Source organism: Chenopodium album, chromosome 17 (genome assembly GCF_948465745.1).
Source record: "Chenopodium album chromosome 17, dcCheAlbu1.1, whole genome shotgun sequence".
Classification (NCBI taxonomy): Eukaryota; Viridiplantae; Streptophyta; class Magnoliopsida; order Caryophyllales; family Amaranthaceae; genus Chenopodium; species Chenopodium album.
In genome coordinates this window covers 18,617,419-18,905,776 of record NC_137850.1, presented here as the reverse complement: position 1 = coordinate 18,905,776, position 288,358 = coordinate 18,617,419, and positions in this window count along the sequence as shown.

Genomic DNA, 288,358 nt, shown 5'->3' with positions numbered 1-288,358 from the left:
TAGTAAGCTTCTTTGAAGAGAGAGGGACCCCAAGATACCTAAAAGGAATGGAGCCTTGAGAAACACCAAGAAGCTCCCTCAACTCATTCTGAACATCAACAGAGACTCCTCCAAAGTAGACTTCACTTTTATCAAGATTAGCAGAAAGCCTAGAGGCACCCGAGAATTTCGAGAAGGCTTGGAAGAGAAGCCTAACAGAAACACTATCAGCTCGAGAAAACATCAATAAATCATCAGCAAACATCATGTGAGTTAGGTTTAACTTTTCACATCTAGGGTGAAAGTTAAAGTCAGGAGACAACCTAAGCTCATCAAGGCATCTGGAGAGGTATTCCATACCAATAGCAAAGCGAAAGGGAGACATAGGATCACCTTGCCTTAGCCCTTTCTTAGCTTCAAAGGGGGGGGGGGGGCAGGAAAACCATTAATCCACCTTAACCATACACCTAGGAGAGATAAATTTGTGATCATAGCCTTTGATCAATTCAGTTGCAAGAAGAATATTGTCACCAATGTGCTTGCCAGGAATGAACCCTGCCTGAGCATCATCAATCACCTCACCAATGACAGCAGCAAGCCTAGCAGTTATGACTTTAGAAATGAGCTTATAGACCACAGTACAACAGGCTATAGGTCTAAAATCCTTAACATGAGAAGCAGAAAGGACTTTAGGGACCAAAGTAATAGTTGTACAATTCCATTGCCTAGGCAAAATCCCATTATTAAAGAAATCAATAACACTAGCATAAATATCATCTTTCACAATATGCCAAGCTCTCTTAAAGAAATAGGAGTTAAAGCCATCAATACCAGGAGCTTTAGTGTTATCAATTCCCTTAAGGCCAGCATCAATTTCAGCATGAGAGATAGGCCTAATGAGGTAGCTCTGAGCAGCAGAGCTAACCTGCTTACCCCTCCGCATAGTAATAAGGTCAACAGCAGGGAGCCAAGGAGCTTGAGTCCCTAAAAGAAACTTATAGAAAGAGATAATTTCATGAGAGATAGCATCTGGATCCTTAAGCAACACCTGATTAGAATCAAAAATAGAATCAATTCTATTCCTTGCTTGCCTAGTCTTCATCACAGAAAAGAAGTAGTGGGAATTGCCATCTCCAAGCTTAACCCAATTAATCCTAGATTTTTGCTTGAAGATGCTTTCTTGAATATCATTCCAGTGCTTAACAACCTTAATAGCATCAGATTCTTTAGCATATAAATCCAAATCATCAGGGTTCTGAGCCATTAAGGTTTGAATTCTAGAAAGCTCATCATTAGCCTGGTCAATCTTTTCCTCAATGTTGCCAAACTGCTTGCTAGTAAGAGATTTGATACTAGACTTTACAGAATTGAGCTTCTGCCAAACAGAACTACCAGAGCCCCAAGCCTGCGAAACAGTATCAAGAAAATCAGGGTGATCCGCAATACAGTTTAGAAATCGGAAAGGTCTACCTTTCCCCACAGGGCCAGAGCAAATATCCAGCAAAATAGGACTATGATCAGATAAAGAAGGAGGGAGATAAACAGTCTCCACATGCCCATGAGAAGCTAACCAAGCTTGATTACCAAAGACTCTATCAAGTCTAGAAAGCGTTCTAGGGCCAGTATGAGCCTTATTAGACCAAGAGTAGAAGGACCCTTTGCTTTTGAGCTCAGTGAGGTCCAAATCATCAACCAAATTCTGAAAGTCTCTAGTCTCATAATCAGTAACATCAGCACCATGAAGCCTATCAGAAGCATGAAGAACAGAGTTATAATCACCAACACAAAGCCAAGGAGAATGCTGGATAGAGATGCTTCTGAGCCCCTCCCACAAAGAAAGCCTATCATGAATGGAGTGAAGACCATAGACAACAGTGAGAAAAATCTGGGTAGAGAGATCCTTAGAAGAAACAGTAATCCTCCCTTTGGGAGAATGATCATAATTACACAACTAGAGCCAAGAAGAGCCAAACTTCTTCTGATAAGTGAGAACATTTTTCAACTTGATTTTTGTTTCAAGCAATCCAACAACATCAACTGAATGAGAATGAAGCAACCTCCTTACAGAGGCAACTTTGCCAGGGTCATTCAGGCCCCTGACATTCCAAATAGAGTAAATCATGACACCAAAGGGGGATTAACCTCACCCCCGCTTGGATTAATAGTGAACCCACCTGCACCATCCATTTCATTTGCAAACAAAGTAACAAAGGCATTAGAGGTAGAAGCAGGCTGATGAACTCTAGTTTGCTGGCTTTTTGTTTTCCTCCCTACTATTCTCCAACCCTCATCTGAATTCTTAGAGGTATGAACCTGTGGAGTAATAATAGATTGACCATGAACAGAAACCCCAACATCAACAGCAGCAGAAGGAGCAGGAACATGGGTAGGCTTAGGAGCCCAAACTTGCTTTTGCTTAGGAGGAATAGGAGCCGGTTGCTTAGAAGCCTGCTTAGGCAAAGGAGGCTTAACAGAGCAATCATGACCAATCTTGTTACACTTGGAGCAAAAAGAAGGAGCCCACTCATACACCACCTTGATCTCCAATAATTCCTTCAAAGGACTCTCAACCCACACAGAGGATGGCAAAGGCTTTGTAACATCAATCTCAATCAGAACCCTAGCAAAAGACACTCTAAGCTGTCTAGTAGTACACTCATCAGTACAAATTGGCACTCCAAGAAAACTACCAAGGCGGCTAAGAGTGTGAGATCCCCAACAATTAAGTGGAAGATTAGGGAATTTAACCCAAAGAGGAATAGTTCTAAGTATTTCAGCATGAAAATCAAAATCAGGGCACCAAGGCTTCACTATTGCAGGCTTTCCAAAGAACATATGAGGACCAGAACAAAGGATAGTATCTCTATCATCACTAGAACACATATTGATAATAAAGTACCCATCATCATGCCAATACACATCTGGTTTTTGCATATCATTCCATTGTTGAGCAAAGAAACGAAGAACAGCAGCAATAGTAGGATAAAAGCCAACCACATAAAAAACAAGAGCATTAGCCCATTTTCGATTACCTTCCTCAAGCTCGACTGCTTGTAACTCAGCAATTAATTTCCCATCTTGCACTTTCGGAGCAACAAAGGATAGTGTAGCTCCTTTAGCAGCCAATTTCCCAGCAAAAGATGAAGCACGAGTCCCCTTCTGCTCCAGGACAGGGGAAGCAGCACGGTTTTCAGAAGAATCCCGCAAGCTCAGCTCCAAGGCAGAAAGAGGAGCAGCTCGATCTTCATTAATGTCATGCGCAATATGCTCCAGAAAGGTTGAGGAAGGAAGAACAGCATGTCCTGTTGCATCACCAAGCCCAGATCCACCAGTATCTAATGGAACAGTAACCCCTGAAACCCTAGGTACTGTTTCATTGGGTTGCTTCGATTTGGCAGAAGCTTTAGCAACTGAAGTAGCTTCAACATCCACAGGAACGCCGGAAAATAGCACCACCAGCTGACTGAACTACTGCCGGCGCCAGAGTAAGCAGTTCATCCCCCTCTTGAATCGGGCTAGGAACAAAAGGGTATTTGAAATCCCCAAATTCTTCAAAACCGAGCCAACAACTTCATGAGCAGCCCTTTGTTGCGCAATTTTTGGTGTAGAAATAGCTTGCTTCTTCTTCTTCGCCATTGAAATCCAGATTTGATGAAGAAAACCAATCAAAAATGAAGAACCATGAAGAAGAGAGAGAAGAGAGAAAGTCAACGAAAGTCAAACCCCCAAAACCTAATCCATAATACAAAATCTTTCTCAAAGTGTTTGACTTTCATTTGACTCAATCAGCATTGTTGAATGCATTAGAATTTCATTTGATTCAAAATGCTTTGTTTGAATGTGTTTGACTTTCATTTGATTCTAAAAGCTTTGTTGAAATTATTTGACTTTCATTTGACTCAATTAGCTTAGTTGAATGCATTTGACTTTCATTTGATTCAAAAAGCTTTGTTTGAATGTGTTTGACTTTCATTTGACTCAAATAGCTTTGTTGAATGTGTTTGACTTTCATTTGACTCAATTCGCATTGTGGAATGCAATTGACTTTCATTTGATTCAAAAAGCTTTGTTTGAATGTGTTTGACTTTCATTTGACTCAATTAGCTTTGTTGAATGTGTTTGACATTCATTTGACTCAATTAGCATTATGGAATACAATTAACTTTCATTTGATTGAAAAAGCTTTGTTTGAATGTGTTTGACTTTCATTTGATTCTAAAAGCTTTGTTGAAAGAGTTTGACTTTCATTTGACTCAATTAGCTTTGTTGAATGCATTTGACTTTAATTTGATTCAAAAAGCTTTGTTTGAATGTGTGTGACTTTCATTTGACTGAATTAGCTTTATTAAATGTGTTTGACTTTCATTTGACTCAATTAGCATTGTGGAATGCAATTGACTTTCATTTGATTCAAAAAGCTTTGTTAAAATGTATTTGACTTTCATTTGATTCTAAAAGCTTTGTGGAAAGTGTTTGACTTTCATTTGACTCAATTAGCTTTGTTGAATTCATTTGATTTTCATTTGATTCAAAAAGCTTTTTTTAAATGTGTTTGACTTTTGTTTGACTCAATTAGCTTTGTTGAAGTGTTTGACTTTTATTTGACTCAATTAGCATTGTGGAATGTGTTTTGGGGTTTTTTGTCCCTCGGGAGAGTTACAACTCGAAGACTGATCCTGCCGGCTCTGTACCTGCAAAATTAACGGAGACACCGGTTGGATGGTGCTCCGCCTCCAACGCTCAAGTTAGTAACTTGAAGTAGAGTAAAAGTTGCGGAAATTAAGGTGTGGATCTGCTTGGATTCCAAGCTCAGTTGTCTCTATCAAAGGGACGGTTTTCAATGAATACCTTAAAATGTGAACCTGCCCTCCAAAAGAGGGGAATCTCCCTATTTATAGGGTCATTGGGAATTGTGCCCCTGATTAGGGTATCAAACCCTAATCATTGGGGGGCTGCGCCGTTCTACGGCTTTCTCGGGATTTGGGCCTGAAGGCCGACATTTTCCCAAATATCTGGGATGACACGTGCCAAGCGGGGAATGGTCCACTTTGGACTATCCTTGGGCTGACACGTGTCGCCCTCCGATTAGGCCACATGGCGGGGTAAAAATACCCTAAACATTTGCCCCTCACAGATGTGACGTGGCAATCCGCGTGGCATCTGTGACACATGTCACTCGCTGAACGATGGTAAATTTACCGCCAAAAAATTACTGTTTAACTTCTGGGTAAATTACGGAGTTGCCCCTCCTTTCACCCTCTATATATAGCCGTTTACCCTCAGAATCTTGCCACACTTCACAAAAATTTCAGAGTAAACTTAGAATCTTGAAAGAGAGAACAGAAGTCATCCGTCTGAGTCAGGCGCATATTTGAAGAAACCCAGACGCACCAACACAGGCGGAATCGTCTACCTTCAGATATCAAATCTAAAGGTACCGTCTCTGACTCTTTCAGCTCTTTTTTCATTTTTCCGTTTGTATATATTCCTTACAATAAATGGATTCATCACCAACACACACGGCACAACCTAGGATAGGATCCAGCCGTTCACCAGGGACGGCTGAGTCTAGGACTGGTAGTGCCGTCTCAGGGTGTTGGGACCACCCTCATGCTTGGATTCCGACCATCTGCGCGTCTGTGCAGGACACAATGGCTCGGACTATGCAGACGGCACGAGATCCAAATTATAGGAGCGACGACTCAGGCGCACAAGCGTCTGAGGGGGAGGCGTCTGGCTCTGGACACCAGACGGCTCCAGAAAGGTCTCCTCCGCGCGGCCCCCCAACTCCTCCTGATTCCTTTTTGGAGGAATGCGACCAAAGCGGGGAAGAGGACAATGACCAAGGCGGGGAAGAGGCCGCCTCAGTTTCTCTTTCTTTATCAGGGGAGGAGACGAGAAGGGTTGTTGACGTCTCTTCCTCTGAAAGCAGTGACGATCTTCCCCCGCTTGAGGATAGTGAGGAAGAAGAGAGGAAGACGTGGAAGGAGAAAGATGATCCCTTCAAAATCCACGTCTCCTCAAAAGACATTGACCTGATGGAGAAAAATCTTCCAAATTTCCTGAAAGCCCACCCAATGGGAGACGGGTGGAGGATAAGGGTGCCTCCCCCAGACGGCACCATTTCTTGGGAGGACACTGAACGCAACGCAAACGGTTACTTCGGCTGTTACGAGGCGGCGTTCAGGGCGGGTCTTCGCTTCCCCCTTCACCAGGCGGTGAAGGCAATTTTGAGAGGCTACGGCCTCGGAGTCTGGCAACTTTCCCCCAATTCTTGGGCAAACATTCTGGGGTACGTTGCCGCCTGTGAGTTCCAAGGGGTTCACCCCGGCTGGGAGGCGTTTGCCAAGATGCACTATCTCAGCCGCAACCCAGGCGGGTTCAGAGCGTGGTATACTCTGTCCACACTCCCCCAATACATGATGACCTTGGATAAGGTTTCCAAATTCGACGGCTGGAAACACAGGTTCTACCTGTGCACGGCTCCCACCAGACGGGAGAACTACGAGCTCCGTCTGTACAATAAGAAGCCTGACCTTATGGGTCGGAAGTGCTGTCTTCCTCGAATTCCGGATGAGGACTTCGACAAAATAATTGAGGCTGATCTCTTCGGCCTCACAGACGCAACCCTGTCAACCGGGGAAGTAATAAAGGTTCCAAAGAATTGGATCCCAAAGAGCGCCTGGTTCAGGGACGAGTGCTTCCTAGCCGCCTGCGGGCTAGGGCACATGTTTGATAGAAGTATGCGCCTGAATCATTTCCGTCTGGGGTACTTTTGTGTCGGAAATGAATTTCTTGTTAATGTTCTAACTGTTTTCCGTCTGACCTTGCAGGAGAAGCATTAAACATGTTGCCCGAAGAGAAGACACCCAGACGGTCCTCTGCCCAGATCCGCCGAGATTTGGCGGAAGCCCAGGCGCGTGAGCTCAGGGCCAAGGTAAACGCCTGACCTGCTTTTTGAGTTAACTTTCAACGTTTCCTCACGTCGTCTGCTGACATTAAGTTGTTGTATTTTCAGGGAGGCAAGGTGGACAAGACGTTTGAGAGGAATCTCAAACGGGCTAGGGAGGAGACCCCCGTCTCAAACCCAAGCAAGTCCTCTAAAAAGGCCGCCTCCTCTGCTACTCCTACTGCCCCGCCTGGGAGGCAAATGAGAATAGGAGGGAGGAATGAGCAGGTGTCAGGCTCTCTTGGCCTAGACTTGGCCCGTCCTCTTCCTGCAACCGGGGGGCTTTCAACGGCTGCCAGCGGCTCCCGCCTGGCCGGCTCTGCAGGTAAGAATCCCTTTGAATCCCCGTCTGAGCTGGGATGGCCGCTGCGAGTGAAATCACACTCCCAGCAAACGTCATCCTCAGACGGTCGGAACCAGATAGGCGCTGCTTTAGTAACCCAATCTGATGCTGATTGTGATGCAGATCAATCGCCTCGCTGGCCAGACGTCCAGAAGCATGCCAGGGCCATGCTGGGCGCTGTAAGCAAACGGGATAAGGATGCTATCCCAGGGATTGAGACGTTCAATCTTGAACGCATCGTCACCCTTCTGGCGGAGGTAGTACACTTAACCAATTTTTTCAATGGCTATTTCTACACTCTTTCCCGTCTGCATCCTTAACCTTTATTTTTTGTAGGCCTTGCTGCGGGTAGACGGTCTCAAGCGCCCTTACACCCGCAAACGGGATGAGGTAAGACGGGCCAAGGAGTCCGCCTCCATTGCCAATGATGTTGCTTACCATTCAACCATAATTAACGACCTTGAAACTAAAGCAACCGAAATGACGCAGGCGGCCAAAATTCAAGAGCTGGAGGCGGCACTGCAGACGGCCAACCAGAGGGCCGAGGCTGCAGAGGCGGCCCAGAAGCAGGCGGAGGTGGATCTCCCTAAGCTGAAGGAGGACCTCCAGAAGGCCCAAGAGAACCTCCAGGCTCTTCAAGGAGCTTCTTCAGAGAATGCTGATCTGAAGAAGAAGATATCCCAGATGGAGGAGGCGGCGGCTAAAGCTCAGGAGAACTTCCGAGCAACCCTCCAGGCGGAGCAAGACCGTCTGGTTGCTGAGATGGCCGCCGATAATGAGGCCATGATGAAGATCGCCTGGGATGCCTTGAATCCTGGAAAGGATTACGGCGTCTGGGCCCTGGCTCACAAGTATGCTGACGAAGTCGTCTACTTGCGAGAGAGAGGTGAGCCAGAGCCTGAGTCCTTCCTCGCCTGGGCTGAGACGGAACAACCGGAGCCTGAAACTCCAGAAGCCCCAGACGTTGAAATCCTTGAGGAGGGCGAGAGGAACCAGGAAGGGCCGCCTGCAGGGCAGTAGCTTCAGCGGCTGTGCGCCAAGCCTTAGTTTTTCTGCGGCAGTATGCCAAACACTTTGTTTTTCCGGCCTGCGTGCCGAGTATATTTGTATTTTTACCGGCTGAGGAGCCGGATCTTGCAAACAATATTTGATAACAATTGATCCATCCAGCCGTTTGGTTGGACGGAAATCTTTTATGAATGCACCGACTGAGTCGGTTTTATTACTTTGCGCTTGTGTTTGAGCTTTCAAATTTTTGCATTTCAAATTTCTCCGCCTAACTTATCAAAAGTATGCGGCTGCAATTTTCTCCGCCTAACTTATCAAAAGTATGCGGCTGCTATTTTCTCCGCCTAACTTATCAAAAGTATGCGGCTGGTCTTGCCCCTGGACGGCTGTGTGGTTGGTTTCAAGTGAAGCTGATTGATTGACTTGGGAACGTCTGATGCTGCAAAGAGCATGATACGTTTGTAAGTCAATCAATCACAGTAGTGATTGCCCCAAACCAAGTACACAGCCGTACATTAACAGGCGTTTCAGCTTCTAGCTAGACGGTGTTGCCCGTCTGAGCAGAATTTAAATAGCCGTTGCACAACTCTTTTGCCCCAAATGAGGATGTGTACAATTTAAAAATAAAAACGCTAAGTAAGAAATGCAGCCGGTCCCCGCCTGATGTCCTTAGACATCCGGGTTCCGGAACTTGCTCTTTCCTTAGACAGTTCAGGTCAGACGGCTATGGATGGCTGATTCAGCCGTCCAATTGTGGCCGTCTGCATTGATAGGGTAGGGAGGCAAATAGAGCCGCCTGACCCTTCATGGAGCAGGAAGGCGAATGCCGCCTGGGGGCAGGAGGCTCATGGCCGCCTGACCCTTCATGGTGCAGGAAGGCAAATGCCGCCTGGGGGTAGGAGGCAAATGGCCGCCTGACCCTTCATGGTGCAGGAAGGCAAATGCCGCCTGGGGGTAGGAGGCAAATGGCCGCCTGACCCTTCATGGTGCAGGAAGGCAAATGCCGCCTGGGGGTAGGAGGCAAATGGCCGCCTGACCCTTCATGGTGCAAGAAGGCAAATGCCGCCTGGGGGCAGGAGGCTCATGGCCGCCTGACCCTTCATGGTGCAGGAAGGCAAATGCCGCCTGGGGGTAGGAGGCAAATGGCCGCCTGACCCTTCATGGTGCAGGAAGGCAAATGCCGCCTGGGGGTAGGAGGCAAATGGCCGCCTGACCCTTCATGGTGCAGGAAGGCAAATGCCGCCTGGGGGTAGGAGGCAAATGGCCGCCTGACCCTTCATGGTGCAGGAAGGCAAATGCCGCCTGGGGTGATTGTAATCCAATTATACTTTCAATGTCCTTCTACCCCATTGGGGGGACTTGTATAATTTCAAAAAGTAATCTAAGTAGGAACTTCAGTCGGTCACCGGCTGATGTCCTTTGGACATCCGGTGATCAAAACTTGGTCGTTCCTTAGATTGCTCAGGTCAGACGGCTATGGATGGCTGATTTAGCCATCCAATTGTGGCCGCCTGCATAGGTACGTAGAGTAAGCAGGTTGGCTTCTCTCTGCGACGATTGCACCCGGAGGGGTGTCGCCGGACGCCTTTGTCCATGTTGGGACAGGCGAATTTAGGTCGAAGTAGCCATCCGGCCATTGGCCTCTGGTCTTGGTGTAGACCGGCTGCATAGCCACTAAGCGTTTTTGCGCTTAGCTTACTTATCTGGCCATTGGCCTCTTCGTCAATCAGACGTTAACTTAATTTCCAAGTGTCAAACTCAGAAAAACAAACAAGTGACCCGTTTGGGTTCAGACGGGAAACAAAATATGATAACAAAAAGCAAATTCTCATCAATGTACTTCTTGCTTACAAAATTTACAAAATCTCAGAAGTAGTATTTTTTTCAAATTATCTACATTCCAAGTTCTAGGCAGGCGCCTGCCGTCTGGGGTTTCCAGGCGGTAGGTGCCGTCTCTTACTTCTTCATAAATCCGGTAGGGGCCTTCCCAATTAGAAGTTTGCTTTCCAAGCTCATTGGCCCTACCGGTTGCCTCCATTTTCCGTAACACTAGGTCGTCCACTTTCAAGGGACGCTTGTGTACTCTCTTGTTGTAGGCTCTTGTCATTCTCAGACGGTAAATCTCATGACGCAAGGCGGCATTGCCCCTACGCTCTGGAAGTGAATCCAATGCCAGGCGCATTGCCTCCCAGTTTGCCTCTTCATCATATAACATGACTCTGAGAGTCTGCTCATAGTGTTCAATGGGCAAGACGGCTTCAGCACCGTAAACCATGAGAAATGGGGTTTCTCCGGTTGACCCCTTTGCTGTTGTCCGGATGGCCCATAGGACATGGATTAATTCCTCAGCCCATAAGCCACCGGCTCTTTCAATTTTCTTCTTTATGCCGTCTGAGATCAGCTTGTTGAAGGCTTCTACTTGGCCGTTTGCTTGGGGACGGCCGACTGATGCGAAACAGGTTGAGATCCCTTGATCTCCCAACCAAGTTTTTAGCTGAGGCGTCTCAAACTGAGGGCCATTATCAAACACCATGGACATAGGTACCCCATACCGGGTGATGACATTCTTCCAGATGAAGGAAATGACGTCTGATGTCTTGATATTCTTTACCGCTTCAGCCTCTACCCACTTGGTGAAGTAATCCACAGCCACCAAGATATAACGCTTACCGCCTGGCGCAGGCGTGTAAGGACCTAAAATGTCCATGCCCCATTTTGCAAACGGAATTGGGCTGTGGATGACCGTCAGATCAGTAGCCGGGCGGTGAATAAGTTTGCCAAATTTCTGGCACTTGTCACATTTTCTCACCAATTCCTTGGCGTCTGCCTCTAGAGTAGGCCAAAAGTATTGCCGTCTGGCTCTGACGGCTAGAGATCTGCCGCCTATGTGGGAGGCGCAGAATCCCAAGTGCAAGTCTTCGAGAACTTCCTTCCCCTTCTCTGGGGTTACACACTTCAATAGAGGCTTAAGAAACCCCGCCTTGAAGAGTTCTCCATTTCTCAACTCAAAGCTTGCGGCTCGCTTTTTCAGAACGGCTGCCTCATGTGGCGAATCAGGGAGCGTGCCGTCTGAGAGGTACGCTCGGATGCCATCCATCCAGGTGGAGCTTCGGTCTAGGACTCCAATGGGATCTTCAAAGATGCTTCTTTTTTCAAGTACTTCCCAGAAGACTGACCGAGGCGTATCATGGCAGGCGGAAGATGCAAGCTTCGATAGCGCATCCGCCTGGTTATTGTCAGACCTGGGCACTTGATTCAGCCAGAACTCCTCAAGTGACCCAGCCTCTTCTTTGACCGCCTGAAGATATTTGATCATAGCCGGGTGAGTTGCCTCATATGTTCCCTGATACTGGCTAACGACCAACTGCGAATCTGAGTAGGCGTCAATTTTTGTTGCCCCTGCCGCCTTACACATACGGATTCCGGCTAGCAGGGCTTCGTATTCCGCCTCATTGTTTGAGGCCTGAAAATTGAACCGTAGTGCATACTCATATCTGTCCCCTTCAGGAGACTCATAAATTACGCCTGCACCACAGCCGTTTTTTGTAGAACTCCCGTCTACATACACTTTCCAAACCTGATCAAGATTATCCGGAGCCACCGGACGGGTCATCTCCACAATGAAGTCGGCAAACGCCTGACCTTTCACTGCCTTTCTTGGTTCGAAAGTGATTTCAAGACTTTGCATTTCAATAGCCCATTTTAGCATTCTTCCGGATGACTCCAAGGTAGTCATTGGCCGCTTGAGTGGCTGGTCGGTGTAAATTACCACCGGATGAGCCAGAAGGTAAGGCTTCAATTTTTTGAATGCCATGTACAAAGCAAGGCCAAATTTTTCAACCAGGGGGTACCGGAGTTCAGCATTTTTAAGAACATGGCTAATGAAGTAAACCGGGAGCTGAACGCCGTCTCGCTCAGTAAGGAGAACGGCACTGAGAGCATGGTCTGAGACGGCCAAATACATATACAACGTCTCCCTAGGTAGAGGACTGACCAACCTAGGCAGAGAGTGCAAACGCTCTTTTAGCCTCTGGAATGCCGTCTCAGCATCGTCTCCCCATTCGAACCTGGTCTTCTTCCTGATTGCTTGGAAGAAGTAAAGGCATCTGTCACCTGACCGGCTGAGGAACCTCCCCAAGGCGGCCAGGCAACCAGTCAGCCTCTGGACTTCCTTGACAGAACGGGGTGACTTCATGTCAATTACCGCCTGTATCTTTTCGGGGTTAGCCTCTATCCCCCTTTGATCAATCAGGAATCCGAGAAACTTCCCAGACTCAACACCAAAGACGCATTTCTTGGGGTTTAACATGACCTTATGCCGCCTGAGGGTGGTGAATGTTTCTCGGAGATCAGCAAGGTGATCCGCCTGTTGCTTGGATTTGACTATCATGTCATCAATGTACGCCTCCACATTCCTCCCAAGTTGATTGATGAAGACCGTATTAATCATTCGTTGGAAGGTGGCAGGCGCATTCTTCAAGCCAAACGGCATCACAGTATAACAGAATAACCCCAAATCAGTGACGAAGGCCGTCTTCTCTTGATCTTTTTTCCAGAGGGGTATCTGATGGAAGCCGGAGTAGGCATCCATGAAGCTCATCAAGGCGTGACCGGCTGTAGAGTCGACTAGACTGTCGATCTTTGGAAGCGGGTAACTGTCCTTTGGACACGCCTTGTTGAGGTCTGTGTAATCAACACACATGCGCCAGGTCCCATTCGGTTTCTTAACAAGGACCACATTGGCCACCCAGTCGGGGAAATTGCAGGGCCGAATGAACCTGGCGTCTAGCAGCCTTTTGATTTCGGCAGCTGCCGCCTGACTTCTTTCCTCGCCATGGTTTCTTTTCTTTTGCCGGATGGGCTTCTTTTTGGGATCCACGGCGAGTTTGTGGACAGCGAGATCCGGGCTGACGCCTGGCATCTCTTCCACTTCAAAGGCAAAGATGTCTTTGAATTCTTTCAGCAGAAGGTGCAAGTCTGCACCCAGAGCAGCATTAGCAGCCGTCCCAACCTTCACCGTCCGCTCTGGACGGCTGTCGTCCAGAACGAGATCAAAGTGTTCTCCAGCCGGTTGGGGACGGAGCTCTTCTGACCGTTCGCCGGTCAGTGATTGCTATTTTTTCTCTTTTTTCACCTCCAACAGCAGAGGCGCTTTTCTCTTCTTACCAACGGCTGGTGGGGCAGGGTTGGCATCCTTGACAGCGTCAAGGTCTATTGGTTCCTTCCCTTGGCCGTCTGAGGCCACAGTATCTTTAACGGCTGAGAGATAACACTCCCGAGCCGTCTTCTGATCCCCGTTCAGGGAACCAACAGAGCCATCATCCCGCTCATACTTGACAAGCATGAGAGACGGGATGATCACCGCCTTGGTTTCGTTGAGGGTTGGTCTACCAAGGATAATATTGTAGGCGGTCAACTCCTCCACGACCAAGAATCTGACGACAACATGCCGTCCCTGGCCTTTTTCTCCCAGCCGGATGGGCAAGTCAATTCTGCCGGCTGGGTAGACCATCCCACCCCCAAAACCGACCAAGGGGTGGGTAACCGGATGCATGCTGCTGGAGTTGTACTTCAGCTTCTGCAGGCACCGGAGGCTGATGATGTCCGACGAGCTGCCGGTGTCAATAAGGATCCGTCCAACCAGCTGGTTGGCAACCTTACATTCAATGACGACCGGGTCGTCATGCGGACGGCGGACGCTACCCCTGTCCTTCTCGGTTATGAGGACGTCTGGGAAGGTGGAGGAGGCAGACGCCTGCTCATCATCATCCTTGTCCATCTTTCGAAGATGGCTCTTGGTGCCCCGGATGGTAGGGCCACCACATGAAAATCCGCCTGCTATAGTGTAGACCGGATCCTTATCTGTATCCGAACTACTAGCCGGCTGGGTAGCCTTGGAGGACTGACCCTTGCTCTTCTTTTTTGCCCCGGCTGGGGACTTAGAAATGTAGGACTTTAAAAGCCCTTTGTCAGCCAGACGGTCCAACGTCCGCTGCAGACTAAAGCAGTCGTTGGTGTCATGGCCAACCTCCTCATGGAACTGGCAATATTTATCTTTGTTCCGTGATTGGACGGAGCTTTTCAATGGATTCGGCTTCTCAATGGACAGCCGGTCCTTTACCTCCATGAGGATGGAGTTGCGGTCTTTGTTAAACTCGTACTTGGGGACGTACGGTTTAAACTCTTTCTTCTTCTTCTGGGACGGCTGCTCAGAATCGCTGACCGCCCAGACTTCTTTTCTCTTTCCGCTCTTTTCTTTTTTATTACCCGGCTGAGCTGGCCGGCTGTCTCTCTGTTTGTCAGACTTCTTGGAGTCTGACTGGCTACCAGGCGTGCAGAGGTCGGTAGCCTGTATATAGCTTTCCGCCTCCCTCAGGGCCGCCTGTAGCGTAAATGCCCCTTTTCTGACAAGGTCGAACTTAAAAGCCGACCCGTCTCTCAGACCCTTGAAAAAGTCTGTGAATGCTACCTCGTCAGACAGCCCCTGGATCTGTATTCTAACCAGGTTGAACCGCCTGACATAGGCGCGTAGCCCTTCTCTCTCACCCTGCCTAACGGTGCTCAAATCAAGGCTCGTTTTCTTGGCAGGAATGTTCATTGAGAAGTTGGTAGCAAACAAGAAGGCTAGCCTCTTGAAGCTATCAACAGAACCGGCTGGCAAGTTGCCAAACCACTGCTGGGCAATGCCCTTCAGTGTAGCCGGGAAACAACGACACCAGGTGGCATCGTCCCACCCCTGTAAGCACATGAGGTTGGTATATGCCATCAGGTGGTCTTCCGGGTTGGTGGTACCATCATAGGTGCCCACCAAAACATTCTTAACCTTGGTCGGCTGAGTCGCCTCGGTTATATTGGCTGCAAAGGCAGACGGCTGTTCGCCTAGCCTCATTAGCCGAAGCTGCCAGTCCAGAGGCTGGGCAGGAGTATATGCCGCCTGACCTCCAAAAGGAGGTGGCTGCATGAACTGGAGGCCATATTGCCCATACTGCGCCTGGGGTGCGTATGGTATAGACCCTATCATCAGCTGAGGTTCGGTGTTGACGGTTTTACCGCCCGTCCGACTCTCATGCAAGGACACAGAGTTCCTTGCAGAAACTTGCTTGAAGCTGTCTGGAAAGCTCGAAGTGGAAGCTGACTCAGACTGCTGCCGCCTCCTTCGATCGATGACTTGTCGTGCATCGAAGGTAGACGCATTTTGTGCCTCCGGCTGGGGTCGCCGGGGCATCAGAATCTTAGACCAGTCAAGTGTTGCGGCTGCCTTCTCCTTTGGATGAGGAGTTGGCTGCCTGTCCTTGACCGGCTTCTTCTTCTTTCCAGAAGTGGGAGTCTTTTTAGCCGGCTGACTCTTGCTAGAGCCTGCCTTGTTTTTGTTGATCATAGCCTTGATTTCACCTTTGAAAGAGGTCATGAATCTCATGAGCTCATCTCGGGTGACTGGGGCTTGACCTTTGGCCTTCTGGGTTTCCCCGTCTGGCCTTCCAGGTGGGCGCCTGCTTGGGCCCGCCTGGTCTTCATTTCGCTCCAGTTGATCCCTGGAACGAATAGATTTAGAGATGAGAGATCCATCCCTAGAGATGTAAGTCTCAACATCATTGTCTTCCTCCTCATCCTCCTCCTCAGTGAATACCTCTGGCTGAGGCTGAGGTGGAGGCTGAGGAGTTTCGAACCCGATCGGTTGAATAACCGGTTGCAAGTCATCCAAGTTACCCGTCTGGGTACCCGGACGTAGAGAGGTAGAGTTGAGAATCGGTACAGAGTTTTGAACCATCTTGAGGTACTCTCCCCACAGACGGCGCCAAATGTTTTGGGGTTTTTTGTCCCTCGGGAGAGTTACAACTCGAAGACTGATCCTGCCGGCTCTGTACCTGCAAAATTAACGGAGACACCGGTTGGATGGTGCTCCGCCTCCAACGCTCAAGTTAGTAACTTGAAGTAGAGTAAAAGTTGCGGAAATTAAGGTGTGGATCTGCTTGGATTCCAAGCTCAGTTGTCTCTATCAAAGGGACGGTTTTCAATGAATACCTTAAAATGTGAACTTGCCCTCCAAAAGAGGGGAATCTCCCTATTTATAGGGTCATTGGGAATTGTGCCCCTGATTAGGGTATCAAACCCTAATCATTGGGGGGCTGCGCCGTTCTACGGCTTTCTCGGGATTTGGGCCTGAAGGCCGACATTTTCCCAAATATCTGGGATGACACGTGCCAAGCGGGGAATGGTCCACTTTGGACTATCCTTGGGCTGACACGTGTCGCCCTCCGATTAGGCCACATGGCGGGGTAAAAATACCCTAAACAGAATGCAATTGACTTTCGTTTGATTCCAAAAGCTTTGTTTGAATGTATTTGACTTTCATTTGATTCTAAAAGCTTTGTTGAAAGTGTTTGACTTTCATTTGACTCAATAAGCTTTGTTGAATGCATTTGACTTTCATTTGATTTAAAAAGCTTTGTTTGAATGAGTTTGACTTTCATTTAACTCAATTAGCTTTGTTGAATGTGTTTGACTTTCATTTGACTCAAATAGCATTGTGGAATGCAATTGACTTTCATTTGATCAAAAAGCTTTGTTTGAATGTATTTGATTTTCATTTGATTCTAAAAGATTTGTTGAAAGTGTTTGACTTTCATTTGACTCAATTAGCTTTGTTAAATGCATTTGACTTTCATTTGATTCAAAAAGCTTTGTTTGAATGTGTTTGACTTTCATTTGACTGAATTACCTTTGTTGAATGTGTTTGACTTTCATTTGACACAATTAGCATTGTGGAATGTAATTTACTTTCATTTAATTAAAAAATCTTTGTTTGAATGTATTTGACTTTCATTTGATTCTAAAAGCTTTTTTGAAAGTGTTTGACTTTCATTTCACTCAATTAGCTTTGTTGAATGCATTTGACTTTCATTTGATTCAAAAAGTTTTGTTTGAATGTGTTTGACTTTTATTTGATTCTAAAAGCTTTGTTGAAAGTGTTTGACTTTCATTTGACTCAATTAGCTTTGTTGAATGGGTTTGACTTTCATTTGACTCAATTAGCTTTGTTGAATGTGTTTGACTTTTATTTGACTCAATTTGCATTGTTGAATGCAAATGACATTCATTTGATTCAAAAAGCTTTGTTTGAATGTATTTGACTTTCATTTGATTCTAAAAGCTTTGTTGAAAGTGTTTGACTTTCATTTGACTCATTTAGCTTTGTTGAATGCATTTGACTTTCATTTGATTCAAAATGCTTTGTTTGAATGCGTTTGACTTTCATTTGATTCTAAAAGCTTTGTTGAAAGTGTTTGACTTTCATTTGATTCAATTAGCTTTGTTGAATGTATTTGACTTTCATTTGATTCAAAAAGCTTTGTTTGAATGTGTTTGACATTCATTTGACTCAATTAGCTTTGTGAATGTGTTTGACTTTCATTTGACTCAATTACCATTATGGAATGCAATTGACTTTCATTTGATTCAAAAAGCTTTGTTTGAAAGTATTTGACTTTCATTTGATTCTAAAAGCTTTATTGAAAGTGTTTGACTTTCATTTGACTCAATAAGCTTTAATGAATGCATTTGACTTTCATTTGATTCAAAAAGCTTTGTTTGAATGTGTTTGACTTTCATTTGACTCAATTAGCTTTGTTTAATGCATTTGACTTTCATTTGATTCAAAAAACTTTGTTTGAATGTGTTTGACTTTCATTTGACTCAATTAGCTTTGTTGAATGTGTTTGACTTTCATTTGACTCAATTAGCTTTGTCAATGCATTGGACTTTCGTTAATACAAAAAGCTTTGTTTGAATGTGTTTGACTTTCATTTGACTCAATCAGCTTTGTTGAATGTGTTGACTTTCATTTGACTCAATTACCATTGTGGAATGCAATTGACTTTCATTTGATTCAAAAAGCTTTGTTTGAATGTATTTTATTTTCATTTGATTCTAAAAGCTTTGTTGAAATTGTGACTTTCATTTGACTCAATTAGCTTGGTTGAATGCATTTGACTTTCATTTGATTCAAAAAGCTTTGTTTGAATGTGTTTGACTTTCATTTAACTCAATTAGTTTTGTTGAATGTGTTTGACTTTCATTTGACTCAATTAGCATTGTGGAATGCAATTGACTTTCATTTGATTCAGAAAGCTTTAATTGAATGTATTTGACTTTCATTTGATTCTAAAAGCTTTGTTGAAAGTGTTTGACTTTCATTTGACTCAATTAGCTTTGTTGAATGCATTTGACTTTCATTTGATTCAAAAAGCTTTGTTTGAATGTGTTTGACTTTTATTTGATTCTAAAAGCTTTTGTTGAAAGTGTTTGACTTTTATTTGACTTAATTAGCTTTGTCGAATGCATTTGACTTTCATTTGATTCATAAAGCTTTGTTTGAATGTGTTTGACGTTCATTTGACTCAATTAGCTTTGTTGATGTGTTTGACTTTCATTTGACTCAATTAGCATTGTGGAACGCAATTGACTTTCATTTGATTCAAAAAGCTTTGTTTGAATGTATTTGACTTTCATTTGATTCTAAAAGCTTTGTTGAAAGTGTTTGACTTTCATTTGACTCAATTAGCTTTGTTTAACGCATTTGACTTTCATTTGATTCAAAAAGCTTTGTTTGAATGTGTTATACTTTCATTTGACTCAATTAGCTTTGTTGAATGTGTTTGACTTTCATTTGACTCAATTAGCATTGTTGAATGCAAATGACATTCATTTGATTCAAAAAGCTTTGTTTGAATGTGTTTGACTTTCATTTGACTCAATTAGCTTTGTTGAATGTGTTTGACTTTTATTTGACTCAGTTTGCATTGTGGAATGCAATTGACTTTCATTTGATTCAAAAAGCTTTGTTTGAATGTGTTTGACTTTCATTTGATTCTAAAACATTTGTTGAAAGTGTTTGACTTTCATTTGACTCAATTAGCTTTGTTGAATGCATTTGACTTTCATTTGATTAAAAAAGCTTTGTTTGAATGTGTTTGATTTTCATTTGACTCAATTAGCTTTGTTGAATGTGTTTGACTTTCATTTGACTCAATTAGCATTGTGGAATGCAATTGACTTTCATTTGATTCAAAAAGCTTTGTTTAAATGTGTTTGACTTTCATTTGACTCAATTAGCTTTGTTGAATGTGTTTGACTTTCATTTGACTCAATTTGCATTGTGGAATGCAATTGACTTTCATTTGATTCAAAAAGCTTCGTTTGAATGTGTTTGACTTTCATTTGATTCTAAAACTTTTGTTGAAAGTGTTTGACTTTCCTTTGACTCAATTAGCTTTGTTGAATGCACTTGACTTTCATTTGATTGAAAAAGCTTTGTTTGAATGTGTTTAACTTTCATTTGACTCAATTAGCTTTGTTGAATGTGTTTGACTTTTATTTGACTCAATTAGCATTATGGAATGCAATTGACTTTCATTTGATTGAAAAGGCTTTGTTTGAATGTATTTGACTTTCCTTTGATTCTAAAAGCTTTGTTGAAAGTGTTTGACTTTCATTTGACTCAATTAGTTTTGTTGAATGCATTTGACTTTCATTTGATTCAAAATGCTTTATTTGAATGTGTTTGACTTTCATTTGATTCTAAAAGCTTTGTTGAAAGTGTTTAACTTTCTTTTGACTCAATTTGCTTTGTTGAATGCATTTGACTTTCATTTGATTCAAAAAGCTTTGTTTGAATGTGTTTGACATTCATTTGACTCAATTAGCTTTGTTGAATGTGTTAGACTTTCATTTGACTCAATTACCATTATGTAATGCAATTGACTTTCATTTGATTCAAAAAGCTTTGTTTGAATGTGTTTGACTTTGATTTGATTCTAAAAGCTTTTGTTAAAAGTGTTTGACTTTCATTTGACTCAATTAGCTTTGTTGAATGTGTTTGACTTTCATTTGATTCAAAAAGCATTGTTTGAATGTGTTTGACATTCATTTGACTCAATTAGCTTTGTGAATGTGTTTGACTTTCATTTGACTCAATTACCATTATGGAATGCAAATGACTTTCATTTGATTCAAAAAGCTTTGTTTGAAAGTATTTGACTATCATTTGATTCTAAAAGCTTTATTGAAAGTGTTTGACTTTCATTTGACTCAATTAGCTTTAATGAATGCATTTGACTTTCATTTGATTCAAAAATCTTTGTTTGAATGTGTTTGACTTTCATTTAATTCTAATAGCTTTGTTGAATAAATTTGACTTTCATTTGCTTCAAAAAGCTTTGTTTGAATGTGTTTGACTTTCATTTGACTCAATTAGCTTTGTTGAATGTGTTTCACTTTCATTTGACTCAATTAGCTTTGTGAATGCATTGGACTTTCGTTAATACAAAAAGCTTGATTTGAATGTGTTTGACTTTCATTTGACTCAATCAGCTTTGTTGAATGTGTTGACTTTCATTTGACTCAATTACCATTGTGGAATGCAATTGACTTTCATTTGATTCAAAAGGCTTTGTTTGAATGTATTTTACTTTCATTTGATTCTAAAAGCTTTGTTGAAAGTGTGACTTTCATTTGACTCAATTAGCTTGGTTGAATGCATTTGACTTTCATTTGATTTAAAAAGCTTTGTTTGAATGTGTTTGACTTTCATTTAACTCAATTAGTTTTGTTGAATGTGTTTGACTTTCATTTGACTCAATTAGCATTGTGGAATGCAATTGACTTTCATTTGATTCAAAAAGCTTTAATTGAATGTATTTGACTTTCATTTGATTCTAAAAGCTTTGTTGAAAGTGTTTGACTTTCATTTGACTCAATTAGCTTTGTTGAATGCATTTGACTTTCATTTGATACAAAAAGCTTAGTTTGAATGTGTTTGACTTTTATTTGATTCTAAAAGCTTTTGTTGAAAGTGTTTGACTTTTATTTGACTTAATTACCTTTGTCGAATGCATTTGACTTTCATTTGATTCATAAAGCTTTGTTTGAATGTGTTTGACGTTCATTTGACTCAATTAGCTTTGTTGAATTTTTTTGACTTTCATTTGACTCAATTAGCATTGTGGAACGCAATTGACTTTCATTTGATTCAAAAAGCTTTGTTTGAATGTATTTGACTTTCATTTGATTCTAAAAGCTTTGTTGAAAGTGTTTGACTTTCATTTGACTCAATTAGCTTTTTTTAATGCATTTGACTTTCATTTGATTCGAAAAGCATTGTTTGAATGTGTTTGACTTTCATTTGACTCAATTAGCTTTGTTGAATGTGTTTGACTTTCATTTGACTCAATTAGCATTGTTGAATGCAAATGACTTTCATTTGATTCAAAAAGCTTTGTTTGAATGTGTTTGACTTTCATTTGACTCAATTAGCTTTGTTGAATGTGTTTGACTTTCATTTGACTCAATTAGCATTGTTGAATGCAATTTACTTTGATTTGATTCAAAAAGCTTTGTTTGAATGTGTTTGACTTTCATTTGATTCTAAAAGCTTTTTTTAAAAGTGTTAGACTTTTATTTGACTCAGTTAGCTTTGTCGAATGCATTTGACATTCATTTGATTCAGAAAGATTTGTTTGAATGTGTTTGACGTTCATTTGACTCTATTAGCTTTGTTGAATGTGTTTGACTTTCATTTGACTCAATTAGCATTGTGGAACGCAATCGACTTTCATTTGATTCAAAAAGCTTTGTTTGAATGTATTTGACTTTCATTTGATTCTAAAAGCAATGTTGAAAGTGTTTGACTTTCATTTGACTCACTTAGCTTTGTTGAATGCATTTGACTTTCATTTGATTCAAAAAGCTTTGTTTGAATGTTTTTGACTTTCATTTGACTCAATTAGCTTTGTTGAAAGTGTTTGACTTTCTTTTGACTCAATTAGCTTTGTTGAATGTATTTGACTTTCATTTGATTCAAAAAGCTTTGTTTGAATGTATTTGACTTTCATTTGATTCTAAAAGCAATGTTGAAAGTGTTTGACTTTCATTTGACTCACTTAGCTTTGTTGAATGCATTTGACTTTCATTTGATTCAAAAAGCTTTGTTTGAATGTTTTTGACTTTCATTTGACTCAATTAGCTTTGTTGAAAGTGTTTGACTTTCTTTTGACTCAATTAACTTTGTTGAATGTGTTTGAATTTCATTTGACTCAATTACCATTATAGAATGCAATTGACTTTGATTTGATTCAAAAAACTTTGTTTGAATGTGTTTGGCTTTCATTTGATTCTAAAAGCTTTTGTTAAAAGTGCTAGACTTTTATTTGACTCAGTTAGCTTTGTCGAATGCATTTGACATTCATTTGATTCAGAAAGCTTTGTTTGAATGTGTTTGACGTTCATTTGACTCAATTAGCTTTGTTGAATGTGTTTGAATTTCATTTGACTCAATTACCATTATGGAATGCAATTGACTTCGATTTGATTCAAAAAACTTTGTTTGAATGTGTTTGGCTTTCATTTGATTCTAAAAGCTTTTGTTAAAAGTGTTAGACTTTCATTTGACTCACTTAGCTTTGTCGAATGCATTTGACATTCATTTGATTCAGAAAGCTTTGTTTGAATGTGTTTGACGTTCATTTGACTCAATTAGCTTTGTTGAATGTATTTGACTTTCATTTGATTCAAAAAGCTTTGTTTGAATGTGTTTGACATTCATTTTACTCAATTAGCTTTGTTGAATGTGTTTGAATTTCATTTGACTCAATTACCATTATGGAATGCAATTGACTTTGATTTGATTCAAAAAGCTTTGTTTGAATGTGTTTGACTTTCATTTGATTCTAAAAGCTTTTTTTAAAAGTGTTAGACTTTCATTTGACTCACTTAGCTTTGTTGAATGCATTTGACTTTCATTTGATTCAAAAAGCTTTGTTTGAATGTGTTTGACATTCATTTGACTCAATTAGCTTTGTTGAATGTGTTTGAATTTCATTTGACTCAATTACCATTATGAAATGCAATTGACTTTGATTTGATTCAAAAAGCTTTGTTTGAATGTGTTTGACTTTCATTTGATTCTGAAAGCTTTTTTTAAAAGTGTTAGACTTTTATTTGACTCAGTTAGCTTTGTCGAATGCATTTGACATTCATTTGATTCAGAAAGCTTTGTTTGAATGTGTTTGACGTTCATTTGACTCTATTAGCTTTGTTGAATGTGTTGGACTTTTATTTGACTCAATTAGCATTGTGGAACGCAATCGACTTTCATTTGATTCAAAAAGCTTTGTTTGAATGTATTTGACTATGATTTGATTCTAAAAGCAATGTTGAAAGTGTTTAACTTTCATTTGACTCACTTAGCTTTGTTGAATGCATTTGACTTTCATTTGATTCAAAAAGCTTTGTTTGAATGTTTTTGACTTTCATTTGACTCAATTAGCTTTGTTGAAAGTGTTTGACTATCTTTTGACTCAATTAGCTTTGTTGAATGTATTTGACTTTCATTTGATTCAAAAACCTTTGTTTGAATGTTTTTGACTTTCATTTGACTCAATTAGCTTTGTTGAAAGTGTTTGACTTTCTTTTGACTCAATTAGCTTTGTTGAATGTATTTGACTTTCATTTGATTCAAAAAGCTTTGTTTGAATGTGTTTGACATTCATTTGACTCAATTAGCTTTGTTGAATGTGTTTGACTTTCATTTGACTCAATTTGCATTGTGGAATGCAATTGACTTTCATTTGATTCAAAAAGCTTTGTTTGAATGTGTTTGACTTTCATTTGATTCTAAAACTTTTGTTGAAAGTGTTTGACTTTCATTTGACTTAATTAGCTTTGTTGAATGCATTTGACTTTCATTTGATTCAAAGAGCTTTGTTTGAATGTGTTTGACTTTCATCTGATTCTAAAAGCTTTGTTGAAAGTGTTTTATTTTCATTTGACTCAATTAGCTTTGTTTAATGCATTTGACTTTCATTTGATTCAAAAAGCTTTGTTTGAATGTGTTTGACATTCATTTGACTCAATTAGCTTTGTTGAATGTGTTTGACTTTCATTTGACTTAAATACCATTGTGGAATGCAATTGACTTTCATTTGATTCAAAAAGCTTTATTTGAATGTATTTGACTTTCAGTTGATTCTAAAAGCTTTGGTGAAAGTGTTTGACTTTTATTTGACTTAATTAGCGTTGTTGAATGCATTTCACATTCATTTGATTCAAAAAGCTTTGTTTGAATGTGTTTGACTTTCATTTGACTCAATTAGCTTCGTTGAATATGTTTGACTTTCATTTAACTCAATTAGCATTGTGGAATGCAATTGACTTTCATTTGATTCAAAAAGCTTTGTTTGAATGTATTTGTCTTTCATTTGATTCTAAAAGCTTTGTTGAAAGTGTTTGACTTTCATTTGACTCAATTAGCTTTGTTGAATGCATTTGACTTTCATTTGATTCAAAAAGCTTTGTTTGAATGTGTTTAACTTTCAATTGACTCAATTAGCTTTGTTGAATGTGTTTGACTTTCATTTGACTCAATTAGCATTGTGGAATGCAATTGACCTTTCATTTGATTCAAAAAGCTTTGTTTGAATGTATTTGTCTTTCATTTTATTCTAAAAGCTTTGTTGAAAGTGTTTTACTTTCATTTGACAAAATTAGCTTTGTTGAATGCATTTGACTTTCATTTGATTCAAAAAGCTTTGTTTGAATGTGTTTAACTTTCATTTGACTCAATTAGCTTTGTTGAATGTGTTTGACTTTCATTTGACTCAATTAGCATTGTGGAATGTAATTGACTTTCATTTGATTCAAAAAGCTTTATTTGAATGTATTTGACTTTCATTTGATTCTTAAATCTTTGTTGAAAGTGTTTGACTTTCATTTAACTGAATTTGCTTTGTTGAATGCATTTGACCTTCATTTGATTCAAAAAGTGTTTGACTTTCATTTAACTCAATTAGCTTTGTTGAATGTGTTTGACTTTCATTTGACTCAATTAGCATTGTGGAATGCAATTGACCTTTCATTTGATTCAAAAAGCTTTGTTTGAATGTATTTGTCTTTCATTTGATTCTAAAAGCTTTGTTGAAAGTGTTTTACTTTCATTTGACAAAATTAGCTTTGTTGAATGCATTTCACTTGCATTTGATTAAAAAAGCTTTGTTTGAATGTGTTTGACTTTCATTTGACTCAATTAGCTTTGTTGAATGTGTTTGACTTTTATTTGACTCAATTAGCATTGTGGAATTCAATTGACTTTTATTTGATTTAAAAAGCTTTATTTGAATGTATTTGACTTTCATTTGATTCTTAAATCTTTGTTGAAAGTGTTTGACTTTCATTTAACTGAATTTGCTTTGTTGAATGCATTTGACCTTCATTTGATTCAAAAAGCTTTGTTTGAATGTGTTTGACATTCATTTGACTCAATTAGCTTTGTTGAATGTGTTTGACTTTCATTTGACTTAATTACCATTGTGGAATGCAATTGACTTTAATTTGATTCAAAAAGCTTTGTTTGAATGTGTTTGACTTTCATTTGACTCAATTAGCTTTGTTGAATGTGTTTGACTTTCATTTGACTCAATTAGCATTGTCGAATGCATTTGACTTTCATTTGATTCAAAAAGCTTTGTTTGAATGTGTTTGACTTTTATTTGATTCTAAAAGCTTTGTTAAAAGTGTTTGACTTTCATTTGACTCAATTAGCTTTGTTGAATGCATTTGACTTTCATTTGATTCAAAATGCTTTGTTTGAATGTGATTCACTTTCATTTGATTCTAAAAGCTTTGTTGATAGTGTTTGACTTTCATTTGACTCAATTAGCTTTGTTGAATGCATTTGACTTTAATTTGATTCAACAAGCTTTGTTTGAATGTGTTTGACTTTTATTTGACTCAATTAGCATTGTTAAATGTGTTTGACTTTCATTTGACTCAATTAACATTGTGGAATACAATTGACTTTCATTTGATTCAAAAAGCTTTATTTGAATGTATTTGACTTTCATTTGATTCTAAAAGCTTTGTTGAAAGTGTTTGACTTTCATTTGACACAATTATCTTTGTTGAATGCATTTGACTTTCATTTGGTTCAAAAAGCTGCGTTTGAATGTGATTGACTTTCATTTGACTCAATTAGCATTGTTAAATGTGTTTGACTTTCATTTGACTCAATTAACATTGTGGAATACAATTGACTTTCATTGGATTCAAAAAGCTTTGTTTGAATGTATTTGACTTTTATTTGATTCTAAAAGCTTTGTGGAAAGTGTTTGTCTTTCATTTGACTCAATTAGCTTTGTCGAATGCATTTGACTTTCATTTGGTTCAAAAAGCGTTGTTTGAATGTGATTGACTTTCATTTGATTCTAAAAGCTTTGTTGAAAGTGTTTGACTTTCATTTGACTCAATTAGCTTTGTTGAATGCATTTGACTTTTATTTGATTCAAAAAGCTTTGTTTGAATGTGTTTGACTATTATTTGACTCAATTAGCATTGTCAAATGTGTTTGACTTTCATTTGACTCAATTAACATTGTGGAATAAAATTGATTTTCATTTGATCCAAAAAAGCTTTGTTTGAATGTGATTGACTTTCATTTGATTCTAAAAGCTTTGTTGAAAGTGTTTGACTTTCATTTGACTCAATTAGCATTGTGGAATGCAATTGACTTTCATTTGATTCAAAAAGCTTTGTTTGAATGTGTTTGACTTTCATTTGATTCTAAAAGCTTTGTTGAAAGTGTTTGACTTTCATTTGACTCAATTACCTTTGTTGAATGCATTTGACTTTCATTTGAATCAAAAAGCTTTTTTTGAATGTAGTTGACTTTCATTTGATTCTAAAAGCTTTGTTGAAGGTTTTTGACTTTCATTTCACTCAATTAGCTTTGTTTAATGCATTTGACTTTCATTTGATTCAAAAAGCTTTGTTTGAATGTGTTTGATTTTCATTTGACTCAATTACCTTTGTTGAATGTGTTTGACTTTCATTTAACTCAATTAGCATTATGGAATGCAATTGACTTTCATTTAATTCAAAAAGCTTTGTTTGAATGTAGTTGACTTTCATTTGATTCTAAAAGCTTTGTTGAAGGTTTTTGACTTTCATTTCACTCAATTAGCTTTGTTTAATGCATTTGACTTTCATTTGATTCAAAAAGCTTTGTTTGAATGTGTTTGACTTTCATTTGACTCAATTAGCTTTGTTGAATCTGTTTTACTTTCAATTGACTTTCATTTGATTAAAAAGCTTTGTTTGAATGTATTGGACTTTCATTTGATTCAAAAAGCTTTGTTTGAATGTGTTTGACTTTCAATTGACTCAATTAGCTTTGTTTAATTTGTTTTACTTTCATTCGACTCAATTAGAATTGTGGAATGCAATTGACTTTCATTTGATTCAAAAAGCTTTGTTTGAATGTGTTTGACTTTCATTTGAATCAATTAGCTTTGTTGAATGTGTTTGACTTTCATTTGACTGAATTAGCATTGTGGAATGCAATTGACTTTCATTTGATTTAAAAAGCTTTGTTTGAATGTATTTGACTTTCATTTGATTCTAAAAGTTTTGTTGAAAGTGTTTGACTTTCATTTGATTCAATTAGCTTTGTTTAATGCATTTGACTTTCATTTGATACAAAAAGCTTTGTTTGAATGTGTTTGACTTTTTTTTTGACTCAATTAGCTTTATTGAATGTGTTAGACTTTCATTGGACTTAATTAGCATTGTGGAATGCAATTGTCTTTCATTTGATTCAAAAAGCTTTGTTTGAATGTGTTTAACTTTCAATAGACTTAATTAGCATTGTGGAATGCAATTGACGTTCATTTGATTCAAAAAGCTTTGTTTGAATGTGTTTGACTTTCATTTGACTCAATTAGCTTTGTTGAATGTGTTTGACTTTCATTTGACTCAATTAGCTTTGTGGAATGCAATTGACGTTCATTTGATTCAAAAATCTTTGTTTGAATGTGTTTGACTTTCATTTGACTTAATTAGCTTTGTTGAATGTGTTTGACTTTCATTTGACTCAATTAGCATTGTGAAATACAATTGACTTTCATTTTATTTAAAAAGCTTTGTTTGAATGTATTTAACTTTCATTTGATTCTAAAAGCTTTGTTGAAAGTGTTTGACTTTCATTTGACTCAATTAGCTTTGTTGAATGCATTTGACTTTGATTTGATTCAAAAGCTTTGTTTGAATGTTTTTGACTTTCATTTGACTCAATTAGCTTTGTTGAATGTGTTTGACTTTCAGTTGAATCAATTAGGATTGTGGAATGCAATTGACTTTCATTTGATTTAAAAAGCTTTGTTTGAATGTATTTGACTTTCATTTGATTCTAAAAGCTTTGTTGAAAGTGTTTGACTTTCATTTGACTCGATTAGCTTTGTTTGAATGCATTTGACTTTCATTTGATTCAAGAAGCTTTGTTTGAATGTGTTTGACTTTCATTTGACTAAATTAGCTTTGTTGAATGTGTTTGACTTTCATTTGACTCAATTAGCATTGTGGTATGCAATAAACTTTCATTTGATTCAAAAAGGTTTATTAGAATAAATTAGACTTTCATTTGATTCTAAAAGCTTTGTTAAAAGTGTTTGACTTTCATTTGACTCAATTAGCTTTGTTGAATGCATTTGACTTTCATTTGATTCAAAAAGCTTAGTTTGAATGTGTTTGACTTTCATTTGACTCAATTAGCTTTGTTGAATGTGTTTGACTTTCATTTGATTCAATTAGGAATGTGGAATGCAATTGACTTTAATTTGATTTAAAAAGCTTTGTTTGAATGTATTTGACTTTCATTTGATTCTAAAAGCTTTGTTGAAAAAGTTTGACTTTCATTTGACTCAATTAGCTTTGTTTAATGCATTTGACTTTCATTTTATTCAAAAAGATTTGTTTGAATTTGTTTGACTTTTATTTGACTCAATTAGCTTTGTTGAATGTGTTTGACTTTCATTTGACTCAATTAGCATTGTGGAATGCAATTGACTTTCATTTGATTTCAAAAGCTTTGTTTGAATGTATTTGACTTTCATTTGATTCTAAAAGCTTTGTTGAAAGTGTTTGAATTTCATTTGACTCAATTAGCTTTGTTTAATGCATTTGACTTTCATTTGATTCAAAAAGCTTTGTTTGAATGTGTTTGACTTTCATTTGACTCAATTAGCTTTGTTGAATGTGTTTGACTTTCATTTGACTCAATTAGCTTTGTTGAATGCATTTGACTTTCATTGATTCAAAAAGCTTTGTTAGAATGTGTTTGACTTTCATTTAACTCAATTAGCTTTGTTGAATTTATTTGAGTTTCATTTGACTCAATTATCATTGTGGAATGCAATTGACTTTCATTTGTTTTAAAAAGCTTTGTTTGAATGTATTTGATTTTCATTTGATTCTAAAAGCTTTGTTGAAAGTGTTTGACTTTCATTTGACTCAATTAGCTTTGTTTAATGCATTTGACTTTCATTTGATTCAAAAAGCTTTTGTTTGAATGTGTTTGACTTTCATTTGACTCAATTAGCTTTGTTGAATGCATTTGACTTTCATTGATTCAAAAAGCTTTGTTAGAATGTGTTTGACTTTCATTTGACTCAATTAGCTTTGTTGAATGTGTTTGACTTTCATTTGACTCAATTAGCATTGTGGAATGCAATTGACTTTCATTTGATTCAAATAGCTTTGTTTGAATGTATTTGACTTTCATTTGATTCTAAAAGCTTTGTTGAAAGTGTTTGACTTTCATTTGACTCAATTAGCTTTGTTTAATGCATTTGATTTTCATTTGATTCAAAAACATTTGTTTTAAATTGTTTGACTTTCATTTGACTCAATTAGCTTTGTTGAATGCATTTGACTGTCATTTGTTCAAAAAACATTGTTTAAATGTGTTTGACTTTCATTTGACTCAATTAGCTTCGTTGAATGTGTTCGACTTTCATTTGACTTAATTAGCATTGTGGAATGCAATTGACTTTCATTTGATTCAAAAAGCTTTGTTTGGATGTGTTTGACTTTCATTTGACTCAATTAGCTTTCTTGAATGTGTTTGACTTTCATTTGACTCAATTAGCATTGTAGAATGCAATTGACTTTCATTTGATTCAAAAAATTTTGTTTGAATGTATTTGACTTTCATTTTATTCTAAAAGCTTTGTTAGAAGTGTTTGACTTTCATTTGACTCAATTAGCTTTGTTGAATGCATTTGACTTTCATTTGAATCAAAAAGCATTGTTTGAATGTGTTTGACTTTCATTTGACTCAATTAGCTTTGTTGAATGTGTTTGACTTTCATTTGACTAAATTAGCATAGTGGAATGCAATAGACTTTCATTTGATTCAAAAAGCTTTGTTTGAATGTATTTGACTTTCATTTTATTCTAAAAGCTTTGTTGAAAGTGTTTGACTTTCATTTGACTCAATTAGCTTTGTTTGAATGCATTTGCCTTTCATTTGAATCAAAAAGCTTTGTTTGAATGTGTTTGATTTTCATTTGTTTCAATTAGCTTTGTTTAATCTGTTTGACTTTCACTTTACTTAATTAGCATTGTGGAGCACAATTGACTTTCATTTGATTCAAAAAGCTTTGTTTGAACGTATTTGACTTTCATTTGATTCTAAAAGCTTTGTTGAAAGTGTTTGAATTTCATTTGACTCAATTAGCTTTGTTGAATGCATTTTGCTTTCATTTGATTCAAAAAGCTTTGTTTGAATGTGTTTGATTTTCATTTGACTCAATTAGCTTTGTTGAATGTGTTTCACTTTCATTTGACTCAATTAGCATTGTGGAATGCAATTGACTTTCATTTGATTCAAAAAGCTTTGTTTGAATGTGTTTGACTTTCATTTGACTCAATTAGCTTTCTTGAATGTGTTTGACATTCATTTGACTCAATGAGCTTTGTGGAATGCATTTGGCTTTCATTTGATTCAAAAAGCTTTATTTGAATGTGTTTGACTTTAATTTGACTCAATTAGCTTTGTTGAATGTGTTTAACTTTCATTTGACTCAATTAGGATTGTGGAATGCAATTGACTTTCATTTGATTCAAAAAGCTTTGTTTGAATGTAGTTGACTTTAATTTGATTCTAAAAGCTTTGTTGAAAGTGTTTGACTTTCATTTCACTCAATTAGCTTTGTTTAATGCATTTGACTTTCATTTTGATTCCAAAAGCTTTGTTTTAATGTGTTTGACTTTCATTTTACTCAATTAGCTTTATTAAATGTGTTTACTTTCATTTGGCTCAATTAGCTTTGTTGAATGCATTTGACTTTCTTTGATTCAAAAAGCTTTGTTTGAATGTGTTTGACTTTCATTTGACTCAATTAGCTTTGTTGAATGTGTATAACTTTCATTTCACTCAATTAGCATTGTGGAATGCAATTGACTTTCATTTGATTCAAAAAGCTTTGTTTGAATGTATTTGACTTTCATTTTATTCTAAAAGCTTTGTTTCAAGTGTTTGACTTTGATTTGACTCAATTAGCTTTGTTGAATGCATTTGACTTTCATTTGAATCAAAAAGCATTGTTTGAATGTGTTTGACTTTCATTTGACTCAATTAGCATTGTGGAATGCAATTGACTTTCATTTAATTCAAAAAGCTTTATTACAATGTGTTTGACTTTCATTTGTCTCAATTAGCTTTGTCGTATGTGTTTGACTTTCATTTGACTTAATTACCATAGTGGAATGCAATTGACTTTCATTTGATTCAAAAAGCTTTGTTTGAATGTGTTTCACTTTCATTTGACTCAATTAGCTTTGTCGTATGTGTTTAACTTTCATTTGACTCAATTAGCATTGTGGAATGCAATTGACTTTCATTTAATTCAAAAAGCTTTGTTTGAATGTATTTGACTTTCATTTGATTCTAAAAGCTTTGTTGAAAGTGTTTGAATTTCATTTGACTTAATTAGCTTTGTTGAATGCATTTGACTTTCATTTGATTCAAAAAGCTTTGTTTGAATGTGTTTGATTTTCATTTGACTCAATTACCTTTGTTGAATGTGTTTGACTTTCATTTGACTCAATTAGCATTGTGGAATGCAATTGACTTTCATTTGATTAAAAAAGATTTGTTTGAATGTAGTTGACTTTCATTTGATTCTAAAAGCTTTGTTGAAAGTGTTTGACTTTCATTTGACTCAATTAGCTTTGTTTAATGCATTTGACTTTCATTTTGATTCAAAAAGCTTTGTTTTAATGTGTTTGACTTTCATTTTACTCAATTAGCTTTATTAAATGTGTTTACTTTCATTTGACTAAATTAGCTTTGTTGAATGCATTTGACTTTCTTTGATTCAAAAAGCTTTGTTTGAATGTGTTTGACTTTATTTGATTCTAAAAGCTTTGTTGAAAGTGTTTGACTTTTATTTGACTCAATTAGCTTTGTTGAATGCATTTGACTTTCATTTGATTCAAAAAGCTTTGTTTGAATGTGTTTCACTTTCATTTGACTCAATTAGCTTTGTTGAATGTGTTTGACTTTCATTTGACTCAATTAGCATTGTGGAATGCAATTGACTTTCATTTGATTCAAAAAGCTTTGTTTCAATGTATTTGACTTTCATTTGATTCTAAAAGCTTTGTTGAAAGTGTTTGACTTTCATTTGACTCAATTAGCTTTGTTTAATGCATTTGACTTTCATTTGATTCAAAAAGCTTTGTTTTAAATTGTTTGACTTTCATTTGACTCAATTAGCTTTATTGAATGTGTTTGGCTTTCATTTGACTCAATTAGCATTGTGGAATGCAATTGACTTTCATTTGATTCAAACAGCTTTGTTTGAATGTATTTGACTTTCAGTTGATTCTAAAAGCTTTGTTGAAAGTGTTTGACTTTCATTTGACTCAATTAGCTTTGTTGAATGCATTTGACTTTTATTTGATTCAAAAAGCTTTGTTTGAATGTGTTTGACTTTCATTTGACTCAATTAGCTTTCTTGAATGTGTTTGACATTCATTTGACTCAATGAGCTTTGTGGAACGCATTTGGCTTTCATTTGATTCAAAAAGCTTTATTTGAATGTGTTTGACTTTAATTTGACTCAATTAGCTTTGTTGAATGTGTTTAACTTTCATTTGACTCAATTAGGATTGTGGAATGCAATTGACTTTCATTTGATTCAAAAAGCTTTGTTTGAATGTAGTTGACTTTCATTTGATTCTAAAAGCTTTGTTGAAAGTGTTTAACTTTCATTTCACTCAATTAGCTTTGTTTAATGCATTTGACTTTCATTTTGATTCAAAAAGCTTTGTTTTAATGTGTTTGACTTTCATTTGACTCAATTAGCTTTATTAAATGTGTTTACTTTCATTTGGCTCAATTAGCTTTGTTGAATGCATTTGACTTTCTTTGATTCAAAAAGCTTTGTTTGAATGTGTTTGACTTTCATTTGACTCAACTAGCTTTGTTGAATGTGTATAACTTTCATTTGACTCAATTAGCATTGTGAAATGCAATTGACTTTCATTTGATTCACAAAGCTTTGTTTGAATGTGTTTGACTTTGATTTGACTCAATTAGCTTTCTTGAATGTGTTTGATATTCATTTGACTCAATTAGCTTTGTTGAATGCATTTGACTTTCATTTGAATCAAAAAGCTTTGTTTGATATGTTTGACTTTCATTTGATTCTAAAAGCTTTGTTGAAAGTGTTTGACTTTTATTTGACTCAACTAGCTTTGTTGAATGCATTTGACTTTCATTTGATTCAAAAAGTTTTGTTTGAATGTGTTTCACTTTCATTTGACTCAATTAGCTTTGTTGAATGTGTTTGGCTTTCATTTGACTCAATTACCATTGTGGAATGCAATTGACTTTCATTTGATTCAAAAAGCTTTGTTTGAATGTATTTGACTTTCAGTTGATTCTAAAAGCTTTGTTGAAAGTGTTTGACTTTCATTTGACTCAATTAGCTTTATTGAATGCATTTGACTTTTATTTGATTCAAAAAGCTTTGTTTGAATGTGTTTGACTTTCATTTGACTCAATTAGCTTTGTTGAATGTGTTTGACTTTCATTTGACTTAATTAGCATTGTGGAATACAATTGACTTTCATTTGATTCAAAAGCTTTGTCTGAATGTGTTTGACTTTCATTTGACTCAATTAGCTTTGTTGAATGTGTTTGACTTTCATTTGACTCAATTAGCTTTGTTGAATGTGTTTGACTTTCATTTGACTCAATTAGCTTTATTAAATGCATTTGACTTTCATTTGATTCAAAAACCTTTGTTTGAATGTGTTTGACTATCATTTGATTCTAAAAGCTTTGTTGAAAGTGTTTAACTTTCATTTGACTCAATTAGCTTTGTTGAATGCATTTGGCTTTCATTTGATTCAAAAAGCTTTATTAGAATGTGTTTGACTTTCATTTGACTCAATTAGCTTTGTTGAAAGTGTTTGACTTTCATTTGACTCAATTAGCTTTGTTGAATGCATTTGACTTTCATTTGATTCAAAAAGCTTTGTTTGAATGTGTTTGACTTTCATTTGACTCAATTAGCTTTGTTGAATGTGTTTGACTTTCATTTGACTCAATTAGCATTGTGGAATGCAATTGACTTTCATTTGATTTAAAAACCTTTGTTTAAATGTATTTGACTTTCATTTAATTCTAAAAGCTTTGTTGAAAGTGTTTGACTTTCATTTGACTCAATTAGCTTTGTTTAATGCATTTGACTTTCATTTGATTGAAAAAGCTTTGTTTGAATGTGTTTGACTTTCATTTGACTCAATTAGCTTTGTTGAAAGTGTTTGACTTTCATTTGACTCAATTAGCATTGTGGAATGCAATTGACTTTCCTTTGTTCAAAAAGCTTTGTTTGAATGTGTTTTACTTTCATTTGACTCAATTAGCTTTATTAAATGCATTTGACTTTCATTTGACTCAATTAGGATTGTGGAATGCAATTGACTTTCATTTGATTAAAAAAGCTTTGTTTGAATGTGTTTGACTTTCATTTGACTCAATTAGCTTTGTTGAATGTGTTTGACTTTCATTTGACTTAATTAGCATTGTGGAATGCAATTGACTTTCATTTGATTAAAAAAGCTTTGTTTGAATGTGTTTGACTTTCATTTGACTCAATTAGCTTTGTTAAATGTGTTTGACTTTCATTTGACTTAATTAGCTTTATTAAATGCATTTGACTTTCATTTGATTCAAAAAGTTTTATTTGAATGTGTTTGACTATCATTTGATTCTTAAAGCTTTGTTGAAAGTGTTTAACTTTCATTTGACTCAATTAGCTTTGTTGAATGCATTAAGCTTTCATTTGATTCAAAAAGCTTTATTAGAATGTGTTTGACTTTCATTTGACTCAATTAGCTTTGTTGAAAGTGTTTGATTTTCATTTGACTCAATTAGCTTTGTTGAATGCATTTGACTTTCTTTTGATTCAAAAAGCTTTGTTTGAATGTGTTTGACTTTCATTTGTTTCAAAAAGCTTTGTTGAATGTGTTTGACTTTCATTTGACTCAATTAGCATTGTGGAATGCAATTGACTTTCATTTGATTTAAAAAGCTTTGTTTAAATGTATTTGACTTTCATTTAATTCTAAAAGCTTTGTTGAAAGTGTTTGACTTTCATTTGACTCAATTAGCTTTGTTTAATGCATTTGACTTTCATTTGATTCAAAAAGCTTTGTTTTTATGTGTTTGACTTTCATTTGACTCAATTAGCTTTGTTGAAAGTGTTTGACTTTCATTTGACTCAATTAGCATTGTGGAATGCAATTGACTTTCCTTTGTTCAAAAAGCTTTGTTTGAATGTGTTTGACTTTCATTTGACTCAATTAGCTTTGTTGAATGTGTTTGACTTTCATTTGACTCAATTAGGATTGTGGAATGCAATTGACTTTCATTTGATTCAAAAAGCTTTGTTTGAATGTGTTTGACTTTCATTTGACTCAATTAGCTTTGTTGAATGTGTTTGACTTTCATTTGACTTAATTAGCATTGTGGAATGCATTTGACTTTCATTTGAATCAAAAAGCTTTGTTTGATATGTTTGACTTTATTTGATTCTAAAAGCTTTGTTGAAAGTGTTTGACTTTTATTTGACTCAATTAGCTTTGTTGAATGCATTTGACTTTCATTTGATTCAAAAAGCTTTGTTTGAATGTGTTTCACTTTCATTTGACTCAATTAGCTTTGTTGAATGTGTTTGACTTTCATTTGACTCAATTAGCATTGTGGAATGCAATTGACTTTCATTTGATTCAAAAAGCTTTGTTTCAATGTATTTGACTTTCATTTGATTCTAAAAGCTTTGTTGAAAGTGTTTGACTTTCATTTGACTCAATTAGCTTTGTTTAATGCATTTGACTTTCATTTGATTCAAAAAGCTTTGTTTTAAATTGTTTGACTTTCATTTGACTCAATTAGCTTTATTGAATGTGTTTGGCTTTCATTTGACTCAATTAGCATTGTGGAATGCAATTGACTTTCATTTGATTCAAACAGCTTTGTTTGAATGTGTTTGACTATCATTTGATTCTTAAAGCTTTGTTGAAAGTGTTTAACTTTCATTTGACTCAATTAGCTTTGTTGAATGCATTAAGCTTTCATTTGATTCAAAAAGCTTTATTAGAATGTGTTTGACTTTCATTTGACTCAATTAGCTTTGTTGAAAGTGTTTGATTTTCATTTGACTCAATTAGCTTTGTTGAATGCATTTGACTTTCTTTTGATTCAAAAAGCTTTGTTTGAATGTGTTTGACTTTCATTTGTTTCAAAAAGCTTTGTTGAATGTGTTTGACTTTCATTTGACTCAATTAGCATTGTGGAATGCAATTGACTTTCATTTGATTTAAAAAGCTTTGTTTAAATGTATTTGACTTTCATTTAATTCTAAAAGCTTTGTAGAAAGTGTTTGACTTTCATTTGACTCAATTAGCTTTGTTTAATGCATTTGACTTTCATTTGATTCAAAAAGCTTTGTTTGAATGTGTTTGACTTTCATTTGACTCAATTAGCTTTGTTGAAAGTGTTTGACTTTCATTTGACTCAATTAGCATTGTGGAATGCAATTGACTTTCCTTTGTTCAAAAAGCTTTGTTTGAATGTGTTTGACTTTCATTTGACTCAATTAGCTTTGTTGAATGTGTTTGACTTTCATTTGACTCAATTAGGATTGTGGAATGCAATTGACTTTCATTTGATTCAAAAAGCTTTGTTTGAATGTGTTTGACTTTCATTTGACTCAATTAGCTTTGTTGAATGTGTTTGACTTTCATTTGACTTAATTAGCATTGTGGAATGCATTTGACTTTCATTTGAATCAAAAAGCTTTGTTTGATATGTTTGACTTTATTTGATTCTAAAAGCTTTGTTGAAAGTGTTTGACTTTTATTTGACTCAATTAGCTTTGTTGAATGCATTTGACTTTCATTTGATTCAAAAAGCGTTGTTTGAATGTGTTTCACTTTCATTTGACTCAATTAGCTTTGTTGAATGTGTTTGACTTTCATTTGACTCAATTAGCATTGTGGAATGCAATTGACTTTCATTTGATTCAAAAAGCTTTGTTTCAATGTATTTGACTTTCATTTGATTCTAAAAGCTTTGTTGAAAGTGTTTGACTTTCATTTGACTCAATTAGCTTTGTTTAATGCATTTGACTTTCATTTGATTCAAAAAGCTTTGTTTTAAATTGTTTGACTTTCATTTGACTCAATTAGCTTTATTGAATGTGTTTGGCTTTCATTTGACTCAATTAGCATTGTGGAATGCAATTGACTTTCATTTGATTCAAACAGCTTTGTTTGAATGTGTTTGACTATCATTTGATTCTTAAAGCTTTGTTGAAAGTGTTTAACTTTCATTTGACTCAATTAGCTTTGTTGAATGCATTAAGCTTTCATTTGATTCAAAAAGCTTTATTAGAATGTGTTTGACTTTCATTTGACTCAATTAGCTTTGTTGAAAGTGTTTGATTTTCATTTGACTCAATTAGCTTTGTTGAATGCATTTGACTTTCTTTTGATTCAAAAAGCTTTGTTTGAATGTGTTTGACTTTCATTTGTTTCAAAAAGCTTTGTTGAATGTGTTTGACTTTCATTTGACTCAATTAGCATTGTGGAATGCAATTGACTTTCATTTGATTTAAAAAGCTTTGTTTAAATGTATTTGACTTTCATTTAATTCTAAAAGCTTTGTTGAAAGTGTTTGACTTTCATTTGACTCAATTAGCTTTGTTTAATGCATTTGACTTTCATTTGATTCAAAAAGCTTTGTTTGAATGTGTTTGACTTTCATTTGACTCAATTAGCTTTGTTGAAAGTGTTTGACTTTCATTTGACTCAATTAGCATTGTGGAATGCAATTGACTTTCCTTTGTTCAAAAAGCTTTGTTTGAATGTGTTTGACTTTCATTTGACTCAATTAGCTTTGTTGAATGTGTTTGACTTTCATTTGACTCAATTAGGATTGTGGAATGCAATTGACTTTCATTTGATTCAAAAAGCTTTGTTTGAATGTGTTTGACTTTCATTTGACTCAATTAGCTTTGTTGAATGTGTTTGACTTTCATTTGACTTAATTAGCATTGTGAAATGCATTTGACTTTCATTTGAATCAAAAAGCTTTGTTTGATATGTTTGACTTTATTTGATTCTAAAAGCTTTGTTGAAAGTGTTTGACTTTTATTTGACTCAATTAGCTTTGTTGAATGCATTTGACTTTCATTTGATTCAAAAAGCTTTGTTTGAATGTGTTTCACTTTCATTTGACTCAATTAGCTTTGTTGAATGTGTTTGACTTTCATTTGACTCAATTAGCATTGTGGAATGCAATTGACTTTCATTTGATTCAAAAAGCTTTGTTTCAATGTATTTGACTTTCATTTGATTCTAAAAGCTTTGTTGAAAGTGTTTGACTTTCATTTGACTCAATTAGCTTTGTTTAATGCATTTGACTTTCATTTGATTCAAAAAGCTTTGTTTTAAATTGTTTGACTTTCATTTGACTCAATTAGCTTTATTGAATGTGTTTGGCTTTCATTTGACTCAATTAGCATTGTGGAATGCAATTGACTTTCATTTGATTCAAACAGCTTTGTTTGAATGTATTTGACTTTCAGTTGATTCTAAAAGCTTTGTTGAAAGTGTTTGACTTTCATTTGACTCAATTAGCTTTGTTGAATGCATTTGACTTTTATTTGATTCAAAAAGCTTTGTTTGAATGTGTTTGACTTTCATTTGACTCAATTAGCTTTGTTGAATGTGTTTGACTTTCATTTGACTTAATTAGCATTGTGGAATGCAATTGACTTTCATTTGATTAAAAAAGCTTTGTTTGAATGTGTTTGACTTTCATTTGACTCAATTAGCTTCGTTGAATGTGTTTGACTTTCATTTGACTCAATTGGCTTTGTTGAATGCATTTGACTTTCATTTGAATCCAAAAGCTTTGTCTGAATGTGTTTGACTTTCATTTGACTCAATTAGCTTGGTTAAATGCATTTGACTTTCATTTGAATCAAAAAGCTTTGTCTGAATGTGTTTGACTTCATTTGACTCAATTAGCTTTGTTGAATGTGTTTGACTTTCATTTGACTCAATTAGCATTGTGGAATGCAATTGACTTTCATTTGATTCAAAAAGCTTTGTTTGAATGTATTTGACCTTCATTTGATTCTAAAAGCTTTGTTGAAAGTGTTTGACTTTCATTTGACTCAATTAGCTTTGTTGAATGCATTTGACTTTCATTTGATTCAAAAAGTTCTGTTTGAATGTATTTGACTTTCATTTTATCCTAAAAGCTTTGTTGAAAGTGTTTGACTTTCATTTGACTCAATTAGCTTTGTTTGAATGCATTTGCCTTTCATTTGAATCAAAAAGCTTTGTTTGAATGTGTTTGACTTTCATTTGTTTCAATTAGCTTTGTTTAATCTGTTTGACTTTCACTTTACTTAATTAGCATTGTGGAGCACAATTGACTTTCATTTGATTCAAAAAGCTTTGTTTGAATGTATTTGACTTTCATTTGATTCTAAAAGCTTTGTTGAAAGTGTTTGAATTCCATTTGACTCAATTAGCTTTGTTGAATGTATTTTGCTTTCATTTGATTCAAAAAGCTTTGTTTGAATGTGTTTGATTTTCATTTGACTCAATTAGCTTTGTTGAATGTGTTTGACTTTCATTTGACTCAATTAGCATTGTGGAATGCAATTGACTTTCATTTGATTCAAAAAGCTTTGTTTGAATGTGTTTGACTTTCATTTGACTCAATTAGCTTTCTTGAATGTGTTTGACATTCATTTGACTCAATGAGCTTTGTGGAATGCATTTGGCTTTCATTTGATTTAAAAAACTTTATTTGAATGTGTTTGACTTTAATTTGACTCAATTAGCTTTGTTGAATGTGTTTAACTTTCATTTGACTCAATTAGGATTGTGGAATGCAATTGACTTTCATTTGATTCAAAAAGCTTTGTTTGAATGTAGTTGACTTTCATTTGATTCTAAAAGCTTTGTTGAAAGTGTTTAACTTTCATTTCACTCAATTAGCTTTGTTTAATGCATTTGACTTTCATTTTGATTCAAAAAGCTTTGTTTTAATGTGTTTGACTTTCATTTGACTCAATTAGCTTTATTAAATGTGTTTACTTTCATTTGGCTCAATTAGCTTTGTTGAATGCATTTGACTTTCTTTGATTCAAAAAGCTTTGTTTGAATGTGTTTGACTTTCATTTGACTCAACTAGCTTTGTTGAATGTGTATAACTTTCATTTGACTCAATTAGCATTGTGAAATGCAATTGACTTTCATTTGATTCACAAAGCTTTGTTTGAATGTGTTTGACTTTCATTTGACTCAATTAGCTTTCTTGAATGTGTTTGATATTCATTTGACTCAATTAGCTTTGTTGAATGCATTTGATTTTCATTTGAATCAACAAGCTTTGTTTGATATGTTTGACTTTCATTTGATTCTAAAAGCTTTGTTGAAAGTGTTTGACTTTTATTTGACTCAACTAGCTTTGTTGAATGCATTTGACTTTCATTTGATTCAAAAAGCTTTGTTTGAATGTGTTTCACTTTCGTTTGACTCAATTAGCTTTGTTGAATATGTTTGACTTTCATTTGACTCAATTAGCATTGTGGAATGCAATTGACTTTCATTTGATTCGAAAAGCTTTGTTTCAATGTATTTGACTTTCATTCGATTCTAAAAGCTTTGTTGAAAGTTTTTCACTTTCATTTGACTCAATTAGCTTTGTTTAATGCATTTGACTTTCATTTGATTCAAAAACCTTTGTTTTAAATTGTTTGACTTTCATTTGACTCAATTAGCTTTATTGAATGTGTTTGGCTTTCATTTGACTCAATTACCATTGTGGAATGCAATTGACTTTCATTTGATTCAAAAAGCTTTGTTTGAATGTATTTGACTTTCAGTTGATTCTAAAAGCTTTGTTGAAAGTGTTTGACTTTCATTTGACTCAATTAGCTTTATTGAATGCATTTGACTTTTATTTGATTCAAAAAGCTTTGTTTGAATGTGTTTGACTTTCATTTGACTCAATTAGCTTTGTTGAATGTGTTTGACTTTCATTTGACTTAATTAGCATTGTGGAATACAATTGACTTTCATTTGATTCAAAAAGCTTTGTTTGAATGTGTTTGACTTTCATTTGACTCAATTAGCTTTGTTGAATGTGTTTGACTTTCATTTGACTCAATTGGCTTTGTTGAATGCATTTGACTTTCATTTGAATCCAAAAGCTTTGTCTGAATGTGTTTGACTTTCATTTGACTCAATTAGCTTTGTTGAAAGTGTTTGACTTTCATTTGACTCAATTAGCTTTGTTGAATGTGTTTGACTTTCATTTGACTCAATTAGCTTTATTAAATGCATTTGACTTTCATTTGATTCAAAAACCTTTGTTGGAATGTGTTTGACTATCATTTGATTCTACAAGCTTTGTTGAAAGTGTTTAACTTTCATTTGACTCAATTAGCTTTGTTGAATGCATTTGGCTTTCATTTGATTCAAAAAGCTTTATTAGAATGTGTTTGACTTTCATTTGACTCAATTAGCTTTCTTGAAAGTGTTTGACTTTCATTTGACTCAATTAGCTTTGTTGAATGCATTTGACTTTCATTTGATTGAAAAAGCTTTGTTTGAATGTGTTTGACTTTCATTTGACTCAATTAGCTTTGTTGAATGTGTTTGACTTTCATTTGACTCAATTAGCATTGTGGAATGCAATTGACTTTCATTTGATTTAAAAAGCTTTGTTTAAATGTATTTGACTTTCATTTAATTCTAAAAGCTTTGTTGAAAGTGTTTGACTTTCATTTGACTCAATTAGCTTTGTTTAATGCATTTGACTTTCATTTGATTCAAAAAGCTTTGTTTAAATGTGTTTGACTTTCATTTGACTCAATTAGCTTTGTTGAAAGTGTTTGACTTTCATTTGACTCAATTAGCATTGTGGAATGCAATTGACTTTCCTTTGTTCAAAAAGCTTTGTTTGAATGTGTTTGACTTTCATTTGACTCAATTAGCTTTGTTGAATGTGTTTGACTTTCATTTGACTCAATTAGGATTGTGGAATGCAATTGACTTTCATTTGATTAAAAAAGCTTTGTTTGAATCTGTTTGACTTTCATTTGACTCAATTAGCTTTGTTGAATGTGTTTGACTTTCATTTGACTTAATTAGCATTGTGGAATGCAATTGACTTTCATTTGATTAAAAAAGCTTTGTTTGAATGTGTTTGACTTTCATTTGACTCAATTAGCTTTGTTAAATGTGTTTGACTTTCATTGGACTTAATTAGCTTTATTAAATGCATTTGACTTTCATTTGATTCAAAAAGTTTTATTTGAATGTGTTTGACTATCATTTGATTCTGAAAGCTTTGTTGAAAGTGTTTAACTTTCATTTGACTCAATTAGCTTTGTTGAATGCATTAAGCTTTCATTTGATTCAAAAAGCTTTATTAGAATGTGTTTGACTTTCATTTGACTCAATTAGCTTTGTTGAAAGTGTTTGACTTTCATTTGACTCAATTAGCTTTGTTGAATGCATTTGACTTTTATTTGATTCAAAAAGCTTTGTTTGAATGTGTTTGACTTTCATTTGTTTCAAAAAGCTTTGTTGAATGTGTTTGATTTTCATTTGACTCAATTAGCATTGTGGAATGCAATTGACTTTCATTTGATTTAAAAAGCTTTGTTTAAATGTATTTGACTTTCATTTAATTCTAAAAGCTTTGTTGAAAGTGTTTGACTTTCATTTGACTCAATTAACTTTGTTTAATGCATTTGACTTTCATTTGATTCAAAAAGCTTTGTTTGAATGTGTTTGACTTTCATTTGACTAAATTAGCATTGTGGAATGCAATTGACTTTCCTTTGTTCAAAAAGCTTTGTTTGAATGTGTTTGACTTTCATTTGACTCAATTAGCTTTGTTGAATGTGTTTGACTTTCATTTGACTCAATTAGGATTGTGGAATGCAATTGACTTTCATTTGATTCAAAAAGCTTTGTTTGAATGTGTTTGACTTTCATTTGACTCAATTAGCTTTGTTGAATGTGTTTGACTTTCATTTGACTTAATTAGCATTGTGGAATGCAATTGACTTTCATTTGATTAAAAAAGCTTTGTTTGAATGTGTTTGACTTTCATTTGACTCAATTAGCTTTGTTAAATGTGTTTGACTTTCATTTGACTCAATTAGCTTTATTAAATGCATTTGACTTTCATTTGATTCAAAAAGCTTTATTTGAATGTGTTTGACTATCATTTGATTCTTAAAGCTTTGTTGAAAGTGTTTAACTTTCATTTGACTCAATTAGCTTTGTTGAATGCATTAAGCTTTCATTTGATTCAAAAAGCTTTATTAGAATGCGTTTGACTTTCATTTGACTCAATTAGCTTTGTTGAAAGTGTTTGACTTTCATTTGACTCAATTAGCTTTGTTGAATGCATTTGACTTTCATTTGTTTCAAAACGCTTTGTTTGAATGTGTTTGACTTTCATTTGACTCAATTAGCTTTGTTGACTGTGTTTGATTTTCATTTGACTCAATTAGCATTGTGGAATGCAATTGACTTTCATTTGATTTAAAAAGCTTTGTTTAAATGTATTTGACTTTCATTTGATTTTAAAAGCTTTGTTGAAAGTGTTTGACTTTCATTTGACTCAATTAGCTTTGTTGAATGCATTTGACTTTCATTTGATTCAAAAAGCTTTATTTGAATGTGTTTGACTTTCATTTGACTCAATTAGCTTTGTTGAATGTATTTGACTTTCATTTGACTTAATTAGCGTTGTGGAATGCAATTGACTTTCATTTGATTAAAAAAGCTTTGTTTGAATGTGTTTGACTTTCATTTGACTCAATTAGCTTTGTTGAATGTGTTTGACTTTCATTTGACTCAATTAGCTTTATTAAATGCATTTGACTTTCATTTGATTGAAAAAGCTTTATTTGAATGTGTTTGACTATCATTTGATTCTTAAAGCTTTGTTGAAAGTGTTTAACTTTCATTTGACTCAATTAGCTTTGTTGAATGCATTTGGCTTTCATTTGATTCAAAAAGCTTTATTTGAATGTGTTTGACTTTCATTTGACTCAATTAGCTTTGTTGAATGCATTTGACTTTTATTTGATTCAAAAAGCTTTGTTTGAATGTGTTTGACTTTCATTTGACTCAATTACCTTTGTTGAATGTGTTTGACTTTCATTTGACTTAATTAGCATTGTGGAATGCAATTGACTTTCATTTGATTAAAAAAGCTTTGTTTGAATGTGTTTGACTTTCATTTGACTCAATTAGCTTTGTTGAATGTGTTTGACTTTCATTTGACTCAATTAGCTTTATTAAATGCATTTGACTTTCATTTGATTCAAAAAGCTTTGTTGAAAGTGTTTGACTTTTATTTGACTCAACTAGCTTTGTTGAATGCATTTGACTTTCATTTGATTCAAAAAGCTTTGTTTGAATGTGTTTCACTTTCATTTGACTCAATTAGCTTTGTTGAATGTGTTTGAATTCATTTGACTCAATTAGCATTGTGGAATGCAATTGACTTTCCTTTGTTCAAAAAGCTTTGTTTGAATGTGTTTGACTTTCATTTGACTCAATTAGCTTTGTTGAATGTGTTTGACTTTCATTTGACTCAATTAGGATTGTGGAATGCAATTGACTTTCATTTGATTCAAAAAGCGTTGTTTGAATGTGTTTGACTTTCATTTGACTCAATTAGCTTTGTTGAATGTGTTTGACTTTCATTTGACTCAATTAGCTTTATTAAATGCATTTGACTTTCATTTGATTCAAAAAGCTTAGTTTGAATGTGTTTGACTATCATTTGATTCTAAAAGCTTTGTTGAAAGTGTTTAACTTTCATTTGACTCAATTAGCTTTGTTGAATGCATTTGGCTTTTATTTGATTCAAAAAGCTTTATTAGAATGTGTTTGACTTTCATTTGACTCAATTAGCTTTGTTGAATGTGTTTGACTTTCATTTGACTCAATTAGCATTGTGGAATGCAATTGACTTTCCTTTGTTCAAAAAGCTTTGTTTGAATGTGTTTGACTTTCATTTGACTCAATTAGCTTTGTTGAATGTGTTTGACTTTCATTTGACTCAATTAGCATTGTGGAATGCAATTGACTTTCCTTTGTTTAAAAAGCTTTGTTTGAATGTGTTTGACTTTCATTTGACTCAATTAGCTTTGTTGAATGTGTTTGACTTTCATTTGACTCAATTAGCTTTATTAAATGCATTTGACTTTCATTTGATTCAAAAAGCTTTATTTGAATGTGTTTGACTATCATTTGATTCTTAAAGCTTTGTTGAAAGTGTTTAACTTTCATTTGACTCAATTAGCTTTGTTGAATGCATTTGGCTTTCATTTGATTCAAAAAGCTTTATTTGAATGTGTTTGACTTTCATTTGACTCAATTAGCTTTGTTGAATGCATTTGACTTTTATTTGATTCAAAAAGCTTTGTTTGAATGTGTTTGACTTCCATTTGACTCAATTAGCTTTGTTGAATGTGTTTGACTTTCATTTGACTTAATTAGCATTGTGGAATGCAATTGACTTTCCTTTGTTTAAAAAGCTTTGTTTGAATGTGTTTGACTTTCATTTGACTCAATTAGCTTTGTTGAATGTGTTTGACTTTCATTTGACTCAATTAGCATTGTGGAATGCAATTGACTTTCCTTTGTTCAAAAAGCTTTGTTTGAATGTGTTTGACTTTCATTTGACTCAATTAGCTTTGTTGAATGTGTTTGACTTTCATTTGACTCAATTAGGATTGTGGAATGCAATTGACTTTCATTTGATTCAAAAAGCTTTGTTTGAATGTGTTTGACTTTCATTTGACTCAATTAGCTTTGTTGAATGTGTTTGACTTTCATTTGACTTAAGTAGCATTGTGGAATGCAATTGACTTTCATTTGTTCAAAAAGCTTTGTTTGAATGTGTTTGACTTTCATTTGACTCAATTAGCTTTTTTGAATGTGTTTGACTTTCATTTGACTCAATTAGCTTTATTAAATGCATTTGACTTTCATTTGATTCAAAAAGCTTTATTTGAATGTGTTTGACTATCATTTGATTCTTAAAGCTTTGTTGAAAGTGTTTAACTTTCATTTGACTCAATTAGCTTTGTTGAATGCGTTTGGCTTTCATTTGATTCAAAAAGCTTTATTTGAATGTGTTTGACTTTCATTTGACTCAATTAGCTTTGTTGAATGCATTTGACTTTTATTTGATTCAAAAAGCTTTGTTTGAATGTGTTTGACTTCCATTTGACTCAATTAGCTTTGTTGAATGTGTTTGACTTTCATTTGACTTAATTAGCATTGTGGAATGCAATTGACTTTCATTTGATTAAAAAATCTTTGTTTGAATGTGTTTGACTTTCATTTGACTCAATTAGCTTTGTTGAATGTGTTTGACTTTCATTTGACTCAATTAGCTTTATTAAATGCATTGGACTTTCATTTGATTTATAAAGCTTTGTTTGAATGTGTTTGACTATCATTTGATTCTAAAAGCTTTGTTGAAAGTGTTTAACTTTCATTTGACTCAATTAGCTTTGTTGAATGCATTTGGCTTTCATTTGAGTCAAAAAGCTTTATTAGAATGTGTTTGACTTTCATTTGACTCAATTAGCTTTGTTGAAAGTGTTTGACTTTCATTTGACTCAATTAGCATTGTGGAATGCAATTGACTTTCCTTTGTTCAAAAAGCTTTGTTTGAATGTGTTTGACTTTCATTTGACTCAATTAGCTTTGTTGAATGTGTTTGACTTTCATTTGACTCAATTAGGATTGTGGAATGCAATTGACGTTCATTTGATTCAAAAAGCTTTGTTTGAATGTGTTTGACTTTCATTTGACTCAATTAGCTTTGTTGAATGTGTTTGACTTTCATTTGACTCAATTAGCTTTATTAAATGCATTTGACTTTCATTTGATTCAAAAAGCTTAGTTTGAATGTGTTTGACTATCATTTGATTCTAAAAGCTTTGTTGAAAGTGTTTAACTTTCATTTGACTCAATTAGCTTTGTTGAATGCATTTGGCTTTTATTTGATTCAAAAAGCTTTATTAGAATGTGTTTGACTTTCATTTGACTCAATTAGCTTTGTTGAAAGTGTTTGACTTTCATTTGACTCAATTAGCTTTGTTGAATGCATTTGACTTTCATTTGATTCAAAAAGCTTTGTTTGAATGTGTTTGACTTTCATTTGACTCAATTAGCTTTGTTGAATGTGTTTGACTTTCATTTGACTCAATTAGCATTGTGGAATGCAATTGACTTTCCTTTGTTCAAAAAGCTTTGTTTGAATGTGTTTGACTTTCATTTGACTCAATTAGCTTTGTTGAATGTGTTTGACTTTCATTTGACTCAATTAGCATTGTGGAATGCAATTGACTTTCATTTGATTCAAAAAGCTTTGTTTGAATGTGTTTGACTTTCATTTGACTCAATTAGCTTTGTTGAATGTGTTTGACTTTCATTTGACTTAAGTAGCATTGTGGAATGCAATTGACTTTCATTTGATTAAAAAAGCTTTGTTTGAATGTGTTTGACTTTCATTTGACTCAATTAGCTTTTTTGAATGTGTTTGACTTTCATTTGACTTAATTAGCTTTATTAAATGCATTTGACTTTCATTTGATTCAAAAAGCTTTATTTGAATGTGTTTGACTATCATTTGATTCTTAAAGCTTTGTTGAAAGTGTTTAATTTTCATTTGACTCAATTAGCTTTGTTGAATGCATTTGGCTTTCATTTGATTCAAAAAGCTTTATTTGAATGTGTTTGACTTTCATTTGACTCAATTAGCTTTGTTGAATGCATTTGACTTTTATTTGATTGAAAAAGCTTTGTTTGAATGTGTTTGACTTCCATTTGACTCAATTAGCTTTGTTGAATGTGTTTGACTTTCATTTGACTTAATTAGCATTGTGGAATGCAATTGACTTTCATTTGATTAAAAAATCTTTGTTTGAATGTGTTTGACTTTCATTTGACTCAATTAGCTTTGTTGAATGTGTTTGACTTTCATTTGACTCAATTAGCTTTATTAAATGCATTGGACTTTCATTTGATTCAAAAAGCTTTGTTTGAATGTGTTTGACTATCATTTGATTCTAAAAGCTTTGTTGAAAGTGTTTAACTTTCATTTGACTCAATTAGCTTTGTTGAATGCATTTGGCTTTCATTTGAGTCAAAAAGCTTTATTAGAATGTGTTTGACTTTCATTAGACTCAATTAGCTTTGTTGAAAGTGTTTGACTTTCATTTGACTCAATTAGCATTGTGGAATGCAATTGACTTTCCTTTGTTCAAAAAGCTTTGTTTGAATGTGTTTGACTTTCATTTGACTCAATTAGCTTTGTTGAATGTGTTTGACTTTCATTTGACTCAATTAGGATTGTGGAATGCAATTGACTTTCATTTGATTCAAAAAGCTTTGTTTGAATGTGTTTGACTTTCATTTGACTCAATTAGCTTTGTTGAATGTGTTTGACTTTTATTTGACTCAATTAGCTTTATTAAATGCATTTGACTTTCATTTGATTCAAAAAGCTTAGTTTGAATGTGTTTGACTATCATTTGATTCTAAAAGCTTTGTTGAAAGTGTTTAACTTTCATTTGACTCAATTAGCTTTGTCGAATGCATTTGGCTTTTATTTGATTGAAAAAGCTTTATTAGAATGTGTTTGACTTTCATTTGACTCAATTAGCTTTGTTGAAAGTGTTTGACTTTCATTTGACTCAATTAGCTTTGTTGAATGCATTTAACTTTCATTTGATTCAAAAAGCTTTGTTTGAATGTGTTTGACTTTCATTTGACTCAATTAGCTTTGTTGAATGTGTTTGACTTTCATTTGACTCAATTAGGATTGTGGAATGCAATTGACGTTCATTTGATTCAAAAAGCTTTGTTTGAATGTGTTTGACTTTCATTTGACTCAATTAGCTTTGTTGAATGTGTTTGACTTTCATTTGACTCAATTAGCTTTATTAAATGCATTGGACTTTCATTTGATTCAAAAAGCTTTGTTTGAATGTGTTTGACTATCATTTGATTCTCAAAGCTTTGTTGAAAGTGTTTAACTTTCATTTGACTCAATTAGCTTTGTTGAATGCATTTGGCTTTCATTTGATTCAAAAAGCTTTATTAGAATGTGTTTGACTTTCATTTGACTCAATTAGCTTTGTTGAATGTGTTTGACTTTCATTTGACTCAATTAGCATTGTGGAATGCAATTGACTTTCCTTTGTTCAAAAAGCTTTGTTTGAATGTGTTTGACTTTCATTTGACTCAATTAGCTTTGTTGAATGTGTTTGACTTTCATTTGACTCAATTAGGATTGTGGAATGCAATTGACTTTCATTTGATTCAAATAGCTTTGTTTGAATGTGTTTGACTTTCATTTGACTCAATTAGCTTTGTTGAATGTGTTTGACTTTCATTTGACTTAAGTAGCATTGTGGAATGCAATTGACTTTCATTTGATTAAATAAGCTTTGTTTGAATGTGTTTGACTTTCATTTGACTCAATTAGCTTTGTTGAATGTGTTTGACTTTCATTTGACTCAATTAGCTTTATTAAATGCATTTGACTTTCATTTGATTCAAAAAGCTTTATTTGAATGTGTTTGACTATCATTTGATTCTTAAAGCTTTGTTGAAAGTGTTTAACTTTCATTTGACTCAATTAGCTTTGTTGAATGCATTTGTCTTTCATTTGATTCAAAAAGCTTTATTAGAATGTGTTTGACTTTCATTTGACTCAATTAGCTTTGTTGAAAGTGTTTGACTTTCATTTGACTCAATTAGCATTGTGGAATGCAATTGACTTTCCTTTGTTCAAAAAGCTTTGTTTGAATGTGTTTGACTTTCATTTGACTCAATTAGCTTTGTTGAATGTGTTTGACTTTCATTTGACTCAATTAGGATTGTGGAATGCAATTGACTTTCATTTGATTCAAAAAGCTTTGTTTGAATGTGTTTGACTTTCATTTGACTCAATTAGCTTTGTTAAATGTGTTTGACTTTCATTTGACTCAATTAGCTTTATTAAATGCATTTGACTTTCATTTGATTCAAAAAGCTTAGTTTGAATGTGTTTGACTATCATTTGATTCTAAAAGCTTTGTTGAAAGTGTTTAACTTTCATTTGACTCAATTAGCTTTGTTGAATGCATTTAGCTTTTATTTGATTCAAAAAGCTTTATTAGAATGTGTTTGACTTTCATTTGACTCAATTAGCTTTGTTGAAAGTGTTTGACTTTCATTTGACTCAATTAGCTTTGTTGAATGCATTTGACTTTCATTTGATTAAAAAAGCTTTGTTTGAATGTGTTTGACTTTCATTTGACTCAATTAGCTTTGTTGAATGTGTTTGACTTTCATTTGACTCAATTAGCATTGTGGAATGCAATTGACTTTCCTTTGTTCAAAAAGCTTTGTTTGAATGTGTTTGACTTTCATTTGACTCAATTAGCTTTGTTGAATGTGTTTGACTTTCATTTGACTCAATTAGGATTGTGGAATGCAATTGACTTTCATTTGATTCAAAAAGCTTTGTTTGAATGTGTTTGACTTTCATTTGACTCAATTAGCTTTGTTGAATGTGTTTGACTTTCATTTGACTTAAGTAGCATTGTGGAATGCAATTGACTTTCATTTGATTAAATAAGCTTTGTTTGAATGTGTTTGACTTTCATTTGACTCAATTAGCTTTGTTGAATGTGTTTGACTTTCATTTGACTCAATTAGCTTTATTAAATGCATTTGACTTTCATTTGATTCAAAAAGCTTTATTTGAATGTGTTTGACTATCATTTGATTCTTAAAGCTTTGTTGAAAGTGTTTAACTTTCATTTGACTCAATTAGCTTTGTTGAATACATTTGTCTTTCATTTGATTCAAAAAGCTTTATTAGAATGTGTTTGACTTTCATTTGACTCAATTAGCTTTGTTGAAAGTGTTTGACTTTCATTTGACTCAATTAGCATTGTGGAATGCAATTGACTTTCCTTTGTTCAAAAAGCTTTGTTTGAATGTGTTTGACTTTCATTTGACTCAATTAGCTTTGTTGAATGTGTTTGACTTTCATTTGACTCAATTAGGATTGTGGAATGCAATTGACTTTCATTTGATTCAAAAAGCTTTGTTTGAATGTGTTTGACTTTCATTTGACTCAATTAGCTTTGTTGAATGTGTTTGACTTTCATTTGACTCAATTAGCTTTATTAAATGCATTTGACTTTCATTTGATTCAAAAAGCTTAGTTTGAATGTGTTTGACTATCATTTGATTCTAAAAGCTTTGTTGAAAGTGTTTAACTTTCATTTGACTCAATTAGCTTTGTTGAATGCATTTGGCTTTTATTTGATTCTAAAAGCTTTATTAGAATGTGTTTGACTTTCATTTGACTCAATTAGCTTTGTTGAAAGTGTTTGACTTTCATTTGACTCAATTAGCTTTGTTGAATGCATTTGACTTTCATTTGATTCAAAAAGCTTTGTTTGAATGTGTTTGACTTTCATTTGACTCAATTAGCTTTGTTGAATGTGTTTGACTTTCATTTGACTCAATTAGCATTGTGGAATGCAATTGACTTTCCTTTGTTCAAAAAGCTTTGTTTGAATGTGTTTGACTTTCATTTGACTCAATTAGCTTTGTTGAATGTGTTTGACTTTCATTTGACTCAATTAGGATTGTGGAATGCAATTGACTTTCATTTGATTCAAAAAGCTTTGTTTGAATGTGTTTGACTTTCATTTGACTCAATTAGCTTTGTTGAATGTGTTTGACTTTCATTTGACTTAAGTAGCATTGTGGAATGCAATTGACTTTCATTTGATTAAAAAAGCTTTGTTTGAATGTGTTTGACTTTCATTTGACTCAATTAGCTTTGTTGAATGTGTTTGACTTTCATTTGACTCAATTAGCTTTATTAAATGCATTTGACTTTCATTTGATTCAAAAAGCTTTATTTGAATGTGTTTGACTATCATTTGATTCTTAAAGCTTTGTTGAAAGTGTTTAACTTTCATTTGACTCAATTAGCTTTGTTGAATGCATTTGGCTTTCATTTGATTCAAAAAGCTTTATTTGAATGTGTTTGACTTTCATTTGACTCAATTAGCTTTGTTGAATGCATTTGACTTTTATTTGATTCAAAAAGCTTTGTTTGAATGTGTTTGACTTCCATTTGACTCAATTAGCTTTGTTGAATTTGTTTGACTTTCATTTGACTTAATTAGCATTGTGGAATGCAATTGACTTTCATTTGATTAAAAAATCTTTGGTTGAATGTGTTTGACTTTCATTTGACTCAATTAGCTTTGTTGAATGTGTTTGACTTTCATTTGACTCAATTAGCTTTATTAAATGCATTGGACTTTCATTTGATTCAAAAAGCTTTGTTTGAATGTGTTTGACTATCATTTGATTCTAAAAGCTTTGTTGAAAGTGTTTAACTTTCATTTGACTCAATTAGCTTTGTTGAATGCATTTGGCTTTCATTTGATTCAAAAAGCTTTATTAGAATGTGTTTGACTTTCATTTGACTCAATTAGCTTTGTTGAAAGTGTTTGACTTTCATTTGACTCAATTAGCATTGTGGAATGCAATTGACTTTCCTTTGTTCAAAAAGCTTTGTTTGAATGTGTTTGACTTTCATTTGACTCAATTAGCTTTGTTGAATGCATTTGACTTTCATTTGATTCAAAAAGCTTTGTTTGAATGTGTTTGACTATCATTTGATTCTTAAAGCTTTGTTGAAAGTGTTTAACTTTCATTTGACTCAATTAGCTTTGTTGAATGCATTAAGCTTTCATTTGATTCAAAAAGCTTTATTAGAATGTGTTTGACTTTCATTTGACTCAATTAGCTTTGTTGAAAGTGTTTGACTTTCATTTGACTCGATTAGCTTTGTTGAATGCATTTGACTTTCATTTGTTTCAAAAAGCTTTGTTTGAATGTGTTTGACTTTCATTTGACTCAATTAGCTTTGTTGAATGTATTTGACTTTCATTTGACTTAATTAGCGTTGTGGAATGCAATTGACTTTCATTTGATTAAAAAAGCTTTGTTTGAATGTGTTTGACTTTCATTTGACTCAATTAGCTTTGTTGAATGTGTTTGACTTTCATTTGACTCAATTAGCTTTATTAAATGCATTTGACTTTCATTTGATTCAAAAAGCTTTATTTGAATGTGTTTGACTATCATTTGATTCTTAAAGCTTTGTTGAAAGTGTTTAACTTTCATTTGACTCAATTAGCTTTGTTGAATGCATTTGGCTTTCATTTGATTCAAAAAGCTTTATTTGAATGTGTTTGACTTTCATTTGACTTAATTAGCTTTGTTGAATGCATTTGACTTTTATTTGATTCAAAAAGCTTTGTTTGAATGTGTTTGACTTTCATTTGACTCAATTAGCTTTGTTGCATGTGTTTGACTTTCATTTGACTTAATTAGCATTGTGGAATGCAATTGACTTTCATTTGATTAAAAAAGCTTTGTTTGAATGTGTTTGACTTTCATTTGACTCAATTAGCTTTGTTGAATGTGTTTGACTTTCATTTGACTCAATTAGCTTTATTAAATGCATTTGACTTTCATTTGATTCAAAAAGCTTAGTTTGAATGTGTTTGACTATCATTTGATTCTAAAAGCTTTGTTGAAAGTGTTTAACTTTCATTTGACTCAATTAGCTTTGTTGAATGCATTTGGCTTTTATTTGATTCAAAAAGCTTTATTAGAATGTGTTTGACTTTCATTTGACTCAATTAGCTTTGTTGAAAGTGTTTGACTTTCATTTGACTCAATTAGCTTTGTTGAATGCATTTCACTTTCATTTGATTCAAAAAGCTTTGTTTGAATGTGTTTGACTTTCATTTGACTCAATTAGCTTTGTTGAATGTGTTTGACTTTCATTTGACTCAATTAGGATTGTGGAATGCAATTGACGTTCATTTGATTCAAAAAGCTTTGTTTGAATGTGTTTGACTTTCATTTGACTCAATTAGCTCTGTTGAATGTGTTTGACTTTCATTTGACTCAATTAGCTTTATTAAATGCATTGGACTTTCATTTGATTCAAAAAGCTTTGTTTGAATGTGTTTGACTATCATTTGATTCTAAAAGCTTTGTTGAAAGTGTTTAACTTTCATTTGACTCAATTAGCTTTGTTGAATGCATTTGGCTTTCATTTGATTCAAAAAGCTTTATTAGAATGTGTTTGACTTTCATTTGACTCAATTAGCTTTGTTGAAAGTGTTTGACTTTCATTTGACTCAATTAGCATTGTGGAATGCAATTGACTTTCCTTTGTTCAAAAAGCTTTGTTTGAATGTGTTTGACTTTCATTTGACTCAATTATCTTTGTTGAATGTGTTTGACTTTCATTTGACTCAATTAGGATTGTGGAATGCAATTGACTTTCATTTGATTCAAAAATCTTTGTTTGAATGTGATTGACTTTCATTTGACTCAATTAGCTTTGTTGAATGTGTTTGACTTTCATTTGACTCAATTAGCTTTATTAAATGCATTTGACTTTCATTTGATTCAAAAAGCTTAGTTTGAATGTGTTTGACTATCATTTGATTCTAAAAGCTTTGTTGAAAGTGTTTAACTTTCATTTGACTCAATTAGCTTTGTTGAATGCATTTGGCTTTTATTTGATTCAAAAAGCTTTATTAGAATGTGTTTGACTTTCATTTGACTCAATTAGCTTTGTTGAAAGTGTTTGACTTTCATTTGACTCAATTAGCTTTGTTGAATGCATTTGACTTTCATTTGATTAAAAAAGCTTTGTTTGAATGTGTTTGACTTTCATTTGACTCAATTAGCTTTGTTGAATGTGTTTGACTTTCATTTGACTCAATTAGCTTTGTTGAAAGTGTTTAACTTTCATTTGACTCAATTAGCATTGTGGAATGCAATTGACTTTCCTTTGTTCAAAAAGCTTTGTTTGAATGTGTTTGACTTTCATTTGACTCAATTAGCTTTGTTGAATGCATTTGACTTTCATTTGATTCAAAAAGCTTTGTTTGAATGTGTTTGACTATCATTTAATTCTTAAAGCTTTGTTGAAAGTGTTTAACTTTCATTTGACTCAATTAGCTTTGTTGAATGCATTAAGCTTTCATTTGATTCAAAAAGCTTTATTAGAATGTGTTTGACTTTCATTTGACTCAATTAGCTTTGTTGAAAGTGTTTGACTTTCATTTGACTCAATTAGCTTTGTTGAATGCATTTGACTTTCATTTGTTTCAAAAAGCTTTGTTTGATTGTGTTTGACTTTCATTTGACTCAATTAGCTTTGTTGAATGTATTTGACTTTCATTTGACTTAATTAGCGTTGTGGAATGCAATTGACTTTCATTTGATTAAAAAAGCTTTGTTTGAATGTGTTTGACTTTCATTTGACTCAATTAGCTTTGTTGAATGTGTTTGACTTTCATTTGACTCAATTAGCTTTATTAAATGCATTTGACTTTCATTTGATTCAAAAAGCTTTATTTGAATGTGTTTGACTATCATTTGATTCTTAAAGCTTTGTTGAAAGTGTTTAACTTTCATTTGACTCAATTAGCTTTGTTGAATGCATTTGGCTTTTATTTGATTCAAAAAGCTTTATTAGAATGTGTTTGACTTTCATTTGACTCAATTAGCTTTGTTGAAAGTGTTTGACTTTCATTTGACTCAATTAGCTTTGTTGAATGCATTTAACTTTCATTTGATTCAAAAAGCTTTGTTTGAATGTGTTTGACTTTCATTTGACTCAATTAGCTTTGTTGAATGTGTTTGACTTTCATTTGACTCAATTAGCATTGTGGAATGCAATTGACTTTCCTTTGTTCAAAAAGCTTTGTTTGAATGTGTTTGACTTTCATTTGACTCAATTAGCTTTGTTGAATGTGTTTGACTTTCATTTGACTCAATTAGCTTTATTAAATGCATTGGACTTTCATTTGATTCAAAAAGCTTTGTTTGAATGTGTTTGACTATCATTTGATTCTAAAAGCTTTGTTGAAAGTGTTTAACTTTCATTTGACTCAATTAGCTTTGTTGAATGCATTTGGCTTTTATTTGATTCAAAAAGCTTTATTAGAATGTGTTTGACTTTCATTTGACTCAATTAGCTTTGTTGAAAGTGTTTAACTTTCATTTGACTCAATTAGCTTTGTTGAATGCATTTGGCTTTCATTTGATTCAAAAAGCTTTATTTGAATGTGTTTGACTTTAATTTGACTCAATTAGCTTTGTTGAATGCATTTGACTTTTATTTGATTCAAAAAGCTTTGTTTGAATGTGTTTGACTTCCATTTGACTCAATTAGCTTTGTTGAATGTGTTTGACTTTCATTTGACTTAATTAGCATTGTGGAATGCAATTGACTTTCATTTGATTAAAAAATCTTTGTTTGAATGTGTTTGACTTTCATTTGACTCAATTAGCTTTGTTGAATGTGTTTGACTTTCATTTGACTCAATTAGCTTTATTAAATGCATTGGACTTTCATTTGATTCAAAAAGCTTTGTTTGAATGTGTTTGACTATCATTTGATTCTAAAAGCTTTGTTGAAAGTGTTTAACTTTCATTTGACTCAATTAGCTTTGTTGAATGCATTTGGCTTTCATTTGATTCAAAAAGCTTTATTAGAATGTGTTTGACTTTCATTTGACTCAATTAGCTTTGTTGAAAGTGTTTGACTTTCATTTGACTCAATTAGCATTGTGGAATGCAATTGACTTTCCTTTGTTCAAAAAGCTTTGTTTGAATGTGTTTGACTTTCATTTGACTCAATTAGCTTTGTTGAATGTGTTTGACTTTCATTTGACTCAATTAGGATTGTGGAATGCAATTACCTTTCATTTGATTCAAAAATCTTTGTTTGAATGTGTTTGACTTTCATTTGACTCAATTAGCTTTGTTGAATGTGTTTGACTTTCATTTGACTCAATTAGCTTTATTAAATGCATTTGACTTTAATTTGATTCAAAAAGCTTAGTTTTAATGTGTTTGACTATCATTTGATTCTAAAAGCTTTGTTGAAAGTGTTTAACTTTCATTTGACTCAATTAGCTTTGTTGAATGCATTTGGCTTTTATTTGATTCAAAAAGCTTTATTAGAATGTGTTTGACTTTCATTTGACTCAATTAGCTTTGTTGAAAGTGTTTGACTTTCATTTGACTCAATTAGCTTTGTTGAATGCATTTGACTTTCATTTGATTAAAAAAGCTTTGTTTGAATGTGTTTGACTTTCATTTGACTCAATTAGCTTTGTTGAATGTGTTTGACTTTCATTTGACTCAATTAGCATTGTGGAATGCAATTGACTTTCCTTTGTTCAAAAAGCTTTGTTTGAATGTGTTTGACTTTCATTTGACTCAATTAGCTTTGTTGAATGTGTTTGACTTTCATTTGACTCAATTAGGATTGTGGAATGCAATTGACTTTCATTTGATTCAAAAAGCTTTGTTTGAATGTGTTTGACTTTCATTTGACTCAATTAGCTTTGTTGAATGTGTTTGACTTTCATTTGACTCAATTAGCTTTATTAAATGCATTTGACTTTCATTTGATTCAAAAAGCTTTATTTGAATGTGTTTGACTATCATTTGATTCTTAAAGCTTTGTTGAAAGTGTTTAACTTTCATTTGACTCAATTAGCTTTGTTGAATGCATTTGGCTTTCATTTGATTCAAAAAGCTTTATTTGAATGTGTTTGACTTTCATTTGACTTAATTAGCTTTGTTGAATGCATTTGACTTTTATTTGATTCAAAAAGCTTTGTTTGAATGTGTTTGACTTTCATTTGACTCAATTAGCTTTGTTGAAAGTGTTTGACTTTCATTTGACTCAATTAGCATTGTGGAATGCAATTGACTTTCCTTTGTTCAAAAAGCTTTGTTTGAATGTGTTTGACTTTCATTTGACTCAATTAGCTTTGTTGAATGTGTTTGACTTTCATTTGACTTAATTAACATTGTGGAATGCAATTGACTTTCATTTGATTAAAAAAGCTTTGTTTGAATGTGTTTGACTTTCATTTGACTCAATTAGCTTTGTTGAATGTGTTTGACTTTCATTTGACTCAATTAGCTTTATTAAATGCATTGGACTTTCATTTGATTCAAAAAGCTTTGTTTGAATGTGTTTGACTATCATTTGATTCTAAAAGCTTTGTGGAAAGTGTTTAACTTTCATTTGACTCAATTAGCTTTGTTGAATGCATTTGGCTTTCATTTGATTCAAAAAACTTTATTAGAATGTGTTTGACTTTCATTTGACTCAATTAGCTTTGTTGAAAGTGTTTGACTTTCATTTGACTCAATTAGCATTGTGGAATGCAATTGACTTTCCTTTGTTCAAAAAGCTTTGTTTGAATGTGTTTGACTTTCATTTGACTCAATTAGCTTTGTTGAATGTGTTTGACTTTCATTTGACTCAATTAGGATTGTGGAATGCAATTGACTTTCATTTGATTCAAAAAGCTTTGTTTGAATGTGTTTGACTTTCATTTGACTCAATTAGCTTTGTTGAATGTGTTTGACTTTCATTTGACTCAATTAGCTTTATTAAATGCATTTGACTTTCATTTGATTCAAAAAGCTTAGTTTGAATGTGTTTGACTATCATTTGATTCTAAAAGCTTTGTTGAAAGTGTTTAACTTTCATTTGACTCAATTAGCTTTGTTGAATGCATTTGGCTTTTATTTGATTCAAAAAGCTTTATTAGAATGTGTTTGACTTTCATTTGACTCAATTAGCTTTGTTGAAAGTGTTTGACTTTCATTTGACTCAATTAGCTTTGTTGAATGCATTTAACTTTCATTTGATTCAAAAAGCTTTGTTTGAATGTGTTTGACTTTCATTTGACTCAATTAGCTTTGTTGAATGCATTTGACTTTCATTTGTTTCAAAAAGCTTTGTTTGAATGTGTTTGACTTTCATTTGACTCAATTAGCTTTGTTGAATGTATTTGACTTTCATTTGACTTAATTAGCGTTGTGGAATGCAATTGACTTTCATTTGATTAAAAAAGCTTTGTTTGAATGTGTTTGACTTTCATTTGACTCAATTAGCTTTGTTGAATGTGTTTGACTTTCATTTGACTCAATTAGCTTTTTAAATGCATTTGACTTTCATTTGATTCAAAAAGCTTTGTTTGAATGTATTTGACTTTCATTTGATTCAAAAAGCTTAGTTTGAATGTGTTTGACTATCATTTGATTCTAAAAGCTTTGTTGAAAGTGTTTAACTTTCATTTGACTCAATTAGCTTTGTTGAATGCATTTGGCTTTTATTTGATTCAAAAAGCTTTATTAGAATGTGTTTGACTTTCATTTGACTCAATTAGCTTTGTTGAAAGTGTTTGACTTTCATTTGACTCAATTAGCTTTGTTGAATGCATTTGACTTTCATTTGATTAAAAAAGCTTTGTTTGAATGTGTTTGACTTTCATTTGACTCAATTAGCTTTGTTGAATGTGTTTGACTTTCATTTGACTCAATTAGCATTGTGGAATGCAATTGACTTTCATTTGATTAAAAAATCTTTGTTTGAATGTGTTTGACTTTCATTTGACTCAATTAGCTTTGTTGAATGTGTTTGACTTTCATTTGACTCAATTAGCTTTATTAAATGCATTGGACTTTCATTTGATTCAAAAAGCTTTGTTTGAATGTGTTTGACTATCATTTGATTCTAAAAGCTTTGTTGAAAGTGTTTAACTTTCATTTGACTCAATTAGCTTTGTTGAATGTGTTTGACTTTCATTTGACTTAAGTAGCATTGTGGAATGTAATTGACTTTCATTTGATTAAATAAGCTTTGTTTGAATGTGTTTGACTTTCATTTGACTCAATTAGCTTTGTTGAATGTGTTTGACTTTCATTTGACTCAATTAGCTTTATTAAATGCATTTGACTTTCATTTGATCCAAAAAGCTTTATTTGAATGTGTTTGACTATCATTTGATTCTTAAAGCTTTGTTGAAAGTGTTTAACTTTCATTTGACTCAATTAGCTTTGTTGAATGCATGTGGCTTTCATTTGATTCAAAAAGCTTTATTTGAATGTTTTTGACTTTCATTTGACTCAATTAGCTTTGTTGAATGCATTTGACTTTTATTTGATTCAAAAAGCTTTGTTTGAATGTGTTTGACTTCCATTTGACTCAATTAGCTTTGTTGAATGTGTTTGACTTTCATTTGACTTAATTAGCATTGTGGAATGCAATTGACTTTCATTTGATTAAAAAATCTTTGTTTGAATGTGTTTGACTTTCATTTGACTCAATTAGCTTTGTTGAATGTGTTTGACTTTCATTTGACTCAATTAGCTTTATTAAATGCATTGGACTTTCATTTGATTCAAAAAGCTTTGTTTGAATGTGTTTGACTATCATTTGATTCTAAAAGTTTTGTTGAAAGTGTTTAACTTTCATTTGACTCAATTAGCTTTGTTGAATGCATTTGGCTTTCATTTGATTCAAAAAGCTTTATTAGAATGTGTTTGACTTTCATTTGACTCAATTAGCTTTGTTGAAAGTGTTTGACTTTCATTTGACTCAATTAGCATTGTGGAATGCAATTGACTTTCCTTTGTTCAAAAAGCTTTGTTTGAATGTGTTTGACTTTCATTTGACTCAATTAGCTTTGTTGAATGTGTTTGACTTTCATTTGACTCAATTAGGATTGTGGAATGCAATTACCTTTCATTTGATTCAAAAATCTTTGTTTGAATGTGTTTGACTTTCATTTGACTCGATTAGCTTTGTTGAATGTGTTTGACTTTCATTTGACTCAATTAGCTTTATTAAATGCATTTGACTTTCATTTGATTCAAAAAGCTTAGTTTGAATGTGTTTGACTATCATTTGATTCTAAAAGCTTTGTTGAAAGTGTTTAACTTCCATTTGACTCAATTAGCTTTGTTGAATGCATTTGGCTTTTATTTGATTCAAAAAGCTTTATTAGAATGTGTTTGACTTTCATTTGACTCAATTAGCTTTGTTGAAAGTGTTTGACTTTCATTTGACTCAATTAGCTTTGTTGAATGCATTTGACTTTCATTTGATTAAAAAAGCTTTGTTTGAATGTGTTTGACTTTCATTTGACTCAATTAGCTTTGTTGAATGTGTTTGACTTTCATTTGACTCAATTAGCATTGTGGAATGCAATTGACTTTCATTTGTTCAAAAAGCTTTGTTTGAATGTGTTTGACTTTCATTTGACTCAATTAGCTTTGTTGAATGTGTTTGACTTTCATTTGACTCAATTAGGATTGTGGAATGCAATTGACTTTCATTTGATTCAAAAAGCTTTGTTTGAATGTGTTTGACTTTCATTTGACTCAATTAGCTTTGTTGAATGTGTTTGACTTTCATTTGACTCAATTAGCTTTATTAAATGCATTTGACTTTCATTTGATTCAAAAAGCTTTATTTGAATGTGTTTGACTATCATTTGATTCTTAAAGCTTTGTTGAAAGTGTTTAACTTTCATTTGACTCAATTAGCTTTGTTGAATGCATTTGGCTTTCATTTGATTCAAAAAGCTTTATTTGAATGTGTTTGACTTTCATTTGACTTAATTAGCTTTGTTGAATGCATTTGACTTTTATTTGATTCAAAAAGCTTTGTTTGAATGTGTTTGACTTTCATTTGACTCAATTAGCTTTGTTGAATGTGTTTGACTTTCATTTGACTTAATTAGCATTGTGGAATGCAATTGACTTTCATTTGATTAAAAAAGCTTTGTTTGAATGTGTTTGACTTTCATTTGACTCAATTAGCTTTGTTGAATGTGTTTGACTTTCATTTGACTCAATTAGCTTTATTAAATGCATTTGACTTTCATTTGATTCAAAAAGCTTAGTTTGAATGTGTTTGACTATCATTTGATTCTAAAAGCTTTGTTGAAAGTGTTTAACTTTCATTTGACTCAATTAGCTTTGTTGAATGCATTTGGCTTTTATTTGATTCAAAAAGCTTTATTAGAATGTGTTTGACTTTCATTTGACTCAATTAGCTTTGTTGAAAGTGTTTGACTTTCATTTGACTCAATTAGCTTTGTTGAATGCATTTAACTTTCATTTGATTCAAAAAGCTTTGTTTGAATGTGTTTGACTTTCATTTGACTCAATTAGCTTTGTTGAATGTGTTTGACTTTCATTTGACTCAATTAGCATTGTGGAATGCAATTGACTTTCCTTTGTTCAAAAAGCTTTGTTTGAATGTGTTTGACTTTCATTTGACTCAATTAGCTTTGTTGAATGTGTTTGACTTTCATTTGACTCAATTAGGATTGTGGAATGCAATTGACTTTCATTTGATTCAAAAAGCTTTGTTTGAATGTGTTTGACTTTCATTTGACTCAATTAGCTTTGTTGAATGTGTTTGACTTTCATTTGACTTAAGTAGCATTGTGGAATGCAATTGACTTTCATTTGATTAAAAAAGCTTTGTTTGAATGTGTTTGACTTTCATTTGACTCAATTAGCTTTGTTGAATGTGTTTGACTTTCATTTGACTCAATTAGCTTTATTAAATGCATTTGACTTTCATTTGATTCAAAAAGCTTTATTTGAATGTGTTTGACTATCATTTGATTCTTAAAGCTTTGTTGAAAGTGTTTAACTTTCATTTGACTCAATTAGTTTTGTTGAATGCATTTGGCTTTCATTTGATTCAAAAAGCTTTATTTGAATGTGTTTGACTTTCATTTGACTCAATTAGCTTTGTTGAATGCATTTGACTTTTATTTGATTCAAAAAGCTTTGTTTGAATGTGTTTGACTTTCATTTGACTCAATTAGCTTTGTTGAATGTGTTTGACTTTCATTTGACTTAAGTAGCATTGTGGAATGCAATTGACTTTCATTTGATTAAAAAATCTTTGTTTGAATGTGTTTGACTTTCATTTGACTCAATTAGCTTTGTTGAATGTGTTTGACTTTCATTTGACTCAATTAGCTTTATTAAATGCATTTGACTTTCATTTGATTCAAAAAGCTTTATTTGAATGTGTTTGACTATCATTTGATTCTTAAAGCTTTGTTGAAAGTGTTTAACTTTCATTTGACTCAATTAGCTTTGTTGAATGCATTTGGCTTTCATTTGATTCAAAAAGCTTTATTTGAATGTGTTTGACTTTCATTTGACTCAATTAGCTTTGTTGAATGCATTTGACTTTTATTTGATTCAAAAAGCTTTGTTTGAATGTGTTTGACTTCCATTTGACTCAATTAGCTTTGTTGAATGTGTTTGACTTTCATTTGACTTAATTAGCATTGTGGAATGCAATTGACTTTCATTTGATTAAAAAATCTTTGTTTGAATGTGTTTGACTTTCATTTGACTCAATTAGCTTTGTTGAATGTGTTTGACTTTCATTTGACTCAATTAGCTTTATTAAATGCATTGGACTTTCATTTGATTCAAAAAGCTTTGTTTGAATGTGTTTGACTATCATTTGATTCTAAAAGCTTTGTTGAAAGTGTTTAACTTTCATTTGACTCAATTAGCTTTGTTGAATGCATTTGGCTTTCATTTGATTCAAAAAGCTTTATTAGAATGTGTTTGACTTTCATTTGACTCAATTAGCTTTGTTGAAAGTGTTTGACTTTCATTTGACTCAATTAGCATTGTGGAATGCAATTGACTTTCCTTTGTTCAAAAAGCTTTGTTTGAATGTGTTTGACTTTCATTTGACTCAATTAGCTTTGTTGAATGCATTTGACTTTCATTTGATTCAAAAAGCTTTGTTTGAATGTGTTTGACTATCATTTGATTCTTAAAGCTTTGTTGAAAGTGTTTAACTTTCATTTGACTCAATTAGCTTTGTTGAATGCATTAAGCTTTCATTTGATTCAAAAAGCTTTATTAGAATGTGTTTGACTTTCATTTGACTCAATTAGCTTTGTTGAAAGTGTTTGACTTTCATTTGACTCAATAAGCTTTGTTGAATGCATTTGACTTTCATTTGTTTCAAAAAGCTTTGTTTGAATGTGTTTGACTTTCATTTGACTCAATTAGCTTTGTTGAATGTATTTGACTTTCATTTGACTTAATTAGCGTTGTGGAATGCAATTGACTTTCATTTGATTAAAAAAGCTTTGTTTGAATGTGTTTGACTTTCATTTGACTCAATTAGCTTTGTTGAATGTGTTTGACTTTCATTTGACTCAATTAGCTTTATTAAATGCATTTGACTTTCATTTGATTCAAAAAGCTTTATTTGAATGTGTTTGACTATCATTTGATTCTTAAAGCTTTGTTGAAAGTGTTTAACTTTCATTTGACTCAATTAGCTTTGTTGAATGCATTTGGCTTTCATTTGATTCAAAAAGCTTTATTTGAATGTGTTTGACTTTCATTTGACTTAATTAGCTTTGTTGAATGCATTTGACTTTTATTTGATTCAAAAAGCTTTGTTTGAATGTGTTTGACTTTCATTTGACTCAATTAGCTTTGTTGAATGTGTTTGACTTTCATTTGACTTAATTAGCATTGTGGAATGCAATTGACTTTCATTTGATTAAAAAAGCTTTGTTTGAATGTGTTTGACTTTCATTTGACTCAATTAGCTTTGTTGAATGTGTTTGACTTTCATTTGACTCAATTAGCTTTATTAAATGCATTTGACTTTCATTTGATTCAAAAAGCTTAGTTTGAATGTGTTTGACTATCATTTGATTCTAAAAGCTTTGTTGAAAGTGTTTAACTTTCATTTGACTCAATTAGCTTTGTTGAATGCATTTGGCTTTTATTTGATTCAAAAAGCTTTATTAGAATGTGTTTGACTTTCATTTGACTCAATTAGCTTTGTTGAAAGTGTTTGACTTTCATTTGACTCAATTAGCTTTGTTGAATGCATTTAACTTTCATTTGATTCAAAAAGCTTTGTTTGAATGTGTTTGACTTTTATTTGACTCAATTAGCTTTGTTGAATGTGTTTGACTTTCATTTGACTCAATTAGCATTGTGGAATGCAATTGACTTTCCTTTGTTCAAAAAGCTTTGTTTGAATGTGTTTGACTTTCATTTGACTCAATTAGCTTTGTTGAATGTGTTTGACTTTCATTTGACTCAATTAGGATTGTGGAATGCAATTGACTTTCATTTGATTCAAAAAGCTTTGTTTGAATGTGTTTGACTTTCATTTGACTCAATTAGCTTTGTTGAATGTGTTTGACTTTCATTTGACTTAAGTAGCATTGTGGAATGCAATTGACTTTCATTTGATTAAAAAAGCTTTGTTTGAATGTGTTTGACTTTCATTTGACTCAATTAGCTTTGTTGAATGTGTTTGACTTTCATTTGACTCAATTAGCTTTATTAAATGCATTTGACTTTCATTTGATTGAAAAAGCTTTATTTGAATGTGTTTGACTATCATTTGATTCTTAAAGCTTTGTTGAAAGTGTTTAACTTTCATTTGACTCAATTAGCTTTGTTGAATGCATTTGGCTTTCATTTGATTCAAAAAGCTTTATTTGAATGTGTTTGACTTTCATTTGACTCAATTAGCTTTGTTGAATGCATTTGACTTTTATTTGATTCAAAAAGCTTTGTTTGAATGTGTTTGACTTCCATTTGACTCAATTAGCTTTGTTGAATGTGTTTGACTTTCATTTGACTTAATTAGCATTGTGGAATGCAATTGACTTTCATTTGATTAAAAAATCTTTGTTTGAATGTGTTTGACTTTCATTTGACTCAATTAGCTTTGTTGAATGTGTTTGACTTTCATTTGACTCAATTAGCTTTATTAAATGCATTGGACTTTCATTTGATTCAAAAAGCTTTGTTTGAATGTGTTTGACTATCATTTGATTCTAAAAGCTTTGTTGAAAGTGTTTAACTTTCATTTGACTCAATTAGCTTTGTTGAATGCATTTGGCTTTCATTTGATTCAAAAAGCTTTATTAGAATGTGTTTGACTTTCATTTGACTCAATTAGCTTTGTTGAAAGTGTTTGACTTTCATTTGACTCAATTAGCTTTGTTGAATGTGTTTGACTTTCATTTTACTCAATTAGGATTGTGGAATGCAATTGACTTTCATTTGATTCAAAAAGCTTTGTTTGAATGTGTTTGACTTTCATTTGACTCAATTAGCTTTGTTGAATGTGTTTGACTTTCATTTGACTTAATTAGCATTGTGGAATGCAATTGACTTTCATTTGACTAAAAAAGCTTTGTTTGAATGTGTTTGACTTTCATTTGACTCAATTAGCTTTGTTAAATGTGTTTGACTTTCATTTGACTCAATTAGCTTTATTAAATGCATTTGACTTTCATTTGATTCAAAAAGCTTTATTTGAATGTGTTTGACTATCATTTGATTCTTAAAGGTTTGTTGAAAGTGTTTAACTTTCATTTGACTCAATTAGCTTTGTTGAATGCATTAAGCTTTCATTTGATTCAAAAAGCTTTATTAGAATGTGTTTCACTTTCATTTGACTCAATTAGCTTTGTTGAAAGTGTTTGACTTTCATTTGACTCAATTAGCTTTGTTGAATGCATTTGACTTTCATTTGTTTCAAAAAGTTTTGTTAGAATGTGTTTGACTTTCATTTGACTCAATTAGCTTTGTTGACTGTGTTTGATTTTCATTTGACTTAATTAGCATTGTGGAATGCAATTGACTTTCATTTGATTTAAAAAGCTTTGTTTAAATGTATTTGACTTTCATTTGATTCTAAAAGCTTTTTTGGAAGTGTTTGACTTTCATTTGACTCAATTAGCTTTGTTGAATGCATTTGACATACATTTGATTCAAAAAGCTTTGTTTGAATGTGTTTGACTTTCATTTGACTCAATTAGCTTTGTTGAATGTATTTGACTTTCATTTGACTTAATTAGCATTGTGGAATGCAATTGACTTTCATTTGATTAAAAAAGCTTTGTTTGAATGTGTTTGACTTTCATTTGACTCAATTAGCTTTGTTGAATGTGTTTGACTTTCATTTGACTCAATTAGCTTTATTGAATGCATTTGACTTTCATTTGATTCAAAAAGCTTTATTTGAATGTGTTTGACTATCATTTGATTCTTAAAGCTTTGTTGAAAGTGTTTAACTTTCATTTGACTCAATTAGCTTTGTTGAATGCATTTGGCTTTCATTTGATTCAAAAAGCTTTATTTGAATGTGTTTGACTTTCATTTGACTCAATTAGCTTTGTTGAATGCATTTGACTTTTATTTGATTCAAAAAGCTTTGTTTGAATGTGTTTGACTTTCATTTGACTCAATTAGCTTTGTTGAATGTGTTTGACTTTCATTTGACAATTGACTTTCATTTGATTAAAAAAGCTTTGTTTGAATGTGTTTGACTTTCATTTGACTCAATTAGCATTGTTGAATGTGTTTAACTTTCATTTGACTCAATTAGCTTTATTAAATGCATTTGACTTTCATTTGATTCAAAAAGCTTTGTTTGAATGTGTTTGACTATCATTTGATTCTAAAAGCTTTGTTGAAAGTGTTTAACTTTCATTTGACTCAATTAGCTTTGTTGAATGCATTTGGCTTTTATTTGATTCAAAAAGCATTATTAGAATGTGTTTGACTTTCATTTGACTTAATTAGCTTTGTTGAAAGTGTTTGACTTTCATTTGACTCAATTAGCTTTGTTGAATGCATTTGACTTTCATTTGATTCAAAAAGCTTTGTTTGAATGTGTTTGACTTTCATTTGACTCAATTAGCTTTGTTAAATGTGTTTGACTTTCATTTGACTCAATTAGCATTGTTGAAAGTGTTTGACTTTCATTTGACTCAATTAGCATTGTGGAATGCAATTGACTTTCCTTTGTTCAAAAAGCTTTGTTTGAATGTGTTTGACTTTCATTTGACTCAATTAGCTTTGTTGAATGTGTTTGACTTTCATTTGACTCAATTAGCATTGTGGAATGCAAATGACTTTCATTTGATTTAAAAAGCTTTGTTTAAATGTATTTGACTTTCATTTGATTCTAAAAGCTTTGTTGAAAGTGTTTGACTTTCATTTGACTCAATTAGCTTTGTTTAATGCATTTGACTTTCATTTGATTCAAAAAGCTTTGTTTGAATGTGTTTGACTTTCATTTGACTCAATTAGCTTTGTTGAATGTGTTTGACTTTCATTTAACTCAATTAGCTTTGTTGAATGCATTTGACTTTCATTGATTCAAAAAGCTTTGTTACAATGTGTTTGATTTTCATTTGTCTCAATTAGCTTTGTCGAATGTGTTTGACTTTCATTTGACTCAATTACCATTGTGGAATGCAATTGACTTTCATTTGATACAAAAAGCTTTGTTTGAATGTGTTTGACTTTCATTTGACTCAATTAGCTTTGTTGAATGTGTTTGACTTTCATTTGACTTAATTAGCATTTTGGAATGCAATTGACTTTCATTTGATTAAAAAAGCTTTGTTTGAACGTGTTTGACTTTCATTTGACTTAATTAGCTTTGTTGAATGTGTTTGACTTTCATTTGACTCAATTAGCTTTATTAAATGCATTTGACTTTCATTTGATTCAAAAAGCTTTATTTGAATGTGTTTGACTATCATTTGATTCTTAAAGCTTTGTTGAAAGTGTTTAACTTTCATTTGACTCAATTAGCTTTGTTGAATGCATTTGGCTTTCATTTGATTCAAAAAGCTTTATTTGAATGTGTTTGACTTTCATTTGACTCAATTGGCTTTGTTGAAAGTGTTTGACTTTCATTTGACTCAATTAGCTTTATTGAATGCATTTGACTTTCATTTGATTCAAAAAGCTTTGTTTGAATGTGTTTGACCTTCATTTGACTCAATTAGCTTTGTTGACTGTGTTTGATTTTCATTTGACTCAATTAGCATTGTGGTATGCAATTGATTTTCATTTGATTTAAAAAGCTTTGTTTAAATGTATTTGACTTTCATTTGATTCTAAAAGCTTTGTTGAAAGTGTTTGACTTTCATTTGACTTAATTAGCTTTGTTGAATGCATTTGACTTTCTTTTGATTCAAAAAGCTTTGTTTGAATGTGTTTGACTTTCATTTGACTCAATTAGCTTTGTTGAATGTGTTTGACTTTCATTTGACTTAATTAGCATTGTGGAATGCAATTGACTTTCATTTGATTAAAAAAGCTTTGTTTGAATGTGTTTGACTTTCATTTGACTCAATTAGCTTTGTTGAATGTGTTTGACTTTCATTTGACTCAATTAGCTTTATTAAATGCATTTGACTTTCATTTGATTCAAAAAGCTTTGTTTGAATGTGTTTGACTATCATTTGATTCTAAAAGCTTTGTTGAAAGTGTTTCACTTTCATTTGACTCAATTAGCTTTGTTGAATGCATTTGGCTTTCATTTGATTCAAAAAGCTTTATTAGAATGTGTTTGACTTTCATTTGACTCAATTAGCTTTGTTGAAAGTGTTTGACTTTCATTTGACTCAATTAGATTTGTTGAATGCATTTGACTTTCATTTGGTTCAAAAAGCTTTGTTTGAATGTGTTTGACTTTCATTTGACTCAATTAGCTTTGTTGAATGTGTTTGACTTTCATTTGACTCAATTAGCATTGTGGAATGCAATTGACTTTCATTTGATTTAAAAAGCTATGTTTTAAATTGTTTGACTTTCATTTGACTCAATTAGCTTTATTGAATGTGTTTGGCTTTCATTTGACTCAATTACCATTGTGGAATGCAATTGACTTTCATTTGATTCAAAAAGCTTTGTTTGAATGTATTTGACTTTCAATTGATTCTAAAAGCTTTGTTGAAAGTGTTTGACTTTCATTTGACTCAATTAGCTTTGTTGAATGCATTTGACTTTTATTTGATTCAAAAAGCTTTGTTTGAATGTTTTTGACTTTCATTTGCCTCAATTAGCTTTGTTGAATGTGTTTGACTTTCATTTGACTTAATTAGCATTGTGGAATGCAATTGACTTTCATTTGATTAAAAAAGCTTGGTTTGAATGTGTTTGACTTTCATTTGACTCAATTAGCTTTGTTGAATGTGTTTGACTTTCATTTGACTCAATTAGCTTTATTAAATGCATTTGACTTTCATTTGATTCAAAAAGCTTTGTTTGAATGTGTTTGACTAACATTTGATTCTAAAAGCTTTGTTGAAAGTGTTTCACTTTCATTTGACTCAATTAGCTTTGTTGAATGAATTTGGCTTTCATTTGATTCAAAAAGCTTTATTAGAATGTGTTTGACTCTCTTTTGACTCAATTAGCTTTGTTGAAAGTGTTTGACTTTCATTTGACTCAATTAGCTTTGTTGAATGCATTTGACTTTCATTTGATTCAAAAAGCTTTGTTTGAATGTGTTTGACTTTCATTTGACTCAATTAGCTTTGTTGAATGTGTTTGACTTTCATTTGACTCAATTAGCATTGTGGAATGCAATTGACTTTCATTTGATTTAAAAAGCTTTGTTTAAATGTATTTGACTTTCATTTGATTCTAAAAGCTTTGTTGAAAGTGTTTGACTTTCATTTGACTCAATTAGCTTTGTTTAATGCATTTGACTTTCATTTGATTCAAAAAGCTTTGTTTGAATGTGTTTGTCTTTCATTTGACTCAATTAGCTTTGTGGAAAGTGTTTGACTTTCATATGACTCAATTAGCATTGTGGAATGTAATTGACTTTGCTTTGTTCAAAAAGCTTTGTTTGAATGTGTTTGACTTTCATTTGACTCAATTAGCTTTGTTGAATGTGTCTGACTTTCATTTGACTCAATTAGGATTGTGGAATGCAATTGACTTTCATTTGATTCAAAAAGCTTTGTTTGAATGTGTTTGACTTTCATTTGACTCAATTAGCTTTGTTGAATGTGTTTGACTTTCATTTAACTTAATTAGCATTGTGGAATGCAATTGACTTTCATTTGATTAAAAAAGCTTTGTTTGAATGTGTTTGACTTTCATTTGACTTAATTAGCTTTGTTGAATGTGTTTGACTTTCATTTGACTCAATTAGCTTTATTAAGTGCATTTGACTTTCATTTGATTCAAAAAGCTTTATTTGAATGTGTTTGACTATCATTTGATTCTTAAAGCTTTGTTGAAAGTGTTTAACTTTCATTTGACTCAATTAGCTTTGTTGAATGCATTTGGCTTTCATTTGATTCAAAAAGCTTTATTTGAATGTGTTTGACTTTCATTTGACTCAATTAGCTTTGTTGAAAGTGTTTGACTTTCATTTGACTCAATTAGCTTTGTTGAATGCATTTGACTTTCATTTGATTCAAAAAGCTTTGTTTGAATGTGTTTGACTTTCATTTGACTCAATTAGCTTTGTTGAATGCATTTGACTTTCATTTGATTCAAAAAGCTTTGTTTGAATGTGTTTGACTTTCATTTGACTCAATTAGCTTTGTTGTATGTGTTTGACTTTCATTTGACTTAATTAGCATTGTGGAATGCAATTGACTTTCATTTGATTAAAAAAGCTTTGTTTGAATGTGTTTGACTTTCATTTGACTCAATTAGCTTTGTTGAATGTGTTTGACTTTCATTTGACTCAATTAGCTTTATTAAATGCATTTGACTTTCATTTGATTCAAAAAGCTTTGTTTGATATGTTTGACTTTCATTTGATTCTAAAAGTTTTGTTGAAAGTGTTTGACTTTTATTTGACTCAATTAGCTTTGTTGAATGCATTTGACTTTCATTTGATTCAAAAAGCTTTGTTTGAATGTGTTTCACTTTCATTTGACTCAATTAGCTTTGTTGAATGTGTTTGACTTTCATTTGACTCAATTAGCATTGTGGAATGCAATTGACTTTCATTTGATTCAAAAAGCTTTGTTTGAATGTATTTGACTTTCATTTGATTCTTAAAGCTTTGTTGAAAGTGTTTGACTTTCATTTGACTCAATTAGCTTTGTTTAATGCATTTGACTTTCATTTGATTTAAAAAGCTTTGTTTTAAATTGTTTGACTTTCATTTGACTCAATTAGCTTTATTGAATGTGTTTGGCTTTCATTTGACTCAATTACCATTGTGGAATGCAATTGACTTTCATTTGATTCAAAAAGCTTTGTTTGAATGTATTTGACTTTCAGTTGATTCTAAAAGCTTTGTTGAAAGTGTTTGACTTTCATTTGACTCAATTAGCTTTGTTGAATGCATTTGACTTTTATTTGATTCAAAAAGCTTTGTTTGAATGTGTTTGACTTTCATTTGACTCAATTAGCTTTGTTGAATGTGTTTGACTTTCATTTGACTTAATTAGCATTGTGGAATGCAATTGACTTTCATTTGATTCAAAAAGCTTTGTTTGAATGTGTTTGACTTTCATTTGACTCAATTAGCTTTGTTGAATGTGTTTGACTTTCATTTGACTCAATTAGCATTGTGGAATGCAATTGACTTTCATTTGATTCAAAAAGCTTTGTTTGAATGTGTTTGACTTTCATTTGTCTCAATTAGCTTTGTTGAATGTGTTTGACTTTCATTTGACTTAATTAGCATTGTGGAATGCAATTGACTTTCATTTGATTAAAAAAGCTTTGTTTGAATGTGTTTGACTTTCATTTGACTCAATTAGCTTTGTTGAATGTGTTTGACTTTCATTTGACTCAATTAGCTTTATTAAATGCATTTGACTTTCATTTGATTCAAAAAGCATTGTTTGAATGTGTTTGACTTTCGTTTGACTCAATTAGCTTTGTTGAATGTGTTTGACTTTCATTTGACTAAATTAGCATAGTGGAATGCAATAGACTTTCATTTGATTCAAAAAGCTTTGTTTGAATGTATTTGACTTTCATTTGAATCTAAAAGCTTTGTTGAAAGTGTTTGACTTTCATTTGACTCAATTAGCATTGTGGAATGCAATTGACTTTCCTTTGTTCAAAAAGCTTTGTTTGAATGTGTTTGACTTTCATTTGACTCAATTAGCTTTATTGAATGTGTTTGACTTTCATTTGACTCAATTAGGATTGTGGAATGCAATTGACTTTCATTTGATTCAAAAAGCTTTGTTTGAATGTGTTTGACTTTCATTTCACTTAATTAGCTTTGTTGAATGTGTTTGACTTTCATTTGACTTAATTAGCATTGTGGAATGCAATTGACTTTCATTTGATTAAAAAAGCTTTGTTTGAATGTGTTTGACTTTCATTTGACTCAATTAGCTTTGTTGAATATGTTTGACTTTCATTTGACTCAATTAGCTTTATTAAATGCATTTGACTTTCATTTGATTCAAAAAGTTTTATTTGAATGTGTTTGACTATCATTTGATTCTTAAAGCTTTGTTGAAAGTGTTTAACTTTCATTTGACTCAATTAGCTTTGTTGAATGCATTTGGCTTTCATTTGATTCAAAAAGCTTTATTTGAATGTGTTTGACTTTCATTTGACTCAATTAGCTTTGTTGAAAGTGTTTGACTTTCATTTGACTCAATTAGCTTTGTTGAATTCATTTGACTTTCATTTGATTCAAAAAGCTTTGTTTGAATGTGTTTGACTTTCATTTGACTCAATTAGCTTTGTTGACTGTGTTTGATTTTCATTTGACTCAATTAGCATTGTTGAATGCAATTGACTTTCATTTGATTTAAAAAGCTTTGTTTAAATGTATTTGACTTTAATTTGATTCTAAAAGCTTTGTTGAAAGTGTTTGACTTTCATTTGACTCAATTAGCTTTGTTGAATGCATTTGACTTTCATTTGATTCAAAAAGCTTTGTTTGAATGTGTTTGATTTTCATTTGACTCAATTAGCTTTGTTGAATGTGTTTGACTTTCATTTGACTTAATTAGCATTGTGGAATGTAATTGACTTTCATTTGATTCAAAAAGCTTTATTTGAATGTGTTTGACTTTCATTTGACTCAATTAGCTTTGTTGAATGTGTTTGACTTTCATTTGACTCAATTAGCTTTGTTGAATGCATTTGACTTTCATTTGATTCAAAAAGCTTTGTTTGAATGTGTTTGACTTTCATTTGACTCAATTAGCTTTGTTGAATGTGTTCGACTTTCATTTGACTCAATTAGCATTGTGGAATGCAATTGACTTTCATTTGATTTAAAAAGCTTTGTTTAAATGTATTTGACTTTCATTTGATTCTAAAAGCTTTGTTGAAAGTGTTTGACTTTCATTTGACTCAATTAGCTTTGTTGAATGTGTTTGACTTTCATTTGATTCTAAAAGTGTTTAGGGTATTTTTACCCCGCCATGTGGCCTAATCGGAGGGCGACACGTGACGCCCAAGGATAGTCCAAAGTGGACCATTCCCCGCTTGGCACGTGTCATCCCAGATATTTGGGAAAATGTCGGCCTTCAGGCCTAAATCCCGAGAAAGCCGTAGAACGGCGCAGCCCCCCAATGATTAGGGTTTGATACCCTAATCAGGGGCACAATTCCCAATGACCCTATAAATAGGGAGATTCCCCTCTTTTGGAGGGCAGGTTCACATTTTAAGGTATTCATTGAAAACCGTCCCTTTGATAGAGACAACTGAGCTTGGAATCCAAGCAGATCCACACCTTAATTTCCGCAACTTTTACTCTACTTCAAGTTACTAACTTGAGCGTTGGAGGCGGAGCACCATCCAACCGGTGTCTCCGTTAATTTTGCAGGTACAGAGCCGGCAGGATCAGTCTTCGAGTTGTAACTCTCTCGAGGGACAAAAAACCCCAAAACATTTGGCGCCGTCTGTGGGGAGAGTACCTCAAGATGGTTCAAAACTCTGTACCGATTCTCAACTCTACCTCTCTACGTCCGGGTACCCAGACGGGTAACTTGGATGACTTGCAACCGGTTATTCAACCGATCGGGTTCGAAACTCCTCAGCCTCCACCTCAGCCTCAGCCAGAGGTATTCACTGAGGAGGAGGATGAGGAGGAAGACAATGATGTTGAGACTTACATCTCTAGGGATGGATCTCTCATCTCTAAATCTATTCGTTCCAGGGATCAACTGGAGCGAAATGAAGACCAGGCGGGCCCAAGCAGGCGCCCACCTGGAAGGCCAGACGGGGAAACCCAGAAGGCCAAAGGTCAAGCCCCAGTCACCCGAGATGAGCTCATGAGATTCATGACCTCTTTCAAAGGTGAAATCAAGGCTATGATCAACAAAAACAAGGCAGGCTCTAGCAAGAGTCAGCCGGCTAAAAAGACTCCCACTTCTGGAAAGAAGAAGAAGCCGGTCAAGGACAGGCAGCCAACTCCTCATCCAAAGGAGAAGGCAGCCGCAACACTTGACTGGTCTAAGATTCTGATGCCCCGGCGACCCCAGCCGGAGGCACAAAATGCGTCTACCTTCGATGCACGACAAGTCATCGATCGAAGGAGGCGGCAGCAGTCTGAGTCAGCTTCCACTTCGAGCTTTCCAGACAGCTTCAAGCAAGTTTCTGCAAGGAACTCTGTGTCCTTGCATGAGAGTCGGACGGGTGGTAAAACCGTCAACACCGAACCTCAGCTGATGATAGGGTCTATACCATACGCACCCCAGGCGCAGTATGGGCAATATGGCCTCCAGTTCATGCAACCACCTCCTTTTGGAGGTCAGGCGGCATATACTCCTGCCCAGCCTCTAGACTGGCAGCTTCGGCTAATGAGGCTAGGCGAACAGCCGTCTGCCTTTGCAGCCAATATAACCGAGGCGACTCAGCCGACCAAGGTTAAGAATGTTTTGGTGGGCACCTATGATGGTACCACCAACCCGGAAGACCACCTGATGGCATATACCAACCTCATGTGCTTACAGGGGTGGGACGATGCCACCTGGTGTCGTTGTTTCCCGGCTACACTGAAGGGCATTGCCCAGCAGTGGTTTGGCAACTTGCCAGCCGGTTCTGTTGATAGCTTCAAGAGGCTAGCCTTCTTGTTTGCTACCAACTTCTCAATGAACATTCCTGCCAAGAAAACGAGCCTTGATTTGAGCACCGTTAGGCAGGGTGAGAGAGAAGGGCTACGCGCCTATGTCAGGCGGTTCAACCTGGTTAGAATACAGATCCAGGGGCTGTCTGACGAGGTAGCATTCACAGACTTTTTCAAGGGTCTGAGAGACGGGTCGGCTTTTAAGTTCGACCTTGTCAGAAAAGGGGCATTTACGCTACAGGCGGCCCTGAGGGAGGCGGAAAGCTATATACAGGCTACCGACCTCTGCACGCCTGGTAGCCAGTCAGACTCCAAGAAGTCTGACAAACAGAGAGACAGCCGGCCAGCTCAGCCGGGTAATAAAAAAGAAAAGAGCGGAAAGAGAAAAGAAGTCTGGGCGGTCAGCGATTCTGAGCAGCCGTCCCAGAAGAAGAAGAAAGAGTTTAAACCGTACGTCCCCAAGTACGAGTTTAACAAAGACCGCAACTCCATCCTCATGGAGGTAAAGGACCGGCTGTCCATTGAGAAGCCGAATCCATTGAAAAGCTCCGTCCAGTCACGGAACAAAGATAAATATTGCCAGTTCCATGAGGAGGTTGGCCATGACACCAACGACTGCTTTAGTCTGCAGCGGACGTTGGACCGTCTGGCTGACAAAGGGCTTTTAAAGTCCTACATTTCTAAGTCCCCAGCCGGGGCAAAAAAGAAGAGCAAGGGTCAGTCCTCCAAGGCTACCCAGCCGGCTAGTAGTTCGGATACAGATAAGGATCCGGTCTACACTATAGCAGGCGGATTTTCATGTGGTGGCCCTACCATCCGGGGCACCAAGAGCCATCTTCGAAAGATGGACAAGGATGATGATGAGCAGGCGTCTGCCTCCTCCACCTTCCCAGACGTCCTCATAACCGAGAAGGACAGGGGTAGCGTCCGCCGTCCGCATGACGACCCGGTCGTCATTGAATGTAAGGTTGCCAACCAGCTGGTTGGACGGATCCTTATTGACACCGGCAGCTCGTCGGACATCATCAGCCTCCGGTGCCTGCAGAAGCTGAAGTACAACTCCAGCAGCATGCATCCGGTTACCCACCCCTTGGTCGGTTTTGGGGGTGGGATGGTCTACCCAGCCGGCAGAATTGACTTGCCCATCCGGCTGGGAGAAAAAGGCCAGGGACGGCATGTTGTCGTCAGATTCTTGGTCGTGGAGGAGTTGACCGCCTACAATATTATCCTTGGTAGACCAACCCTCAACGAAACCAAGGCGGTGATCATCCCGTCTCTCATGCTTGTCAAGTATGAGCGGGATGATGGCTCTGTTGGTTCCCTGAACGGGGATCAGAAGACGGCTCGGGAGTGTTATCTCTCAGCCGTTAAGGATACTGTGGCCTCAGACGGCCAAGGGAAGGAACCAATAGACCTTGACGCTGTCAAGGATGCCAACCCTGCCCCACCAGCCGTTGGTAAGAAGAGAAAAGCGCCTCTGCTGTTGGAGGTGAAAAAAGAGAAAAAATAGCAATCACTGACCGGCGAACGGTCAGAAGAGCTCCGTCCCCAACCGGCTGGAGAACACTTTGATCTCGTTCTGGACGACAGCCGTCCAGAGCGGACGGTGAAGGTTGGGACGGCTGCTAATGCTGCTCTGGGTGCAGACTTGCACCTTCTGCTGAAAGAATTCAAAGACATCTTTGCCTTTGAAGTGGAAGAGATGCCAGGCGTCAGCCCGGATCTCGCTGTCCACAAACTCGCCGTGGATCCCAAAAAGAAGCCCATCCGGCAAAAGAAAAGAAACCATGGCGAGGAAAGAAGTCAGGCGGCAGCTGCCGAAATCAAAAGGCTGCTAGACGCCAGGTTCATTCGGCCCTGCAATTTCCCCGACTGGGTGGCCAATGTGGTCCTTGTTAAGAAACCGAATGGGACCTGGCGCATGTGTGTTGATTACACAGACCTCAACAAGGCATGTCCAAAGGACAGTTACCCGCTTCCAAAGATCGACAGTCTGGTCGACTCTACAGCCGGTCACGCCTTGATGAGCTTCATGGATGCCTACTCCGGCTTCCATCAGATACCCCTCTGGAAAAAAGATCAAGAGAAGACGGCCTTCGTCACTGATTTGGGGTTATTCTGTTATACTGTGATGCCGTTTGGCTTGAAGAATGCGTCTGCCACCTTCCAACGAATGATTAATACGGTCTTCATCAATCAACTTGGGAGGAATGTGGAGGCGTACATTGATGACATGATAGTCAAATCCAAGCAACAGGCGGATCACCTTGCTGATCTCCGAGAAACATTCACCACCCTCAGGCGGCATAAGGTCATGTTAAACCCCAAGAAATGCGTCTTTGGTGTTGAGTCTGGGAAGTTTCTCGGATTCCTGATTGATCAAAGGGGGATAGAGGCTAACCCCGAAAAGATACAGGCGGTAATTGACATGAAGTCACCCCGTTCTGTCAAGGAAGTCTAGAGGCTGACTGGTTGCCTGGCCGCCTTGGGGAGGTTCCTCAGCCGGTCAGGTGACAGATGCCTTTACTTCTTCCAAGCAATCAGGAAGAAGACCAGGTTCGAATGGGGAGACGATGCTGAGACGGCATTCCAGAGGCTAAAAGAGCGTTTGCACTCTCTGCCTAGGTTGGTCAGTCCTCTACCTAGGGAGACGTTGTATATGTATTTGGCCGTCTCAGACCATGCTCTCAGTGCCGTTCTCCTTACTGAGCGAGACGGCGTTCAGCTCCCGGTTTACTTCATTAGCCATGTTCTTAAAAATGCTGAACTCCGGTACCCCCTGGTTGAAAAATTTGGCCTTGCTTTGTACATGGCATTCAAAAAATTGAAGCCTTACCTTCTGGCTCATCCGGTGGTAATTTACACCGACCAGCCACTCAAGCGGCCAATGACTACCTTGGAGTCATCCGGAAGAATGCTAAAATGGGCTATTGAAATGCAAAGTCTTGAAATCACTTTCGAACCAAGAAAGGCAGTGAAAGGTCAGGCGTTTGCCGACTTCATTGTGGAGATGACCCGTCCGGTGGCTCCGGATAATCTTGATCAGGTTTGGAAAGTGTATGTAGACGGGAGTTCTACGAAAAATGGCTGTGGTGCAGGCGTAATTTATGAGTCTCCTGAAGGGGACAGATATGAGTATGCACTACGGTTCAATTTTCAGGCCTCAAACAATGAGGCGGAATACGAAGCCCTGCTAGCCGGAATCCGTATGTGTAAGGCGGCAGGGGCAACAAAAATTGACGCCTACTCAGATTCGCAGTTGGTCGTTAGCCAGTATCAGGGAACATATGAGGCAACTCACCCGGCTATGATCAAATATCTTCAGGCGGTCAAAGAAGAGGCTGGGTCACTTGAGGAGTTCCGGCTGAATCAAGTGCCCAGGTCTGACAATAACCAGGCGGATGCGCTATCGAAGCTTGCATCTTCCGCCTGCCATGATACGCCTCGGTCAGTCTTCTGGGAAGTACTTGAAAAAAGAAGCATCTTTGAAGATCCCATTGGAGTCCTAGACCGAAGCTCCACCTGGATGGATGGCATCCGGGCGTACCTCTCAGACGGCACGCTCCCTGATTCGCCACAGGAGGCAGCCGTTCTGAAAAAGCGAGCCGCAAGCTTTGAGTTGAGAAATGGAGAACTCTTCAAGGCGGGGTTTCTTAAGCCTCTATTGAAGTGTGTAACCCCAGAGAAGGGGAAGGAAGTTCTCGAAGACTTGCACTCGGGATTCTGCGCCTCCCACATAGGCGGCAGATCTCTAGCCGTCAGAGCCAGACGGCAATACTTTTGGCCTACTCTAGAGGCAGACGCCAAGGAATTGGTGAGAAAATGTGACAAGTGCCAGAAATTTGGCAAACTTATTCACCGCCCGGCTACTGATCTGACGGTCATCCACATCCCAATTCCGTTTGCAAAATGGGGCATGGACATTTTAGGTCCTTACACGCCTGCGCCAGGCGGTAAGCGTTATATCTTGGTGGCTGTGGATTACTTCACCAAGTGGGTAGAGGCTGAAGCGGTAAAGAATATCAAGACATCAGACGTCATTTCCTTCATCTGGAAGAATGTCATCACCCGGTATGGGGTACCTATGTCCATGGTGTTTGATAATGGCCCTCAGTTTGAGACGCCTCAGCTAAAAACTTGGTTGGGAGATCAAGGGATCTCAACCTGTTTCGCATCAGTCGGCCGTCCCCAAGCAAACAGCCAAGTAGAAGCCTTCAACAAGCTGATCTCAGACGGCATAAAGAAGAAAATTGAAAGAGCCGGTGGCTTATGGGCTGAGGAATTAATCCATGTCCTATGGGCCATCCGGACAACAGCAAAGGGGTCAACCGGAGAAACCCCATTTCTCATGGTTTACGGTGCTGAAGCCGTCTTGCCCATTGAACACTATGAGCAGACTCTCAGAGTCATGTTATATGATGAAGAGGCAAACTGGGAGGCAATGCGCCTGGCATTGGATTCACTTCCAGAGCGTAGGGGCAATGCCGCCTTGCGTCATGAGATTTACCGTCTGAGAATGACAAGAGCCTACAACAAGAGAGTACACAGGCGTCCCTTGAAAGTGGACGACCTAGTGTTACGGAAAATGGAGGCAACCGGTAGGGCCAATGAGCTTGGAAAGCTAACTCCTAATTGGGAAGGCCCCTACCGGATTTATGAAGAAGTAAGAGACGGCACCTACCGCCTGGAAACCCCAGACGGCAGGCGCCTGCCTAGAACTTGGAATGTAGATAATTTGAAAAAATACTACTTCTGAGATTTTGTAAATTTTGTAAGCAAGAAGTACATTGATGAGAATTTGCTTTTTGTTATCATATTTTGTTTCCCGTCTGAACCCAGACGGGTCACTTGTTTGTTTTTCTGAGTTTGACACTTGGAAATTAAGTTAACGTCTGATTGACGAAGAGGCCAATGGCCAGATAAGTAAGCTAAGCGCAAAAACGCTTAGTGGCTATGCAGCCGGTCTACACCAAGACCAGAGGCCAATGGCCGGATGGCTACTTCGACCTAAATTCGCCTGTCCCAACATGGACAAAGGCGTCCGGCGACACCCCTCCGGGTGCAATCGTCGCAGAGAGAAGCCAACCTGCTTACTCTACGTACCTATGCAGGCGGCCACAATTGGATGGCTAAATCAGCCATCCATAGCCGTCTGACCTGAGCAATCTAAGGAACGACCAAGTTTTGATCACCGGATGTCCAAAGGACATCAGCCGGTGACCGACTGAAGTTCCTACTTAGATTACTTTTTGAAATTATACAAGTCCCCCCAATGGGGTAGAAGGACATTGAAAGTATAATTGGATTACAATCACCCCAGGCGGCATTTGCCTTCCTGCACCATGAAGGGTCAGGCGGCCATTTGCCTCCTACCCCTAGGCGGCATTTGCCTTCCTGCACCATGAAGGGTCAGGCGGCCATTTGCCTCCTACCCCCAGGCGGCATTTGCCTTCCTGCACCATGAAGGGTCAGGCGGCCATTTGCCTCCTACCCCCAGGCGGCATTTGCCTTCCTGCACCATGAAGGGTCAGGCGGCCATGAGCCTCCTGCCCCCAGGCGGCATTTGCCTTCCTGCACCATGAAGGGTCAGGCGGCCATTTGCCTCCTACCCCCAGGCGGCATTTGCCTTCCTGCACCATGAAGGGTCAGGCGGCCATTTGCCTCCTACCCCCAGGCGGCATTTGCCTTCCTGCACCATGAAGGGTCAGGCGGCCATTTGCCTCCTACCCCCAGGCGGCATTTGCCTTCCTGCACCATGAAGGGTCAGGCGGCCATGAGCCTCCTGCCCCCAGGCGGCATTCGCCTTCCTGCTCCATGAAGGGTCAGGCGGCTCTATTTGCCTCCCTACCCTATCAATGCAGACGGCCACAATTGGACGGCTGAATCAGCCATCCATAGCCGTCTGACCTGAACTGTCTAAGGAAAGAGCAAGTTCCGGAACCCGGATGTCTAAGGACATCAGGCGGGGACCGGCTGCATTTCTTACTTAGCGTTTTTATTTTTAAATTGTACACATCCTCATTTGGGGCAAAAGAGTTGTGCAACGGCTATTTAAATTCTGCTCAGACGGGCAACACCGTCTAGCTAGAAGCTGAAACGCCTGTTTATGTACGGCTGTGTACTTGGTTTGGGGCAATCACTACTGTGATTGATTGACTTACAAACGTATCATGCTCTTTGCAGCATCAGACGTTCCCAAGTCAATCAATCAGCTTCACTTGAAACCAACCACACAGCCGTCCAGGGGCAAGACCAGCCGCATACTTTTGATAAGTTAGGCGGAGAAAATAGCAGCCGCATACTTTTGATAAGTTAGGCGGAGAAAATTGCAGCCGCATACTTTTGATAAGTTAGGCGGAGAAATTTGAAATGCAAAAATTTGAAAGCTCAAACACAAGCGCAAAGTAATAAAACCGACTCAGTCAGTGCATTCATAAAAGATTTCCGTCCAACCAAACGGCTGGATGGATCAATTGTTATCAAATATTGTTTGCAAGATCCGGCTCCTCAGCCGGTAAAAATACAAATATACTCGGCACGCAGGCCGGAAAAACAAAGTGTTTGGCATACTGCCGCAGAAAAACTAAGGCTTGGCGCACAGCCGCTGAAGCTACTGCCCTGCAGGCGGCCCTTCCTGGTTCCTCTCGCCCTCCTCAAGGATTTCAACGTCTGGGGCTTCTGGAGTTTCAGGCTCCGGTTGTTCCGTCTCAGCCCAGGCGAGGAAGGACTCAGGCTCTGGCTCACCTCTCTCTCGCAAGTAGACGACTTCGTCAGCATACTTGTGAGCCAGGGCCCAGACGCCGTAATCCTTTCCAGGATTCAAGGCATCCCAGGCGATCTTCATCATGGCCTCATTATCGGCGGCCATCTCAGCAACCAGACGGTCTTGCTCCGCCTGGAGGGTTGCTCGGAAGTTCTCCTGAGCTTTAGCCGCCGCCTCCTCCATCTGGGATATCTTCTTCTTCAGATCAGCATTCTCTGAAGAAGCTCCTTGAAGAGCCTGGAGGTTCTCTTGGGCCTTCTGGAGGTCCTCCTTCAGCTTAGGGAGATCCACCTCCGCCTGCTTCTGGGCCGCCTCTGCAGCCTCGGCCCTCTGGTTGGCCGTCTGCAGTGCCGCCTCCAGCTCTTGAATTTTGGCCGCCTGCGTCATTTTGGTTGCTTTAGTTTCAAGGTCGTTAATTATGGTTGAATGGTAAGCAACATCATTGGCAATGGAGGCGGACTCCTTGGCCCGTCTTACCTCATCCCGTTTGCGGGTGTAAGGGCGCTTGAGACCGTTTACCCGCAGCAAGGCCCACAAAAAATAAAGGTTAAGGATGCAGACGGGAAAGAGTGTAGAAATAGCCATTGAAAAAATTGGTTAAGTGTACTACCTCCGCCAGAAGGGTGACGATGCGTTCAAGATTGAACGTCTCAATCCCTGGGATAGCATCCTTATCCCGTTTGCTTACAGCGCCCAGCATGGCCCTGGCATGCTTCTGGACGTCTGGCCAGCGAGGCGATTGATCTGCATCACAATCAGCATCAGATTGGGTTACTAAAGCAGCGCCTATCTGGTTCCGACCGTCTGAGGATGACGTTTGCTGGGAGTGTGATTTCACTCGCAGCGGCCATCCCAGCTCAGACGGGGATTCAAAGGGATTCTTACCTGCAGAGCCGGCCAGGCGGGAGCCGCTGGCAGCCGTTGAAAGCCCCCCGGTTGCAGGAAGAGGACGGGCCAAGTCTAGGCCAAGAGAGCCTGACACCTGCTCATTCCTCCCTCCTATTCTCATTTGCCTCCCAGGCGGGGCAGTAGGAGTAGCAGAGGAGGCGGCCTTTTTAGAGGACTTGCTTGGGTTTGAGACGGGGGTCTCCTCCCTAGCCCGTTTGAGATTCCTCTCAAACGTCTTGTCCACCTTGCCTCCCTGAAAATACAACAACTTAATGTCAGCAGACGACGTGAGGAAACGTTGAAAGTTAACTCAAAAAGCAGGTCAGGCGTTTACCTTGGCCCTGAGCTCACGCGCCTGGGCTTCCGCCAAATCTCGGCGGATCTGGGCAGAGGACCGTCTGGGTGTCTTCTCTTCGGGCAACATGTTTAATGCTTCTCCTGCAAGGTCAGACGGAAAACAGTTAGAACATTAACAAGAAATTCATTTCCGACACAAAAGTACCCCAGACGGAAATGATTCAGGCGCATACTTCTATCAAACATGTGCCCTAGCCCGCAGGCGGCTAGGAAGCACTCGTCCCTGAACCAGGCGCTCTTTGGGATCCAATTCTTTGGAACCTTTATTACTTCCCCGGTTGACAGGGTTGCGTCTGTGAGGCCGAAGAGATCAGCCTCAATTATTTTGTCGAAGTCCTCATCCGGAATTCGAGGAAGACAGCACTTCCGACCCATAAGGTCAGGCTTCTTATTGTACAGACGGAGCTCGTAGTTCTCCCGTCTGGTGGGAGCCGTGCACAGGTAGAACCTGTGTTTCCAGCCGTCGAATTTGGAAACCTTATCCAAGGTCATCATGTATTGGGGGAGTGTGGACAGAGTATACCACGCTCTGAACCCGCCTGGGTTGCGGCTGAGATAGTGCATCTTGGCAAACGCCTCCCAGCCGGGGTGAACCCCTTGGAACTCACAGGCGGCAACGTACCCCAGAATGTTTGCCCAAGAATTGGGGGAAAGTTGCCAGACTCCGAGGCCGTAGCCTCTCAAAATTGCCTTCACCGCCTGGTGAAGGGGGAAGCGAAGACCCGCCCTGAACGCCGCCTCGTAACAGCCGAAGTAGCCGTCTACGTTGCGTTCAGTGTCCTCCCAAGAAATGGTGCCGTCTGGGGGAGGCACCCTTATCCTCCACCCGTCTCCCATTGGGTGGGCTTTCAGGAAATTTGGAAGATTTTTCTCCATCAGGTCAATGTCTTTTGAGGAGACGTGGATTTTGAAGGGATAATCTTTCTCCTTCCACGTCTTCCTCTCTTCTTCCTCACTATCCTCAAGCGGGGGAAGATCGTCACTGCTTTCAGAGGAAGAGACGTCAACAACCCTTCTCGTCTCCTCCCCTGATAAAGAAAGAGAAACTGAGGCGGCCTCTTCCCCGCCTTGGTCATTGTCCTCTTCCCCGCTTTGGTCGCATTCCTCCAAAAAGGAATCAGGAGGAGTTGGGGGGCCGCGCGGAGGGGACCTTTCTGGAGCCGTCTGGTGTCCAGAGCCAGACGCCTTCCCCTCAGACGCTTGTGCGCCTGAGTCGTCGCTCCTATAATTTGGATCTCGTGCCGTCTGCATAGTCCGAGCCATTGTGTCCTGCACAGACGCGCAGATGGTCGGAATCCAAGCATGAGGGTGGTCCCAACACCCTGAGACGGCACTACCAGTCCTAGACTCAGCCGTCCCTGGTGAACGGCTGGATCCTATCCTAGGCTGTGCCGTGTGTGTTGGTGATGAATCCATTTATTGTAAGGAATATATACAAACGGAAAAATGAAAAAAGAGCTGAAAGAGTCAGAGACGGTACCTTTAGATTTGATATCTGAAGGTAGACGGTTCCGCCTGTGTTGGTGCGTCTGGGTTTCTTCAAATATGCGCCTGACTCAGACGGATGACTTCTGTTCTCTCTTTCAAGATTCTAAGTTTACTCTGAAATTTTTGTGAAGTGTGGCAAGATTCTGAGGGTAAACGGCTATATATAGAGGGTGAAAGGAGGGGCAACTCCGTAATTTACCCAGAAGTTAAACAGTAATTTTTTGGCGGTAAATTTACCATCGTTCAGCGAGTGACATGTGTCACAGATGCCACGCGGATTGCCACGTCACATCTGTGAGGGGCAAATGTTTAGGGTATTTTTACCCCGCCATGTGGCCTAATCGGAGGGCGACACGTGTCAGCCCAAGGATAGTCCAAAGTGGACCATTCCCCGCTTGGCACGTGTCATCCCAGATATTTGGGAAAATGTCGGCCTTCAGGCCCAAATCCCGAGAAAGCCGTAGAACGGCGCAACCCCCCAATGATTAGGGTTTGATACCCTAATCAGGGGCACAATTCCCAATGACCCTATAAATAGGGAGATTCCCCTCTTTTGGAGGGCAGGTTCACATTTTAAGGTATTCATTGAAAACCGTCCCTTTGATAGAGACAACTGAGCTTGGAATCCAAGCAGATCCACACCTTAATTTCCGCAACTTTTACTCTACTTCAAGTTACTAACTTGAGCGTTGGAGGCGGAGCACCATCCAACCGGTGTCTCCGTTAATTTTGCAGGTACAGAGCCGGCAGGATCAGTCTTCGAGTTGTAACTCTCCCGAGGGACAAAAAACCCCAAAACAAAAAGCTTTGTTGAAAGAGTTTGACTTTCATTTGTCTCAATTAGCTTTGTCGAATGTGTTTGACTTTCATTTGACTCAATTACAATTGTGGAATGCAATTGACTTTCATTAGATTCAAAAAGCTTTGTTTGATTGTGTTTGACTTTCATTTGACTCAATTAGCTTTGTTGAATGTGTTTGACTTTCATTTGACTCAATTAGCATTGTGGAATGCAATTGACTTTCATTTGATTTAAAAAGCTTTGTTTAAATGTATTTGACTTTCATTTGATTCTAAAAGCTTTGTTGAAAGTGTTTGACTTTCATTTGACTCAATTAGCTTTGTTGAATGCATTTCACTTTCATTTGATTCAAAAAGCTTTGTTTGAATGTATTTGACTTTCATTTGACTCAATTAGCTTTGTTGAATGTGTTTGACTTTCATTTGACTCAATTAGCTTTGTTGAATACATTTGACTTTCATTGATTCAAAAAGCTTTGTTAGAATATGTTTGACTTTCATTTGACTCAATTAGCTTCGTTGAATATGTTTGACTTTCATTTGACTCAATTAGCTTCGTTGAATGTGTTTGACTTTCATTTGACTCAATCAGCATTGTGGAATGCAATTGACTTTCATTTGATTCAAAAAGCTTTGTTGAATGTGTTTGACTTTCATTTGACTTAATGAGCATTGTGGAATGCAATTGACTTTCATTTGATTCAAAAAGCTTTATTTGAATGTGTTTGACTTTCATTTGACTCAATTAGCTTTGTTGAAAGTGTTTGACTTTCATTTGACTCAATTAGCTTTGTTGAATGTATTTGACTTTCATTTGATTCAAAAAGCTTTGTTTGAATGTGTTTGACTTTCATTTGAATCTATTAGCTTTGTTGAATGTGTTTGACTTTCATTTGACTCAATTAGCATTGTGGAATGCAATGACTTTCATTTGATTCAAAAAGCTTTGTTTGAATGTATTTGACTTTCATTTGATTCTAAAAGCTTTGTTGAAAGTGTTTGACTTTCATTTGACTCAATTAGCTTTGTTGAATGCATTTGACTTTCATTTTATTCAAAAAGCTTTGTTTGAATGTGTTTGACTTTCATTGGACTCAATTAGCTTTGTTGAATGTGTTTTACTTTCATTTGACTCAATAAGCATTGTGGAATGTAATTGACTTTCATTTAATTCAAAAAGCTTTGTTTGAATCTATTTGACTTTCATTTGATTCTAAAAGTTTGGTTAAAAGTGTTTGACTTTCATTTGACTCAATTAGCTTTGTTGAATGCATTTGACTTTCATTAGATTCAAAACGCTTTGTTTGAATGTGTTTGAATTTCATTTCATTCTAAAAACTTTGTTGAAAGTGTTTGAGATTCATTTGACTCAATTAGCTTTGTTGAATGCATTTGGCTTTCATTTGATTCAAAAAGCTTTGTTTGAAAGTGTTTGACTTTCATTTGACTCAATTAGCTTTGTTGAAGTTGTTTGAATTCATTTGACTCAATTAGCAGTGTGGAATGCAATTGACTTTCATTTGATCAAAAAGCTTAGTTTAATGTATTTGACTTTCATTTGATTCTAAAAGCTTTGTTAAAAGTGTTTGACTTTCATTTGACTCAATTAGCTTTGTTAAATGCAATTGACTTTCATTTGATTCAAAAAGCTTTGTTTGAATGTGTTTGACTTTCATTTGATTCTAAAAGCTTTTTGGAAAGTGTTTGACTTTCATTTGACTCAATTAGCTTTGTTGAATGCATTTGACTTTCATTTGATTCAAAACGCTTTGTTTGAATGAGTTTTACTTTCATTTGACGCAATTAGATTTGTTGAATGTGTTTGACTTTCATTTGACTCAATTAGCATTGTGGAATGCAATTGAATTTCATTTGATTCAAAAAGCTTTGTTTGAATGTATTTGACTTTCGTTTGATTCAAAAAGCTTTGTAGAAAGTGTTTGACTTTCATTTGACTCAATTAGCTTTGTTGAATGCATTTGACTTTCATTTTATTCAAAAATCTTTGTTTGAAAATGTTTGACTTTCATTTTAATCAATTAGCTTTGTTGAATTTGTTTGACTTTCATTTGACTCAATTAGCATTGTGGAATGCAATTAACTTTCATTTGATTCAAAAAGTTTTGTTTGAATGTATTTGACTTTTATTTGATTCTAAAAGCTTTGTTGAAAGTGTTTGACTTTCATTTGACTCAATTAGCTTTGTTGAATGCATTTGACTTTCATTTTATTCAAAAATCTTTGTTTGAATGTGTTTGACATTCATTTGACTCAATTAGCTTTGTTGAATGTGTTTGACTTTCATTCGACTCAATTAGCATTCTGGAATGCAATTGAAATTCATTTGAATCAAAAAGCTTTGTTTGAATGTATTTGACTTTCATTTGATTCTAAAAGCTTTGTTGAAAGTGTTTGACTTTCATTTGACTCAATTAGCTTTGTTGAATGTGTTTGACTTTCATTTGACTCAATTAGCATTGTGGAATGCAATTGACTTTCATTTGATTCAAAAAGCTTTGTTTGAATTTATTTGACTTTCATTTAATTCTAAAAGCTTTGTTGAAAGTGTTTGACTTTCATTTGACTCAATTAGCTTTGTTGAATGCATTTGACTTTCATTTTGTTCAAAAATCTTTGTTTGAAAATGTTTGACTTTCATTTGAATCAACTAGCTTTGTTGAATGTGTTTGACTTTCATTTGACTCAATTAGCATTGTGGAATGCAATTAACTTTCATTTGATTCAAAAAGTTTTGTTTGAATGTATTTGACTTTTATTTGATTCTAAAAGCTTTGTTGAAAGTGTTTTACTTTCATTTGACTCAATTAGCTTTGTTGAATGCATTTGACTTTCATTTGATTCAAAACGCTTTGTTTGAATGTGTTTGACTTTCATTTGACGTAATTAGCTTTGTTGAATGTGTTTGACTTTCATTCGACTCAATTAGCATTCTGGAATGCAATTGAATTTCATTTGAATCAAAAAGCTTTGTTTGAATGTATTTGACTTTAATTTGATTCTAAAAGCTTTGTTGAAAGTGTTTGACTTTCATTTGACTCAATTAGCTTTGTTGAATGTGTTTGACTTTCATTTGACTCAATTAGCATTGTCGAATGTGTTTGACTTTCATTTGACTCAATTACAATTGTGGAATGCAATTGACTTTCATTAGATTCAAAAAGCTTTGTTTGATTGTGTTTGACTTTCATTTGACTCAATTAGCTTTGTTGAATGTGTTTGACTTTCATTTGACTCAATTAGCATTGTGGAATGCAATTGACTTTCATTTGATTCAAAAAGCTTTGTTTGAATTTATTTGACTTTCATTTAATTCTAAAAGCTTTGTTGAAAGTGTTTGACTTTCATTTGACTCAATTAGCTTTGTTGAATGCATTTGACTTTCATTTTGTTCAAAAATCTTTGTTTGAAAATGTTTGACTTTCATTTCAATCAACTAGCTTTGTTGAATGTGTTTGACTTTCATTTGACTCAATTAGCATTGTGGAATGCAATTAACTTTCATTTGATTCAAAAAGTTTTGTTTGAATGTATTTGACTTTTATTTGATTCTAAAAGCTTTGTTGAAAGTGTTTGACTTTCATTTGACTCAATTAGCTTTGTTGAATGCATTTGACTTTCATTTGATTCAAAACGCTTTGTTTGAATGTGTTTGACTTTCATTTGACGTAATTAGCTTTGTTGAATGTGTTTGACTTTCATTCGACTCAATTAGCATTCTGGAATGCAATTGAATTTCATTTGAATCAAAAAGCTTTGTTTGAATGTATTTGACTTTCATTTGATTCTAAAAGCTTTGTTGAAAGTGTTTGACTTTCATTTGACTCAATTAGCTTTGTTGAATGTGTTTGACTTTCATTTGACTCAATTAGCATTGTGGAATGCAATTGACTTTCATTTGATTCAAAAAGCTTTGTTTGAATTTATTTGACTTTCATTTAATTCTAAAAGCTTTGTTGAAAGTGTTTGACTTTCATTTGACTCAATTAGCTTTGTTGAATGCATTTGACTTTCATTTTGTTCAAAAATCTTTGTTTGAAAATGTTTGACTTTCATTTGAATCAATTAGCTTTGTTGAATGTGTTTGACTTTCATTTGACTCAATTAGCATTGTGGAATGCAATTAACTTTTATTTGATTCAAAAAGTTTTGTTTGAATGTATTTGACTTTTATTTGATTCTAAAAGCTTTGTTGAAAGTGTTTGACTTTCATTTGACTCAATTAGCTTTGTGGAATGCATTTGACTTTCATTTGATTCAAAAAGCTTTGTTTGAATGTGTTTGACTTTCATTTGAATCTATTAGCTTTGTTGAATGTGTTTGACTTTCATTTGACTCAATTAGCATTGTGGAATGCAATGACTTTCATTTGATTCAAAAAGCTTTGTTTGAATGTATTTGACTTTCATTTGATTCTAAAAGCTTTGTTAAAAGTGTTTGACTTTCATTTGACTCAATTAGCTTTATTGAATGCATTTGACTTTCATTTGATTCAAAAAGCTTTGTTTAAATGTGTTTGACTTTCATTTGACTCAATTAGCTTTGTTGAATGTGTTTGACTTTCATTTGACTCAATTTGCAATGTGGAATGCAATTGACTTTCATTTCATTCAAAAAGCTTTGTTTGAATGCATTTGACTTTCATTGAATTCTAAAAGCTTTGTTGAAAGTGTTTGACTTTCATTTGACTCACTTAGCTTTGTTGAATGCATTTGATTTTCATTTGATTCAAAAAGCTTTGTTTGAATGTGTTTGACTTTCATTTGATTCTAAAAGATTTTTTGAAAGTGTTTGACTTTCATTTGACTCAATTAGCTTTGTTGAATTCATTTGACTTTCATTTGATTCAAAAAGCTTTGTTTGAATGTGTTTGACTTTCATTTGACTCAATTAGCTTTGTTGACTGTGTTTGATTTTCATTTGACTCAATTAGCATTGTGGAATGCAATTGACTTTCATTTGATTTAAAAAGCTTTGTTTAAATGTATTTGACTTTAATTTGATTCTAAAAGCTTTGTTGAAAGTGTTTGACTTTCATTTGACTCAATTAGCTTTGTTGAATGCATTTGACTTTCATTTGATTCAAAAGGCTTTGTTTGAATGTGTTTGATTTTCATTTGACTCAATTAGCTTTGTTGAATGTGTTTGACTTTCATTTGACTTAATTAGCATTGTGGAATGTAATTGACTTTCATTTGATTCAAAAAGCTTTATTTGAATGTGTTTGACTTTTATTTGACTCAATTAGCTTTGTTGAATGTGTTTGACTTTCATTTGACTCAATAAGCTTTGTTGAATGCATATGACTTTCATTTGATTCAAAAAGCTTTGTTTGAATGTGTTTGACTTTCATTTGACTCAATTAGCTTTGTTAAATGTGTTTGACTTTCATTTGACTTAATTAGCATTGTGGAATGCAATTGACTTTCATTTGATTCAAAAAGCTTTATTTGAATGTGTTTGACTTTCATTTGACTCAATTAGCTTTGTTGAAAGTGTTTGACTTTCATTTGACTCAATTAGCTTTGTTGAATGTATTTGACTTTCATTTGATTCAAAAAGCTTTGTTTGAATGTGTTTGACTTTCATTTGACTCAATTAGCTTTGTTGAATGTGTTTGACTTTCATTTGATTCTAAAAGCTTTGTTGAAAGTGTTTGACATTCATTTGACTCAATTCGCTTTGTTGAATGCATTTGACTTTCATTTGATTCAAAAAGCTTTGTTTGAATGTATTTGACTTTCATTTGATTCTAAAAGTTTTGTTGAGAGTGTTTGACTTTCATTTGACTCAATTAGCTTTGTTGAAAGTGTTTGACTTTCATTTGACTCAATTAGCTTTGTTGAATGCATTTGAATTTCTTTTGATTCAAAAAGCTTTGTTTGAATGTGTTTGACTTTCATTTGAATCTATTAGCTTTGTTGAATGTGTTTGACTTTTATTTGACTCAATTAGCATTGTGGAATGCAATGACTTTCATTTGATTCAAAAAGCTTTGTTTGAATGTATTTGACTTTCATTTGATTCTAAAAGCTTTGTTGAAAGTGTTTGACTTTCATTTGACTCAATTAGCTTTGTTGAATGCATTTGACTTTCATTTTATTCAAAAAGCTTTGTTTGAATGTGTTTGACTTTCATTGGACTCAATTAGCTTTGTTGAATGTGTTTTACTTTCATTTGACTCAATAAGCATTGTGGAATGTAATTGACTTTCATTTAATTCAAAAAGCTTTGTTTGAATCTATTTGACTTTCATTTGATTCTAAAAGTTTGGTTAAAGGTGTTTGACTTTCATTTGACTCAATTCGCTTTGTTGAATGCATTTGACTTTCATTAGATTCAAAACGCTTTGTTTGAATGTGTTTGACTTTCATTTCATTCTAAAAACTTTGTTGAAAGTGTTTGACATTCATTTGACTCAATTAGCTTTGTTGATTGCATTTGGCTTTCATTTGATTCAAAAAGCTTTGTTTGAAAGTGTTTGACTTTCATTTGACTCAATTAGCTTTGTTGAAGTTGTTTGAATTCATTTGACTCAATTAGCAGTGTGGAATGCAATTGACTTTCATTTGATCAAAAAGCTTAGTTTAATGTATTTGACTTTCATTTGATTCTAAAAGCTTTGTTGAAAGTGTTTGACTTTCATTTGACTCAATTAGCTTTGTTAAATGCAATTGACTTTCATTTGATTCAAAAAGCTTTGTTTGAATGTGTTTGACTTTCATTTGATTCTAAAAGCTTTTTGGAAAGTGTTTGACTTTCATTTGACTCAATTAGCTTTGTTGAATGCATTTGACTTTCATTTGATTCAAAACGCTTTGTTTGAATGAGTTTTACTTTCATTTGACGCAATTAGATTTGTTGAATGTGTTTGACTTTCATTTGACTCAATTAGCATTGTGGAATGCAATTGAATTTCATTTGATTCAAAAAGCTTTGTTTGAATGTATTTGACTTTCATTTGATTCTAAAAGCTTTGTTGAAAGTGTTTGACTTTCATTTGACTCAATTAGCTTTGTTGAATGCATTTGACTTTCATTTGATTCAAAAAGCTTTGTTTGAATCTGTTTGACTTTCATTTGATTCTAAAAGCTTTGTTGAAAGTGTTTGACTTTCATTTGATTCAATTAGCATTGTGGAATGCAATTGACTTTCATTTGATTCAAAAGCTTTGTTTGAATTTATTTGACTTTCATTTAATTCTAAAAGCTTTGTTGAAAGTGTTTGACTTTCATTTGACTCAATTAGCTTTGTTGAATGCATTTGACTTTCATTTTATTCAAAAATCTTTGTTTGAAAATGTTTGACTTTCATTTTAATCAATTAGCTTTGTTGAATTTGTTTGACTTTCATTTGACTCAATTAGCATTGTGGAATGCAATTAACTTTCATTTGATTCAAAAAGTTTTGTTTGAATGTATTTGACTTTTATTTGATTCTAAAAGCTTTGTTGAAAGTGTTTGACTTTCATTTGACTCAATTAGCTTTGTTGAATGCATTTGACTTTCATTTTATTCAAAAATCTTTGTTTGAATGTGTTTGACATTCATTTGACTCAATTAGCTTTGTTGAATGTGTTTGACTTTCATTCGACTCAATTAGCATTCTGGAATGCAATTGAATTTCATTTGAATCAAAAAGCTTTGTTTGAATGTATTTGACTTTCATTTGATTCTAAAAGCTTTGTTGAATGTGTTTGACTTTCATTTGACTCAATTAGCTTTGTTGAATGTGTTTGACTTTCATTTGACTCAATTAGCATTGTGGAATGCAATTGACTTTCATTTGATTCAAAAAGCTTTGTTTGAATTTATTTTGTTGTATATTTGGAGTATCAACCCGAAATACACAAGGGATAAACCAAGGATAAGTAAGACTAAAACCAAAAAGGCTTCTTAGATACAGACACACCACTAAGAAACGAGTTTGGGTTCCTAAGATCACAAGCCAACTAGTAGTCTAAGCTAGTTAACTAAGCAAAGGAAACGAAATTCCAAATCCAAGAATTTCAAGTTTGTTTCTAATCCAAGAAACGAGTGTAAAAACACAATTTTTTGTTCAAAATATTCTCTATATTTTTCATTCACATTTGCTTGTTATTTATAGTAAACAAGCATCATAAGTACAAGCTAACTTAAGTGACTTTTTAGCTCACTTGTTACATGCTTAAACTAAGCATCAAAATCTGATTTTTAATGTCTAGATACATCAATTAAAGAAGCTAAACTTAACTAGGTACATAAGCTTAGAAAGTGGCGGTTTGTAACCTCCAAAAGATGCTCCAAAAATCAGAAAATAAGAGAGCTTAACTCCCCCTTAATGCACGTCCAACAAAGCAGCAAATGAAGGCTTAAACTCCCCTTGATTTACGCCCAACAAAGCAGCAAGTGAAGGCTTTAAACTCCCCTTGATTTACGCCCAACAAAGCAGCAAATTAGAAGCAAAACAGCCCCATAATTCACGCCTAATTCAAACAGCAAAAGAAGAGTAATTTCCCCTTGATTCTAGCCTTGAAAGTAGCTTGAATGTATGTGGACTAAAGTGTATTTGGACGCCCTTTAGTTGCTCCAAAAGCTGACCGAATTGAACAGCCAAATGAAGGCCGAAATTAAGGCTTAAGATGCTCCAAGTTTGACTGAAATTAACGGCCACTTAAAGGCTGAAATTAAGGCTTGTAATGGCTTGTAATTCCTCTTTGAAAACTGATTGTAACTCCCATTTTGAAGCCTTGAGATTCCTCCAAAAGAATTTCGGATTCTATGTTGTTTTCCAAGCTTAAATGGCTGTCTTCTTTTGTGTATCTTGTACTTGTACTTTATGTGAATGTAACAATATTTTTCGAACTAAAATTAGCTAAAAAGAAGTAAGAAAAATATAACTAATTTGCAAACTTAAAAGAACTAAAGTTTACAATTTATTCAAAGCATAAAAAGAACTAGAATGAACTAGTTAATAAGAACAACAAGAAACTCAAAGGATTGAATATCTTGTTGCACATAGATAGAACGCATAGCATCAATGCATGATGCTACATCTTGGACCAAAGAAACGTCCATAACCAAGTTGTTAGGCTTGGCTACAACATTCCCCCCTTCTTGAAAAGAGTTTGCCCTCAAACTCGGCAATTCTTCAAGCTCATCATAGTAAATTGATAAATCAGCCACATTAAAGATGCTAGAAACACCATACTCTCCGTGCAATGCAACTTTGTAAGCATTATCAACCAATATTGGAATAGGAAACCGATACTTGATATGCTTTGGGGGTAATCCATGAAGGATATCGTTGGGGAAAACATGAGCATAGGTTTTGAGAAGAGAGGCAAGGAGTGGGTGATTTTTTTCTGAGAGGCAAAGAGTGGTGAGGGAAGTGGGAAGCGTGGATGTGGAGTGATCATTTTTGGGGATTAAAGAGGTAAGGACAATTTTCTTTCCATCCTTAGAAAAGGAGTAGGTGTTTTTGTAACCATCATGCATCACACGTCTATCAAATAACCAAGGCCTACCAAGTAAAACATGACATGCATCCATAGGTACAACATCACACCATAATTCTTCCTCATAAGTTTTACCAATGCTAAATGATAACAAGACTTGTTGTGTGACATAAATCCCTTTACTATGACTTAACCATTGAATTTTATATGGTGTAGGATGAGGGATAGTTTTCATTTTCAACTTGTCTATCATAACTTGCGAAGCTACATTGGTACAACTACCTCCATCAATAATCAAAGTGCATACCTTTCCTCCAATGGTGCAACGAGTGCGAAAGATTGCCTCACGTTGCAAGCTCCCTTCTTGGTCCAACATATTGCTTAGTGTACGTCGAACCACCAAACATTCCCCTTCATCCGGACCTAGACACGCATACTCATCATTCTCCTCAAGGTTGTTGTCCTCTTCATCTTCTAATTCGTTCTCCTCTTCATGCTCCACCAAAGTAACAATTTTCTTATTTGGACAATCACTAGCCATATGTCCAAGGCCTTGACACCTAAAGCATCTTCTTGGGCCTGGTTTTGGATTGGAGTTTTGGGTGGTTTGAGAGGGTGGTTTAGAAGTAGGTTGGGTGGTTGCGGATTTGAAAGGTTGGAAATTTGTTTGCCTTTTTTGGGGAGATGAGGATTGAGAAGCAAAACGTGAAGAATCACTTTTGCCTCTTGCCTTTTGTTGTTGCTCAATCTTATGTGCTAAGATAATGAGCTCTTCAAGGGTGGTGTAAGGGTGTAGCTCGGCCACATTGGCTATTTTTGGGTCAAGTCCTCCCAAAAAACGCACCAATGTTTGAGGTTCATCTTCCTCTACTCCACATTTCATGACAAATCCTTCAAATTCCCTAGCATATTCTTCTACCGATTTTGTACCTTGCTTGAGGTTATGGAATTTTGAAAAGTTTTCTTGCACATAGTATGTGGGAAGAAACTTTTGCTTCAACAATTTCTTCATCTTAACCCATGATCTCACTTTTTCTTTGTCTTGCCTTTCCCTCTTGGCGCACACACTAGCCCACCAAGTTGAGGCATATTTTCGTAGCTTCAAGGCCACAATTTTCACCTTTTTCTCCTCTGGTGTTTGCTTATAGTCAAACACTCTCTCCACCGTTCTCAACCATTCTACAAACTCATCAGCATCGAGTTTGCCATCATATTCAGGAATGTCTGCTTTTATGTCATTGTTAGAACGTGACCTTTCTCTTTCACTAAAAGGTCTCTCATTGTTATTGAAAGTAGACTCACTCATGTCATCTTCACTATGGGTGGGTGAACCTTCTCTATTATGGCGCAACTTAATAGTAAGATCTTTCAATTGATCTTGCATATACTTCATTCGTTGCTCCATATCTTCTTTCTCTTGCTCAACCTTATTGACATATTCTTGCCAATTAGGTGGTGGAACGTTTGTCATGGTTGTGTTTGGGTTTGTGTTTGGGGTAGGTGTTTGGGATATGTGTTTTGGGACGAGTATTTTTTTTTTTTTTTTTTTTTTTTTTTTTTTTTTTTGCTAGTCCCCCTCCTTCTAGCGCCAAATGTTGTATATTTGGAGTATCAACCCGAAATACACAAGGGATAAACCAAGGATAAGTAAGACTAAAACCAAAAAGGCTTCTTAGATACAGACACACCACTAAGAAACGAGTTTGGGTTCCTAAGATCACAAGCCAACTAGTAGTCTAAGCTAGTTAACTAAGCAAAGGAAACGAAATTCCAAATCCAAGAATTTCAAGTTTGTTTCTAATCCAAGAAACGAGTGTAAAAACACAATTTTTTGTTCAAAATATTCTCTATATTTTTCATTCACATTTGCTTGTTATTTATAGTAAACAAGCATCATAAGTACAAGCTAACTTAAGTGACTTTTTAGCTCACTTGTTACATGCTTAAACTAAGCATCAAAATCTGATTTTTAATGTCTAGATACATCAATTAAAGAAGCTAAACTTAACTAGGTACATAAGCTTAGAAAGTGGCGGTTTGTAACCTCCAAAAGATGCTCCAAAAATCAGAAAATAAGAGAGCTTAACTCCCCCTTAATGCACGTCCAACAAAGCAGCAAATGAAGGCTTAAACTCCCCTTGATTTACGCCCAACAAAGCAGCAAGTGAAGGCTTTAAACTCCCCTTGATTTACGCCCAACAAAGCAGCAAATTAGAAGCAAAACAGCCCCATAATTCACGCCTAATTCAAACAGCAAAAGAAGAGTAATTTCCCCTTGATTCTAGCCTTGAAAGTAGCTTGAATGTATGTGGACTAAAGTGTATTTGGACGCCCTTTAGTTGCTCCAAAAGCTGACCGAATTGAACAGCCAAATGAAGGCCGAAATTAAGGCTTAAGATGCTCCAAGTTTGACTGAAATTAACGGCCACTTAAAGGCTGAAATTAAGGCTTGTAATGGCTTGTAATTCCTCTTTGAAAACTGATTGTAACTCCCATTTTGAAGCCTTGAGATTCCTCCAAAAGAATTTCGGATTCTATGTTGTTTTCCAAGCTTAAATGGCTGTCTTCTTTTGTGTATCTTGTACTTGTACTTTATGTGAATGTAACAATATTTTTCGAACTAAAATTAGCTAAAAAGAAGTAAGAAAAATATAACTAATTTGCAAACTTAAAAGAACTAAAGTTTACAATTTATTCAAAGCATAAAAAGAACTAGAATGAACTAGTTAATAAGAACAACAAGAAACTCAAAGGATTGAATATCTTGTTGCACATAGATAGAACGCATAGCATCAATGCATGATGCTACATCTTGGACCAAAGAAACGTCCATAACCAAGTTGTTAGGCTTGGCTACAACATATTTGACTTTCATTTAATTCTAAAAGCTTTGTTGAAAGTGTTTGACTTTCATTTGACTCAATTAGCTTTGTTGAATGCATTTGACTTTCATTTTGTTCAAAAATCTTTGTTTGAAAATGTTTGACTTTCATTTGAATCAACTAGCTTTGTTGAATGTGTTTGACTTTCATTTGACTCAATTAGCATTGTGGAATGCAATTAACTTTCATTTGATTCAAAAAGTTTTGTTTGAATGTATTTGACTTTTATTTGATTCTAAAAGATTTGTTGAAAGTGTTTGACTTTCATTTGACTCAATTAGCTTTGTTGAATGCATTTGAATTTCATTTGATTCAAAACGCTTTGTTTGAATGTGTTTGACTTTCATTTGACGTAATTAGCTTTGTTGAATGTGTTTGACTTTCATTCGACTCAATTAGCATTCTGGAATGCAATTGAATTTCATTTGAATCAAAAAGCTTTGTTTGAATGTATTTGACTTTCATTTGATTCTAAAAGCTTTGTTGAAAGTGTTTGACTTTCATTTGACTCAATTAGCTTTGTTGAATGTGTTTGACTTTCATTTGACTCAATTAGCATTGTGGAATGCAATTGACTTTCATTTGATTCAAAAAGCTTTGTTTGAATTTATTTGACTTTCATTTAATTCTAAAAGCTTTGTTGAAAGTGTTTGACTTTCATTTGACTCAATTAGCTTTGTTGAATGCATTTGACTTTCATTTTGTTCAAAAATCTTTGTTTGAAAATGTTTGACTTTCATTTGAATCAATTAGCTTTGTTGAATGTGTTTGACTTTCATTTGACTCAATTAGCATTGTGGAATGCAATTAACTTTTATTTGATTCAAAAAGTTTTGTTTGAATGTATTTGACTTTTATTTAATTCTAAAAGCTTTGTTGAAAGTGTTTGACTTTCATTTGACTCAATTAGCTTTGTGGAATGCATTTGACTTTCATTTGATTCAAAAAGCTTTGTTTGAATGTGTTTGACTTTCATTTGAATCTATTAGCTTTGTTGAATGTGTTTGACTTTCATTTGACTCAATTAGCATTGTGGAATGCAATGACTTTCATTTGATTCAAAAAGCTTTGTTTGAATGTATTTGACTTTCATTTGATTCTAAAAGCTTTGTTAAAAGTGTTTGACTTTCATTTGACTCAATTAGCTTTATTGAATGCATTTGACTTTCATTTGATTCAAAAAGCTTTGTTTAAATGTGTTTGACTTTCATTTGACTCAATTAGCTTTGTTGAATGTGTTTGACTTTCATTTGACTCAATTTGCAATGTGGAATGCAATTGACTTTCATTTCATTCAAAAAGCTTTGTTTGAATGCATTTGACTTTCATTGAATTCTAAAAGCTTTGTTGAAAGTGTTTGACTTTCATTTGACTCACTTAGCTTTGTTGAATGCATTTGATTTTCTTTTGATTCAAAAAGATTTTTTGAAAGTGTTTGACTTTCATTTGACTCAATTAGCTTTGTTGAATTCATTTGACTTTCATTTGATTCAAAAAGCTTTGTTTGAATGTGTTTGACTTTCATTTGATTCTAAAAGATTTTTTGAAAGTGTTTGACTTTCATTTGACTCAATTAGCTTTGTTGAATTCATTTGACTTTCATTTGATTCAAAAAGCTTTGTTTGAATGTGTTTGACTTTCATTTGACTCAATTAGCTTTGTTGACTGTGTTTGATTTTCATTTGACTCAATTAGCATTGTGGAATGCAATTGACTTTCATTTGATTTAAAAAGCTTTGTTTAAATGTATTTGACTTTAATTTGATTCTAAAAGCTTTGTTGAAAGTGTTTGACTTTCATTTGACTCAATTAGCTTTGTTGAATGCATTTGACAAAAAGCTTTATTTGGATGTGTTTGACTTTCATTTGACTCAATTAGCTTTCTTGAATGTCTTTGACTTTCATTTGACTCAATTAGCATTGTAGAATGCAATTGACTTTCATTTGATTTAAAAAGCTTTGTTTAAATGTATTTGACTTTCATTTGATTCTAAAAGCTTTGTTGAAAGTGTTTGACTTTCATTTGACTCAATTAGCTTTGTTGAATGCATTTGACTTTCATTTGATTCAAAAAGCTTTGTTTGAATGTGTTTGACTTTCATTTGACTCAATTAGCTTTGTTGAATGTGTTTGACTTTCATTTGACTTAATTAGCATTGTGGAATGCAATTGACTTTCATTTGATTCAAAAAGCTTTATTTGAATGTGTTTGACTTTCATTTGACTCAATTAGCTTTGTTGAAAGTGTTTGACTTTCATTTGACTCAATTAGCTTTGTTGAATGTATTTTACTTTCATTTGATTCAAAAAGCTTTGTTTGAATGTGTTTGACTTTCATTTGACTCAATTAGCTTTGTTGAATGTGTTCGACTTTCATTTGACTCAATTAGCATTGTGGAATGCAATTGACTTTTATTTTATTCGAAAAGCTTTGTTTGAATGTATTTGACTTTCATTTGTTTATAAAAGCTTTGTTGAAAGTGTTTAACTTTCATTTGACTCAATTAGCTTTGTTGGAAGCATTTGACTTTCATTTGATTCAAAAAGCTTTGTTTCAATGTGTTTGACTTTCATTTGATTCTAAAAGCTTTGTTAAAAGTGTTTGACTTTCATTTGACTCATTTAGCTTTGTTGAATGCATCTGACGTTCATTTGATTCAAAAAGCTTTGTTTGAATGTGTTTGACGTTCCTTCGACTCAATTAGCTTTGCTGAATGTGTTTGACTTTCATTTGATTCTAAAAGCTTTGTTGAAAGTGTTTGACATTCATTTGACTCAATTCGCTTTGTTGAATGCATTTGACTTTCATTTGATTCAAAAAGCTTTGTTTGAATGTATTTGACTTTCATTTGATTCTAAAAGTTTGGTTGAGAGTGTTTGACTTTCATTTGACTCAATTAGCTTTGTTGAAAGTGTTTGACTTTCATTTGACTCAATTAGCTTTGTTGAATGCATTTGACTTTCTTTTGATTCAAAAAGCTTTGTTTGAATGTGTTTGACTTTCATTTGAATCTATTAGCTTTGTTGAATGTGTTTGACTTTTATTTGACTCAATTAGCATTGTGGAATGCAATGACTTTCATTTGATTCAAAAAGCTTTGTTTGAATGTATTTGACTTTCATTTGATTCTAAAAGCTTTGTTGAAAGTGTTTTACTTTCATTTGACTCAATTAGCTTTGTTGAATGCATTTGACTTTCATTTGATTCAAAAAGCTTTGTTTGAATGTGTTTGACTTTCATTGGACTCAATTAGCTTTGTTGAATGTGTTTTACTTTCATTTGACTCAATAAGCATTGTGGAATGTAATTGACTTTCATTTAATTCAAAAAGCTTTGTTTGAATCTATTTGACTTTCATTTGATTCTAAAAGTTTGGTTAAAAGTGTTTGACTTTCATTTGACTCAATTAGCTTTGTTGAATGCATTTGACTTTCATTAGATTCAAAACGCTTTGTTTGAATGTGTTTGACTTTCATTTCATTCTAAAAACTTTGTTGAAAGTGTTTGACATTCATTTGACTCAATTAGCTTTGTTGAATGCATTTGGCTTTCATTTGATTCAAAAAGCTTTGTTTGAAAGTGTTTGACTTTCATTTGACTCAATTAGCTTTGTTGAATGTGTTTGAATTCATTTGACTCAATTAGCAGTGTGGAATGCAATTGACTTTCATTTGATCAAAAAGCTTAGTTTAATGTATTTGACTTTCATTTGATTCTAAAAGCTTTGTTAAAAGTGTTTGACTTTCATTTGACTCAATTAGCTTTGTTAAATGCAATTGACTTTCATTTGATTCAAAAAGCTTTGTTTGAATGTGTTTGACTTTCATTTGATTCTAAAAGCTTTTTGGAAAGTGTTTGACTTTCATTTGACTCAATTAGCTTTGTTGAATGCATTTGACTTTCATTTGATTCAAAACGCTTTGTTTGAATGAGTTTTACTTTCATTTGACGCAATTAGATTTGTTGAATGTGTTTGACTTTCATTTGACTCAATTAGCATTGTGGAATGCAATTGAATTTCATTTGATTCAAAAAGCTTTGTTTGAATGTATTTGACTTTCGTTTGATTCTAAAAGCTTTGTTGAAAGTGTTTGACTTTCATTTGACTCAATTAGCTTTGTTGAATGCATTTGACTTTCATTTGATTCAAAAAGCTTTGTTTGAATCTGTTTGACTTTCATTTGATTCTAAAAGCTTTGTTGAAAGTGTTTGACTTTCATTTGATTCAATTAGCATTGTGGAATGCAATTGACTTTCATTTGATTCAAAAGCTTTGTTTGAATTTATTTGACTTTCATTTAATTCTAAAAGCTTTGTTGAAAGTGTTTGACTTTCATTTGACTCAATTAGCTTTTTTGAATGCATTTGACTTTCATTTTATTCAAAAAGCTTTGTTTAAATGTGTTTGACTTTGATTTGAGTCTAAAAGCTTTGTTGAAAGTGTTTGACTTTCATTTGACTCAATTAGCTTTGTTAAATGCATTTGTCTTTCATTTGATTCAAAAAGCTTTGTTTGAATGTGTTTACTTTCATTTGATTCTAAAAGCTTTGTTGAAACGACTTTCATTTGACTCAATTAGCTTTGTTGAATGCATTTGACTTTCATTTGATACAAAAAGCTTTGTTTGAATGTGTTTGACTTTCATTTGACTCAATTAGCTTTGTTGAATGTGTTTGACTTTCATTTGACTCAATTAGCATTGTGGAATGCAATTGACTTTCATTTGATTCAAAAAGCTTTGTTTGAATGTATTTGACTTTCATTTGATTCTAAAAGCTTTGTTGAAAGTGTTTGACTTTCATTTGACTTAATTAGCTTTGTTGAATGCATTTGACTTTCATTTGATTCAAAAACCTTTGTTTGAATATATTTGACTTTTATCAGATTCTAAATGCTTTGTTGAAAGTGTTTGACTTTCATTTGACTCTATTAGCTTTGTTGAATGCATTTGACTTTCATTTTATTCAAAAAGCTTTGTTTGAATGTGTTAGACTTTCATTTGACTCAATTAGCTTTGTTGAATGCATTTGACTTTCATTGATTCAAAAATTTTTTTTGAATGTGTTTGACTTTCATTTGACTCTAAAAGCTTTGTTGAAACGACTTTCATTTGACTCAATTAGCTTTGTTGAATGCATTTGACTTTCATTTGATTTAAAAAGCTTTGTTTGAATGTGTTTGACTTTCATTTGACTCAATTAGCTTTATTGAATGTGTTTGACTTTCATTTGACTCAATTAGCTTTGTTGAATGCATTTTAATTTCATTGATTCAAAAAGTTTTGTTTGAATGTTTTCACTTTCATTTGACTCAATTAGCTTTGTTGAATGTGTTTAACTTTCATTTGACTCAATTAGCATTGTGGAATGCAATTGACTTTCATTTGATTCAAAAAGCTTTGTTTCAATGTGTTTGACTTTCATTTTAGTCTAAAAGCTTTGTTGAAAGTATTTGACTTTCGTTTGAGTCAATTAGCATTGTGGAATGCAATTGACTTTCATTTGATTCAAAAAGCTTTCTTTGAATGTGTTTGACTTTCATTTGAGTCTAAAAGCTTTGTAGAAAGTGTTTGACTTTCATTTGACTCAATTAGCTTTGTTGAATGCATTTGACTTTCATTTGATTCAAAAAGCTTTGTTTGAATGTGTTTGACTTTCATTTGACTCAATTAGCATTATGGAATGCAATTGACTTTCATTTGATTCAAAAAGCTTTGTTTGAATGTGTTTGACTTTCATTTGAGTCTAAAAGCTTTGTTGAAAGTGTTTGACTTTCATTTGAACCAATTAGCTTTGTTGAATGCATTTGACTTTCATTTGATTCAAAAAACTTTATTTGAATGTGTTTGACTTTCATTTGACTCAATTAGCTTCGTTGAATGTGTTTGACTTACATTTGACTCAATTAGCATTGTGGAATGCAATGGACTTTCATTTGATTCAAAAATCTTTGTTTGAATGTATTTGACTTTCATTTGATTCTAAAAGCTTTGTTGAAAGTATTTGACTTTCGTTTGACTCAATTAGCATTGTGGAATGCAATTGACTTTCATTTGATTCAAAAAGCTTTCTTTGAATGTGTTTGACTTTCATTTGAGTCTAAAAGCTTTGTTGAAAGTGTTTGACTTTCATTTGACTCAATTAGCTTTGTTGAATGCATTTGACTTTCATTTGATTCAAAAAGCTTTGTTTGAATGTGTTTGACTTTCATTTGACTCAATTAGCATTATGGAATGCAATTGACTTTCATTTGATTCAAAAAGCTTTATTTGAATGTGTTTGACTTTCATTTGAGTCTAAAAGCTTTGTTGAAAGTGTTTGACTTTCATTTGAACCAATTACCTTTGTTGAATGCATTTGACTTTCATTTGATTCAAAAAGCTTTGTTTGAATGTGTTTGACTTTCATTTGACTCAATTAGCTTCGTTGAATGTGTTTGACTTACATTTGACTCAATTAGCATTGTGGAATGCAATGGAATTTCATTTGATTCAAAAATCTTTGTTTGAATGTATTTGACTTTCATTTGATTCTAAAAGCTTTGTTGAAAGTGTTTGACTTTCATTTTACTCAATTAGCTTTGTTGAATGCATTTGACCTTCATTTGATTAAAAAAGCTTTGTTTGAATGTGTTTGACTTTCATTTGACTCAATTAGCTTTGTTAAATGTGTTTGACTATCATTTGCCTCAATTAGCATTGTGGAATGCAATTGACTTTCATTTGATTCAAAAAGTTTTGTTTGAATGTATTTGACTTTCATTTGATTCTAAAAGCTTTGTTGAAAGTGTTTGAATTTCATTTGACTCAATTAGCTTTGTTGAATGCATTTGACTTTCATTTGATTCAAAAAGCTTTGTTTGAATGTGTTTGACTTTCATTTTAGTCTAAAAGCTTTGTTGAAAGTATTTGACTTTCGTTTGACTCAATTCGCTTTGTTGAATGCATTTGACTTTCATTTGATTCAAAAAGCTTTGTTTAAATGTGTTTGACTTTCATTTGACTCAATTAGCTTTGTTGAATGTGTTTGACTTTTATTTGACTCAATTAGCATTGTGGAATGCAATTGACTTTCATTTGATTCAAAAAGCTTTCTTTGAATGTGTTTGACTTTCATTTGAGTCTAAAAGCTTTGTTGAAAGTGTTTGACTTTCATTTGACTCAATTAGCTTTGTTGAATGCATTTGACTTTCATTTGATTCAAAAAGCTTTGTTTGAATGTGTTTGACTTTCATTTGACTCAATTAGCATTATGGAATGCAGTTGACTTTCATTTGATTCAAAAAGTTTTGTTTGACTGTGTTTGACTTTCATTTGAGTCTAAAAGCTTTGTTGAAAGTGTTTGACTTTCATTTGAACCAATTAGCTTTGTTGAATGCATTTGACTTTCATTTGATTCAAAAAGCTTAGTTTGAATGTGTTTGACTTTCATTTGACTCAATTAGCTTCGTTGAATATGTTTGACTTACATTTGACTCAATTAGCATGGTGGAATGCAATTGACTTTCATTTGATTCAAAAAGCTATGTTTGAATGTATTTGACTTTCATTTGATTCTAGAAGTTTTGTTGAAAGTGTTTGATTTTCATTTGAATCAATTAGCTTTGTTGAATGCATTTGACTTTCATTTGATTCAAAAAGCTTTGTTTGAATGTGTTTGACTTTCATTTGACTCAATTAGCATGGTGGAATGCAATTAACGTTCATTTGATTCAAAAAGCTTTGTTTAAATGTGTTTGACTTTCATTTGATTCTAAAAGCTTTGTTGAAACGACTTTCATTTGACTCAATTAGCTTTGTTGAATGCATTTGACTTTCATTTGATTCAAAAAGCTTTGTTTGAATGTGTTTGACTTACATTTGATTCTAAAAGCTTTGTTGAAAGTGTTTGACTTTCTTTTGACTCAATTAGCTTTGTTGAATGCATTTGACTTTCATTTGATTCAAAAAGCTTTCTTTGAATGTGTTTGACTTTCATTTGACTCAATTAGCTTTGTTGAATGTGTTTGACTTTCATTTGACTCAATTAGCTTTGTTGAATGCATTTTACTTTCATTGATTCAAAAAGTTTTGTTTGAATGTTTTGACTTTCATTTGACTCAATTAGCTTTGTTGAATGTGTTTGACTTTCATTTGACTCAATTAGCATTGTGGAATGCAATTGACTTTCATTTGATTCAAAAAGCTTTGTTTCAATGTGTTTGACTTTCATTTTAGTCTAAAAGCTTTGTTGAAAGTATTTGACTTTCGTTTGACTCAATTAGCATTGTGGAATGCAATTGACTTTCATTTGATTCAAAAAGCTTTCTTTGAATGTGTTTGACTTTCATTTGAGTCTAAAAGCTTTGTTGAAAGTGTGACTTTCATTTGACTCAATTAGCTTGGTTGAATGCATTTGACTTTCATTTGATTTAAAAAGCTTTGTTTAAATGTGTTTGACTTTCATTTGATTCTAAAAGCTTTGTTGAAACGACTTTCATTTGACTCAATTAGCTTTGTTGAATGCATTTGACTTTCATTTGATTCAAAAAGCTTTGTTTGAATGTGTTTGACTTACATTTGATTCTAAAAGCTTTGTTGAAAGTGTTTGACTTTCATTTAACTCAATTAGCTTTGTTGAATGCATTTGACTTTCATTTGATTCAAAAAGCTTTGTTAGAATATGTTGACTTTCATTTGATTCTAAAAGCTTTGTTGAAAGTGTTTGACTTTCATTTGACTCAATTAGCTTTGTTGAATGCATTTGACTTTCATTTGATTCAAAAATCTTTGTTTGAATGTATTTGACTTTCATTTGATTCTAAAAGCTTTGTTGAAAGTGTTTGACTTTCATTTGACTCAATTAGCTTTGTTGAATGCATCTGACTTTCATTTGATTCAAAAAGCTTTGTTTGAATGTGTTTGACTTACATTTGACTCAATTAGCTTTGTTGAATGTGTTTGACTTTCATTTGACTCAATTAGCTTTGTTGAATGCATTTGACTTTCATTTGTTTCAAGAAGCTTTGTTTAAATGTGTTTGACTCATTTAACTCAATTAGCTTTGTTGAATGTGTTTGACTTTGGTATGACTCAATTAGCATTGTGGAATGCAATTGACTTTCATTTGATTCAAAAAGCTTTGTTTGAATGTGTTTGACTTTCATTTGACTTAATTAGCTTTGTTAAATGTGTTTGACTATCATTTGACTCAATTAGCATTGTGGAATGAAATTGACTTTCATTTGATTCAAAAAGCTTTGTTAGAATGTATTTGACTTTCATTTGATTCTAAAAGCTTTGTTTAAAGTGTTTGACTTTCATTTGACTCAATTAGCTTTGTTGAATGCATTTGACTTTCATTTGATTCAAAAAGCTTTGTTTGAATGTGTTTGACTTTCATTTGACTCTATTAGCTTTGTTGAATGTGTTTAACTTTCATTTGACTCAATTACCATTGTGGAATGCAATTGACTTTTATTTGATTCAAAAAGTTTTTTTTGAATGTATTTGACTTTCATTTGATTCTAAAAGCTTTGTTGAAAATGTTTGACTTTCATTTGACTCAATTAGCATTGTTGAATGCATTTGACTTTCATTTGATTCAAAAAGCTTTGTTTGAATATGTTTGACTATCATTTGATTCTAAAAGCTTTGTTGAAAGTGTTTGACTTTCATTTGACTCAATTAGCATTGTTGAATGCATTTGACTTTCATTTGATTTAAAAAGCTTTGTTTGAATGTGTTTGACTTTCATTTGATTCTAAAAGCTTTGTAGAAAGTGTTTGACTTTCTTTTGACTTAATTAGCTTTGTTGAATGCATTTCACTTTCATGTAATTCAAAAAGCTTTGTTTGAATGTGTTTGACTTTCATTTGACTCAATTAGCTTTGTTGAATGTGTTTGACTTTCATTTGACTCAATTAGCATTGTGGAATGAAATTGACTTTCATTTGATTCAAAAAAGCTTTGTTTGAATGTATTTGACTTTCATTTGACTCAATTAGCTTTGTTGAATGTGTTTGACTATCATTTGACTCAATTAGCATTGTGGAATGAAATTGACTTTCATTTGATTCAAAAAGCTTTGTTAGAATGTATTTGACTTTCATTTGATTCTAAAAGCTTTGTTGAAAGTGTTTGAGTTTCATTTGACTCATTTAGCTTTATGGAATGCATTTGACTTTCATTTAATTCAAAAAGCTTTATTTGAATGTGTTTGACTTTCATTTGACTCAATTAGCTTTGTTGAACGTGTTTGACTTTCATTTGACTCAATTAGCATTGTGCAATGCAATTGATGTCATTTGATTCTAAAAGCTTTGTTTGAATGTATTTGACTTTCATTTAATTCAAAAAGCTTTGTTTGAATGTGTTTGACTTTAATTTGACTCAATTAGCTTTGTTGAATGTGTTTGACTTTCAATTGACTCAATTATCATTGTGGAATGCAATTGACTTTCATTTGATTCAAAAAGCTTTGTTTGAATGTATTTGACTTTCATTTGATTCTAAAAGCTTTGTTCATAGTGTTAGACTTTCATTTGACTCAATTAGCTTTGTTGAATGCATTTGACTTTCATTTGATTCAAAAAGATTTGTTAGAATGTGTTGACTTTCATTTGATTCTAAAAGCTTTGTTGAAAGTGTTTGACTTTCATTTGACTCAATTAGCTTTGTTGAATGCATTTGACTTTCATTTGATTCAAAAATCTTTGCTTGAATGTATTTGACTTTCATTTGATTCTAAAAGCTTTGTTGAAAGTGTTTGACTTTCATTTGACTCAATTAGCTTTGTTGAATGCATTTGACTTTCATTTGATTCAAAAAGCTTTGTTAGAATATGTTGACTTTCATTTGATTCTAAAAGCTTTGTTGAAAGTGTTTGACTTTCATTTGACTCAATTAGCTTTGTTGAATGCATTTGACTTTCATTTGATTCAAAAATCTTTGTTTGAATGTATTTGACTTTCATTTGATTCTAAAAGCTTTGTTGAAAGTGTTTGACTTTCATTTGACTCAATTAGCTTTGTTGAATGCATCTGACTTTCATTTGATTCAAAAAGCTTTGTTTGAATGTGTTTGACTTTCATTTGACTCAATTAGCTTTGTTGAATGTGTTTGACTTTCATTTGACTCAATTAGCTTTGTTGAATGCATTTGACTTTCATTTGTTTCAAGAAGCTTTGTTTAAATGTGTTTGACTCATTTAACTCAATTAGCTTTGTTGAATGTGTTTGACTTTGGTATGACTCAATTAGCATTGTGGAATGCAATTGACTTTCATTTGATTCAAAAAGCTTTGTTTGAATGTGTTTGACTTTCATTTGACTTAATTAGCTTTGTTAAATGTGTTTGACTATCATTTGACTCAATTAGCATTGTGGAATGAAATTGACTTTCATTTGATTCAAAAAGCTTTGTTAGAATGTATTTGACTTTCATTTGATTCTAAAAGCTTTGTTTAAAGTGTTTGACTTTCATTTGACTCAATTAGCTTTGTTGAATGCATTTGACTTTCATTTGATTCAAAAAGCTTTGTTTGAATGTGTTTGACTTTCATTTGACTCTATTAGCTTTGTTGAATGTGTTTAACTTTCATTTGACTCAATTACCATTGTGGAATGCAATTGACTTTCATTTGATTCAAAAAGTTTTTTTTGAATGTATTTGACTTTCATTTGATTCTAAAAGCTTTGTTGAAAATGTTTGACTTTCATGTGACTCAATTAGCTTTGTTGAATGCATTTGACTTTCATTTGATTCAAAACGCTTTGTTTGAATGTGTTTGACTTTCATTTGACTCAATTAGCTTTATTAAATGCATTTGACTTTCATTTAATTCAAAAAGCTTTATTTGAATGTGTTTGACTTTCATTTGACTCAATTAGCTTTGTTAAATGTGTTTGACTTTCATTTGACTCAATTAGTATTGTGCAATGCAATTGACTTTCATTTGATTCTAAAAGCTTTGTAACGAATGTATTTGACTTTCATTTGATTTTATAAGCTTTGTTGAAAGTGTTTGATTTTCATTTAACTCAATTAGCTTTGTTGAATGCATTTGACTTTCATTTGATTCAAAAAGCTTTGTTTGAATGTGTTTGACTTTTATTTGACACAATTAGCTTTGTTGAATGTGTTTGACTTTCATTTGACTCAATTAGCATTGTGGAATGCAATTGACTTTCATTTGATTCAAAAAGCTTTGTTAGAATGTATTTGACTTTCATTTGATTCTAAAAGCTTTGTTGAAAGTGTTTGACTTTCATTTGACTCAATTAGCTTTGTTGAATGCATTTGACTTTTATTTGATTTAAAAAGCTTTGTTAGAATGTGTTGACTTTCGTTTGATTCTAAAAGCTTTGTTGAAAGTGTTTGACTTTCATTTGACTCAATTAGCTTTGTTGAATGCATTTGACTTTCATTTGATTCAAAAAGCTTTGTTTGAATGTATTTGACTTTCATTTGACTCAATTAGCTTTGTTGAAAGTGTTTGACTTTCATTTGACTCAATTAGCTTTGTTGAATGCATTTGACTTTCATTTGATTCAAAAAGCTTTGTTTGAATGTATTTGACTTTCATTTGACTCAATTAGCTTTGTTGAATGTGTTTGACTTTCATTTGACTCAATTAGCTTTGTTGAATGCATTTGACTTTCATTTGTTTCAAAAAGCTTTGTTTGAATGTGTTTGACTCATTTAACTCAATTAGCTTTGTTGAATGTGTTTGACTTTGGTTTGACTAAATTAGCATTGTGGAATGGAATTGACTTTCATTTGATTCAAAAAGCTTTGTTTGAATGTGTTTGACTTTCACTTGACTTAATTAGCTTTGTTGAATGTGTTTGACTTTCATTTGACTCAATTAGCATTGTGGAATGCAATTGACTTTCATTTAATCAAAAAGATTTGTTTGAATGTATTTGACTTTCATTTGATTCTAAAAGCTTTGTTGAAAGTGTTTGACTTTCATTTGACTTAATTAGCTTTGTTGAATGCATTTGACTTTCATTTGATTCAAAACGCTTTGTTTGAATGTGTTTGACTTTCATTAGACTCAATTAGCTTTGTTGAATGTGTTTGACTTTCATTTGACTCAATTAGCATTGTGGAATGCAATTGACTTTCATTTGATTCAAAAAGCTTTGTTTGAATGTATTTGACTTTCATTTGATTCTAAAAGCTTTGTTGAAATTTTTTGACTTTCATTTGACTCAATTAGCTTTGTTGAATGCATTTGACTTTCATTTGATTCAAAAAGCTTTGTTGAATGTGTTTGACTTTCATTTAACTCAATTAGCTTTGTTGAATGTTTTTTACTGTCATTTGACTCAATTAGCTTTGTTGAATGCATTTGACTTTCATTTGATTCAAAAAGCTTTGTTTGAATGTGTTTGACTTTCATTTGACTCTATTAGCTTTGTTGAATGTGTTTAACTTTCATTTGACTCAATTACCATTGTGGAATGCAATTGACTTTCATTTGATTCAAAAAGCTTTGTTAGAATGTATTTGACTTTCATTTGATTCTAAAAGCTTTGTTGAAATTATTTGACTTTCATTTGACTCAATTAGCTTTGTTAAATGCATTTGACATTCATTTGATTCAAAAAGCTTTGTTTGAATGTGTTTGACTTTCATTTGACTCAATTAGCTTTGTTGAATGTGTTTGACTTTCATTTGACTCAATTAGCATTGTGGAATGCAATTGACTTTCATTTGATTCAAAAAGCTTTGTTTGAATGTATTTGACTTTTATTTGATTCTGAATGCTTTGTTGAAAGTGTTTGACTTTCATTTGACTCAATTAGCTTTGTTGAATGCATTTGACTTTCATTTGATTAAAAAAGCTTTGTTTGAATATGTTTGACTTTCATTTGACTCTATTAGCTTCGTTGAATGTGTTTGACTGTCATTTGACTCAATTACCATTGTGGAATGCAATTGACTTTCATTTGATTCAAAAAGCTTGGTTTGAATGTATTTGACTTTCATTTGACTCAATTAGCTTTGTTGAATGTGTTTGACTTTCATTCGACTCAATTAGCATTGTGGAATGCAATTGACTTTCATTTGATTCAAAAAGTTTTGTTTGAATGTATTTTACTTTCATTTGATTCAAAAAGCTTTGTTTGAATGTGTTTGACTTTCATTTTATTCTAAAAGCTTTGTTGAAAGTGTTTGACTTTCATTTGACTCAAAAAGCTTTGTTGAATGCGTTTGACTTTTTTTTGATTCAAAAATCTTTGTTTGATTGTGTTTGACTTTCATTTGACTTAATTAGCTTTGTTGAATGTGTTTGACTTTCATTTGACTCAATTAGCGTTGTGGAATGCAATTGACTTTTATTTGATTCAAAAAGCTTTGTTTGAATGTATGTGACTTTCATTTGATTCTAAAAGCTTTGTTTAAAGTGTTTGACTTTCATTTGACTCTATTAGCTTTGTTGAATGCATTTGACTTTCATTTGATTCAAAAAGCATTGTTTGAATGTGTTTGACTTTCATTTGATTCAAAAAGCTTTGTTTGAATGTGTTTGACTTTCATTTGATTTTAAAAGCTTTGTTGAAAGTGCTTGACTTTCGTTTGACTTAATTATCTTTGTTGAATGCCTTTGACTTTCATTTGTTTCAAAAAGCTTTGTTTGAATGTGTTTGACTTTCATTTGATTGAATTCGATTTGTTGAATGTGTTTGACTTTCATTTGACTCAATTAGCATTGTGGAATGCAATTGACTTTCATTTGATTCAAAAAGTTTTGTTTGAATGTATTTGACTTTCATTTGATTCTAAAAGCTTTGCTGAAAGTGTTTGACTTTCATTTGACTCAATTAGCTTTGTTGAATGCATTTGACTTTCATTTGATTTTAAAAGCTTTGTTTGAATGTGTTTGACTTTCATTTGATTCTAAAAGCTTTGTTAAAAGTGTTTGACTTTCATTCTGACTCAATTAGTTTTGTTGAATGCATTTGACTTTCATTTGATTCTAAAAGCTTTGTTGAATGTGTTTGACTTTCATTTCACTCAATTAGCTTTGTTGAATGCATTTGACTTTCATTGATTCAAAAAGCTTTGTTTGAATGTGTTTGACATTCATTTGACTCAATTAGCTTTGTTGAATGTGTTTGTTTTTCATTTGACTCAATTAGCTTTGTGGAATGCAATCGACTTTCATTTGATTCAAAAAGCTTTGTTTGAATGTATTTGACTTTCATTTGATTCTAAAAGCTTTGTTGAAAGTGTTTGACTTTCATCTGACTCAATTAGCTTTGTTGAATGTGTTTTGGGTGTTTTTGTCCCTTGGAAGAGTTACAACTCGAAGACTGGTCCTGTTGACTCTGTACCTGCAAAAACAACGGAGACACCGGTTGGGTGGTGCTCTTCCTCCAACGCTCAAGTTAGTAATTTGAAAGAGAATAAAAAGTGCGGATATTTAGGTGGGAATCTGCTTGGATTCCAAGCTCAGGTGTTCTCTGATGAGAGAGAAAGTAGGATGTAATAAATGATAGTCAATTTCTGAATGTCCCCCATTTTGGGGGAATATCTCCCTATTTATAGGGTCCTTGGGAAGAGTGCCCCTTCCTAGGTTATTTTAACCTAGGACTGATGGGCTGCGCCGCCAAATAGCGGATTTTTGGGGAATTGGGCCCTTGAAGGCCGCAACTCTAAGGGAGTATCTGGAGAGGCCACGTGTCAGCTGGGGATTGGTCAAGGGTGACCTGCCAGCCTCTGACACGTGGCACCTCCTCATTAGTCCACTTGTCATGGGTGAAAATACCCCAAACATTTGCCCCTCACAGGTGGCACGTGGCAGGCCACGTGGTGCCTGTGACACGTGTCAACCCATGAAGGGTGAACAGTGAAAACGACTATTTTTGACAGTGATGACGGGGATTCGTGCCGTTTCACCCCCTATAAATAGGGATTTACCCTCCCCTTCTCTCCTCTTCACTTTTACAAATCTTGACTGTTCTAGAGAGAGAAAGAGAGTTTTTTAGAGAGAGGTGCTCTGATCCCGGTTGCATTTAAGCCAACTCAAGATTCCCGTGTGCTCTTTCGAAGTCACCCGGTCACCGGTTGCTTTGCCGTTTTCAGATTTTTTCAGAACTCAAAATAAGGTAACCATCTGTTTCCTTCTTTAAGTTTTCTTCTTTTTCCTTTTTCTTTAGCTTGTATACACTCATTTCCGGCTGTATACATTAACTTTTCAAAAAATAAAATGAACTCTCCATTTGCACACACGGCACTGCCTAGGACGCTCAGACGGTCACCAGGGACGGCTAAGTCTAGAACCAGGGGTGCCTTGTCTGGAGTTTCTGGAGTGCTTTGCTCATCTCCAGCTTCTTCCCTCTCTGTGTCTGTGCAGGACACAATGGCTAGAACTAAGCAGACGGCTACCAAGCCCAGCAGGCGGCGCACTAGGGAAGTGCCCGCAAGTGAAGTTGTGAGGGAGGAAGACTACGAGGCGGCTGAGCAAAGTAACTCAGCTGAGGACACCCCGTCTACTTCTAGCAACAACGACTCAAGGGGAGACGGTGAGGAAACCGCCTCCTCTCCAGACCGAAGTAACTCAGCTGAAGAAGCGGCTGAGGAGCAGGAAGGATCCGGGGCGGAGGGAGAGAACCTTGCTGAGGCTTATCGCCAAACAGCAAAGAAAGAAGCAAACCCGGATCCTACTAAAACCCGGATGAAGCCTGGGACAGGGCCCTTCTTGAAAGTGGCTTTGAGGCTTTCAAACAACAACACCCCTTTGGGGAAGACTGGGACATCATTGTCCCTCTGGCTGATGCTGTTTTAGCCTGGGGGGATGACATTGACAATGCAGACAATTACTTTGTCTGCTATGAGGCGGTAATAGAAGCCGGCCTCCGCTTTCCCCTTCACAGAGGCATCCGGAAGATCCTGAAGGGATATGACTTGGGAGTGTGGCAATTAACGCCTAACTCTTGGGTCAATATCCTTAGCTATATCGCCGCCTGCGAGCTCCAGGACATTGAGCCCAGCTTCACCGCCTTCGCCCATATGCACTACCTCAAGAGTGCCCCAGGCGGATATGGAGCGTGGTACACTATTTCCACGCTCCCGGAGTATTTGATGACTTTGGACAAAGTGTCCAAGTGGGGAGGTTGGAAAGATAAATGGTACTTGGTCTCCTCCCCTCAAGTGAGGATAAACAAGATTCTCCGGCGCTACGACAAAGAGCCGGCTTTGGTGGGCCAGAAGTGCGTACGCCCAGCTCTTACTACCAAAGCCCGGGAGCAAATAATAGAGCCGGAGTTCTTCAAGACAACAACTGAGCCCTTGGGGGATGGGACTCACATAGTTGTTCCAAGAAACTGGATCCCCCACCCGGATTTCTTTGCGGATGAGAGATTCTTGTCCACCTGCGGGTTGAGCCCTATGTTTCCAAAGGGTAGATACACTCACCCACCCGGCGGTCTTCCGTCTGCAATTTAAATTTTATTGCTTTGAACTTTTTCTTGCTCTAACTCTTTTATGTTTTTCTGCAGGGGAAGCAAGGAAAATGGTGGATCCGGCTAAGACCCCTCAAAAATCTGCGGCTCAGCTCCGCAAAGAAACCATCTTGGCCAAGAAGGCCACCATTGAGGCCAAGGAGGCCAAAAAAGGAGGGGTAAGATAACTCCAACTTCCCTTGAAATTTTCCAAGTTCTTTTGATTCCGGATGACTTATGGTTTCCTTGTGTTTTTGCAGGCTTCAACTGGCATCCTCCCCCGTTCCATGACAAAGGTCTTAAAAAGACCTGGGGATGAGAACTGTTTTGGGTGTTTTTGTCCCTTGGGAGAGTTACAACTCGAAGACTGGTCCGGAGGGCTTCTGTACCTGCAAAATCAACGAAGACACCGTTTGGGTGGTGCTCCGCCTCCAACGCTCAAGTTAGTAACTTGAAGGAGAGTAAAAAGTGCGGAATTTAAGGTGGGGATCTGCTTGGATTCCAAGCTCAGGAGTTCTCTGATGAGAGAGAAAATAGGATGTAATAAATGTTTTGTGAATTTCTCAATTGTCCCCCATTTTGGGGGAATATCTCCCTATTTATAGGGTCCTTGGAAATGGTGCCCTCCCCTAGGTCATCTGACCTAGGACAGATGGGCTGCGCCGCAATCAATGCGTTTGGGGAAATTGGGCCTCTGAAAGCCGCCATTCTGAGAATGTATCTGGGAAGGCCACGCGTCAACTGGGGATAGGTCAGAGGTGACCTGCCAGCCCTTGACACGTGGCAGCCCCTCCTTGGTCCACGCAGCTAGGGTAAAAATCCCCTAATCAGTTGCCCCTCACAGGTGCCACGTGGTAGGCCACGTGGTGCCTGTGACACGTGTCACCATGTGAGAGGTGAGTAGTAAAAACGGCTAGGGTTAACGGTCATTTTTCCGTTTACCCTGCCTATAAATAGGAGTTTACCCCCCCCCCCCCTTTTCTCTTCTCTCACTTCATCATTTTTATTTTCTAGAGAGAGATGGAGAAGTTTTTAGAGAGAGGTGCTCTAACTCCGACTGTGTACTTGCCATTTCAAGATTCCCGCGTGCTCACTCAAGAACACTCGGTCACCGGCTGTAGCTGCTTTCAGACTTTTCAGAGCTTTTTTCAAAGTAAGGTAACTATCCTTTTCCTTCCTTCAGTTTTCTTTTACTTGTATACATTCTTTTTTCAAAACAAAATAGATGGACTCTTCATTCACACACACGGCACGGCCTAGGACTCTCAGCCGGTCTCCTGGTACGGCTGAGTCTAGAACCGGGGGTGCCCTTTCCAGACAATCAGATCTCCTTTGCTCATCCACAAATCCCTCCCTCTCTGTGTCTGTGCAGGACACAATGGCCAGAGTTAAACAAACGGCTATCAAGCCGAGACACCGGCGCGCTAGAAGAGTGCGCGCTGACGAGGTTTCTAGGGAGGAGGGCTATGAGAGTCCGGATGAGCTGGAGATTTCTGAAAGTGGCGCCTCCTCACAAGAAGTGAGTGAGTCAGGCGGCGAAGAGGCCGCCTCATCCTCTGAACCAGAGGAAAGAAATGGGTCAGGCGGCGAAGAGGCTGCTGAGAGATCAGGGTCGGAAGCTTCCGGCTCTGCACAAGAGAACTTCGCGGCTGACTATCAAGTGCCGGCGAAGACTGTAGATAAGCCTGACCCCAGAAAAATAAGAATGCTGCCGGCTGACAGGGCCCTACTAAAGAGCAGCTTCAAGGTCTTTAAAGAAAAGCATCCATTTGGGAACGGGTGGTATGTGACGGTTCCGCCTGCGGACGCCGTTATGGCCTGGAAGGATGATATCCCAAATGCAGACAACTACTTCGTCTGCTACGAGGCGGTTATTGAAGCCGGCCTCCGATTCCCCCTCCATACTGGGATCAGGAAGATCCTCAAGGGGTATGATCTAGGGGTCTGGCAGTTAACCCCGAATTCGTGGGGGAATATACTCGGGTATATTGCCGCCTGCGAATTTCAAGATATAGAGCCTAGTTTTTCGGCCTTTGCTCATATGCACTATTTGAGCAGGGCCCCAGGCGGTCATGGGGCTTGGTATACTGTCACAACCTTGCCCCAATATCAAATAACTTTGGACAAGGTGTCCAAATGGGCTGGATGGAGGGAAAGGTTTTATTTGATTTCCTCTCCATCCCTTGAACACAACCGGACACTGCGCCGGTACAATCAGGAGCCGGCACTCCTGGGCAGGAAATGCGCTCTCCCGGAGCTTTCTACACGAGCCCGCCGGCAGATCATTGATCCTGGTTTCTTTGAAACCACCACGGCGCACATGGACGATGGGACGGAGATAATTGTCCCTAAGAATTGGATCCCCCATCCGGATTTTTTCAAGGATGAGAGGTTCCTATCCGCCTGTGGGCTTAGCACAATGTTTCCCCAGGGTAGATCCCTATACTTGAAAATCTTTGCCTTGCTTTCAATAATAATTTCTCTTATGTTTTTCTGTGACTGATATTCCGTCTGACTTTGCAGCCGAAGCTAAAAGGATGGTGGACCCGGCAAAAACTCCGGCTAAGCCTGCTGCCCAGCTGCGCAAGGAGCAGCTGATGGCCAAGAAAGCGTCCTTGGAGGCCAAGGATGCAAAGAAAGGCGGGGTAAGACCGCCTGCCCCAATGCTCATTTTAACGAATTCGCTTAAGTATTTTGCCGGCTACTAACATTTTGTTTTCCTTGCTGCAGGGCACCAACAAAGTTATTCCACGCTCCTTCACCAAGCACGTAAAAAGGACTGGTGAGGAGCTCAAGACTCCGGCTGCCAAGGTCAGGCGGACCCCTTCCCAGACAACCTCCACTGCCAAACCAGATCGTCCTATGACTGGTGGCAACTCTCCCTCCAAAGTACAAGCGTTGAGCGAAAGCTCAAAGAAGACGGAGGGGAAAATGCCGAATGCCTCAGAGGAGGCATCGAAGAGTGGCGTGCCACTCAATGCTGCAGCCGGCACTGCAGCGGCTGGGGAGGGTTCCACTCCACAACCAAGAACTCAAGGTAAGGCTACCATTGAAATCCCTTACCCACTTGACTTTATGAGGGTCAAGACTAAGGTAGACCCATCCGGTGGCTCAGTGAGCAGCTGGGGACGGATGAATGCTGCCTATGCCGCTTCCCTCTCACCAAGTACTTCTTTTGGTGCAGATGCTACCTCCGGGGCACCTGACTTCCCGGGTTTTGCCAAACGGATGGTGAGGACCCTCACCCGGACAGAGAAAACCTCAGTACTTGATTTACAGGTAGTGGACTTTGACCGGATAATGGGCCAGCTGGCGGAGGTAAACTGTCTTAACTCTTAGGCTTATATTTTCGTTTCATTGTGTTAAGCGCTAACTTTCCCGGCTGGCTTACTCAGGTAATGCTGAGAGTAGACGGGCTCCGAGTGCCCTTCAGGCGGAAGCAAGAAGAGGTAAATGACGCCAAAAGAAGGACAATCAAAAATCTCAACTCTGCTGAACATGCATATTATATGTCTGAACTTTCAATTAAAGCAGTGGAGTTGAAACAGGAGGAGCTGATTCAGACCCTGACGGCTGCTAACGAGGCTGCGAACAACCGGGCCAACGACCTTGAGCAGAAATTGAAGACTGCTGAATCTAGCCTCAAGGCGTTGGAAGGTGCTGATACTGAAAATGCTCGACTCCGGGCTGATAACTCCCGGTTGGTGGTGGCGCTGGCCAACCAGAAGACTGAGCACCAGGATGAGCTTGCCAAGGAGCAGGCCCGTCTGGTCCAGGAGAATGAGAAAGACACAGAAGCCCGCCTGCGGCTAGCCTGGAAACTCCTCAACCCAGAAGTGGACTTCGAATATTACAAGCTGAGGTACGATTATGCCACGGCTGTGTATGATGCTCAAATTCTGGGAGAGGAAGCACCGCCTCGCTTAAGGTTTGGGCTGATGAGCAAGGATATGATGTCTCCGACGAGGAAGAGGAGCAGGCGGGGGAGCAGGCAGACGGTCAAATCAAAGAGGACCAGCCTGAAGAGGCTGTGAATGCTGAAGCAGACCTTCCCCCAGCGCAGGACCAGCCGAAACCCCAGCAGCCAACGCAGCAACCAGAACAGCAAACTCCCCAAGAGTAATAAAACTCTTGGATTCAGCGGCAGTATGCCAACCAATCAAACTTTAATTTTCTTTTGAATTTCCGGCCTGCGTGCCGAGTAACTGATGTATCCTTTACCGACCACGGGGTCGGGTAACAATGGTTTCTCTTCTATTTATGAAGTATACCGACTCAGTCAGTCTTTCTTATACTTGCAATTTTTCGGTTTTCTCAATTTTTCACTTTTGCATATATACTCAATATATACTTGTGATTGTGAATTTGCCTATCTTATAAAAAGCATGCGGCAGGCACATATCCGGCTGTCCTTGCCCCTGGACGGCTGTGTGGTTGGTTTAATCCAAACAAAGAGAGGATTGATTGCCTTGGAAACTTCTCATCCTTAAAAGAGTATGGGATGTTTGTAAGGCAATCAATCACAATGGTGATTGCCCCAAACCAAGTACACAGCCGGCCAAATAACGGGCATGCAACCTCTGCCCCAGTCGGTATCAAACCGTCTGAGTATGCTTTATAGCCATTACGCAAAAAAGGGGTTCGTCCCAAAAGTACGTAACTTGAGGAAAATTTCTCTAAGTAAATGACTTTCGATGTTATTCCGGCTGATACTTGTAGACAGCCGGAAAATTCTTAACCAGAAATTACTTAAGAGAAGCAATATGGACAGATGACTATGAGTTGACTATTTTAGCCACTCAATTGTTGCCACCCGCATGGGCTTATAGAAGAAGCATGGTGGCTGTTCTCTGCGACGATTGCACCCGGAGGGGTGTCGCCGGACGCCTATAGCCATGTTGGAATAGACGAATTTTGAGAAAATGGACAACAATCTGGCCCTTGGCCTCAGGTCTAGCTGTTAGACCGGCTGATAGCTACTAAACGGTTTTGTGCTTAGTTTTAGGATCCGGCTGTTTGCCTCTTGTCACTATGGACTTTTGATTTCATATTCTAAGTATCAAACTTAGTTTTTATCTGGCCATTGGACTCAAGTTATTCACACGTTAAATTTACTACTATACTTTTTCAACATTAGTATGGGTAAACCCAGACGGAAATAAAAAGACAATACATGAAACAAGAGCATTTCTCATTAATACTTCTTGTTACAAAAAACTTACAATACTTAGAAGTAGTACTTTTTTAAGTTGTCTACATTCCAAGTTCTAGGCAGGCGTCTACCGTCTGGGGTTTCCAGGCGGTATGTGCCATCCCTGACTTCTTCATAGATCCGGTAGGGGTCTTCCCAATTAGGAGTTAGCTTTCCAAGCTCATTGGCCCTACCGGTTGCCTCCATTTTCCGTAACACAAAATCGTCCACTTTCAAAGGGCGTTTGTGCACTCTTTTGTTGTAGGCTTGCGTCATTCTCAGACGGTATATCTCATGTCGCAGGGCAGCATTGCCCCTGCGTTCCGGGAGGGAGTCCAATGCAAGCCGCATGGCCTCCCAATTTGCCTCTTCATCATAGAGCATCACTCTAAGCGTAGGCTCATAGTGTTCAATGGGTAAAACGGCTTCAGCCCCGTATACCATGAGAAACGGGGTTTCTCCGGTTGACCCCTTAGCAGTTGTCCGGATGGCCCATAACACATGAATTAACTCTTCAGCCCATAGGCCACCGGTTCTTTCAATTTTCTTTTTTATGCCGTCTGAGATGAGTTTGTTGAATGCCTCAACCTGACCATTTGCTTGAGGACGGCCGACTGAGGCAAAATAACTTGAGATGCCCTGATCTCCTAACCAAGTCTTGAGCTGAGCCGTTTCAAACTGAGGACCATTATCAAACACCATAGACATAGGTACCCCGAACCGGGTGATAATATTCTTCCATATGAAAGAGATGACATCCTTTGTCTTGATATTCTTAACTGCCTCCGCCTCCAACCATTTGGTGAAATAATCCACAGCCACCAAAATATAGCACTTTCCGCCTGGAGCAGGCGTATATGGACCAAATATGTCCATGCCCCATTTAGCAAACGGGACTGGGCTGTGGATTGCCGTCAGATCAGTAGCCGGGCGATGTATTAGCTTGCCAAACCTCTGGCATTTATCACATTTCTTCACAAATTCCTTGGCGTCTGCCTCGAGGGTAGGCCAAAAATAATGCCGCCTGGCTCTAACGGCTAGGGACTTGCCGCCTATATGGGAGGCGCAAAATCCCGCATGCAGCTCTTTGAGTACCTCCTTCCCCTTTTCTGGGGTAACACATTTCAACAAGGGCTTGAGAAAACCAGCCTTGAAGAGTTCTCCGTTTCTCAACTCAAAGTTTGCTGCTCTCTTTTTCATGACGGCTGCTTCCTGAGGTGAATCAGGGAGCGTGCCGTCTGCAAGATACGCCCGGATGCCATCCATCCAAGTAGAACTTCGATCCAGAATTCCAATGGGCTCTTCATAAATACTTCGTTTTTCAAGAACTTCCCAAAAGACTGACCGAGGCGTATCATGGCAGGCGGATGATGCCAATTTTGATAGTGCATCCGCCGGGTGGTTATCTGACCGGGGCACTTGATTCAACCTGAACTCCTCAAGTGTCCCAGCCTCATCCTTGACAGCCTGAAGATATTTGATCATTGCCGGATGGGTCGCTTCATAAGTGCCCTCATACTGGCTAACAACCAACTGAGAATCAGAATGGGCGTCAATCTTTGTTGCCCCTGCTGCCTTACACATGCGGATTCCAGCTAGCAAGGCTTCATACTCCGCCTCATTATTCGAGGCCTGAAACTTGAACCGTAGTGCATACTCATATCTATCTCCTTCTGGAGATTCACAAACTATGCCTGCACCACAGCCGTTCTTTGTAGAGCTCCCGTCTACATACACCTTCCAAACCTGATCAACATTATCCGGGAGAACCGGACGAGTCATTTCAACAATGAAGTCGGCAAACGCCTGACCTTTCACTGCTTTCCTTGGTTCGTAGGAGATTTCAAGACTTTGCATTTCAATAGCCCATTTCAGCATTCTGCCGGATGACTCCAGAGTGGACATTGGCCGCTTGAGGGGCTGGTCGGTGTAGATTACAACCGAATGTGCCAGGAAGTATGGTTTCAACTTTTTGAAGGCCATATATAGAGCAAGACCAAAATTTTCCACCATGGGGTACCTGAGTTCAGCATTTTTTAACACATGGCTAATGAAATATACCGGGAGCTGTGTACCGTCTCGTTCAGCAAGGAGAACGGCACTGAGAGCATGGTCTGAGACGGCTAGGTACATGTACAACTTCTCTCTTGGCAAAGGACTAACAAGCCTTGGCAAAGAGTGCAAGTGTTCTTTCAACTTCTGGAATGCCGCCTCAACATCATCCCCCCATTCAAATCTAGTCTTCTTCCTGATTGCTTGGAAGAAGTAAAGGCATTTGTCACCTGACCGGCTGAGGAACCTCCCCAAGGCGGCCAGGCAACCGGTGAGTCTCTGAACTTCCTTGACAGTGCGGGGTGACTTCATGTCAATTACCGCCTGTATCTTCTCAGGGTTAGCCTCTATCCCCCTTTGATCAATCAGGAATCCGAGAAACTTCCCAGACTCAACACCAAAGACGCATTTCTTAGGATTTAACATAACCTTATGCCGCCTGAGTGTGGTGAAGGTTTCTCGGAGATCAGCAAGGTGATCCGCCTGCTGCTTGGATTTGACTATCATGTCATCAATATACGCCTCTACATTCCTCCCAATTTGATTAATGAAGACTGTATTAATCATCCGTTGGAACGTAGCCGGCGCATTCTTCAAGCCAAACGGCATCACAGTATAGCAGAATAACCCCTGATCAGTGACGAAGGCCGTCTTTTCTTGATCTTTTTTCCACAGAGGTATCTGATGGAAGCCGGAGTAGGCATCCATAAAACTCATCAAGGCATGACCGGCTGTTGAATCGACCAAGCTGTCAATTTTTGGAAGCGGATAACTATCCTTTGGGCATGCCTTGTTGAGATCTGTGTAATCTACACACATCCGCCAGGTACCATTCGGCTTCTTTACAAGCACAACGTTTGCCACCCAGTCGGGGAAATTACAAGGCCGAATGAACCTGGCATCCAACAGCTTTTTTACTTCGGCAGCTGCCGCCTGACTTCTTTACTCGCCGTGGTTTCTCTTCTTTTGCCGGATGGGCTTCATTTTTGGATCCACGGTGAGTTTGTGGACAGCAAGATCCGGGCTGATGCCTGGCATCTCTTCCACTTCAAAGGCAAACACATCTTTGAACTCTTTCAGCAGGAGGTGCAAGTCTGCACCCAGAATAGCATTAGCAACCGTCCCAACCTTAACAGTTCGCTCTGGACGGCTGTCGTCCAGAACAAGATCAATACTTTCACCAGCCGGTTGGGGACGGAGTTCCTCTGACCGTTCACCGGTCAGTGATTGCTATTTCTTTTCTTTCTTCACCACCACCAGCTCTGCAGCTTTTCTCTTTTTTCCGGCTGCTGGTGGAGGTGAGGGAGCATCCTTGACATTGTCAAGGTCTATTGGTTCCTTCCCTTGGCCGTCTGCAGCCACAGTATCCTTGACGGCTGAGAGGTAACACTCCCTGGCCGTCTTCTGATCCCCGTTTAGGGAACCAACAGAACCATCATCCCTCTCATACTTGATGAGCATGAGAGAAGGGATGATTACAGCCTTGGCTTCGTTGAGGGTTGGCCTGCCAAGAATGATGTTGTAGGCGGTCAAATCCTCAACGACCAAGAATCTGATGACTAAATGTCGTCCATGGCCCTTCTCACCCAGCCGGATGGGTAAGTCAATTCTTCCGGCTGGATAGACCATCCCCCCCCCCCCAAAACCAACCAAGGGGTGGGTAACCGGATGCATGCTGCTGGAGTTGTATTTCAGCTTCTGCAAGCACCGGAGACTGATGATGTCCGACGAGCTGCCGGTGTCAATAAGGATACGCCCAACTAACTGGTTGGCGACCTTGCATTCAATGACAACCGGATCGTCATGCGGGCGGCGGACACTGCCCCTGTCCTTCTCAGTAATGAGGACATCCGGAAAAGTGGAGCTGGCAGACGGCTGCTCCTCATCATCCTTATCCATCTTTCGAAGATGGCTTTTGGTGCCCCGAATGGTAGGGCCACCACAGGAAAATCCGCCTGCTATGGTGTAGACCGGATCCCTGTCGGTTTCCGAACTACTTGCAGGCTGGGAGGCAGCCTTAGAGGACTGGCTCTTGTTCTTCTTTTTAACCCCGGCTGGGGACTTAGAAATATAGGACTTCAAATGTCCTTTGTCAGCCAGACGGTCCAATGTCCGCTGTAAACTGAAGTAGTCGTTGGTGTCATGGCCAACCTCCTCATGGATTTGACAATATTTGTTCTTGTTCCGGGATTGAACGGAACTCTTCATTGGATTCGGCTTCTCAATGGACAGCCGGTCCTTTACCTCCATGAGGATGAAGTTACAATCCTTGTTAAACTCGTACCGGGGAACGTACGGTTTAAACTCTTTTTTCTTTTTCTGGGACGGCTGCTCAGAATCGCTGACCGCCCAGACTTCTTTTTGTTTCTTGCTCTCTTCTTTTTTCTTCGCCGGCTGAGCAGACCGGCTCTCTTTTTGTTTGTCAGACTTCTTGGAGTCTGACTGGTTACCAGGCGTACAGAGGTCGGTTGCTTGTATATAGCTTTCCGCCTCCCTCAGGGCCGCCTGTAGCGTGAAAGCCCCTTTTCTGACAAGGTCAAACTTAAAAGTCGACCCGTCTCTCAGACCCTTGAAGAAGTCTGTAAATGCTACCTCGTCAGACAGCCCCTGGACCTGAATTCTAACCAAGTTGAACCGCCTGACATATGAGCGTAGCCCTTCTCTCTCTCCCTGCTTAATGGTGCTCAAGTCTAAAATTGTCTTCTTAGCAGGGATGTTCATTGAGAAGTTGGTGGCAAACAAGAAGGCTAGCTTCTTGAAGCAATCAATAGATCCGGCTGGCAAGTTGCCAAACCATTGCTGGGCAATGCCCTTCAATGTAGCCGGAAAGCAGCGGCACCAGGTGGCGTCATCCCAACCTTGTAAACACATTAGGTTGGTGTATGCCATCAGGTGATCTTCAGGGTTGGTGGTGCCATCATAAGCACCAACCAAAATGTTTTTAACCTTGGCCGGTTGAGCCGCCTCGGTTATATTGGCTGCAAAGGCAGACGGTTGTTCGCCTAGCCTCATCAGCCGGAGCTGCCAGTCCAGTGGCTGGGCATTAGTATATGCCGCCTGACCTCCGAATGGGGGTGGCTGCATGAACTGGAGGCCATATTGCCCATACTGCGCCTGGGGTGCGTATGGTATAGACCCTATCATCAGCTGAGGTTCGATGTTGACGGATTTACCGCCTGTCCGACTCTCATGCAAGGACATAGAGTTCCTTGCGGAAGCTTGCTTGAAGCTGTCTGGAAAGCTTGAGGTAGAAGCTGACTCAGACTGCTGCTGCCTCCTCCGATTGATGACTTCTCTAGCATCAAAGGTGGACGTTTTTCTAGCCTCCGGCTGGGGTCACCGGGGCATCAGAATCTTAGACCAATCAAGTGTTGCGGCTGCCTTCTCCTTTGGATGGGGAGTTGGCTGCCTGTCCTTGACCGGCTTCTTCTTCTTCCTATCATTGGGAGTCTTTTTAGCCGGCTGACTCTTGGAAGAGCCTGCCTTGTTGTTGATCATCTTCTTGATTTCACCCTTGAAGGAGTTCATGAATTTCATGAGCTCGTTCCGGGTGACTGGAGCTTCTCCTCTGGTCTTCCGGGTTTCCCCATCTGACCTCCCAGTAGGCCGGCTGCTAGGGCCTGCCTGATCCAGGTTTCGTTCCAGCTGTTCTCTGGAACGGATGGATTTAGAGATGAGAGAACCATCCCTAGAGATGTAAGTCTCAACATCATTGTCTTCTTCTTCATCCTCCTCCTCAGTGAATACCTCTGGCTGAGGCTGAGGTGGAGGCTGGGGGATTTCAAATCCTACCGGCTGAATAACCGGTTGCAAGTCTTCCGGGTTACCCGACTGAGTACCCGGACGTAGAGAGGTAGAATTGTGAATCGGTACAGAATTTTGAACCATCTTGAGGTACTCTCCCCACAGACGGCGCCAAATGTTTTGGGTGTTTTTGTCCCTTGGGAGAGTTACAACTCGAAGACTGGTCCGGAGGGCTTCTGTACCTGCAAAATCAACGAAGACACCGTTTGGGTGGTGCTCCGCCTCCAACGCTCAAGTTAGTAACTTGAAGGAGAGTAAAAAGTGCGGAATTTAAGGTGGGGATCTGCTTGGATTCCAAGCTCAGGAGTTCTCTGATGAGAGAGAAAATAGGATGTAATAAATGTTTTGTGAATTTCTCAATTGTCCCCCATTTTGGGGGAATATCTCCCTATTTATAGGGTCCTTGGAAAAGGTGCCCTCCCCTAGGTCATCTGACCTAGGACAGATGGGCTGCGCCGCAATCAATGCGTTTGGGAAATTGGGCCTCTGAAAGCCGCCATTCTGAGAATGTATCTGGGAAGGCCACGCATCAATTGGGGATAGGTCAGAGGTGACCTGCCAGCCCTTGACACGTGGCAGCCCCTCCTTGGTCCACGCAGCTAGGGTAAAAATCCCCTAATCAAGAACCTTCAAAAATCGGCTGCTAAAACCGGGAGGAAGGCAACCCCAACGGCCTCTGGCGTTAACGCCAAAGGTTTCCCTACAACCGGGGGAAAGGGCCCCGAAGCCATGGCAACTCTGAGTTAAAACTCAGAGAAATCAAGGAAAAAGCCGGATGCTCATGAAGCATCGAAGGATGGCGAGCCATTCAAGGCTGCAGGTGGTGCTGCAGCCGCAGGGGAGGAGCCGGCGAGGGTCGACTCCAAAGGTAAGATTGAAATTCCTTGGCCGCTTGACTTTCTGCGCGTCAAGACTATGACTGACCCTTCCGGGGGGTCTATGAGTAGCCGGCAAAGAATGAATGCCAAATACGCTGCTAGCCTCTCACCAAGTCCTTATGCTGCAGATGCTACTTCTGCCCCGGACCTGGCGGGGTTTGGCAAACGGATGGTGAGAACTCTCACCCAGTCGGAGAAGAACTCCATACCCAACCGCCACGAGGTCGACTTCGACCAGATTCTGGGGCAGCTGGCGGAGGTAAGTGAAACTTGCCCCTTATCCTTTTCATTTCTTTTCATTTCATTTTGTCTTTCAATTTTGCTAAGTGTTTAGATTCCCGGATGACCTTGCTCAGGTTATGGTCCGGGTGGATGGGCTCCGGTTGCCTTTCCGGAAGAAGCAAGAAGAGGTAACTGATGCCAAGAGAAGGGCTCAAGCCAATATCAACTCTGCTGAATATGCCTATATAAATTTTGATGTTGAGATTAAAGCCCTCGAGTTGAAACAGGAGGAGCTGGTCAGGACTTTGACGGCTGCTAATGATGAAGCCAACAACAAGATCAGCGACTTGGAGCTTCAGCTGAAAACTGCCGGCTCCAACCTCAAGGCCTTGGAGGGGGCTGATCAGGAGAACACTGCCCTAAGGGCAGACAAGTCCCGGCTGACTGCTGAGCTTGCCACTCTGAAGGGCAAGCATGCTGAGGAGATCGACGCTGAGCAGGCCCGGCTCATCAAAGAGAATGAGCGGGACAATGAGATCCGCCTCCGATACGCTTGGGGGCTTCTCTATCCTGAAGTAGACTTTGAAGTCTACAAGCTGAGGTACAACTACGCCACTGAGGTGTACGATGCCAAGGTTCTCCAGGATCCTGCTCCGGCTCGCTTCAAGGAATGGGCCCTGGAAAACGGTGCTGAGGTTTCGGACACAGAGGAGCCGGACATGGACGAGATTATAAAGGAAGTGAACAAGGACAGCCAGCCTGAAGAGGCTGTGGTTCCGGATGATATTCCTTCAACGACTCCAGCCCAGCCGGAACAGCCAGCAGCATAGCTCCCCTCCTTCTCTGCGGCAGTATGCCAACCTTTTGCTTTTCCGGCCTGTGCGCCGAGTAATTATGTAACTTTTATTTTTTCTTTCTCTTTATACCGGATGTGGATCCGGCTAACAATTATTTCTGGCCTTGAGCCAGTTTATTTATTGAAGTATACCGACTCAGTCGGTTTTCTTATACTTGCACAGTTTTTTCAATTTTTTCACTTTTGCATATATACTCAATATATATATACTTGTGAATTTGCCTATCTTACGAAAAGCATGCGGCAGGTACAAATCTGGCTGTCCTTGCCCCTGGGCGGCTGTGTGCTTGGTTTAATCTGAAAAAGGATTGATTGACTTGGAAACTTCTCATACTTCAAAGAGTATGGGATGTTTGTAAGGCAATCAATCACCATAGTGATTGCCCCAAACCAAGTACACAGCCGGACAAATGACAGACATACAACCTCTGCCCCAGTCGGTATCAAACCGCCTGGGTATTCTTTATAGCCATTACGCAAAAAAGGGTTTGCCCTACAAGTGCGCAACTTGGAGAAAATTTAACTAAGTAAAAACTAATGATGATACTCCGGCTGATTCTGGTAGGCAGCCGGAGCATTTACAACCAAATATTACTTAGTAGAAATAACACGGTCAGACAGCTATGAGTTGGCTGTTTTAACCACTCAATCTTTGCCGCCTGCATGGGTATGTAGAACAAGAAAGGTGGCAGTTCTCTGCGACGATTGCACCCGGAGGGGTGTCGCCGGACGCCTATATCCATATTGGGATAGACGAATTTGTGAAAATGGACAACCATCTGGCCCTTGCCCTCAGGTCTTGTTGTAGACCGGCTGATAGCCACTAAACGGTTTTGTGCTTAGCTTAAGAATCCGGCTGTTAGCCTCTTGTCTTTATGGACTTTTGATTTCATATACTAAGTATCAAACTTAGTTATCTGGCCATTGACCTCAAGTTATTCATATATTAAATTTGCTACTGAACCTTTCATCATTAGTATGGGTAAACCCAGACGGATAAAAAGACAATAAATGAAACAAAAGCATCTCTCATTAATACTTCTTGTTACAAAAAATTTTACAATACTCAGAAGTAGTACTTTTTTAAGTTGTCTACATTCCAAGTTCTAGGCAGGCGTCTACCGTCTGGGGTTTCCAGGCGGTATGTGCCATCCCCAACTTCTTCATAGATCCGGTAGGGCCTTCCCAATTAGGAGTTAGCTTTCCAAGCTCATTGGCCCTACCGGTTGCCTCCATTTTCCGTAACACAAAATCGTCCACTTTCAAAGGACGTTTGTGCACTCTTTTGTTGTAGGCTTGCGTCATTCTCAGACGGTATATCTCATGTCGCAGGGCAGCATTGCCCCTGCGTTTCGGGAGGGAGTCCAATGCCAGCCGCATGGCCTCCCAATTTGCCTCTTCATCATAGAGCATCACTCTTAGCGTAGGCTCATAGTGTTCAATGGGTAAAACGGCTTCAGCCCCGTATACCATGAGAAACGGGGTTTCTCCGGTTGATCCCTTTGCAGTTGTCCGGATGGCCCAAAGAACATTCATTAACTCTTCAGCCCAAAGACCACCGGCTCTTTCAATTTTCTTTTTTATGCCGTCTGAGATGAGTTTGTTGAATGCCTCAACCTGACCATTTGCTTGAGGACGGCCGACTGAGGCAAAGTAACTTGAGATACCCTGATCTCCTAACCAAATCTTGAGCTGAGGCGTCTCAAACTGAGGGCCGTTGTCAAATACCATAGACATAGGTACCCCAAACCGGGTGATAATATTCTTCCATATGAAAGAGATGACATCCTTTGTCTTGATATTCTTGACTGCCTCTACCTCCACCCATTTGGTGAAGTAATCCACAGCCACCAAGATATAGCGCTTCCCGCCTGGGCAGGCGTATAAGGACCCAATATGTGCATGCCCCACTTAGCAAACGGGACTGGGCTGTGGATTGCCGTCAGATCAGTAGCCGGGCGATGTATTAGCTTGCCAAACCTCTGGCATTTATCACATTTCTTCACAAATTCCTTGGCGTCTGCCTCAAGAGTAGGCCAAAAATAATGCCGCCTGGCTCTGACGGCTATGGACTTGCCTCCTATGTGGGAGGCGCAAAATCCCGCATGCAGCTCTTCGAGTACCTCCTTCCCCTTTTCTGGGGTAACACATTTCAACAAGGGCTTGAGAAATCCAGCCTTGAAGAGTTCTCCGTTCCTCAACTCGAAGTTTGCTGCTCTCTTTTTCATGACGGCTGCTTCCTGAGGTGAATCAAGGAGCGTGCCGTCTACAAGATACGCCCGGATGCCATCCATCCAAGTAGAACTTCGATCCAGAATTCCAATGGGCTCTTCATAAATACTTCTTTTTTTAAGAACTTCCCAAAAGACTGACCGACGCGTATCATGGCAGGCGGATGATGCCAATTTTGACAGTGCATCCGCCGGGTGGTTATCTGACCGGGGCACTTGATTCAATCTGAATTCCTCAAGGGTCCCGGCCTCATCTTTGACAGCCTGAAGATATTTGATCATTGCCGGATGGGTCGCTTCATAAGTGCCCTCATACTGGCTAACAACCAACTGAGAATCAGAATGGGCGTCAATCTTTGTTGCCCCTACTGCCTTACACATGCGGATTCCGGCTAGCAGGGCTTCATACTCCGCCTCGTTATTCGAGGCCTGAAACTTGAACCGTAGTGCATACTCATATCTATCTCCTTCTGGAGATTCACAAACAATGCCTGCACCACAGCCGTTCTTTGTAGAGCTCCCATCTACATACACCTTCCAAACCTGATCAACATTATCCGGGAGGACCGGACGGGTCATTTCAACAATGAAGTCGGCAAACGCCTGACCTTTCACTGCTTTCCTTGGTTCGTAAGAGATTTCAAGACTTTGCATTTCAATAGCCCATTTCAACATTCTGCCGGATGACTCAAGAGTAGACATTGGCCGCTTGAGGGGCTGGCCGGTGTAGATTACCACCGGATGTGCTAGAAAGTATGGCTTCAATTTTTTGAAGGCCATATATAGAGCAAGACCAAATTTTTCCACCATGGGGTACCGGAGTTCAGCATTTTTTAACACATGGCTTATGAAATATACCGGGAGCTGCGTACCGTCTCGTTCAGCAAGGAGAACGGCACTGAGAGCATGGTCTGAGACGGCTAGGTACATGTACAACTTCTCTCTTGGCAAAGGACTAACAAGCCTTGGCAAAGAGTGCAAGTGCTCTTTCAATTTTTGGAATGCCGCCTCAGCATCATTCCCCCATTCAAATCTAGTCTTCTTCCTGATTGCTTGGAAGAAATAAAGGCATTTGTCACCTGACCGGCTGAGGAACCTCCCCAAGGCGGCCAGGCAACCGGTGAGTCTCTGAACTTCCTTGACAGTGCGGGGTGACTTCATGTCAATTACCGCCTGTATCTTCTCAGGGTTAGCCTCTATCCCCCTTTGATCAATCAGGAATCCGAGAAACTTCCCAGACTCAACACCAAAGACGCATTTCTTAGGATTTAACATAACCTTATGCCGCCTGAGTGTGGTGAAGGTTTCTCGGAGATCAGCAAGGTGATCCGCCTGCTGCTTGGATTTGACTATCATGTCATCAATGTACGCCTCTACATTCCTCCCAATTTGATTAATGAAGACTGTATTAATCATCCGTTGGAACGTAGCCGGCGCATTCTTCAAGCCAAACGACATCACAGTATAGCAGAATAACCCCTGATCAGTGACGAAGGCCGTCTTTTCTTGAGCTTTTTTCCACAGAGGTATCTGATGGAAGCCGGAATAGGCATCCATAAAACTCATCAAGGCATGGCCGGCTGTTGAATCAACCAGGCTGTCGATTTTAGGAAGAGGATAACTATCCTTTGGGCATGCCTTGTTGAGATCTGTGTAATCTACACACATCCGCCAAGTACCATTCGACTTCTTTACAAGCACAACGTTTGCCACCCAGTCGCGAAAATTACAAGGCCGAATGAACCGGGCATCTCTTCCACTTCAAAGGCAAACACATCTTTGAATTCTTTCAGCAGAAGGTGCAAGTCTGCACCCTGAACAGCATTAGCAACCGTCCCAACCTTAATAGTTCGCTCTGGACGGCTGTCGTCCAAAACAAGATCAATGCTATCACCAGCCGGTTGGGGACGGAGCTCCTCTGACCGTCCACCGGTCAGTGATTGCTATTTCTTTTCTTTCTTCACCACCACCAGCTCTACAGCTTTTCTCTTTTTTCCGGCTGCTGGTGGAGGTGAAGGAGCATCCTTGACGTTGTCAAGGTCTATTGGTTCCTTCCCTTGGCCGTCTGCGGCCACAGTATCTTTGACGGCTGAGAGGTAACACTCCCTGGTCGTCTTCTGATCCCCGTTCAGGGAACCAACAGAACCATCATCCCTCTCATACTTCATGAGCATGAGAGCAGGGATGATTACTGTCTTGGCTTCGTTGAGGGTTGGCCTCCCAAGAATGATGTTGTAGGCAGTCAACTCCTCAACGACCAAGAATCTGACGACAATATGTCGTCCCTGGCCCTTCTCACCCAGCCGGATGGGTAGGTCAATTCTTCCGGCTGGATAGACCATCCCACCCCTAAAACCAACTAAAGGGTGGGTGACCGGATGCATGCTGCTGGAGTTGTATTTCAGCTTCTGCAAGCACCGGAGGCTGATGATGTCTGACGAGCTGCCGGTGTCAATAAGGATGCGCCCAACTAACTGGTTGGCGACCTTGCATTCAATAACAACCGGGTCGTCATGCGGGCGGCGGACGCTGCCCCTGTCCTTCTTAGTAATGAGGACATCCGGAAAAGTGGAGCTGGCAGACGCCTGCTCCTCATCATCCTTATCCATCTTTCGAAGATGGCTTTTGGTGCCCCGGATGGTAGGGCCACCACAAGAAAATCCGCCTGCTATGGTGAAGACCGGATCCCTGTCGGTTTTCAAACTACTAGCAGGCTGGGGGGTAGCCTTAGAGGACTGACCCTTGTTCTTCTTCTTTGTCCCGGCTGGGGACTTAGAAATATAGGACTTCAAATGCCCTTTGTCAGCCAGACGGTCCAACGTCCGCTGTAAACTGAAGCAATCGTTGGTGTCATGGCCAACCTCCTCATGGAATTGGCAATATTTGTTTTTGTTCCGAAACTGGACGGAACTCTTCATTGGATTCGGCTTCTCAATGGACAGCCGGTCCTTTACCTCCATGAGGATGGAGTTACAATCTCTGTTAAACTCGTACCGGGGAACGTATGGTTTAAACTCTTTCTTCTTCTTCTGGGACGGCTGCTCAGAATCACTGACCGCCCAGACTTCTTTTCTTTTCTTGTTCTCTTCTTTTTTCTTCGCCGGCTGAGCAGACCGGCTCTCTTTTTGCTTGTCAGACTTCTTGGAGTCTGACTGGCTACCAGGCGTACAGAGGTCGGTTGCTTGTATATAGCTTTCCGCCTCCCTCAGGGCCGCCTGTAGCGTAAATGCCCCTTTTCTGACAAGGTCGAACTTAAAAGTCGACCCGTCTCTCAGACCCTTGAAAAAGTCTGTGAATGCTACCTCGTCAGACAGCCCCTGGATCTGAATTCTGACCAGGTTGAACCGTCTGACATATAAGCGTAGCCCTTCTCTCTCTCCCTGCTTAATGGTGCTCAAGTCTAAACTTGTTTTCTTAGCAGGGATGTTCATTGAGAAGTTGGTGGCAAACAAGAAGGCTAGCTTCTTGAAGCAGTCAACAGATCCGGCTGGCAAGTTGCCAAACCATTCTGGGCAATGCCCTTCAAGGTAGCCGGAAAGCAACGGCACCAGGTGGCATCGTCCCAACCTTGTAAACACATTAGGTTGGTGTATGCCATCAGGTGATCTTCAGGGTTGGTGGTGCCGTCATAAGCACCCACCAAAATGTTTTTAACCTTGGCCGGCTGAGCCGCCTCGGTTATATTGGCTACAAAGGCAGACGGATGTTCGCCTAGCCTCATCAGCCGGAGCTGCCAGTCTAGTGGCTGGACATTAGTATATGTCGCATGACCTCCGAATGGAGGTGGCTGGATGAATTGGAGGCCATATTGCCCATACTGCGCCTGGGGTGCGTATGGCATAGACCCTATCATCAGCTGAGGTTCGGTGTTGACGGATTTACCGCCTGTTCGACTCTCATGCAAGGACATAGAGTTCCTTGCAAAAGCTTCCTTGAAGCTGTCTGGAAAGCTTGAGGTAGAAGCTGACTCAGACTGCTGCTGCCTCCTTCGATTGATGACTTCTCTAGCATCGAAGGTGGATGTCTTTCTAGCCTCCGGCTGGGGTCGCCGGGGCATCAGAATCTTAGACCAGTCAAGTGTTGCGGCTGCCTTCTCCTTTGGATGGGGAGTTGGCTGCCTGTCCTTGACCGGCTTCTTCTTCTTCCCATCATTGGGAGTCTTTTTAGCCGGCTGACTCTTGGAAGAGCCTGCCTTGTTGTTGATCATCTTCTTGATTTCACCCTTGAAGGATTTCATGAATTTCATGAGCTCGTTCCGGGTGACTGGAGCTTCTCCTCTGGTCTTCCGGGTTTCCCCGTCTGACCTCCCAGTGGGCCGGCTGCTTGGGCCCGCCTGATCCAGATTTCGTTCCAGCTGGTCTCTGGAACGGATGGATTTAGAGATGAGAGAACCATCTTTAGTCATATAGGTCTCCACATCATTGTCTTCTTCTTCTTCCTCCTCCTCTGTGAATACCTCTGGCTGAGGCTGAGGTGGAGGCTGAGGGATTTCAAACCCTACCGGCTGAGTAACCGGTTGCAGGTCTTCCGGGTTACCCGTCTGAGTACCCGGACGTAGAGAGGTAGAATTGAGAATTGGTACAGAATTCTGAACCATCTTGAGGTACTCTCCCCACAGACGGCGCCAAATGTTTTGGGTGTTTTTGTCCCTTGGGAGAGTTATAACTCGAAGACTGGTCCTGCTGACTCTGTACCTGCAAAAACAACGGAGACACCGGTTGGGTGGTGCTCCGCCTCCAACGCTCAAGTTAGTAACTTGAAAGAGAATAAAAAGTGCGGAAATTTAGGTGGGAATCTGCTTGGATTCCAAGCTCAGGTGTTCTCTGATGAGAGAGAAAGAGGATGTAATAAATGATAGTCAATTTCTGAATGTCCCCCATTTTGGGGGAATATCTCCCTATTTATAGGGTCCTTGGGAGGAGTGCCCCTTCCTAGGTTATTTTAACCTAGGACTGATGGGCTGCGCCGCCAAATAGCGGATTTTTGGGGAATTGGGCCCTTGAAGGGCGCAACTCAAAGGAAGTATCAGGAGAGGCCACGTGTCAGCTGGGGATTGGTCAAGGGTGACCTGCCAGCCTCTGACACGTGGCACCTCCTCATTAGTCCACTTGTCATGGGTGAAAATACCCCAAACAGAATGCATTTGACTTTCATTTGATTCAAAAAGCTTTATTTGAATGTGTTTGACTTTCATTTGACTCAATTAGATTTGTTGAATGTGTTTGACTTTCATTTGACTCAATTAGCATTGTGGAATGCAATTGATTTTCATTTTATACAAAAAGCATTGTTTGAATATATTTGACTTTCATTTGATTCTAAAAGCTTTGTCGAAAATGTTTGACTTTCATTTGACTCAATTAGCTTTATTGAATGCATTTGACTTTCATTTGATTCAAAAAGCTTTGTTTGAATGTGTTTGACTTTCATTTGATTCTAAAAGCTTTGTTGAAAGTTTTTGACTTTCATCTGACTCAAATAGCTTTGTTGAATGCATTTGACATTCATTTGATTCAAAAAGCTTTGTTTGAATGTGTTTGACTTTCATTTGATTCAATTAGCTTTGTTGAATGTGTTTGACTTTCATTTGACTCAAAAAGCTTTGTTTGAATGTATTTGACTTTCATTTGATTCTAAAAGCTTTGTTGAAAGTGTTTGACTTTCATTTGACTCAATTAGCTTTGTTGAATGCATTTGACTTTCATTTGATTCAAAAAGCTTTGTTTGAATGTATTTGACTTTCATTTGACTCAATTAGCTTTGTTGAATGTGTTTGACTTTCATTTGACTCAATTACAATTGTGGAATGCAATTGACTTTCATTTGATTCAAAGAGCTTTGTTTGAATATGTTTGACTTCATTTAATTGTAAAAGCTTTGTTGAAAATGTTTGACTTTCATTTGACTCAATTAGCTTTGTTGAATGCATTTGACTTTCATTTGATTCAAAAAGCTTTATTTGAATGTGTTTGACTTTCAGTTGACTCAATTAGCTTTGTTGAATGTGTTTGACTTTCATTTGACTCAATTAGCATTGTGGAATGTAATTGAACTTCATTTGATTCAAAAAGCTTTGTTTGAATGTATTTAACTTTCATTTGATTCTAAAAGCTTTGTTGAAAGTGTTTGGATTTCATTTGACTCAATTAGCTTTGTTGAATGCATTTGACTTTCATTTGATTCAAAAAGCTTTGTTTGAATGTGTTTGACTTTCATTTGATTCTAAAAGCTTTGTTGAAAGTGTTTGACTTTCATTTGACTCAATTAGCATTGTGGAATGCATTTGACTTTTATTTGATTCAAAAAGCTTTGTTTGAATGTATTTGATTTTCATTTGATTCTAAAAGTTTGTTCAAAATGTTTGACTTTCATTTGACTCAATTAGCTTTGTTGAATGTATTTGACTTTCATTTGACTCGATTAGCATTGTGGAATGCAATTGACTCTCATTTGATTCAAAAAGCTTTGTTTGAATACATTTGACGTTCATTTGATTCTAAAAGCTTTGTAGAAAGTGTTTGACTTTCGTTTGACTCAATTAGCTTTGTTGAATGCATTTGACTTTTATTTGATTCAAAAAGCTTTGTTTGAATGTGTTTGACTTTCATTTGACTCAATTAGCTTTCTTGAATGTGTTTGACTTTTATTTGACTCATTTAGCATTGTGGAATGCAATTGACTTTCATTTGATTCAAAAAGCTTTGTTTGAATGTGTTTGACTTTCATTTGATTCTAAAAGCTTTGCTGAAAGTGTTTGACTTTCATTACTCAATTAGCTTTGTTGAATGCATTTGACTTTCATTTGATTCAAAAAGCTTTGTTTGAATTTGTTTGACTTTCATTTGATTCTAAAAGCTTTTCTGAAAGTGTTTGACTTTCATTTGTGTCAATTTGCTTTGTTACATGCGTTTGACTTTCATTTTATTCAAAAAGCTTTGTTTGAATGTGTTTGACTTTCATTTGATTCTAAAAGCTTTGTTGAAAGTGTTTGACTTTCATTGACTCAATTACCTTTGTTTAATTTATTTGACTTTCATTGGATTCAAAAAGCTTTGTTTGAATGTGTTTGACTTTCATTAGACTCAATTAGCTTTGTTGTATGTGTTTGACTTTCATTTGACTTAATTATCTTTGTTAATTGCATTTGACTTTCATTGATTCAAAAAGCTTTGTTTGAATGTGTTTGAATTTCATTTGACTGAATTAGCTTTGTTGAATGTGTTTGACTTTCATTTGACTCAATTAGCATTGTGGAATGCAATTGACTTTCATTTGCTTCGAAAAGCTTTGTTTGAATGTATTTGACTTTCATTTGACTCAATTAGCATTGTGGAATGCAATTGACTTTCATTTGATTCGAAAAGCTTTGTTTGAATGTATTAGACTTTCACTTGATTCTAAAAGCTTTGTTGAAAAAGTTTGACTTTCATTTGACTCAATTAGCTTTGTTGAATGAATTTGACTTTCATTTGAGTCAAAAAGCTTTGTTGAATGTGTTTGACTTTCATTTGACTCAATTAGCATTGTGGAATGCAATTGACTTTCATTTGATTCAAAAAGCTTTGTTTGAATGTATTTGATTTTCAATTGATTCTAAAACCTTTGTCGAAAGTGTTTGACTTTCATTTGACTCAATTAGCTTTGTTGAATGTGTTTGACTTTCATTTGACTTAATTATCTTTGTTAATTGCATTTGACTTTCATTGATTCAAAAAGCTTTGTTTGAATGTGTTTGAATTTCATTTGACTCAATTAGCTTTGTTGAATGTGTTTGACTTTCATTTGACTCAATTAGCATTGTGGAATGCAATTGACTTTCATTTGATTCGAAAAGCTTTGTTTGAATGTATTAGACTTTCACTTGATTCTAAAAGCTTTGTTGAGAAAGTTTGACTTTCATTTGACTCAATTAGCTTTGTTGAATGAATTTGACTTTCATTTGAGTCAAAAAGCTTTGTTGAATGTGTTTGACTTTCATTTGACTCAATTAGCATTGTGGAATACAATTGACTTTCATTTGATTCAAAAAGCTTTGTTTGAATGTATTTGATTTTCAATTGATTCTAAAACCTTTGTCGAAAGTGTTTGACTTTCATTTGACTCAATTAGCTTTGTTGAATGTGTTTGACTTTCATTTGACTTAATTATCTTTGTTAATTGCATTTGACTTTCATTGATTCAAAAAGCTTTGTTTGAATGTGTTTGAATTTCATTTGACTGAATTAGCTTTGTTGAATGTGTTTGACTTTCATTTGACTCAATTAGCATTGTGGAATGCAATTGACTTTCATTTGATTCGAAAAGCTTTGTTTGAATGTATTTGACTTTCATTTGACTCAATTAGCATTGTGGAATGCAATTGACTTTCATTTGATTCGAAAAGCTTTGTTTGAATGTATTAGACTTTCACTTGATTCTAAAAGCTTTGTTGAAAAAGTTTGACTTTCATTTGACTCAATTAGCTTTGTTGAATGAATTTGACTTTCATTTGAGTCAAAAAGCTTTGTTGAATGTGTTTGACTTTCATTTGACTCAATTAGCATTGTGGAATGCAATTGACTTTCATTTGATTCAAAAAGCTTTGTTTGAATGTATTTGATTTTCAATTGATTCTAAAACCTTTGTCGAAAGTGTTTGACTTTCATTTGACTCAATTAGCTTTGTTGAATGTGTTTGACTTTCATTTGACTTAATTATCTTTGTTAATTGCATTTGACTTTCATTGATTCAAAAAGCTTTGTTTGAATGTGTTTGAATTTCATTTGACTCAATTAGCTTTGTTGAATGTGTTTGACTTTCATTTGACTCAATTAGCATTGTGGAATGCAATTGACTTTCATTTGATTCGAAAAGCTTTGTTTGAATGTATTTGACTTTCATTTGACTCAATTAGCATTGTGGAATGCAATTGACTTTCATTTAATTCGAAAAGCTTTGTTTGAATGTATTAGACTTTCACTTGATTCTAAAAGCTTTGTTGAAAAAGTTTGACTTTCATTTGACTCAATTAGCTTTGTTGAATGAATTTGATTTTCATTTGATTCAAAAAGCTTTGTTGAATGTGTTTGACTTTCATTTGACTCAATTAGCATTGTGGAATGCAATTGACTTTCATTTGATTCAAAAAGCTTTGTTTGAATGTATTTGACTTTCATTTGATTCTAAAATCTTTGTTGAAAATGTTTGCCTTTCATTTGACTCAATTAGCTTTGTTGAATGCATTTGACTTTCATTTGATTCAAAAAGCTTTGTTTGAATGTGTTTGACTTTCATTTGATTCTAAAAGCTTTGTTGAAAGTGTTTGACTTTCATTTGACTCAATTAGCATTGTGGAATGCATTTGACTTTCATTTGATTCAAAAAGCTTTGTTTGAATGTATTTGATTTTCATTTTATTCTAAAAGCTTTGTTGAAAGTGTTTGACTTTCATTTGACTCAATTAGCTTTGTTGAATGTATTTGACTTTCATTTGACTCGATTAGCATTGTGGAATGCAATTGACTCTCATTTGATTCAAAAAGCTTTATTTGAATACATTTGACGTTCATTTGATTCTAAAAGCTTTGTAGAAAGTGTTTGACTTTCGTTTGACTCAATTAGCTTTGTTGAATGCATTTGACTTTTATTTGATTCAAAAAGCTTTGTTTGAATGTGTTTGACTTTCATTGGACTCAATTAGCTTTCTTGAATGTGTTTGACTTTTATTTGACTCATTTAGCATTGTGGAATGCAATTGACTTTCATTTGATTCAAAAAGCTTTGTTTGAATGTGTTTGACTTTCAATTTGATTCTAAAAGCTTTGTTGAAAGGATTTGACTTTCATTACTCAATTAGCTTTGTTGAATGCATTTGACTTTGATTTCATTCAAAAAGCTTTGTTTGAATTTGTTTGACTTTCATTTGATTCTAAAAGCTTTGCTGAAAGTGTTTGACTTTCTTTTGTGTCAATTTGCTTTGTTGCATGCGTTTGACTTTCATTTTATTCAAAAAGCTTTGTTTAAATGTATTTGACTTCTTTGTTGAAAGTGTTTGACTTTCATTTGACTCAATTACCTTTGTTGAATTTATTTGACTTTCATTGGATTCAAAAAGCTTTGTTTGAATGTGTTTGACTTTCATTTGACTCAATTAGCTTCGTTAATTGCATTTGACTTTCATTGATTCAAAAAGCTTTGTTTGAATGTGTTTGAATTTCATTTGACTCAATTAGCTTTGTTGAATGTGTTTGACTTTCATTTGACTCAATTAGCATTGTGGAATGCAATTGACTTTCATTTGATTCGAAAAGCTTTGTTTGAATATATTTGACTTTCATTTGACTCAATTAGCATTGGGGAATGCAATTGACTTTCATTTGATTCGAAAAGCTTTGTTTGAATGTATTAGACTTTCACTTGATTCTAAAAGCTTTGTTGAAAAAGTTTGACTTTCATTTGACTCAATTAGCTTTATTGAATGAATTTGACTTTCATTTGAGTCAAAAAGCTTTGTTGAATGTGTTTGACTTTCATTTGACTCAATTAGCATTGTGGAATGCAATTGACTTTCATTTGATTCAAAAAGCCTTGTTTGAATGTATTTGATTTTCAATTGATTCTAAAACCTTTGTCGAAAGTGTTTGACTTTCATTTGACTCAATTAGCTTTGTTGAATGCATTTGACTTTCATTTGATTCAAAAAGCTTTGTTTGAATGCGTTTGACTTTCATTTGACTCAATTAGCTTTGATGAATGTGTTTGACTTTCATTTAACTCAATTAGCATTGTGGAATGCAATTGACTTTCATTTGATTCGAAAAGCTTTGTTTGAATGTATTTGACTTTCATTTGACTCAATTAGCATTGTGGAATGCAATTGACTTTCATTTGATTCAAAAAGCTTTGTTTGAATGTATTTGACTTTCACTTGATTCTAAAAGCTTTGTTGAAAAAGTTGACTTTCATTTGACTCAATTAGTTTTGTTGAATGAATTTGACTTTTTTTGATTCAAAAAGCTTTGTTGAATGTGTTTGACTTTCATTTGACTCAATTAGCATTGTGGAATGCAATTGACTTTCATTTGATTCAAAAAGCTTTGTTTGAATGTATTTGACTTTCATTTGATTCTAAAATCTTTGTTGAAAATGTTTGCCTTTCATTTGACTCAATTAGCTTTGTTGAATGCATTTGACTTTCATTTGATTCAAAAAGCTTTATTTGAATGTGTTTGACTTTCAGTTGACTCAATTAGCTTTGTTGAATGTGTTTGACTTTCATTTGACTCAATTAGCATTGTGGAATGCAATTGAACTTCATTTGATTCAAAAAGCTTTATTTGAATGTATTTAACTTTCATTTGATTCTAAAAGCTTTGTTGAAAGTGTTTGGATTTCATTTGACTCAATTAGCTTTGTTGAATGCATTTGACTTTCATTTGATTCAAAAAGCTTTGTTTGAATGTGTTTGACTTTCATTTGATTCTAAAAGCTTTGTTGAAAGTGTTTGACTTTCATTTGACTCAATTAGCATTGTAGAATGCATTTGACTTTCATTTGATTCAAAAAGCTTTGTTTGAATGTATTTGATTTTCATTTGATTCTAAAAGCTTTGTTGAAAGTGTTTGACTTTCATTTGATTCAATTAGCTTTGTTGAATGTATTTGACTTTCATTTCACTCGATTAGCATTGTGGAATGCAATTGACTCTCATTTGATTCAAAAAGCTTTGTTTGAATACATTTGACTTTCATTTGATTCAAATATCTTTGTTTGAATGTGTTTGACTTTCATTTGACTGAATTAGCTTTCTTGAATGTGTTTCACTTTCATTTGACTCATTTAGCATTGTGGAATGCAATTGACTTACATTTGATTCAAAAAGCTTTGTTGAAAGTGTTTGACTTTCATTACTCAATTAGCTTTGTTGAATGCATTTGACTTTCAGTTGATTCAAAAAGTTTTGTTTGAATTTGTTTGACTTTCATTTGACTCAATTAGCTTTGTTGAATGTGTTTCACTTTCATTTGACTCAATTAGCATTGTGGAATGCAATTGACTTTCATTTGATTAAAAAAGCTTTGTTTGAATGTATTTGACTTTTATTTGATTCAAAAAGCTTTGTTGAAAGTGTTTTACTTTCATTTGACTCAATTAGCTTTGTTTAATGCATTTGACTTTCATTTGATTCAGAAAGCTTTGTTTGAATGTGTTTCACTTTCATTTGACTCAATTAGCTTTATTGAATGTGTTTGACTTTCATTTGACACAATTAGCATTGTGAAATGTAATTAACTTTCATTTAATTAAAAAAGCTTTGTTTGAATGTTTTTGACTTTCATTTGATTCTAAAAGCTTTGTTGAAAGTGTTTGACATTCATTTGACTCAGTTAGCTTTGTTTAATGCATTTTACTTTCATTTGATTCAAAAAGCTTTGTTTGAATGTGTTTGACTTTCGTTTGACTAAATTAGCTTTGTTGAATGTGTTTGACTTTCATTTGACTCAATTAGCATTGTGGAATGCAATTGACTTTCATTTTATTCAAAAAGCTTTGTTTGAATGTATTTGACTTTCATTTGATTCTAAAAGCTTTGTTGAAAGTGTTTAACTTTCATTTGACTCAATTAGCTTTGTTGAATGCATTTGACTTTCATTTGATTCAAAAAGCTTTGTTTGAATATGTTTGACTTTCATTTGACTCAATTAGCTTTGTTAAATGTGTTTGACTTTCATTTGACTCAATTAACATTGTGGAATTTAATTTGACTTTCATTTGATTCAAAAAGCTTTGTTTGAATGTATTTGACTTTCATTTGATTCTAAAAGCATTGTTGAATGTGTTTGACTTTCATTTGACTCAATTAGCTTTGTTGAATGCATTTTACTTTCATTTGATTCAAAAAGCTTCGTTTAATATGTTTGACTTTCATTTGACTTAATTAGCTTTGTTGAATGTCTTTGACTTTCATTTGACTTAATTAACATTGTGGAATGCAATTTGACTTTCATTTGATTCAAAAAGCTTTGTTTGAATGTATTTGACTTTCATTTGATTCTAAAAGCTTTGTTGAAAGTGTTTGACTTTCATTTGACTCAATTAGCTTTTTTGAATGCATTTTACTTTCATTTGATTCAAAAAGCTTTGTTTGAATGTGTTTAACTTTCATTTGACTCAATTAGCTTTGTCGAATGTATTTGACTTTCATTTGACTGAATTAGCTTTGTTGAATGTCTTTGACTTTCATTTGACTCGATTAGCATTGTGGAATGCAATTGACTCTCATTTGATTCAAAAAGCTTTGTTGGAATGTATTTGACTTTCATTTGATTCTAAAAGCTTTGTAGAAAGTGTTTGACTTTCGTTTGACTCAATTAGCTTTGTTGAATGCATTTGACATTCATTTGATTCAAAAAGCTTTGTTTGAATGTGTTTGACTTTCATTTAATTCTAAAAGCTTTGTTGAAAGTGTTTGACTTTCATTTGACTCAATTAGCTTTGTTGAATGCATTTGACTTTAATTTGATTCAAGAAGCTTCGTTTGAATGTGTTTGACTTTCATTTGACTCAATTAGCTTTGTTGAATGTATTTGACTTTCATTGATTCTAAAAGCTTTGTTTGAAAAAGTTTGACTTTTATTTGACTCAATTACCTTTGTTGAATGCATTTTAGTTTTATTTGATTCAAAAAGCTTTGTTTGAATGTGTTTGACTTTCATTTGACTCAATTAGCTTTGTTGAATGTGTTTGACTTTCATTAGACTCAATTATCTTTGTTAATTGCATTTGACTTTCATTGATTCAAAAAGCTTTGTTTGAATGTGTTTGAATTTCATTTGACTCAATTAGCTTTGTTGAATGTGTTTGACTTTCATTTGACTCAATTAGCATTGTGGAATGCTATTGATTTTCATTTGATTCGAAAAGCTTTGTTTGAATGTATTTGACTTTCATTTGATTCTAAAAGCTTTGTTAAAAATATTTGACTTTCATTTGACTCAATTAGCATTGTGGAATGCAATTGACTTTCATTTGATTCAAAAAGCTTTGTTTGAATGTATTTGACTTTCATTTTATTCTAAAAGCTTTGTTGAAAGTGTTTGACTTTCATTTGACTCAATTAGCTTTGTTGGATGCATTTGACTTTCATTTGATTCAATAATCTTTGTTTTAATGTGTTTGACTTTCAGTTGACTCAATTAGCTTTGTTGAATGTGTTTGACTCATTTGACTCAATTAGCATTGTGGAATGCAATTGAACTTCATTTGATTCAAAAAGCTTTGTTTGAATGTATTTAACTTTCATTTGATTCTAAAAGCTTTGTTGAAAGTGTTTGGATTTCATTTGACTCAATTAGCTTTGTTGAACGCATTTGACTTTCATTTTTTTCAAAAAGCTTTGTTTGAATGTGTTTGACTTTCATTTGATTCTAAAAGCTTTTTTGAAAGTGTTTGACTTTCATTTGACTCAATTAGCATTGTGGAACGCATTTGACTTTTATTTGATTCAAAAAGCTTTATTTGAAAGTATTTGATTTTCATTTGATTCTAAAAGCTTTGTTGAAAGTGTTTGACTTTCATTTGACTCAATTAGCTTTGTTGAATGCATTTGACTTTCATTTGATTCAAAAAGCTTTGTTTGAATATGTTTGACTTTCATTTGACTCAATTAGCTTTGTTAAATGTGCTTGACTTTCATTTGACTCAATTAACATTGTGGAATTTAATTTGACTTTCATTTGATTCAAAAAGCTTTGTTTGAATGTATTTGACTTTCATTTGATTCTAAAAGCTTTGTTGAAAGTGTTTGACTTTCATTTGACTCAATTAGCTTTGTTGAAAGCATTTTACTTTCATTTGATTCAAAAAGCTTTGTTTGAATGTGTTTGACTTTCATTTGACTCAATTAGCTTTGTTGAATGCATTTGACTTTCATTTGATTCAAAAAGCTTTGTTTCAATGTGTTTAACTTTCATTTGACTCAATTAGCTTTGTTGATAGTGTTTGACTTTCATTTGACTCAATTAGCTTTGTTTGATGCATTTGACTTTCATTTGATTCAAAAAGCTTTGTTTGAATGTGTTTGACTTTCATTTGACTCAATTAGCTTTGTTGAATGTGTTTGACTTTCATTTGACTTAATTAGCTTTGTTGAATGCATTTGACTTTCATTAATTCAAAAAGATTTGTTTGAATGTGTTTGACTTTCATTTGACTCAATTAGTTTTGTTGAATGTGTTTGACTTTCATTTGACTAAATTAGCATTGTGGAATGCAATTGATTTTCATTTGATTCAAAAAGCTTTGTTTGAATGTATTTGACTTTCATTTGATTCTTAAAGCTTTGTTGAAAGTGTTTGGGTTTCATTTGACTCAATTAGTTTTGTTGAATGCATTTGACTTTCATTTGATTCAAAAAGCTTTGTTTGAATGTGTTTGACTTTCATTTGACTCAAATAGCTTTGTTGATAGTGTTTGACTTTCATTTGACTCAATTAGCTTTGTTTAATGCATTTGACTTTCATTTGATTCAAAAAGCTTTGTTTGAATGTGTTTGACTTTCATTTGACTCAATTAGCTTTGTTGAATGTGTTTGACTTTCATTTGACTCAATTAGCTTTGTTGAATACATTTGACTTTCATTTGATTCAAAAAACTTTGTTTGAATGTGTTTGACTTTCATTTGACTCACTTAGCTTTGTTGAATGTGTTTGACTTTCATTTGACTCAATTACCATTGTGGAATGCAATTGACTTTCATTTGATTGAAAAAGCTTTATTTGAATGTATTTGAAATTCATTTGATTCTAAAAGCTTTGTTGAAAGTGTTTAACTTTCACTTGACTCAATAAGCTTTGTTTGAATGTATTTGACTTTCATTGGATTCTAAAAGCTTTGTTGAAAGTGTTTGACTTTCATTTGACTGAACTAGCTTTGTTGCATGCATTTGACTTTTATTTGATTCTAAAAGCTTTGTTGAAAGTGTTTGACTTTCATTTGACTCAATTAGCTTTGTTGAATGCATTTGACTTTCATTTGATTCAAAAATCTTTGTTTGAATGTGTTTGACTTTCATTTGACTCAATTAGCTTTGTTGAATGTGTTTGACATTCATTTGACTCAATTAGCATCGTGGAATGCAATTGACTTTCATTTGATTTAAAAAGCTTCGTTTGAATGTATTTGACTTTCATTTGACTCTAAAAGCTTTGTTGAAAGTGTTTGACTTTCATTTGACTTAATTAGCTTTGTTGAATGCATTTGACTTTCATTTGATTCAAAAAGCTTTGTTTGAATGTGTTTGACTTTCATTTGACTCAATTAGCTTTGTTGAATGTGTTTGACTTTCATTTGACTCAATTAGCTTTGTTGAATGTGTTTGACTTTCATTTGACTCAATTAGCTTTGTTGAATGCGTTTGACTTTCATTAATTCAAAAAGCTTTGTTTAAATGTGTTTGATTTTCATTTGACTCAATTAGTTTTGTTGAATGTGTTTGACTTTCATTTACTCAATTAGCATTGTGGAATGCAATTGACTTTCATTTGACTCAAAAAGCTTTGTTTGAATGTATTTGACTTTCATTTGATTCTTAAAGCTTTGTTGAAAGTGTTTGACTTTCATTTGACTCAATTAGCTTTGTTGAATGCATTTGACTTTCATTTGATTCAAAAAGCTTTGTTTGAATGTGTTTGACTTTCATTTGACTCAATTAGCTTTGTTGAATGTGTTTGACTTTCATTTGACTTAATTAGCTTTGTTGAATGCATTTGACTTTGATTAATTCAAAAAGCTTTGTTTGAATGTGTTTGACTTTCATTTGACTCAATTAGTTTTATTGAATGTGTTTGACATTCATTTAACTCAATTAGCATTATGGAACGCAATTGACTTTCATTTGATTCAAAAAGCTTTGTTTGAATGTATTTGACTTTCATTTAATTCTTAAAGCTTTGTTGAAAATGTTTGACTTTCATTTGACTCAATTAGCTTTGTTGAATGCATTTGACTTTCATTTGATTCAAAAAGCTTTGTTTGAATGTGTTTGACTTTCATTTGACTCAAATAGCTTTGTTGATAGTGTTTGACTTTCATTTGACTCAATTAGCTTTGTTTAATGCATTTGACTTTCATTTGATTCAAAAAGCTTTGTTTGAATGTGTTTGACTTTCATTTGACTCAATTAGCTTTGTTGGATGTCTTTGACTTTCATTTGACTCAATTAGCTTTGTTGAATGCATTTGACTTTCATTTGATTCAAAAAGCTTTGTTTGAATGTGTTTGACTTTCATTTGACTCAATTAGCTTTGTTGAATGTGTTTGACTTTCATTTGACTTAATTAGCTTTGTTGAATGCATTTGACTTTCATTAATTCAAAAAGCTTTGTTTGAATGTGTTTGACTTTCATTTGACTCAATTAGTTTTATTGAATGTGTTTGACATTCATTTAACTCAATTAGCATTATGGAACGCAATTGACTTTCATTTGATTCAAAAAGCTTTGTTTGAATGTATTTGACTTTCATTTGATTCTTAAAGCTTTGTTGAAAATGTTTGACTTTCATTTGACTCAATTAGCTTTGTTGAATGCATTTGACTTTCATTTGATTCAAAAAGCTTTGTTTGAATGTGTTTGACTTTCATTTGACTCAAATAGCTTTGTTGATAGTGTTTGACTTTCATTTGACTCAATTAGCTTTGTTTAATGCATTTGACTTTCATTTGATTCAAAAAGCTTTGTTTGAATGTGTTTGACTTTCATTTGACTCAATTAGCTTTGTTGAATGTCTTTGACTTTCATTTGACTCAATTAGCTTTGTTGAATGCATTTGACTTTCATTAATTCAAAAAGATTTGTTTGAATGTGTTTGACTTTCATTTGACTCAATTAGTTTTGTTGAATGTTTTTGACTTTCATTTGACTCAATTACCATTGTGGAATGCAATTGACTTTCATTTGATTCAAAAAGCTTTATTTGAATGTATTTGAAATTCATTTGATACTAAAAGCTTTGTTGAAAGTGTTTAACTTTCATTTGACTCAATAAGCTTTGTTGAATGCATTTGACTTTCATTTGATTCAAAAAGCTTTGTTTGAATGTGTTTGACTTTCATTTGATTCTAAAAGCTTTGTTGAAAGTGTTTGACTTTCATTTGACTTAATTAGCTTTGTTGAATGCATTTGACTTTCATTTGATTCAAAAAGCTTTGTTTGAATGTGTTTGACTTTCATTTTACTCAATTAGTTTTGTTGAATGTGTTTGACTTTCATTTGACTAAATTAGCATTGTGGAATGCAATTGAGTTTCATTTGATTCAAAAAGCTTTGTTTGAATATATTTGACTTTCATTTGATTCTTAAAGCTTTGTTGAAAGTGTTTGACTTTCATTTGACTCAATTAGCTTTGTTGAATGCATTTGACTTTCATTTGATTCAAAAAACTTTGTTTGAATGTGTTTGACTTTCATTTGACTCAATTAGCTTTGTTGATAGTGTTTGACTTTCATTTGACTCAATTAGCTTTGTTGAATGCATTTGACTTTCATTCGATTCAAAAAGCTTTGTTTGAATGTGTTTGACTTTCATTTGACTCAATTAGCTTTGTTGAATGTGTTTGACTTTCATTTGACTCAATTAGCATTGTGGAATGCAATTGACTTTCATTTGATTCAAAAAGCTTTGTTTGAATGTATTTGACTTTCATTTGATTCTAAAAGCTTTGTTGAAAGTGTTTGACTTTCATTTGACTCAATTAGCTTTGTTGAATGCATTTGACTTTCATTTGATTCAAAAAGCTTTGTTTGAATGTGTTTGACTTTCATTTGACTCAAATAGCTTTTTTGATAGTGTTTGACTTTCATTTGACTCAATTTGCTTTGTTTAATGCATTTGACTTTCATTTGATTCAAAAAGCTTTGTTTGAATGTGTTTGACTATCATTTGACTCAATTAGCTTTGTTGAATGTGTTTGACTTTCATTTGACTTAATTAGCTTTGTTGAATGCATTTGACTTTCATTAATTCAAAAAGATTTGTTTGAATGTGTTTGACTTTCATTTGACTCAATTAGTTTTGTTGAATGTGTTTGACTTTCATTTGACTAAATTAGCATTGTGGAATGCAATTGATTTTCATTTGATTCAAAAAGCTTTGTTTGAATGTATTTGACTTTCATTTGATTCTTAAAGCTTTGTTGAAAGTGTTTGGGTTTTATTTGACTCAATTAGCTTTGTTGAATGCATTTGACTTTCATTTGATTCAAAAAGCTTTGTTTGAATGTGTTTGACTTTCATTTGACTCAAATAGCTTTGTTGATAGTGTTTGACTTTCATTTGACTCAATTAGCTTTGTTTAATGCATTTGACTTTCATTTGATTCAAAAAGCTTTGTTTGAATGTGTTTGACTTTCATTTGACTCAATTAGCTTTGTTGAATGTGTTTGACTTTCATTTGACTCAATTAGCTTTGTTGAATACATTTGACTTTCATTTGATTCAAAAAGCTTTGTTTGAATGTGTTTGACTTTCATTTGACTCAATTAGCTTTGTTGAATGTGTTTGACTTTCATTTGACTCAATTACCATTGTGGAATGCAATTGACTTTCATTTGATTCAAAAAGCTTTATTTGAATGTATTTGAAATTTATTTGATTCTAAAAGCTTTGTTGAAAGTGTTTAACTTTCACTTGACTCAATAAGCTTTGTTGAATGCATTTGATTTTCATTTGATTAAAAAAGCTTTGTTTGAATGTGTTTGACTTTCATTTGACTCAATTAGCTTTGTTGAATGTGTTTGACTTTCATTTGACTCAATTAGTATTGTGGAATGCAATTGACTTTCATTTGATTCAAAAAGCTTTGTTTGAATGTATTTGACTTTCATTTGATTCTAAAAGCTTTGTTGAAAGTGTTTGACTTTCATTTGACTCAACTAGCTTTGTTGCATGCATTTTACTTTTATTTGATTCTAAAAGCTTTGTTGAAAGTTTTGACTTTCATTTGACTCAATTAGCTTTGTTGAACGCATTTGACTTTCATTTGATTCAAAAATCTTTGTTTGAATGTGTTTGACTTTCATTTGACTCAATTAGCTTTGTTGAATGTGTTTGACATTCATTTGACTCAATTAGCATCGTGGAATGCAATTGACTTTCATTTGATTTAAAAAGCTTCGTTTGAATGTATTTGACTTTCATTTGACTCTAAAAGCTTTGTTGAAAGTGTTTGACTTTCATTTGACTTAATTAGCTTTGTTGAATGCATTTGACTTTCATTTGATTCAAAAAGCTTTGTTTGAATGTGTTTGACTTTCATTTGACTCAATTAGCTTTGTTGAATGTGTTTGACTTTCATTTGACTCAATTAGCTTTGTTGAATGTGTTTGACTTTCATTTGACTCAATTAGCTTTGTTGAATGCGTTTGACTTTCATTAATTCAAAAAGCTTTGTTTAAATGTGTTTGATTTTCATTTGACTCAATTAGTTTTGTTGAATGTGTTTGACTTTCATTTACTCAATTAGCATTGTGGAATGCAATTGACTTTCATTTGACTCAAAAAGCTTTGTTTGAATGTATTTGACTTTCATTTGATTCTTAAAGCTTTGTTGAAAGTGTTTGACTTTCATTTGACTCAATTAGCTTTGTTGAATGCATTTGACTTTCATTTGATTCAAAAAGCTTTGTTTGAATGTGTTTGACTTTCATTTGACTCAATTAGCTTTGTTGAATGTGTTTGACTTTCATTTGACTTAATTAGCTTTGTTGAATGCATTTCAATTTCATTAATTCAAAAAGCTTTGTTTGAATGTGTTTGACTTTCATTTGACTCAATTAGTTTTGTTGAGAGTGTTTGACATTCATTTGACTCAATTAGCATTATGGAACGCAATTGACTTTCATTTGATTCAAAAAGCTTTGTTTGAATGTATTTGACTTTCATTTGATTCTTAAAGCTTTGTTGAAAATGTTTGACTTTCATTTGACTCAATTAGCTTTGTTGAATGCATTTGACTTTCATTTGATTCAAAAAGCTTTGTTTGAATGTGTTTGACTTTCATTTGACTCAAATAGCTTTGTTGATAGTGTTTGACTTTCATTTGACTCAATTAGCTTTGTTTAATGCATTTGACTTTCATTTGATTCAAAAAGCTTTGTTTGAATGTGTTTGACTTTCATTTGACTCAATTAGCTTTGTTGAATGTGTTTGACTTTCATTTGACTCAATTAGCTTTGTTGAATGCATTTGACTTTCATTAATTCAAAAAGATTTGTTTGAATGTGTTTGACTTTCATTTGACTCAATTAGTTTTGTTGAATGTTTTTGACTTTCATTTGACTCAATTACCATTGTGGAATGCAATTGACTTTCATTTGATTCAAAAAGCTTTATGTGAATGTATTTGAAATTCATTTGATACTAAAAGCTTTGTTGAAAGTGTTTAACTTTCATTTGACTCAATAAGCTTTGTTGAATGCATTTGACTTTCATTTGATTCAAAAAGCTTTGTTTGAATGTATATGACTTTCATTTGATTCTAAAAGCTTTGTTGAAAGTGTTTGACTTTCATTTGACTCAATTAGCTTTGTTGAATGCATTTGACTTTCATTTGATTCAAAAAGCTTTGTTTGAATGTGTTTGACTTTTATTTTACTCAATTAGCTTTGTTGAATGTGTTTGACTTTCATTTGACTCAATTGGCATTGTGGAATGCAATTGACTTTCATTTGATTCAAAAAGCTTTGTTTGAATGTATTTGACTTTCATTTGATTCTAAAAGCTTTGTTGAAAGTGTTTGACTTTCATTTGACTCAATTAGCTTTGTTCCATGCATTTGACTTTTATTTGATTCTAAAAGCTTTGTTGAAAGTGTTTGACTTTCATTTGACTCAATTAGCTTTCTTGAACGCATTTGACTTTCATTTGATTCAAAAATCTTTGTTTGAATGTGTTTGACTTTCATTTGACTCAATTAGCTTTATTGAATGTGTTTGACATTCATTTGACTCAATTAGCATCGTGGAATGCAATTGACTTTCATTTGATTTAAAAAGCTTCGTTTGAATGTATTTGACTTTCATTTGACTCTAAAAGCTTTGTTGAAAGTGTTTGACTTTCATTTGACTTAATTAGCTTTGTTGAATGCATTTGACTTTCTTTTGATTCAATTAACATTGTGGAATACAATTGACTTTCATTTGAATGTGTTTGACTTTCATTTGACTCAATTAGCTTTGTTGAATGTGTTGACTTTCATTTGACTCAATTAACATTGTTGAATGCAAATGACTTTCATTTGATTCAAAAAGCTTTGTTTGAATGTGTTTGACTCTCATTTGACTCAATTAGCTTTGTTGAATGTGTTTGACTTCCATTTGACTCAATAAGCATTGTGGAATGCAATTGACTTTCATTTGATTCAAAAAGCTTTGTTTGAATGTATTTGACTTTCATTTGATTCTAAAAGCTTTGTTGAAAATGTTTGACTTATATTTGACTCAATTAGCTTTGTTGAATGCATTTGACTTTCTTTTGATTTAAAAAGCTTTGTTTGAACGTGTTTGACTTTCAGTTGACTCAATTAGCTTTGTTGAATGTATTTGACTTTAATTTGACTCAATTAGCATTGTGGAATGCAATTGACTTTCATTTGATTCAAAAAGCTTTGTTTGAATGTATTTGACTTTTATTTGAATCTAAAATTTTTGTTGAAAGTGTTTGACTTTCATTTGACTTAATTAGCTTTGTTTAATGCATTTGACTTTCATTTCATTCAAAAAGCTTTGTTTGAATGTGTTTGACTTTCATTTGACTTTATTAGCTTTATTGAATGTGTTTGACTTTCATTTGACTCAATTAGCTTTGTTGAATGCATTTGACTTTCATTGATTCAAAAAGCTTTGTTTGAATGTGTTTGACTTTCATTTGACTCAATTAGCTTTGTTGAATGTGTTTGACTTTCGTTTGACTCAATTACCATTGTGGAATGCAATTGACTTTCATTTGATTCAAAAAGCTTTGTTTGAATGTGTTTGACTTTCATTTGACTCAATTAGCTTTGTTGAATGTGTTTGACTTTCATTTGACTCAATTAGCTTTTTTGAATGCATTTGACTTTCATTTGATTCAAAAAGCTTTGTTTGAATGTGTTTGACTTTCATTTGACTCAATTAGCTTTGTTGAATGTGTTTGACTTTCATTTGACTCAATTAGCATTGTGGAATGCAATTGACTTTCATTTGATTCATAAAGCTTTGTTTGGATGTGTTTGACTTTCATTTGACTCTAAAAGCTTTGTTGAAAGTGTTTGACTTTCATTTGACTCAATTAGCTTTGTTGAATGCATTTGACTTTCATTTGATTCAAAAAGCTTTGTTTGAATGTGTTTGACTTTCATTTGACTCAATTAGCTTTGTTGAATGTGTTTGATTTTTATTTGACTCAATTAGCTTTGTTGAATGTGTTTGAATTTCATTTGACTCAATTAGCTTTGTTGAATGCATTTGACTTTCATTAATTCAAAAAGCTTTGTTTGAATGTGTTTGATTTTCATTTGACTCAATTAGTTTTGTTGAATGTGTTTGACTTTCATTTACTCAATTAGCATTGTGGAATGCAATTGACTTTCATTTGATTCAAAAAGCTTTGTTTGAATGTATTTGACTTTCATTTGATTCTTAAAGCTTTGTTGAAAGTGTTTGACTTTCATTTGACTGAATTAGCTTTGTTGAATGCATTTGACTTTCATTTGATTCAAAAAGCTTTGTTTGAATGTGTTTGACTTTCATTTGACTCAATTAGCTTTGTTGACAGTGTTTGACTTTCATTTGACTCAATTAGCTTTGTTGAATGCATTTGACTTTCATTTGATTCAAAAAGCTTTGTTTGAATGTGTTTGACTTTCATTTGACTCAATTAGCTTTGTTGAATGTGTTTGATTTTTATTTGACTCAATTAGCTTTGTTGAATGTGTTTGACTTTCATTTGACTTAATTAGCTTTGTTGAATGCATTTGACTTTCATTAATTCAAAAAGCTTTGTTTGAATGTGTTTGACTTTCATTTGACTCAATTAGTTTTGTTGAATGTGTTTGACATTCATTTGACTCAATTAGCATTATGGAACGCAATTGACTTTCATTTGATTCAAAAAGCTTTGTTTGAATGTATTTGACTTTCATTTGATTCTTAAAGCTTTGTTGAAAATGTTTGACTTTCATTTGACTCAATTAGCTTTGTTGAATGCATTTGACTTTCATTTGATTCAAAAAGCTTTGTTTGAATGTGTTTGACTTTCATTTGACTCAAATAGCTTTGTTGATAGTGTTTGACTTTCATTTTACTCAATTAGCTTTGTTTAATGCATTTGACTTTCATTTGATTCAAAAAGCTTTGTTTGAATGTGTTTGACTTTCATTTGACTCAATTAGCTTTGTTGAATGTGTTTGACTTTCATTTGACTCAATTAGCTTTGTTGAATGCATTTGACTTTCATTTGATTCAAAAAGCTTTGTTTGAATGTGTTTGACTTTCATTTGACTCAATTAGCTTTGTTGAATGTGTTTGATTTTTATTTGACTCAATTAGCTTTGTTGAATGTGTTTGACTTTCATTTGACTTAATTAGCTTTGTTGAATGCATTTGACTTTCATTAATTCAAAAAGCTTTGTTTGAATGTGTTTGACTTTCATTTGACTCAATTAGTTTTGTTGAATGTGTTTGACATTCATTTGACTCAATTAGCATTATGGAACGCAATTGACTTTCATTTGATTCAAAAAGCTTTGTTTGAATGTATTTGACTTTCATTTGATTCTTAAAGCTTTGTTGAAAATGTTTGACTTTCATTTGACTCAATTAGCATTGTGGAATGCAATTGACTTTCATTTGATTCAAAAAGCTTTGTTTGAATGTATTTGACTTTCATTGGATTCTAAAAGCTTTGTTGAAAGTGTTTGACTTTCATTTGACTGAACTAGCTTTGTTGCATGCATTTGACTTTTATTTGATTCTAAAAGCTTTGTTGAAAGTGTTTGACTTTCATTTGACTCAATTAGCTTTGTTGAATGCATTTGACTTTCATTTGATTCAAAAATCTTTGTTTGAATGTGTTTGACTTTCATTTGACTCAATTAGCTTTGTTGAATGTGTTTGACATTCATTTGACTCAATTAGCATCGTGGAATGCAATTGACTTTCATTTGATTTAAAAAGCTTCGTTTGAATGTATTTGACTTTCATTTGCTTCTAAAAGCTTTGTTGAAAGTGTTTGACTTTCATTTGACTTAATTAGCTTTGTTGAATGCATTTGACTTTCATTTGATTCAAAAAGCTTTGTTTGAATGTGTTTGACTTTCATTTGACTCAATTAGCTTTGTTGAATGTGTTTGACTTTCATTTGACTCAATTAGCTTTGTTGAATGTGTTTGACTTTCATTTGACTCAATTAGCTTTGTTGAATGCGTTTGACTTTCATTAATTCAAAAAGCTTTGTTTAAATGTGTTTGATTTTCATTTGACTCAATTAGTTTTGTTGAATGTGTTTGACTTTCATTTACTCAATAAGCATTGTGGAATGCAATTAACTTTCATTTGACTCAAAAAGCTTTGTTTGAATGTATTTGACTTTCATTTGATTCTTAAAGCTTTGTTGAAAGTGTTTGACTTTCATTTGACTCAATTAGCTTTGTTGAATGCATTTGACTTTCATTTGATTCAAAAAGCTTTGTTTGAATGTGTTTGACTTTCATTTGACTCAATTAGCTTTGTTGAATGTGTTTGACTTTCATTTGACTTAATTAGCTTTGTTGAATGCATTTGACTTTGATTAATTCAAAAAGCTTTGTTTGAATGTGTTTGACTTTCATTTGACTCAATTAGTTTTATTGAATGTGTTTGACATTCATTTAACTCAATTAGCATTATGGAACGCAATTGACTTTCATTTGATTCAAAAAGCTTTGTTTGAATGTATTTGACTTTCATTTGATTCTTAAAGCTTTGTTGAAAATGTTTGACTTTCATTTGACTCAATTAGCTTTGTTGAATGCATTTGACTTTCATTTGATTCAAAAAGCTTTGTTTGAATGTGTTTGACTTTCATTTGACTCAAATAGCTTTGTTGATAGTGTTTGACTTTCATTTGACTCAATTAGCTTTGTTTAATGCATTTGACTTTCATTTGATTCAAAAAGCTTTGTTTGAATGTGTTTGACTTTCATTTGACTCAATTAGCTTTGTTGGATGTCTTTGACTTTCATTTGACTCAATTAGCTTTGTTGAATGCATTTGACTTTCATTTGATTCAAAAAGCTTTGTTTGAATGTGTTTGACTTTCATTTGACTCAATTAGCTTAGTTGAATGTGTTTGACTTTCATTTGACTTAATTAGCTTTGTTGAATGCATTTGACTTTCATTAATTCAAAAAGCTTTGTTTGAATGTGTTTACTTTCATTTGACTCAATTAGTTTTATTGAATGTGTTTGACATTCATTTAACTCAATTAGCATTATGGAACGCAATTGACTTTCATTTGATTCAAAAAGCTTTGTTTGAATGTATTTGACTTTCATTTGATTCTTAAAGCTTTGTTGAAAATGTTTGACTTTCATTTGACTCAATTAGCTTTGTTGAATGCATTTGACTTTCATTTGATTCAAAAAGCTTTGTTTGAATGTGTTTGACTTTCATTTGACTCAAATAGCTTTGTTGATAGTGTTTGACTTTCATTTGACTCAATTAGCTTTGTTTAATGCATTTGACTTTCATTTGATTCAAAAAGCTTTGTTTGAATGTGTTTGACTTTCATTTGACTCAATTAGCTTTGTTGAATGTCTTTGACTTTCATTTGACTCAATTAGCTTTGTTGAATGCATTTGACTTTCATTAATTCAAAAAGATTTGTTTGAATGTGTTTGACTTTCATTTGACTCAATTAGTTTTGTTGAATGTTTTTGACTTTCATTTGACTCAATTACCATTGTGGAATGCAATTGACTTTCATTTGATTCAAAAAGCTTTATTTGAATGTATTTGAAATTCATTTGATACTAAAAGCTTTGTTGAAAGTGTTTAACTTTCATTTGACTCAATAAGCTTTGTTGAATGCATTTGACTTTCATTTGATTCAAAAAGCTTTGTTTGAATGTGTTTGACTTTCATTTGATTCTAAAAGCTTTGTTGAAAGTGTTTGACTTTCATTTGACTTAATTAGCTTTGTTGAATGCATTTGACTTTCATTTGATTCAAAAAGCTTTGTTTGAATGTGTTTGACTTTCATTTTACTCAATTAGTTTTGTTGAATGTGTTTGACTTTCATTTGACTAAATTAGCATTGTGGAATGCAATTGAGTTTCATTTGATTCAAAAAGCTTTGTTTGAATATATTTGACTTTCATTTGATTCTTAAAGCTTTGTTGAAAGTGTTTGACTTTCATTTGACTCAATTAGCTTTGTTGAATGCATTTGACTTTCATTTGATTCAAAAAACTTTGTTTGAATGTGTTTGACTTTCATTTGACTCAATTAGCTTTGTTGATAGTGTTTGACTTTCATTTGACTCAATTAGCTTTGTTGAATGCATTTGACTTTCATTCGATTCAAAAAGCTTTGTTTGAATGTGTTTGACTTTCATTTGACTCAATTAGCTTTGTTGAATGTGTTTGACTTTCATTTGACTCAATTAGCATTGTGGAATGCAATTGACTTTCATTTGATTCAAAAAGCTTTGTTTGAATGTATTTGACTTTCATTTGATTCTAAAAGCTTTGTTGAAAGTGTTTGACTTTCATTTGACTCAATTAGCTTTGTTGAATGCATTTGACTTTCATTTGATTCAAAAAGCTTTGTTTGAATGTGTTTGACTTTCATTTGACTCAAATAGCTTTTTTGATAGTGTTTGACTTTCATTTGACTCAATTTGCTTTGTTTAATGCATTTGACTTTCATTTGATTCAAAAAGCTTTGTTTGAATGTGTTTGACTATCATTTGACTCAATTAGCTTTGTTGAATGTGTTTGACTTTCATTTGACTTAATTAGCTTTGTTGAATGCATTTGACTTTCATTAATTCAAAAAGATTTGTTTGAATGTGTTTGACTTTCATTTGACTCAATTAGTTTTGTTGAATGTGTTTGACTTTCATTTGACTAAATTAGCATTGTGGAATGCAATTGATTTTCATTTGATTCAAAAAGCTTTGTTTGAATGTATTTGACTTTCATTTGATTCTTAAAGCTTTGTTGAAAGTGTTTGGGTTTCATTTGACTCAATTAGCTTTGTTGAATGCATTTGACTTTCATTTGATTCAAAAAGCTTTGTTTGAATGTGTTTGACTTTCATTTGACTCAAATAGCTTTGTTGATAGTGTTTGACTTTCATTTGACTCAATTAGCTTTGTTTAATGCATTTGACTTTCATTTGATTCAAAAAGCTTTGTTTGAATGTGTTTGACTTTCATTTGACTCAATTAGCTTTGTTGAATGTGTTTGACTTTCATTTGACTCAATTAGCTTTGTTGAATACATTTGACTTTCATTTGATTCAAAAAGCTTTGTTTGAATGTGTTTGACTTTCATTTGACTCAATTAGCTTTGTTGAATGTGTTTGACTTTCATTTGACTCAATTACCATTGTGGAATGCAATTGACTTTCATTTGATTCAAAAAGCTTTATTTGAATGTATTTGAAATTTATTTGATTCTAAAAGCTTTGTTGAAAGTGTTTAACTTTCACTTGACTCAATAAGCTTTGTTGAATGCATTTGATTTTCATTTGATTAAAAAAGCTTTGTTTGAATGTGTTTGACTTTCATTTGACTCAATTAGCTTTGTTGAATGTGTTTGACATTCATTTGACTCAATTAGCATCGTGGAATGCAATTGACTTTCATTTGATTTAAAAAGCTTCGTTTGAATGTATTTGACTTTCATTTGACTCTAAAAGCTTTGTTGAAAGTGTTTGACTTTCATTTGACTTAATTAGCTTTGTTGAATGCATTTGACTTTCATTTGATTCAAAAAGCTTTGTTTGAATGTGTTTGACTTTCATTTGACTCAATTAGCTTTGTTGAATGTGTTTGACTTTCATTTGACTCAATTAGCTTTGTTGAATGTGTTTGACTTTCATTTGACTCAATTAGCATTGTGGAATGCAATTGACTTTCATTTGATTCAAAAAGCTTTGTTTGAATGTATTTGACTTTCATTTGATTCTAAAAGCTTTGTTGATAGTGTTTGACTTTCATTTGACTCAATTAGCTTTGTTGAATGCATTTGACTTTCATTTGATTCAAAAAGCTTTGTTTGAATGTGTTTGACTTTCATTTGACTCAATTAGCTTTGTTGAATGTGTTTGACTTTCATTTGACTTAATTAGCTTTGTTGAATGCATTTCAATTTCATTAATTCAAAAAGCTTTGTTTGAATGTGTTTGACTTTCATTTGACTCAATTAGTTTTGTTGAGAGTGTTTGACATTCATTTGACTCAATTAGCATTATGGAACGCAATTGACTTTCATTTGATTCAAAAAGCTTTGTTTGAATGTATTTGACTTTCATTTGATTCTTAAAGCTTTGTTGAAAATGTTTGACTTTCATTTGACTCAATTAGCTTTGTTGAATGCATTTGACTTTCATTTGATTCAAAAAGCTTTGTTTGAATGTGTTTGACTTTCATTTGACTCAAATAGCTTTGTTGATAGTGTTTGACTTTCATTTGACTCAATTAGCTTTGTTTAATGCATTTGACTTTCATTTGATTCAAAAAGCTTTGTTTGAATGTGTTTGACTTTCATTTGACTCAATTAGCTTTGTTGAATGTGTTTGACTTTCATTTGACTCAATTAGCTTTGTTTAATGCATTTGACTTTCATTAATTCAAAAAGATTTGTTTGAATGTGTTTGACTTTCATTTGACTCAATTAGTTTTGTTGAATGTTTTTGACTTTCATTTGACTCAATTACCATTGTGGAATGCAATTGACTTTCATTTGATTCAAAAAGCTTTATTTGAATGTATTTGAAATTCATTTGATACTAAAAGCTTTGTTGAAAGTGTTTAACTTTCATTTGACTCAATAAGCTTTGTTGAATGCATTTGACTTTCATTTGATTCAAAAAGCTTTGTTTGAATGTATATGACTTTCATTTGATTCTAAAAGCTTTGTTGAAAGTGTTTGACTTTCATTTGACTCAATTAGCTTTGTTGAATGCATTTGACTTTCATTTGATTCAAAAAGCTTTGTTTGAATGTGTTTGACTTTCATTTTACTCAATTAGCTTTGTTGAATGTGTTTGACTTTCATTTGACTCAATTGGCATTGTGGAATGCAATTGACTTTCATTTGATTCAAAAAGCTTTGTTTGAATGTATTTGACTTTCATTTGATTCTAAAAGCTTTGTTGAAAGTGTTTGACTTTCATTTGACTCAATTAGCTTTGTTCCATGCATTTGACTTTTATTTGATTCTAAAAGCATTGTTGAAAGTGTTTGACTTTCATTTGACTCAATTAGCTTTGTTGAACGCATTTGACTTTCATTTGATTCAAAAATCTTTGTTTGAATGTGTTTGACTTTCATTTGACTTAATTAGCTTTGTTTAATGCATTTGACTTTCATTTCATTCAAAAAGCTTTGTTTGAATGTGTTTGACTTTCATTTGACTTTATTAGCTTTATTGAATGTGTTTGACTTTCATTTGACTCAATTAGCTTTGTTGAATGCATTTGACTTTCATTGATTCAAAAAGCTTTGTTTGAATGTGTTTGACTTTCATTTGACTCAATTAGCTTTGTTGAATGTGTTTGACTTTCGTTTGACTCAATTACCATTGTGGAATGCAATTGACTTTCATTTGATTCAAAAAGCTTTGTTTGAATGTGTTTGACTTTCATTTGACTCAATTAGCTTTGTTGAATGTGTTTGACTTTCATTTGACTCAATTAGCTTTTTTGAATGCATTTGACTTTCATTTGATTCAAAAAGCTTTGTTTGAATGTGTTTGACTTTCATTTGACTCAATTAGCTTTGTTGAATGTGTTTGACTTTCATTTGACTCAATTAGCATTGTGGAATGCAATTGACTTTCATTTGATTCATAAAGCTTTGTTTGGATGTGTTTGACTTTCATTTGACTCTAAAAGCTTTGTTGAAAGTGTTTGACTTTCATTTGACTCAATTAGCTTTGTTGAATGCATTTGACTTTCATTTGATTCAAAAAGCTTTGTTTGAATTTGTTTGACTTTCATTTGACTCAATTAGCTTTGTTGAATGTGTTTGATTTTTATTTGACTCAATTAGCTTTGTTGAATGTGTTTGAATTTCATTTGACTCAATTAGCTTTGTTGAATGCATTTGACTTTCATTAATTCAAAAAGCTTTGTTTGAATGTGTTTGATTTTCATTTGACTCAATTAGTTTTGTTGAATGTGTTTGACTTTCATTTACTCAATTAGCATTGTGGAATGCAATTGACTTTCATTTGATTCAAAAAGCTTTGTTTGAATGTATTTGACTTTCATTTGATTCTTAAAGCTTTGTTGAAAGTGTTTGACTTTCATTTGACTGAATTAGCTTTGTTGAATGCATTTGACTTTCATTTGATTCAAAAAGCTTTGTTTGAATGTGTTTGACTTTCATTTGACTCAATTAGCTTTGTTGACAGTGTTTGACTTTCATTTGACTCAATTAGCTTTGTTGAATGCATTTGACTTTCATTTGATTCAAAAAGCTTTGTTTGAATGTGTTTGACTTTCATTTGACTCAATTAGCTTTGTTGAATGTGTTTGATTTTTATTTGACTCAATTAGCTTTGTTGAATGTGTTTGACTTTCATTTGACTTAATTAGCTTTGTTGAATGCATTTGACTTTCATTAATTCAAAAAGCTTTGTTTGAATGTGTTTGACTTTCATTTGACTCAATTAGTTTTGTTGAATGTGTTTGACATTCATTTGACTCAATTAGCATTATGGAACGCAATTGACTTTCATTTGATTCAAAAAGCTTTGTTTGAATGTATTTGACTTTCATTTGATTCTTAAAGCTTTGTTGAAAATGTTTGACTTTCATTTGACTCAATTAGCTTTGTTGAATGCATTTGACTTTCATTTGATTCAAAAAGCTTTGTTTGAATGTGTTTGACTTTCATTTGACTCAAATAGCTTTGTTGATAGTGTTTGACTTTCATTTTACTCAATTAGCTTTGTTTAATGCATTTGACTTTCATTTGATTCAAAAAGCTTTGTTTGAATGTGTTTGACTTTCATTTGACTCAATTAGCTTTGTTGAATGTGTTTGACTTTCATTTGACTCAATTAGCTTTGTTGAATGCATTTGACTTTCATTAATTCAAAAAGATTTGTTTGAATGTGTTTGACTTTCATTTGACTCAATTAGTTTTGTTGAATGTTTTTGACTTTCATTTGACTCAATTACCATTGTGGAATGCAATTGACTTTCATTTGATCCAAAAAGCTTTATTTGAATGTATTTGAAATTCATTTGATACTAAAAGCTTTGTTTGAATGTGTTTGACTTTCATTTGACTCAATTAGCTTTGTTGAATGTGTTTGACTTTCATTTGACTCAATTAGCTTTGTTGAATGCATTTGACTTTCATTTGATTCAAAAAGCTTTGTTTGAATGTATATGACTTTCATTTGATTCTAAAAGCTTTGTTGAAAGTGTTTGACTTTCATTTGACTCAATTAGCTTTGTTGAATGCATTTGTCCTTCATTTGATTCAAAAAGCTTTGTTTGAATGTGTTTGACTTTCATTTTACTCAATTAGCTTTGTTGAATGTGTTTGAATGCATTTGACTTTCATTGATTCAAAAAGCTTTGTTTGAATGTGTTTGACTTTCATTTGACTCAATTAGCTTTGTTGAATGTGTTTGACTTTCGTTTGACTCAATTACCATTGTGGAATGCAATTGACTTTCATTTGATTCAAAAAGCTTTGTTTGAATGTGTTTGACTTTCATTTGACTCAATTAGCTTTGTTGAATGTGTTTGACTTTCATTTGACTCAATTAGCTTTTTTGAATGCATTTGACTTTCATTTGATTCAAAAAGCTTTGTTTGAATGTGTTTGACTTTCATTTGACTCAATTAGCTTTGTTGAATGTGTTTGACTTTCATTTGACTCAATTAGCATTGTGGAATGCAATTGACTTTCATTTGATTCATAAAGCTTTGTTTGGATGTGTTTGACTTTCATTTGACTCTAAAAGCTTTGTTGAAAGTGTTTGACTTTCATTTGACTCAATTAGCTTTGTTGAATGCATTTGACTTTCATTTGATTCAAAAAGCTTTGTTTGAATGTGTTTGACTTTGATTTGACTCAATTAGCTTTGTTGAATGTGTTTGATTTTTATTTGACTCAATTAGCTTTGTTGAATGTGTTTGAATTTCATTTGACTCAATTAGCTTTGTTGAATGCATTTGACTTTCATTAATTCAAAAAGCTTTGTTTGAATGTGTTTGATTTTCATTTGACTCAATTAGTTTTGTTGAATGTGTTTGACTTTCATTTACTCAATTAGCATTGTGGAATGCAATTGACTTTCATTTGATTCAAAAAGCTTTGTTTGAATGTATTTGACTTTCATTTGATTCTTAAAGCTTTGTTGAAAGTGTTTGACTTTCATTTGACTGAATTAGCTTTGTTGAATGCATTTGACTTTCATTTGATTCAAAAAGCTTTGTTTGAATGTGTTTGACTTTCATTTGACTCAATTAGCTTTGTTGACAGTGTTTGACTTTCATTTGACTCAATTAGCTTTGTTGAATGCATTTGACTTTCATTTGATTCAAAAAGCTTTGTTTGAATGTGTTTGACTTTCATTTGACTCAATTAGCTTTGTTGAATGTGTTTGATTTTTATTTGACTCAATTAGCTTTGTTGAATGTGTTTGACTTTCATTTGACTTAATTAGCTTTGTTGAATGCATTTGACTTTCATTAATTCAAAAAGCTTTGTTTGAATGTGTTTGACTTTCATTTGACTCAATTAGTTTTGTTGAATGTGTTTGACATTCATTTGACTCAATTAGCATTATGGAACGCAATTGACTTTCATTTGATTCAAAAAGCTTTGTTTGAATGTATTTGACTTTCATTTGATTCTTAAAGCTTTGTTGAAAATGTTTGACTTTCATTTGACTCAATTAGCTTTGTTGAATGCATTTGACTTTCATTTGATTCAAAAAGCTTTGTTTGAATGTGTTTGACTTTCATTTGACTCAAATAGCTTTGTTGATAGTGTTTGACTTTCATTTTACTCAATTAGCTTTGTTTAATGCATTTGACTTTCATTTGATTCAAAAAGCTTTGTTTGAATGTGTTTGACTTTCATTTGACTCAATTAGCTTTGTTGAATGTGTTTGACTTTCATTTGACTCAATTAGCTTTGTTGAATGCATTTGACTTTCATTAATTCAAAAAGATTTGTTTGAATGTGTTTGACTTTCATTTGACTCAATTAGTTTTGTTGAATGTTTTTGACTTTCATTTGACTCAATTACCATTGTGGAATGCAATTGACTTTCATTTGATCCAAAAAGCTTTATTTGAATGTATTTGAAATTCATTTGATACTAAAAGCTTTGTTTGAATGTGTTTGACTTTCATTTGACTCAATTAGCTTTGTTGAATGTGTTTGACTTTCATTTGACTCAATTAGCTTTGTTGAATGCATTTGACTTTCATTTGATTCAAAAAGCTTTGTTTGAATGTATATGACTTTCATTTGATTCTAAAAGCTTTGTTGAAAGTGTTTGACTTTCATTTGACTCAATTAGCTTTGTTGAATGTATTTGACTTTCATTTGATTCAAAAAGCTTTGTTTGAATGTGTTTGACTTTCATTTGACTCAATTAGCTTTGTTGAATGTGTTTGACTTTCATTTGACTCAATTAGCATTGTGGAATGCAATTGACTTTCATTTGATTCAAAAAGCTTTGTTTGAATGTATTTGACTTTCATTTGATTCTAAAAGCTTTGTTGAAAGTGTTTGACTTTCATTTGACTCAATTAGCTTTGTTCCATGCATTTGACTTTTATTTGATTCTAAAAGCTTTGTTGAAAGTGTTTGACTTTCATTTGACTCAATTAGCTTTGTTGAACGCATTTGACTTTCATTTGATTCAAAAATCTTTGTGTGAATGTGTTTGACTTTAATTTGACTCAATTAGTTTTGTTGAATGTGTTTGACATTCATTTGACTCAATTAGCATCGTGGAATGCAATTGACTTTCATTTGATTTAAAAAGCTTCGTTTGAATGTATTTGACTTTCATTTGACTCTAAAAGCTTTGTTGAAAGTGTTTGACTTTCATTTGACTCAATTAGCTTTGTTGAATGCATTTGACTTTCATTTGATTCTAAAAGCTTTGTTGAAAGTGTTTGACTTTCATTTGACTCAATTAGCTTTGTTGAATGCATTTGACTTTCTTTTGATTCAATTAACATTGTGGAATACAATTGACTTTCATTTGAATGTGTTTGACTTTCATTTGACTCAATTAGCTTTGTTGAATGTGTTGACTTTCATTTGACTCAATTAACATTGTTGAATGCAAATGACTTTCATTTGATTCAAAAAGCTTTGTTTGAATGTGTTTGACTCTCATTTGACTCAATTAGCTTTGTTGAATGTGTTTGACTTCCATTTGACTCAATAAGCATTGTGGAATGCAATTGACTTTCATTTGATTCAAAAAGCTTTGTTTGAATGTATTTGACTTTCATTTGATTCTAAAAGCTTTGTTGAAAATGTTTGACTTATATTTGACTCAATTAGCTTTGTTGAATGCATTTGACTTTCATTTGATTTAAAAACCTTTGTTTGAATGTGTTTGACTTTCATTTGACTCAATTAGCTTTGTTGAATGTATTTGACTTTAATTTGACTCAATTAGCATTGTGGAATGCAATTGACTTTCATTTGATTCAAAAAGCTTTGTTTGAATGTATTTGACTTTTATTTGAATCTAAAATTTTTGTTGAAAGTGTTTGACTTTCATTTGACTTAATTAGCTTTGTTTAATGCATTTGACTTTCATTTCATTCAAAAAGCTTTGTTTGAATGTGTTTGACTTTCATTTGACTAAATTAGCTTTATTGAATGTGTTTGACTTTCATTTGACTCAATTAGCTTTGTTGAATGCATTTGACTTTCATTGATTCAAAAAGCTTTGTTTGAATGTGTTTGACTTTCATTTGACTCAATTAGCTTTGTTGAATGTGTTTGACTTTCATTTGACTCAATTAGCTTTGTAGAATGCAATTGACTTTCGTTTTATTCAAAAAGCTTTGTTTGAATGTATTTGACTTTCATTTGATTCTAAAAGCTTTGTTGAAAGTGTTTGACTTTCATTTGACTCAATTAGCTTTGTTGAATGCATTTGACTTTCTTTTGATTCAGAAAGCTTTGTTTGAATGTGTTTGACGTTCATTTGACTCAATTAGCTTTGTTGAATGTGTTTCACTTTCATTTGACTCAATTAGCATTGTGGAATGCAATTGACTTTCATTTGATTCAAAAAGCTTTGTTTGAATGTATTTGACTATCATTTGATTCTAAAAGCTTTGTTGAAAGTGTTTGACTTTCATTTGACTCACTTAGCTTTGTTGAATGCGTGTATTTTTCATTTGATTCAAAAACCTTTGTTTGAATGTGATTGACTTTCATTTGATTATAAAACCTTTGTTGAAAGTTATTGACTTTCATTTGACTCAATTAGCTTTGTTGAATGCATTTGACTTTCATTTGATTCAAAAAGCTTTGTTTGAATGTGTTTGACTTTTATTTGACTCAATTTGCTTTGTTAAATGTGTTTGACTTTTATTTGACTCAATTAGCATTGTGGAATGCAATTGACTTTCATTTGATTCAAAAAGCTTTGTTTGAATATATTTGATTTTCTTTTGATTCTAAAAGCTTTGGTGAAAGTGTTTGACTTTTATTTGACTCAATTAGCTTTGTTGAATACATTTGACTTTCATTTGATTCAAAAAGCTTTGTTTGAATATGTTTGACTTTCATTTGATTCTAAAAGCTTTGTTGAAAGTGTTTGACTTTCATTTGACTCAATTAGCTTTGTTGAATGCATTTGACTTTCATTTGATTCAAAAAGCTTTGTTTGAATGTGTTTGAATTTCATTTGACTCAATTAGCTTTGTTGAATGTGTTTGACTTTCATTTGACTCAATTAAAATTGTGGAATGCAATTAACTTTCATTTGATTCAAAAAGCTTTGTTTGAATGTATTTGACTTTTTCATTTGATTTTCAAAGCTTTGTTGAAAGTGTTTTACTTTCATCTGACTCAATTAGCTTTGTTGAATGCATTTGACTTTCATTTGATTCAACAAGCTTTGTTTGAATGTGATTGACTTTCATTTGATTATAAAAGCTTTGTTGAAAGTGTTTGACTTTCATTTGACTCAATTAGCTTTGTTGAATGCATTTGACTTTCAATTGATTCAAAAAGCTTTGTTTGAATGTGTTTGACTTTCATTTGATTTTAAAAGCTTTGTTGAAAGTGTTTGACTTTCATTTGTGTCAATTAGCTTTGTTGAATGCATTTAACTTTCAATTGATTCAAAAAGATTTGTTTGAATGTGTTTGACTTTCATTTGACTCAATTAGCTTTGTTGAATGTGTTTGACTTTCATTTGACTCAATTAGCATTGTGGAATGCAATTGACTTTCATTTGATTCAAAAAGCTTTGTTTGAATATATTTGACTTTCATTTAATTCTAAAAGCTTTGTTGAAAGTGTTTGACTTTCATCTGACTCAATTAGCTTTGTTATGCATTTGACTCTCATTAGATTCAAAAAGCTTAGTTTGAATGTGTTTGACATTCATTTGATTCTAAAAGTTTTGTTGAAAGTGTTTGACTTTCATTTGACTCAATTAGCTTTGTTGAATGCAGTTGACTTTCTTTTGATTCAGAAAGCTTTGTTTGAATGTGTTTGACGTTCATTTGACTCAATTAGCTTTGTTGAATGTGTTTGACTTTCATTTGACTCAATTAGCATTGTGGAATGCAATTGACTTTCATTTGATTCAAAAAGCTTTGTTTGAATGTATTTGACTATCATTTGATTCTAAAAGCTTTGTTGAAAGTGTTTGACTTTCATTTGACTCACTTAGCTTTGTTAAATGCATTTATTTTTCATTTGATTCAAAAACCTTTGTTTGAATGTGATTGACTTTCATTTGATTATAAAAGCTTTGTTGAAAGTTTTTGACTTTCATTTGACTCAATTAGCTTTGTTGAATGCATTTGACTTTCATTTGATTCAAAAAGCTTTGTTTGAATGTGTTTGACTTTTATTTGACATAATTAGCTTTGTTAAATGTGTTTGACTTTTATTTGACTCAATTAGCATCGTGGAATGCAATTGACTTTCATTTGATTCAAAAAGCTTTGTTTGAATGTATTTGACTTTCATTTGATTCTAAAAGCTTTGTTAAAAGTGTTTGACTTTCATTTGACTCAATTAGCTTTGTTGAATGCATTTGACTTTCATTTGATTTAAAAAAGCTTTGTTTGAATGTGTTTGAATTTCATTTGACACAATTAGCTTTGTAGAATGTGTTTGACTTTCATTTGACTCAATTAAAATTGTGGAATGCAATTAACTTTCATTTGATTCAAAAAGCTTTGTTTGAATGTATTTGACTTTTTCATTTGATTTTAAAAGCTTTGTTGAAAGTGTTTTACTTTCATCTGACTCAATTAGCTTTGTTGAATGCTTTTGACTTTCATTTGAATCAAAAAGCTTTGTTTGTATGTGTTTGACTTTCATTTGATTCTAAAAGGTTTATTGAAAGTGTTTGACTTTCATTTGACTCAATTAGCTTTGTTGAATTCATTTGACTTTCATTTGAATCAAAAAGCTTTGTTTGAATGTGTTTGACTTTCATTTGATTCTAAAAGCTTTGTTGAAAGTGTTTGACTTTCATTTGACTCAATTAGCTTTGTTGAAGGCAATTGACTTTCATTTGATTCAAAAAGCTTTGTTTGAATGTATTTGACTTTCATTTGATTCTAAAAGCTTTGTTGAAAGTGTTTGACTTTCATTTGACTCAATTAGCTTTGTTGAATGCATTTGACTTTCATTTTAATCAAAAAGCTTTGTTTGAATGTGTTTGACTTTCATTTGACTCAATTAGCTTTGTTGAATCTGTTTGACTTTCAATTGAATTAATTAACATTGTGGAATGCAATTGACTTTCATTTGATTCTAAAAGCTTTGTTTGAATGTATTTGACTTTCATTTGATTCTAAAAGCTTTGTTGAAAGTGTTTGACATTCATTTGACTCAATTAGCATTGTTGAATGCATTTGACTTTCATTTGAATCAAAAAGCTTTGTTTGAATGTGTTTGACTTTCATTTGACTCAATTAGCTTTGTTTAATGCAATTGACTTTCATTTGATTCAAAAAGCTTTGTTTGAATGTATTTGACTTTCATTTGATTCTAAAAGCTTTGTTGAAAGTGTTTAACTTTCATTTGACTCAATTAGCTTTGTTGAATGCATTTGACTTTCATTTGTATCAAAAAGCTTTGTTTGAATGTGTTTGACTTTCATTTGATTCTAAAAGCTTTGTTGAAAGTGTTTGACTTTCATTTGACTTAATTAGCTTTGTTGAATGCATTTGACTTTCATTTGAATCAAAAAGCTTTGTTTGTATGTGTTTGACTTTCATTTGATTCTAAAAGGTTTATTGAAAGTGTTTGACTTTCATTTGACTCAATTAGCTTTGTTGAATTCATTTGACTTTCATTTGAATCAAAAAGCTTTGTTTGATTGTGTTTGACTTTCATTTGATTCTAAAAGCTTTGTTGAAAGTGTTTGACTTTCATTTGACTCAATTAGCTTTGTTGAATTCATTTGACTTTCATTTGAATCAAAAAGCTTTGTTTGAATGTGTTTGACTTTCATTTGACTCAATTAGGTTTGTTGAATCTGTTTGACTTTCAATTGAATTAATTAACATTGTGGAATGCAATTGACTTTCATTTGATTCTAAAAGCATTGTTTGAATGTATTTGACTTTCATTTGATTCTAAAAGCTTTGTTGAAAGTGTTTGACATTCATTTGACTCAATTAGCTTTGTTGAATGCATTTGACTTTCATTTGAATCAAAAAGCTTTGTTTGAATGTATTTGACTTTCATTTGATTCTAAAAGCTTTGTTGAAAGTGTTTGTCTTTCATTTGACTCAATTAGCTTTGTTGAATTTATTTAACTTTCATTTGATTCAAAAAGCTTTGTTTGAATGTGTTTGACTATCATTTGACTCAATTAGCTTTGTTGAATGTGTTTGACTTTCATTTGACTCAATTAGGATTGTGGAATGCAATTAACTTTCATTTGATTCAAAAAGCTTTGTTTAAATGTATTTAACTTTTTCATTTGATTTTAAAAGCTTTGTTGAAAGTGTTTTACTTTCATCTGACTCAATTAGCTTTGTTGAATGCATTTGACTTATATTTGATTCAAAAAGCTTTGTTTGAATGTGATTGACATTCATTTGATTATAAAAGCTTTGTTGAAAGTGTTTGACTTTCATTTGACTCAATTAGCTTTGTTGAATGCATTTGACTTTCATTTGAATGAAAAAGCTTTGTTTGAATGTGTTTGACTTTCATTTGATTCTAAAAGGTTTGTTTAAAGTGTTTGACTTTCATTTGACTCAATTAGCTTTGTTGAATGCATTTGACTTTCATTTGAATCAAAAAGCTTTGTTTGAATGTGTTTGACTTTCATTTGATTCAAAAAGCTTTGTTGAATGTGTTTGACTTTCATTTGACTCAATTAGCATTGTGGAATATAATTGACTTTCATTTGATTCAAAAAGCTTTGTTTGAATGTATTTGACTATCATTTGATTCTAAAAGCTTTGTTGAAAGTGTTTGACTTTCATTTGACTCACTTAGCTTTGTTAAATGCATTTAATTTTCATTTGATTCAAAAACCTTTGTTTGAATGTGATTGACTTTCATTTGATTATAAAAGCCTTGTGGAAAGTGTTTGACTTTCATTTGACTCAATTAGCTTTGTTGAATGCATTTGAATTTCATTTGAATCAAAAAGCTTTGTTCGAATGTGTTTGACTTTTATTTGACTCAATTAGCTTTGTTTAATGCATTTGACTTTCATTTGATTCAAAAAGCTTTGTTTGAATGTGTTTGACTGTCATTTGACTCAATTAGCTTTGTTGAATGTGTTTGACTTTCATTTGACTCAATAGCTTTGTTGAATGCATTTGCCTTTCATTGATTCAAAAAGCTTTGTAAGAATGTGTATGACTTTCATTTGACTTTCATTTGACTCAATTACCATTGTGGAATGCAATTGACTTTCATTTGATTCAAAAAGCTTTGTTTGAATGTATTTGACTTTCATTTGATTCTAAAAGCTTTGTTGAAAGTGTTTGACTTTCATTTGACTCAATTAGGTTTGTTTAATGCATTTGACTTTCATTTGATTCAAAAAGCTTTGTTTGAATGTGTTTGACTGTCATTTGATTCAATTAGCTTTGTTGAATGTGTTTGACATTCATTTGACTCAATAGCTTTGTTGAATGCATTTGCCTTTCATTGATTCAAAAAGCTTTGTAAGAATGTGTATGACTTTCATTTGACTTTCATTTGACTCAATTACCATTGTGGAATGCAATTGACTTTCATTTGATTCAAAAAGCTTTGTTTGAATGTATTTGACTTTCATTTGATTCTAAAAGCTTTGTTGAAAGTGTCTAACTTTCATTTGACTCAATTAGCTTTGTTGAATGCATTTGACTTTCATTTGTATCAAAAAGCTTTGTTTGAATGTGTTTGACTTTCATTTGATTCTAAAAGCTTTGTTGAAAGTGTTTGACTTTCATTTGACTTAATTAGCTTTGTTGAATGCATTTGACTTTCATTTGAATCAAAAAGCTTTGTTTGTATGTGTTTGACTTTCATTTGATTCTAAAAGGTTTATTGAAAGTGTTTGACTTTCATTTGACTCAATTAGCTTTGTTGAATTCATTTGACTTTCATTTGAATCAAAAAGCTTTGTTTGATTGTGTTTGACTTTCATTTGATTCTAAAAGCTTTGTTGAAAGTGTTTGACTTTCATTTGACTCAATTAGCTTTGTTGAATTCATTTGACTTTCATTTGAATCAAAAAGCTTTGTTTGAATGTGTTTGACTTTCATTTGACTCAATTAGGTTTGTTGAATCTGTTTGACTTTCAATTGAATTAATTAACATTGTGGAATGCAATTGACTTTCATTTGATTCTAAAAGCATTGTTTGAATGTATTTGACTTTCATTTGATTCTAAAAGCTTTGTTGAAAGTGTTTGACATTCATTTGACTCAATTAGCTTTGTTGAATGCATTTGACTTTCATTTGAATCAAAAAGCTTTGTTTGAATGTATTTGACTTTCATTTGATTCTAAAAGCTTTGTTGAAAGTGTTTGTCTTTCATTTGACTCAATTAGCTTTGTTGAATTTATTTAACTTTCATTTGATTCAAAAAGCTTTGTTTGAATGTGTTTGACTATCATTTGACTCAATTAGCTTTGTTGAATGTGTTTGACTTTCATTTGACTCAATTAGGATTGTGGAATGCAATTAACTTTCATTTGATTCAAAAAGCTTTGTTTAAATGTATTTAACTTTTTCATTTGATTTTAAAAGCTTTGTTGAAAGTGTTTTACTTTCATCTGACTCAATTAGCTTTGTTGAATGCATTTGACTTATATTTGATTCAAAAAGCTTTGTTTGAATGTGATTGACATTCATTTGATTATAAAAGCTTTGTTGAAAGTGTTTGACTTTCATTTGACTCAATTAGCTTTGTTGAATGCATTTGACTTTCATTTGAATGAAAAAGCTTTGTTTGAATGTGTTTGACTTTCATTTGATTCTAAAAGGTTTGTTTAAAGTGTTTGACTTTCATTTGACTCAATTAGCTTTGTTGAATGCATTTGACTTTCATTTGAATCAAAAAGCTTTGTTTGAATGTGTTTGACTTTCATTTGATTCAAAAAGCTTTGTTGAATGTGTTTGACTTTCATTTGACTCAATTAGCATTGTGGAATATAATTCACTTTCATTTGATTCAAAAAGCTTTGTTTGAATGTATTTGACTATCATTTGATTCTAAAAGCTTTGTTGAAAGTGTTTGACTTTCATTTGACTCACTTAGCTTTGTTAAATGCATTTAATTTTCATTTGATTCAAAAACCTTTGTTTGAATGTGATTGACTTTCATTTGATTATAAAAGCCTTGTGGAAAGTGTTTGACTTTCATTTGACTCAATTAGCTTTGTTGAATGCATTTGAATTTCATTTGAATCAAAAAGCTTTGTTCGAATGTGTTTGACTTTTATTTGACTCAATTAGCTTTGTTGAATGTGTTTGACTTTCATTTGACTCAATTAAAATTGTGGAATGCAATTAACTTTTCATTTGATTCAAAAAGCTTTGTTTGAATGTATTTGACTTTTTCATTTGATTTTAAAAGCTTTGTTGAAAGTGTTTTACTTTCATCTGACTCAATTAGCTTTGTTGAATGCATTTGACTTTTATTTGATTCAAAAAGCTTTGTTTGAATGTGATTGACTTTCATTTGATTATAAAAGCTTTGTTGAAAGTGTTTGACTTTCATTTGACTCAATTAGCTTTGTTGAATGCATTTGACTTTCAATTGATTCAAAAAGCTTTGTTTGAATGTGTTTGACTTTCATTTGACTCAATTAGATTTGTTGAATGTGTTGACTTTCATTTGACTCAATTAACATTGTTGAATGCAAATGACTTTCATTTGATTCAAAAAGCTTTGTTTGAATGTGTTTGACTTTCATTTGACTCAATTAGCTTTGTTGAATGTGTTTGACTTCCATTTGACTCAATTAGCTTTGTTGAATGCATTTGACTTTCATTTGATTCAAAAAGCTTTGTTTGAATGTGTTTGACTTTCATTTGATTCTAGAAGCTTTTTTAAAAGTGTTTGACTTTCATTTGACTCAATTAGCTTTGTTGAATGCATTTGACTTTCATTTGAATCAAAAAGCTTTGTTTGAATGTGTTTGACTTTCATTTGACTCAATTAGCTTTGTTGAATGTGTTTGACTTTCATTTGACTTAATTAGCATTGTGGAATGCAATTGACTTTCATTTGATTCAAAAAGCTTTGTTTGAATGTATTTGACTTTCATTTGATTCTAAATGCATTGTTGAATGTGTTTGACTTTCATTTGACTCAATTACCATTGTGGAACGCATTTGACTTTCATTTGATTCAAAAAGCTTTGTTTGAATGTCTTTGACTTTCATTTGATTCTAAAAGCTTTGTTGAAAGTGTTTGACTTTCATTTGACTCAATTAGCTTTGTTGAATGCATTTGACTTTCATTTGATTAAAAAAGCTTTGTTTGAATGTGTTTGACTTTCATTTGACTCAATTAGCTTTTTTGAAAGTGTTTGACATTCATTTGACTCAATTAGCATTGTGGAATGCAATTGACTTTCATTTGATTCAAAAAGCTTTGTTTGAATGTATTTGACTTTCATTTGACTCAATTAGCTTTGTTGAATGTGTTAGACTTTCATTTGACTTAATTAGCATTATGGAATGCAATTGACTTTCATTTGATTCAAAAAGCTTTGTTTGAATGTGTTTGACTTTCATTTGATTCAATTAGCTTTGTTGAATGTGTTTGACTTTCATTTGACTCAATTAGTTTTATTAAATGCATTTGACTTTCATTTGATTCAAAATGCTTTGTTTGAATGTGTTTGGCTTTCATTTGAATCTAAAAGCTTTGTTGAAAGTGTTTGACTTTCATTTGAATCAATTAGCTTTGTTGAATGCATTTGGCTTTCATTTGATTCAAAAAGCTTTGTTTGAATGTGTTTGACTTTCATTTGACTCAATTAGCTTTTTTGAATGTGTTTGACTTTCATTTGACTCAATTAACTTTTTTGAATGTGTTTGACTTTCGTTTGACTTAATTAGCATTGTATAATGCAATTGACTTTCATTTGATTCAAAAAGCTTTGTTGAAAGTGTTTGACTTTCATTTGACTCAATTAGCTTTGTTTAATGCATTTGACTTCCATTTGATTCAAAAAGCTTTGTTTGAATGTGTTTGACATTCATTTAACTCAATTAGCTTTGTTGAAAGTGTTTGACTTTCATTTGACTCAATTAGCTTTGTTGAATGCATTTGACTTTCATTTGATTCAGAAAGCTTTGTTTGAATGTGTTTGACGTTCATTTGACTCAATTAGCTTTGTTGAATGTGTTTGACTTTCATTTGACTCAATTAGCTTTGTGGAATGCAATTGACTTTCATTTCATTCAAAAAGCTTTGTTCGAATAATTTGACTTTCATTTGATTCTAAAAGCTTTGTTCAAAATTTTTGACATTCATTTGACTCAATTAGCTTTGTTGAATGCATTTGGCTTTCATTTGATTCAAAAAGCTTTATTTGAATGTGTTTGACTCTCATTTGACTCAAATAGCTTTGTTGAATGTGTTTGACTTTCATTTGACTCAATTAGTATTGTGGAATGCAATTGACTTTCATTTGATTCAAAAAGCTTTTTTTGAATGTGTTTAACTTTCATTTGACTCAATTAGCATTGTGGAATGCAATTGACTTTCATTTGAATTAAAAAGCTTATTTTGAATGTATTTGACTTTCATTTGATTCTAAAAGCTTTGTTGAAAGTGTTTGACTTTCATTTGACTCAATTAGCTTTGTTGAATGCATTTGACTTACATTTGATTCAAAAAGCTTTGTTTTAATGTGTTTGACTTTCATTTGATTCTAAAAGCTTTGTTGAAAGTGATAGACTTTCATTTGACTCAATTAGCTTCGTTGAATGCATTTGACTTTCATTTGAGTCAAAAACCTTTGTTTGAATGTGTTTGACTTTCATTTGACTCAATTAGCTTTGTTGAATGTGTTTGACTTTCATTTGACTCTATTAGCATAGAGGAATGCAATTGACTTTCTTCTGATTCGAAAAGCTTTGTTTGAATGTATTTGACTTTCATTTGATTCTAAAAGCTTTGTTGAAAGTGTTTGACATTCATTTGGCTCAATTAGCTTTGTTGAATGCATTTGACTTTCATTTGATTCAAAAACTTTATTTGAATATGTTTGACTTTCATTTGATTCTAAAAGCTTTGTTGAAAGTGTTTGACTTTCATTTGACTCAATTAGCTTTGTTGAATGCATTTGACTTTCATTTGATTCAGAAAGCTTTGTTTGAATGTGTTTGTCGTTCATTTGACTCAATTAGCTTTGTTGAATGCATTTGACTTTTATTTAATTCAAAAAGCTTTGTTTGAATGTGTTTGACTTTCATTTGATTCTAAAAGCATTGTTGAAAGTGTTCAACTTTCATTTGACTCAATTAGCTTTGTTGAATGCATTTGACTTTCATTTGATTCAAAAAGCTTTGTATGAATGTGTTTGACTTTCATTTGACTCAATTAGCTTTGTTAAATGTGTTTGACTTTCATTTGACTCAATTAGCTTTGTTGAATGCATTTAACTTTCATTTGATTCAAAAAGCTTTGTTTGAATGTGTTTGACTTTGATTTGATTCTAAAAGCTTTGTTGAAAATGTTTGACTTTCTTTTGACTCAATTAGCTTTGTTTAATGCATTTGACTTTCATTTGAATCAAAATGCTTTGTTTGAATGTATTTGACCTTCATTTGACTCAATTAGCTTTGATGAATGTTCTGGACTTTTTATTTGAACCAATTAGCATTGTGGAATGCAATTGACTTTCATTTGATTTAAAAAGCTTTGTTTGAATGTATTTGACTTTCATTTGATTCTAAAAGCTTTGTTGAAAGTGTTTGACTTTCATTTGACTCAATTAGCTTTGTTGAATGCATTTTCACTTTCATTTGATTCAAAAAGGTTTGTTTGAATGTCTTTTACTTTCATTTGACTCAATTAGCTTTGTTGAATGTGTTTGACTTTCATTTGAGTCAATTAGCATTGTGTAATGCAATTTACTTTTATTTGATTGAAAAGCTTTGTTTGAATGTATTTGAATTCCATTTGATTCTAAAAGCTTTGTTGAAAGTGTTTAACTTTCATTTGACTCAATTAGCTTTGTTGAATGCATTTGACTTTCATTTGATTCAAAAAGCTTTGTTTGAATGTGTTTGACTTTCATTTGACTCAATTAGCTTTGTTGAATGTGTTTAACTTTCATTTGGCTCAATTAGCTTTGTTGAATGCATTTGACTTTCATTTGATTCAAAAAACTTTATTTGAATGTGTTTGACTTTAATTTGATTCTAAAAGCTTTGTTGAAAGTGTTTGACTTTCATTTGACTCAATTAGCTTTGTTGAATGCATTTGACTTTCATTTGATTCATGAAGCTTTGTTTGAATGCGTTTGATGTTCCTTTGACTCAATTAGCTATGTTGAATGTGTTTGACATTCATTTGACTCAATTAGCTTTATGGAATGCAATTGACTTTCATTTGATTCAAAAAGCTTTGTTTGAATGTATTTGACTTTCATTTGATTCAAAAAGCTTTTTTTGAATGTGTTTGACTTTCATTTGACTCAATTAGCTAGGTTGAATGCAATTGACTTTCATTTGATTCAACAAGCTTTTTTAAATGTGTTTTACGTTCGTTTGACTCAATTAGCTTTGTTGAATGTGTTTGACTTTCATTTGACTCAATTAGCTTTGTAGAATGCAATTGACTTTCGTTTTATTCAAAAAGCTTTGTTTGAATGTATTTGACTTTCATTTGATTCTAAAAGCTTTGTTGAAAGTGTTTGACTTTCATTTCACTCAATTAGCTAGGTTAAATGCATTTGACTTTCATTTGATTAAACAAGCTTTGTTTGAATGTGTTTGACTTTCTTTTGATTGTAAAAGCTTTGTTGAAAGTGTTTGACATTCATTTGACTCAATTAGCTTTGTTGAATGTGTTAGACTTTCATTTGACTCAATTAGCATTGTGGAATGCAATTGACTTTCATTTGATTCGAAAAAGCTTTTTTTGAATGTGTTTGATTTTCATTTGACTCAATTAGCTTTGTTGAATGTGTTTGACTTTCATTTGACTCAATTAGCATTGTGGAATGCAATCGACTTTCATTTGGCTCAATTAGCTTTGTTGAATGCATTTGACTTTCATTTTATTCAAAAAACTTTATTCGAATGTGTTTGACTTTCATTTGATACTAAAAGCTTTGTTGAAAGTGTTTGACTTTCATTTGACTCAATTAGCTTTGTTGAGCACATTTAACTTTCATTTGATTCAAAAAGCTTTGTATGAATGTGTTTGACTTTCATTTGACTCAATTAGCTTTGTTGAATGAGTTTGACTTTCATTTGACTCAATTAGCATTGTGGAATGCAATTGACTTTCAGTTGATTCAAAAACCTTTTTTTGAATGTGTTTGACTTTCAGTTGACTCAATTAGCTTTTTTGAATGCATTGGACTTTCATTTAATTCAAAAAGCTTTGTTTGAATGTGTTTGACTTTCATTTGACCCAATTAGCTTTGTTGAATGTGTTTGACTTTCATTTGACTCAATTAGCATTGTGGAATGCAATTGACTTTCATTTGGCTCAATTAGCTTTGTTGAATGCATTTGACTTTCATTTTATTCAAAAAACTTTATTCGAATGTGTTTGACTTTTATTTGATTCTAAAAGCATTGTTGAAAGTGTTTGACTTTCATTTGGCTCAATTAGCTTTGTTGAATGCATTTGACTTTCATTTGATTCAAAAAACTTTATTTGAACGTGTTTGACTTTTATTTGATTCTAAAAGCTTTCTTGAAAGTGTTTGACTTTCATTTGACTCAATTAGCTTTGTTGAATGCATTTGACTTTCATTTGATTCAAAAAGCTTTGTTTGAATCTGTTTGACTTTCATTTGATTCTAAAAGCTTTGTTGAAAGTGTTTGACTTTTATTTGACTCAATTAGCTTTGTAGAATGCATTTGACTTTCATTTTATTCAAAAATCTTTGTTTGAATGTGTTTGACATTCATTTGACTCAATTAGCTTTGTTGAATGTGTTTGACTTTCATTTGACTCAATTAGCATTGTGGAATGCAATTGAATTTCATTTGATTCAAAAAGCTTTGTTTGAATGTATTTGACTTTCATTTGATTCTAAAAGCTTTGTCGAAAGTGTTTGACTTTCATTTGACTCAAATAGCTTTGTTGAATGCATTTGACTTTCATTTGATTCAAAAAGCTTTGTTTGAATGTGTTTGACTTTTATTTGATTCTAAAAGCTTTGTTGAATGTGTTTGACATTCATTTGACTCAATTAGCTTTATTGAATGCATTTGACTTTCATTTGAATCAAGAAGCTTTGTTTGAATGTGTTTGACTTTCATTTGACTCAATTAGTATTGTGGAATGCAATGACTTTCATTTGATTCAAAAAGCTTTGTTTGAATGTATTTGACTTTCATTTGATTCTAAAAGCTTTGTTGAAAGTGTTTAACTTTCATTTGACTCAATTAGCTTTGTTGAATGCATTTGACTTTCATTTCATTCAAAAACCTTTGTTTGAATGTGTTTGACTTTCATTTGACTCAATTAGCTTTTTTGAAAGTGTTTGACTTTCATTTGATTCAATTAGCATTGTGGAATGCAATTGACTTTCATTTGATTCAAAAAGCTTTGTTTGAATTTATTCGTCTTTCATTTGATTCTAAAAGCTTTGTTGAAAGTGTTTGACTTTCATTTGATGCAATTAGCTTTGTTGAATGCATTTGACTTTCATTAAATTAAAAATGCTATGTTTGAATGTTTTTGACTTTCATTTGACTCAATTAGCTTAGTTGAATGCGTTTGATTTTCATTTGATTCCAAAAGCTTAATTTGAATGTGTTAGAATTTCATTTGATTCTAAAAGCTTTGTTGAAAGTGTTTGACTTTCATTTGACTCACTTAGCTTTGTTGAATGCATTTGAATTTCATTTGATTCAGAAAGCTTTGTTTGAATGTGTTTGATGTTCATTTGACTAAATTAGCTTTGTTGAATGTGTTTGACTTTCATTTGACACAATTAGCTTTGTGGAATGCAATTGACTTTCATTTGATTCAACAAAATTTATTTGAATGTGTTTGACTTTCATTTGATTTAAAAAGCTTTGTTGAAAGTGTTTGACTTACATTTGACTCAATTAGCTTTGTTGAATGCATTTGACTTTCATTTGATTCAGAAAGCTTTGTTTGAATGTGTTTGACGTTCATTTGACTCAATTAGCTTTGTTTGAATACATTTGACTTACATTTGATTCAAAAAGCTTTGTTTTAATGTGTTTGACTTTCATTTGATTCTAAAAGCTTTGTTGAAAGTGATAGACTTTCATTTGACTCAATTAGCTTTGTTGAATGCATTTGACTTTCATTTGATTCAAAAAGCTTTGTTTGAATGTGTTTGACTTTCATTTGACTCAATTAGCTTTGTTGAATGTGTTTGACTTTCATTTGACTCTATTAGCATAGTGGAATGCAATTGACTTTCATTTGATTCGAAAAGCTTTGTTTGAATGTATTTGACTTTCATTTGATTCTAAAAGCTTTGTTTAAATTGTTTGACTTTCATTTGGCTCAATTAGCTTTGTTGAATGCATTTGACCTTCATTTGATTCAAAAAACTTTATTTGAATGTGTTTGACTTTTATTTGATTCTAAAAGCTTTGTTGAAAGTGTTTGACTTTCATTTGACTCAATTAGCTTTGTGGAATGCATTTGACTTTCATTTGATTCAAAAAGCTTTGTTTGAATATGTTTGACCTTCATTTGACTCAATTAGCTTTGTTTAAAGTGTTTGACTTTCATTTGGCTCAATTAGCTTTGTTGAATGCATTTGACTTTCATTTGATTCAAAAAACTTTATTTGAATGTGTTTGACTTTTATTTGATTCTAAAAGCTTTGTTGAAAGTGTTTGACTTTCATTTGACTCAATTAGCTTTGTTGAATGCATTTGACTTTCATTTGATTCAAAAAGCTTTGTTTGAATCTGTTTGACTTTCATTTGATTCTAAAAGCTTTGTTGAAAGTGTTTGACTTTCATTTGACTCAATTAGCTTTGTAGAATGCATTTGACTTTCATTTTATTCAAAAATCTTTGTTTGAATGTGTTTGACATTAATTTGACTCAATTAGCTTTGTTGAATGTGTTTGACTTTCATTTGACTCTATTAGCATTGTGGAATGCAATTGAATTTCATTTGATTCAAAAAGCTTTGTTTGAATGTATTTGACTTTCATTTGATTCTAAAAGCTTTGTCGAAAGTGTTTGACTTTCATTTGACTCAAATAGCTTTGTTGAATGCATTTGACTTTCATTTGATTCAAAAAGCTTTGTTTGAATGTGTTTGACTTTTATTTGATTCTAAAAGCTTTGTTGAATGTGTTTGACATTCATTTGACTCAATTAGCTTTGTTGAATGCATTTGACTTTCATTTGAATCAAGAAGCTTTGTTTGAATGTGTTTGACTTTCATTTAACTCAATTAGCATTGTGGAATGCAATGACTTTCATTTGATTCAAAAAGGTTTGTTCGAATAATTTGACTTTCATTTGATTCTAAAAGCTTTGTTCAAAATGTTTGACTTTCATTTGACTCAATTAGCTTTGTTGAATGCATTTGACTTTCATTTGATTCAAAAAGCTTTGTTTGAATGTGTTTGACTTTCATTTGATTCTAAAAGCTTTGTTGAAAGTGTTTGACATTCATTTGACTCAATTAGCTTTGTTGAATGCATTTGGCTTTCATTTGATTCAAAAAGCTTTATTTGAATGTGTTTGACTCTCATTTGACTCAAATAGCTTTGTTGAATGTGTTTGACTTTCATCTGACTCAATTAGAATTGTGGAATGCAATTGACTTTCATTTGAATCAAAAAGCTTTTTTTGAATGTGTTTAACTTTCATTTGACTCAATTAGCATTGTGGAATGCAATTGACTTTCATTTGATTCAAAAAGCTTATTTTGAATGTATTTGACTTTCATTTTATTCTAAAAGCTTTGTTGAAAGTGTTTGACTTTCATTTGACTCAATTAGCTTTGTTGAATGCATTTTACTTACATTTGATTCAAAATGTTTGTTTTAATGTGTTTGAATTTCATTTGATTCTAAAAGCTTTGTTGAAAGTGATAGACTTTCATTTGACTCAATTAGCTTCGTTGAATGCGTTTGACTTTCATTTGATTCAAAAAGCTTTGTTTGAATGTGTTTGACTTTCATTTGACTCAATTAGCTTTGTTGAATGTGTTTGACTTTCATTTGATTCAATTAGCATTGTGGAATGCTATTGACTTTCATTTGATTCAAAAAGCTTTTTTTGAATGTATTTGACTTTCATTTGATTCTAAAAGTTTTGTTGAAAGTGTTTAACTTTCATTTGACTCAATTAGCTTTGTTGAATGCATTTGACTTTCATTTGATTCAAAAAGCTTTGTTTGAATGTGTTTGACTTTGATTTGATTCTACAAGCTTAGTTGAAAATGTTTGACTTTCTTATTACTCAATTAGCTTTGTTGAATGCATTTGACTTTCATTTGAATCAAAAAGCTTTGTTTGAATGTATTTGACTTTTATTTGACTCATTTAGCTTTATTGAATGTTCTGGACTTTTTATTTGAACCAATTAGCATTGTGGAATGTAATTGACTTTCATTTGATTTAAAAAGCTTTGTTCGAATGTATTTGACTTTCATTTGATTCTAAAAGCTTTGTTGAAAGTGTTTGACTTTCATTTGACTCAATTAGCTTTGTTGAATGCATTTGACTTTCATTTGATTCAAAAAGCTTTGTTTGAATGTGTTTGACTTTTATTTGATTCTAAAAGCTTTGTTGAATGTGTTTGACATTCATTTGACTCAATTAGCTTTGTTGAATGCATTTGACTTTCATTTGAATCAAGAAGCTTTGTTTGAATGTGTTTGACTTTCATTTGACTCAATTAGCATTGTGGAATGCAATGACTTTCATTTGATTCAAAAAGCTTTGTTTGAATGTATTTGACTTTCATTTGATTCTAAAAGCTTTGTTGAAAGTGTTTGACTTTCATTTGACTCAATTAGCTTTGTTGAATGCATTTGACTTTCATTTGATTCAAAAAGCTTTGTTTGAATGTGTTTGACTTTCATTTGACTCAATTAGCTTTTGTTGAATGCATTTGACTTTCATTTGATTCCAAAAGCTTAATTTGAATGTGTTAGAATTTCATTTGATTCTAAAAGCTTTGTTGAAAGTGTTTGACTTTCATTTGACTCACTTAGCTTTGTTGAATGCATTTGAATTTCATTTGATTCAGAAAGCTTTGTTTGAATGTGTTTGACGTTCATTTGACTAACTTAGCTTTGTTGAATGTGTTTGACTTTAATTTGACACAATTAGCTTTGTGGAATGCAATGGACTTTCATTTGATTCAAAAAAATTTATTTGAATGTGTTTGACTTTCATTTGATTTAAAAAGCTTTGTTGAAAGTGTTTGACTTTCATTTGACTCAATATGCTTTGTTGAATGCATTTGACTTTCATTTGATTCAGAAAGCTTTGTTTGAATGTGTTTGACGTTCATTTGACTCAATTAGCTTTGTTGAATGTGTTTGACTTTCATTTGACTCATTCAGCTTTGTGGAATGCAATTGACTTTCATTTGATTCAAAAAGCTTTGTTCGAATAATTTGACTTTCATTTGATTCTAAAAGCTTTGTTCAAAATGTTTGACTTTCATTTGATTCAATTAGCTTTGTTGAATGCATTTGACTTTCATTTGATTCAAAAAGCTTTGTTTGAATGTGTTTGACTTTCATTTGATTCTATAAGCTTTGTTGAAAGTGTTTGACATTCATTTGACTCAATTAGCTTTGTTGAATGCATTTGGCTTTCATTTGATTCAAAAAGCTTTATTTGAATGTGTTTGACTCTCATTTGACTCAAATAGCTTTGTTGAATGTGTTTGACTTTCATTTGACTCAATTAGAATTGTGGAATGCAATTGACTTTCATTTGATTCAATTAGCTTTGTTGAATGTGTTTGACTTTCATTTGACTTGATTAGCATTGTGGAATGCAATTGACTTTCATTTGATTCAAAAAGCTTATTTTGAATGTATTTGACTTTCATTTGATTCTAAAAACTTTGTTGAAAGTGTTTGACTTTCATTTGACTCAATTAGCTTTGTTGAATGCATTTGACTTACATTTGATTCAAAAGGTTTGTTTTAATGTGTTTGACTTTCATTTGATTCTAAAAGCTTTGTTGAAAGTGATAGACTTTCATTTGACTCAATTAGCTTCGTTGAATGCATTTGACTTTCATTTGATTCAAAAAGCTTTGTTTGAATGAGTTTGACTTTCATTTGACTCAATTAGCTTTGTTGAAAGTGTTTGACTTTCATTTGACTCTATTAGCATAGTGGAATGCAATTGACTTTCATTTGATTCGAAAAGCTTTGTTTGAATGTATTTGACTTTCATTTGATTCTAAAAGCTTTGTTTAAAGTGTTTGACTTTCATTTGGCTCAATTAGCTTTGTTGAATGCATTTGACTTTCATTTGATTCAAAAAACTTTATTTGAATGTGTTTGACTTTTATTTGATTCTAAAAGCTTTGTTGAAAGTGTTTGACTTTCATTTGACTCAATTAGCTTTGTTGAATGCATTTGACTTTCATTTGATTCAGAAAGCTTTGTTTGAATGTGTTTGACGTTCATTTGACTCAATTAGCTTTGTTGAATGCATTTGACTTTCATTTGAATCAAGAAGCTTTGTTTGAAAGTGTTTGATTTTATTTGACTTTTATTTGATTTTAAATGCTTTGTTGAAAGTGTTTGACTTTCATTTGACTCAATTAGCTTTGTTGATTGCATTTGACTTTAATTTGATTCAATAAGCTTTGCTTGAATGTGTTTGACTTTCATTTGATTTTAAAAGCTTTATTGAAAGTGTTTAACATTTATTTGACTCAATTAGCTTTGTTGAATGCATTTGACTTTCATTTGATTCACAAAGCTTTGTTTGAATGTGTTTGACTTTCATTTGATTCTAAAAGCTTTGTTGAAAGTGTTTGACTTTCATTTGACTCAATTAGCTTTGTAGAATGCATTTGACTTTCATTTTATTCAAAAATCTTTGTTTGAATGTGTTTGACTTTCATTTGAGTCAATTAGCTTTGTTGAATGTGTTTGACTTTCATTTTGACACAATTAGCATTGTGGAATGCAATTGACTTTCATTTGATTTAAAAAGTTTTGTTTGAATGTATTTGACTTTTATTTGATTTTAAAAGCATTGTTGAAAGTGTTTGACTTTCATTTGACTCAATTAGCTTTGTTGATTGCATTTGACTTTAATTTGATTCAATAAGCTTTGCTTGAATGTGTTTGACTTTCATTTGACTCAATTAGTTTTGTTGAATGTGTTTTACTTTCATTTGACTCAATTAGCATTGTGAAATGCAATTGACTTTCATTTGATTCGAAAAGCTTTGTTTAAATGTATTTTACTTTCATTTGATTCTAAAAGCTTTGTTGAAAGTGTTTGACTTTCATTTGACTCAATTAGCTTTGTAATATGCATTTGACTTTCATTTTATTCAAAAATCTTTGTTTGAATGTGTTTGACATTCATTTTACTCAATTAGCTTTGTTGAATGTGTTTGACTTTCATTTGACTCAATTAGCATTGTGGAATGCAATTGAATTTCATTTGATTCAAAAAGCTTTGTTTGAATGTATTTGACTTTCATTTGATTCTAAAAGCTTTGTTGAAAGTGTTTGACTTTCATTTGACTCAATTAGCTTTGTTGAATGCATTTGACTTTCATTTGATTCAAAAAGCTTTGTTTGAATGCGTTTGACTTTCATTTGATTCTAAAAGCTTTGTTGAAAGTGATAGACTTTCATTTGACTCAATTAGCTTCGTTGAATGCGTTTGACTTTCATTTGATTCAAAAAGCTTTGTTTGAATGTGTTTGACTTTCATTTGACTCAATTAGCTTTGTTGAATGTGTTTGACTTTCATTTGACTCAATTAGCATTGTGGAATGCTATTGACTTTCATTTGATTCAAAAAGCTTTTTTTGAATGTATTTGACCTTCATTTGATTCTAAAAGTTTTGTTGAAAGTGTTTAACTTTCATTTGACTCAATTAGCTTTGTTGAATGCATTTGACTTTCATTTGATTCAAAAAGCTTTGTTTGAATGTATTTGACTTTCATTTGACTCAATTAGCTTTGTTGAATGTTCTGGAATTTTTATTTGAACCAATTAGCATTGTGGAATGTAATTGACTTTCATTTGATTTAAAAAGCTTTGTTTGAATGTATTTGACTTTCATTTGATTCTAAAAGCTTTGTTGAAAGTGTTTGACTTTCATTTGACTCAATTAGCTTTGTTGAATGCATTTGACTTTCATTTGATTCAAAAAGCTTTGTTTGAATGTGTTTGACTTTTATTTGATTCTAAAAGCTTTGTTGAATGTGTTTGACATTCATTTGACTCAATTAGCTTTGTTGAATGCATTTGACTTTCATTTGAATCAAGAAGCTTTGTTTGAATGTGTTTGACTTTCATTTGACTCAATTAGCATTGTGGAATGTAATGACTTTCATTTGATTCAAAAAGCTTTGTTTGAATGTATTTGACTTTCATTTGATTCTAAAAGCTTTGTTGAAAGTGTTTGACTTTCATTTGACTCAATTAGCTTTGTTGAATGCATTTGACTTTCATTTCATTCAAAAAGCTTTGTTTGAATGTGTTTGACTTTCATTTGAATCAATTAGCTTTTTTGAAAGTGTTTGACATTCATTTGACTCAATTAGCATTGTGGAATGCAATTGACTTTCATTTGATTCAAAAAGCTTTGTTTGAATTTATTCGACTTTCATTTGATTCTAAAAGCTTTGTTGAAAGTGTTTGACTTTCATTTGACGCAATTAGCTTTGTTGAATGCATTTGACTTTCATTTGATTCCAAAAGCTTAATTTGAATGTGTTAGAATTTCATTTGATTCTAAAAGCTTTGTTGAAAGTGTTTGACTTTCATTTGACTCACTTAGCTTTGTTGAATGCATTTGAATTTCATTTGATTCAGAAAGCTTTGTTTGAATGTGTTTGACGTTCATTTGACTAACTTAGCTTTGTTGAATGTGTTTGACTTTAATTTGACACAATTAGCTTTGTGGAATGCAATGGACTTTCATTTGATTCAAAAAAATTTATTTGAATGTGTTTGACTTTCATTTGATTTAAAAAGCTTTGTTGAAAGTGTTTGACTTTCATTTGACTCAATATGCTTTGTTGAATGCATTTGACTTTCATTTGATTCAGAAAGCTTTGTTTGAATGTGTTTGACGTTCATTTGACTCAATTAGCTTTGTTGAATGTGTTTGACTTTCATTTGACTCATTCAGCTTTGTGGAATGCAATTGACTTTCATTTGATTCAAAAAGCTTTGTTCGAATAATTTGACTTTCATTTGATTCTAAAAGCTTTGTTCAAAATGTTTGACTTTCATTTGACTCAATTAGCTTTGTTGAATGCATTTGACTTTCATTTGATTCAAAAAGCTTTGTTTGAATGTGTTTGACTTTCATTTGATTCTAAAAGCTTTGTTGAAAGTGTTTGACATTCATTTGACTCAATTAGCTTTGTTGAATGCATTTGGCTTTCATTTGATTCCAAAAGCTTTATTTGAATGTGTTTGACTCTCATTTGACTCAAATAGCTTTGTTGAATGTGTTTGACTTTCATTTGACTCAATTAGAATTGTGGAATGCAATTGACTTTCATTTGATTCAATTAGCTTTGTTGAATGTGTTTGACTTTCATTTGACTTGATTAGCATTGTGGAATGCAATTGACTTTCATTTGATTCAAAAAGCTTATTTTGAATGTATTTGACTTTCATTTGATTCTAAAAGCTTTGTTGAAAGTGTTTGACTTTCATTTCACTCAATTAGCTTTGTTGAATGCATTTGACTTACATTTGATTCAAAAGGTTTGTTTTAATGTGTTTGACTTTCATTTGATTCTAAAAGCTTTGTTGAAAGTGATAGACTTTCATTTGACTCAATTAGCTTCGTTGAATGCATTTGACTTTCATTTGATTCAAAAAGCTTTGTTTGAATGAGTTTGACTTTCATTTGACTCAATTAGCTTTGTTGAAAGTGTTTGACTTTCATTTGACTCTATTAGCATAGTGGAATGCAATTGACTTTCATTTGATTCGAAAAGCTTTGTTTGAATGTATTTGACTTTCATTTGATTCTAAAAGCTTTGTTTAAAGTGTTTGACTTTCATTTGGCTCAATTAGCTTTGTTGAATGCATTTGACTTTCATTTGATTCAAAAAACTTTATTTGAATGTGTTTGACTTTTATTTGATTCTAAAAGCTTTGTTGAAAGTGTTTCACTTTTATTTGACTCAATTAGCTTTGTTGAATGCATTTGACTTTCATTAGATTCAGAAAGCTTTGTTTGAATGTGTTTGACGTTCATTTGACTCAATTAGCTTTGTTCGAATGTGTTTGACTTTCATTTGACCCAATTAGCTTTGTTGAATGTGTTTGACTTTCATTTGACTCAATTAGCATTGTGGAATGCAATTGACTTTCATTTGATTCAAAAAGCTTTGTTTGAATGTATTTGACTATCATTTGATTCTAAAAGCTTTGTTGAAAGTGTTTGACTTTCATTTGACTCAATTAGCTTTGTTTAATGCATTTGACTTCCATTTGATTTAAAAAGCTTTGTTTGAATGTGTTTGACATTCATTTGACTCAATTAGCTTTGTTGAATGTGTTTGACTTTCATTTGACTCAATTACCAGTGTAGAATGCAATTAACTTTCATTTGATTCAAAAAGCATTGTTTGAATGTATTTAACTTTCATTTGATTCTAAAAGCTTTGTTGAAAGTGTTTGACATTCATTTGACTCAATTAGCTTTGTTGAATGCATTTGACTTTCATTTGATTCAAAAAGCTTTGTTTGAATGTGTTTGACTTTCATTTGACTCAATTAGCTTCGTTGAATGTGTTTGACTTTCATTTGACTCAATTAGCATTATGGAATGCAATTGACTTTCACTTGATTCAAAAAGCTTTGTTTGAATGTATTTGACTTTCATTTGATTCTAAAAGCTTTGTTGAAAGTGTTTGACTTTTATTTGACTCAATTAGCTTTGTTGAATGCATTTGACTTTCATTTGATTCAAAAAGCTTTGTTTGAATGTGTTTGACTTTCATTTGATTCTAAAAGCTTTGTTGAATGTGTTTGACTTTCATTTACTCAATTCGCTTTGTTGAACGCATTTGACTTTCATTTGATTTAGAAAGCTTTGTTTGAATGTGTTTGACGTTCATTTGACTCAATTAGCTTGTTGAATGTGTTTGACTTTCATTTGACTCAATAAGCATTGTGGAATGTAATTGACTTACATTTAATTCAAAAAGTTTTGTTTGAATGTATTTGACTTTTATTTGATTCTAAAAGTTTTGTTGAAAGTGTTTGACTTTCATTTGACTCACTTAGCTTTGTTGAATGCATTTGACTTTCATTTGATTCAAAAAGCTTTGTTTGAATGGGTTTGACTTTCATTTGATTCTAAAAGCTTTGTTGAAAGTGTTTGACTTTCATTTTGACACAATTAGCATTGTGGAATGCAATTGACTTTCATTTGATTTAAAAAGTTTTGTTTGAATGTATTTGACTTTTATTTGATTTTAAATGCTTTGTTGAAAGTGTTTGACTTTCATTTGACTCAATTAGCTTTGTTGATTGCATTTGACTTTAATTTGATTCAATAAGCTTTGGTTGAATGTGTTTGACTTTCATTTGACTCAATTAGTTTTGTTGAATGTGTTTGACTTTCATTTGACTCAATTAGCATTGTGAAATGCAATTGACTTTCATTTGATTCGAAAAGCTTTGTTTAAATGTATTTTACTTTCATTTGATTCTAAAAGCTTTGTTGAAAGTGTTTGACTTTCATTTGACTCAATTAGCTTTGTAATATGCATTTGACTTTCATTTTATTCAAAAATCTTTGTTTGAATGTGTTTGACATTCATTTTACTCAATTAGCTTTGTTGAATGTGTTTGACTTTCATTTGACTCAATTAGCATTGTGGAATGCAATTGAATTTCATTTGATTCAAAAAGCTTTGTTTGAATGTATTTGACTTTCATTTGATTCTAAAAGCTTTGTTGAAAGTGTTTGACTTTCATTTGACTCAATTAGCTTTGTTGAATGCATTTGACTTTCATTTGATTCAAAAAGCTTTGTTTGAATGCGTTTGACTTTCATTTGATTCTAAAAGCTTTGTTGAAAGTGTTTGACTTTCATTTGACTCAATTAGCTTTGTAGAATGCATTTGACTTTCATTTTATTCAAAAATCTTTGTTTGAATGTGTTTGACATTCATTTGACTCAATTAGCTTTGTTGAATGTGTTTGACTTTCATTTGACTCAATTCGCATTGTGGAATGCAATTGAATTTCATTTGATTCAAAAAGCTTTGTTTGAATGTATTTGACTTTCATTTAATTCTAAAAGATTTGTTGAAAGTGTTTGACTTTCATTTGACTCAATTAGCTTTGTTGAATGCATTTGACTTTCATTTGATTCAAAAAGCTTTGTTTGAATGTGTTTGACTTTCATTTGATTCTAAAAGCTTTGTTGAAAGTGTTTGACTTTCATTTGACTCACTTAGCATTGTGGAATGCAATTGAATTTCATTTGATTCAAAATGCTTTGTTTGAATGTATTTGACTTTCATTTGATTCTAAAAGCTTTGTTGAAAGTGTTTGACTTTCATTTGACTCAATTAGCTTTGTTGAATGCATTTGACTTTCATTTGATTCAAAAGGCTTTGTTTAAATGTGTTTGACTTTCATTTGATTCTAAAAGCTTTGTTGAAAGTGTTTGACTTTCACTTGACTCACTTAGCTTTGTTGAATGCATTTGAATTTCATTTGATTCAGAAAGCTTTGTTTGTATGTGTTTGACTTTCATTTGACTCAATTAGCTTTGTTGAATGTGTTCGACTTTCATTTGACTCAATTAGCATTGTGGAATGCAATTGACTTTCATTTGATTCGAAAAGCTTAGTTTGAATGTATTTGACTTGCATTTGATTCTAAAAGCTTTGTTGAAAGTGTTTGACTTTCAATTGACTCAATTAGCTTTGTTGAATGCATTTGACTTTCATTTGATTCAAAAAGCTTTGTTTGAATGTATTTGACTTTCAATTGATTCTAAAAGCGTTGTTGAAAGTGTTTGACTTTCATTTGACTCAATTAGCTTTGTTGAATGCATTTGACTTTCATTTGATTCAAAAAGCTTTGTTTGAATCTGTTTGACTTTCATTTGATTCTAAAAGTTTTGTTGAAAGTGTTTGACTTTCATTTGACTCAATTAGCTTTGTAGAATGCATTTGACTTTCATTTTATTCAAAAATCTTTGTTTGAATGTGTTTGACATTCATTTGACTCAATTAGCTTTGTTGAATGTGTTTTACTTTCATTTGACTCAATTAGCATTGTGGAATGCAATTGAATTTCATTTGATTCAAAAAGCTTTGTTTGCATGTATTTGACTTTCATTTGATTCTAAAAGCTTTGTTGAAAGTGTTTGACTTTTATTTGACTCAATTAGCTTTGTTGAACGCATTTGACTTTCATTTGATTTAAAAAGCTTTGTTTGAATGTGTTTGACTTTTATTTGATTCTAAAAGCTTTTTTGAATATGTTTGACTTTCATTTGACTCAATTTGTTTGTTGAATGCATTTGACTTTCATTTGAATCAAGAAGCTTTGTTTGAATTTGTTTGACTTTCGTTTGACTCAATTAGCATTGTGGAATGCAATGACTTTCATTTGACTCAATTAGCTTTGTTGAATGCATTTGACTTTCATTTGATTCAAAATGCTTTGTTTGAATGTTTTTTACTTTCATTTGACTCAATTAGATTTGTTGAATGCATTTGACTTTCATTTGATTCAAAAAGCTTAATTTGAATGGGTAATTGACTTTCATTTGATTCTAAAAGCTTTGTTAAAAGTGTTTTACTTTAATTTGACTCACTTAGCTTTGTTGAGAGCATTTGACTTTCATTTGATCAGAAAGCTTTGTTTGAATGTGTTTGACGTTTATTTGACTCAATTAGCTTTGTTGAATGTGTTTGACTTTGATTTGACTTAATTAGTTTTGTGGAATGCAATTGACTTTCATTTGATTCAAATACCTTTGTTTGAATGTATTTGACTTTCATTTGATTCTAAATGCTTTGTTGAAAGTGTTTGACTTTCATTTGACTCAATTAGCTTTGTTGAATGCATTTGACTTTCATTTGATTCAAAAAGCTTTGTTTGAATGTGTTTGACTTTCATTTGATTCTAAAAGCTTTGTTAAAAGTGTTTGACATTCAATTGACTCAATTTGCATTGTTGAATGCATTTGGCTTTCATTTGATTCAAAAAGCTTTGTTTGAATGTGTTTGACTTTCATTTGACTCAATTAGCTTTGTTGAATGTGTTTGACTTTCTTTTGACTTAATTAGCATTGTGGAATGCAATTGACTTTCACTTGATCAAAAAGTTTAGTTTAATGTATTTGACTTTCATTTGATTCTAAAAGCTTTGTTGAAAGTGTTTGACATTCATTTCACTCAATTAGCATTGTTGAATGCATTTGGCTAAAAATTTTGTTTGAATGTGTTTGACTTTCATTTGATTCAATTAGCTTTGTTGAATATGTTTGACTTTCATTTGACTCAATTAGCATTGTGGAATGCAATTGACGTTCATTTGATTCAAAAAGCTTTGTTTGAATGTATTTGACTTTCATTTGATTCTAAAAGCTTTGTTGAAAGTGTTTGACTTTCATTTGACTCAATTAGCTTTGTTGAATGCATTTGACTTTCATTTGATTCAAAAAGCTTTGTTTGAATGTGTTTGACTTTCCTTTGACTCAATTAGCTTTGTTGAATGTGTTTTACTTTCATTTGACTCAATTAGCTTTGTTGAATGCATTTGACTTTCACTTGATTCAAAAAGCTTTGTTTGAATGTGTTTGACTTTCATTTGATTCTAAAATCCTTTTTGAAACTGTTTGACTTTCATTTGATTTAAAAAGCTTTGTTTGAATGTGTTTGAGTTTTATTTGACTCAATTAGCTTTGTTGATTGTGTTTGACTTTCATTTGACTCAATTAGCATTGTGGAATGCAATTGACTTTCATTTGATTCAAAAAGCTATGTTTGAATGTATTTGACTTTCATTTGATTCTAATAGCTTTGTTGAAAGTGTTTGACTTTCATTTGACTCAATTAGCTTTGTTGAATGAATTTGACTTTCATTTGATTCAAAAAGCTTTGTTTGAATGTGTTTGACTTTCATTTAACTCAATTAGCTTTGTTGAATGTGTTTGATTTTCATTTGATTCAATTAGCATTGTGGAATGCAATTTACTTTCATTTAATTAAAAAAGCTTTGTTTGAATGTATTTGACTTTCATTTGATTCTAATAGCTTTGTTGAAAGTGTTCGACTTTCATTTGACTCAATTAGCTTTGTTGAATGCATTTGACTTTCATTTTCTTCAAAACGCTTTTGTTTGTATGTGTTTGACTTTCATTTGACTCAATTAGCTTTGTTGAAAGTGTTTGACTTTCATTTGACTCAATTAGCATTATGGAATGCACTTGAATTTCAATTGATTTAAAAAGTTTTGTTTGAATGTATTTGACTTTCATTTGATTCTAAAAGCTTTGTTATAAGTGTTTGACTTTCATTTGACTCAATTAGCTTTGTTGAATGCATTTGACTTTCATTTGATTCCAAAAGCTTTGTTTGAATGTGTTTGACTTTCATTTGACTCAATTAGCTTTGTTGAATGTGTTTGACTTTCATTTGACTCAATTAGCATTGTGGAATGCAATTGACTTTCATTTGATTCAAAAAGATTTGTTTGAATGTGTTTGACTTTCATTTGACTCAATTAGCTTTGTTGAATGTGTTTGACTTTCATTTGACTCAATTAGCATTGTGGAATGCAATTGACTTTCATTTGATTCAAAAAGCTTTATTTGAATTTATTTGACTTTCATTTGATTCTAAAAGTTTTGTTGAAAGTGTTTAACTTTCATTTGACTCAATTAGCTTTGTTGAATGCATTTGACTTTCATTTGATTCAAAAAGCTTGGTTTAAATGTGTTTGACTTTCATTTGACTCAATTAGCTTTGTTGAAAGTGTTTGGATTTCATTTGACTCAATTAGCTTTGTTGAATGCATTTGACTTTCATTTGATTCTAAAAGCTTTGTTGAAAGTGTTTGACTTTAATTTGACTCAATAATCTTTGTTGAATGCATTTGACTTTCATTTGATTCAAAAAGCTTTGTTTGAATGTGTTTGACTTTCATTTGAGTCTAAAAGCTTTGTTGAAAGTGTTTGACTTTCATTTGACTCAATTAGCTTTGTAGAATGCATTTGACTTTCATTTGATTCCAAAAGCTTTGTTTGAATGTGTTTGACATTCATTTGACTCAATTAGCTTTGTTGAATGTGTTTTACTTTCATTTGACTCAATTAGCATTGTGGAATGCAATTGAATTTCATTTGATTCAAAAAGCTTTGTTTGCATGTATTTGACTTTCATTTGATTCTAAAAGCTTTGTTGAAAGTGTTTGACTTTCATTTGATTTAATTAGATTTGTTGAATGCAATTGACATTTATTTGATTCAAAAAGCTTTGTTTGAATGTGTTTGACTTTCATTTGAGTCTAAAAGCTTTGTTGAAAGTGTTTGACTTTCATTTGACTCAATTAGCTTTGTTGAATGAATTTGACTTTCATTTGATTCAAAAAGCTTTGTTTGAATTTGTTTAACTTTCATTTGACTCAATTAGCTTTGTTGAATGTGTTTGACTTTCATTTGACTCAATTAGCAATGTGGAATGCAATTGACTTTCATTTGATTCAAAAAGCTTTGTTTGAATGTATTTGACTTTAATTTGATTCTAAAAGCTTTGTTGAAAGTGTTTGACTTTCATTTGACACAATTAGCTTTGTTGAATGCATTTTACTTTCATTTGATTCAAAAAGCTTTGTTTGAATGTCTTTGACTTTCATTTGACTCAATTAGCTTTGTTAAATGTGTTTGACTTTCATTTGACTCAATTAGCATTGTGGAATGCTATTGACTTTCATTTGATTCTAAAAGCTTTGTTGAAAGTGTTTGACTTTCATTTGACTCAATTAGCTTTGTTGAATGCATTTGACTTTCATTTTATTCAAAAAGCTTTGTTTGAATGTGTTTGACTTTCATTTGACTCAATTAGGTTTGTTGAAAGTGTTTGACTTTCATTTGACTTAATTAGCATTATGGAATGCAATTGAATTTCAATTGATTTGAAAAAGTTTTGTTTGAATGTATTTGACTTTCATTTGATTCTAAAAGCTTTGTTAAAAGTGTTTGACTTTCATTTGACTCAATTAGCTTTGTTGAATGCATTTGACTTTCATTTGATTTAAAAAGCTTTGTTTGAATGTGTTGGACTTTCATTTGACTCAATTAGCATTGTGGAATGCAATTGACTTTCATTTGATTCAAAAAGCTTTGTTTGAATGTATTTGACTTTCATTTGATTCTAAAAGTTTTGTTGAAAGTGTTTAACTTTCATTTGATTCAATTAGCTTTGTTGAATGCATTTGACTTTCATTTGATTCAAAAAGCTTTGTTTAAATGTGTTTGACTGTCATTTGACTCAATTAGCTTTGTTGAATGTGTTTGACTTTCATTTGACTCAATTAGCTTTGTTGAATGCATTTGACTTTCATTAGATTCAAAAAGCTTTGTTTGAATGTGTTTGACTTTCATTTGATTCTAAAATCCTTTTTGAAACTGTTTGACTTTCATTTGACTCAATTTGCTTTGTTGAATGCATTTGACTTTCATTTGATTCAAAAAGCTTTGTTTGAATGTGTTTGACTTTGATTTGACTCAATTGTCTTTGTTGAATGTGTTTGACTCTCATTTGACTCAATTAGCATTGTGGAATGCAATTGACTTTCATTTGATTCAAAAAGCTATGTTTGAATGTATTTGACTTTCATTTGATTGTAAAAGCTTTGTTGAAAGTGTTTGACTTTCATTTGAGTCAATTAACTTTATTAAACGCATTTGACTTTCATTTGATTCAAAAAGCTTTGTTTGAATGTGTTTGACTTTCATTTGATTCTAAAAGCTTTGTTGAAAATGTTTGACTTTCATTTGACTCAATTAGCTTTGTTGAATGCATTTGACTTTCATTTAATTCAAAAAGCTTTGTTTGAATGTGTTTGACTTTGATTTGACTCATTTATCTTTGTTGAATGTGTTTGACTTTCATTTGACTCAATTAGCATTGTGGAATGCAATTGACTTTCATTTGATTCAAAAAGCTATGTTTGAATGTATTTGACTTTCATTTGATTCTAAAAGCTTTGTTGAAAGTGTTTGACTTTCATTTGAGTCAATTAACTTTTATTAAACGCATTTGACTTTCATTTGATTCAAAAAGCTTTGTTTGAATGTGTTTGACTTTCATTTGATTCTAAAAGCTTTGTTGAAAATGTTTGACTTTCATTTGACTCAATTAGCTTTGTTGAATGCATTTGACTTTCATTTAATTCAAAAAGCTTTGTTTGAATGTGTTTGACTTTCATTTGACTCAATTAGCATTGTGGAATGCAATCGACTTTCATTTGATTCAAAAAGCTTTGTTTGAATGTATTTGACTTTTATTTGATTCTAAAAGCTTTGTTGAAAGTGTTTGACTGTCATTTGACACAATTAGCTTTGTTGAATGCATTTTATTTTCATTTGATTCAAAAAGCATTGTTTGAATGTGTTTGACTTTCATTTGACTCAATTAGCTTTGTTAAATGTGTTTGACTTTCATTTGACTCAATTAGCATTGTGGAATGCAATTGACTTTCATTTGATTCAAAAAGCTTTGTTTGAATGTATTTTACTTTCATTTGATTCTAAAAGCTTTGTTGAAAGTGTTTGACTTTAATTTGACTCAATAATCTTTGTTGAATGCATTTGACTTTCATTTGATTCAAAAAGCTTTGTTTGAATGTGTTTGACTTTCATTTGACTCAATTAGCTTTGTTGAATGTGTTTGACTTTCATTTCACTCAATTAGCTTTGTTGAATGAATTTGACTTTCATTTGATTCAAAAAGCTTTGTTTGAATGTGTTTGACTTTCATTTGACTCAATTAGCTTTGTTAAATGTGTTTGACTTTCATTTGACTCAATTAGCTTTGTTGAATGCATTTGACTTTCATTTGATTCAAAAAGCTTTGTTTTAATGTGTTTGACTTTCATTTGATTCTAAAATCCTTTTTGAAACTGTTTAACTTTCATTTGACTCAATTAGCTTTGTTGAATGCATTTGACTTTCATTTGAATCAAAAAGCTTTGTTTGAATGTGTTTGACTTTCATTTGACTCAATTATCTTTGTTGAATGTGTTTGACTTTCATTTGACTCAATTAGCATTGTGGAATGCAATTGACTTTCATTTGAATTAAAAAGCTTTGTTTGAATGTATTTGACTCACATTTGATTCTAAAAGCTTTGAAGAAAGTGTTTGACTTTTATTTGACTCAATAATCTTTGTTGAATGCATTTGAGTTTCATTTGATTCAAAAAGCTTTGTTGAAAGTGTTTGACTTTCTTTTGAGTCAATTAGCTTTATTAAATGCATTTGACTTTCATTTGATTCTAAAAGCTTTGTTTGAATGTGTTTGACTTTCGTTTGATTCTAAAAGCTTTGTTGAAAGTGTTTGACTTTCATTTGACTCAATTAGCTTTATTGAATGCATTTGACTTTCATTTGATTCTAAAGGCTTTGTTGAAAGTGTTTGACTTTGATTTGAGTCAATTAGCTTTATTAAATGCAATTGACTTTCATTTGATTCAAAAAGCTATGTTTGAATGTATTTGACTTTCATTTGATTCTGAAAGCTTTGTTGAAAGTGTTTGACTTTCATTTGAGTCAATTAGCTTTATTAAATGCATTAGACTTTCATTTGATTCAAAAAGCTTTGTTTGAATGTATTTGACTTTTATTTGATTCTAAAAGCTTTGTTGAAAGTGTTTGACTTTCAGTTGACTTAATTAGCTTTGTTAAATGCATTTGACTTTCATTTGATTCTAAAAGCTTTGTTGAAAGTGTTTGACTTTTATTTGACTAAATTAGCTTTGTTGAATGTGTTTGACTTTCATTTGACTCATTAAGCTTTGTGGAATACAATTTACTTTCATTTGATTCAAAAAGCTTTGTTTGAATGTATTTGACTTTCATTTGATTCTAAAAGCTATGTTGAAAGTATTTGACTTTCATTTGACTCAATTAGCTTTGTTGAATGCATTTGACTTTCATTTGAATCAAAAAGCTTTGTTTGAATGTATTTGACTTTCATTTGACTCAATTAACATTGAGGAATGCAATTGACTTTCATTTGATTCAAAAAGCTTTGTTTGAATGTATTTGACTTTTATTTGAGTCTAAAAGCATTGTTGAAAGTGTTTGACTTTCATTTGACTCAATTAGCTTTGTTGAATGCATTTGACTTTCATTTGATTCTAAAAGCTTTGTTGAAAGTGTTTGACTTTCATTTGACTCAATTTGCTTTGTTGAATGCATTTGACTTTCATTTGATTCAAAAGCTTTGTTGAATATGTTTGACTGTCATTTGACTCAATTAGCATTGTGGAATGCAATTGACTTTAATTTGATTCAAAAAGCTTTGTTTGAATGTGTTTGAATTTCATTTGAGTCTAAAAGCTTTGTCGAAAGTGTTTGACTTTCATTTGACTCAATTAGCTTTGTTGAATGCATTTGAATTTCATTTGATTCAAAAAGCTTTGTTTGAATGTGTTTGACTTCTATTTGACTCAATTTGATTTGTTGAATGTGTTTGACTTTCATTTGACTCAATTAGCTTTGTTGAATGCATTTGACTTTCATTGATTCAAAAAGCTTCGTTTGTATGTGTTTGACTTTCATTTGACTCAATTAGCTTTGTTGAATGTGTTTGACTCTAATTTGACTCAATTAGCATTGTGGAATGCTATTGACTTTCATTTGATTCTAAAAGCTTTGTTGAAAGTGTTTGACTTTCATTTGACTCAATTAGCTTTGTTGAATGCATTTCACTTTCATTTTATTCAAAAAGCTTTGTTTGAATGTGTTTGACTTTCATTTGACTCAATTAGCTTTGTTGAAAGTGTTTGACTTTCATTTGACTCAATTAGCATTATGGAATGCAATTGAATTTCAATTGATTTAAAAAGTTTTGTTTGAATGTATTTGACTTTCATTTGATTCTAAAAGCTTTGTTAAAAGTGTTTGACTTTCATTTGACTCAATTAGCTTTGTTGAATGCATTTGACTTTCATTTGATTCTAAAAGCTTTGTTGAAAGTGTTTGACTTTAATTTGACTCAATAATCTTTGTTGAATGCATTTGACTTTCATTTGATTCAAAAAGCTTTGTTTGAATGTGTTTGACTTTCATTTGACTCAATTAGCTTTGTTGAATGTGTTTGACTTTCATTTGACTCAATTAGCTTTGTTGAATGAATTTGACTTTCATTTGATTCAAAAAGCTTTGTTTGAATGTGTTTGACTTTCATTTGACTCAATTAGCTTTGTTAAATGTGTTTGACTTTCATTTGACTCAATTAGCTTTGTTGAATGCATTTGACTTTCGTTTGATTCAAAAAGCTTTGTTTTAATGTGTTTGACTTTCATTTGATTCTAAAATCCTTTTTGAAACTGTTTGACTTTCATTTGACTCAATTAGCTTTGTTGAATGCATTTGACTTTCATTTGATTCAAAAAGCTTTGTTTGAATGTGTTTGACTTTCATTTGACTCAATTATCTTTGTTGAATGTGTTTGACTTTCATTTGACTCAATTAGCATTGTGGAATGCAATTGACTTTCATTTGATTCAAAAAGCTTTGTTTGAATGTATTTGACTCACATTTGATTCTAAAAGCTTTGATGAAAGTGTTTGACTTTTATTTGACTCAATAATCTTTGTTGAATGCATTTGAGTTTAATTTGATTCAAAAAGTTTTGTTGAAAGTGTTTGACTTTCATTTGAGTCAATTAGCTTTATTAAATGCATTTGACTTTCATTTGATTCAAAAAGCTTTGTTTGAATGTGTTTGACTTTCGTTTGATTTTAAAAGCTTTGTTGAAAGTGTTTGACTTTCATTTGACTCAATTAGCTTTATTGAATGCATTTGACTTTCATTTGATTCTAAAGGCTTTGTTGAAAGTTGATGCAAGTCTAAGCATGGAGAACTTCGAAGATTTGCTTATCATGCATCAAGATAGTTTGTCCTTAAACATTGATTCAAGCCAAGCATTGCATGGACATTTTCTTGGATATCAAAGCAAAGCTACAGTTTGCTTAGTAGCGTTTCTTGGAGTCTAGTATACTTTCTTTACTTAGATTTTGCTTACAAGTTTTTACCTTTCACTTGAAAGGGTTTTTCTTGTTTTAAGCACATTAGGATTTATTTTTCTGTTATTTTAAGATTGGTTAGACGTCCTTAGTTATTAGGAAAGATATTAGTTTGTTAGAGTTTGTTTAGAACTAGGTTTTCTAGTAGTTTCGTAGCAGTTTTGAAGAGGTCCAAAGAACTGCAGAAACGGACTTGAAGCTCAAGGAAAACATATGTCGTATAATAGGTTTTTGGAAACGCCAGGAAGTCAGCTAACCAATGAAGGTGGTTTCATGAGAATCGGAGTTCATTTGGTCAGTCAACGAAGACAAAAACTAAAACCGCGCAAAGCAGGTGGTAGGTCGGTTTGGTTAGTTTCCTTATCTAAGTCGGTTTAGTATTCCTATTCCACTTAGGTTACTTGGAGCTAAAGGCTAGGGATTTTTCCTAGTCCTATTAGGTTTCTAATACTTAGTTTAAGTCTATAAATAGTCATGTAATTCGTGAGTTTTGGGACATAAAAAATTAATATTCAGATTTACTTCTTAAGTTGCATACTTGAGTTTTTGTTGATTGCGATCAATTGCTGTTTTGCTTGTTTTAGTTAAAACATTCGTTTAGGGTTAATTAATTAGGTGGATTCTTAGTTAATTACTCTTAGTTTTTGTTTAATTCTTGGTGGATTTCCTGTATAGAATTAAGCTTAAACATATCTCATGTGTTTGTTGGTTTTCGGATCAATAATTCACATCATCTTGGTATCAGAGCGAGGTTCGGGGAAAAATTAAACTGGGAACAATTGGCTTGGAATTTTTACGTGATTCTTTTTGCATTGAACTCTAAAAACGTCTTTCTATCACCATATAAAATTTCATAATTTTTAGTTGAGTAACGCGTTCTACACAGCCTCAAACGTTTGGTGTTTGTGCACTGATTTGCGGTTGGGAGTCCGGTTTTTGTGTTGCCTAATTTTCCTTCAAGATTCGATCTTTTAATCAAGATTTTTGCATGAACTGACTTGTTTTGTGTAGGAATCATGAGTGACGAGGAGGTTCCACAGGTTCCAAGGGGATTAACCTTAGAACAGGCTCAAAATCTTAGAAGAGATAGGCGAATTGACGAGTTGGCAGCAAGGATGGATGAGATGTTAAAAAGGCTTGATACTCTTGCTGGAGATTCTTCAAGGAAAGGGAATTCTAACCCTAATTCTGGTTCAAGTGAGGAAGAACAACCAAGGAGGAACCCAAGGAGGCCACGAAATAATTATTCTTCAAGTGATGAATCACCAAGGCCTAGGAGAAGAGACCGACCAAAGGAAGATGATAGGAACCTTAGATTAGATCTTCCCGAATTCAATGGGAGTATGAATGAACCTGAAAAATACTTTGAGTGGATTAGAAGGGCCGAGACACTCTTTGATTACAAGGAGTATGATGAAAGGAAAAGATGCAAATTGGCTGAATTAAAACTGACCGGTTATGCTAGTCTTTGGTATGATAATCTAAAGAAGAAGAGGCATAAGGAGGGGCGTGAAAAGATCTCAACTTGGGAGCAACTCAAGAAGCACATGAAAAAAAGGTTCGTACCTAGTGATTATGTTCAAGATATTTACCTTAAGATGCAAACTTTTAAACAAAATTCTATGACTGTTGAGAATTACATTGTTGAATTTGAAAAGTTATGCATGCTATGTGGTTTAGAAGAGATTGTTGAGCATAAGATTGCTAGATTTATTTCGGGGTTGATTGATAATATTGCTGAAAAAGTTGAATTGCAACAATATTGGTCCTTTGAGGATGTTTGCAAGGTAGCTTTGAAAGTTGAAAAACAGATAAAGGGGAAGAAAGGGACGTACACTAAGTCCTTTGTAAAAGATTTCACTAAACCTTTTGAGAAGAATAGCTTGGAGAAAAGTGGTTCTAGTTCGAACTACAAGGAGACTAAATCAAAATTTGAAGCTCCTAAAAAGTTTGTTGAAGATAGGAAGTGCTTCAAGTGTGGTAGTGTTGGTCACATTGCAACTAATTGTCCATCAAAAAGAGTAATGACTGCTCAAGAGTGGGAACAAGAACAAGCTAAGTGTGAGCAAGGTAGTGACTATGAAGAAAAGAACGAAGAGGAAAACTTTGAAGAAGAGGAGGGGCATATTGACGAAATTGATCCCGAGACTCATGGTCAAAGTTTGGTTCTAAGAAGGGCACTACACTCTAAAACCGTACCTATGGAAAACAATCAAAGGGAGAAAATCTTTCTTACAAGGTGCAAGGTAGAAGATAGGTTGTGTGATATGATCATAGACACCGGGAGTTGCACTAATGTGGTATCTACTACTTTGGTAGACAAATTGAAGTGGCCAACTACTGAACATCCAAGCCCTTATAAGCTTCATTGGCTTAATAATTCGAGTGATGTTAAGGTAACTAAACAAGCCTTAATCTCCTTTTCAATTGGTAAATTTCATGATAAAGTTTTGTGTGATGTTTGTCCTATGGATGCTTGTCATATACTGTTAGGCCGTCCTTGGCAATATGATAGATTTGTGAAGTTTGATGGAAGGACTAATGTGTATGTTGTGAGAAAAGGAGAAAAAGAGAGACCGGTTGCTTTAAAACCTTTGATAAGCAACAAGCCTTCTAATGTTACCTCTAATTCGAAGAGTTCTTATTTGATTAGTGAGAGGGAATTAGAAAAAGAGATTTGCAGCAACAATGTGGTATATATACTTGTTTCTAATGAGATTCGAATTGATCAAAATAAGCAAGCAAAGAGGCCGTATGAATTGGAATATGTTTTAGAAGAATTCAAGGATGTCTTTCCTAAGGAATTACCTCCGGGACTACCTCCTATTCGTGGGATAGAGCATCAAATTGACTTGATTCCGGGAGCACCATTACCTAATAAGGCAGCCTATAGAAGTAATCCGGAAGAAACAAAGGAGATGCAAAGGCAAATTGAAGAGCTTATGACTAGAGGATACGTGAGGGAAAGTATGAGCCCTTGTGCCGTGCCTACTTTACTTGTCCCAAAAAAAGATGGGAGTTGGCGCATGTGTATTGATAGTAGGAGTGTGAATAACATCACTATCAAATACCGATTTCCTATTCCAAGATTAGATGATCTACTTGATGAACTACATGGTTCAAAGTTGTTTTCTAAGATTGATCTTATGAGTGGTTATCATCAAATTCGAATGAGAGAAGGAGATGAGTGGAAAACGGCATTCAAGACTAAGTTAGGGTTGTATGAATGGTTGGTGATGCCGTTTGGACTCACTAATGCACCTAGCACTTTCATGAGGTTGATGCATGAGGTACTTAAACCTTTCCTTGGCAAGTTTGTTGTTGTTTATTTAGATGATATTCTGATATACTCTAAAAATTTGCATGATCATTTAAATCATCTAACAAGTGTGTTTGAAGTGTTAAGAGAGAAGAAACTCTATGCTAAGCATGAAAAATGCTACTTCTTAGTGCCTAGTGTTACTTTTCTTGGTTATGTTGTGTCAAAAGATGGAGTTTCAGTTGATCATTCGAAAGTAGAGGCTATTAAAACTTGGCCTATTCCTACTAATATGAGTGACGTAAGGTCTTTTCATGGTCTAGCTTCGTTCTATAGAAGATTTGTCAAGAATTTCTCAAGTATTGTGGCGCCTATGACCGAATGTTTGAAGAAGGACAAGGGTAAATTCGAATGGACTAAAGAAGCTCAAAGTGCGTTTGAGTTGGTTAAAAAGAAGCTATGTGAAGCACCTATACTAGCGTTACCAGATTTCTCAAGTCCTTTTGAAGTTGAAACCGATGCTAGTGGAGTTGGAATTGGAGCAGTTTTACTCCAAAAGAAGAGGCCTATTGCATATTTCAGTGAGAAATTGGGAGGAGCTCGATTGAACTATTCTACTTATGATAAAGAGTTCTATGCCATTGTTAGAGCTTTAGATCATTGGAGTCATTATCTCCGACCTAATCACTTTGTGTTGCATTCTGATCATGAAGCATTGAAGTACATACATGGACAACAAAAGCTCAATCCTAGACATGCTACGTGGGTTGAATTTTTACAATCATTTAACTTTTCTTCAAGGTACAAAGAAGGTAAATCGAATGTTGTGGCTGATGCATTATCTAGAAGATACACTTTGATTGGAATTCTAAATAGCAAGCTACTTGGTTTTGAATTGATCAAAGAATACTACAAAGGTGATGATGATTTTGCTACATTGATTGAAGAGTGTTCTAAAGGAGCCGTTGGTTCTTATTTGCTGCAAGATGGTTTTCTTTTCAAAGGAAATCGACTTTGTCTTCCTAAGTGTTCTATTAGAGAGCTAGTTGTTAGAGAAGCTCATGGGGGAGGAATTGCTGGTCACTTTGGCATTACAAAGACCTTGAGTATGTTACAAGAACACTTCTATTGGCCTAAGATGCTCACGGATGTGCAACTAGTTATTTCTAGGTGTGCAACTTGTCAAAAAGCGAAGGCTACTTTTCATCAAGGCTTGTATACTCCTTTACCTGTTCCAGATTCACCTTGGGAAGATATTTCTATGGATTTTATTGTGGGATTGCCGAGAACACAACGGGGGAAAGACTCTATTATGGTTGTTGTGGATAGGTTCTCTAAGATGGCTCATTTTGTTCCTTGTCACAAGGTGGATGATGCTATGAAAGTGGCGGAATTATACTTCAAAGAGATTGTTAGATTGCATGGAATTCCGAAAACTATTGTGAGTGATCGAGATACAAAGTTCATGAGTTTCTTTTGGAAGTCTTTATGGAAGCTTGTGGGAACTAAATTGCTCTTTAGTACATCTTACCATCCACAAACTGATGGACAAACCGAGGTTACTAATCGTACTCTTGGTGCGCTTTTGCGTGGGTTAGTGAGTAAGACACAAAAGGATTGGGACATCAAGTTAGCTCATGCGGAGTTTGCTTATAATAGATCACCTACATATGCTACCAAACATAGTCCTTTTGAGGTAGTCTATGGAATCAATCCGAAACTTCCAATTGATCTTGTTCCATTGCCTAAAGGTGAGTTAATTCACAAAGATGCCGAGTCTAAGTTGAAAAGTATGCTGAAATTACATGCTCAAGTTCGAACAAGAATAGAGAAAGTAAATGACATGTACAAAGCTAGAGCAAACAAGCATAGAAAGCAACAAGGTTACAATGTTGGAGACTTGGTATGGTTACATTTAAGAAAGGAAAGATTTCCAGGAAAACGCAAGAATAAGTTGATGCCTAGAGGTGAAGGTCCTTTCAAGATTGTTGAGAAGATCAATGATAATGCTTATAAGTTGGAACTTCCGGGAGAGTATGGAGTTAGTGCTACATTCAATGTTGGTGATTTGGCTAAGTACATCCCTGATGAAGAACTTCGAGATTTGAGGACAAATTCTTTTGAAGAAGAGGAGGATGATGCAAGTCTAAGCATGGAGAACTTCGAAGATTTGCTTATCATGCATCAAGATAGTTTGTCCTTAAACATTGATTCAAGCCAAGCATTGCATGGACATTTTCTTGGATATCAAAGCAAAGCTACAGTTTGCTTAGTAGCGTTTCTTGGAGTCTAGTATACTTTCTTTACTTAGATTTTGCTTACAAGTTTTTACCTTTCACTTGAAAGGGTTTTTCTTGTTTTAAGCACATTAGGATTTATTTTTCTGTTATTTTAAGATTGGTTAGACGTCCTTAGTTATTAGGAAAGATATTAGTTTGTTAGAGTTTGTTTAGAACTAGGTTTTCTAGTAGTTTCGTAGCAGTTTTGAAGAGGTCCAAAGAACTGCAGAAACGGACTTGAAGCTCAAGGAAAACATATGTCGTATAATAGGTTTTTGGAAACGCCAGGAAGTCAGCTAACCAATGAAGGTGGTTTCATGAGAATCGGAGTTCATTTGGTCAGTCAACGAAGACAAAAACTAAAACCGCGCAAAGCAGGTGGTAGGTCGGTTTGGTTAGTTTCCTTATCTAAGTCGGTTTAGTATTCCTATTCCACTTAGGTTACTTGGAGCTAAAGGCTAGGGATTTTTCCTAGTCCTATTAGGTTTCTAATACTTAGTTTAAGTCTATAAATAATCATGTAATTCGTGAGTTTTGGGACATAAAAAATTAATATTCAGATTTACTTCTTAAGTTGCATACTTGAGTTTTTGTTGATTGCGATCAATTGCTGTTTTGCTTGTTTTAGTTAAAACATTCGTTTAGGGTTAATTAATTAGGTGGATTCTTAGTTAATTACTCTTAGTTTTTGTTTAATTCTTGGTGGATTTCCTGTATAGAATTAAGCTTAAACATATCTCATGTGTTTGTTGGTTTTCGGATCAATAATTCACATCAAAAGTGTTTGACTTTCATTTGAGTCAATTAGCTTTATTAAATGCAATTGACTTTCATTTGATTCAAAAAGCTATGTTTGAATGTATTTGACTTTCATTTGATTCTAAAAGCTTTGTTGAAAGTGTTTGACTTTCATTTGAGTCAATTAGCTTTATTAAATGCATTTGACTTTCATTTGATTCAAAAAGCTTTGTTTGAATGTATTTGACTTTTATTTGATTCTAAAAGCTTTGTTGAAAGTGTTTGACTTTCAGTTGACTCAATTAGCTTTGTTAAATGCATTTGACTTTCATTTGATTCTAAAAGCTTTGTTGAAAGTGTTTGACTTTCATTTGACTCAATTAGCTTTGTTGAATGTGTTTGACTTTCATTTGACTCAATTAGCTTTGTTGAATGAATTTGACTTTCATTTGATTCAAAAAGCTTTGTTTGAATGTGTTTGACTTTCATTTGACTCAATTAGCTTTGTTAAATGTGTTTGACTTTCATTTGACTCAATTAGCTTTGTTGAATGCATTTGACTTTCATTTGATTCAAAAAGCTTTGTTTTAATGTGTTTGACTTTCATTTGATTCTAAAATCCTTTTTGAAACTGTTTGACTTTCATTTGACTCAATTAGCTTTATTGAATGCATTTGACTTTCATTTGATTCAAAAAGCTTTGTTTGAATGTGTTTGACTTTCATTTGACTCAATTATCTTTGTTGAATGTGTTTGACTTTCATTTGTCTCAATTAGCATTGTGGAATGCAATTGACTTTCATTTGATTCAAAAAGCTTTGTTTGAATGTATTTGACTCACATTTGATTCTAAAAGCTTTGATGAAAGTGTTTGACTTTTATTTGACTCAATAATCTTTGTTGAAAGCATTTGAGTTTCATTTGATTCAAAAAGATTTGTTTGAATGTGTTTGACTTTCATTTGACTCAATTAGCTTTGTTGAATGTGTTTGACTTTCATTTGACTCAATTAGCATTGTGGAATGCAATTGACTTTCATTTGATTCAAAAAGCTTTATTTGAATTTATTTGACTTTCATTTGATTCTAAAAGTTTTGTTGAAAGTGTTTAACTTTCATTTGACTCAATTAGCTTTGTTGAATGCATTTGACTTTCATTTGATTCAAAAAGCTTGGTTTAAATGTGTTTGACTTTCATTTGACTCAATTAGCTTTGTTGAAAGTGTTTGGATTTCATTTGACTCAATTAGCTTTGTTGAATGCATTTGACTTTCATTTGATTCTAAAAGCTTTGTTGAAAGTGTTTGACTTTAATTTGACTCAATAATCTTTGTTGAATGCATTTGACTTTCATTTGATTCAAAAAGCTTTGTTTGAATGTGTTTGACTTTCATTTGACTCAATTAGCTTTGTTGAATGTGTTTGACTTTCATTTGACTCAATTAGCTTTGTTGAATGAATTTGACTTTCATTTGATTCAAAAAGCTTTGTTTGAATGTGTTTGACTTTCATTTGACTCAATTAGCTTTGTTAAATGTGTTTGACTTTCATTTGACTCAATTAGCTTTGTTGAATGCATTTGACTTTCATTTTATTCAAAAAGCTTTGTTTTAATGTGTTTGACTTTCATTTGATTCTAAAATCCTTTTTGAAACTATTTGACTTTCATTTGACTCAATTAGCTTTGTTGAATGCATTTGACTTTCATTTGATTCAAAAAGCTTTGTTTGAATGTGTTTGACTTTCATTTGACTCAATTATCTTTGTTGAATGTGTTTGACTTTCATTTGACTCAAATAGCATTGTGGAATGCAATTGACTTTCATTTGATTCAAAAAGTTTTGTTTGAATGTATTTGACTCACATTTGATTCTAAAAGCTTTGATGAAAGTGTTTGACTTTCATTTGACTCAATTAGCTTTATTGAATGCATTTGACTTTCATTTGATTCTAAAGGCTTTTTTGAAAGCGTTTGACTTTCATTTGAGTCAATTAGCTTTATTAAATGCAATTGACTTTCATTTGATTCAAAAAGCTATGTTTGAATGTATTTGACTTTCATTTGATTCTAAAAGCTTTGTTGAAAGTGTTTGACTTTCATTTGAGTCAATTAGCTTTATTAAATGCATTTGACTTTCATTTGATTCAAAAAGCTTTGTTTGAATGTATTTGACTTTTATTTGATTCTAAAAGCTTTGTTGAAAGTGTTTGACTTTCAGTTGACTCAATTAGCTTTGTTAAATGCATTTGACTTTCATTTTATTCTAAAAGCTTTGTTGAAAGTGTTTGACTTTCATTTGACTCAATTAGCTTTGTTGAATGTGTTTGACTTTCATTTGACTCAATAAGCATTGTGGAATGCAATTTACTTTCATTTGATTCAAAAAGCTTTGTTTGAATGTATTTGACTTTCATTTGATTCAAAAAGCTATGTTTAAATGTATTTGACTTTCATTTAATTCTAAAAGCTTTGTTGAAAGTGTTTGACTTTCATTTGACTTAATTAGCTTTATTAAATGCATTTGACTTTCATTTGATTCAAAAAGCTTTGTTTGAATGTGTTTGACTTTCATTTGAGTCTAAAAGCTTTGTTGAAAGTGTTTGACTTTCATTTGACTCAATTAGCTTTGTTGAATGCATTTGACTTTCATTTAACTCAAAAAGCTTTGTTTGAATGTGTTTCACTTTCATTTGAGTCTAAAAAGCTTTGTTGAAAGTGTTTGACTTTCATTTGACTCAATTAGTTTTGTTGAATGCATTTGACTTTCATTTGATTCAAAAAGCTTTGTTTGAATGTGTTTCACTTTCATTTGACTCAATTTGCTTTGTTGAATGTGTTAGACTTTCATTTGACTCAATTAGCTTTGTTGAATGCATTTGACTTTCATTGATTCAAAAAGCTTTGTTTGAATTTGTTTGACTTTCATTGATTCAAATAGCTTTGTTGAAAATGTTTGACTTTCATTTGACTCAATTAGCATTGTGGAATGCAATTGACTTTTATTTGATTCAAAAAGCTTTGTTTGAATGTGTTTGACTTTCATTTGAGTCTAAAAGCTTTGTTGAAAGTGTTTGACTTTCATTTGACTCAATTAGCTCTGTTGAATGTGTTTGACATTCATTTGACTCAATTAGCTTTGTTGAATGCATTTGACTTTCATTTGGTTCAAAAAGCTTTGTTTGAATGTGTTTGACTTTAATTTCATTCTAAAATCCTTTTTAAAAGTGTTTGATTTTCATTTGACTCAATTAACTTTGTTGAATGCATTTGACTTTCATTTGATTCAAAAAGCTTTGTTTGAATGTGTTTGACTTTCATTTGACTCAATTAGCTTTGTTGAATGTGTTTGACTTTCATTTGACTCAATTAGCATTGTGGAATGCAATTGACTTTCATTTGATTCAAAAAGCTATGTTTAAATGTATTTGACTTTCATTTGATTCTAAAAGCTTTGTTGAAAGTGTTTGACTTTCATTTGACTTAATTAGCTTTATTAAATGCATTTGACTTTCATTTGATTCAAAAATCTTTGTTTGAATGTGTTTGACTTTCATTTGAGTCTAAAAGCTTTCTCGAAAGTGTTTGACTTTCATTTGACTCAATTAGCTTTGTTGAATGCATTTGACTTTCATTTGATTCAAAAAACTTTGTTTGAATGTGTTTGACTTTTATTTGACTCAATTAGCTTTGTTGAATGTGTTTGACATTCATTTGACTCAATTAGCTTTGTTGAATGCATTTGACTTTCATTTGGTTCAAAAAGCTTTGTTTGAATGTGTTTGACTTTAATTTGATTCTAAAATCCTTTTTAAAAGTGTTTAATTTTCATTTGACTCAATTAGCTTTGTTGAATGCATTTGACTTTCATTTGAATCAAAAAGCTTTGTTTGAATGTGTTTGACTTTCATTTGACTCAATTAGCATTGTGGAATGCAATTGACTTTCATTTGATTCAAAAAGCTATGTTTAAATGTATTTGACTTTCATTTGATTCTAAAAGCTTTGTTGAAAGTGTTTGTCTTTCATTTGACTCACTTAGCTTTATTAAATGCCTTTGACTTTCATTTGATTCAAAAAGCTTTGTTTGAATGTGTTTGACTTTCATTTGACTCTAAAAGCTTTGTTGAAAGTGTTTGACTTTCATTTGACTCAATTAGCTTTGTTGAATTCATTTGACTTTGATTTGATTCGAAAAGCTTTGTTTGAATGTGTTTGACTTTCATTTGAGTCTAAAAAGCTTTGTTGAAAGTGTTTGACTTTCATTTGAGTCAATTAGTTTTGTTGAATGCATTTGACTTTCATTTGAGTCAAAAAGCTTTGTTTGAATGTGTTTCACTTTCATTTGACTCAATTTGCTTTGTTGAATGTGTTAGACTTTCATTTGACTCAATTAGCTTTGTTGAATGCATTTGACTTTCATTGATTCAAAAAGCTTTGTTTGAATTTGTTTGACTTTCATTGATTCAAATAGCTTTGTTGAAAATGTTTGACTTTCATTTGACTCAAATAGCATTGTGGAATGCAATTGACTTTCATTTGATTCAAAAAGCTTTGTTTGAATGTGTTTGACTTTCATTTGATTCAAAAAACTTTGTTTGAATGTGTTTGACTTTTATTTGACTCAATTAGCTATGTTGAATGTGTTTGACATTCATTTGACTCAATTAGCTTTGTTGAATGCATTTGACTTTCATTTGGTTCAAAAAGCTTTGTTTGAATGTGTTTGACTTTAATTTGATTCTAAAATCCTTTTTAAAAGTGTTTGATTTTCATTTGACTCAATTAACTTTGTTGAATGCATTTGACTTTCATTTGATTCAAAAAGCTTTGTTTGAATGTGTTTGACTTTCATTTGACTCAATTAGCTTTGTTGAATAATGTGTTTGACTTTCATTTGACTCAATTAGCATTGTGGAATGCAATTGACTTTCATTTGATTCAAAAAGCTATGTTTAAATGTATTTGACTTTCATTTGATTCTAAAAGCTTTGTTGAAAGTGTTTGACTTTCATTTGACTTAATTAGCTTTATTAAATGCATTTGACTTTCATTTGATTAAAAAATCTTTGTTTGAATGTGTTTGACTTTCATTTGAGTCTAAAAGCTTTGTCGAAAGTGTTTGACTTTCATTTGACTCAATTACCTTTGTTGAATGCATTTGACTTTCATTTGATTCAAAAACCTTTGTTTGAATGTGTTTGACTTTTATTTGACTCAATTAGCTTTGTTGAATGTGTTTGACATTCATTTGACTCAATTAGCTTTGTTGAATGCATTTGACTTTCATTTGGTTCAAAAAGCTTTGTTTGAATGTGTTTGACTTTAATTTGATTCTAAAATCCTTTTTAAAAGTGTTTGATTTTCATTTGACTCAATTAGCTTTGTTGAATGCATTTGACTTTCATTTGATTCAAAAAGCTTTGTTTCAATGTGTTTGACTTTCATTTGACTCAATTAGCATTGTGGAATGCAATTGACTTTCATTTGATTCAAAAAGCTATGTTTAAATGTATTTGACTTTCATTTGATTCTAAAAGCTTTGTTGAAAGTGTTTGACTTTCATTTGACTTAATTAGCTTTATTAAATGCATTTGACTTTCATTTAATTCAAAAAGCTTTGTTTGAATGTGTTTCACTTTCATTTGAGTCTAAAAAGCTTTGTTGAAAGTGTTTGACTTTCATTTGACTCAATTAGTTTTGTTGAATGCATTTGACTTTCATTTGATTCAAAAAGCTTTGTTTGAATGTGTTTCACTTTCATTTGTCTCAATTTGCTTTGTTGAATGTGTTAGACTTTCATTTGACTCAATTAGCTTTGTTGAATGCATTTGACTTTCATTGATTCAAAAAGCTTTGTTTGACTGTGTTTGACTTTCATTGATTCAAATAGCTTTGTTGAAAATGTTTGACTTTCATTTGACTCAATTATTTTTGTTAAATGCATTTGACTTTCATTTGATTCAAAAAGCTTTATTTGAATGTGTTTGACTTTTCATTTAATTATAAAAGCTTTGTTGAAACTGTTTGACTTTCATTTTACTCAATTAGCTTTGTTGAATGCATTTGACTTTCATTTAATTCAAAAAGCTTTGTTTGAATGTGTTTGACTTTCATTTGAGTCTAAAAGCTTTGTTGAAAGTGTTTGACTTTCATTTGACTCAATTAGCTTTGTTGAATGCATTCGACTTTTATTTGATTCAAAAAGCTTTGTTTGAATGTGTTTGACTTTCATTTGATTCTACAATCCTTTTTGAAAGTGTTTGATTTTCATTTGACTCAATTAGCTTTGTTGAACGCATTTGACTTTCATTTGATTCAAAAAGCTTTGTTTGAATGTGTTTGACTTTCATTTGACTCAATTAGCTTTGTTGAATGTGTTTGACTTTCATTTGACTCAATTAGCATTTTGGAATGCAATTGACTTTCATTTGATTCAAAAAGCTATGTTTAAATGTATTTGACTTTCATTTGATTCTAAAAGCTTTGTTGAAAGTGTTTGTCTTTCATTTGACTCACTTAGCTTTATTAAATGCCTTTGACTTTCATTTGATTCAAAAAGCTTTGTTTGAATGTGTTTGACTTTCATTTGACTCTAAAAGCTTTGTTGAAAGTGTTTGACTTTCATTTGACTCAATTAGCTTTGTTGAATTCATTTGACTTTCATTTGATTCGAAAAGCTTTGTTTGAATGTGTTTGACTTTCATTTGACTCAATTAACTTTGTTGAATGTGTTTGACTTTCATTTGACTCAATTAGCATTGTGGAATGCAATTGACTTTCATTTGATTCAAAATGCTATGTTTAAATGTATTTGACTTTCATTTGATTCTAAAAGCTTTGTTGAAAGTGTTTGACTTTCATTTGACTCAATTAGTTTATTAAATGCATTTGACTTTCATTTATTCAAAAAGCTTTGTTTGAATGTGTTTGACTTTCATTTGACTCTAAAAGCTTTGTTGAAAGTGTTTTACTTTCATTTGATTCAAAAAGCTTTGTTTGAATGTGTTTGACTTTCATTTGACTCAATTAGCTTTGTTAAATGTGTTTAACTTTCATTTGACTCAATTGAATCAAATGAAAGTCAAACACATTCAAACAAAGCTTTTAGAATCAAATGAAAGTCAAATGCATTCAACAAAGCTAATTGAGTCAAATGAAAGTCAAACACATTCAACAAAGCTAATTGAGTCAAATGAAAGTCAAACACTTTCAACAAAGCTTTTAGACTCAAATGAAAGTCAAACACATTCAAACAAAGCTTTTTGAATTAAATGAAAGTCAAATGCATTTAACAAAAATAATTGAGTCAAATGAAAGTCAAACATTTTCAACAAAGCTATTTGAATCAATGAAAGTCAAACACAGTCAAACAAAGCTTTTTGAATCAATGAAAGTCAAATGCATTCAACAAAGCTAATTGAGTCAAATGAAAGTCTAACACATTCAACAAAGCAAATTGAGACAAATGAAAGTGAAACACATTCAAACAAAGCTTTTTAGACTCAAATGAAAGTGAAACACATTCAAACAAATCTTTTTGAATTAAATGAAAGTCAAATGCATTCAACAAAGCTAATTGAGTCAAATGAAAGTCAAACACTTTCAACAAAGCTTTTAGACTCAAATGAAAGTCAAACACATTCAAATAAAGCTTTTTGAATCAAATGAAAGTCAAATGCATTTAATAAAGCTAATTAAGTCAAATGAAAGTCAAACACTTTCAACAAAGCTTTTAGAATCAAATGAAAGTCAAATACATTTAAACATAGCTTTTTGAATCAAATGAAAGTCAATTGCATTCCACAATGCTAATTGAGTCAAATGAAAGTCAAACACATTCAAACAAAGCTTTTTGAATCAAATGAAAGTCAAATGCATTCAACAAAGCTAATTGAGTCAAATGAAAATCAAACACTTTTAAAAAGGATTTTAGAATCAAATTAAAGTCAAACACATTCAAACAAAGCTTTTTGAACCAAATGAAAGTCAAATGCATTCAACAAAGCTAATTGAGTCAAATGAAAGTCAAACACATTCAACAAAGCTAATTGAGTCAAATGAAAGTCAAACACTTTCAACAAAGCTTTTAGACTCAAATGAAAGTCAAACACATTCAAACAAAGCTTTTTGAATCAAATGAAAGTCAAATCCATTTAACAAAAATAATTGAGTCAAATGAAAGTCAAACATTTTCAACAAAGCTATTTGAATCAATGAAAGTCAAACACAGTCAAACAAAGCTTTTTGAATCAATGAAAGTCAAATGCATTCAACAAAGCTAATTGAGTCAAATGAAAGTCTAACACATTCAACAAAGCAAATTGAGACAAATGAAAGTGAAACACATTCAAACAAAGCTTTTTAGACTCAAATGAAAGTGAAACACATTCAAACAAATCTTTTTGAATTAAATGAAAGTCAAATGCATTCAACAAAGCTAATTGAGTCAAATGAAAGTCAAATACTTTCAACAAAGCTTTTAGACTCAAATGAAAGTCAAACACATTCAAATAAAGCTTTTTGAATCAAATGAAAGTCAAATGCATTTAATAAAGCTAATTAAGTCAAATGAAAGTCAAACACTTTCAACAAAGCTTTTAGAATCAAATGAAAGTCAAATACATTTAAACATAGCTTTTTGAATCAAATGAAAGTCAATTGCATTCCACAATGCTAATTGAGTCAAATGAAAGTCAAACACATTCAAACAAAGCTTTTTGAATCAAATGAAAGTCAAATGCATTCAACAAAGCTAATTGAGTCAAATGAAAATCAAACACTTTTAAAAAGGATTTTAGAATCAAATTAAAGTCAAACACATTCAAACAAAGCTTTTTGAACCAAATGAAAGTCAAATGCATTCAACAAAGCTAATTGAGTCAAATGAATGTCAAACACATTCAACAAAGCTAATTGAGTCAAATAAAAGTCAAACACATTCAAACAAAGTTTTTTGAATCAAATGAAAGTCAAATGCATTCAACAAAGCTAATTGAGTCAAATGAAAGTCAAACACTTTCGACAAAGCTTTTAGACTCAAATGAAAGTCAAACACATTCAAACAAAGATTTTTGAATCAAATGAAAGTCAAATGCATTTAATAAAGCTAATTAAGTCAAATGAAAGTCAAACACTTTCAACAAAGCTTTTAGAATCAAATGAAAGTCAAATACATTTAAACATAGCTTTTTGAATCAACTGAAAGTCAATTGCATTCCACAATGCTAATTGAGTCAAATGAAAGTCAAACACATTCAACAAAGCTAATTGAGTCAAATGAAAGTCAAACACATTCAAACAAAGCTTTTTGAATCAAATGAAAGTTAAATGCATTCAACAAAGTTAATTGAGTCAAATGAAAATCAAACACTTTTAAAAAGGATTTTAGAATCAAATTAAAGTCAAACACATTCAAACAAAGCTTTTTGAACCAAATGAAAGTCAAATGCATTCAACAAAGCTAATTGAGTAAAATGAATGTCAAATACATTCAACATAGCTAATTGAGTCAAATAAAAGTCAAACACGTTCAACAAAGCTATTTGAGTCAAATGAAAATCAAACACATTCAACTAAAGCTTTTTGAATCAAATGAAAGTCAAATGCATTCAACAAAGCTAATTGAGTGAAATGAAAGTCAAACACTTTCAACAAAGCTAATAGAGTCAAATGAAGGTCAAACACATTCAAACAAAGCTATTTGAATCAAATGAAATTCAATTGCATTCAACAAAGCTAATTGAGTCAAATGAAAGTCAAACACATTCAACAAAGCTAATTGAGTCAAATGAAAGTCAAACACATTTAACAAAGCTAATTGAGTCAAATGAAAGTCAAACACATTCAAACAAAGCTTTTTGAATCAAATGAAAGTCAAATGCATTCAACAAAGCTAATTGAGTCAAATGAAAGTCAAACACTTTCAACAAAGCTTTTAGAATAAAATGAAAGTCAAATATATTCAAACATAGCTTTTTGAATCAAATGAAAGTCAATTGCATTCCACAATGCTAATTGAGTCAAATGAAAGTCAAACACATTCAACAAAGCTAATTGAGTCAAATGAAAGTCAAACGCATTCAAAAAAGCTAATTGAGTCAAATGAAAGTCAAACACATTCAACAAAGCTAATTGAGTCAAATGAAAGTCAAACACATTCAAACAAAGCTTTTTGAATCAAATGAAAGTCAAATATATTCAACAAAGCTAATTGAGTCAAATGAAAGTCAAAGACTTTCTACAAAGCTTTAAGAATCAAATGAAAGTCAAATACATTCAAACAAAGCTTTTTGAATCAAATGAAAGTCAAATGTATTCAACAAAGCTAATTGAGCCAAATGAAAGTCAAACACTTTCTACAAAGCTTTAAGAATCAAATGAAAGTCAAATACATTAAAACAAAGCTTTTTGAATCAAATGAAAGTCAATTGCATTCCACAATGCTAATTGAGTCTAATGTAAGTCAAACACATTCAACAAAGCTAATTGAGTCAAATAAAAGTCAAACACATTCAAACAAAGCTTTTTGAATGAAATGAAAGTCAAATGCATTCAACAAAGCATATTGAGTCAAATGAAAGTCAAACACTTTCAACAAAGCTTTTAAAATCAAATGAAAGTCAAATACATTCAAACAAAGCTTTCTGAATCAAATGAAAGTCAATTGCATTCCACAATGCTAATTGAGTCAAATGAAAGTCAAACACATTCAACAAAGCTAATTGAGTCAAATGAAAGGCAAACACATTCAAACAAAGCTTTTTGAATCAAATGAAAGTCAAATGCATTTAACAAAGCTAATTGAGTCAAATGAAAGTCAAACACTTTCTACAAAGCTTGAAGAATCAAATGAAAGTCAAATACATTAAAACAAAGCTTTTTGAATCAAATGAAAGTCAATTGCATTCCACAATGCTAATTGAGTCAAATGAAAGTCAAACACATTCAACAAAGCTAATTGAGTCAAATTAAAGTCAAACACATTCAAAAATAGCTTTTTGAATCAAATGAAAGTCAAATGCATTCAACAAAGCTAAATTGAGTCAAATGAAAGTCAAACACTTTCAAAAAAGCTTTTAGACTCAAATGAAAGTCGAACACATTCTAACAAAGCTTTTTGAATCAAATGCAAGTCAAATGCATTTAACAAAGCATATTGAGTCAAATGAAAGTCAAACACTTTCAACAAAGCTTTAAGAATCAAATGAAAGTCAAATACATTCAAACAAAGCTTTTTGAATCAAATGAAAGTCAATTGCATTCCACAATGCTAATTGAGTCTAATGAAAGTCAAACACATTCAACAAAGCTAATTGTGTTAAATAAAAGTCAAACACATTCAAACAAAGCTTTTTGAATCAAATGAAAGTCAAATGCATTTAACAAAGCTAATTGAGTCAAATGAAAGTCAAACACTTTCAACAAAGCTTTTAGAATCAAATGAAAGTCAAATACATTCAAACAAAGCTTTTTGAATCAAATGAAAGTCAATTGCATTCCACAATGCTAATTGAGTCAAATGAAAGTCAAACACATTCAACAAAGCTAATAGAGTCAAATGACGGTCAAACACATTCAAACAAAGCTTTTTGAATCAAATGATAGTCAAATGCATTCAACAAAGCTAATTGAGTCAAATGAAAGTCAAACACTTTCAACAAAGCTTTTAGAATCAAATGAAAGTCAAATACATTCAAACAAAGCTTTTTGAATCAAATGAAAGTGTATTGCAGTCCAAAATGCTAATTGAGTCAAATGAAAGTCAAACACTTTCAACAAAGCTTTTAGAATCAAATGAAAGTCAAATACATTCAAACAAAGCTTTTTGAATCAAATGAAAGTGTATTGCATTCCAAAATGCTAATTGAGTCAAATGAAAGTCAAACACTTTCAACAAAGCTAATTGAGTCAAATGACAGTCAAACACATTCAAACAAAGCTTTTTGAATCAAATGAAAGTCAAATGCATTCAAAAAAGCTAATTGAGTCTAATGAAAGTCAAACACTTTCAACAAAGCTTTTAGAATCAAATGAAAGTCAAATACATTCAAACAAATCTTTTTGAATCAAATGAAAGTCAATTGCATTCCACAATGCTAATTGAGTCAAATGAAAGTCAAAGACATTTTACAAAGCTAATTGAGTCAAATGAAAGTGAAAAACATTCAAACAAAGCTTTTTGAATCAAATTAAAGTCAAATGCATTCAACAAAGCTAATTGAGTCAAATGAAAGTCAAACACTTTCAACAAATCTTTTAGAATCAAATGAAAGTCAAACACATTCAAACAAAGCTTTTTTGAATCAAATGAAAGTCAATTGCTTTCCACAATGCTAATTGAGTCAAATGAAAGTCAAACACTTTCAACAAAGCTTTTAGAATCAAATGAAAGTCAAATACATTCTAACAAAGCTTTCTGAATTAAATTTAAGTCAATTGCATTCCACAATGCTAATTGAGTCAAATGAAAGTCAAACACATTCAACAAAGCAAATTGAGTCAAGTGAAAGTTAAATACATTCAAACAAAGCTTTTTGAATCAAATGAAAGTCAATTGTATTCCACAATGCTAATTGAGTCAAATGCATGTCAAACACATTCAACAATGCTAATTGAGTCAAATGAAAGTCAAACACATTCAAACAAAGCTTTTTGAATAAAATGAAAGTCAAATGCATTCAACAAAGCTAATTAAGTCAAATGAAAGTCAAACACTTTCAACAAAGCTTTTAGAATCAAATGAAAGTCAAACACATTCAAAGAAAGCTTTTTGAGTCAAATGAAATTCAAATGTATTCAACAAAGCTAATTGAGTCAAATGAAAGTCAAACACTTTCAACAAAGCTTTTAGAATCAAATGAAAGTCAAATACATTCAAACAAAGCTTTTTGAATCAAATGAAAGTCAATTGTATTCCACAATGCTAATTGAGTCAAATGAAAGTCAAACACATTCAACAAAGCTAATTGAGTCAAATGAAAGTCAAACACATTCAAACAAAGCTTTTTGAATCAAATGAAAGTCAAATGTATTAAACAAAGCTAATTGAGTCAAATGAAAGTCAAACACTTTCTACAAAGCTTTAAGAATCAAATGAAAATCAAATACATTTAAACAAAGCTTTTTGAATCAAATGAAAGTCAATGCACAATGCTAATTGAGTCAAATGAAAGTAAAAAACATTCAACAAAGCTAATTGAGTCAAATAAAAGTCAAACACATTCAAACAAAGCTTTTTGAATCAAATGAAAGTCAAATGTATTCAACAAAGCTAATTGAGTCAAATGAAAGTCAAAGACTTTCTACAAAGCTTTAAGAATCAAATGAAAGTCAAATACATTCAAACAAAGCTTTTTGAATCAAATGAAAGTCAAATGTATTCAACAAAGCTAATTGAGCCAAATGAAAGTCAAACACTTTCTACAAAGCTTTAAGAATCAAATGAAAGTCAAATACATTAAAACAAAGCTTTTTGAATCAAATGAAAGTCAATTGCATTCCACAATGCTAATTGAGTCTAATGTAAGTCAAACACATTCAACAAAGCTAATTGAGTCAAATAAAAGTCAAACACATTCAAACAAAGCTTTTTGAATGAAATGAAAGTCAAATGCATTCAACAAAGCATATTGAGTCAAATGAAAGTCAAACACTTTCAACAAAGCTTTTATAATCAAATGAAAGTCAAATACATTCAAACAAAGCTTTCTGAATCAAATGAAAGTCAATTGCATTCTACAATGCTAATTGAGTCAAATGAAAGTCAAACACATTCAACAAAGTTAATTGAGTCAAGTGATTGTCAAACACATTCAAACAAAACTTTTTGAATCAAATGAAAGTCAAATGTATTCAACAAAGCTAATTGAGTCAAATGAAAGTCAAAGACTTTCTACAAAGCTTTAAGAATCAAATGAAAGTCAAATACATTCAAACAAAGCTTTTTGAATCAAATGAAAGTAAAATTCATTCCACAATGCTAATTGAGTCTAATGAAAGTCAAACACATTCAACAAAGCTAATTGAGTCAAATAAAAGTCAAACACATTCAAACAAAGCTTTTTGAATCAAATGAAAGTCAAATGCATTTAACAAAGCTAATTGAGTCAAATGAAAGTCAAACACTTTCAAACAAGCTTTTAGAATCAAATGAAAGTCAAATACATTCAAACAAAGCTTTTTAAATCAAATGAAAGTCAATTGCATTCCACAATGCTAATTGAGTCAAATGAAAGTCAAACACATTCAACAAACCTAATTGAGTCAAATAAAAGTCAAACACATTCAAACAAAGCTTTTTGAATCAAATGAAAGTCAAATTCATTCAACAAAGCATATTAAGTCAAATGAAAGTCAAACACTTTCAACAAAGCTTTTAAAATCAAATGAAAGTCAAATACATTCAAACAAAGCTTTCTGAATCAAATGAAAGTCAATTGCATTCCACAATGCTAATTGAGTCAAATGAAAGTCAAACACATTCAACAAAGCTAATTGAGTCAAATGAAAGTCAAACACATTCAAACAAAGCTTTTTGAATCAAATGAAAGTCAATTTCATTCCACAATGCTAATTGAGTCTAATGAAAGTCAAACACATTCAACAAAAGCTAATTGAGTCAAATAAAAGTCAAACACATTCAAACAAAGCTTTTTGAATCAAATGAAAGTCAAATGCATTTAACAAAGCTAATTGAGTCAAATGAAAGTCAAACACTTTCAAACATGCTTTTAGAATCAAATGAAAGTCAAATACATTCAAACAAAGCTTTTTGAATCAAATGAAAGTCAATTGCATTCCACAATGCTAATTGAGTCAAATGAAAGTAAAAAACATTCAACAAAGCTAATTGAGTCAAATAAAAGTCAAACACATTCAAACAAAGCTTTTTGAATCAAATGAAAGTCAAATGCATTCAACAAAGCATATTAAAACAAATGAAAGTTAAACACTTTCAACAAAGCTTTTATAATCAAATGAAAGTCAAATACATTCAAACAAAGCTTTCTGAATCAATGAAAGTCAATTGCATTCCACAATGCTAATTGAGTCAAATGAAAGTCAAACACATTCAACAAAGCTAATTGAGTCAAATTAAAGTCAAACACATTCAAAAATAGCTTTTTGAATCAAATGAAAGTCAAACACTTTCAACAAAGCTTTTATAATCAAATGAAAGTCAAATACATTCAAACAAAGCTTTCTGAATCAAATGAAAGTCAATTGCATTCTACAATGCTAATTGAGTCAAATGAAAGTCAAACACATTCAACAAAGTTAATTGAGTCAAATGATTGTCAAACACATTCAAACAAAGCTTTTTGAAACAAATGAAAGTCAAATGTATTCAACAAAGCTAATTGAGTCAAATGAAAGTCAAAGACTTTCTACAAAGCTTTAAGAATCAAATGAAAGTCAAATACATTCAAACAAAGCTTTTTGAATCAAATGAAAGTAAAATTCATTCCACAATGCTAATTGAGTCTAATGAAAGTCAAACACATTCAACAAAGCTAATTGAGTCAAATAAAAGTCAAACACATTCAAACAAAGCTTTTTGAATCAAATGAAAGTCAAATTCATTCAACAAAGCATATTAAGTCAAATGAAAGTCAAACACTTTCAACAAAGCTTTTAAAATCAAATGAAAGTCAAATACATTCAAACAAAGCTTTCTGAATCAAATGAAAGTCAATTGCATTCCACAATGCTAATTGAGTCAAATGAAAGTCAAACACATTCAACAAAGCTGATTGAGTCAAATGAAAGTCAAACACATTCAAACAAAGCTTTTTGAATCAAATGAAAGTCAAATGCATTTAACAAAGCTAATTGAGTCAAATGAAAGTCAAACACTTTCTACAAAGCTTGAAGAATCAAATGAAAGTCAAATACATTAAAACAAAGCTTTTTGAATCAAATGAAAGTCAATTGCATTCCACAATGCTAATTGAGTCTAATGAAAGTCAAACACATTCAACAAAGCTAATTCAGTCAAATAAAAGTCAAACACATTCAATCAAAGCTTTTTGAATCAAATGAAAGTCAAATGCATTCAACAAAGCTAATAGAGTCAAATGAAAGTCAGACACTTTCAACAAAGCTTTTAGAATCAAATGAAAGTAAAATACATTCAAACAAAGCTTTTTGAATCAAATGAAAGTCAATTGCATTCCACAAAGCTAATTGAGTCAAATGAAAGACAAACACATTCAACAAAGCTAATTGAGTCAAATTAAAGTCAAACACATTCAAAAATAGCTTTTTGAATCAAATGAAAGTCAAATGCATTCAACAAAGCTAAATTGAGTCAAATGAAAGTCAAACACTTTCAAAAAAGCTTTTAGACTCAAATGAAAGTCAAACACGTTCTAACAAAGCTTTTTGAATCAAATGAAAGTCTAATGCATTCAACAAAGCATATTGAGTCAAATGAAAGTCAAATACTTTCAACAAAGCTTTTATAATCAAATGAAAGCCAAATACATTCAAACAAAGCTTTCTGAATCAAATGAAGTCAATTGCATTCCACAATGCTAATTGAGTCAAATGAAAGTCAAACACATTCAACAAAGCTAATTGAGTCAAATGAAAGTCAAACACATTCAAACAAAGCTTTTTGAATCAAATGAAAGTCAAATGTATTCAACAAAGCTAATTGAGTCAAATGAAAGTCAAAGACTTTCTACAAAGCTTTAAGAATCAAATGAAAGTCAAATACATTCAAACAAAGCTTTTTGAATCAAATGAAAGTCAATTTCATTCCACAATGCTAATTAAGTCTAATGAAAGTCAAACACATTCAACAAAAGCTAATTGAGTCAAATAAAAGTCAAACACATTCAAACAAAGCTTTTTGAATCAAATGAAAGTCAAATGCATTTAACAAAGCTAATTGAGTCAAATGAAAGTCAAACACTTTCAAACAAGCTTTTAGAATCAAATGAAAGTCAAATACATTCAAACAAAGCTTTTTGAATCAAATGAAAGTCAATTGCATTCCACAATGCTAATTGAGTCAAATGAAAGTAAAAAACATTCAACAAAGCTAATTGAGTCAAATAAAAGTCAAACACATTCAAACAAAGCTTTTTGAATCAAATGAAAGTCAAATGCATTCAACAAAGCATATTAAAACAAATGAAAGTTAAACACTTTCAACAAAGCTTTTATAATCAAATGAAAGTCAAATACATTCAAACAAAGCTTTCTGAATCAAATGAAAGTCAATTGCATTCCACAATGCTAATTGAGTCAAAATGAAAGTCAAACACATTCAACAAAGCTAATTGAGTCAAATTAAAGTCAAACATATTCAAAAATAGCTTTTTGAATCAAATGAAAGTCAAATGCATTCAACAAAGCTAAATTGAGTCAAATGAAAGTCAAACACTTTCAAAAAAGCTTTTAGACTCAAATGAAAGTCGAACACATTCTAACAAAGCTTTTTGAATCAAATGAAAGTCAAATGCATTTAACAAAGCATATTGAGTCAAATGAAAGTCAAACACTTTCAACAAAGCTTTAAGAATCAAATGAAAGTCAAATACATTCAAACAAAGCTTTTTGAATCAAATGAAAGTCAATTGCATTCCACAATGCTAATTGAGTCTAATGAAAGTCAAACACATTCAACAAAGCTAATTGTGTTAAATAAAAGTCAAACACATTCAAACAAAGCTTTTTGAATCAAATGAAAGTCAAATGCATTTAACAAAGCTAATTGAGTCAAATGAAAGTCAAACACTTTCAACAAAGCTTTTAGAATCAAATGAAAGTCAAATACATTCAAACAAAGCTTTTTGAATCAAATGAAAGTCAATTGCATTCCACAATGCTAATTGAGTCAAATGAAAGTCAAACACATTCAACAAAGCTAATAGAGTCAAATGACGGTCAAACACATTCAAACAAAGCTTTTTGAATCAAATGAAAGTCAAATGCATTCAACAAAGCTAATTGAGTCAAATGAAAGTCAAACACTTTCAACAAAGCTTTTAGAATCAAATGAAAGTCAAATACATTCAAACAAAGCTTTTTGAATCAAATGAAAGTGTATTGCATTCCAAAATGCTAATTGAGTCAAATGAAAGTCAAACACTTTCAACAAAGCTTTTAGAATCAAATGAAAGTCAAATACATTCAAACAAAGCTTTTTGAATCAAATGAAAGTGTATTGCATTCCAAAATGCTAATTGAGTCAAATGAAAGTCAAACACTTTCAACAAAGCTAATTGAGTCAAATGACAGTCAAACACATTCAAAAAAAGCTTTTTGAATCAAATGAAAGTCAAATGCATTCAAAAAAGCTAATTGAGTCTAATGAAAGTCAAACACTTTCAACAAAGCTTTTAGAATCAAATGAAAGTCAAATACATTCAAACAAATCTTTTTGAATCAAATGAAAGTCAATTGCATTCCACAATGCTAATTGAGTCAGATGAAAGTCAAAGACATTTTACAAAGCTAATTGAGTCAAATGAAAGTCAAAAACATTCAAACAAAGCTTTTTGAATCAAATTAAAGTCAAATGCATTCAACAAAGCTAATTGAGTCTAATGAAAGTCAAACACTTTCAACAAATCTTTTAGAATCAAATGAAAGTCAAACACATTCAAACAAAGCTTTTTTGAATCAAATGAAAGTCAATTGCTTTCCACAATGCTAATTGAGTCAAATGAAAGTCAAACACTTTCAACAAAGCTTTTAGAATCAAATGAAAGTCAAATACATTCAAACAAAGCTTTCTGAATCAAATGAAAGTCAATTGCATTCCACAAAGCTAATTGAGTCAAATGAAAGTCAAACACTTTCAACAAAGCTTTTTTGAATCAAATGAAAGTCAATTGCTTTCCACAATGCTAATTGAGTCAAATGAAAGTCAAACACTGTCAACAAAGCTTTTAGAATCAAATGAAAGTCAAATACATTCTAACAAAGCTTTCTGAATTAAATTTAAGTCAATTGCATTCCACAATGCTAATTGAGTCAAATGAAAGTCAAACACATTCAACAAAGCAAATTGAGTCAAGTGAAAGTTAAATACATTCAAACAAAGCTTTTTGAATCAAATGAAAGTCAATTGTATTCCACAATGCTAATTGAGTCAAATGCATGTCAAACACATTCAACAAAGCTAATTGAGTCAAATGAAAGTCAAACACATTCAAACAAAGCTTTTTGAATAAAATGAAAGTCAAATGCATTCAACAAAGCTAATTAAGTCAAATGAAAGTCAAACACTTTCAACAAAGCTTTTAGAATCAAATGAAAGTCAAACACATTCAAAGAAAGCTTTTTGAGTCAAATGAAATTCAAATGTATTCAACAAAGCTAATTGAGTCAAATGAAAGTCAAACACTTTCAACAAAGCTTTTAGAATCAAATGAAAGTCAAATACATTCAAACAAAGCTTTTTGAATCAAATGAAAGTCAATTGTATTCCACAATGCTAATTGAGTCAAATGAAAGTCAAACACATTCAACAAAGCTAATTGAGTCAAATGAAAGTCAAACACATTCAAACAAAGCTTTTTGAATCAAATGAAAGTCAAATGTATTAAACAAAGCTAATTGAGTCAAATGAAAGTCAAACACTTTCTACAAAGCTTTAAGAATCAAATGAAAATCAAATACATTTAAACAAAGCTTTTTGAATCAAATGAAAGTCAATGCACAATGCTAATTGAGTCAAATGAAAGTAAAAAACATTCAACAAAGCTAATTGAGTCAAATAAAAGTCAAACACATTCAAACAAAGCTTTTTGAATCAAATGAAAGTCAAATGTATTCAACAAAGCTAATTGAGTCAAATGAAAGTCAAAGACTTTCTACAAAGCTTTAAGAATCAAATGAAAGTCAAATACATTCAAACAAAGCTTTTTGAATCAAATGAAAGTCAAATGTATTCAACAAAGCTAATTGAGCCAAATGAAAGTCAAACACTTTCTACAAAGCTTTAAGAATCAAATGAAAGTCAAATACATTAAAACAAAGCTTTTTGAATCAAATGAAAGTCAATTGCATTCCACAATGCTAATTGAGTCTAATGTAAGTCAAACACATTCAACAAAGCTAATTGAGTCAAATAAAAGTCAAACACATTCAAACAAAGCTTTTTGAATGAAATGAAAGTCAAATGCATTCAACAAAGCATATTGAGTCAAATGAAAGTCAAACACTTTCAACAAAGCTTTTATAATCAAATGAAAGTCAAATACATTCAAACAAAGCTTTCTGAATCAAATGAAAGTCAATTGCATTCTACAATGCTAATTGAGTCAAATGAAAGTCAAACACATTCAACAAAGTTAATTGAGTCAAGTGATTGTCAAACACATTCAAACAAAACTTTTTGAATCAAATGAAAGTCAAATGTATTCAACAAAGCTAATTGAGTCAAATGAAAGTCAAAGACTTTCTACAAAGCTTTAAGAATCAAATGAAAGTCAAATACATTCAAACAAAGCTTTTTGAATCAAATGAAAGTAAAATTCATTCCACAATGCTAATTGAGTCTAATGAAAGTCAAACACATTCAACAAAGCTAATTGAGTCAAATAAAAGTCAAACACATTCAAACAAAGCTTTTTGAATCAAATGAAAGTCAAATGCATTTAACAAAGCTAATTGAGTCAAATGAAAGTCAAACACTTTCAAACAAGCTTTTAGAATCAAATGAAAGTCAAATACATTCAAACAAAGCTTTTTAAATCAAATGAAAGTCAATTGCATTCCACAATGCTAATTGAGTCAAATGAAAGTCAAACACATTCAACAAACCTAATTGAGTCAAATAAAAGTCAAACACATTCAAACAAAGCTTTTTGAATCAAATGAAAGTCAAATTCATTCAACAAAGCATATTAAGTCAAATGAAAGTCAAACACTTTCAACAAAGCTTTTAAAATCAAATGAAAGTCAAATACATTCAAACAAAGCTTTCTGAATCAAATGAAAGTCAATTGCATTCCACAATGCTAATTGAGTCAAATGAAAGTCAAACACATTCAACAAAGCTAATTGAGTCAAATGAAAGTCAAACACATTCAAACAAAGCTTTTTGAATCAAATGAAAGTCAATTTCATTCCACAATGCTAATTGAGTCTAATGAAAGTCAAACACATTCAACAAAAGCTAATTGAGTCAAATAAAAGTCAAACACATTCAAACAAAGCTTTTTGAATCAAATGAAAGTCAAATGCATTTAACAAAGCTAATTGAGTCAAATGAAAGTCAAACACTTTCAAAAAAGCTTTTAGACTCAAATGAAAGTCAAACACGTTCTAACAAAGCTTTTTGAATCAAATGAAAGTCTAATGCATTCAACAAAGCATATTGAGTCAAATGAAAGTCAAATACTTTCAACAAAGCTTTTATAATCAAATGAAAGCCAAATACATTCAAACAAAGCTTTCTGAATCAAATGAAGTCAATTGCATTCCACAATGCTAATTGAGTCAAATGAAAGTCAAACACATTCAACAAAGCTAATTGAGTCAAATGAAAGTCAAACACATTCAAACAAAGCTTTTTGAATCAAATGAAAGTCAAATGTATTCAACAAAGCTAATTGAGTCAAATGAAAGTCAAAGACTTTCTACAAAGCTTTAAGAATCAAATGAAAGTCAAATACATTCAAACAAAGCTTTTTGAATCAAATGAAAGTCAATTTCATTCCACAATGCTAATTAAGTCTAATGAAAGTCAAACACATTCAACAAAAGCTAATTGAGTCAAATAAAAGTCAAACACATTCAAACAAAGCTTTTTGAATCAAATGAAAGTCAAATGCATTTAACAAAGCTAATTGAGTCAAATGAAAGTCAAACACTTTCAAACAAGCTTTTAGAATCAAATGAAAGTCAAATACATTCAAACAAAGCTTTTTGAATCAAATGAAAGTCAATTGCATTCCACAATGCTAATTGAGTCAAATGAAAGTAAAAAACATTCAACAAAGCTAATTGAGTCAAATAAAAGTCAAACACATTCAAACAAAGCTTTTTGAATCAAATGAAAGTCAAATGCATTCAACAAAGCATATTAAAACAAATGAAAGTTAAACACTTTCAACAAAGCTTTTATAATCAAATGAAAGTCAAATACATTCAAACAAAGCTTTCTGAATCAAATGAAAGTCAATTGCATTCCACAATGCTAATTGAGTCAAATGAAAGTCAAACACATTCAACAAAGCTAATTGAGTCAAATTAAAGTCAAACATATTCAAAAATAGCTTTTTGAATCAAATGAAAGTCAAATGCATTCAACAAAGCTAAATTGAGTCAAATGAAAGTCAAACACTTTCAAAAAAGCTTTTAGACTCAAATGAAAGTCGAACACATTCTAACAAAGCTTTTTGAATCAAATGAAAGTCAAATGCATTTAACAAAGCATATTGAGTCAAATGAAAGTCAAACACTTTCAACAAAGCTTTAAGAATCAAATGAAAGTCAAATACATTCAAACAAAGCTTTTTGAATCAAATGAAAGTCAATTGCATTCCACAATGCTAATTGAGTCTAATGAAAGTCAAACACATTCAACAAAGCTAATTGTGTTAAATAAAAGTCAAACACATTCAAACAAAGCTTTTTGAATCAAATGAAAGTCAAATGCATTTAACAAAGCTAATTGAGTCAAATGAAAGTCAAACACTTTCAACAAAGCTTTTAGAATCAAATGAAAGTCAAATACATTCAAACAAAGCTTTTTGAATCAAATGAAAGTCAATTGCATTCCACAATGCTAATTGAGTCAAATGAAAGTCAAACACATTCAACAAAGCTAATAGAGTCAAATGACGGTCAAACACATTCAAACAAAGCTTTTTGAATCAAATGAAAGTCAAATGCATTCAACAAAGCTAATTGAGTCAAATGAAAGTCAAACACTTTCAACAAAGCTTTTAGAATCAAATGAAAGTCAAATACATTCAAACAAAGCTTTTTGAATCAAATGAAAGTGTATTGCATTCCAAAATGCTAATTGAGTCAAATGAAAGTCAAACACTTTCAACAAAGCTTTTAGAATCAAATGAAAGTCAAATACATTCAAACAAAGCTTTTTGAATCAAATGAAAGTGTATTGCATTCCAAAATGCTAATTGAGTCAAATGAAAGTCAAACACTTTCAACAAAGCTAATTGAGTCAAATGACAGTCAAACACATTCAAACAAAGCTTTTTGAATCAAATGAAAGTCAAATGCATTCAAAAAAGCTAATTGAGTCTAATGAAAGTCAAACACTTTCAACAAAGCTTTTAGAATCAAATGAAAGTCAAATACATTCAAACAAATCTTTTTGAATCAAATGAAAGTCAATTGCATTCCACAATGCTAATTGAGTCAGATGAAAGTCAAAGACATTTTACAAAGCTAATTGAGTCAAATGAAAGTCAAAAACATTCAAACAAAGCTTTTTGAATCAAATTAAAGTCAAATGCATTCAACAAAGCTAATTGAGTCTAATGAAAGTCAAACACTTTCAACAAATCTTTTAGAATCAAATGAAAGTCAAACACATTCAAACAAAGCTTTTTTGAATCAAATGAAAGTCAATTGCTTTCCACAATGCTAATTGAGTCAAATGAAAGTCAAACACTTTCAACAAAGCTTTTAGAATCAAATGAAAGTCAAATACATTCAAACAAAGCTTTCTGAATCAAATGAAAGTCAATTGCATTCCACAAAGCTAATTGAGTCAAATGAAAGTCAAACACTTTCAACAAAGCTTTTAGAATCAAATGAAAGTCAAATACATTCTAACAAAGCTTTCTGAATTAAATTTAAGTCAATTGCATTCCACAATGCTAATTGAGTCAAATGAAAGTCAAACACATTCAACAAAGCAAATTGAGTCAAATGAAAGTTAAATACATTCAAACAAAGCTTTTTGAATCAAATGAAAGTCAATTGTATTCCACAATGCTAATTGAGTCAAATGCATGTCAAACACATTCAACAAAGCTAATTGAGTCAAATGAAAGTCAAACACATTCAAACAAAGCTTTTTGAATAAAATGAAAGTCAAATGCATTCAACAAAGCTAATTAAGTCAAATGAAAGTCAAACACTTTCAACAAAGCTTTTAGAATCAAATGAAAGTCAAACACATTCAAAGAAAGCTTTTTGAGTCAAATGAAATTCAAATGTATTCAACAAAGCTAATTGAGTCAAATGAAAGTCAAACACTTTCAACAAAGCTTTTAGAATCAAATGAAAGTCAAATACATTCAAACAAAGCTTTTTGAATCAAATGAAAGTCAATTGTATTCCACAATGCTAATTGAGTCAAATGAAAGTCAATCACATTCAACAAAGCTAATTGAGTCAAATGAAAGTCAAACACATTCAAACAAAGCTTTTTGAATCAAATGATAGTCAAATGTATTCAACAAAGCTAATTGAGTCAAATGAAAGTCAAACACTTTGTACAAAGCTTTAAGAATCAAATGAAAATCAAATACATTTAAACAAAGCTTTTTGAATCAAATGAAAGTCAATGCATTCCACAATGCTAATTGAGTCAAATGAAAGTCAAACACATTCAAACAAAGCTTTTTGAATCAAATGAAAGTCAAATGCATTCAACAAAGCTAATTGAGTCAAATGAAAGTCAAATACTTTGAAACAAAGCTTTTTGAATCAAATGAAAGTCAAATACATTCAAACAAAGCTTTTTGAATCAAATGAAAGTCAATTGCATTCCACAATACTAATTGAGTCAAATGAAAGTCAAACAAATTCAACAAAGCTAATTGAGTTAAATGAAAGTCAAACACATTCAAACAAAGCTTTTTGAATCAAATGAAAGTCAAATGCATTCAACAAAGCTAATTAAGTCAAATGAAAGTCAAACACTTTCAATAAAGCTTTTAGAATCAAATGAAAGTCAAATACTTTCAAACAAAGCTTTTTGAATCAAATGAAAGTCAATTGCATTCCACAATACTAATTGAGTCAAATGAAAGTCAAACACATTCAACAAAGCTAATTGAGGCAAATGAAAGTCAAACACATTTAAACAAAGCTTTTTGAATTAAATGAAAGTCAAATGCATTCAACAAAGCTAATTGAGTCAAATGAAAGTCAAACACTTTCAACAAAGCTTTTAGAATCAAATGAAAGTCTAATACAATCAAACAAAGCTTTTTGAATCAAATGAAAGTCGTCAATTGCATTCCACCATACTAATTGATTCAAATGAAAGTCAAACACATTCAACAAAGCTAATTGAGTCAAATGAAAGTCAAACACATTCTAACAAAGCTTTTTGAATCAAGTGAAACTCAAATGCATTCAACAAAGCTAATTCAGTCAAATGAAAGTCAAACACTTTCAACAAAGCTTTTAGAATCAAATGAAAGTCAAATGCATTCCACAATGCAAATTGAGTCAAATGAAAGTCAAACACATTCAACAAAGCTAATTGAGTCAAATGAAAGTCAAACACATTCAAACAAAGCTTTTTGAATCAAATGAAAGTCAAATGCATTCAACAAAGCTAATTAAGTCAAATGAAAGTCAAACACTTTCAACAAAGCTTTTAGAATCAAATGAAAGTCAAACACATTCAAAGAAAGCTTTTTGAGTCAAATGAAATTCAAATGTATTCAACAAAGCTAATTGAGTCAAATGAAAGTCAAACACTTTCAACAAAGCTTTTAGAATCAAATGAAAGTCAAATACATTCAAACAAAGCTTTTTGAATCAAATGAAAGTCAATTGTATTCCACAATGCTAATTGAGTCAAATGAAAGTCAAACACATTCAACAAAGCTAATTGAGTCAAATGAAAGTCAAACACATTCAAACAAAGCTTTTTGAATCAAATGATAGTCAAATGTATTCAACAAAGCTAATTGAGTCAAATGAAAGTCAAACACTTTGTACAAAGCTTTAAGAATCAAATGAAAATCAAATACATTTAAACAAAGCTTTTTGAATCAAATGAAAGTCAATGCATTCAACAATGCTAATTGAGTCAAATGAAAGTCAAACACATTCAAACAAAGCTTTTTGAATCAAATGAAAGTCAAATGCATTCAACAAAGCTAATTGAGTCAAATGAAAGTCAAACAGTTTCAACAAAGCTTTTAGAATCAAATGAAAGTCAAATACATTCAAATAAAGCTTTTTGAATCAAATGAAAGTCAATTGCATTCCATAATGCTAATTGAGTCAAATGAAAGTCAAACACATTCAACAAAGCTAATTGAGTCAAATGAAAGTCAAACACTTTCAACAAAGCTTTTAGAATCAAATGAAAGTCTAATACAATCAAACAAAGCTTTTTGAATCAAATGAAAGTCGTCAATTGCATTCCACCATACTAATTGATTCAAATGAAAGTCAAACACATTCAACAAAGCTAATTGAGTCAAATGAAAGTCAAACACATTCTAACAAAGCTTTTTGAATCAAGTGAAACTCAAATGCATTCAACAAAGCTAATTCAGTCAAATGAAAGTCAAACACTTTCAACAAAGCTTTTAGAATCAAATGAAAGTCAAATGCATTCCACAATGCAAATTGAGTCAAATGAAAGTCAAACACATTCAACAAAGCTAATTGAGTCAAATGAAAGTCAAACACATTCAAACAAAGCTTTTTGAATCAAATGAAAGTCAAATGCATTCAACAAAGCTAATTGAGTCAAATGAAAGTCAAACACTTTCAACAAAGCTTTTAGAATCAAATGAAAGTCAAATACATTCAAATAAAGCTTTTTGAATCAAATGAAAGTCAATTGCATTCCACAATGCTAATTGAGTCAAATGAAAGTCAAACACATTCAACAAAGCTAATTGAGTCAAATGAAAGTCAAACGCATTCAAACAAAGCTTTTTAAATCAAAAGAAAGTCAAATACATTCAACAAAGCATATTGAGTCAAATGAAAGTCAAACACTTTCAACAAAGCTTTTAGAGACAAATGAAAGTCAAATACATTTAAACAAAGCTTTCTGAATCAAATGAAAGTCAATTGCATTCCACAATGCTAATTGAGTCAAATGAAAGTCAAACACATTCAGCAAAGCTAATTGAGTCAAATGAAAGTGAAATACATTCAAACAAAGCTTTTTGAATCAAATGAAAGTCAATTGTATTCCACAATGCTAATTGAGTCAAATGAATGTCAAACACATTTAACAAAGCTTTTAGAATCAAATGAAAGTCAAACACATTCAAACAAAGCTTTTTGAATCAAATGAAAGTCAAATGCATTGAACAAAGCTAATTGATTCAAATGAAAGTCAAATGCATTCAACAAAGCTAATTGAGTCAAATGAAATCCAAACACTTTCAACAAAGCTTTTAGAATCAAATGAAAGTTAAATACATTCAAACAAAGCGTTTTGAATCAAATTGAGTCAAATGAAAGTTAAATACATTCAAACAAAGCTTTTTGAATCAAATGAAAGTCAATTGTATTCCACAATGCTAATTGAGTCAAATGCATGTCAAACACATTCAACAAAGCTAATTGAGTCAAATGAAAGTCAAACACATTCAAACAAAGCTTTTTGAATAAAATGAAAGTCAAATGCATTCAACAAAGCTAATTAAGTCAAATGAAAGTCAAACACTTTCAACAAAGCTTTTAGAATCAAATGAAAGTCAAACACATTCAAAGAAAGCTTTTTGAGTCAAATGAAATTCAAATGTATTCAACAAAGCTAATTGAGTCAAATGAAAGTCAAACACTTTCAACAAAGCTTTTAGAATCAAATGAAAGTCAAATACATTCAAACAAAGCTTTTTGAATCAAATGAAAGTCAATTGTATTCCACAATGCTAATTGAGTCAAATGAAAGTCAAACACATTCAACAAAGCTAATTGAGTCAAATGAAAGTCAAACACATTCAAACAAAGCTTTTTGAATCAAATGATAGTCAAATGTATTCAACAAAGCTAATTGAGTCAAATGAAAGTCAAACACTTTGTACAAAGCTTTAAGAATCAAATGAAAATCAAATACATTTAAACAAAGCTTTTTGAATCAAATGAAAGTCAATGCATTCAACAATGCTAATTGAGTCAAATGAAAGTCAAACACATTCAAACAAAGCTTTTTGAATCAAATGAAAGTCAAATGCATTCAACAAAGCTAATTGAGTCAAATGAAAGTCAAACAGTTTCAACAAAGCTTTTAGAATCAAATGAAAGTCAAATACATTCAAATAAAGCTTTTTGAATCAAATGAAAGTCAATTGCATTCCACAATGCTAATTGAGTCAAATGAAAGTCAAACACATTCAACAAAGCTAATTGAGTCAAATGAAAGTCAAACGCATTCAAACAAAGCTTTTTAAATCAAAAGAAAGTCAAATGCATTCAACAAAGCATATTGAGTCAAATGAAAGTCAAACACTTTCAACAAAGCTTTTAGAGACAAATGAAAGTCAAATACATTTAAACAAAGCTTTCTGAATCAAATGAAAGTCAATTGCATTCCACAATGCTAATTGAGTCAAATGAAAGTCAAACACATTCAGCAAAGCTAATTGAGTCAAATGAAAGTGAAATACATTCAAACAAAGCTTTTTGAATCAAATGAAAGTCAATTGTATTCCACAATGCTAATTGAGTCAAATGAATGTCAAACACATTTAACAAAGCTTTTAGAATCAAATGAAAGTCAAACACATTCAAACAAAGCTTTTTGAATCAAATGAAAGTCAAATGCATTGAACAAAGCTAATTGAGTCAAATGAAAGTCAATTGCATTCCACAATGTTAATTGAGTCAAATGACAGTCAAACACTTTCAACAAAGCTTTTAGAATCAAATGAAAGTCAAATACATTCAAACAAAGCTTCTTGAATCAAATTTAAGTCAATTGCATTCCACAATGCTAATTGAGTCAAATGAAAGTCAAACACTTTCAACAAAGCTTTTAGAATCAAATGAAAGTCAAATACATTCAAACAAAGCTTTTTGAATCAAATGAAAGTCAATTGCATTCCACAATGCTAATTGAGTCAAATGAAAGTCAAACACATTCAACAAAGCTAATTGAGTCAAATGAAAGTCAAACACATTCAAACGAAGCTTTTTGAGTCAATGAAAGTCAAATGCATTCAACAAAGCTAATTGAGTCAAATGAAAGTCAAACACTTTCAACAAATCATTTAGAATCAAATGAAAGTCAAACACATTCAAACAAAGCTTTTTGAATCAAATGAAAGTCAATTGCATTCCGCAATGCTAATTGAGTCAAATGAAATTCAAACACATTCAGCAAAGCTAATTGAGTCAAATGAAAGTCAAACACATTCAAACAAAGCTTTTTGAATCTAACGAAAGTCAAATGCATTTAACACAGCTAATTGAGTCAAAAGAAAGTCAAACACTTTTAACAAATCTTTTAGAATCAAATGAAAGTCAAACACATTTAAACAAAGCTTTTTGAATCAAATGAAAGTCAAATGCATTGAACGAAGCTAATTGAGTCAAATGAAAGTCAATTGCATTCCACAATGCTAATTGAGTCAAATGAAAGTCAAACACTTTCAACAATGCTTTTAGAATCAAATGAAAGTCAAATACATTTAAACAAAGCTTTTTGAATCAAATGAAAGTCAATTGCATTCCACAATGCTAATTGAGTCAAATGAAACTCAAAAACATTCAACAAATCTAATTGAGTCAAATGAAATTTAAACACATTCAAATAAAGCTTTTTGAATCAAATGAAAGTCAAATGCATTCAACAAAGCTAATTGAGTCAAATGAAATCCAAACACATTCAACAAAGCTTTTAGAATCAAATGAAAGTTAAATACATTCAAACAAAGCGTTTTGAATCAAATGATAGTCAAATTTATTCAACAAAGCTAATTGATTCAAATGAAAGTCAAACACATTCAACAAAGCTAATTGAGTCAAATGAAAGTCAAACACATTCAAACAAAGCTTTTTGAATCAAGTGAAAGTCAAATGCATTCAACAAAGCTAATTGAGTCAAATGAAAGTCAAACACTTTCAACAAAGCTTTTAGAATCAAATGAAAGTAAAATACATTCAAACAAAGCTTTTTGAATCAAATGAAAGTCAATTGCATTCCACAATGCAAATTGATTCAAATGAAAGTCAAACACATTTAACAAAGCTAATTGAGTCAAATGAAAGTCAAACACATTCAAATAAAGCTTTTTGAATCAAATGAAAGTCAAATGCATTCAACAAAGTTAATTGAGTCAAATGAAAGTCAAACACTTTCGACAAAGCTTTTAGAATCAAATGAAAGTCAAATACATTCAAACAAAGCTTTTTAAATCAAATGAAAGTCAATTGCATTCCACAATGCTAATTGAGTCAAATGAAAGTCAAACACATTCAACAAAGCTAATTGAGTCAAATGAAAGACAAACACATTCAAACAAAGATTTTTGAATCAAATGAAAGTCAAATGCATTCAACAAAGCTAATTAAGTCAAATGAAAGTCAAACACTTTCAACAAAGCTTTTGAAATCAAATGAAAGTCAAATACTTTGAAACAAAGCTTTTTGAATCAAATGAAAGTCAAATACATTCAAACAAAGCTTTTTGAATCAAATGAAAGTCAATTGCATTCCACAATACTAATTGAGTCAAATGAAAGTCAAACAAATTCAACAAAGCTAATTGAGTTAAATGAAAGTCAAACACATTCAAACAAAGCTTTTTGAATCAAATGAAAGTCAAATGCATTCAACAAAGCTAATTAAGTCAAATGAAAGTCAAACACTTTCAATAAAGCTTTTAGAATCAAATGAAAGTCAAATACTTTCAAACAAAGCTTTTTGAATCAAATGAAAGTCAATTGCATTCCACAATGCTAATTGAGTCAAATGAAAGTCAAACACATTCAACAAAGCTAATTGAGTCAAATGAAAGTCAAACACATTTAAACAAAGCTTTTTGAATTAAATGAAAGTCAAATGCATTCAACAAAGCTAATTGAGTCAAATGAAAGTCAAACACTTTCAACAAAGCTAATTGAGTCAAATGAAAGTCAAACACATTCAAACAAAGCTTTTTGAATCAAATGATAGTCAAATGTATTCAACAAAGCTAATTGAGTCAAATGAAAGTCAAACACTTTGTACAAAGCTTTAAGAATCAAATGAAAATCAAATACATTTAAACAAAGCTTTTTGAATCAAATGAAAGTCAATACATTCCACAATGCTAATTGAGTCAAATGAAAGTCAAACACATTCAAACAAAGCTTTTTGAATCAAATGAAAGTCAAATGCATTCAACAAAGCTAATTGAGTCAAATGAAAGTCAAATACTTTGAAACAAAGCTTTTTGAATCAAATGAAAGTCAAATACATTCAAACAAAGCTTTTTGAATCAAATGAAAGTCAATTGCATTCCACAATACTAATTGAGTCAAATGAAAGTCAAACAAATTCAACAAAGCTAATTGAGTTAAATGAAAGTCAAACACATTCAAACAAAGCTTTTTGAATCAAATGAAAGTCAAATGCATTCAACAAAGCTAATTAAGTCAAATGAAAGTCAAACACTTTCAATAAAGCTTTTAGAATCAAATGAAAGTCAAATACTTTCAAACAAAGCTTTTTGAATCAAATGAAAGTCAATTGCATTCCACAATGCTAATTGAGTCAAATGAAAGTGAAACACATTCAACAAAGCTAATTGAGTCAAATGAAAGTCAAACACATTTAAACAAAGCTTTTTGAATTAAATGAAAGTCAAATGCATTCAACAAAGCTAATTGAGTCAAATGAAAGTCAAACACTTTCAACAAAGCTTTTAGAATCAAATGAAAGTCTAATACAATCAAACAAAGCTTTTTGAATCAAATGAAAGTCAATTGCATTCCACCATACTAATTGATTCAAATGAAAGTCAAACACATTCAACAAAGCTAATAGAGTCAAATGACGGTCAAACACATTCAAACAAAGCTTTTTGAATCAAATGAAAGTCAAATGCATTGAACAAAGCTAATTGAGTCAAATGAAAGTCAATTGCATTCCACAATGTTAATTGAGTCAAATGACAGTCAAACACTTTCAACAAAGCTTTTAGAATCAAATGAAAGTCAAATACATTCAAACAAAGCTTCTTGAATCAAATTTAAGTCAATTGCATTCCACAATGCTAATTGAGTCAAATGAAAGTCAAACACTTTCAACAAAGCTTTTAGAATCAAATGAAAGTCAAACACTTTCAACAAAGCTTTTTGAATCAAAAGAAAGTCAATTGCATTCCACAATGCTAATTGAGTCAAATGAAAGTCAAACACATTCAACAAAGCTAATTGAGTCAAATGAAAGTCAAACACATTCAAACGAAGCTTTTTGAGTCAATGAAAGTCAAATGCATTCAACAAAGCTAATTGAGTCAAATGAAAGTCAAACACTTTCAACAAATCATTTAGAATCAAATGAAAGTCAATTGCATTCCGCAATGCTAATTGAGTCAAATGAAATTCAAACACATTCAGCAAAGCTAATTGAGTCAAATGAAAGTCAAACACATTCAAACAAAGCTTTTTGAATCTAACGAAAGTCAAATGCATTTAACACAGCTAATTGAGTCAAAAGAAAGTCAAACACTTTTAACAAATCTTTTAGAATCAAATGAAAGTCAAACACATTTAAACAAAGCTTTTTGAATCAAATGAAAGTCAAATGCATTGAACAAAGCTAATTGAGTCAAATGAAAGTCAATTGCATTCCACAATGCTAATTGAGTCAAATGAAAGTCAAACACTTTCAACAATGCTTTTAGAATCAAATGAAAGTCAAATACATTTAAACAAAGCTTTTTGAATCAAATGAAAGTCAATTGCATTCCACAATGCTAATTGAGTCAAATGAAACTCAAAAACATTCAACAAAGCTAATTGAGTCAAATGAAATTTAAACACATTCAAATAAAGCTTTTTGAATCAAATGAAAGTCAAATGCATTCAACAAAGCTAATTGAGTCAAATGAAATCCAAACACTTTCAACAAAGCTTTTAGAATCAAATGAAAGTTAAATACATTCAAACAAAGCGTTTTGAATCAAATGATAGTCAAATTTATTCAACAAAGCTAATTGATTCAAATGAAAGTCAAACACATTCAACAAAGCTAATTGAGTCAAATGAAAGTCAAACACATTCAAACAAAGCTTTTTGAATCAAGTGAAAGTCAAATGCATTCAACAAAGCTAATTGAGTCAAATGAAAGTCAAACACTTTCAACAAAGCTTTTAGAATCAAATGAAAGTAAAATACATTCAAACAAAGCTTTTTGAATCAAATGAAAGTCAATTGCATTCCACAATGCAAATTGATTCAAATGAAAGTCAAACACATTTAACAAAGCTAATTGAGTCAAATGAAAGTCAAACACATTCAAATAAAGCTTTTTGAATCAAATGAAAGTCAAATGCATTCAACAAAGTTAATTGAGTCAAATGAAAGTCAAACACTTTCGACAAAGCTTTTAGAATCAAATGAAAGTCAAATACATTCAAACAAAGCTTTTTAAATCAAATGAAAGTCAATTGCATTCCACAATGCTAATTGAGTCAAATGAAAGTCAAACACATTCAACAAAGCTAATTGAGTCAAATGAAAGACAAACACATTCAAACAAAGATTTTTGAATCAAATGAAAGTCAAATGCATTCAACAAAGCTAATTAAGTCAAATGAAAGTCAAACACTTTCAACAAAGCTTTTGAAATCAAATGAAAGTCAAATACTTTGAAACAAAGCTTTTTGAATCAAATGAAAGTCAAATACATTCAAACAAAGCTTTTTGAATCAAATGAAAGTCAATTGCATTCCACAATACTAATTGAGTCAAATGAAAGTCAAACAAATTCAACAAAGCTAATTGAGTTAAATGAAAGTCAAACACATTCAAACAAAGCTTTTTGAATCAAATGAAAGTCAAATGCATTCAACAAAGCTAATTAAGTCAAATGAAAGTCAAACACTTTCAATAAAGCTTTTAGAATCAAATGAAAGTCAAATACTTTCAAACAAAGCTTTTTGAATCAAATGAAAGTCAATTGCATTCCACAATGCTAATTGAGTCAAATGAAAGTCAAACACATTCAACAAAGCTAATTGAGTCAAATGAAAGTCAAACACATTTAAACAAAGCTTTTTGAATTAAATGAAAGTCAAATGCATTCAACAAAGCTAATTGAGTCAAATGAAAGTCAAACACTTTCAACAAAGCTAATTGAGTCAAATGAAAGTCAAACACATTCAAACAAAGCTTTTTGAATCAAATGATAGTCAAATGTATTCAACAAAGCTAATTGAGTCAAATGAAAGTCAAACACTTTGTACAAAGCTTTAAGAATCAATTGAAAATCAAATACATTTAAACAAAGCTTTTTGAATCAAATGAAAGTCAATGCATTCCACAATGCTAATTGAGTCAAATGAAAGTCAAACACATTCAAACAAAGCTTTTTGAATCAAATGAAAGTCAAATGCATTCAACAAAGCTAATTGAGTCAAATGAAAGTCAAATACTTTGAAACAAAGCTTTTTGAATCAAATGAAAGTCAAATACATTCAAACAAAGCTTTTTGAATCAAATGAAAGTCAATTGCATTCCACAATACTAATTGAGTCAAATGAAAGTCAAACAAATTCAACAAAGCTAATTGAGTTAAATGAAAGTCAAACACATTCAAACAAAGCTTTTTGAATCAAATGAAAGTCAAATGCATTCAACAAAGCTAATTAAGTCAAATGAAAGTCAAACACTTTCAATAAAGCTTTTAGAATCAAATGAAAGTCAAATACTTTCAAACAAAGCTTTTTGAATCAAATGAAAGTCAATTGCATTCCACAATGCTAATTGAGTCAAATGAAAGTGAAACACATTCAACAAAGCTAATTGAGTCAAATGAAAGTCAAACACATTTAAACAAAGCTTTTTGAATTAAATGAAAGTCAAATGCATTCAACAAAGCTAATTGAGTCAAATGAAAGTCAAACACTTTCAACAAAGCTTTTAGAATCAAATGAAAGTCTAATACAATCAAACAAAGCTTTTTCAATCAAATGAAAGTCAATTGCATTCCACCATACTAATTGATTCAAATGAAAGTCAAACACATTCAACAAAGCTAATTGAGTCAAATGAAAGTCAAACACATTCTAACAAAGCTTTTTGAATCAAGTGAAACTCAAATGCATTCAACAAAGCTAATTCAGTCAAATGAAAGTCAAACACTTTCAACAAAGCTTTTAGAATCAAATGAAAGTCAAATGCATTCCACAATGCAAATTGAGTCAAATGAAAGTCAAACACATTCAACAAAGCTAATTGAGTCAAATGAAAGTCAAACACATTCAAACAAAGCTTTTTGAATCAAATGAAAGTCAAATGCATTCAACAAAGCTAATTGAGTCAAATGAAAGTCAAACACTTTCAACAAAGCTTTTAGAATCAAATGAAAGTCAAATACAATCAAACAAAGCTTTTTGAATCAAATGAAAGTCAATTGCATTCCACAATGCTAATTGAGTCAAATGAAAGTTAAAAACATTCAACAAAGCTAAATGAGTCAAATGAAAGTCAAACACATTCAAATAAAGCTTTTTGAATCAAATGAAAGTCAAAGGCATTCAGCAAAGCTAATTGAGTCAAATGAAATCCAAACACTTTCAACAAAGCTTTTAGAATCAAATGAAAGTTAAATACATTCAAACAAAGCGTTTTGAATCAAATTGAGTCAAATGAAAGTTAAATACATTCAAACAAAGCTTTTTGAATCAAATGAAAGTCAATTGTATTCCACAATGCTAATTGAGTCAAATGCATGTCAAACACATTCAACAAAGCTAATTGAGTCAAATGAAAGTCAAACACATTCAAACAAAGCTTTTTGAATAAAATGAAAGTCAAATGCATTCAACAAAGCTAATTAAGTCAAATGAAAGTCAAACACTTTCAACAAAGCTTTTAGAATCAAATGAAAGTCAAACACATTCAAAGAAAGCTTTTTGAGTCAAATGAAATTCAAATGTATTCAACAAAGCTAATTGAGTCAAATGAAAGTCAAACACTTTCAACAAAGCTTTTAGAATCAAATGAAAGTCAAATACATTCAAACAAAGCTTTTTGAATCAAATGAAAGTCAATTGTATTCCACAATGCTAATTGAGTCAAATGAAAGTCAAACACATTCAAACAAAGCTTTTTGAATCAAATGATAGTCAAATGTATTCAACAAAGCTAATTGAGTCAAATGAAAGTCAAACACTTTGTACAAAGCTTTAAGAATCAAATGAAAATCAAATACATTTAAACAAAGCTTTTTGAATCAAATGAAAGTCAATGCATTCAACAATGCTAATTGAGTCAAATGAAAGTCAAACACATTCAAACAAAGCTTTTTGAATCAAATGAAAGTCAAATGCATTCAACAAAGCTAATTGAGTCAAATGAAAGTCAAACAGTTTCAACAAAGCTTTTAGAATCAAATGAAAGTCAAATACATTCAAATAAAGCTTTTTGAATCAAATGAAAGTCAATTGCATTCCATAATGCTAATTGAGTCAAATGAAAGTCAAACACATTCAACAAAGCTAATTGAGTCAAATGAAAGTCAAACGCATTCAAACAAAGCTTTTTAAATCAAAAGAAAGTCAAATGCATTCAACAAAGCATATTGAGTCAAATGAAAGTCAAACACTTTCAACAAAGCTTTTAGAGACAAATGAAAGTCAAATACATTTAAACAAAGCTTTCTGAATCAAATGAAAGTCAATTGCATTCCACAATGCTAATTGAGTCAAATGAAAGTCAAACACATTCAGCAAAGCTAATTGAGTCAAATGAAAGTGAAATACATTCAAACAAAGCTTTTTGAATCAAATGAAAGTCAATTGTATTCCACAATGCTAATTGAGTCAAATGAATGTCAAACACATTTAACAAAGCTTTTAGAATCAAATGAAAGTCAAACACATTCAAACAAAGCTTTTTGAATCAAATGAAAGTCAAATGCATTGAACAAAGCTAATTGAGTCAAATGAAAGTCAATTGCATTACACAATGTTAATTGAGTCAAATGACAGTCAAACACTTTCAACAAAGCTTTTAGAATCAAATGAACGTCAAATACATTCAAACAAAGCTTCTTGAATCAAATTTAAGTCAATTGCATTCCACAATGCTAATTGAGTCAAATGAAAGTCAAACACTTTCAACAAAGCTTTTAGAATCAAATGAAAGTCAAATACATTCAAACAAAGCTTTTTGAATCAAATGAAAGTCAATTGCATTCCACAATGCTAATTGAGTCAAATGAAAGTCAAACACATTCAACAAAGCTAATTGAGTCAAATGAAAGTCAAACACATTCAAACGAAGCTTTTTGAGTCAATGAAAGTCAAATGCATTCAACAAAGCTAATTGAGTCAAATGAAAGTCAAACACTTTCAACAAATCATTTAGAATCAAATGAAAGTCAAACACATTCAAACAAAGCTTTTTGAATCAAATGAAAGTCAACTGCATTCCGCAATGCTAATTGAGTCAAATGAAATTCAAACACATTCAGCAAAGCTAATTGAGTCAAATGAAAGTCAAACACATTCAAACAAAGCTTTTTGAATCTAACGAAAGTCAAATGCATTTAACACAGCTAATTGAGTCAAAAGAAAGTCAAACACTTTTAACAAAGCTTTTAGAATCAAATGGAAGTCAAACACATGTAAACAAAGCTTTTTGAATCAAATGAAAGTCAAATGCATTGAACGAAGCTAATTGAGTCAAATGAAAGTCAATTGCATTCCACAATGCTAATTGAGTCAAATGAAAGTCAAACACTTTCAACAATGCTTTTAGAATCAAATGAAAGTCAAATACATTTAAACAAAGCTTTTTGAATCAAATGAAAGTCAATTGCATTCCACAATGCTAATTGAGTCAAATGAACCTCAAAAACATTCAACAAAGCTAATTGAGTCAAATGAAATTTAAACACATTCAAATAAAGCTTTTTGAATCAAATGAAAGTCAAATGCATTCAACAAAGCTAATTGAGTCAAATGAAATCCAAACACTTTCAACAAAGCTTTTAGAATCAAATGAAAGTTAAATACATTCAAACAAAGCGTTTTAAATCAAATGATAGTCAAATTTATTCAACAAAGCTAATTGATTCAAATGAAAGTCAAACACATTCAACAAAGCTAATTGAGTCAAATGAAAGTCAAACACATTCAAACAAAGCTTTTTGAATCAAGTGAAAGTCAAATGCATTCAACAAAGCTAATTGAGTCAAATGAAAGTCAAACACTTTCAACAAAGCTTTTAGAATCAAATGAAAGTAAAATACATTCAAACAAAGCTTTTTGAATCAAATGAAAGTCAATTGCATTCCACAATGCAAATTGATTCAAATGAAAGTCAAACACATTTAACAAAGCTAATTGAGTCAAATGAAAGTCAAACACATTCAAATAAAGCTTTTTGAATCAAATGAAAGTCAAATGCATTCAACAAAGTTAATTGAGTCAAATGAAAGTCAAACACTTTCGACAAAGCTTTTAGAATCAAATGAAAGTCAAATACATTCAAACAAAACTTTTTAAATCAAATGAAAGTCAATTGCATTCCACAATGCTAATTGAGTCAAATGAAAGTCAAACACATTCAACAAAGCTAATTGAGTCAAATGAAAGACAAACACATTCAAACAAAGATTTTTGAATCAAATGAAAGTCAAATGCATTCAACAAAGCTAATTAAGTCAAATGAAAGTCAAACACTTTCAACAAAGCTTTTGAAATCAAATGAAAGTCAAATACTTTGAAACAAAGCTTTTTGAATCAAATGAAAGTCAAATACATTCAAACAAAGCTTTTTGAATCAAATGAAAGTCAATTGCATTCCACAATACTAATTGAGTCAAATGAAAGTCAAACAAATTCAACAAAGCTAATTGAGTTAAATGAAAGTCAAACACATTCAAACAAAGCTTTTTGAATCAAATGAAAGTCAAATGCATTCAACAAAGCTAATTAAGTCAAATGAAAGTCAAACACTTTCAATAAAGCTTTTAGAATCAAATGAAAGTCAAATACTTTCAAACAAAGCTTTTTGAATCAAATGAAAGTCAATTGCATTCCACAATGCTAATTGAGTCAAATGAAAGTCAAACACATTCAACAAAGCTAATTGAGTCAAATGAAAGTCAAACACATTTAAACAAAGCTTTTTGAATTAAATGAAAGTCAAATGCATTCAACAAAGCTAATTGAGTCAAATGAAAGTCAAACACTTTCAACAAAGCTTTTAAAATCAAATGAAAGTCAAATACAATCAAACAAAGCTTTTTGAATCAAATGAAAGTCAATTGCATTCCACCATACTAATTGATTCAAATGAAAGTCAAACACATTCAACAAAGCTAATTGAGTCAAATGAAAGTCAAACACATTCTAACAAAGCTTTTTGAATCAAGTGAAACTCAAATGCATTCAACAAAGCTAATTCAGTCAAATGAAAGTCAAACACTTTCAACAAAGCTTTTAGAATCAAATGAAAGTCAAATGCATTCCACAATGCAAATTGAGTCAAATGAAAGTCAAACACATTCAACAAAGCTAATTGAGTCAAATGAAAGTCAAACACATTCAAACAAAGCTTTTTGAATCAAATGAAAGTCAAATACATTCAACAAAGCTAATTGAGTCAAATGAAAGTCAAACACTTTCAACAAAGCTTTTAGAATCAAATGAAAGTCAAATACAATCAAACAAAGCTTTTTGAATCAAATGAAAGTCAATTGCATTCCACAATGCTAATTGAGTCAAATGAAAGTTAAAAACATTCAACAAAGCTAAATGAGTCAAATGAAAGTCAAACACATTCAAATAAAGCTTTTTGAATCAAATGAAAGTCAAAGGCATTCAGCAAAGCTAATTGAGTCAAATGAAATCCAAACACTTTCAACAAAGCTTTTAGAATCAAATGAAAGTTAAATACATTCAAACAAAGCGTTTTGAATCAAATGATAGTCAAATGTATTCAACAAAGCTAATTGATTCAAATGAAAGTCAAACACATTCAACAAAGCTAATTGAGTCAAATGAAAGTCAAGCACATTCAAACAAAGCTTTTTGAATCAAGTGAAACTCAAATGCATTCAACAAAGCTAATTGAGTCAAATGAAAGTCAAACACTTTCAACAAAGCTTTTAGAATCAAATGAAAGTAAAATACATTCAAACAAAGCTTTTTGAATCAAATGAAAGTCAATTGCATTCCACAATGCAAATTGAGGCAAATGAAAGTCAAACACATTCAACAAAGCTAATTGAGTCAAATGAAAGTCAAACACATTCAAACAAAGCTTTTTGAATCAAATGAAAGTCAAATGCATTCAACAAAGCTAATTGAGTCAAATGAAAGTCAAACACTTTCAACAAAGCTTTTAGAATTAAATGAAAGTCAAATACATTTAAACAAAGCTTTTTGAATCAAATGAAAGTCAATTGCATTCCACAATGCTAATTGAGTCAAATGAAAGTCAAAAACATTCAACAAAGCTAATTGAGTCAAATGAAAGTCAAACACATTCAAATAAAGGTTTTTGAATCAAATAAAAGTCAAATGCATTCAGCAAAGCTAATTGAGTCAAATGAAATCCAAACACTTTCAACAAAGCTTTTAGAATCAAATGAAAGTTAAATACATTCAAACAAAGCGTTTTGATTCAAATGATAGTCAAATGTATTCAACAAAGCTAATTAAGTCAAATGAAACTCAAACACATTCAACAAAGCTAACTAAGTCAAATGAAAGTCAAACACATTCAAACAAAGCTTTTTGAATCAAATGAAAGTCAAATGCATTCAACAAAGCTAATTAAGTCAAATGAAAGTCAAAAACTTTCAACAAAGCTTTTAGAATCAAATAAAAGTCAAATACATTCAAACAAAGCTTTTTGAATCAAATGAAAGTCAATTGCATTCCACAGTGCTAATTGAATCAAATGAAAGTCAAACACATTTAACAAAGTTAATTGAGTCAAATGAAAGTCAAACACATTCAAACAAAGCTTTTTGAATCAAATGAAAGTTAAATGCATTCAACAAAGCTAATAGAGTCAAATGAAAGTCAAACACTTTCAACAAAGCTTTTAGAATCAAATCAAAGTCAAATACATTCAAACAAAGCTTTTTGAATCCAATGAAAGTCAATTGCATTCCACAATGCTAATTGAGTCAAATGAAAGTCTAACACATTCAACAAAGCTAATTGAGTCAAATGAAAGTCAAACACATTCAAACAAAGCTTTTTGAATCAAATGAAAGTCAAATACATTCAAACAAAGCTTTTTGAATCAAATGAAAGTCAATTGCATTCCACAATGCTAATTGAGTCAAATGAAAATCTAACACATTCAACAAAGCTAATTGAGTAAAATGAAAGTCAAACACATTCAAACAAAGCTTTTTGAATCAAATGAAAGTCAAATGCATTCAACAAAGCTTATTGAGTCAAATGAAATCCAAACACTTTCAACAAAGCTTTTAGAATCAAATGAAAGTTAAATACATTCAAACAAAGCGTTTTGAATCAAATGATAGTCAAATGTATTCAACAAAACTAATTGAGTCAAATGAAAGTCAAACACATTCAACAAAGCTAACTGAGTCTAATGAAAGTCAAACACATTCAATTAAAGCTTTTTGAATCAAATGAAAGTCAAATGCATTCAACAAAGGTAATTGAGTCAAATGAAAGTCAAACACTTTCCACAAAGCTTTTTGAATCAAATGAAAGTCAAATACATTCAAACAAAGCTTTTTGAATAAAATGAAAGTCAATTGCATTCCACAATGCTAATTGAGTCAAATGAAAGTCAAACACATTCTACAAAGCTAATTGAACCAAATGAAAGTCAAACACATTCAAACAAAGCTTTTTGAATCAAATGAAAGTCAAATGCATTCAACAAAGCTAATTGAGTCAAATGAAAGTCAAACACTTTCAACAAAGTTTTTAGAATCAAATGAAAGTCAAATACAATCAAACAAAGCTTTTTGAATCAAATGAAAGTCAATTGCATTCCACAATGGTAATTGAGTCAAATGAAAGTTAAAAACATTCAACAAAGCTAATTGAGTCAAATGAAAGTCAAACACATTCAAATAAAGCTTTTTGAATCAAATGAAAGTCAAAGGCATTCAGCAAAGCTAATTGAGTCAAATGAAATCCTAACACTTTCAACAAAGCTTTTAGAATCAAATGAAAGTTAAATACATTCAAACAAAGCGTTTTGAATCAAATGATAGTCAAATGTATTCAACAAAGCTAATTGAGTCAAATGAAAGTTAAACACTTTCAACAAAGCTTTTAGAATCAAATGAAAGTCGAATACATTCAAACAAAGCTTTTTGAATCAAATGAAAGTCAAATGCATTCAACAAAGGTAATTGAGTCAAATGAAAGTCAAACACTTTCCACAAAGCTTTTTGAATCAAATGAAAGTCAAATGCATTTAACAAAGCTAATTGAGTCAAATGAAAGTCAAATACAATCAAACAAAGCTTTTTGAATAAAATGAAAGTCAATTGCATTCCACAATGCTAATTGAGTCAAATGAAAGTCAAACACATTCAAAAAAGCTAATTGAGTCAAATGAAAGTCAAACACATTCAAACAAAGCTTTTTGAATCAAATGAAAGTCAAATGCATTTAACAAAGCTAATTGAGTCAAATGAAAGTCAAACACTTTCAACAAAGTTTTTAGAATCAAATGAAAGTCAAATACAATCAAACAAAGCTTTTTGAATCAAATGAAAGTCAATTGCATTCCACAATGCTAATTGAGTCAAATAAAAGTTAAAAACATTCAACAAAGCTAATTGAGTCAAATGAAAGTCAAACACATTCAAATAAAGCTTTTTGAATCAAATGAAAGTCAAAGGCATTCAGCAAAGCTAATTGAGTCAAATGAAATCCAAACACTTTCAACAAAGCTTTTAGAATCAAATGAAAGTTAAATACATTCAAACAAAGCGTTTTGAATCAAATGATAGTCAAATGTATTCAACAAAGCTAATTGATTCAAATGAAAGTCAAACACATTCAACAAAGCTGATTGAGTCAAATGAAAGTCAAACACATTCAAACAAAGCTTTTTGAATCAAGTGAAACTCAAATGCATTCAACAAAGCTAATTGAGTCCAATGAAAGTCAAACACTTTCAACAAAGCTTTTAGAATCAAATGAAAGTAAAATACATTCAAACAAAGCTTTTTGAATCAAATGAAAGTCAATTGCATTCCACAATGCAAATTGAGTCAAATGAAAGTCAAACACATTCAACAAAGCTAATTGAGTCAAATGAAAGTCAAACACATTCAAACAAAGCTTTTTGAATCAAATGAAAGTCAAATGCATTCAACAAAGCTTTTTGAATCAAATGAAAGTCAAATGCATTCAACAAAGCTAATTGAGTCAAATGAAAGTCAAACACTTTCAACAAAGTTTTTAGAATCAAATGAAAGTCAAATACAAACAAACAAAGCTTTTTGAATCAAATGAAAGTCAATTGCATTCCACAATGCTAATTGAGTCAAATGAAAGTTAAAAACATTCAACAAAGCTAATTGAGTCAAATGAAAGTCAAACACATTCAAATAAAGCTTTTTGAATCAAATGAAAGTCAAAAGCATTCAGCAAAGCTAATTGAGTCAAATGAAATCCAAACACTTTCAACAAAGCTTTTAGAATCAAATGAAAGTTAAATACATTCAAACAAAGCGTTTTGAATCAAATGATAGTCAAATGTATTCCACAAAGCTAATTGATTCAAATGAAAGTCAAACACATTCAACAAAGCTAATTGAGTCAAATGAAAGTCAAACACATTCAAACAAAGCTTTTTGAATCAAGTGAAACTCAAATGCATTCAACAAAGCTAATTGAGTCAAATGAAAGTCAAACACTTTCAACAAAGCTTTTAGAATCAAATGAAAGTAAAATACATTCAAACAAAGCTTTTTGAATCAAATGAAAGTCAATTGCATTCCACAATGCAAATTGAGTCAAATGAAAGTCAAACACATTCAACAAAGCTAATTGAGTCAAATGAAAGTCAAACACATTCAAACAAAGCTTTTTGAATCAAATGAAAGTCAAATGCATTCAACAAAGCTAATTAAGTCAAATGAAAGTCAAAAACTTTCAACAAAGCTTTTAGAATCAAATAAAAGTCAAATACATTCAAACAAAGCTTTTTGAATCAAATGAAAGTCAATTGCATTCCACAGTGCTAATTGAATCAAATGAAAGTCAAACACATTTAACAAAGCTAATTGAGTCAAATGAAAGTCAAACACATTCAAACAAAGCTTTTTGAATCAAATGAAAGTTAAATGCATTCAACAAAGCTAATAGAGTCAAATGAAAGTCAAACACTTTCAACAAAGCTTTTAGAATCAAATCAAAGTCAAATACATTCAAACAAAACATTTTGAATCAAATGAAAGTCAATTGCATTCCACAATGCTAATTGAGTCAAATGAAAGTCAAACACATTCAAAAAAAGCTTTTTGAATAAAATGAAAGTCAAATGCATTTTTACAATGCTAATTAAGACAAATGAAAGTCAAACACTTTCAACAAAGCTTTTAGAATCAAATAAAAGTCAAACACATTCAAACAAAGCATTTTGATTCAAATGAAAGTCAAATGCATTCAACAAAGCTAATTGAGTCAAATGAAATTCAATTGCATTCCACAATGCTAATTGAGTCAAATGAAAGTAAAACACATTCAACAAAGCTAATTGAGTCAAATGAAAGTTAAATACATTCAAACAAAGCGTTTTGAATCAAATGATAGTCAAATGTATTCAACAAAGCTAATTGATTCAAATGAAAGTCAAACACATTCAACAAAGCTAATTGAGTCAAATGAAAGTCAAACACATTCAAACAAAGCTTTTTGAATCAAGTGAAAGTCAAATGCATTCAACAAAGCTAATTGAGTCAAATGAAAGTCAAACACTTTGAACAAAGCTTCTAGACTCAAACGAAAGTCAAATATATTCAAACAAAGCTTTTTGAATCAAATGAAAGTCAAATACATTCAAACAAAGCTTTTTGAATTAAATGAAAGTCAATTGCATTCCACAATGCTAATTGAGTCAAATGAAAGTCTAACACATTCAACAAAGCTAATTGAGTAAAATGAAAGTCAAACACATTCAAACAAAGCTTTTTGAATCAAATAAAAGTCAAATGCATTCAACAAAGCTAATTGAGTCAAATGAAAGTCAAACACTTTCAACAAAGCTTTTAGAATCAAATGAAAGTCAAATGCATTCAACAAAGCTAATTGAGTCAAATGAAATCCAAACACTTTCAACAAAGCTTTAGAATCAAATGAAAGTAAAATACATTCTGTTTAGGGTATTTTTACCCCGCCATGTGGCCTAATCGGAGGGCGACACGTGTCAGCCCAAGGATAGTCCAAAGTGGACCATTCCCCGCTTGACACGTGTCATCCCAGATATTTGGGAAAATGTCGGCCTTCAGGCCCAAATCCCGAGAAAGCCGTAGAACGGCGCAGCCCACCAATGATTAGGGTTTGATACCCTAATTAGGGGAACAATTCCCAATGACCCTATAAATAGGGAGATTCCCCTCTTTTGGAGGGCAGGTTCACATTTTAAGGTATTCATTGAAAACCGTCCCTTTGATAGAGACAACTGAGCTTGGAATCCAAGCAGATCCACACCTTAATTTCCGCAACTTTTACTCTACTTCAAGTTACTAACTTGAGCGTTGGAGGCGGAGCACCATCCAACCGGTGTCTCCGTTAATTTTGCAGGTACAGAGCCGGCAGGATCAGTCTTCGAGTTGTAACTCTCCCGAGGGACAAAAAACCCCAAAACATCTGGCGCCGTCTGTGGGGAGAGTACCTCAAGATGGTTCAAAACTCTGTACCGATTCTCAACTCTACCTCTCTACGTCCGGGTACCCAGACGGGTAACTTGGATGACTTGCAACCGGTTATTCAACCGATCGGGTTCGAAACTCCTCAGCCTCCACCTCAGCCTCAGCCAGAGGTATTCACTGAGGAGGAGGATGAGGAGGAAGACAATGATGTTGAGACTTACATCTCTAGGGATGGATCTCTCATCTCTAAATCTATTCGTTCCAGGGATCAACTGGAGCGAAATGAAGACCAGGCGGGCCCCAGCAGGCGCCCACCTGGAAGGCCAGACGGGGAAACCCAGAAGGCCAAAGGTCAAGCCCCAGTCACCCGAGATGAGCTCATGAGATTCATGACCTCTTTCAAAGGTGAAATCAAGGCTATGATCAACAAAAACAAGGCAGGCTCTAGCAAGAGTCAGCCGGCTAAAAAGACTCCCACTTCTGGAAAGAAGAAGAAGCCGGTCAAGGACAGGCAGCCAACTCCTCATCCAAAGGAGAAGGCAGCCGCAACACTTGACTGGTCTAAGATTCTGATGCCCCGGCGACCCCAGCCGGAGGCACAAAATGCGTCTACCTTCGATGCACGACAAGTCATCGATCGAAGGAGGCGGCAGCAGTCTGAGTCAGCTACCACTTCGAGCTTTCCAGACAGCTTCAAGCAAGCTTCTGCAAGGAACTCTGTGTCCTTGCATGACAGTCGGACAGGCGGTAAAACCGTCAACACCGAACCTCAGCTGATGATAGGGTCTATACCATACGCACCTCAGGCGCAGTATGGGCAATATGGCCTCCAGTTCATGCAGCCACCTCCTTTTGGAGGACAGGCGGCATATACTCCTGCCCAGCCTCTGGACTGGCAGCTTCGGCTAATGAGGCTAGGCGAACAGTCGTCTGCCTTTGCAGCCAATATAACCGAGGCGACTCAGCCGACCAAGGTTAAGAATGTTTTGGTGGGCACCTATGATGGTACCACCAACCCGGAAGACCACCTGATGGCATATACCAACCTCATGTGCTTACAGGGGTGGGACGATGCCACCTGGTGTCGTTGTTTCCCGGCTACACTGAAGGGCATTGCCCAGCAGTGGTTTGGCAACTTGCCAGCCGGTTCTGTTGATAGCTTCAAGAGGCTAGCCTTCTTGTTTGCTACCAACTTCTCAATGAACATTCCTGCCAAGAAAACGAGCCTTGATTTGAGCACCGTTAGGCAGGGTGAGAGAGAAGGGCTACGCGCCTATGTCAGGCGGTTCAACCTGGTTAGAATACAGATCCAGGGGCTGTCTGACGAGGTAGCATTCACAGACTTTTTCAAGGGTCTGAGAGACGGGTCGGCTTTTAAGTTCGACCTTGTCAGAAAAGGGGCATTTACGCTACAGGCGGCCCTGAGGGAGGCGGAAAGCTATATACAGGCTACCGACCTCTGCACGCCTGGTAGCCAGTCAGACTCCAAGAAGTCTGACAAACAGAGAGACAGCCGGCCAGCTCAGCCGGGTAATAAAAAAGAAAAGAGCGGAAAGAGAAAAGAAGTCTGGGCGGTCAGCGATTCTGAGCAGCCGTCCCAGAAGAAGAAGAAAGAGTTTAAACCGTACGTCCCCAAGTACGAGTTTAACAAAGACCGCAACTCCATCCTCATGGAGGTAAAGGACCGGCTGTCCATTGAGAAGCCGAATCCATTGAAAAGCTCCGTCCAGTCACGGAACAAAGATAAATATTGCCAGTTCCATGAGGAGGTTGGCCATGACACCAACGACTGCTTTAGTCTGCAGCGGACGTTGGACCGTCTGGCTGACAAAGGGCTTTTAAAGTCCTACATTTCTAAGTCCCCAGCCGGGGCAAAAAAGAAGAGCAAGGGTCAGTCCTCCAAGGCTACCCAGCCGGCTAGTAGTTCGGATACAGATAAGGATCCGGTCTACACTATAGCAGGCGGATTTTCATGTGGTGGCCCTACCATCCGGGGCACCAAGAGCCATCTTCGAAAGATGGACAAGGATGATGATGAGCAGGCGTCTGCCTCCTCCACCTTCCCAGACGTCCTCATAACCGAGAAGGACAGGGGTAGCGTCCGCCGTCCGCATGACGACCCGGTCGTCATTGAATGTAAGGTTGCCAACCAGCTGGTTGGACGGATCCTTATTGACACCGGCAGCTCGTCGGACATCATCAGCCTCCGGTGCCTGCAGAAGCTGAAGTACAACTCCAGCAGCATGCATCCGGTTACCCACCCCTTGGTCGGTTTTGGGGGTGGGATGGTCTACCCAGCCGGCAGAATTGACTTGCCCATCCGGCTGGGAGAAAAAGGCCAGGGACGGCATGTTGTCGTCAGATTCTTGGTCGTGGAGGAGTTGACCGCCTACAATATTATCCTTGGTAGACCAACCCTCAACGAAACCAAGGCGGTGATCATCCCGTCTCTCATGCTTGTCAAGTATGAGCGGGATGATGGCTCTGTTGGTTCCCTGAACGGGGATCAGAAGACGGCTCGGGAGTGTTATCTCTCAGCCGTTAAAGATACTGTGGCCTCAGACGGCCAAGGGAAGGAACCAATAGACCTTGACGCTGTCAAGGATGCCAACCCTGCCCTACCAGCCGTTGGTAAGAAGAGAAAAGCGCCTCTGCTGTTGGAGGTGAAAAAAGAGAAAAAATAGCAATCACTGACCGGCGAACGGTCAGAAGAGCTCCGTCCCCAACCGGCTGGAGAACACTTTGATCTCGTTCTGGACGACAGCCGTCCAGAGCGGACGGTGAAGGTTGGGACGGCTGCTAATGCTGCTCTGGGTGCAGACTTGCACCTTCTGCTGAAAGAATTCAAAGACATCTTTGCCTTTGAAGTGGAAGAGATGCCAGGCGTCAGCCCGGATCTCGCTGTCCACAAACTCGCCGTGGATCCCAAAAAGAAGCCCATCCGGCAAAAGAAAAGAAACCATGGCGAGGAAAGAAGTCAGGCGGCAGCTGCCGAAATCAAAAGGCTGCTAGACGCCAGGTTCATTCGGCCCTGCAATTTCCCCGACTGGGTGGCCAATGTGGTCCTTGTTAAGAAACCGAATGGGACCTGGCGCATGTGTGTTGATTACACAGACCTCAACAAGGCGTGTCCAAAGGACAGTTACCCGCTTCCAAAGATCGACAGTCTGGTCGACTCTACAGCCGGTCACGCCTTGATGAGCTTCATGGATGCCTACTCCGGCTTCCATCAGATACCCCTCTGGAAAAAAGATCAAGAGAAGACGGCCTTCGTCACTGATTTGGGGTTATTCTGTTATACTGTGATGCCGTTTGGCTTGAAGAATGCGCCTGCCACCTTCCAACGAATGATTAATACGGTCTTCATCAATCAACTTGGGAGGAATGTGGAGGCGTACATTGATGACATAATAGTCAAATCCAAGCAACAGGTGGATCACCTTGCTGATCTCCGAGAAACATTCACCACCCTCAGGCGGCATAAGGTCATGTTAAACCCCAAGAAATGCGTCTTTGGTGTTGAGTCTGGGAAGTTTCTCGGATTCCTGATTGATCAAAGGGGGATAGAGGCTAACCCCGAAAAGATACAGGCGGTAATTGACATGAAGTCACCCCGTTCTGTCAAGGAAGTCCAGAGGCTGACTGGTTGCCTGGCCGCCTTGGGGAGGTTCCTCAGCCGGTCAGGTGACAAATGCCTTTACTTCTTCCAAGCAATCAGGAAGAAGACCAGGTTCGAATGGGGAGACGATGCTAAGACGGCATTCCAGAGGCTAAAAGAGCGTTTGCACTCTCTGCCTAGGTTGGTCAGTCCTCTACCTAGGGAGACGTTGTATATGTATTTGGCCGTCTCAGACCATGCTCTCAGTGCCGTTCTCCTTACTGAGCGAGACGGCGTTCAGCTCCCGGTTTACTTCATTAGCCATGTTCTTAAAAATGCTGAACTCCGGTACCCCCTGGTTGAAAAATTTGGCCTTGCTTTGTACATGGCATTCAAAAAATTGAAGCCTTACCTTCTGGCTCATCCGGTGGTAATTTACACCGACCAGCCACTCAAGCGGCCAATGACTACCTTGGAGTCATCCGGAAGAATGCTAAAATGGGCTATTGAAATGCAAAGTCTTGAAATCACTTTCGAACCAAGAAAGGCAGTGAAAGGTCAGGCGTTTGCCGACTTCATTGTGGAAATGACCCGTCCGGTGGCTCCGGATAATCTTGATCAGGTTTGGAAAGTGTATGTAGATGGGAGTTCTACGAAGAACGGCTGTGGTGCAGGCGTAATTTATGAGTCTCCTGAAGGGGACAGATATGAGTATGCACTACGGTTCAATTTTCAGGCCTCAAACAATGAGGCGGAATACGAAGCCCTGCTAGCCGGAATCCGTATGTGTAAGGCGGCAGGGGCAACAAAAATTGACGCCTACTCAGATTCGCAGTTGGTCGTTAGCCAGTATCAGGGAACATATGAGGCAACTCACCCGGCTATGATCAAATATCTTCAGGCGGTCAAAGAAGAGGCTGGGTCACTTGAGGAGTTCCGGCTGAATCAAGTGCCCAGGTCTGACAATAACCAGGCGGATGCGCTATCGAAGCTTGCATCTTCCGCCTGCCATGATACGCCTCGGTCAGTCTTCTGGGAAGTACTTGAAAAAAGAAGCATCTTTGAAGATCCCATTGGAGTCCTAGACCGAAGCTCCACCTGGATGGATGGCATCCGGGCGTACCTCTCAGACGGCACGCTCCCTGATTCGCCACAGGAGGCAGCCGTTCTGAAAAAGCGAGCCGCAAGCTTTGAGTTGAGAAATGGAGAACTCTTCAAGGCGGGGTTTCTTAAGCCTCTATTGAAGTGTGTAACCCCAGAGAAGGGGAAGGAAGTTCTCGAAGACTTGCACTCGGGATTCTGCGCCTCCCACATAGGCGGCAGATCTCTAGCCGTCAGAGCCAGACGGCAATACTTTTGGCCTACTCTAGAGGCAGATGCCAAGGAATTGGTGAGAAAATGTGACAAGTGCCAGAAATTTGGCAAACTTATTCACCGCCCGGCTACTGATCTGACGGTCATCCACAGCCCAATTCCGTTTGCAAAATGGGGCATGGACATTTTAGGCCCTTACACGCCTGCACCAGGCGGAAAACGTTATATCTTGGTGGCTGTGGATTACTTCACCAAGTGGGTGGAGGCTGAGGCGGTAAAGAATATCAAGACATCAGACGTCATTTCCTTCATCTGGAAGAATGTCATCACCCGGTATGGGGTACCTATGTCCATGGTGTTTGATAATGGCCCTCAGTTTGAGACGCCTCAGCTAAAAACTTGGTTGGGAGATCAAGGGATCTCAACCTGTTTCGCATCAGTCGGCCGTCCCCAAGCAAACGGCCAAGTTGAAGCCTTCAACAAGCTGATCTCAGACGGCATAAAGAAGAAAATTGAAAGAGCCGGTGGCTTATGGGCTGAGGAATTAATCCATGTCCTATGGGCCATCCGGACAACAGCAAAGGGGTCAACCGGAGAAACCCCATTTCTCATGGTTTACGGTGCTGAAGCCGTCTTGCCCATTGAACACTATGAGCAGACTCTCAGAGTCATGTTATATGATGAAGAGGCAAACTGGGAGGCAATGCGCCTGGCATTGGATTCACTTCCAGAACGTAGGGGCAATGCCGCCTTGCGTCATGAGATTTACCGTCTGAGAATGACAAGAGCCTACAACAAGAGAGTACACAGGCGTCCCTTGAAAGTGGACGACCTAGTGTTACGGAAAATGGAGGCAACCGGTAGGGCCAATGAGCTTGGAAAGCTAACTCCTAATTGGGAAGGCCCCTACCGGATTTATGAAGAAGTAAGAGACGGCACCTACCGCCTGGAAACCCCAGACGGCAGGCGCCTGCCTAGAACTTGGAATGTAGACAATTTGAAAAAATACTACTTCTGAGATTTTGTAAATTTTGTAAGCAAGAAGTACATTAATGAGAATTTGCTTTCTGTTATCATATTTTGTTTCCCGTCTGAGCCCAGACGGGTCACCTGTTTGTTTTTCTGAGTTTGACACTTGGAAATTGAATTAACGTCTGATTGACGAAGAGGCCAATGGCCAGATAAGTAAGCTAAGCATAGAAACGCTTAGTGGCTATACAGCCGGTCTATAACAAGACCAGAGGCCAATGGCCGGATGGCTACTTCGACCTAAATTCGCCTGTCCCAATCATGGACAAAGGCGTCCGGCGACACCCCTCCGGGTGCAATCGTCGCAGAGAGAAGCCAACCTGCTTACTCTACGTACCTATGCAGGCGGCCACAATTGGATGGCTGAATCAGCCATCCATAGCCGTCCGACCTGAGCAATCTAAGGAACGACCAAGTTTCGATCACCGGATGTCCAAAGGACATCAGCCGGTGACCGACTGAAGTTCCTACTTAGATTACTTTTTGAAATTATACAAGTCCCCCCAATGGGGTAGAAGGACATTGAAAGTATAATTGGATTACAATCACCCCAGGCGGCATTTGCCTTCCTGCACCATGACGGGTCAGGCGGCAATTGCCTTCCTGCACCATGACGGGTCAGGCGGCAATTGCCTTCCTGCTCCATGAAGGGTCAGGCGGCAATTTGCCTCCTGCCCCCAGGCGCCATTTGCCTTCCTGCACCATGACGGGTCAGGCGGCAATTGCCTTCCTGCACCATGACGGGTCAGGCGGCAATTGCCTTCCTGCTCCATGAAGGGTCAGGCGGCAATTTGCCTCCTGCCCCCAGGCGCCATTTGCTTTCCTGCACCATGACGGGTCAGGCGGCAATTGCCTTCCTGCACCATGACGGGTCAGGCGGCAATTGCCTTCCTGCTCCATGAAGGGTCAGGCGGCAATTTGCCTCCTGCCCCCAGGCGCCATTTGCTTTCCTGCTCCATGAAGGACAGGCGGCATTTGCCTTCCTGCTCCATGAAGGGTCAGGCGGCCATTTGCCTTCCTGCTCCATGAAGGGTCAGGCGGCCTTTTTTGCCCCCTGGCCCCAGGCGGCATTTGCCTTCCTGCTCCATGAAGGGCAGGCGGCATTTGTCTTCCTGCTCCATGAAGGGTCAGGCGGCCTTTTTTGCCTCCTGGCCCCAGGCGGCTTTTGCCTTCCTGCTCTATCAATGCAGATGGCCACAATTGGACGGCTGAATCAGCCATCCATAGCCGTCTGACCTGAACTGTCTAAGGAAAGAGCAAGTTCCGGAACCCGGATGTCTAAGGACATCAGGCGGGGACCAGCTGCATTTCTTACTTAGCGTTTTTATTTTTAAATTGTACACATTCCCATTTGGGGCAAAAGAGTTGTGCAATGGCAATTTAAATTCTGCTCAGACGGGCAACACCGTCTAGCTAGAAGCTGAAACGCCTGTTAATGTACGGCTGTGTACTTGGTTTGGGGCAATCACTACTGTGATTGATTGACTTACAAACGTATCATGCTCTTTGCAGCATCAGACGTTCCCAAGTCAATCAAACAGCTTCACTTGAAACCAACCACACAGCCGTCCAGGGGCAAGACCAGCCGCATACTTTTGATAAGTTAGGCGGAGAAAATTGCAGCCGCATACTTTTGATAAGTTAGGCGGAAAAATTTGAAAGCACAAGCGCAAAGTAATAAAACCGACTCAGTCGGGGCATTCATAAAAGATTTCCGTCCAACCAAACGGCTGGATGGATCAATTGTTATCAAATATTGTTTGCAAGATCCGGCTCCTCAGCCGGTAAAAATACAAATATACTCGGCACGCAGGCCGGAAAAACAAAGTGTTTGGCATACTGCCGCAGAAAAACTAAGGCTTGGCGCACAGCCGCTGAAGCTACTGCCCTGCAGGCGGCCCTTCCTGGTTCCTCTCGCCCTCCTCAAGGATTTCAACGTCTGGGGCTTCTGGAGTTTCAGGCTCCGGTTGTTCCGTCTCAGCCCAGGCGAGGAAGGACTCAGGCTCTGGCTCACCTCTCTCTCGCAAGTAGACGACTTCGTCAGCATACTTGTGAGCCAGGGCCCAGACGCCGTAATCCTTTCCAGGATTCAAGGCATCCCAGGCGATCTTCATCATGGCCTCATTATCGGCGGCCATCTCAGCAACCAGACGGTCTTGCTCCGCCTGGAGGGTTGCTCGGAAGTTCTCCTGAGCTTTAGCCGCCGCCTCCTCCATCTGGGATATCTTCTTCTTCAGATCAGCATTCTCTGAAGAAGCTCCTTGAAGAGCATGGAGGTTCTCTTGGGCCTTCTGGAGGTCCTCCTTCAGCTTAGGGAGATCCGCCTCCGCCTGCTTCTGGGCCGCCTCTGCAGCCTCGGCCCTCTGGTTGGCCGTCTGCAGTGCCGCCTCCAGCTCTTGAATTTTGGCCGCCTGCGTCATTTCGGTTGCTTTAGTTTCAAGGTCGTTAATTATGGTTGAATGCAAAGCAACATCATTGGCAATGGAGGCGGACTCCTTGGCCCGTCTTACCTCATCCCGTTTGCGGGTGTAAGGGCGCTTGAGACCGTCTACCCGCAGCAAGGCCTACAAAAAATAAAGGTTAAGGATGCAGACGGGAAAGAGTGTAGAAATAGCCATTGAAAAAATTGGTTAAGTGTACTACCTCCGCCAGAAGGGTGACGATGCGTTCAAGATTGAACGTCTCAATCCCTGGGATAGCATCCTTATCCCGTTTGCTTACAGCGCCCAGCATGGCCCTGGCATGCTTCTGGACGTCTGGCCAGCGAGGCGATTGATCTGCATCACAATCAGCATCAGATTGGGTTACTAAAGCAGCGCCTATCTGGTTCCGACCGTCTGAGGATGACGTTTGCTGGGAGTGTGATTTCACTCGCAGCGGCCATCCCAGCTCAGACGGGGATTCAAAGGGATTCTTACCTGCAGAGCCGGCCAGGCGGGAGCCGCTGGCAGCCGTTGAAAGCCCCCCGGTTGCAGGAAGAGGACGGGCCAAGTCTAGGCCAAGAGAGCCTGACACCTGCTCATTCCTCCCTCCTATTCTCATTTGCCTCCCAGGCGGGGCAGTAGGAGTAGCAGAGGAGGCGGCCTTTTTAGAGGACTTGCTTGGGTTTGAGACGGGGGTCTCCTCCCTAGCCCGTTTGAGATTCCTCTCAAACGTCTTGTCCACCTTGCCTCCCTGAAAATACAACAACTTAATGTCAGCAGACGACGTGAGGAAACGTTGAAAGTTAACTCAAAAAGCAGGTCAGGCGTTTACTTTGGCCCTGAGCTCACGCGCCTGGGCTTCCGCCAAATCTCGGCGGATCTGGGCAGAGGACCGTCTGGGTGTCTTCTCTTCGGGCAACATGTTTAATGCTTCTCCTGCAAGGTCAGACGGAAAACAGTTAGAACATTAACAAGAAATTCATTTCCGACACAAAAGTACCCCAGACGGAAATGATTCAGGCGCATACTTCTATCAAACATGTGCCCTAGCCCGCAGGCGGCTAGGAAGCACTCGTCCCTGAACCAGGCGCTCTTTGGGATCCAATTCTTTGGAACCTTTATTACTTCCCCGGTTGACAGGGTTGCGTCTGTAAGGCCGAAGAGATCAGCCTCAATTATTTTGTCGAAGTCCTCATCCGGAATTCGAGGAAGACAGCACTTCCGACCCATAAGGTCAGGCTTCTTATTGTACAGACGGAGCTCGTAGTTCTCCCGTCTGGTGGGAGCCGTGCACAGGTAGAACCTGTGTTTCCAGCCGTCGAATTTGGAAACCTTATCCAAGGTCATCATGTATTGGGGGAGTGTGGACAGAGTATACCACGCTCTGAACCCGCCTGGGTTGCGGCTGAGATAGTGCATCTTGGCAAACGCCTCCCAGCCGGGGTGAACCCCTTGGAATTCACAGGCGGCAACGTACCCCAGAATGTTTGCCCAAGAATTGGGGGAAAGTTGCCAGACTCCGAGGCCGTAGCCTCTCAAAATTGCCTTCACCGCCTGGTGAAGGGGGAAGCGAAGACCCGCCCTGAACGCCGCCTCGTAACAGCCGAAGTAGCCGTCTGCGTTGCGTTCAGTGTCCTCCCAAGAAATGGTGCCGTCTGGGGGAGGCACCCTTATCCTCCACCCGTCTCCCATTGGGTGGGCTTTCAGGAAATTTGGAAGATTTTTCTCCATCAGGTCAATGTCTTTTGAGGAGACGTGGATTTTGAAGGGATCATCTTTCTCCTTCCACGTCTTCCTCTCTTCTTCCTCACTATCCTCAAGCGGGGGAAGATCGTCACTGCTTTCAGAGGAAGAGACGTCAACAACCCTTCTCGTCTCCTCCCCTGATAAAGAAAGAGAAACTGAGGCGGCCTCTTCCCCGCCTTGGTCATTGTCCTCTTCCCCGCTTTGGTCGCATTCCTCCAAAAAGGAATCAGGAGGAGTTGGGGGGCCGCGCGGAGGGGACCTTTCTGGAGCCGTCTGGTGTCCAGAGCCAGACGCCTCCCCCTCAGACGCTTGTGCGCCTGAGTCGTCGCTCCTATAATTTGGATCTCGTGCCGTCTGCATAGTCCGAGCCATTGTGTCCTGCACAGACGCGCAGATGGTCGGAATCCAAGCATGAGGGTGGTCCCAACACCCTGAGACGGCACTACCAGTCCTAGACTCAGCCGTCCCTGGTGAACGGCTGGATCCTATCCTAGGCTGTGCCGTGTGTGTTGGTGATGAATCCATTTATTGTAAGGAATATATACAAACGGAAAAATGAAAAAAGAGCTGAAAGAGTCAGAGACGGTACCTTTAGATTTGATATCTGAAGGTAGACGGTTCCGCCTGTGTTGGTGCGTCTGGGTTTCTTCAAATATGCGCCTGACTCAGACGGATGACTTCTGTTCTCTCTTTCAAGATTCTAAGTTTACTCTGAAATTTTTGTGAAGTGTGGCAAGATTCTGAGGGTAAACGGCTATATATAGAGGGTGAAAGGAGGGGCAACTCCGTAATTTACCCAGAAGTTAAACAGTAATTTTTTGGCGGTAAATTTACCATCGTTCAGCGAGTGACATGTGTCACAGATGCCACGCGGATTGCCACGTCACATCTGTGAGGGGCAAATGTTTAGGGTATTTTTACCCCGCCATGTGGCCTAATCGGAGGGCGACACGTGTCAGCCCAAGGATAGTCCAAAGTGGACCATTCCCCGCTTGACACGTGTCATCCCAGATATTTGGGAAAATGTCGGCCTTCAGGCCCAAATCCCGAGAAAGCCGTAGAACGGCGCAGCCCACCAATGATTAGGGTTTGATACCCTAATCAGGGGCACAATTCCCAATGACCCTATAAATAGGGAGATTCCCCTCTTTTGGAGGGCAGGTTCACATTTTAAGGTATTCATTGAAAACCGTCCCTTTGATAGAGACAACTGAGCTTGGAATCCAAGCAGATCCACACCTTAATTTCCGCAACTTTTACTCTACTTCAAGTTACTAACTTGAGCGTTGGAGGCGGAGCACCATCCAACCGGTGTCTCCGTTAATTTTGCAGGTACAGAGCCGGCAGGATCAGTCTTCGAGTTGTAACTCTCCCGAGGGACAAAAAACCCCAAAACACATTCAAACAAAGCTTTTTGAATCAAATGAAAGTCAATTGCATTCCACAATGCAAATTGAGTCAAATGAAAGTCAAACACATTCAACAAAGCTAATTGAGTCAAATGAAATCCAAACACTTTCAACAAACCTTTAGAATCAAATGAAAGTAAAATACATTCAAACAAAGCTTTTTGAATCAAAAGAAAGTCAATTGCATTCCACAATGCAAATTGAGTCAAATGAAAGTCAAATGCATTCAACAAAGCTTATTGAGTCAAATGAAATCCAAACACTTTCAACAAAGCTTTTAGAATCAAATGAAAGTTAAATACATTCAAACAAAGCGTTTTGAATCAAATGATAGTCAAATGTATTCAACAAAGCTAATTGAGTCAAATGAAAGTCAAACACATTCAACAAAGCTAACTGAGTCTAATGAAAGTCAAACACATTCAATTAAAGCTTTTTGAATCAAATGAAAGTCAAATGCATTCAACAAAGCTAATTGAGTCAAATGAAAGTCAAACACTTTCCACAAAGCTTTTTGAATCAAATGAAAGTCAAATACATTCAAACAAAGCTTTTTGAATCAAATGAAAGTCAATTGCATTCCACAATGCTAATTGAGTCAAATGAAAGTCAAACACATTCAACAAAGCTAATTGAGTCAAATGAAAGTCAAACACATTCAAACAAAGCTTTTTGAATCAAATGAAAGTCAAATGCATTCAACAAAGCTAATTGAGTCAAATGAAAGTCAAACACTTTCAACAAAGTTTTTAGAATCAAATGAAAGTCAAATACAATCAAACAAAGCTTTTTGAATCAAATGAAAGTCAATTGCATTCCACAATGGTAATTGAGTCAAATGAAAGTTAAAAACATTCAACAAAGCTAATTGAGTCAAATGAAAGTCAAACACATTCAAATAAAGCTTTTTGAATCAAATGAAAGTCAAAGGCATTCAGCAAAGCTAATTGAGTCAAATGAAATCCTAACACTTTCAACAAAGCTTTTAGAATCAAATGAAAGTTAAATACATTCAAACAAAGCGTTTTGAATCAAATGATAGTCAAATGTATTCAACAAAGCTAATTGATTCAAATGAAAGTCAAACACATTCAACAAAGCTAATTGAGTCAAATGAAAGTCAAACACATTCAAACAAAGCTTTTTAAATCAAGTGAAACTCAAATGCATTCAACAAAGCTAATTGAGTCAAATGAAAGTCAAACACTTTCAACAAAGCTTTTAGAAGCAAATGAAAGTAAAATACATTCAAACAAAGCTTTTTGAATCAAATGAAAGTCAATTGCATTCCACAATGCAAATTGAGTCAAATGAAAGTCAAATGCATTCAACAAAGCTTATTGAGTCAAATGAAATCCAAACACTTTCAACAAAGCTTTTAGAATCAAATGAAAGTTAAATACATTCAAACAAAGCGTTTTGAATCAAATGATAGTCAAATGTATTCAACAAAGCTAATTGAGTCAAATGAAAGTCAAACACATTCAACAAAGCTAACTGAGTCTAATGAAAGTCAAACACATTCAATTAAAGCTTTTTGAATCAAATGAAAGTCAAATGCATTCAACAAAGCTAATTGAGTCAAATGAAAGTCAAACACTTTCCACAAAGCTTTTTGAATCAAATGAAAGTCAAATACATTCAAACAAAGCTTTTTGAATCAAATGAAAGTCAATTGCATTCCACAATGCTAATTGAGTCAAATGAAAGTCAAACACATTCAACAAAGCTAATTGAGTCAAATGAAAGTCAAACACATTCAAACAAATCTTTTTGAATCAAATGAAAGTCAAATGCATTCAACAAAGCTAATTGAGTCAAATGAAAGTCAAACACTTTCAACAAAGTTTTTAGAATCAAATGAAAGTCAAATACAATCAAACAAAGCTTTTTGAATCAAATGAAAGTCAATTGCATTCCACAGTGCTAATTGAATCAAATGAAAGTCAAACACATTTAACAAAGCTAATTGAGTCAAATGAAAGTCAAACACATTCAAACAAAGCTTTTTGAATCAAATGAAAGTTAAATGCATTCAACAAAGCTAATAGAGTCAAATGAAAGTCAAACACTTTCAACAAAGCTTTTAGAATCAAATCAAAGTCAAATACATTCAAACAAAACATTTTGAATCAAATGAAAGTCAATTGCATTCCACAATGCTAATTGAGTCAAATGAAAGTCAAACACATTCAAACAAAGCTTTTTGAATAAAATGAAAGTCAAATGCATTTTTACAAAGCTAATTAAGACAAATGAAAGTCAAACACTTTCAACAAAGCTTTTAGAATCAAATAAAAGTCAAACACATTCAAACAAAGCTTTTTGATTCAAATGAAAGTCAAATGCATTCAACAAAGCTAATTGAGTCAAATGAAAGTCAATTGCATTCCACAATGCTAATTGAGTCAAATGAAAGTAAAACACATTCAACAAAGCTAATTGAGTCAAATGAAAGTTAAATACATTCAAACAAAGCGTTTTGAATCAAATGATAGTCAAATGTATTCAACAAAGCTAATTGATTCAAATGAAAGTCAAACACATTCAACAAAGCTAATTGAGTCAAATGAAAGTCAAACACATTCAAACAAAGCTTTTTGAATCAAGTGAAAGTCAAATGCATTCAACAAAGCTAATTGAGTCAAATGAAAGTCAAACACTTTGAACAAAGCTTCTAGACTCAAACGAAAGTCAAACACATTCAAACAAAGCTTTTTGAATCAAATGAAAGTCAAATACATTCAAACAAAGCTTTTTGAATTAAATGAAAGTCAATTGCATTCCACAATGCTAATTGAGTCAAATGAAAGTCTAACACATTCAACAAAGCTAATTGAGTAAAATGAAAGTCAAACACATTCAAACAAAGCTTTTTGAATCAAATGAAAGTCAAATGCATTCAACAAAGCTAATTGAGTCAAATGAAATCCAAACACTTTCAACAAAGCTTTTAGAATCAAATGAAAGTTAAATACATTCAAACAAAGCGTTTTGAATCAAATGATAGTCAAATGTATTCAACAAAGCTAATTGAGTCAAATGAAAGTCAAACACATTCAACAAAGCTAACAAAGTCAAATGAAAGTCAAACACATTCAAACAAAGCTTTTTGAATCATTTGAAAGTCAAATGCATTCAACAAAGCTAATTGAGTCAAATGAAAGTCAAACACTTTCAACAAAGCTTTTAGAATCAAATGAAAGTCAAATACATTCAAACAAAGCTTTTTGAATCAAATGAAAGTCAATTGCATTCCACAATGGTAATTGAGTCAAATGAAAGTCAAACACATTCAACAAAGCTAATTGAGTCAAATGACAATCAAACACATTCAACCAAAGCTTTTTTAATCAAATGAAAGTCAAATGCATTCAACAAAGCTAATTGAGTCAAATGAAATCCAAACACTTTCAACCAAGCTTTTAGAATCAAATGAAAGTTAAATACATTCAAACAAAGCGTTTTGAATCAAATGATAGTCAAAGTTATTCAACAAAGCTAATTGATTCAAATGAAAGTCAAACACATTCAACAAAGCTAATGTAGTCAAATGAAAGTCAAACACATTCAAACAAATCTTTTTGAATCAAGTGAAAGTGAAATGCATTCAACAAAGCTAATTGAGTCAAATGAAAGTCAAACACTTTCAACAAAGCTTTTAGACTCAAACGAAAGTCAAACACATTCAAACAAAGCTTTATGAATCAAATGAAAGTCAAATACATTCAAACAAAGCTTTTTGAATCCAATGAAAGTCAATTGCATTCCACAATGCTAATTGAGTCAAATGAAAGTCTAACACATTCAACAAAGCTAATTGAGTCAAATGAAAGTCAAACACATTCAAATAAAGCTTTTTGAATCAAATGAAAGTCAAATACATTCAAACAAAGCTTTTTGAATCAAATGAAAGTCAATTGCATTCCACAATGCTAATTGAGTCAAATGAAAGTCTAACACATTCAACAAAGCTAATTGAGTAAAATGAAAGTCAAACACATTCAAACAAAGCTTTTTGAATCAAATGAAAGTCAAATGCATTCAACAAAGCTTATTGAGTCAAATGAAATCCAAACACTTTCAACAAAGCTTTTAGAATCAAATGAAAGTTAAATACATTCAAACAAAGCGTTTTGAATCAAATGATAGTCAAATTTATTCAACAAAGCTAATTGAGTCAAATGAAAGTCAAACACATTCAACAAAGCTAACTGAGTCAAATTAAAGTCAAACACATTCAAACAAAGCTTTTCGAATCAATTGAAAGTCAAATGCATTCAACAAAGCTAATTTAGTCAAATGAAAGTCAAACACTTTCAACAAAGCTTTTAAAATCAAATGAAAGTCAAATACATTCAAACAAAGCTTTTTGAATCAAATGAAAGTCAATTGCATTCCAAAATGGTAATTGAGTCAAATGAAAGTCATACACATTCAACAAAGCTAATTGAGTCAAATGACAATCAAACACATTCAAACAAAGCTTTTTGAATCAAATGAAAGTCAAATGCATTCAACAAAGCTAATTGAGTCAAATGAAAGTCAAACACTTTCAACAAAGCTTTTAGAATCAAATGAAAGTCGAATACATTCAAACAAAGCTTTTTGAATCAAATGAAAGTCAATTGCATTCCACAATGCTAATTGAGTCAAATGAAAGTCAAACACATTCAACAAAGCTAATTGAGTCAAATGATAGTCAAACACATTCAACCAAAGCTTTTTGAATCAAATGAAAGTCAAATGCATTCAACAAAGCTAATTGAGTCAAATGAAAGTCAAACACTTTCAACAAAGCTTTTAGAATCAAATGAAAGTCGAATACATTCAAACAAAGCTTTTTGAATCAAATGAAAGTCAATTGCATTCCACAATGCTAATTGAGTCAAATGAAAGTCAAACACATTCAACAAAGCTAATTGAGTCAAATGATAGTCAAACACATTCAACCAAAGCTTTTTGAATCAAATGAAAGTCAAATGCATTCAACAAAGCTAATTGAGTCAAATGAAATCCAAACACTTTCAACAAAGCTTTTAGAATCAAATGAAAGTTAAATACATTCAAACAAAGCGTTTTGAATCAAATGATAGTCAAAGTTATTCAACAAAGCTAATTGATTCAAATGAAAGTCAAACACATTCAACAAAGCTAATGTAGTCAAATGAAAGTCAAACACATTCAAACAAAGCTAATTGAGTCAAATGAAAGACAAATACATTCAAAAAGCTTTCATTTGATTCTAAAAGCTTTTTGTATGTATTTGACTTTCATTTGATTCTAAAAGCTTTGTTGAAAGTGTTTGACTTTCATTTGACTAAATTAGCTTTGTTGAATGCATTTGACTTTCAATTTGACTCAATTAGCTTTGTTGAATACATTTGACTATCATTTGATTCAAAACGCTTTGTTTGAATGTATTTAACTTTCATTTGATTCTAAAAGCTTTGTTGAAAGTGTTTGGATTTCATTTGACTCAATTAGCTTTGCTGAATGCATTTGACTTTCATTTGATTCAAAAAGCTTTATTTGAATGTGTTTGACTTTCATTTTACTCAATTAGCTTTGTTGAATGTGTTTGACTTTCATTTGACTCAATTAGCATTGTGGAATGCAATTGACTTTCATTTGATTCAAAAAGCTTTGTTTGAATGTATTTGACTTTCATTTGATTCATAAAGCTTTGTTTGAATGTGTTTGACTTTCGTTTGAGTCTAGAAGCTTTGTTCAAATTGTTTGACTTTCATTTGACTCAATTAGCATTGTGGAATGCAATTGACTTTCATTGGATTCAAAAAGCTTTGTTTGAAGGTGTTTGACTTTCATTTGACCCAATTAGCTTTGTTGAATGTGTTTGACCTTCATTTGACTCAATTAGCATTGTGGAACGCAATTGACTTTCATTTGATTCAAAAAGCTTTGTTTGAATGTTTTTGACTTTCATTTGATTCGAAAAGCTTTGTTGAAAGTGTTTGACTTTCATTTGACTCAATTGGCTTTGTTGAATGCATTTGACTATCATTTGATTCAATAAGCTTTGTATGAATGTGTTTGACTTTCATTTGACTCAATTAGCTTTGTTGAATGTGTTTGACTTTTATTTGACTCAATTAGCATTGTGGAATGCAATTGACTTTCATTTGATTCAAAAAGCTTTGTTTGAATGTATTTAACTTTCATTTCATTCTAAAAGCTTTGTTGAAAGTGTTTGGCTTTCATTTGACTCAATAAGCTTTGTTGAATGCATTTGACTTTCATTCGATTCAAAAATCTTTGTTTGAATGTGTTTGACTTTCATTTGACTCAATTAGCTTTGTTGAATGTGTTTGACCTTCATTTGACTCAATTAGCATTGTGGAACGCAATTGACTTTCATTTGATTCAAAAACCTTTGTTTGAATGTTTTTGACTTTCATTTGATTCGAAAAGCTTTGTTGAAAGTGTTTGACTTTCATTTGACTCAATTGGCTTTGTTGAATGCATTTGACTATCATTTGATTCAATAAGCTTTGTATGAATGTGTTTGACTTTCATTTGACTCAATTAGCTTTGTTGAATGTGTTTGACTTTCATTTGACTCAATTAGCATTGTGGAATGCAATTGACTTTCATTTGATTCAAAAAGCTTTGTTTGAAAGTATTTGACTTTCATTTGATTTTAAAACCTTTGTTGAAAGTGTTTGACTTTCATTTGACTCAATTAGCTTTGTTGAATGCATTTTACTTTCATTTGATTCAAAAAGCTTTGTTTGAATGTATTTGACTTTCATTTGATTCTAAAGCTTTGTTGAAAGTGTTTCACTTTCATTTGACTCAATTAGCTTTGTTAAATGCTTTTGACATTCATTTGATTCAAAAAGCTTTGTTTGAATGTGTTTGACTTTCATTTGACTCAATTATCTTTGTTGAATGTGTTTGACTTTCATTTGACTCAATTAGCATTGTGGAATGCAATTGACTTTCATTTGATTCAAAAAGCTTTGTTTGAATGTGTTTGACTTTCATTTGATTCTAAAAGCTTTGTTGAAAGTGATTGACTTTCATTTGCCTCAAAATGCTTTGTTGAATGCATTTGACTTTCATTTGATTCAAAAATCTTTGTTTGAATGTGTTTGACTTTCATTTGACTCAATTAGCTTTGTTGAATGTGTTTGACTTTTATTTGACTCAATTAGCATTGTGGAATGCAATTGACTTTCATTTGATTCAAAAAGCTTTGTTTGAATGTATTTAACTTTCATTTCATTCTAAAAGCTTTGTTGAAAGTGTTTGGCTTTCATTTGACTCAATAAGCTTTGTTGAATGCATTTGACTTTCATTCGATTCAAAAAGCTTTGTTTGAATGTGTTTGACTTTCATTTGACTCAATTAGCTTTGTTGAATGTGTTTGACCTTCATTTGACTCAATTAGCATTGTGGAATGCAATTGACTTTCATTTGATTCAAAAAGCTTTGTATGAATGTGTTTGACTTTCATTTGACTCAATTAGCTTTGTTGAATGTGTTTGACTTTCATTTGACTCAATTAGCATTGTGGAATGCAATTGACTTTCATTTGATTCAAAAAGCTTTTTTTGAATGTATTTGACTTTCATTTGATTTTAAAAGCTTTGTTGAAAGTGTTTGACTTTCATTTGACTCAATTAGCTTTGTTGAAAGCATTTGACTTTCATTTGATTCAAAAAGTTTTGTTTGAATGTATTTGACTTTCATTTGATTCTAAAGCTTTGTTGAAAGTGTTTGACTTTCATTTGACTCAATTAGCTTTGTTAAATGCATTTGACATTCATTTGATTCAAAAAACTTTGTTTGAATGTCTTTGACTTTCATTTGACTCAATTAGCTTTGTTGAATGTGTTTGACTTTCATTTGACTCAATTAGCATTGTGGAATGCAATTGACTTTCATTTGATTCAAACACTTTTGTTTGAATGTATTTGACTTTCATTTGATTCAAAAGGCTTTGTTTGAATGTGTTTGACTTTCATTTGACTTAATTAGCTTTGTTGAATGCATTTGACTTTCATTTGATTCAAAACGCTTTGTTTGAATGTGTTTGAATTTCATTAGACTCAATTAGCTTTGTTGAATGTGTTTGACTTTCATTTCACTCAATTAGCATTGTGGAATGCAATTGACTTTCATTTGATTCAAAAAGCTTTGTTTGAATGTATTTGACTTTCATTTAATTCTGAAAGCTTTGTTGAAAGTGTTTGACTTTCATTTGACTTAATTAGCTTTGTTGAATGCATTTGACTTTCATTTGATTCAAAAAGCTTAGTTTGAATGTGTTTGACTTTCATTTGACTCAATCAGCTTTGTTGAATGGGTTTGACTGTAGTTTGACTCAATTAGCATTGTGGAATAAAATTGACTTTCATTTGATTCAAAAAGCTTTGTTGAAAGTGTTTGACTTTCATTTGACTCAATTAGCTTTGTTGAATGCATTTGACTTTCATTTGATTCAAAAAGGTTTGTTTGAATGTATTTGACTTTCATTTGATTCTAAAAGCTTTGTTGAAAGTGTATGACTTTTATTTGACTCAATTAGCTTTGTTAAATGCATTTGACAATCATTTGATTCAAAAAGCTTTGTTTGAATGTGTTTGACTTTCATTTGACTCAATAAGCTTTGTTGAATGTGTTTGACTTTCATTTGACTCAATTAGCATTGTGGAATGCAATTGACTTTCATTTGATTAAAAAAGCTTTGTTTGAATGTCTTTGACTTTCATTTGATTCTAAAAGCTTTGTTGAAAGTGTTTGACTTTCATTTGCCTCAATTAGCTTTGTTGAATGCATTTGACTTTCATTTGATTCAAAAAGCTTTGTTTGAACGTGTTTGACTTTCATTTGACTCAATTAGCTTTGTTGAATGTGTTTGACTTTCATTTGAGTCTATTAGCATTGTGGAATGCAATTGACTTTCATTTGATTCAAAAAGTTTTGTTTGAATGTATTTGACTTTCATTTGATTCTAAAAGCTTAGTGTTTGACTTTCATTTAACTCAATTTGCTTTGTTGAATGCATTTGACTTTCATTTGATTCAAAAAGCTTTGTTTGATTGTGTTTGACTTTCATTTGATTCTAAAAGCTTTGTTGAAAGTGTTTGATTTTCATTTGACTCAATTAGCTTTGTTGAATGCATTTGACTTTCATTTTATTCAAAAAGCTTTGTTTGAATGTGTTTGTCTTTCATTTGACTCAATTAGCTTTGTTGAATGTGTTTGACTTTCATTTGACTCAATTAGCTTTGTTGAATGTGTTTGACTTTCATTTGACTCAAATAGCATTGTGGAATGCAATTGACTTTAATTTGATTCAAAAAGCTTTGTTTGAATGTTTTTGACTTTCATTTGATTCTAAAAGCTTTGTTAAAAGTGTTTGACTTTCATTTGACTTAATTGGCTTTGTTTAATGCATTTGACTATCATTTGATTCAAAAAGCTTTGTTTGAATGTGTTTGACTTTCATTTGACTCAATTAGCTTTGTTGAATGTGTTTGACTTTCATTTGACTCAATTAGCATTGTGGAATGCAATTGACTTTCTTTTGATTCTAAAAGCTTTGTTGAAAGTGTTTGACTTTTATTTGACTCAATTAGCTTTGTTAAATGCATTTGACTTTCATTTGATTCAAAAAGCTTTGCTTGAATGTGTTTGACTTTCATTTGACTCAATTAGCTTTGTTGAATGTGTTTGACTTTCATTTGACTCAATTAGCATTGTGGAATGTCATTGACTTTCATTTGATTCAAAAACTTTTGTTTGAATGTATTTGACTTTCATTTGATTCGAAAAGCTTTGTTTGAATGTGTTTGACTTCCATTTGATTCTAAAAGCTTTGTTGAAAGTGTTTGACTTTCATTTGACTCAAAAAGCTTTGTTGAATGCATTTTACTTTCATTTGATTCAAAAATCTTTGTTTGAATGTGTTTGAGTTTCATTTGACTCAATTAGCTTTGTTGAATGTGTTTGACTTTCATTTGACTCAATTGGCTTTGTTGAATGTGTTTGACTTTCATTTGACTCAATTGGCTTTGTTGGATGCATTTGACTTTCATTTGATTCAAAAAGCTTTGTTTGAATGTCTTAGACTTTCATTTGACTCAATAAGCTTTGTTGAATCTGTTTGACTTTCATTTGACTTAATTAGCATTGTGGAATGCAATTGACTTTCATTTGATTCAAAAAGCTTAGTTTGAATGTATTTGAGTTTCATTTGATTCTAAAAGCTTTGTTGAAAGTGTTTGACTTTCGTTTGACTCAATTAGCTTTGTTGAATGCATTTGAATTTCATTTGATTCAAAAAGCTTTGTTTGAATGCGTTTGACTTTTATTTGACTCAATTAGCTTTGTTGAATGTGTTTGACTTTCATTTGACTCAATTAGCATTGTGGAATGCAATTGACTTTCATTTAATTCAAAAAGCTTTGTTTGAATGTGTTTGACTTTCATTTGATTCTAAAAGCTTTGTTGAAAGTGTTTGACTTTCATTTGTCTCGATTAGCTTTGTTGCATGCATTTGACTTTCAGTTGATTCAAAAAGCTTTGTTTCAATGTGATTAACTTTCATTTGATTCTAAAAGCTTTGTTGAAAGTGTTTGACTTGCATTTGACTCAATAAGCTTTGTTGAATGCTTTTGACTTTCATTTGATTCAAAAAGCTTTGTATGAATGTGTTTGACTTTCATTTGACTCAATTAGCTTTGTTGAATGTGTTTGACTTTCATTTGACTCAATTAGCATTGTGGAATGCAATTGACTTTCATTTGATTCAAAAAGCTTTGTTTGAATGTATTTGACTTTCATTTGATTCTAAAAGCTTTGTTAAAAGTGTTTGACTTTCATTTGACTCAATTAGCTTTGTTGAATGCATTTGACTTTCATTTGATTCAAAAAGCTTTGTTTGAATGTGTTAGACTTTCATTTGATTCTAAAAGCTTTGTTGAAAGTGTTTAACTTTCATTTGACTCAATTAGCTTTGTTGAATGCATTTGACTTTAATTTGATTCAAAAAGATTAGTTTGAATATGTTTGACTTTTATTTGATTCAATTATCTTTGTTGAACGTGTTTGACTTTCATTTGATTCTGAAAGCCTTGTTAAAAGTGTTTGACTTTTATTTGACTCAATTAGCTTTGTTAAATGCATTTGACATTCATTTGATTCAAAAAGCTTTGCTTGAATGTGTTTGACTTTCATTTGACTCAATTAGCTTTGTTGAATGTGTTTGACTTTCATTTGACTCAATTAGCAATGTGGAATGCAATTGACTTTCATTTGATTCAAAAACTTTTGTTTGAATGTATTTGACTTTCATTTGATTCAAAAAGCTTTGTTTGAAAGTGTTTGACTTCCATTTGAATCTAAAAGCTTTGTTGAAAGTGTTTGACTTTCATTTGACTCAAAAAGCTTTGTTGAATGCATTTTACTTTCATTTGATTCAAAAATCTTTGTTTGAATGTGTTTGACTTTCATTTGACTCAATTAGCTTTGTTGAATGTGTTTGACTTTCATTTGACTCAATTGGCTTTGTTGAATGTGTTTGACTTTCATTTGACTCAATTGGCTTTGTTGGATGCATTTGACTTTCATTTGATTCAAAAAGCTTTGTTTGAATGTCTTAGACTTTCATTTGACTCAATAAGCTTTGTTGAATCTGTTTGACTTTCATTTGACTTAATTAGCATTGTGGAATGCAATTGACTTTCATTTGATTCAAAAAGCTTAGTTTGAATGTATTTAACTTTCATTTGATTCTAAAATCTTTGTTGAAAGTGTTTGACTTTCGTTTGACTCAATTAGCTTTGTTGAATGCATTTGACTTTCATTTGATTGAAAAAGCTTTGTTTGAATGTGTTTCACTTTCATTTGACTCAATTAGCTTTGTTGAATGTGTTTGACTTTCATTTGACTCAATTAGCTTTGTTGAATGTGTTTGACTTTCGTTTTACTCAATTAGGATTGTGGAATGCAATTGACTTTCATTTGATTCAAAAAGCTTTGTTTGAATATGTTTGACTTTCATTTGATTGTAAAAGCTTTGTTGAAAGTGTTTGACTTTCATTTGTTTCAATTAGCTTTGTTGCATGCATTTGACCTTCATTTGATTCAAAAAGCTTTGTTTGAATGTGTTTGACTTTTATTTGATTCTAAAAGCTTTGTTGAAAGTGTTTGACTTTCATTTGACTCAATTAACTTTGTTGAATGCATTTGACTTTCATTTGATTCAAAAAGCTTTAATTAAATGTGTTTGACTTTCATTTGACTCAGTTAGCTTTGTTGAATGTGTTTGACTTTCGTTTCACTCAATTAGCTTTGTTGAATGCATTTGACTTTCATTGATTCAAAAAGCTTTGTTTGAATGTGTTTGACATTCATTGACTCAATTAGCTTTGTTGAATGTGTTTGTTTTTCATTTGGCTCAATTAGCTTTGTGTTATGCAATCGACTTTCATTTGATTCAAAAAGCTTTGTTTGAATGTATTTGATTTTCATTTGATTCTAAAAGCTTTGTTGAAAGTGTTTGACTTTCATCTGACTCAATTAGCTTTGTTGAATGCATTTGACTTTCATTTGATTCAAAAAGCATTGTTTGAATGTGTTTGACTTTCATTTGACTTAATTAGCTTTGTTGAATGTATTTGACTTTCATTTGACTCAATTAGCATTGTGGAATGCAATTGACTTTCATTTGATTCAAAAAGTTTTGTTTGAATGTCTTTGACTTTCATTTGATTCAAAAAGCTTTAATTGAATGTGTTTTACTTTCATTTGACTCAGTTAGCTTTGTTGAACGTGTTTAACAATCATTTCGCTCAATTAGCTTTGTGGAATGCATTTGACTTTCATTGATTCAAAAAGCTTTGTTTGAATGTGTTTGACATTCATTTGACTCAATTAGCTTTGTTGAATGTGTTTGTTTTTCATTTGACTCAATTAGCTTTGTGGAATGCAATTGACTTTTATTTAATTCAAAAAGCTTTGTTTGAATGCATTTGACTTTACTCTGATTCAAAAAGCTTTGTTTGAATGCATTTGACTTTCATTTGATTCTAAAAGCTTTGTTGAAAGTGTTTGACTTTATTTAGACTCAATTAGCTTTGTTGAATGCTAATGACTTTCATTTGATTCAAAAATCTTTGTTTGAATGTATTTGACTTTCATTTGATTCTAAAAGCTTTGTTGAAAGTGTTTGACTTTAATTTGACTCAATTAGCTTTGTTGAATGCATATGACTTTCATTTGATTCAAAAAGCCTTGTTTGAATGTGTTTAACTTTCATTTGACTCAAATTAGATTTGTTGAATGTGTTTGACTTTCATTTCACTCAATTAGCTTTGTTGAATGCATTTGATTTTCATTGATTCAAAAAGCTTTGTTTGAATGTGTTTGACATTTATTTGACTCAATTAGCTTTGTTGAATGTGTTTGTTTTTCATTTGACTCAATTAGCTTTATGGTATGCAATCGACTTTCATTTGATTCAAAAAGCTTTGTTTGAATGTATTTGACTTTCATTTGATTCTAAACGCTTTATTGAAAGTGTTTGACTTTCATCTGACTCAATTAGCTTTGTTGAATGTATTTTGGATGTTTTTGTCCCTTGGGAGAGTTACAACTCGAAGACTGGTCCTGCTGACTCTGTACCTGCAAAAACAACGGAGACACCGGTTGGGTGGTGCTCCGCCTCCAACGCTCAAGTTAGTAACTTGAAAGAGAATAAAAAGTGCGGAAATTTAGGTGGGAATCTGCTTGGATTCCAAGCTTAGGTGTTCTCTGATGAGAGAGAAAGTAGGATGTAATAAATGATAGTCAATTTCTGAATGTCCCCCATTTGGGGGAATGTCTCCCTATTTATAGGGTCCTTGGGAAGAGTGCCCCTTCCTAGGTTATTTTAACATAGGACTGATGGGCTGCGCCGCTAAATAGCGGATTTTTGGGGAATTGGGCCCTTGAAGGCCGCAACTCTAAGGGAGTATCTGGAGAGGCCACGTGTCAGCTGGGGATTGGTCAAGGGTGACCTGCCATCCTCTAACACGTGGCACCTCCTCATTAGTCCACTTGTCATGGGTGAAAATATCCCAAACAGAATGCATTTGACTTTCAAAGTATAGTAACCATCCGTTTCCTTCTTTTTCCTTTTTCTTTAGCCTGTATACACTCATTTCCGGCTGTATACATTAACTTTTCAAAAAATAAAATGAACTCTCCATTTGCACACACGGCACTGCCTAGGACGCTCAGCCGGTCACCAGGGACGGCTGAGTCTAGAACCGGGGGTGCCTTGTCTGGAGTTTCTGGAGTGCTTTGCTCATCTCCGGCTTCTTCCCTCTCTGTGTCTGTGCAGGACACAATGGCTAGAACTAAGCAGACGGCTACCAAGCGCACTAGGGAAGTGCCCGCAAGTGAAGTTGTGAGGGAGGAAGACTACGAGGCGGCTGAGCAAAGTAACTCAGCTGAGGACACCCCGTCTACTTCCAGCAACAACGACTCAAGGGGAGACGGTGAGGAAACCGCCTCCTCTCCAGACCAAAGTAACTCAGCTGAAGAAGCGGCTGAGGAGCAGGAAGGATCCGGGGCGGAGGGAGAGAACCTTGCTGAGGCTTATCGCCAAACAGCAAAGAAAGAAGCAAACCCGGATCCTACTAAAACCCGGATGAAGCCTGGGGACAGGGCCCTTCTTGAAAGTGGCTTTGAGGCTTTCAATCAACAACACCCCTTTGGGGAAGACTGGGACATCATTGTCCCTCCGGCTGATGCTGTTTTAGCCTGGGGGGATGACATTGACAATGCAGACAATTACTTTGTCTGCTATGAGGCGGTAATAGAAGCCGGCCTCCGCTTTCCCCTTCATAGAGGCATCCGGAAGATCCTGAAGGGATATGACTTGGGAGTGTGGCAATTAACGCCTAACTCTTGGGTCAATATCCTTAGCTATATCGCCGCCTGCGAGCTCCAGGACATTGAGCCCAGCTTCACCGCCTTCGCCCATATGCACTACCTCAAGAGTGCCCCAGGCGGATATGGAGCGTGGTACACTATTTCCACGCTCCCGGAGTATTTGATGACTTTGGACAAAGTGTCCAAGTGGGGAGGTTGGAAAGATAAATGGTACTTGGTCTCCTCCCCTCAAGTGAGGATAAACAAGATTCTCCGGCGCTACAACAAAGAGCCGGCTTTGGTGGGCCAGAAGTGCGTACGCCCAGCTCTTACTACCAAAGCCCGGGAGCAAATAATAGAGCCGGAGTTCTTCAAGACAACAACTGAGCGCTTGGGGGATGGGACTCACATAGTTGTTCCAAGAAACTGGATCCCCCACCCGGATTTCTTTGCGGATGAGAGATTCTTGTCCGCCTGCGGGTTGAGCCCTATGTTTCCAAAGGGTAGATACACTCACCCACCCGGCGGTCTTCCGTCTGCAATTTAAATTTCATTGCTTTGAACTTTTTCTTGCTCTAACTCTTTTATGTTTTTCTGCAGGGGAAGCAAGGAAAATGGTGGATCCGGCTAAGACCCCTCAAAAATCTGCGGCTCAGCTCCGCAAAGAAACCATCTTGGCCAAGAAGGCCACCATTGAGGCCAAGGAGGCCAAAAAAGGAGGGGTAAGATAACTCCAACTTCCCTTGAAATTTTCCAAGTTCTTTTGATTCCGGATGACTTATGGTTTGCTTGTGTTTTTGCAGGCTTCAACTGGCATCCTCCCCCATTCCATGACAAAGGTCTTAAAAAGACATGGGGATGAGAACCTTCAAAACCGGCTGCTAAAACCGGGAGGAAGGCAACCCCAACGGCCTCTGACGTTAACGCCAAAGGTTTCCCTACAACCGGGGGAAAGGGCCCCGAAGCCATGGCAACTCTGAGTGAAAACTCAGAGAAATCAAGGAAAAAGCCGGATGCTCATGAAGCATCGAAGGATGGCGAGCCATCCAAGGCTGTAGGTGGTGCTGCAGCCGCAGGGGAGGAGCCGGCGAGGGTCGACTCCAAAGGTAAGATTGAAATTCCTTGGCCGCTTGACTTTATGCGCGTCAAGACTATGACTGACCCTTCCGGGGGGTCTATGAGTAGCCGGAAAAGAATGAATGCCAAATACGCTGCTAGCCTCTCACCAAGTCCTTCTTATGCTGCAGATGCTACTTCTGCCCCGGACCTGGCGGGGTTTGGCAAACGGATGGTGAGAACTCTCACCGAGTCGGAGAAGAACTACATACCCAACCGCCACGAGGTCGACTTCGACCAGATTCTGGGGCAGCTGGCGGAGGTAAGTGAAACTTGCCCCTTATCTTTTTCATTTCTTTTCATTTCATTTTGTCTTTCAATTTTGCTAAGTGTTTAGATTCCCGGATGACCTTGCTCAGGTTATGGTCCGGGTGGATGGGCTCCGGTTGCCTTTCCGGAAGAAGCAAGAAGAGGTAACTGATGCCAAGAGAAAGGCTCAAGCCAATCTCAACTCTGCTGAATATGCCTATATAAATTTTGATGTTGAGATTAAAGCCCTCGAGTTGAAACAGGAGGAGCTGGTCAGGACTTTGACGGCTGCTAATGATGAAGCCAACAACAAGATCAGTGACTTGGAGCTTCAGCTGAAAACTGCCGGCTCCAACCTCAAGGCCTTGGAGGGGGCTGATCAGGAGAACACTGCCCTAAGGGCAGACAAGTCCCGGCTGACTGCTGAGCTTGCCACTCTGAAGGGCAAGCATGCTGAGGAGCTCGACGCTGAGCAGGCCCGGCTCATCAAAGAGAATGAGCGGGACAATGAGATCCGCCTCCGATACGCTTGGGGGCTTCTCTATCCTGAAGTAGACTATGAAGTCTACAAGCTGAGGTACAACTACGCCACTGAGGTGTACGATGCCAAGGTTCTCCTGGATCCTGCTCCGGCTCGCTTCAAGGAATGGGCCCTGGAAACGGTGCTGAGGTTTCGGACACAGAGGAGCCGGACATGGACGAGATTATAAAGGAAGTGAACAAGGACAGCCAGCCTGAAGAGGCTGTGGTTCCGGATGATGTTCCTTCAACGACTCCAGCCCAGCCGGAACAGCCAGCAACATAGCTCCCCTCCTTCTCTGCGGCAGTATGCCAACCTTTTGCTTTTCCGGCCTGTGCGCCGAGTAATTATGTAACTTTTATTTTTTCTTTCTCTTTATACCGGATGTGGATCCGGCTAACAATTATTTCTGGCCTTGAGCAAGTTTATTTATTGAAGTATACCGACTCAGTCGGTTTTCTTATACTTGCACAGTTTTTTCAATTTTTTCACTTTTGCATATATACTCAATATATATATACTTGTGAATTTGCCTATCTTACGAAAAGCATGCGGCAGGTACAAATCTGGCTGTCCTTGCCCCTGGGCGGCTGTGTGGTTGGTTTAATCTGAAAAAGGATTGATTGCCTTGGAAACTTCTCATACTTCAAAGAGTATGGGATGTTAGTAAGGCAATCAATCACCATAGTGATTGCCCCAAACCAAGTACACAGCCGGACAAATGACAGACATACAACCTCTGCCCCAGTCGGTATCAAACCGCCTGGGTATTCTTTATAGCCATTACGCAAAAAAGGGTTTGCCCTACAAGTGCACAACTTGGAGAAAATTTAACTAAGTAAAAACTAATGATGATACTCCGGCTAATTCTGGTAGGCAGCCGGAGCATTTACAATCAAATATTACTTAGTAGAAATAACACGGTCAGACAGCTATGAGTTGGCTGTTTTAACCACTCAATCTTTGCCGCCTGCATGGGTATGTAGAACAAGCAAGGTGGCAGTTCTCTGCGACGATTGCACCCGGAGGGGTGTCGCCGGATGCCTATATCCATATTGGGATAGACGAATTTGTGAAAATGGACAACCATCTGGCCCTTGGCCTCAGGTCTTGTTGTAGACCGGCTGATAGCCACTAAACGGTTTTGTGCTTAGCTTAAGAATCCGGCTGTTAGCCTCTTGTCTTTATGGACTTTTGATTTCATATACTAAGTATCAAACTTAGTTATCTGGCCATTGGCCTCAAGTTATTCATATATTAAATTTACTACTGAACCTTTCATCATTAGTATGGGTAAACCCAGACGGATAAAAAGACAATAAATGAAACAAAAGCATCTCTCATTAATACTTCTTGATACAAAAAATTTTACAATACTCAGAAGTAGTACTTTTTTAAGTTGTCTACATTCCAAGTTCTAGGCAGGCGTCTACCGTCTGGGGTTTCCAGGCGGTATGTGCCATCCCTAACTTCTTCATAGATCCGGTAGGGGCCTTCCCAATTAGGAGTTAGCTTTCCAAGCTCATTGGCCCTACCGGTTGCCTCCATTTTCCGTAACACAAAATCGTCCACTTTCAAAGGACGTTTGTGCACTCTTTTGTTGTAGGCTCGCGTCATTCTCAGACGGTATATCTCATGTCGTAGGGCAGCATTGCCCCTGCGTTCCGGGAGGGAGTCCAATGCCAGCCGCATGGCCTCCCAATTTGCCTCTTCATCATAGAGCATCACTCTGAGCGTAGGCTCATAGTGTTCAATGGGTAAAACGGCTTCAGCCCCGTATACCATGAGAAACGGGTTTTCTCTGGTTGATCCCTTGGCAGTTGTCCGGATGGCCCAAAGAACATGAATTAACTCTTCAGCCCAAAGACCACCGGCTCTTTCAATTTTCTTTTTTATGCCGTCTGAGATGAGTTTGTTGAATGCCTCAACCTGACCATTTGCTTGAGGACGGCCGACTAAGGCAAAGTAACTTGAGATACCCTGATCTCCTAACCAAATCTTGAGCTGAGGCGTCTCAAACTGAGGGCTGTTGTCAAATACCATAGACATAGGTACCCCAAACCGGGTGATAATATTCTTCCATATGAAAGAGATAACATCCTTTGTCTTGATATTCTTGACTGCCTCTACCTCCACCCATTTGGTGAAGTAATCCACAGCCACCAAGATATAGCGCTTCCCGCCTGGAGCAGGCGTATAAGGACCCAATATGTCCATGCCTCACTTAGCAAACGGGACTGGGCTGTGGATTGCCGTCAGATAAGTAGCCGGGCGATGTATTAGCTTGCCAAACCTCTGGCATTTATCACATTTCTTCACAAATTCCTTGGCGTCTGCCTCAAGAGTAGGCCAAAAATAATGTCGCCTGGCTCTGACGGCTATGGACTTGCCGCCTATGTGGGAGGCGCAAAATCCCGCATGCAGCTCTTCGAGTACCTCTTTCCCCTTTTCTGGGGTAACACATTTCAACAAGGGCTTGAGAAATCCAGCCTTGAAGAGTTCTCCGTTCCTCAACTCGAAGTTTGCTGCTCTCTTTTTCATGACGGCTGCTTCCTGAGGTGAATCAAGGAGCGTGTCGTCTGCAAGATACGCCCGGATGCCATCCATCCAAGTAGAAATTCGATCCAGAATTCCAATGGGCTCTTCATAAATACTTCTTTTTTCAAGAACTTCCCAAAAGACTGACCGACGTGTATCATGGCAGGCGGGTGATGCCAATTTTGACAGTGCATCCGCCGGGTGGTTATCTGACCGGGGCACTTGATTCAATCTGAATTCCTCAAGGGTCCCGGCCTCATCTTTGACAGCCTGAAGATATTTGATCATTGCCGGATGGGTCGCTTCATAAGTGCCCTCATACTGGCTAACAACCAACTGAGAATCAGAATGGGCGTCAATATTTGTTGCCCCTGCTGCCTTACACATGCGGATTCCGGCTAGCAGGGCTTCATACTCCGCCTCGTTATTCGAGGCCTGAAACTTGAACCGTAGTGCATACTCATATCTATCTCCTTCTGGAGATTCACAAACAATGCCTGCACCACAGCCGTTCTTTGTAGAGCTCCCATCTACATACACCTTCCAAACCCGATCAACATTATCCGGGAAGACCGGACGGGTCATTTCAACAATGAAGTCGGCAAACGCCTGACCTTTCACTGCTTTCCTTGGTTCGTAAGAGATTTCAAGACTGTGCATTTCAATAGCCCATTTCAACATTCTGCCGGATGACTCCAGAGTGGACATTGGCCGCTTGAGGGGCTGGCCGGTGTAGATTACCACCGGATGTGCCAGAAAGTATGGCTTCAATTTTTTGAAGGCCATATATAGAGCAAGACCAAATTTTTCCACCATGGGGTATCGGAGTTCAGCATTTTTTAACACATGGCTTATGAAATATACCAGGAGCTGCGTACCGTCTCGTTCAGCAAGGAGAACGGCACTGAGAGCATGGTCTGAGATGGCTAGGTACATGTACAACTTCTCTCTTGGCAAAGGACTAACAAGCCTTGGCAAAGAGTGCAAGTGCTCTTTCAATTTTTGGAATGCCGCCTCAGCATCATCCCCCCATTCAAATCTAGTCTTCTTCCTGATTTCTTGGAAGAAATAAAGGCATTTGTCACCTGACCGGCTGAGGAACCTCCCCAAGGCGGCCAGGCAACCGGTGAGTCTCTGAACTTCCTTGACAGTGCGGGGTGACTTCATGTCAATTACCGCCTGTATCTTCTCAAGGTTAGCCTCTATCCCCCTTTGATCAATCAGGAATCCGAGAAACTTCCCAGACTCAACACCAAAGACGCATTTCTTAGGATTTAACATAACCTTATGCCGCCTGAGTGTGGTGAAGGTTTCTCGGAGATCAGCAAGGTGATCCGCCTGCTGCTTGGATTTGACTATCATGTCATCAATGTACGCCTCTACATTCCTCCCAATTTGATTAATGAAGACTGTATTAATCATCCGTTGGAACGTAGCCGGCGCATTCTTCAAGCCAAACGGCATCACAGTATAACAGAATAACCCCTGATCAGTGACGAAGGCCGTCTTTTCTTGATCTTTTTTCCACAGAGGTATCTGATGGAAGCCGGAATAGGCATCCATAAAACTCATCAAGGCATGGCCGGCTGTTGAATCAACCAGGCTGTCGATTTTAGGAAGTGGATAACTATCCTTTGGGCATGCCTTGTTGAGATTTGTGTAATCTACACACATCCGCCAAGTACCATTCGGCTTCTTTACAAGCACAACGTTTGCCACCTAGTCGGGGAAATTACAAGGCCGAATAAACCGGGCATCTAACAGCTTTTTTACTTTGACAGCTGCCGCCTGACTTCTTTCCTCACCGTGGTTTCTCTTCTTTTGCCGGATGGGCTTCATTTTGGATCCACGGCGAGCTTGTGGACAGCGAGATCCGAGCTGATGCCTGGCATCTCTTCCACTTCAAAGGCAAACACATCTTTGAATTCTTTCAGCAGAAGGTGCAAGTCTGCACCCAGAACAGCATTAGCAACCGTCCCAACCTTAATAGTTCGCTCTGGACGGCTGTCGTCCAGAACAAGATCAATGCTATCACCAGCCGGTTGGGGACGGAGCTCCTCTAACTGTTCATCGGTCAGTGATTGCTATTTCTTTTCTTTCTTCACCACCACTAGCTCTACAACTTTTCTCTTTTTTCCGGCTGCTGGTGGAGGTGAAGGAGCATCCTTGACGTTGTCAAGGTCTATTGGTTCCTTCCCTTGGCCGTCTGCGGCCACAGTATCTTTGACGGCTGAGAGGTAACACTCCCTGGCCGTCTTCTGATCCCCGTTCAGGGAACCAATAGAACCATCATCCCTCTTATACTTGATGAGCATGAGAGCAGGGATGATTACAGCCTTGGCTTCGTTGAGGGTTGGCCTCCCAAGAATGATGTTGTAGGCAGTCAACTCCTCAACGACCAAGAATCTGACGACAATATGTCGTCCCTGGCCCTTCTCACCCAGCCGGATGGGTAGGTCAATTCTTCCGGCTGGATAGACCATCCCACTTCCAAAACCAACTAAAGGGTGGGTGACCGGATGCATGCTGTTGGAGTCGTATTTCAGCTTCTGCAAGCACCGGAGGCTGATGATGTCTGACGAGCTGCCGGTGTCAATAAGGATGCGCCCAACTAACTGGTTAGCGACCTTGCATTCAATAACAACCGGGTCGTCATGCGGGCGGCGGACGCTGCCCCTGTCATTCTCAGTAATGAGGACATCCAGAAAAGTGGAGCTGGCAGACGCCTGCTCCTCATCATCCTTATCCATCTTTCGAAGATGGCTTTTGGTGCCCCGGATGGTAGGGCCACCACAAGAAAATCCGCCTGCTATGGTGAAGACCGGATCCCTGTCGGTTTCCGAACTACTAGCAGGCTGGGGGGTAGCCTTAGAGGACTGACCCTTGTTCTTCTTCTTTGTCCCGGCTGGGGACTTAGAAATATAGGACTTCAGATGCC